Source organism: Sus scrofa, chromosome 5, assembly GCF_000003025.6.
Source record: "Sus scrofa isolate TJ Tabasco breed Duroc chromosome 5, Sscrofa11.1, whole genome shotgun sequence".
Classification (NCBI taxonomy): Eukaryota; Metazoa; Chordata; class Mammalia; order Artiodactyla; family Suidae; genus Sus; species Sus scrofa.
In genome coordinates this window covers 55,499,044-55,787,401 of record NC_010447.5, presented here as the reverse complement: position 1 = coordinate 55,787,401, position 288,358 = coordinate 55,499,044, and positions in this window count along the sequence as shown.

The window sequence follows — 288,358 nt, the reverse complement described above, 5'->3', positions numbered from 1 at the left end:
ATAATGTTTAATTTGTGTTACAGTCAAATTGACACAAAATTAAACATTACAATCACAAAGCCATGCTCATGAAAAGAAGATGGAGTTAATCTCCATTTAATCTTTTCATTCTTTTGAGTGTATGAAAGAATTCCACAATAGTTACCATGAACACTACTGAAGGAGCTTAGATGATAGTAAAGGGCCAGAGCCATCAAACTGCCTGAATGGCTCTTGGTTCAAGCAATGTAATGCTCAACCCAGAGAAAGTTTTGGGGAAAAGTGCCAGTGGTAGGGCCAAAATAAATAAATAAATAAATGATCTTCTGGAGGGAACCTCAGCTTCAAAGGTTACCAAAGAGAAACTGAACATTACCTCAAGGAACACAAGTACAAAGCACATGTATATCTCTCCATATCAGTAGAAGATATAAAAGTCAGATAAGACCAGACAAAACAAAAATGTGACCATGAAGTGCTCAAGAAACCATCTCCAGTGTGGCAAAGTTAGATGTGAACTCCCTATGTTCCTCTTCCCCTTCACTTATAGAAAAAGAGCTAGTTCTTAGAGAAAAAAAAAAGACACTGTCACAAAGACATATCACACCTCGTGTTATCCACTTCCAATAGCCAAGGCCAGAGCTCTAGCTTGCACTGGGAGGAGAGGAAGAGAAATTTTTGAATTATGTTTGAAATTGAAGTTTTTAAAGTGAATAGAATGGAACAGTTTCTGTCAAATATAGTCTGGTTATAAATATTTTCTTAAAAGTTATAGAATCTAATCAAGATGTTATCAAGGGACATAGTACCCAATGGGAAAGTGGATTATGCTATGCATGTAACAGGGGGTGGCAGTCACTGTTACATAATAAAAGCTTTCATGTTCATTTTAAAATAAATTTAATAATAGGCTAGTAAATTGAATAACCTATTAGAAAGTAATTGTGTAACTTTCGTCTCCAAAATATTGGTCTCCTATTATATCTTACTTTCTGTATGATTCAGCTCAAGATTCAAGTACTTGGAGAAGTCCCTCTGGTTAAAGTTAGACCTAAAATCTTCCTATTGACCATATGACAGGTCTTCAAGGAATATTTTATTAGAATCTTCAAGAGTCATTTGCCTTGTAGCAGAAGAACATGGTATTTGACTGACTTACCAGACCACCTCCAATGGTGCCGTTTTCTGAAATAAAATCCTTTTGCTACAAGAAAGGGGGGAAAAGGAAAAGTATCCACTATCTAGAATTAGAATTGGACACAGAAATAATCAGGCCTTAGCAATAAGGCAGATATCAACATAAGATGATTTGATCTGCAATAGAGGATACTGTTGGTGACTGTGTTTACTAATGGAAGTGTAAGAGCTTTAATTAAAGATGGGGAAGTGGTAAAAGTGACAGAATATGCTAACAATATTGTATGTTGATATTTCAATTTATTTTCTCATATAGTGTGAACCTGCCATCTACCCTCAGTAAATTTTAAAAAAATTTTTACTTAATATTCACACAATTTACACTGAAATTATGGCTTGAATTTATTTTATTTTTTTAAATCACACCTGTGGCATGCAGAAGGTCCCATGGCCTAGCAAAATTTTTGTTTGTTTGTTTTTTAGGTCTGCACCCACAGCATATGGAGGTTCCCAGGCTAGGAGTCAAATCGGAGCTGCAGGTGCAGGTCTATACCACAGCCATAGCAACACCAGATCTAAGCTGCCTCTGAGACCTACACCACCAACGCCAGATCCTTAACCCACTGAGCAAGGCCAGGGATAGAATCTGCAACCTCATGGTTCCTAGCTGGATTTGTTTCTGCTGTGCCATGATGGGAACTTCGCCTAGCCAGACTGAAACATGGAATTGTGCATCACAAGAACCCCTTCCCATAAAAGAGACTTGCTCAGAGAGATCCTTTCTAACACCTCTCTAGGATATTAGTGTATCAGAACTATGAACTACACGAGGCCTTATTCAGAACCCTCCCAGCTTCCTGTGATGATTTTGCTAAGTTTCATTTCAAAGTTTTTGTTTCTTCATCTTTAAATTGTATAAAATTATATTCTTTTAGAAACATTGTAAAGACTATATATGTGTATACACACACACACACACACACACACACACATGCACAATGCATAACACTTAAAAATATTTAATATCCATGAGGACTACTTTGGAACTCATTCCTTTCTTCAGATTTTAATAATAATTTACCAAAATATGCTGGATTAACAAAAACAATCAAAATAATTCATCCTAGCAAATGTATTTTACATAATGTCCTTCCAACACTATAGAAATTGTCACTAAAATATTCTGAAGGACATAAAGTATTTATTAAGAATATCTTAATTTGCATTCAAGCTCAGTTACAGAAAAGGGCTAAGCAAAGGTATTTTTTCCAAGACAAATACATAAACTATATTATTTTGCAAAACATCTTCCCTTCTTTGTCCTATATTGCTATTTAAATATTTTATGAAGTGATTAAATTTGTGATATGTCTTGAATTTGCTTGAAATGTTTTTTTCTTTCAAAAGAGTACACCATAGCACATTTGCATAGTAACAAGATGACAATGATAATTAGATAATAATTTGGTTATCCCTGAAAATGCAATAAAGAGCTTTTTACCCATGTAAACTATCTATCATTTAACACAGTATTGAAAGCCTATGATACTTCTATCATCTATAGCTTGCAATCATGATTTCTTTATTCCTTTAGCACTTTGTTTCAATATTGGTCTTGGATGTGTTTTACACTTCCATTTTTTGTTGTTAGTCATTGTTGGGATCCATGATTTTTAACTTTGAATATGTGTAAAAGATAGGTGTAATTTGGTGAGAGACTTGTTGCATTTGACAGAAAACTACATATCTGCCCCAGGGATAGCTCTAATCTGAAGAGTAAGTTTGCGATTTCCCAGGAGGTGCTCAGAAATACTTTTTATAATGTTAGCATTACCTATTCTCAATTGAATAATGTTTTGATGAATATAAGAGGCAATGCAACACTGCAAGAAATAAAATAAAAAACTTGTAAAAATCTGGTTTGGGTTTCCTGTCTAGGCTCTGCCATGCTGTGGGCTTAGGTACATAAACACATACTTCTAAATTTTTATTTTCTAATTTGTAAAAGGGGCGGGGGGAGGGATGTGATGTTTGAAAAGGATCACATCTAAATGATCTTCCTGTTAAAGTTTTTTTTTTTTTTTAATTGCAGTGTTAGCTATTTCTGACTTTGCTTGCCACATGGAAGATTTGTTTCAGGGTTCATATTTGGAAAATCTTAGACTTGTGAGAGATATTTTATCAGTACCGTTTTAATATAAATGTAGTTAAGGTGGTAATTTAGGACACTTTTTTTTCCCACATGAAATATTGGCATTCTTTATTATTTTAGTATTAGAAACTTTGGTCATTATGAAACACAAATCCCTTTTCCACCTTTATCTGAACGTAGATAATGAAGTTGCTTGAATCCATTTGGCCAATAAAACTGCTTTTCCAGCTCTTTCATACACACAATTGAGCACACATTCATAAAAGTCGTCATAGTTTATGTAACTCCGTTATGATGACATCAAAGCTACAAATATTTATTGTCTTCTAATTATGAATTGATCATTATTTTCTCCTAGCCTGTTTATAGACACTCAATTGTTCATTTATGGTAGCATTCATTTATTCATTCTTTCACTTATTCATATAACCAGAATAATATATTTTTATGAAACATTAGGGTAGATTTGTCTTTTCAATTCCCTACCATGTCAATATTCTTAATATTTCAAATTGATTTCCTTAAATTTTTAATCAAATTATTTCAATAATCTCTATTGAAGTGAATTGTCAAAATATAAATTTACTTATTTTACACATACACATGAATTTTGACAAATTCATTTTTGTTTAAGCAACAAACTCATCATACAGAACATTACTATCTTCCCAGAGGTTCACTCAAGCTCATCTATGGTCAATCTTATCCTAAGAGTTATCATTTTTTACAACCTTTAGTATGTTTTCCATCACTATAATTTTTCTTTTCTAGAACTTCATATAAATGAATTCATGTAATATGCCATCTTTATGTGTGTTTTGGTCAATTAGCATGATGTTTTTAGATTCATCCGTGATTCCATATATCAGTAATTGGTGTCTAATCTAGGTTTTCCATATTTCCATATAAATTACTGAATTAGCTTGCCAAATTTTTCAAAAGCCTTCTGGGAATTAATTATATTTGCATTGAATCTATAGAAGAACTTGGAAATAACTGACATTTTAAGATTATTGTATCTTCTAACTCATGAATAGGGAATTTCTCTTCATTTAAGTTTTCTTTAATATCTATTAGCAATGAATTATAATCTTCAATGTCTGAATCTTACATATATTTATTAAAATTTATCCCTAAGACTTTAATAATTTTTATGCTATGGTACATTCATATTTTTATTTCAATTTTCAGTTTTTATTGGCATTATATAAAATATAGTTTTGTTTTGAAGATTGACTTTTTTTTACTGTGATATTGCTAAATTCACTTATTTCTCATAGTTTTTTCCCATAATTTCTTAAGATTTTTGAGAAGATACATGCTATCTCTCAATTAAGAGAGTTATTTGATTTTTTTATTTTTTTCTTCCTTTACTGACCTTATGAGGACCTCCACTATAATTTTATCTACAAATGATGGCAGGCAATGGATGCTGTTGTTTTGGTAATAATCTTAGCAAGGGAAATATTAATTATTCACCTCTAAGTGTGGAGAAAGTTGTATACATGCCTTTTATAAACCTAATTTGCTAAGAGGTATTTTTTTTAGCATAAATAGATACAAAATTTTGATAGATACTATTTCTGCAACTATCCTGAGTCTACTGAATAGTTATGTGTTTTTCACTTTTTAGCCTTTTAATAGAAGAAATTGTGATGATTGATTTTTGAATGTTAAACTATCCTTGCATTCCCAGGATAACACAACTTGGTTATAATGTATGATCCATTTTTTTCTGATGTTGGTGTCAGATTAATCCTTCTTCATAAAATGAGCTGGGAAGTGTGTTCTTTTTCCATTTCTCAGAAGAGGTTGTGGAATTTGAAAGAGGTTGTGGAATTTGAAAATAATGTGTATTCTGATGTTTGGTGAAATGTTTATACATACCAATTTCATTTGGTCAAGAATATTGTATTATTGGATTCTACTATGTCCTATTGATTTTCTGTATAATTATACTTCTTTGAATTACTCAGAAATTGTTGAGTATCTCCAACTATATTTTTGGATTTGTCTGTTTTTCATTTCAGTTCTGAGTTTTTGCTTTATATGTTTTAAAGCTCAGTTACAAGGAACATATATCTTTAGAGCTGATTTCATCCTTTTGATGAATGACTTATTTATAATTTTAAAGTTTTTCTCAAGAAAGTGGGTTTAAGGTGGCAGAGGAGTAAGACTTGGCACTCACCTTCTCCCACAAACACATTAAAAAAAAAAAAAAACCGTCGACATGTAAAACAATTGGAACAGAACATTTACTGAACACTGGCAGAAGATCTTAAACCTCCCAAAATGGCAAGAATCACTCCACATAACTGGTAGAACAAAAGGGGGAAAAAGAGAGACAAGAGAGAGAGAAAAAGAAAGGAATCAGGACAGGACCAGCATTCTTGAGAAGGAGTTATGAAAGGGAAAAGAACCTGCACTTGGGAGGACACCCAACTGATGGGGAGATCAGCTTGGACAGAGGGAGATCCTCAAAGCATCTGAGAAAAGTGCAGCAGTTTGACTGAGGAGGAACCACAGACATCATCTGTACCACTGCCCCAGGACACCACAGCCTGAGACACTCTGGCAGGGGCTGGGCACTGAGACTCAGGCTTGAGAGGTCAGTACCAGAGAGAGGACTAGTTGGCTGTGTATAGACAGCCTGAAGGGCTAGAGAGCAGTGCTCCATAGGCTTAGGAAAGGAGCACTACAGCTCAGGGAACAAAAGAGGGGGCCTGGGCCCGTGGGAGAAGCAGGGCACCACTGTTGGGGAGGGGAAGAGTAGTAGGGGTGCAATGCCTTAGCAATATCCTTATCTGTGCATGTGCAGGCTCTTAGGTAGTGGGGTGTCTCTTGCTCAGGTTATCGGGGAAAACTGCTGCAGCCGTCTCAGACTCCAGAGGTGGACATGGATGGCCACCAATAGAGGTCCATGAACAGGCACTATCTGCGGTCCCAGTCACCTCAGGGGCTATCACAAAGGAGGGCACTGTGACCAAGAGCCACCCCTTACCTTCAACCCTCTAGGAATGCACATCCCCAGCTGTTGCCACTGTCAAAGGCTCTGGGTGCCACCTACATCTCCCTGAGGGTCACTACTATTTCTCAGGGCCCTACATCCAGGAGCAGATTGTGCCACCTCCCCATGGGTCCTTGCCACTGTCAAGGCCCAGAAACCAGGCACTGCCTACAGGCACTGCCCATTGCCTCCATCTTCCTGGAAGCACACATAGGTTGCACACTGGCAGACTCCCTATCAAAGGGATAACAGCCTGCACACACTGAGGAAAGAAAGCATCCAAACCAAAAGCAGCCCTAACACACCCCTAAAAAAGTAACCCCTCACAAGCTACCCAAGGGTTCTCTCACATATAAATAGCCCTCCAAGATTACAGGAGTTGTTTTCCCTAAACTCATAGAATAAGAAAAATATAAGCAAAATGAGAAGCTCAGGAACCATTCCAAGGTAAAAGAAGAGGACAATTACCTTAAAGGAGCAAACAATGAAATATACCTCTGTGGTCAAATAGATGCTGAATTCAAAAAAGAAATAGTGAGAACTTTGTCTAGATACTCATGTTGCAACAGAACAAAGGGTGGGGAAAAATGTAATTGTAATGTATACATGTAAGGATAACTTGATCCCCTTGCTGTACAGTGGGAAAATAAAAAAAAAAAGAAAGAAATAGTGAAAATACTTAAGGAATTAAGAGTGAATATGCACAGTAATGCATATTACTTTAGATAGGAACTAGAACACATAAGGAGGAGCCAAGAAAAAATAGAAAATTCATTTGAAGAGATGCAGGCTGAGTTAAAGGCACTAAAGAGCAGAATGAATAATGCAGAGGAACGAATTAGTGACTTAAAAGATAGAATAATGGCAATCATCTAATAAGAACGGCAGACAGAAAACCAAATGAGAAAACATGAAAGCAATATAAAAGATCAATGGGAAAATATAAACAGGCCAATCTACACACAATAGGGATTCCAGAAGGTGAATAAAAAGAAAAAGGGATGGAAAATATATTTGAAGAAATTATGGCTGAAAGCTTTCCAAAACTAAAGGAAACAGGTATCAAGATACAGGAAGCACAGAAGGCCTCAAACAGGTTAAACCCAAAAAACTTTGCACACCAAGACATATTATAATAAAAATGGCAAAAGCTAAGTATGAGAGGATTCTAAAGGCAGCAAGAGAAAAACAAAGTTAATTATAAGGGAACCCCCATAAGGCCATCAGCTGATTTCTCTACAGAAACACTAGGAGAGAGCAGCAGGATATATTCAACATTCTAAAAGTGAAAAATTTCCATCCTAGAATACTCTACCCAGCAAGAGTATCATTTAAAATAGAAGAAATAAAGAATTTTTCCAACAAACAAAAACTAAAAGAATACAGAAATACTAAACACATTGTAAAATACATACTGAAAGGTCTTCTCTCAATAGGAAAGATGTAAGAAGATATAGGATGGAGGAAACCACAACTGGAAAATAATCTGGAAAAATCATATCCGTTATTTTTCTTCACCTTCTGGAATCCCTATTGTGTGTAGATTGGCCCTTAAATAACCCATAATACAGATCTAAAAGGAAAAATAAAACATATTCATAAAAATAATGATAAACTCAAGGAACAACAAAAGGATAAACATAAAGATGTAAAAAGGACACCAAAATCATAAAATATGGAGGAAAAAGAAAATACATGAAGATGTAAAAAGGATATCAAAATCATAAAATGTGGGAAGGAAAGTAATAAAATCAAATGAGGAAACATGAAAGCAATATAAAAGATCAATGGGAAAATATAAACAGGCTAATCTACACACAATAGGGATTCCAGAAGGTGAAGAAAAATAACAGATATGATTCTTTTTTTTTTTTTTTTTTAAGAGTGTGATTGAGCCTATATGAATATCAGGCTAAAGCAAGTACATATAGGAAGGGGTTAACATACTTGAAAAACAGGGCCACCATGTATCAAAACCGAACAATACATTCACAAAAACTAAAAACAAGAGGACACAAGCATAAAATAAAATCATCCAACCAAAAAAAGAAAGGAACAAAGGAGAGACATAGAATCAACTGGAAAACAAGGTTTAAAATGGCAAAGGATACATATTTAACAATAATTACTTTAACTGTCAATGGACTGAATGCTTCAATCAAAAGTGGAAAACTGGATGAAAAAACAAGAGCCTGCAATATGTTGCCTACAAAAGACTCAGCTTAGGACAAAGCACAAATATAAATTGAAAGTATGGGGATGGAAAAGATATTTAATGACAATGAAAAAGACAGGAAAGAGCAGCAGTTGCAATACTCATATCAAACAAACTAGACTTTAAAACTGAGGCCATAAAGAAAGACAAAGCAGCACTCTATCTAATGGTAAAAGGATCCATTCAAGAAGAGGATATTACAATTGTCAATATGTATGGCCCTAATAGAGAAGCACCTAAATATATACACCAAATACCAACAGACATAAAAGGAGAAATTGATGGGAATACAATAATAGTAGGATAGTTTCACACCCATTCACATCAATAGACAGATCCTTTAGACAGAGAATCAATAAGGCAACAGAGATCCTAAATGAAACAGTAGTGAAGTTAGACTCATTGATATTTTCAGGACATTACATCCAAAAAAATCAGAATATACATTCTTTTCAAGTGCACACAGAACATTCTCAAGTATGACCACATACTAGGGCACAAAACTAACCTCGACTTATTTAAGAGTATAGAAATCATTTCAACTATATTCTCTGATAATAATGGTATGAAACTAGATCAACCATAGGAAAAGAAATGAGAAAAAAATGACATGGAAAATAAACAATATGCTACTAAGAAACTAATGGGTCAATGAGGAAATCAAAAGGGAAATGAAAAAATATCTTGACAAAAATGATAATGAAATAACAACCATTCAAAATCGATGGGATGCTGCAAAAGCAGTTCTTAAAGGGAAGTTCATAGTGATACGGGCCTTCCTCAAAAAAAGAAGAAAAATCTCAAATCAACAATTTAACCTTCCACCTTAAAGAATTAGAAAAAGAAGAACAAACAAAACCTAAAGTCAGAAGAAGGAAGGAAATCATAAAGATCAAAGAGGAAATCAATAAAATAGAGATTCAAAAAACAATAAAAAATTAAAACCAAGAGCTGATTCTCTGATAGGCAAACAAAATTGATGAACTTCTGGGCAGAGAGAAAAAACCCAAACAAAATAAAAGATTAAGAAGAAAAATCTTAGTGGATACTTCAAAAATACAAAAAAAAATTAAGAGAAAACTATGAACAATCATATGTTGACAAATTTGACAAATTAGAAAAAATGGACAACTTTCTAGAAACATACAGCCTGCCAAAACTGAATCAAGAAGAAACAGATCAGTTGAACAGACCGATCACTGGAAATGAAATTGAATATGTAATAAAAACACTCCCTGAAAATAAAAGTGTGGAACCAAATGGCTTCACAGCTGAATTCTACCAAACATACAAAGAAGAACTTTTACTCATCCTTCTTAAACTTCTCAAAAATATTAAAGAAGAAGGAACAGTCCTAAAGACTCTCTATGAAGCCACCATCACCCTAATACCAAAACCATACAAAGACACTTCCAAAAAAGAAAATTACAGGCCAATATCTTTGATGAATACAGATGCAAAAATTCTCAACAAATTATAGCCAACTAAGTCCAACAACACATAAGAAAGATCATATACCACCAACAAGTGAGATTCATCCCAAAGTCACAAGGATAGTTCAGCATATTCAAATCAATTGATGTAATACACCATACTAACAAATGAAAAGTCAAAAACCACATGATCATCTCAATAGATGCAGAAAAAACACTGGAATAAATCCTCATCTATTCATGATAAAAACTCTTACCAAAGTTGGAATAGCCATTGATGACATTATAAAAGCCATTTATGACAAACCCATAGCCAATATAATACTCAGTGGTGGAAATCTGAAATCCTTCCCACTAAAATCTGGAACAAGACAAGGATGCCCACTCTCACTACTTTTATTTAACATAGTATTGAAAGTCCTATCCCAAGAATCCTGACAAAAGAAATAAAAGGTATCCAAATTGGAAGAGAAGAGGTAAAACTGTCACTCTCTGCAGATGACATGATACCTATATATAGAAAACCCTAGGGACTTCACACAAAAACTAATTAAACTGATTAGTGAATTCAGCAATGTATCAGGATACAAGATTAACATTCAAAAATCAGTTGCATTTCTGGATACTATCAATGGAATATTAGAAAAGGAATATTAAAAAAACACTTTTTAAAATTTCACCCACTCTCAAAATTAAATACCTAGGAAAAAACCTGACTAAGGAGGTGAAGAACTTATATGCTGAGAACTATAAAACATTAATCAAGGATATTAAAGAGGATTCAAATAAATGAATCCATTTATTTGGAAAGCTACTCCATGCTCCTGGATTGGAAGAATTAATATTATTAAAATCACCATACTACTCAAAGCAATCTACAGATTCAATGCAATCCCTATCAAATTGCCCATGACATTTTTCACAAAATTGGAACAAGGAATCCCAAAATTCACATGGAACTGTAAAAGATTCAGAATTGTCAAAGAAATCCTGAGGGGGAAAAAAAAAACACTAATCAGAACACATAACTCTCCCTTACTTCAGACAGTATTACAAACCTGCAGTAATCAAAACAAATACAAATACAGACATACAGACCAATGGAACAGAATAGAGAGCCTGAAAATAAACCCAGATACTTACAGTCTATTAATTTTCAACAAAGGAGGCAAGAATATAAAATGAGAAAATGACAGTCTCTTAACCAAGTGGTGTTGGGAAATCTGGACAGCTGCATGTAAATCAATGAAAAAAGATAAACTCAAAGTGGCTTAAAGATTGAAACATAAGACAAGACACCATAATATTCCTAGAAGATAACACAGGCAAAACACTCTCTGAAGTGTTTTGATTTCTTAGGTCAGTCTCCCAAGGCAATGGAAATAAAAATGAAAATAAACCAATGGGACCTAATAAAATTTACAAGCTTTTTCACAACCAAAGAAACCATAAAAAAACCAAAAAGACAACCTATGGAATGGGAGAAAATAGTTGCAAAGGATGCAACAGACAGGGGTTTAATCTCCAAAATATCCAAATACTCATACAATCCCACAGCAAAAAACCAAACAACCCAACTGAAAAATGGGCAAAAGACCCAAATAGACATTTCTCCAAAGAAGACATACAGATGGCCAACAAGCACATGAAATAATGCTTAACATCACTGATTATTAGAGAAATGCAAATCGAAACTACAGTGAGGTACAATCTCACACTGGTAAGAATGGCTATCATTAATAAGCCTACAAATAACAAATGGTGGAGAGGGTTTGGAGAAAAGGGAACCCTCCTATACTGTTGGTGGGAATGTAAAATGATTCAACCCCTATGGAAATCAATATGGAGATTCCTCAGAAAACTAAATATAGAACTATCATATGACCCAGCACTCCCACTCCTGGGCATATATTCAGACAAGACTTTCATTGAAAGATACATGCACCCTTATGTTCATTGCAACAAAATTCACAATAGCCAAGACATGGAAACAACCTAAATGTTCACTGACAAATGAATGGATTAAGAAGATGTGGTACACATATGAAGTGGAATACTACTCAGCCATAAAAAAGAACAAAATAATTCCATTTGTAGCAACATGGATGGAACTAGAGACTCTCATACTAAGTGAAGTAAGTCAGAAAGAGAAAGACAGATGCCATATGCTATCACTTATTTGTGGAATCTAAAATAAGGCACAGATGAACCTATCTAAAGACCAGAAACAGCCTCACAGACATGGACAGCAGACTTGTGGTTGCCAAAGTGGAAGGGGTGGGGTGTGTGATGGACTGGAAGTTTGGGTTTAATAGATGAAAATTATTATATTTAGAAAGGATAAGCAATGAGGTCCTCCTCTATGTAGCACATGGAACTATATCCAATCACTTGTGATGGAACATACGTAAGATAATGTGAAAAGAAGAGTGTGTACTTATGTATGGCTGGGTTACTTTGCTGTACACAGAAGTTGACAGAACATTATAAATCAACTATAATAAAAATTTGAAAAAAATTTGAAAAAAATAAAATTTTTCTCTTTATATCTTTTATTCTTTTGAAATATACTTTGGTATTTATACCACAACTCTAACTTTCTTATAATTAGTCTTAATAAAGTGTATATATATATATATTTAATCTACCTGTGCCTTATATATAAAGTGTTTTTACATTTGTTGTTTTTATTAGACATCATAAAGTTGTAGATGGAATGGAATTGACCATTATTTCTTCAAATATACTTTCTGCTACTTTTCCTTCTCAGACTTCTATTGTACATATTTTAGATTGCTTGATAGTATTACAGAATTCACTGACATTCTTTTGCTTTATATTCGATTTTTTTCTCCCTGTGTTTCATTTTAGATAGCTTTTTTTCTTGTTTTTGCTTTGTTTTTGTCTTAAGTTCACTTACCTTTTACTCAGCAGTGATTAATTTGCTAATATGTTATTAATTGTATTTTTACATTTTTTCTGGATATTGTATTTTTTAATCTGTAAAAGAACTATTTTTGTTTTTTACATTACTCTAATCATCATGGTCATATGTTTCTCTAACTTTAAAAATATAAACAATATGGAAAAATAGCTATTTTAATAACCTTATCTGTAATTCCATTGTCTGCTGTTTTTCAGTCAGTTTGTATCAACTGATATTTTTCTCTTATTATGGTTCATATTTTTCTGCTTCTTTTGCATGTTGAGAATTTTTTAATGAATAAGGGACAATGTGGATTTTATACTGTTGAGTACCGGACTTTGTTTTAAGCCCTTAAACAATGCTTGACTTGGTTATGGAAAGATGAATCTACTACATTCTCTTGAGGCTTGCCCTTATAGTTCATTACAGCAAATGCACTAATTTAACCCCACTATTTATGCATTGCATTTTTAAGGTCTCTTCTGATGCCTCTTGTATTATTAGTTCTTTCCTATCCAGCTGTTGGAAAAATAAATTATTCCCAGACTTCTGTGAATTCTGATCATTGTTCAGCCAAATACTTTCCAGCCTCCCACCTCACCCCGCCTCCTGCTCCCCAACCTTAGGTAAATTCACGAATCCTTCATATAAATGCCCAAAGTACTAAGCCAAAGATTAAGGTAGACCCTTCTGCACATTTTTTTTTTTTGTTTTATCTGCTTCACCCCTGTTACATATTCTTCAGTATTTATATTTGCAAATTATAGCCACCTTGGCCTTCCCAATTTCCAAGCCAGCTCTCCAATTCAGAGTTCCCTGGGCTCTGGAATTCTCTTCCTTATACTGTAGATTGGAAATTGCCTTCTGGCAAGAATCGAGGATGATCAGAAGGCTTACCTCATTTCTCCTGTCTTTCAGGGATCAACCATCTTATTCTGCTTATTTCCAGTGTTTGTAGACCCACTTGACACTTTTTGTTTCATATTTTAGTTGTTGAGGATGGTCATGTAAATCCAGTTTCTTACTATACCATGGCTAGAAGCAGACATTACCTGAAAGTAATTTTGAATGTATTTTTTTATAATTATGTTTTTTGAGAGTTTATTTTTCTTTTGTGTCACCCACAATAGTAAGAATAAATTAATGTAACATTTATTTTAGAAGTTAGATTTTTAGGTCACATTAACAAAGTCAGATTTATCCAGAAAGTGTAACACTTTTTCAAATAACTACACATTATTTTTGTTATTCCAATTTACACTCACAATGTCATTTGGAGTGTCTTGCACATTTATTTTATTTTTCTAGTGATTTACAAAACCAATTTTTGGAACCAATAAATTGGAAAGTCTCTTGAAGTTTTAACTTAATATTTTAAAAATTCTCTGTTTAGTATATATTCTCATCCTGATTTTTAAAATATTAGCATAAGGATAGGTATCATCATTTTAAATATTTTAAATTATAAAATGTCTCCGAAATATATGATACATGGGAAATAATATATTTAGCACCCAACACTGATCTGATTTTTCACAAAAATGTTAGTATTAGATAGAATTTATAGAATTTATATTCACATTTATTTTCCAATCACTAATTTTGTTTGCCTACTATATAGTATAGACTGAGAGAAAATATAAGAATAATATGATTGTTAAAATTTACATTATATTTCACTTTTTCCTTTTTATTTTAAAGTTGTGTGTACCATCCCTGATCTTGGTAGTCCCATGAAACTTTAAAACAATGAAAAGGTCTAAATCTCCTTGTTTAATCCACATGTCTGAATCCGATTTTTTATTTCATCTTTATAGTACGTTGTGAAATTTGGGGATTTTATGGCCTTCCAGTGATATTAGTTATTTTAAATTTTCTTACTTCTAACTGTAGACTTTACAGCAGTAAGCAGAGGTGGTACCAAGATTAAGTACTGCCTATAGAAATGCAAACACACACCATTTGTGTTACCCATTCAATGGACATTTCCTTCATAATGGAATATTGCTTGGTTTTGAAGGAAATGCCTTCAGCATATATGATATTCTGGTTATCCCAGGAAGCAGTTTGGACAGTAGGTAGATGGAGGGGGCTTTCTCAAGTGAATTCCTCAACTGCCATTTTCTAATCCAAGGACAGAGGATATAAAGATTCTTTTCTAATTGTCTCTAGTTAGTATTTCACATTTAATGGTTCTCCAAAATTATTTTTTAATCTGTAAAAAAGATCTTTTCTCAGAAATCAATTCTGCTTCTGTCTTTAATACCTTACTTCATTGGTCTGATATTTTTCTAGATCATAACTCCCTTCCTCTACTTGTGTACAATAATAGAGAAAGCTCTTAGTCTGGTTTTCCTCTGGAATCTTGTTGTACTTTAAAATCCTATTACATACCATTTTGACTATTTGAGGCTCTAGGACAGTATCAGGATAACAGCCATTTTTATCCAGTCTATGGTGAATATATAGGTTTATTATCCATATGTGTCATGGCTTGAGTGACAATTTGCTATTAGAATTCAAAAACAAAACATGGGATTTCAGGGTTTTTTGTCCTGAATTACAACTTTTGTTCTGCCATGCACAACATTACCAAAATTTAATTTATATATGTAATAATTTTATAGTATGCATACTATATGTCAGGCATTGTATTCAGTGCTGGGGATACAACAGTGAACAAACCATATACAGGAACATAGAAGCAATTCATTTAGTAGATGTTGAATGAAAAATAAATAAACAAATAAATAAACGCAGAGTTTAGAAGACTGGTATTTGTGGAAAATCTGTATCAGTAGTATTTATGGAAAAAATCTAGTTTCTGTTCTCCTCCACATAAGTGCACTTCAAATAATAGCACTTAGAAGAATAATATATAGAATATCTAAATCTGAAGATAATATCATTCTGAGTAGTCTCTAGAGTTTAACCGATGTGTAGTAGTTGTGAGAGCCAGAGTACTTTTCCTATGTTAATACTTTTATCAACATAAGGTTAATAAAATTTAAGAATTAAAAATGTGCAACTTTAAGTAACTGATACATTTGGCAGTATAAAAATATCAGGAGTTCCCTTCATGATTCAGTGATTAATGAACCCAACTAGGAACCATGAGGATGTGGGTTCGATCCCTGGCCTCGCTCAGTGGGTTAAGGATCCGGTGTTGCCCTGAGCTGTGGTATAGGTCACAGCCACAGCTTGAATCCTGCATTGCTGTGGCTTGGTGTAGGCTGGGCGGCTGTAACTCCAATTCGACCCCTAGCCTGGGAACTTCCGCATGCCATGGGTGTGGCCCTAAAAAGCAAAAAAAAAAAAAAAAAAAAAAAAAAAAAAAAAAAAAAATCATTGGCACTAGCTTAGTAAGATCACTGGTATAGTTGAAGAGGTTCCTTGTTATACCTCTAGTAATGGTCCCCAGAACAAAACTGAGGTATATGAGATGTTATCCAGTATATACTCTTATGCTATTTTTGCAAGCTACTTTCATCATACTCAGAAGGATTTGTTAAGATGCTTACCTGTTGTGGAATTCAACATGATTTCTTGAGGGTGCACTCTCAGTCTGAGTTACATCACCTCTCCTTAGCACTGATATATCAAAGATGATGCGATTGTCATTTTTTCTGGGCCCCTCTTCATTCAGTGGTTGCTGTACAAAATGTGGGACAAAACAAATGCATGTCATGCTCTAAGACTACTGTGTGCCATATGTATTTACCTAGTGTTAAAAAATGAAAAAAGGAAAATGTACAAAAAGCATATTTACGTAAAGACTCTTATCTTAAGCCTTAAATAAAATTTTCACTTTTTGTTGGTTTACATGAAATTGGGGCAAATAAATTGACCCTTTCTATTATTTGTTGTCACATACTAAGCTGATTGATCTTAAAGAGTTGAAATTTATGAAGCTAATGCCTTCTTATGAACAAACATTTTAAGATGGAAAAATCATATAATTTTCAAAATAAATCATCTATACATCATCTGCCTATCATTCTTTTTTTATATTCTTTTGTAAGTATGTCTGGAATATCAAGGAAGAAAAGCTGAAATATATATATATGTGTGTGTGTGTGTATATATATATACACATAGGTTTATACAAATTATTGGTCAGGCAAAAGATGACATTTTAAAAAAGAATCTAGCTATTATGGAGGTGTCAAAATTTTTCCTCTATTGCCATTTTGTGGAATAGCTGCCATCTTAATCAGGAAACCAACTGGAAAATAACTTATCCCAGATTTATATAGGATTAGGCTATGAGTGACTCCTCTAAATATTTGAGAATTTTGATTGCCTATTTTCAAGGAAGTCTCAAATTTCTAAAAGTTGTTTTCCTTTAATAGTGTAGATTTTGTTTCTAAAAAGGCTATGAGAAAGCTGTGACATCTCAACATTTATAAATAATGAGTTAATGCATACAATTTGATATCACATTATAACTACATGCATTTCTATTTTATTGATAGTAGATAAGACATTTTATGGTTATGCTGTTTTCTGCATATAAGCAAATACTGCAAAGTATTAACTCATTGGTATGTGAGTCTAGGACTAAAGTTCTCCTATTTCTGGGTGGTAAATGAAATTAGACAGTATTAAAGAAAAATAGGGAAAGGTGATTTAAAACATGTTGAATACATTATCCCATTCCCATTTTTCTTTCATCAAACGCATTCTGCTCCTTTCATCCTCTTTATTCTTCCATTCCTCATCTCTACTGGCTCCCTTTGCCTTTTTCTTCCCTTATCTCCCTCACTCTTTCCCTCTGCATTGAAGTATGTGACTTTGAAACATACCTTTTTCTTATCTTATCTTTTATCTTTTTCTTCCTCACAGCTCTTTTCTGTTACATTTTGACTAAATTTCATGGGGATCTTTATTTGTTGCAGAACTCTAAACATACCTGGCCATGGTATACAATCTCTCAGAAGAAATATGTAGGGAGTAGGAGATATGAATGCCTGGTCCCAGAGTGCAGTGTGGGGTTGGTAAGAGTGAAGTACTGGGCAGTAGTTTTGTAAGCAAGCAAATGTAAGCTTTATTCACAATGAACTTGTCTTCTCCTGCCTGTTGCAATTCATTTAAAACACACACTTGAATGTGGCATGGCTGCTTCCATTCTATTGCTTATCTTTTCCTATGCATGGCTATGTACTCATCCACTATGCCTGAGGTCAAAGACCCTGATATTCTTCTTGCTTCTGCTTATGTGTACTTTTTTCATATATGCTGTTATTATTTTTATTCCCTTATTTTTTTTTTGATCCCCATTGTTGACATAATGTTTTATAAGAATGACTACATTAATCACACCTCTAAAAATTTAATATCCCATAATATGGTTCAAACACAGTAATTTAGCCTCTGTGTCCACTCTTGGCTTCCACTTTGAACACTGATATTAGGAACTCAATGTGGAATCCAAAATGTTAAGTTATAAAACTATTAAGTTTTTGGTAACAACCACCTCATTTTTGATTGCCGTTTATTTTGTAATTATTGCTTTAAAAAAACTACCATATTCCAGCTTTAACTGCAGCAGAGGATTTAAAGACAAATTCAGACTTCAGCCTTCCCCTGAGGCTGATGGACTTCTCCTTTCAAAGTAGGACACTTCTATCTGATGGCATTAACCATAAAATCCCCCATTTCAAGTCTATGATATCCTGAAGGACAACGGCTCATTTCATTTCTTATCAAGAAATCGAGCAGATCAGTCATATTTCCTGAATCAAATGACATTTCAGAAAATTCATTTGAACCAAAAATGAGGTTTCCTCTCTACAGACTCCAATTAGTTTAAAAATGGTTTCTGATGACAATTTTCAAAATACTGGGTGTTATATTTAAAAAAAAAATCCAAGTGTGTATGTATATGACTAAATCAACTCATACTTCACACACACACATATACGATTACTGATACATACATGCATGTACACTCCTCCACACCCCTCCACACACATACACACACACACATACACGTTTCCCAAGAACTACAGATTGCCACCCTGTCAAGCAGTACAAATCTTTAATTTTAGTGATCAGCATTAATAGTAAAATACTTAAGATCTTTCCTCCTTTTTTTTATCCTATTACCCAAGGTATTCCATGGGGAGTCTGCTCACTCGTTTGCTCCCTAAGTACACAAAATTAGCTGCTTATCGGTTGATCTTCTTACATGATCCTTTAAAAATCCTTTGTGTGTGTGCACAGGCACTTATGCAGCGTCCAAGGCTGCTTTTGCCTTTAGAGGAAGCCTAGACAAGCCACCCCCAGCCTTTTTCCTATCCACTCACAGGGGGCTCAGGCCTAATTAAATTGCTCTCAAAGACAAGAAGGGATGAATTTTCTTCTTTCCATCTCCCTTGTCACCCATTTAACTCAGCTGACATTCACTGACTCCTTTTTACTTATGTTCAAAAAAAAAAAAAAAAAAAAAAAAAAACCCACATGCACACACACACAAAAGCCCCATAAAGACAGGGTTTAGAGAGCCAGGAGATGTCAGGAGGGGCAGTGTTCGTGTATAAACTCTTAATCTGGTTACTCCTTGTGATTTATAATTTCAGAAACAAACAACGGAAACAAGATAGAGAGAAAGTGCCAGAGGAGAGGTTTGATTTCTCTTGCTGGCTTCGATTTTATTCCATTAAACTAACACTGAAGAAGGCTGAAATACACACACACCCACACACACAGACACACACAAACACAGACACAGACACACACCAGTGTGTCTGGTCAATTCTGTACCCCTCTTTTTTCTTGGGTTCAGATTAATGAGGGAGGTTGGGAAAAGTGAGATGAGCAGAGCCTGTTAATGTAGCTCTGCCCAAGAGGGGCAGAGGGGAGCTGCAGCCACTTTGGCTGGCCTGCGATTGATTGGACTGGAGGTCATTGGGGAGCGGCTGCTGGTGCTGCATTTCTGAAGCCGGGTTCAGGGAGCGGCCAGAAAGCTTTGGCTACACCAGACAACAGCAGCCCTGTGCAAGTCAAGCTCCAGTAAGGGCCTGGGAAGAGCCAGGCAATTAGCCTTTGAAGGTCATGGAAAGTTCCCTCCCCCCTTCTCTCTTTTCACCACAGTATCCAGCCTTCCTTCCCTCCTCCGCCTTTCTTCATCACCCATACTCCAAACACATCTAAGGAATCCATTCAATTAAATCTCTCTCAGCTCCAGCTGGCTCCTGAGTGAAAGGTCAGTGGAGTTCAGGAGGGAGAAAAGACACAAGGAGGAGCTGGAGCTTGTGGCTGCCTCTGACCCCGTCTTTCCTCTCCCTCCATCCTCCCCCACACCTTGCCCACACTCCCCACTTCCTTTCTACCTACCATCTTTAATGATACCCGATGGTCAATTACTCCCCAGCAGTGAGAGATGCCTGGAAGCATCATTGTGGTGGGGAGGGATCGATCAAGCTTAAAAAAAAAAAAAAAAGATAATGATAACCTGTGGACATAATGTCAGTTTGTTTGCTCTGCTTCTTAAAGGCCTATCACTGTTGGCCTGGGCCAGCCCAGCTGCTTGGAAGGGCTGTGGGAGTCCTTGGTATTTTCCCTCCCCACATTTTGTCTTGCTTTAAAGAGACCTAATTAGATGGAGGGATACTCTGCTGGCTGCCTTTTTTGCTGGCCTGCTTGGCTCCAGAAATAGAAGAGAAAAAGTAAAGATGACTGATCCTATTTTTGCAAATCATATGTCTCAAATTAACCAAGAAACAGCATCTCTAATTATCAGCATTTCTGGTAATATAAGAAAATAATTTAGGAGATTTTGTTTGAAGGATTCAGCTAGGTATATAGAGATTTTTAAAAATTATATTGTGACTATATAGTTTAAAAGTTAAAAATTAATTTAGTGAAAGAATTCATTAGACAAAAGTAGTTCAGAAAGTTTGAAGAGATTTTGTATATATACATACATACACATATAAACACATAATATTTTCTTTTTTAGAGAAGATAATGAACTTAGAAGAGTTTTTTTTCATTATCGGCTAAATATTTATTTAACATAATATGGGGAATTAAATGAGCACTTGGTTATGCAATGTGATGATAACTACCAATTTAAAAAAGATGTGGTTTTTCCCTAACATAACTTAGAAACTGTCACATTGAATATTTAGGCATACATATTTTATATTATATTGCTGATGTGTTTTTCTAAATTTAAGTGATCATACTGTGTCTATACACCTCTATTCTCTTTATATCTCTTTTTTCCTTAAGTTGGAAATACAGATTCTAGTACAACTAATATCTTACTTGCAATCAGATTTTTGTGTTGTCACATTATTTTCTGCATCATTTGATGAACCAAACTACATTTTCCTATATTCCTATTAAACTATTTGATGATGCTTTTTATTTTGTTGCATAATTGGGTGAGCAATCATGTGATAAACATAAGTTTGGTATGAAATCAAAGAAACAATGTTAAAAACAATGAATATATATTTTCAGGAAAGTTTCTAAGATGTTAAATGTGTTAGAAAGGATTGTAGAAAAAGTATTACTTCTTTGTAGGTTTTATCACTAAAAAGATAAAACTCTGAAAAACATCTAATATAGTTTTCTTTTATAACCTAATATTATGCTTTTTGATATGTGTAGAAAAGATGTAGAAAGTTGTTTATTGAGCTAAATTAAAACTGTGTAATTAAAAAAAACTGAGTGTTAAGGTCTTAAAAAGCAAAAAAAAAATTGTACCTCAAAAAAATGTAAGCCAATCTCAGACTAATGATAGAGGATGGAGTGTTGTGTTCTGGGCACTGAGAAAAAATGGAAAAAACAAAAAAATGATAGTGAACATAGGAGAGACGCAGTGCAAGGTTTTTCCAATCCATAGGTTCTAACATAAGATTTTAAGAAACAGATCTTATGATTCAACTCAGAAACCCATTTTTTCCCCAGAAACCAAGAAAATACAGTCCCAAAATATGGTTCATCTTAAACCAAGTGTTACACCTAGGATACATTGATGTGTGTGTGTGTGTGTGTGTGTGTGTGTGTGTGCACATGCATGCATGTGTTTTCCCACCAAGATACAGGAAGCGGTGTGAGGAAGTCACAACACTGTCTTGCCTCCAAGGGTATGGCAAAAAAAATAAAAAGGAAGGAAGTGAGTTCTTATATTTTGGTGCTCAGTTTACCAAAAAAAAATTAAATAGTGCTTGGCACATAAAAAGTACCAACAAATTTTAACAATGCTGATGATACAATTATTTCTTACAAGGTTAAGCATGAATCTTGAAGACCGTTTTTGGTCATTCTCTCTACAATGTAGGGCATATGGTGGATGGGCAAGCGCATGGGAGGTAATTGCAGAAAGACTAAATTACTGTGAATATGGTTGAAATGGAAAGAAGTAGATGCACCGAAGAGATACTGCAGAGGTAGAATCAACAAGGTCTCTTCAACAAGTGGGGTTGGGAAAATTAGACAGTTCCATGTAAAAGAATGAAATTAGAGCCTCCTCTAACACCAAATACAAAAATAAACTCAAGCTGGATTAAAGACCTAAATGTAAGATCTGATAAATAAATTTAAGACCTGATACTATAAAACTCCTAGAGGAAAGCATAGGCAGACACTTTTTGACAAAAACTTCAGCAATATTTTTGCGGATCTGTTTCCTTAAAATAAAGGCAATAAAAGCAAAAATTAACGAATGGGACTTAATTATACTTGAAAGCTTTTGCATAGCAAAGGAAGTCATTAACAAGATGAAAAGACAACTTACTGAATGCGAGAATATATTTGCAAATAATATGACTGATAAGGGTTAATATCCAAACATACATAAACAGCTCATACAACTCAACATCAAAAAAGAAAAAACTTGACTGAAAAATGGGCAGAAGAAATTGAATAGACATTATTCGAAAGAAGAAATGCATAGAGTTCCCATCATGGCTCACTGGTTAGTGAACCTGACTGGCATCCATGAGGACGCAGGTTTGATCCCTGGCCTCACTCAGTGGGTTGAGGATCTGGTGTTGCTGTGAGCCGTGGTGTAGGTTGCAGACTCAGTTCAGATCCAGTGTTGCTATGGCCCTGACATAGGCTGGTGGCTACAGCTTCAATTGGCACCCTAGCCTGGGAACCTCCATATGCCACTGGTGCAGCCTTAAAAAGAGAGAAAGAAAAAAAAAGGAAAAGAAATGCAGATGGCCAATAGGAACATGAAAAAATGCTCAACTTACTAATCATTAGGGAAATGCAAATCAAAACTGCAATGAGATATCACTTCACATCTGTCAGAATGGCTATCATCAGAAAGGACACATATAACAAATGTCAGCGAGGATGTGGAGAAAAAGGAACATTCTTACACTGGTGTAGGAATGCAAATTGGTGGAACCACTATGGAAAAGAATATGGATGTTTCTCAAAAGCCAAAAACTACCATATGACCCAGCAATTCCACTTTGGGGCATATATTCCAAATAAACAAAAACACTAGTTTGAACAGATACACACACTCCAATGTTTATAGCAGCATTATTTATAATTGTCAAGATATCCTGATGGAAGTGTCCATCAACAGACAAATGGGTAAAGAAGATGTGGAATACTACTCAGCATAAAATGGAATACTACTCAGCATAAAAAAGAATGAAATCTTGCCATCTGCAGGAACATACATGGACTCAGAAGGCCTTATACTAAGCAAAATAAATCAAAGACTTAAAACTGTATGATATAACTTATGTGGAATATGAAAAATATAACAAACTGGTAAATACAGACCTACAGATATAAAGAACAAACTAGTGGTTACCAGTGGTTACCAGGGACCATATAAGTTGGGGGAATGGAAGGTATAAGCCATTGGATATAAAATAGGCTCAAGAATATACTGTACAACATGGGGAATATAGACAATATTTTCTAATAACTATAACCTTTAAAATTGTACACAATATTTTAATTAAAAACAAAAAAGGCCTGTCAATGAATTGCATGGGTGTGTGTGAGGATGTGCCAAGGATGACAAAGTCAGAAGCCTTATAATGATATGCTAATACAGCATGAAATACAACCATATTTTGTTTTTCTACTCTCCCCATCTCCCATCTTTTCCTACTGTGATACCACTTTCCTTTATTCCAATAATAAACATCAGAAAAAAAAAAAAATACTGGGACCAAAAGGGGGTACCGGGTATAGCAGTGTGAGCTCTTTGGCAACATGTTACCAAAATAGGAGTCTTCTTTTATCTGAATTTTGTTTTTTTGTTGCCAGTATGTGAAAAAGGCATCATAGCCAGGTAGAAAGAGGGGGTGCGAGACAAGAGAGGAAGAAAAATTAAATAGAAATAAAATGTCTGACTGGAAATTGAGAAGTAGTTCCCACCATTGGGTGGGGAAGGAGTGGGGAAGTAGAGGCATCATCTGATTGCAGTAAGGAGCTGTCCAAGGTCCCAGAACCCTCTCTCTTCCTGTCCACCCATTTACTGCTGGAACATGGGCAGCCTGTCAACAAGAGGGCTTGGGGTGTGTGGTCCAAAAGGAAGGGGATCCTGGGACAGTGCAGGTCAGACAAGTGTCCAGAACCCATGGAGAATGACCACGATACTTGACTTATTCCATCTAAAGTGTACATGCATTGTATTGCTTTCCTTCATATGCATTTATTTGTAAACATTTGTTGAGCTTCCAGAAAAAAAGAACATGTCTAAATTGTTTAAATAAGTAAATAGCACAAACAATTGAAAAAAAAATTGAATGCCTGTAAGGAAGTTGAGCTGGGGGTATAGGCAGCAAGCAAGGAATAGAGAAGACCAGGCCTATTGTGACTCTGCAGGGTATGGGATGGGCACTGAGTGAGGGAGAAGGGTAACAGTCTGGTAATGGAGGAATGAGAGGTGCTTTCAAGCCCCACCAGTGAGCATTTGAGCTTGGAGCCTACCCTTCAAAGACTCCATGAAACAGTGTCTGTGTTAGTGGGCTCTGTAATGCTGTGGGGAACTATTTTTTTTTAAAAAGTGTGATCAGAATTGAGGTTTTGTTGTTGTTTTGAGTTGGGGAAAAATTGGAAAGACACATAGGATGAAGTGGCATATGTAATCACATACTTTTAAGTGCTTCAAATTTAGTATTATCTTTTTAAAATTGCACAAAACAATACTTAGTGCCATTTGGCATTTTATAAACAATCTGTCTAGAATTCTTCCATTTTTATGTACATAAAATAGTATGCAGCCTATCTTATGGGTGCAGATATTTACATTATGTACATTCTCCCACCTGTGCAGAATTACCCAGTCCTGCCAACTAAGGAATGTGATTATACATCTTGGTTGTGCTTGCCCAACTGTGGTTTAGCTCATGAAAACTTTCAGTAGTTAAAGGAATTCTTAACTTATTCATTCAGCAAGTGTTGCAGTGAGGAGCTGCAATATTTGCAAGTATTTATAAAGTACCTATTATGTGTCAGGTGTTAGACCTATTGCTGAAGTTACAGGGAGAAAAAATGAAAGAAAATGCTCCTGCTCTCATGGAGTCAGAGTCTAGCCGGAAAGAAAGGCATTGCACACATATTTACAGGTGCACTAAATCAACAGAGACACTTAAGGGATTAGAGAAGCATAAAATAGACCAACCAAATCTAGTCAAAATATCATATTTCTGCATCATCAGTCACTGGTTAAGGCCCAGAGTTTCTCCTTGGTAAATCTGGATTCCTGCACATCAGACAAAATGGCTTTAGTACCCTATAGAAGGTTCTCTTATGAAGAGTTGAAGATGTAGGTTGTTGATGCAAAAACACAGAGACCCTGGGAAAAGGCACAAAGAAACAATGTAAAAGGAATTTGAGGGGATCTGAGCAGAGAGCTGACAGTGCCTGCGTAGGCATCAAACAGGATTTTGCAGCTGATACTTTTTTATATCAGTTATGTGAGTGGATGGTCATTTTATTTACTGACATAGGGAACATAGAAGAAGTAATGTATTGAGGCAAAAACTGTGGGTAATATGATGAACTATCATTGTAAGAACTATGTTTCAGCTTGGTTAAATTTGAAGAATTTGTGATTCACCATTTAAAAATATTTAGTAAACAGCTGCATATGTAAACCTAAGTCTTAAAACAGAGGACTAATGTAGAGATACAAATTTAAGAGTTATTCTATAAAGATAGTAATTGAAACCTGGAGGTGAATGAAATTATCTAGGAAGGTTGAGCCAGATGAAATAGGAACTAGGCCCAGAAAAATCCTTCAGTAATCTAAATACTTCATGGTTAGAAAGAAGTAAAAGAAATTGCAAAGGATATTGAGAAGGAGTGGCAGAGGATACAACAACCAGAAGAGTTTGCTCCCTGAAAAAAAGTTCTAGTAAACAGAACTTAAATGACTCTGGACTCCAAGTAAAATATGGCCTAAAATTATTAATCAGATTTATGGAAAGTATATTATTTTGGACTGTATTAAGCATAGTTTTGGTGGAGTGGTAATGCTTCTTAGTGCAAGGTGATGAGTAAAAGAGAAAAATACAATTAATGTGGGTCAAGGAGTGAGTGAAAGGTAAGAAAATGAAAAATGAAACCCATATTCTGGTATAAATGATACACAGATTACAAATATGTTCCTTAAGCACCCATACTTATACCAAATGGAATATAATCTACAGGTATTTTTAATCAAGAGTAACTAAGGTAAAGTTCCTGACTTCACACTGGTCTTAGCCCAAGTAACATCTTCCTTTTGTTGTCTTGTTTTTATATTTTAAAATATAGCTCATGTTTCTGCATTATATACCAGCCCACTTTCTGGAATCACTAGGACTAATGCAAATTGTACAAGTTTGTACAAGTGTCTTGCTTTTCTGATTGCAATTTTGAGCACTTTACCTCTAGACTTTCTACCTTGACGTAACTGTGCTACTAACATACACCTTTTTTTCTTTCAGTTCATTTAGCTTTTGTTTTAAAAATTTTTTTCAATTATAATGATTTGCATTTTTTTCCATTATGGCTGGTTTACAGTGTTCTACCAATTTTCTACTGTGCAGCAAGGTGATCCAGTTACACAACACGTATACATTCCTTTTTCTCACTTTGGAATGGATAAGCAAAGACATACACTTTTCTTATTCTTCTTATGTCTGTCTTCTTAATTACTATTGCACAAATCCAAGAAACAGGAACTGAAAATGGAAGCTATTCTTTTTTATATGGATTATCTTAAATACATATATTATTTCCTATATGGTGGAAGAAGATTCCTACAAGGTAGGGAAGAATGTTGTAAATTTCCACAACCTTAGAGAACAACAGCAGAAAATCTTCTTAGTAAAATCTGAAACACTTACTTCTGCAAAACCCCAACACCCCTTTTTATGGTACTTTCATAAATCACATCACAAATATTTTCCCTGCAAAGGAATAATATGTGCTCAAGAAAGAATGAAAATTTGTCTGAAGACTTTGAATCTTGGGTTTTTGTTTTGTTTTGTTTTCGCTTTGGAGATAAATTATTTCATTATATAATAGTTAATTAAAAATTGATATATAATTGACATATACTAGTGGCAGGTGCACAACATCATGATTCAATATTTGCATATCTTGTTAAATGATCATCAATAGTTAACATCTATCACCACAAATAGTTACAAAAATTTTTTTCTTGTAATGAAAATTTTTAATATCTATCTTCAGCAACTTTCAAATATAAAATACATATCATTAACTATAGCTGCATGCTGTAACTTACATCTCCATAACATTTATTTTATAACTCGAAGTTTATACCTTTTGACCCCTTTCACCCACTTTATACTGCTTCAGTCTTGATTTTTAACTTTACAGTATTCTTTACTCCAGATTACATTTACAAGTTTAAACATACTTCTCTTGAGTGGTTAGTGGACCATGTTATGGTTAGCATTTAGGACAAAGAAGAAAAGAGATACCGGTGGCAGGAAGCACCCCTGAGACACAATGGTTCAATTCAAAACCAGCACTGAGTTTCGTAAAAGTTGGAATAGAGAGCCATTGTTAGAGGTAATTTCAGTAATTAGTGTCTTTTTCTGTCTGTCTTATTTCACTTAATAATCTCTAGGTCCATCCATGCTGCTGCAAATGGAATTATTTCACTCATTTTTTTATGGCTCAGTATGCAATATTGTAAATCAACTATATTTCAATAAAAAATAAAATTATAAAAATTAGTGTTAATATTAACTATTCAGAAAGATGACAAACAGAAATAAATGAGAATTTTGTTAATATAAAGCTTTTAAAACCACTCTTTATATATAGGAAACTACACTGCTGAGGCATTCTTTAGTTATAAAAAGATGACACTTTTTTAAAGTAAAAAATTTTTAAACAGGCAGCTGTCTCTATCCTTAATCTCCGTAGCCATAGTTTAGCAGCATTTTTTCTCTCTCCTCTCTTCCTTTCTCTCTTCCTCTTTCTCCTTTTTTTTCTTCCTTCCTGCCTCCCTTCTTTTCCTTCTTTTCTTCTCTCTCTGCTCCCATCTCTTCCTCCCTCATTCCCACCCTTCCTTTCTTCCTTTTTATCTGCATCTTCTTTTTCACTACTGAAGTCTGCTAATTTCTTAATTATCTTCATAATATTTAAGGTTACTTAGCTTCACTTATGAGTAAATGACCATGACAATACTTATGAACCTGTGGGCTACTTCATAGGTAAGTGAAGGGTTTTTTTTTTTTTTTTTTTTTTTTTTTTTTTCTATAAACAGTATAAGGGCAATAGTGATCTGACTTTCCAGATCACTGGGCAGATAGTCATGCTGATGGAGATGGAAAAATAAGTAGTGAGTGATATCTATTCCTTCATGTAGGAGAATAAAGAAGCTCCTTTTGGTGAAATATATTAAGTATTTTGGGCCAGCATATTATATTGAGAAGTTTCTCTTCAACCAGTTATGTTTCTTTCTCTAGAAAGAGCATTTGTCACAGAATAATACTAAAGATCACATGGTCAACAACCATGAAGCATTTTCTATGTGTCAGTAATTATTCTAAGAACTTTTCATAAATTTTCCTATTCAGTATAAAATTTCATGAATGCTTATGCAGAGATGTATTTTTTATTGAAATTGCTAGAGTATACTGGAAAATTTATTCTAGGTGAAAAATGGTTATGTTTACAAATTTTTAGTATCTGTGATCATTACCCAAGAGAAACTCAAGAAAAAATAAAATTCCCTTAATTAGATTCAAGGCTTTGTTTACCCATTTAAAAAATGTCATTATAACTCTAGTCAGGTTTCATTCTGGTCTGCAGGGCTAATTCAAGCATCAGGTGTTTGTGCAAAGTATTCACTTAATTTGATATAATGGAGTAAAGAGGAACTTTTATATTTAATAAACTCTATTTCTGTATTTAACTCTGGAGCTCCATGTAAGTCAAGTTGCACTGATTTGAACATATATAGGAGAGAAATATTTTTATGAGTGCGTTTCACAGAAGGCTGTTAGGATGTAACACAGAGACTGTTTAAATAGTAATATAAGAGTTAAAGATTTCGGAGTTCCCGTCATGGCGCAGTGAGTAACAAAATCCGACTAGGAACCATGAGATTGTGGGTTCCATCCCTGGCCTTGTTCAGTGGGTTAAGGATCGGGCGTTGCCATGAGCTGCGGTGTAGGTCGCAGATGCGGCTCGGATCCCGCGTTGCTGTGGCTCTGGTGTAGGCCGGCCGATACAGCTCACCGATTTGATCCTTATGGTGGGAACCTCCATATGCTGGGAGCGGCCCTCAAAAAGGCAAAAAGACAAAAGAAAAAAAAAGAAAAAGACTTAAAGATTTTGATCATGCTTTGATTGGACTATACATTACTACGAAATGTGTTACCTCTTGTAAACAGAAGCATAATCCTCCTAGAAGAATGAAATAAAGTAGTCTTCATTTTTTAGTGTTTTAGCATAAAATATCCCTGCTTTTTGTTTAACATATTTGAACACATTTTAATTATTGTAAAAAACTGAATGAATAATCCTCTTCAAGAAACATTACCAGTGACTAACAATAAATTTTTTAGAAACACAAAGTTTCTTACAAAGATCACCTAGGCACAAGTAGATTTTGAAATCTCCATGCTCCATGATCTGCATAAATCATCCATCTCTTCCTGTTCTAATAATAAAATCAAATTTTTCTTTTGGGAAGCCATTTTTATTTGTTCTCAGTTTGGGGAGGATTTATTTATTTATTTATTTATTCATTAATTCATTCATTGAAAAATTACTGAGTGATTTACATGTGCCAGGTACCATTCTAGAGTCACGAAAGGTAATAATGAACAACATATAAAAAAATGTCATCTCTCTTACCTAGGGATGATAAAACTCTCTAAGGTGAAAGGTGTTGTTTATTGGGGCCATAACTCAATGAAGCACTTCTCTGTATTTGAAACTGCAGTGATTTGAACTCTGGAGCTTCAGATAGCCATTCCACCACCACATAGGGAGTCAGCTCAATAATAAAGCCAACATAAAGAAGACAGAGCTAAAAGATTCAGCTGAAAAGAAACGAACAAAAATTTTATGGCATTTTTGAAATTCTGAATTAAGCCGTACTTGAAGTTAGAACTGTTCTAGTAATGTGAGCTAGAAAATTTCATTTTTAGATTACTGAAAGTTAGGTGTTCTAACCCTTGCAACTGAAAGAATTTTAACTTACATGGTATAATTTTAAAAATTCTAAGATAAAGATGAAAATATTGGTCAATATTTCCTTGCTAATGTCTAAGAATTCCTGACAAAAAAATGATCTAGATTAGCATTATTTACATTAATGTCTATAACAATTTTTTTTTTTTGGCTTTTTTTAGGGCCGCACCAGTGGCATACGGCAGTTCCCTGGCTAGGGGTTAAATCGAAGTTACAGCTGCCGGCCTGTGACACAGCCACAGCAACTCAGGATCCAAGCTGTGTCTGCAACCTACACCACAGCTCACGACAATGCTAGATCCTTAACCCACTGAGCAAGGCCAGGGATGGAACCCACAATCTCATGGTTCCTAGTCGGATTCGTTGACCACTGTGCCACGAAGGGAACTCCAGTAAAACTAGATTTAATCCTTCAAAATTATAATAGACTTTCGTTTTAAGTTCCTCTTAGATTACATAATTTCTGATTTTTCATTATAGATCTGAGGTTAGGGTTGGAAAAATTTTAAGTTTTTAAAATTTAAAAAAATCATGAATTTCTCCATATACTTACATGTAGAATAAAGCTAGACTAAACTACACCTACTATATTGTTGCCTAAATTAGTCTTAGATAACCATGAATGCTTTAAATCCTTAATTTAATGTTAATTTCTATAATTCTCTGACCTATCTATAGTCTAAAGCTCCCCTTTACTGCTTTATCAAATCCCATTCAGATCCAAACTAAATTTAACCAAATATTCAAGAGTGTATTGTTTGACACACCTAGTAAGTCTACTGTGACCTACTTAAAATTAAACATTGTACAAGCTCTCATAGATTTTCACCATTTCTTCCCCTCCAAATTGAATCATACATTACTTTATTTACATTTTAAACTCTGCTGACCTTTATGTCTCTAATTGAAAATTATAGACTTTGTAAACATTGAATTCCACATAAAATGAGACCAGTAGCGAAATCGTGATTACAAATTTTTCTGACATACTGTTGTTTCCATTTACAACATAAGGTTCATTGAATAAACGTTCTGAATGCTTACCATAATATTTGCATCTTGCTTATAACAAATTGCTAACCGGTAAGTTTATGGGGTAACATATGGGTCTCAGTTCTTTAGTTGGCGGCAGTTAAACAAATCCTACATTTTTGCACACAAATAAATGCTTGAGAAAGAAACTACCCATTTTATGTAATCATATGTCCATTTGGATGTAGGTCAGGAAGGACTTGTTAGTGTGCTAGCAGCCATAAAAAACCTGCCCCATGCTAATTACTGTTTAGTTGCAGGGGTTGGTTCAGCTAGCTATGCATATGTTATGGCCCATATGCACAAACCTTCCCATTTGTAGAGAGGCCAGATGGGCCCTCCCAAAGCATGAACCTTCCCTGCTACATGGATTAACTATGAAAGGTTTAAACTGCATGCTTTTGTTTTTTTGTAAAATGATTCACTGTAGTGCCCATATTTTTATAGTTATTAGGGACTTTTAATTCAGAAAAAAACCCTATTTGTTCATGCAGATTTCTCCAAATGGGCCATCACTTTCCCTCTGAAGTACAGATGAAATCATCATCTTTATAACATCACACATTTTTTTCATGTGGATATTAGGTTAGCTTGATCAAACTTGATACTATGGAAAGGAGTAATATATACTGATTATTTGTATTTATTGTATCAAATAGAATATATGCATCTAAAGGTTCATTTTCCTCAAAACACAATAACTTGAAATTAAAGTTAATTTCTATGGAAGAGTAAAATATTAAAATTTCCATAAAAACTAAATTTATAATCTATTGATGCATATCACTCATCTGGGAAGCATTTCAGATACTAAAAAATAATTTTTAAATATTTTTGATGCAAAAATTATGCTCACTACAAATCATCCTGTGGCAAAATCAACATAAGTCCAACTCCTTGGCTTAACTCTTGCCATTATATTTGAATAGAATATATTTTCATAGAAGATGTTCTAAAGTAATGCTTTTCAAGAATTTATATCAAACTCTACTATTTTAAATTAGTCCTCATTGAATAATAAATTTGATATAGTTTTTGTAGTCATATGGGTTACTACTGACTGAACGTGAAAGCCTATAATTAAGTAAACTTTGGGGGATGTGCTATACCATATAATTATTGAAATATCAGTGTCCTTAGAGTCTTTCACACTCAAGTTTAGTAGAAAAATGATCTAATTTTTACAAATTCTTGAGGGAAAGCAGTTAAGCAAGTCAACGGTCTCATCCAAAGTAGGTTACCAAGCTAAAGAAAAACAAAACTTTAAATGTAAGCACTACTTAAAAAATTCTGTTGTCAAGTTTCTGAATCATCAGATGTGATTGTCCACTCACTGTTAATCACTAAATATTTTCATATTCAGTTCAGGAAATCAAAATGAAAATATGCTAATTCCGATAGTTACAAAGAGACTTTATAGATGGATTCAGGACACAAAGTTCCTAGGTTTTGAAAAAGATGTGAAAATATGGACATTAGAGAAATAAAGGAAAATGGAAGATAGGGAGCTCCAATATTAACGAATAAGATAAATTTAGAAACTTCTCCTGATTGTGTAGTAATCTGTTATGAGTGGCATAGTCAACAGTGGCAGCTCTGATTCAACACCTAGCCTGGGAACTTCTATGTGCCACACCTGCGGCCCTAAAAAGAAAAAAAAATAAAAGGAAAAAAAGAAGCAACAGATTTATGAATCAGTTATAGAAAATTCTGAGTGTATGAAAGAACACCTCCTTTTTGTAATATTGTGAAGGTTTCCTTATTGAAAACTGTGTCCATAAATTAGCTAAGCCAGATTATGAAGTTGTCATTGTAAATTCTCTATCTTTGTAGCCTTTTGATTAAGAAAATGCCAGTTTCTTACATAATACATAGTAATTTTAATTTAATAGATTTAATTTTGTCAATTACTTAATAACTTCTGATTAAAACTGGGAAAATAATTTAGTCTTCCTATAAGCATGTTATTCCAAATGTTAACAGGAGGAACACTTTACACAATTTTTGAATCATCATATTAAATTATCTTAGAAATAATAATAACCAGAATTCACCAAAGTGTTTCTCAACCTCAGCATTATTGGCATATTGGGCCAGTAATTGTTATAAGGAGCTGTCCTACATTTACAGGATGTTTAGCAGCATCCCTGGCCTCTAACCGCTAGAGGCCAGTAGCACTTTCCCAGTTACAACCAAAATATCTCCAGATATTGCCAAATGTCCTCTGTAGGGCAAAATCATTCCCAGTTGAGAACCACTGACTTGACCATGACTACTGATGAATAAAATTTTACCTGTTTCATGTTAAAAGAGAAAAATTAATAGTAACAAAATAGTAACAAAAAATAACAAAAATAGTAACAAAAAATAATTAATAGTAACAAAAATCTTTAAAAATTTATTTTTATAAACATAAACAAAAGCCAGTATATCTTCTATTTTTATAATTAAATAGAAATAACATGAGAATTTTTGTTTATAATACTTTCTCAAGTATGGAAAGTTCTTAAATCATCAAGAATTTTAAAATAAGGTAAACTTGTCATACTTACTAAGAGAGAAAAGGGAATGTAAAAATAACTACAATTTGACAATGGCAGAAACTGAAATTATATTTTGGTTCATGAAGATAATATTCAAATTATAATGTATAATGGCTCTTTAAAAAACTTAATGTGATTTGAACTACAGAAGCATGTCCTGTGAAAAATTTTTTAAAAGGGAGGAAATCAGCGCATCTAAAATTAGAGTCTGAAAAATTTATAAAATTAAAATGACTCTACGTAGACTGTTCAAGAGTAAATGCGAGAAAATACAAATTACCAATATCAGGGGGAAAAAAGAGTGGCCATCACTATAGATTCTACTAGCATTAAAATCAAAACATGGAGATAGCATAGCCAGCTTTGTGCCAATAAAGACACAAATTACCAGAACTAACCAAAGAAAGAATTTAACAACTTCAAAAACCCTTTTTCAGTTAAAGAAATTGAAATGAAAATTAAAAATCTTCCTAAAAAGAAAATTCTAGATAGATTAACTGATGAATTCCTACAAACGTTTAAGGAAAAATTATTAATAATTCGATGCAAACATTTCCAGAAAAATAAAACAGAAGGAAACAATTTTCACCTATTTTTATGAGGTCAGTATTATCCTCATATCAAAATTAGACAAAAGTTTTATCCTAAAAGACATATAGAATCCTTCACAAGCAGAAATGTGAAAGTTATTTAAATTTAGCAAATTTAAGTCTATAGTATATTTTAAAATATATAATATATATTCTGGCAATGCAAGTTTGCTTAAAAGTTCAAGAAATCAATGTTATTCATCATATTAATAAAAAAGAAAAACTGTAAGAGTACTTTAAGAGATGCAAAAAAGGATTTAACAAGAGTGTCTACTCATTCATAGTTTAAAATAGAAAGGGAAAAAACTCAGTAAACTAGGACTATAGGAATTGAAAGAAAATACCAGGATACTTATGGAAAAACTTTACCCCCATCCTTCTTCCTGGTTCTCATACCTTAGTAATGCAGTAGGGTCATTGAATAATATTTCCAAAATGGGATCATCTCTTCCTATCTGCTTGCTATATAAAGATCAAGACAAAAAGGGTAGAAGGTTTTATGTACTTATTTTTAGAATTAGGAATTCAAGTTTGATCTATCCTGGAGATGATTCATTTTCTTTTCCCCTAACAAAAACTCCATGCCAACCTACTTAGTATATGTGCTATGCGGCATTCCAGCTTAAAGCGGGTGTAGGGGACTCAAACTTAATTCTGGTTTAGACAACTTCCTTCTCTTACTGGTTTCACATGGTCCTAGCCTATAATGATAATGACCGTATGGTTTAGAAGGGTCAACCCTTCTCACCAGGTTGCTCACTGACTCCTTCTACCGTGGCTTTTGTGGCCAAAGTGGGGAACATAATAGGTCCCTGTAAGTTTTATAAAAATGCTCTTCTCTCTCTTGCATCAGATCTTTTTGGATGAAAATTCTGGGTGTAAGTAGGAGATGAATACAAAAATAGTAACATTAAAAATATTGTAACAGAACAACCAATTTTGTAGAGGTAGAATAACCAGCAGTTGCCTAGTGAGGGGAAACTGGCATTATTGATCTTAGTCATTGAGAACCATCCTTCAGATTTCCTCATGAAGAATAATAACCTTGTGCAGTTCTGCAAAACCACTGCATGCTTACATTAACTTACCTCTGGGTTTGCTATTCATCAAGGGAAAACTAACTAAAATCAGACATCATTCCCCTTAAACTTACTAAGGAGTGTATTGGAAACATCAGGAATGGTCCAACTTCAACAGTTTCCTCATAAAATACCAGTAGTATGTTTTGGATGTTTTCCTTTACTAATGTTCAGACTTTCCTTTCTTTCTTTTCTTTCTTTCTTTTTTGAGGTAGATGAAAGCCACCTTGTTGGTGGTATAGACAAGCAGTATTGATTAGACTAACTCCTCCTCTCAGTTCATCCTTCAATAACTATGACTAGATTCAATTATTTGAACTGAATTGGGAATTTTAAGACTTGTCAGCCAATCATAAAGCCACATTAGAGAACTCATAGGTATGTGCCCCCCCAACTGATAATAAGTCCCAGTTGGGAGACCTTAGCAGTACTTTCTTGTGCCCTTGGGATTATAGCTCTTGTATAGAATCCAGTCATGAACTTGCTTGTCTCCTAAAAAATAGTGATTGCACATTAGGAATGGTTATAAAGTGGCTTCAGATGTTTAAGGAAGCACTCCCAATGGTCTTGCAGCTCTCAGATAACTGGAGATTTCTCAAAAATGTTGTCAGCCTTGTTTACATAGGATGGGTTTGAGGTGGGAGAGGACTTCACAGAGGAATAACAGATTCCTTACTTATGAGTATCTTTGGGTGAGTTTTCCCTACAATGGAAATCACAGAATTAGAAAAAGATAGTACAGCATTTGTCTCTGATTTTAGTTGAAGCTATTGATGATACATCATCAGTCATGAAAGTCATTTAGATCAGGCTTAACTTACTAGCAAGAGCTGTTGATGTTGACAAATTTGACTTTGCAATATCAACCCCTCTTGCTAGTAAGTTAAGTCTGATCTAAATGACTTTCATGACTGATGATGTATCATCAATCACAAAGTTGCAGGATAAAAAAATTAATACACAGAAATCGATGGCATTTCTATACACTAACAAGGAAAGATCAGAAAGAGATCATTTAGGGAAGTGATCCCGTTTACCATCACATCCAAAAGAATAAAATACCTAGGAGTAAACCTACCTAAAGAGACAAAAACCTGTACTCTGAAAACTATAAGACACTGATGAAAGAAATCAAAGATGACACAAATAGATGGGAAAGATATACCATGCTAGTAGATTAGAAGAGTTAATATTATCAAAATGACTATACTACTTAAGGCAATATACAGATTCAATGCAATCCCTATCAAATTACCAAGGCCATTTTTCACAGAACTCGAACAAAATATTTTAAAGTTTGTTTGCAAGCACAAGAGACCCAGAATAGCCAAAGACATCCTGAAAAAGAAAAATGGAGCTGGAGGATTCGGGCTCCCTGACCTCAGACTATACTACAAAGCAACAGTCATCAAAACCATATGGTACTGGCACAAAGACAGACTATAGTTCAGTGGAACAGGATAGAAAGCCCAGAATTAAACCCATGCACCTACAGCCAGCTAATCTATGACAAAGGAGGCAAGAATATACAATGGAGAAAAGACAGCTTGTTCAATAAGTGGTGCTGGGAAAACTGAGCAGCCACATGGCAAAGAACAAAATTAGAACACTCCCTAAGCCCATACACAAAAATAAACTCCAAATGGATTAAAGACTTAGATATAAGACCAGATACTATAAAACTCTTAGAGAAAAACATAGGCCAAACACTCTCCGACATAAACAAGAGCAACATCTTCTCAGATCCACCTCTTAGAGTATTGACAATAAAAACAAAAATAAACAAATGGGATTCAGTTAAACTTAAAAGTATCTGCACAGCAAAGGAAACCCTAAACAAAACGAAAAGACATCCCACAGAATGGGAGAAAATATTTGCAAGTGAATCTACTGACAAGGGATTTATCTCCAAAATTTATAAACACCTCTTACAGCTCAATACCAACAAAACAAACAACCCCATCAAAAAATGGCCAGAAGATCTAAACAGACAGTTCTCCAAAGACATATGTCTGGCCAAAACACACATGAAGAGATGTTCAACATCACTCATTATTTGAGAAATGCCAATCAAAACCACTATGAGGTACCACTTATACCACCCAGAATGGCCATCATTGAAAAGTCTACACACAATAAGTGCTGGAGAGGGTGTGGAGAAAAAGGAACCCTGTTACACTGTTGGTGGGAATGTAAATTGTGTAACCACTGTGGAAAAGAGTATGGAGATTCCTCAGAAAACTAAACATAGAACTCCCATTTGATCTAGCAATCCCACTCCTGGGCATCTATCCAGAGAAAACCATGACTCAAAAAGACACATGTACTCCAATGTTCATTGCAGCACTATTTTCAATTAGCCAAGACATGGAAACAACCTAAATGTCCATCAACAGAGGAGTGGATCCAGAGGATGTGGTACATATACACAATGGAATATTACTCATCCATTAAAAGGAAAGAAATATTGGCATTTTTAGCAACATGGATGGACCTAGAAATTATCATGCTAAGTGGAGTCAGCCATACCATGAGACATCAACATCAAATTCTTTCACTGACATGTGGAATCTGAAAAAAGGACAGACTGAACTTCTTTGCAGAACAGATGCTGACTCACAGACATTGAAAAACTTATGGTCTCTGGAGGAGACAGTTTGTGGGGTGGGGGAAGGTGCTTGGGTTGTGGGATGGAAATCCTGTGAAATTGGATTGTGATGATCATTATACAACTACAGATGTGATAAATTCATTTGAGTAATAAAAAAATAAAATAAAAAAATAAAAATATTTGAAAAACCAAGAAAAAAAAAGAGCTGTTGATAAATGATAGAATTTTCCATCTTCTTCCTTTCAGGACAAGGCAGAGTCTGTACAAGTGCTACTGCATCCTGCTATTCCTGGATAAACACCTTAAACCTGGTAGAAATGTCAACAAAGAAATGTAGGCAGAAAGCACCTTTCTTTTCTTTTCTATTTTTTAGGTGATTTTTTTCCCATTATAGTTGGTTCACAGTGCCACCTTTCTTAATTAGGTAGACACTAAAGTTTTATGGGATTTGAGTTGTGTCCAGGACCTTAGGAACTACGACCATAGCTGTAGTTGTTCGAATCCCTGGATGCAGAATTCCATGGATACCGAGGGCTGACTGTACAATGGCATCTTACATAAGGGACTTGAGCATCTTGTGTTTTCTTTATCATTAAGGAAAAATACTTTCTATTTTCTCTTGTGGCTTTTTCTGTCACTGTGCCTTATATAGAAATGTTTTGTGGTGCTTACACTGGCAACACATATACTGAAATTGGAATAATACAGAGAAGATTAGCATGGCTCCTGTGCAAGGGTGACACACAAATTGGTGAAGTGTTCCATATTTTTGGAAGACACACACATTACCAACATGGGAGTCTATTGCCTTGTGGTTAATATGTCAAGTTCTGGAATCCCACAGAGGTGTTTTTTGTCCCAGCTCTATCAGTACACACCTCAAAGAATATAAGCTCTAGGAGACCATTATAGGTACTTAATAATATGTTTGCTTAATTTTATTAAATAATCAAATTCAATAATGCCTATGAAAGACATAGGTATTATGCCTTTCACAGATATTATTGACATATCAGTGACTAGCACAAACCAAACATCTTCAAACAGCTATTATTTTTATCTACCATGAGAGGCCCATTTCAAATTTGAGCATCGATAACTAAAGCTTTTTGACAAGTACAAGTAACTGCCTATAGTCATAGTAGAAAACTGCTTTCTTAAGAGCAAGGTTTTTATAATAGAGTATTTACCATTCTTTATTTTTGTCCTGTCCTTAATCTTCAAATTAATTTTCTTATAGACTGCATATAATTGGGTCTCGCTTTTTATTTGGTCTGACAATATTTGTCTCTTGATTTCCATTTTTAGATCACTATATATTTAAATAAATGTGTTTTATTTAAATATATAATCTTTCTTTTTTATCAATATCTCATCTATTTTTGGTAATTTTTTTTCATTTCTTTATTCAGATTTTTAGTATTTTTAAGTATTTCATTTTATCTCTTCTATCAAATGCCTATATTTCTATTGCTATTTTGTTTTTTGTTATTTCATGGGTGCTCTTCAGGGTACATGTACCATTAGGTTGTGAGAATCTACCTTCAAGTAATATCATAAAATTTTATATATTACCTTAAACTATACTGTAATTTTCCCATCTCATTTTATATGCTGTCACTGTAATAACTTTTATAGTTTCATTTTTTATAAATCCTGTAATACATTTTTTGCTTTAAACAATTAACTATATTGTAAATATTTTTTTTTCTTTTTATGGCCTCACTTTCAGCATATGGAATTTCCCAGGCTAGAGGTCAAATTGGAGCTTCAGCAGCTGGCCTACAATAGCAATGCCAGATCCGAACCTCAGATGTGACCTGTGCCACAGTTTGCAGTAACACCAAATTCTTAATCCACTGAGTGAGGCCAGGGATCAAATCCGCATCCTCATGGACACTGCGTTGGGTTTTTAACCCACTGAGCAACAATGGGAATTCCAATTGTCAATAATTTTTAAACGAATTAAAATAAGCTATATCTACTCTATTATTACCATTTCCAGTATTCTTCATTTCTTTGCATAAATTCAGCTTTTCAATAGTATTATTTTCCTTCCACTAAAGAAAGAACTTCTAGTTTTTATTCTAATACAAGTCTGAAGATTACTGATTCTCTCAGCCTTTTCTTGTCTAAAAAGTTTTCATTTGCCTTCAATTTTAAAGGATATTCTAGCTAGGTATATATAATTTTAGATTAACAGAATTTTCCTTTAGCACTTTTGGTCTTTTTTCTGATTTGCATAATTTCTGATGAAAAGTTGACTGCCATTACATCTATATGATATAAATGTACATATACATGTATTTATTCTTTGACAGCTTTTATAATTTTTCTCTTAAACATTGGCTGTCAGCAATTTAAATGTGATTTATTTTGACGTGATTTTGCATTTGTTTATCCTGTTTGGGGATTGCCAAGTTTCCTATATGACTTTTCAAAAATGTTTGCCAATATATCTTCAAATATAATATCCTCTTCTGTCCTTATCCTTGGACAATATTACACATAGGTGTAATTGCTTAAAATTGACCACAGATCACAGAGGACCTGACTTTCCTTTCAGTTGTTTTACTTTCTCTATGCTTCAGTTTGGATAATTTCTAAGTCTTTACCCATCTTTATTTCTAAAGTTCCTAATCTCTTGTTAAGTCCATCCAGTTAATAGTTCACTTCAGATTTGGTGTTTTTCATCATTTAAGCTTTTTTTTTGTATTCGATTTCTCTTAATTATTTTGCCTTCTTAAAATTATAAAAAATCTTCATAATCACTATTTTAAAAATATTTTCTGCTAATTTCATCATCTGTCATTTCTGTCTTCCAATGAATGTCAAATTCAGTACTAGAAATGGGTAAAATTTTGCTGGTTCTTTTCATTTCTACTAATAGTATTCATTTTTATTGTGTAAAATAAACATAATATTTAGCATTTTAATCATTTTTATGTGTACCATTCTGTGGTATTAAGTAGACTCATATTGTTGGGCAACAATTATAATTGTCCATCTCCAGAACACTTTCATCTTGCAAAACTGAAACTTTATACCTATTAAACAATAATTCTCCATTGTTCCTTCCCTTTAGTCCCTGACAGCTATCATTCTGCTATCTGTCCTTACAATTCTGATTCTTTAGATATCTCATTTAACTGAAGTCATATAGTATTTGTCTTTTTGTGACTGGTTTATTTCACTTAGTATAATGTTCTAAAGATTCATCCATGTTGCAGTGTATATTAGAAATATCTTCCCTTTTTGAGGCTGAATAATGGTCTGCTGTTATGTATATACCACTTTTGCTAATTCATTTATTTATCAATTCATTTATATATCAATGTGTTGTTCCTATGTCTTATCTTTCTGAATCATGAACACCCTGCTATTAATATGGGTGTATACATATCTCTTTGAGAATATCTTTTCAGTTAATTTGGGCACATACCCAGAAGTGGTATTGCTGAACTATATGGGAATTCTAGTTTTGATTTTTTGAGTAACTGCCATACTGTTTGGCATAGCAGTTATATCATTTTACATTCCCATTAACAGTCCACAAATGTTCTAACTTCTCTATCCTCCCAACACTTCTTTCTTTTCTTTGATAGAAGCCATTCTAATAAGTTTAAGGTGATGTGGCATCATGGTTTTGCTTTGTGTTTCCTTAATGATTAGTGATTTTGAGTATCTTTCTGTGTACTTAGTGGCCATTTATATATATGCTCTTTGGAGAAATATCTATTTGACTCCTTTGCCCATTTTGAATCTAGTTATTTTTTTGTTGATGAGTTTTAAGAGTTATCTAAATATTCTGGCTATTAATCCCTTAGCAGATATTATTTGAAAATATTTTCTCCCATTCTATAGGTATCCTTTTCATTTTATTGATTGTCTTTTTTTTTCTTCTTTTCACAGCAACACCTACAGCATATGGAAGTTCTAGGCTAGGCATCAAATCAGAGCTGCAGCTATAGGCCTGTACCCTTGCACTGCAATGCTGAATCCAAGCCACATCTGTGACCTATGCTGCAACATGCAGCAATGCCAGATCCTTAACTGACTGAATGAGGCAAGGGATCAAAACTGCATCCTCATAGAGACTATGTCGAGCTTTTAGCCCACTGAGCCACAACAGGAACTCCAATTGATGGTCTTCTTTGATATATAAAAGTTTCAATTGTAATGAAGTTCAATTTGTCCAATTTTTCTTTTATCACCTGTACCTTTGATGTCATAGCAAAGAAATCATTTCCAAATTCAGTGTTATGAAGCTTTTTCTCTATGCTTCTTCTGAGATTTTTACAGTTTTGGCTTTTATATTTAGGATTTTGATCCATACTTAATTTTTGTATAAATTATTAGGTAAAGGTTCAACTTCATTCTTTCGCATATGGATATCCAGATTTTCTAATACCATTTGTTGGAAAAATTTCCTTTATTGACATCAGTGTCAAAAATCATGTGACCATATATGCAAGGGTTTGTTTCTTGGCTCTCTGTTCCATTTGCCTATATGCCTGCCCTTATGCCAATACTACATTGTTTTGCTCATTGTAGCTTTGTAGTAAGCATTACTCTTTTTTCAAGATTATTTTGGCTACTTGAAGTCCCTGCAATCAATATAAATTTTATGTGAGTTTTTTCTATATATGCAAAAAATCCTTAGAATTTTGATAGAGATTGCATTGAATCTAAAGATCCTTTTGAGTAATACTGACATCTTAAAAATATTAAGTCTCCCAGTCTATGAAGATGGTATGTCTTTTCATTTATGTTTTCTTTAATTTCTTACAAAAATGACTTGTCAGCTTCATTGCACAAAACTTTCACTCCTTGGTCAATTCCTAAATATTTTATTTATTTATTTTTGATGTTATTGTAAATTGAGTTATTTTCTGAAATTCCTTTTGCGATTCATTTATTTCTTACAGTTCTGGAGGTTGGGAGGTCCAAGATCAAGGTGTCTGCCAATTCAATTTCTGGGGAGATCACATTTCCTAGCTTGTAGATAACCACTTTCTCCTTGTGTCCTCACATGGCAGAGGGGGAGAGGGATAAGGAGAGGGATCTCTGGTCTTTCTTCCTCTTCTTATAAGGATATTAATTCCTTTATGTTGTCCTATCCTCATGATTTCATCTAAACCTAATTACCTCCAAAAATATCTCACTTCCAAATATCATCTCAGTGAGATTTAAGAAATGCCTTTTTATGAGAAATATTCAGTCCATAGAAGCTATGCTATTTTAAAGCCATTTTGATTGTACTGTTATTTCTATTTCTTGGTGTGAAATTCTATAATTTCTTTATAATTTTACTTTCTCTCATTGTGTTTCATTTCCTTCTGTAGTTTATTTTTGTTAATGTATTCTGTGAAAGTGTTTTTTTTTTTTTTTTTTTTTTTCTTAAAGTGGGAAATCTGTATGGTATGTCTATGAAATCTTCTGGGAGGTCTCACATTTCTTTTTGTTCTCTGTCTAGGCAGTATATATATATATTGTGAATTTGGATTCCACAGCAATATGTGGACAAAGCTTGAGGCTTCTCTTTTTCCTCAGGTTTATTTATATTTTTATTACCACAAGAAGTTGAAAGGTATTTTTGCTTTTAATTTTCAAGTTACTGTTTTATGAATATGGTAATTTCCCATAACTACCTACTAAATGTAAATAAATCAAATTCAAGTTCCTTCAACTTATGGCATGGATTTCTTCCCCATTAGAGATTTAGAACAAACCTCTAAGGCCTATACCTGGGTCTGATTCTCCCTTGATTTTGAGATCTGTTTTAGTTTCTGGAAATTGTGGGTGTAACTTTCTTTTGTGGTTGATTGCTTATTTAAATAGATTTTGCTATATTTTATCTAATATTTCTAAATGTTTATTGGACGGAAGAGTCTTTCATGTTAGCTCAATTACCACATCAACTCTATTTACCTCTTTAGGTCTATGTTTTTAGATCTTTAAAGTGGAGATAATTGCTAACTTACTGATATATATGAAAGCAAATTAAATTAATGTGTGTTAATGGCTCAGCATATTGCCTAGCAAATCATAAATATTCACTGAAAATAGTTCGTTATAATTATAAAATCCATACATTTAAATATGATATAAAAAGCTACCAAAACTCAGTACTAGAAGTAATTTGAAACTGTTCACTCTTTAAAGTATTCTAGTGAAAAACAGTCATTTTTCTTAATATCCGAATATAGAGAAAAATTATGATAGATTAAAATAGTTCTTTTATTATTTGATTGTGATGAATTTCTCTAATATATGTTGGATTTCCTGCAACTGGTACTATGTTTGGAATTACTGTCTAAGCTTTAAAATTTTGTATAAGGATTTCATGCATAAAAGGCTTCAGTATTCAGTATTCTGCTAGAAGAGTAGATGTATTTTTAATTCTCTTTATACAACATTGATGTCTAATGAATGGATTTTAAAATCTTATAATTCTAAGAGAGGGGTAGTTAGGATTGAGGACAGGGGATTTGTAAATCAGAATATCTGATATTTTTTGATGACAGTTGAATAGATCTAAAAATTTATATATACACATATTATATTTATTTTATTGATTAAGATAGTTCCAAATCATTTGAAAGATGAACGTGAAAGCTTTGCAGAATATTATCCTTAGGGGAATTAGAGAGAGAGAAAGAATAAAAGAAAGAAAGGGAGAGAGAGAAAATGTGAACCTATTGAGTTAAATTAGTAAATAATTGAGTGATTAAAACAACAATGTTCACACATTTTTAATTCAAAGCCTGTTCAATCCCTTTAAAATTCATTTGAATCTGCAATTATTTAAGCTGTGGGCTGTGCACTGAAGAAAAAATAAAACTATAGATTTTAAGTATGTAGCTGGAGGTAAATATAAATCCAATTGATCTGTGTGGCAGAGAATTGATGCCACAATTTTTTACCCAGTGGCATTTTCTCTCTCTTTCTCAACTGGCTTCAGAACATTATCAGAAAGTTAATAGGATACAGTGATATACTTTCAATCATAAGTCCCTTGTTCAGGTTAAAACTTAGGTGCTCACATTGTGGATAATAATTAGACATACAGCCTGACTACATCTTACTATGTACTGCCCAGAAGGACTTGACTCAACTTCACTGCAAGTTTCTGATCCTAAGAGCTAGCCAAACCGGTAACAGAGGGCAGCTGCCTCTTCGGGACCTAAAAACAAAAACAAAAACAAAAACAAAACAAAAAAAAAACAAAAAAAAAAACAAAACCCAGAGGGAAAGGATATGTATTGAGAGCTGCAGTCTGGCTTCAGACCTCTCTCTAGCCTCCTGTCTCCGTCTGCCTTTCCTGATGTTCTGATCAAGTTACCTCTAAAATTTGCTCTTGATTCCATGCTTTGATTCTCTTTCTCTCTTAATTTATTAATGCATTTACTACCTCAGCATTATCTTTACAGCTTATTTCTTTCCAAGCTTTCTCATTTCTGTAAAACTATAAGGCAAGTTTGACTGTCTTTCATTTGTTGCATAAGAATTTCATTCTGAAGGTTATTTGTGTCACATCATTTTTTATTTTCTACCTGCACAAAACTCCATGAGAAGGTCTCTACATCATATATTTTGTCCTCAATAAACGTATTTAACTTATCAGCAGCATTCAAGCAGAATATGCCTATATTGCTCATTAATCTGATGAGAAATTTTAATTCCATAAACTGTCATATGGCATATTTCATAGACCCCACCTAAGCTTGGCTGAGGCAGTATCCTACAACATGTGCTGCTTACTGTATCTGCCTTCAAGGAAGATGACAATTATTTCTGCTGCAGACTGTGGCGGCACAACTGGTCCAGATATTTGTCAATAATCATTCTTACAGGATTTCTTTCACTTTAGAAAGATAGCTCAAAGCTTACTTATAAAATGAAAATTAAATATAGTTTATTTTATAGTTAAGTTTTGAAAAGTCATTCATTCATTTGTACATTTCACTCAAAAATATGTACTGCATGCCTACTGTGGACTTTGGCACTATACTGCATGCTGGGATGCAACTAGGGAATGGAGACAAAAAAATCTGGTACTCACCATGGGACTTATATCCTTGTATGGCATATAATCAATTAGGAAGCATAAATAAGCTATAAAGAAAAGCACACACAAACATCAAAATATAAACTGCAAATACATACAAAACATTTTTAGAAAATATTTATCTTATTAAACTTTATTAACAACATTTTATCATCATGATTCCTGTTGATCCCTTACTAAAGCAATAAGCTGTATTTCTTTTACTAGTTTTATGTAAATGTTTTAATTATCATCAGAGTGGAGGGTAAATTTTTATTTTTGTTCTCCATTTTTCTTTAGTTGCTTATTGGAAAATAAATATGAAGGTAAAATGTGTGTATGCATGTGAGTATACATGTGAAATTTCTAGCCATTAAATCTGCAGCAAATGGTGTGTAACCTCCAGCAATGAACATGCTGTGTCTAACTGTCAATGTTTCAGATTTCTTCCTTATGGAAGGAAAATTTCACAGTTTATCCTTATACATTTTAAGTAACAAACAATGGGTTTGTGTAAAAGTTAAAGAGTTTAGACTCCACATATATCTACTTGTTTGTATATAAACATTTAATAAAAATCTTCCTAGGATTTCCTGTTGAAATCCAACCTCTCTGCACAAAGAGAGGTTACATTATTGGACAGTATATCCTTGTCTACTTTATTAGGTTTTGAGTGTGGAACAAAGCATGCTGAGTTGACTCAATACCTTAAACATGGAAAAAGGAAACAACTGTAAAGAATTGCAACATTTCAGTAGACTATAGGAATATGTACTATATTTTCTATAAAAATAAGGAATATGTATGTGTAAAAATAATCATTAGGAGAAAACATATCTCTAGGTCGCTAAAAAATTAAATCTGCCAGTGCTTCTACAGAAAATCAAGTTACTTATCACTAAAAATATTTTGTACTTTTCTACAATTATATCTCAGTTCTGCCACTGGAGTCATTTTAGACTCCAGAATAAATGACTGAGTACACATTACAAGATTTATAATATTGCTACCACTAGATTATTTGTGTTTGACATAAAGAAAGGGGCATTGCTCTCCAAGTAACTGTAAAAATGTACTTATGTCAGTACCAATGGTCCAGATTTCTCTCTCAAAAAAAGAAGGTTTCTAGGGCTAGGGACACAGACTTGGAAAACTTGAATAGGGAGGGTAGTCCGAAAGGATCTAAAGGATGAAGTATATGCTTAATAGTGCAAGATGGATGACTGCATGTATGGAGGAATGGGTAGATTCAGGACAGCACCATGGTAGAAAAAGTATATACTGTTAGTGAAGAAAGAGAAATGGTACACAGTAGTAAAATATGGAGAGTTTTTGTATGGCCTCTGTGTGGAAGAGGGTATAGAAAAATGAATTTACTGAGATAAACCTGATATAACAAATACATGTGTAATAATGATTTGATTATATTTTAGCTCACATTCCTCAGAAAGCACAATCTGATTTATCTCCAGGTGGTACAGATACCCCCCCTTTTCAAAAGTTCACTTTATACCACATCTCTTTTATGGAAGACCTACATTAACACCTGTTTTCACAAACTGAAGAGGATTTTTGCTTTAATGAAAAAAAGTGTAATGCAAAAGTAGCATTCCGCATTTGTTTTGCATGGAGCTTGTCCTGGAGGCAGTGCACACCCCTAGCAGCGAAAATGGCACAACAAGTTTCTTTCCTTGGAACTACACTCAGCATCTCAGCATCCAGCTGCCATAGCTTTGAGCTGTGTCTGTGAGCATTCAATTTGTTTTGTGCATCTATTAGAAAGATATGCTTTAAGGTAACTGTTTCTTCACTCTATACCACTTCAGCTTATAAAAGTATGTAGGAATGCTCTACTTTTGGATACCTGCATTTGGAAGGTGACTCCAAAGAGCAGGGGTATATGTCAGGAGAGAGAAAGTTTCATTAAAGTGACAGGTGTGGGCAGATGAAGCCTTTAGATGATGCTTAGAAGAGTGTAGAATGTCTTTCAGAATTAACCCAAAAGATTGGAAGAAGAGATGATTGTTCATCAACTTGAGTTCACCGTGGGTTGAAAATAAACCCAGTAGTTCCCTCGCATTTCTAAAACATTCATATGTAGGTAAAGAGAGGGGCAGAAGTTGAGGCAAAACATTGTCAGTGAAAATTGAGTTAAAACCTGCACAGGAGCATCCAGGCTTGACTGAAATCAGTGGTGATGGTCAAGATATGAGCCAGAGCAGTAGATACAACTGATACAATGGGTGACAGCAGCTTATTGGTGATTGGTGCCTCAGGTCCAGGAAAGTTGAGGCTGTGATTCAACTTCTCAAAACTCTTGGTAAATGTTTAGATATCCTCTGGGGCTTTACAAAAGGTAATTCTTCAGTGGCAGATACATGTATTGGACCTCCAATTTGTTTCTGTTTATTTCTATCAGGGTTTAGAAAGAGGCAAATGATTACTTCACAAAAATAACTCAATGTTTAATTCCAAATTAATCTTAAGGGAAGTTTATTTATTTTTAAAGGATGTTATCTTAAATATTCACATCTCAAGTTTCCTAAGTTTAAGGTATGTGAATAAAACTACTGACATTTTGTGAGAGTTAAATGACTGACTCCAGAACATTTTATAAAGCAACTATTTTCACCATCTTTTTGATATATTACTATTTAACTATAAGATTGAAATCTCAGAATAATCTCACGCCTGGGAGATTCCCATAAGAAGTTATATATTTGCTGTGTCTCTAGTAGGCTACTTTGACCTTTCATGTTTCAAACTGCAGTCCTTTTCTATCATTAGATTTTAAAGTTTTCAAAAATCCAGGGAGAAGGGGTTTTCTTTCTTATCCTCTCTTACATTGCCTCTGGGCTGAGGAAGAAAGTAGGTAAAACAAAAGATTTTTGTCTGCCTTCAACCCAAAAGAAGTTCAAATAGAAGCCTCAAGTGCAATGACCTTAATAACTATTGCTCTTTTATCATAACTGTATGCTTAATAGTTCATAGAATATTTAGTTCAACTGGGCACAATTTGAAACTTCAGAAGGATGATATATCTCTGTAGGGAAACTTACCTTTCCAGGGGGTTAATTCCTTTGTGCCTAAGGTTTAAGTAGATTGCAAGGGGAAAAAGCAATGTTTAAGAAAAACTTAAGATGACCAAAATACTGGTATCTAATAAAAAATAAAGTCTATATCCTCTAACTTGTCCACATCAACCTGAATAAAAATTAAATAACCCACAGTATTTACCTCATGAATTAATCTGTCCAAATTATTGCAAACTAGTTTGCAAAAGTATTGAAATGCTAATAAAATGTTATTTTTATATAACATTTAAACAAAATGAAGCAGTAAATACTGACCATGTTATTATAGTAGCACAATGTTGTATGTGTGTGTTTGTGTGCATATACATGTAGGAGCCAACTAATAGCTAGCAAGAGCTAATTGTGAACTGATTGTTAAACGTAGTCATAATAAAAAAATAAATTATATAATATTGATTAAATAGATTATATTAAAAACAAGGGTAATTACAAATATCCAAAAAAACACTTTCTACATATTTTTCTATATTATTATCAGTGTTGAATTATTTACATTTATTTACATTTAAAGTTATTTATATTTTGTCTGAATGGTGGGTATCCTACGTAATGGCATGGTACATCTCTTTCTAACTACACATTCAGTAGTTGAGTCAGTAGCCTAAAATAGACATGGTATGAGTAATTATATCATGGAAATATGCAAATGTTAAAAATTAGGCCTTGTTTCATTTTGTAAATTGACTAAACTTAAGCTAGCATCAGAGAAAATGTTAGTAATGTTGAAATTATAAATGTGTTGTTTCTATTGCCATTACATCAATAACATAAAAATTTGAGGAAATGTCTTCCAACATTTGGAACTATTTATTCAGCAGAGAAGTTCCTCCTATCATTGACAAAAAGTAAACTTCTGACTTGTTTTTACTCTTTCACTTTTGCTTTACTCATAATGTTAATGACAATCAGTCAACATTTATCAATTGCAACTATATGTTGATTAAGGATACAAGAGTGTAAAAAAAATTGATGAAAGAATTTCATGAGAATCGATTGGCTTTTGAAATTTAAGATAAAAATATTATATATATTATAGTTATATATAATTTCTTAATACTGGTAACATTTATAATATAACACATGTATATTATGTAAATACATGCCTATACATATATATACATATGTATATGTAAATACATCTCTCCCTCTGTTTGTGTGTATATATATATATGTGTGTGTGTGTATATGTGTGTGTGTGTGTGTATGTGTGTGTATATATATATATAATATGGGGGAGAGATGTACACATTTATTTCTGGAAACCTAGTTGTTAAAGACTCACCAGTATACTTTTATGTATATAAATGCTTTCATTTTAATTTTTATGTAAAAATTTTATTTATTTTTATTTTTTTAATTGTTATTTCCACAAAACAATTTTTTTTGTACTGTACAGCACAGTGACCCAGTTATACATGCATGTATACATTCTTTTCTCTCACATTGTCATGCTCCATCATAAGTGACTAGACATAGTTCCCAATGCTATGCAGCAGGATCTCATTGCTAATCCACTCCAAAATCAATAGTTTACTTCCATTAACCCCAAGCTCCCAATGCACCCATTCCCTCCCCCTCCCCCTTGGCAACCACAAGTCTATTCTCCAAGTCCATGAGTTTCTTTTCTGTGGAGGGGTTCACTTGTGCCACATATTAGATTCCATATATAAGTGATATCATATGGTATTTGTCTTTCTCTTTCTGGCTGAATTTTCAGTATGAGAGTCTCTAGTTCCATCCGTATTGCTACAAATGGCATTATTTTGTTCTTGTTTATGGCCAAGTAGCATTCCATTGTGTATATATACCACATCTCCCTCATCCAATCATCTGTCAATGGACATTTGGGTTGTTTCCATGTTGTGGTAATTGTGAATAGTGCTGCAGTGAACATGTGGGTGCATGTGTCTTATTCAAGAAAGTTTTGTCTGAATATATACCAAAGAGTGGGGCTGCTGGATCATATGGTATTTCTACGTACAGTTTTCTAAGGTACCTCCATACTGTTCTCCATAGCTGTATCAGCTTAATTTCCCACCAACATTGCAGGAGGGTTCCCTTTTCTCCACACCCTCCTTCAGCACTTGTTATTTGTGGACTTCTTAATGATGGCCATTCTGACTGGCATGAGGTGGTATCTCATGGTAGATTTGATTTGTTTTTCTCTAATAATCAGGGATCTTGAGCATTTTTTCATGTGCTTGTTGGCCATCTGCACATATTCCTTGGAGAAATGTCTATTCAGGTCTTTTGCCCATTTTTCCATTGGCTTCTTGGCTTTTTTGCTGTTGAGTTGTATAAGCTGTTTGTATATTTTAGAGATTAAGCCCATGTCAATTGCATCATTTGAAACTATTTTCTCCCATTCTGTAAGTTGTCTTTTGGGTTTATTTTTGGTTTCCTTTGCTGTGCAAAAGCTTGTCAGTTTGATTAGGTCCCATTGGTTTACTTTTGCTTTTCTTTCTATTGCTTTGGGAGACTGACCTGAGAAAACATTCATAAGGTTGATGTTTTCCCCATGTTCTCTTTGAGGAGTTTGATGGTGTCCTGTCTTATGTTTAAATCTTTAAGCCATTTTGAGTGTATTTTCATGCATGGTGTGAGGGTGCATTTGGGTTTCATTGATTTACACATGGCTGTCCAGGTTTCCCAGCAATGCTTGCTGAAAAGACTGTATTTTTCCCATTTTATGTTCAAAGATTAATTGATTGCAGGTGTCTGGGTTTATTTCTGGGTTCTCTATTCTGTTCCACTGCTCTGTATGTCTGTTTTGGTACCAGTAACACACTGTCTTGATGACTGTGGCTTTGTAATATTGCCAGAAGTCTGGGAGAGTTGTGCCTCCTGCTTGCTTTTTGTTCTTCAGTATTGTTTTGGCAATTCTTGGTCTTCTGTGATTCCAGATAAATTTTTGGATTGTTTGTTGTAGTTGTAAAAAATGTCATGGGTAATTGGATAGGGATTGCATTGAATCTGTAGATTGCTTTGGGTAGTATGGCCATTTTTACAATATTAATTTTTACAACCCAGGAGCATGGAATATATTTCCATTTCTTTACATCTTCTTTAATGTCCTTGACTAATGTTTTATAGTTCTCAGCATATAATTCTTTCACTTCCTTGGTTAGGTGTATTCCCAGGTATTTGATTTTTTGGGGTGCAATTTTAAAAGGTATTGTATTTTTGTATTCCTTTTCTATTATTTAATTGTTTGTATGCAGAAATGTGACTGGTTTCTGACTGTTAATCTTATATCCTAAGACTTTGATGAATTTGTTGATCAGTTCACATAGTTTTTGGGTTGAGTCCTTAGTGTTTTCTACACATAGTATCATGTCATCTGCATTCAATGACATTTTTATCTCTTCTCTTCCTATTTGGATGCCTTTTATTTCTTTTGTTTGTCTGATTGCTGTGGCTCAGACTCCCAATACTCTGTTGAATAACAGTGGTGAGACAAGCATCCCTGTCTTGTTCCAGATTTTAGTGGGAAAGCTTTCAGCTTTTCTCCATTGAGAGTTTGTTTTTCATAAATGTCTTTTATTATGTTAAGGTATGTTCTCTCTATACACACTTTGGTAAGAGTTTTTATCATGAATGGATGTTGGACTTTGTCAAATGCTTTTCTGCATCTATTGAAATGATCATGTGGTTTTTGACTTTTCTTTTGTTAATGTGGTGTATGATGTTGATGATTTGCGTATGTTGAACCATCCTTGTGAACTTGGGATGAATCCCACATGTTTGTGGTGTAAAATCTTTTTGATGTGTTTTTGGATTTGGTTGGCTAAAATTTTGTTGAGAATTTTTGCATCTATATTCATCAAAGATCTTGGGCAATAGTTTTCTTTTTTGGTGGTATCTTTGTCTGGTTTTGGAATTAGGGTGATGGTGGCATCATAGAATATCTTTGGGAGTGTTCCTTCTTCTTCAACCTTTTGGAAAAATTTAAGGGGATGGGTATAAGTTTCTTTTTTTATGTTTAGTGGAATTCACCTGTGAAGCCATCTCATCCTGGACTTTTATTTGTAGGGAGTGTTTTTATGACATATTCAATTTCATTTCTAGTGATTGATCTGTTCAGTTGATCTGTTTCTTCTTGATTCAGTTTTGGCAGGCTCTAAGTCTCTAGAAAGTTGTCCATTTCTTCTCGGTTGTCAAATTTGTTTGCATACAATTTTTCATAGTATTCTTTCACGGTTTTTTGTATTTCTGTAGTATCTGTTGTGACTTCTCCTTTTTCATTTCTTATTTTATTTTGTTTTTTTTCTCTCTTCTTCTTGGTGAGTCTAAGCCAGAGGTTTGTCAACTTTGTTTACCTTTTCAAAGAACCAGCTCTTGGTTTGATTGATTTTGTCTATTGTTTTTTGAATTTTACTGATTTCCTCTTTGATCTTTATGATTTCCTTCCTTCTGCTGACTTTAGGTTTTGTTTGTTGTTCTTTTTATATTTCATTTAGGTGGTGAGTTAAGTTGTTGACTTGAGATTTTTCTTCTTTTTTGAGGAATGCCTGTATTGCTATGAATTTCCCTCTGAGCACTGCTTTTGCAGCATCCCATAGATTCTGAGTGGTTGCTATAACCAAAAACATTTTACATAACTCTTAAAAATAACAAGCTTTCTCGTAATTATGGGGAAATTCTTTTTCTTTATATATTAAAACTAGGATATAAAATAAAACATACCAACAAAGAAAGTTTCCAAAATTTTGAGATGAAACTTATAACTTGAAATATGAGCAGAATGATTCTAAATGCAAGATTTGTAGTACCCACAGCAAGAAAAACCAAATGCATTTTTAATTGAAAAAATACACTCTAAGTTTATAGATGATATGAGATTGATGTTTATTTTCTCTTTTTTAGATTATTTTAACATAATAAAGTATGACAATGTAAAGAAAAAAATGCCACAAGCAGAATATATAAATAAGTGAATAGTAACAGTACCTGACAGATAAGGCATATTTTTGTAGGGAGGCATGTCAATTACATATAATGCAAGTTCTTTAACTTATTCTAAAACATGCAGAATAAATATAACAAATACTTTTTTTGTATTATTTTACTTGGCAATAGGATTGAACTCTTTACAGTTTTCCAGGAAAAAGAAAATACCTTATTTGTCTCTAACATGTTTTCTAGCAATTTAATTTACAAATATTTTACTTAACAAATTATAATAAAATTAAGTCCAGTAATTATAATAATAAAAGATCACAATTATTTTATGATCCCTCTTCCAAGCTAGAAATTTTGATCAGATTATTCATAGGATAATCATTTTCTTTCTACACCAACTTGAGGCTCATTATTGCTTTAAAACCTAGAGAAAGGCCTATGATCTTTTGCTCTTGTTCCTAAGTAAGCCTAGACTACTTTCCAGTTCTCCAATATAAATTCTCACCCTTAGATTACTTGTGGGTTATTAATATATCTTCATATATAGGGAAGGTAATTTCACAATTATTGTACTGTTATATTAACTATGCTTTCATTATGTGAACACTATGAAGACAGGCTTTATGTGAAACATTTTAAAGTAATGATATACTTCAAATATGCAGGAAATATTACATTCATTATCATATCTACAACATGAATAATTTTCTTTCACTTCCGTCCCCTCTCTCTCTGCCCCTTCTGTGCTGCCTTCCAAAATGAAACAAAAAGATTATCATTTTTAATTAAAGTGACTATATTGCTGCAACTGGTATATAGTAATACATTTGACCCTAGAATAATGCATAGGTTAGTGGTCCAACCCCCTACACAGCTGAAAATCCACATATAACTTTTGAATTCCCTGAAACTTAACTACTCATAGTCTACTGTTTTATTGATACCATGAATAGTCATTAACACAAGAAGTTTTATCAATAACATGAACAGTCAAATAACTCATTTTGTATAGGTATCATATATTGTATTCCTAAAGCAAAGTAAGGTAGAGTGTAAAAGGAAATGGTATTAAGAAAATCATAAAGAAGAAAAGATGCTTTTACAGTACTGTACTATGTCTATCAATACTCTAAGTTTACTTCACCTGTTTAAAAATGAGTTGTCTGTTATTACCTAAATCCTTTTTGTGAAAAATAAATTTGTACTTATTTACAGGAATAACAATTTATGTGCTGATAATGAAGCAGCAATATGGCTACTTTGTGGTAGCCTAATGTAATTGATGGCACCATGTATGATCATAAGTGTTTGTGTGCATATGTTTTAATAAATTTTAATTTTTATAACAGATTTGTATATATTTTATAGTAGTAAATAATAAAATAAACTGTTATATACATGTATTTTATGGATTCTTGGCATGCTTAACTTTTTCGGAGTTTTTTCAATATTTGCAGGCTACTCAGTTTGTTTGTTAGCTTTTCCAAATTCTGGTATATCTCCAATTTTTCTCAATATATTTATCGAAAAATATTCACATATAAGTAGATTTACACATTTCAAACCCATGTTGTTCAAAGGGCAAATATACTAATTAATATATCTGAAGCAGAGTTTGACAAACTAAAATCTGTGGGCCAAATCTGTTTTTGTAAATTAGGTTTTATTGGAATAGTGTGGTACTTACTCTTTCACATGCTGACTATGGGAGCTTTGGAGAAACAGCAGTGACAGCAGTGGACTTTAATAGTTGCAAAAGAGATCTGATGACCTACAAAACCTAAAATATCTATATCTGACTTTTTAGAAAAATAATTTGCTGACAATTAATTTAAAGAAGGGATGGCAAACTAACAAAAAAATCAATCAATTATCTCTAATATAGTGGTTAATTAGTAATGTCTGTGATGGATGAAATAATATGAAATGGGAACATCTGTTCCAGATATTCACCAATCTTTGTCTAAAAAAGACAGTTTTTCCTTAATAATCACCAAAGGAATCAGATAGACCACATTAGTCATTTCCCTACTCCTTAAATCTTTGAAAGAGCTAAGTATAATCACAAATTTTAAAACAATACAATTAGAATAAGATTTTTCAACATTAACAGAGGTTCAATTTGTTGCCTTTTCATAATTTAACTATTACAAGTCTTAGAAAAGTTTCTTTGACTACTGATCAAGATGGAGGAGGAGTAAGACATGGAGCTCACTTCCTTCCACAAACACATCAAAAAAAAAAAAAAAAAAACTACATATAGAATGATTTGCACAGAATATCTACTTAAGACCTCAGAGTTCCAAAAGGGTCAAGAAAATCTCCACACAATTGGGTAGAACAAAAGGAAAAGAGAGAGATAAGAAAAAAAAAATGAATCAGGATGGAGCCAGCACTCTTGAGAGGGAGCTGTGAATGAGGAAAGGAATTTGCACACTGGGAGGCCACCTAACTGATGGTGGGATCAGCCAGGATGGAGGGGAAGCCTCAAAGCCTCAGAGAAAAGTGCAGCAGCTAGTCTGAGGAGGGCAAGGGAGAGAGAGCCTCACAGATGATCAGTACCACCACCTAGTACACCATAGCCTGAGACACTAAGGTGGGGTCTGGGTGCTGAGGCTCAGGCTTTGGAAACCAGTCCTGGGGAGATGATGAGGGTTTGCTGTGTAAAAACAGCCTGAGGGGGCTAGAAAGTGATGTGTCCATACCCAAGGAAGTGTAGGAGGAGGCCTAGGTCTGCCAGAGAAGCAAAGCACATTGTTGGGGAATGTGGGGGTGGGACATGACTGGGGTAGGAATTTCTTTCTCTGTGCATGCACAGGTTCTCAGGTGGCAGGGCACCTCTTGCAGGGACTAAGTTGTAAACCACCACACCCCTCTCAGACTCCAGAGATGGGAGTGGCTACTATCACTGAGGATCCTGTTACCAGTTCTAAGAGGGAAGTTTATAGCAATATAAGCCCCTACCTCAGGAAACAAGAAAAATCTCAAAGAAACAACCAAACTTTACACATAAAGTAACTAGAGAAAGAAGAACAGACAAAACCCAAATTAGAAGAAGGAAAGAAATCAGAAAGATCAGAGCAGAAATAAATGAAATAGAAATGAGGAAAACAATAGAAAAGATCAATGAAATGAAAAGCTGGTTCTTTGAAAAGATTAGCAAAATTAGTAAACCCTTGGCCAGACTCATCAAGAAAAAAAGAGAGGACTCAAATCAATAAACTTAGAACTGAAAAAGGAGAAGATACAACACACATCACAGAAATACAAAGGATCATAAGAAAATACTACAAGCAACTATATGCCAATAAAATGGACAACCTAGAAGAAACTGACAAATTTTTAGAAAGGTACAATCTTCCAAGGCTAAACCAAGATGAAATAGAAAAGATGAATGGACCAATCTCAAGTACTGAAATTGAAACTGTGATTAAAAAACTTCCAACAAACAAAAGTCCAGGACTAGAGGACTTCACAGGTGAATTCTATAAAACATGTAGAGAAGAGTTAAAACCTATCTTTCTGAAACTATTCCAAAAATTTGCAGAGGAAGGAACACTCCCAAACTCATCTATGAGGCCACTATGGCCCTGATCCCCAAACCGAATATACAACAAAAAAACAAAGTGCAGACCAAATTCACTGATGAACATAGATACAAAAATCCTCAACAGAATACTAGCAAACCAAATCCAGCAATACATTAAAAGGATCATACACCATGATCAAGTGGGATATAACCCAGAGATGCAAGGATTTTCTAAAATATCTACAAATCAATCAGTGTGATACACCACATTAACAAACTGATTAATAAAAAAAATATGAAACTCTCAATAGATGCAGAAAAAGCTTTTGACAAAATCCAAAACCCACTTCTGATAAAAACTCTCCCAATAGTGGGCATAGTGGAAACTATCTCAACATAATAGAGTCCAAACCCACAGCTAATATCATCCTCAATGGTGAAAAGCTGAAAGAATTACCACTAAGATCAGGAAGAAGACAAAGGTATCCACTCTTGCTACTTTTATTCAACATAGTTTTGGAAGACCTATCCAGGGAATTCAGAGAAGTAAAAGAAATAAAAGGAATCCAAATTGGAAAAGAATAAGTAAAAATATCACTGTTTGCAGATGACATGATACTATACCTAGAAAATCCTAAAGATGCTACCATAAAATTGCTAGAGCTCATTAATGAATTTGGTAAAGTTGCTGGATACAAAATTAATACACAGAATCAACTGCATTTCTATAAACTAACAATGAAAGAAAAGAAAGAGAAATTAGGGAAAGAATCCCATTTACAATCACATCAAAAAGAATAAAATACCTAGGAATAAACCTACCTAAAGAGACGAAAGACCTAGACTCTGAAAACAATAAGACACTAATGAAAGAAATCAAAGATGACACAAACAGATGGAAAGATACACCATGCTCTTGAACTGGAAGAATCAATACTGTCAAAATGACTATACCTCACAAGGTGATCTACAGATTCAATGAAATCCCTATCAAAGTACCAATGGCATTCACAGAACTAGAAAAACATATTTTAAAATTTATTTGGAAACAGAAAAGACCCTAAATAGCCAAAGCAATCCTGAGAAAGAATATGGAGCTGGAGGAATCAGGCTCCCTGACTTCAGGCTATACTACAAAGCTACAGTCATCTAAACAGTATGGAACTGGCACAAAAATAGAAATATAGATCAATGGAACAGGATAGAAAGCTCAAAATTAAACCCATGCCTCTGGGAGCTCCCATTGTGGCTCAGTAGTAACAAGCCTGACTAGTATCCATGAGGATTTGGGTTCAATCCTTGGCCTTGCTCAGTTGGTTAAGGAAATGGCATTGCCATGAGCTGCTATGTAGGCTACAGATGCAGCTTGGATCCAACATTGCTGTGGATGTGATGCAGGCTGGCAACTGTAGCTCCAAATGGACCCCTATCCTGGGATCTTCCATGTGCTGCAGGTGTGGTGCTAAAAAGCAACAAAAATAAAATAAAATAAAATAAACCCATGCACCTATGGCCAACTAATCTATGACAAAGGAGGCAAGAATACACAATGAAGAAAAGATAGTCCCTTCAATAAGTGGTGCTAGGAAAGCTGGACAGCTACATCTATAAGAATGAAATTAGAACACTCTCTAACACCATACACAAAAATAGGCACAAAATGGATTTAAGATCTAAATATAAGACCAGAATACTGTAAAACTCTTAGAGGAAAACATAGGCTGAACACTCTCTGACATAAACCACAGCAATATCTTTTCAGATCCACCTCCTAGATTAATGACAACAAAAACAAAAATACACAAATGGGGACCTAATTAAGCTTAAAAGTTTTTGCATAGCAAAGGAAACCCTAAACAAGATGAAAAGACAACCCACATAATGGGAGAAAATATTTGCAAATGAAGCGACTGATAAGGGATTAATCTCCAAAACATACAAACATCTCCTGTAACTCAATATCGAAAAATGGGCAGAATATCTAAATAGACATTTCTCAAAAGAAGACATACAGATGGCCAAAAAGCACATTAAAAGATGCTCAACATCAGTAATTACTAGAGAAATGCAAATCAAAACTACTATGAGGTACCACTTTATAAAAGCCAGAATGGCCATCATCAAAAAGTCTACAAACAATTAATGGTGGAGAGGGTATGGAGAAAAGGGAAAAAAATTTCTTACACTGTTGGTGGGAGGGTAAATTGGTCCAACCACTATGGAAAACAGTAAGGAGATTCCTCTGAAATCTAAAAATAGAATTAATATGATACAGCAATGCCATTCCTGGGCATCTATCCAGAGAAAACCATGACTTGAAAATTTACATGTACCCCAATACTCATTGCAGCGCTATATACAATAGCCAAGACATGGAAGTGACCTAAATATCCACTGGCAGAGGAGTAGATAAAGAAGATGTGGTACATATACACAATGGAGTATTACTCAGCCATTAAAAGAATGAAATAATGGTATATGCAGCAACATGGTGGACCTAGAAATTATCCTGCTAGGTGAAGTTAGTCAGACAGTGAAATGTGAACATCATATGCCATCACTTACATGTGGAATCTAAAAACAAAGGATACAAATGAACTTATTTGAAGAACAGAGAAAATTAGACATTTCCATCCTGAATCCCCAGTCCATCCCTCCCTCTCAATTTCTAAATTTAGAACTTATTTGAAGAACAGAGAAATTTAGACATTTCCATCCTGATGGAAATGTCTAAATTTAGGTTATGATGATGGTCGTACAGCTCTACAAAATAAAATTGATTTTAATTGAGTTTATATAATGAATATAAACATATATACATACATATTGACTGAGTCACTTTGCTGTGCAGTAGAAATTGCCACAACATTGTAAATTAACTATAATAAAAATGTTTTTAACAATTTAAAAAAAGAAAATTTTCTTTAGTCTTCCTAAGTTTGAGGAAACTATCTTTCTAGTTACTTTCTATAAAGACATGGCTTTAAAATTAAAGGGCCAAATATCTCTCTCCCCATTGTGTCTGTCTGCTATCTTAATTTCATTTTCTTTTGTTCCCCCTTATCACAGAGGTGGACATCAGAAGAAAAGTGACAAGCAGCATGATATAGTGGAATCAAGTACACATTCTGGAGTCCCTGTCATGGCTCAGTAGTTTTAGGAACCTGAGTTGTATCCATGAGGATGCAAGTTCAATTCCACTCAGTAGGATTCAGCATTGTTGTGAGCTGTGGTGTGTAGGTCACAGACATGGCTCAGATCTGGCGTTGCTGTGGCTGTGGCATAAGCTGGCAGCTATAGCTCTGATTCAACCCCTAGCCTGGGAACCTCCATATGCCTCAGGTTCAGCCCTTAAAAAAAAAAAAAAAAAAAAGATACATCCTGCCTTTACTTCTTTAAAAGCACTTCACATACTTAAGTAATCTTGAGAAAGTGGGGGCAGGGGGAACAGCAGCATTAGAGCAGAACATAAACCTCATTCCTCTGTTAAAGATCTCTTAATTTTTTTTCCATTTTTTTCATTCTCCACACCAATCTTTCTATATCTCTCCTTCAGCATTTCTTACCTGTTGACTTATTGGTCCTAAGTACCCTATTTTACAGAGTCGATACTCGCCTTCTGGTTCCCTAAAGGTAGAATGCAGCTAAAAGGAACTCTGCTCTTTTTCTAACCCAATAAACTAATCTGGACAGATTTCCGTTTGTTTTCCCATCTGTAAACTGTTACTAGACAGACAGGCTGTCAGGAGACCTGGATTTGAGAACAAGCTGTATTATCAATTCTTTGTGTGACACTGACAGTTACCTAAAATTTAGATTTCTTCTTATTACAATGAGAAAGATGACTTATTTGATTCCTTTAGCCCTAAATCTACCATTGCTTTGAATAATTCTCTTTGTATCGCTTTCTCTATCTTCACATCCAGCAGTTCCTGAAAGAGAGGCCAACCCATAGTGGTATGTGCTCTGCTGATGAATGGTCTTCCTGTTGTCAGGACTCTCCTTCCCTCATAAATTCTTGCTTCATTTCTGCTTCAACCTCACTCCTAATTTCCGACCCTCTGCTCCCTCCCTCTTTTCCTTCTTTTCTTTCTTTCTTTCCAAACATCCTTCGCATCAGACATTTTTTGAGAACCACATCCCATGGGCATTTTTATCAATCCATTCTAGCTCAGATACATAGACCTTGCAATGTAATGGGCTTAGGTTATAAAACTAACCAGCTGTATTAGGACATAACTTTTGAGAATACTCTTAAACAGAATAAAATGGGTTTTCAAATTTAAAAAAAATCCATTACCTTTTATGTTGTCAGATTCATCTCTACAAATGGAGGCTATGTATTTTTAGAGACATTCTTTTTTCTATTCACTGATTAGTTGTTAGAGCAAGGTTAGTACATGGATTTTGATGTGATTCCATACAGGCTTGCAGTCTATCTGGAAAGGCTTTGTGATACATTAGATGTATGTTCAAGGAATGTCATCTCAGTACTTCAAGGGGGTTTTTCTTTAATAAAAAGGGCGATGGGGATCAAACCAATCCACTGAATTTGCATGTTTTCCCCTCACATTGCTGAAAACATCTTTTCAAACCAGCTTCAAACTAGAGCAATTAGATGGGTAATTGCCCTAGTGTGAACTTAGCCTTAAAAGCTTATTCTATGAAACTAGAGTAATTAGACTTACTTCTTTAGTCTTTTTTTCCTCACCTCATTGTTCTCATGCATTAGGCTAATGTTGCTGTGCTTGGGTTCACTTCAATGCAAAGGAATGGAGACTGGGGATGGGGGAATAGAAAGGCTTAAATGGATAGGAAATCCAGCAAACAAAACTGAAACCCAGCTTGTGACAGCAATCATGAAAAACATGTGCATTCTAATAGGGCTTGTTAAACAGCATTTTAATTAATTTGAAATTTGCAATGTACCTGCTTGTCACCATCCTTTGTAATGCCTAGTTTATGTTCCTAAAATAGATATACAAAATACTTCATGTTTTGCCAGGATATTTAGCAATGCTTTGCTATATCAAATTAATCTTAGTTGCTAAGAGGATAACAGTTTTAGTTGTTTTTTTTTTTCTTCTCTTTATCATGTTATAATCATTATCCAAAGGGAACATACCAGGTCAAGTGTTAACAATATGTGCATTGCAAAAATAAAAGTTAAGATTTGCCATCTGTTCAAAAATGACACCGTTACATTAGGTTTTTTTTTTTTTTAAATTCCCTTTAATCCTACTACATTTTGATTTTTGTTTCATTTTTCAAAGGCTATAGATAGATTTTATGAACTAGAAGTATAACGTACAGTTAAACAATCAGAATTAAAATGTAGAGCAATACAGTGTCCCATCCTGCTACATTTAAAATAGATAAAATGTAATTTCTTGGGATGTGCTCCATGGCTGTAAATTTAGAGTTGGGAATGGCATGTGTAATATAATACTCATTAAATATTTGTTTAGTTCAGTAGATTATAAGGTTAAAACCTGCAATATTGTTTGTATATTTATATTCAAAGTTTTGATCAAAAGTGCTAAATGCACCCAGATTCTCAGGTTCTCACTCCATAGCCCTCTATCCTGCTTCACTTTCTAGGTGATAAGTGGTGACTTCTTGAGACTCTGAAGATTCTCCGCCCCTATTGTCTGATGGTCATGTATATGTAAGTGGGTTACATACATGTAATGGGGCCCTCTTTTTTCTGCTCAGGTTTGCATGCTGCTCTTTGATTAGTCAATTTCTTTTGCAGTGTTGCCTTTGTTGTGCACCTGCACACATTTTCTTCTTAGCAAAAGCAGTGATGATGTTGCATGGTTCATTTCAGTTACACCCCTTTAAACTGACCATGGCATCCAAAGGAGATGCTAAACAATTGTGGCATTAAGTCTCTATTTTCAGAGTGTCTTTTTAGCTTCTTAAACATTGAAAAGGAATATTTGGAGAGGAGAGCATACTTGAGTTTAGTTTATTGATTTGATTTTATTGATTTCAGCTCCTTTTCTTTCACCTTTGTGTCCTGAGGTCAACCATGGCTGTACTGCTAGGGGAGACCACTACTACTCCTGAATGAGCAAGGTTAGCTTTTCATAGGAGAAACACATGCATTTTCCACAACCAAATTTTCCTGTAATTAACAAAGCTATGAGGTAGATACTGATTAGGCTGCAGTCCCTTTTTTAACAACTTCAATAGGAGCTGGCATAGGATAAAGAGTTTGGATTACAAAGTCAGACAGATCTAAAACTTGCCTTTGCCACTAATTGGTTTAGCAGATTTGAATCTCATTTTTCTCATCTATATAATGATGTCAATCATATATTTTCCTAAGATTTCAGTGAAGATTAAATGAGATATCATACCAAACCTGTTAAACAAAAGAGTCCTAAAGGAATTTAGTATCCACCACATAGTAAGACCAATCCTGTTGCTGTGAAGTCCCTTAAGGCTGGCACATGGTAACTTGAAGAATCTCTGGGGTGCATCACCGTACCCAAAAGATAGCAGGAACTCATCTATTTTGCTGAGAGAATGCATAAATGATTGAGAAAATGATTGCCTGAAGAAGTGCTTAGGATGCAGAAGCATGTAGCAATCCTACAGGAGATCAATAAACACATAAATAGTTTCCCCCTCTTCAATGTCCGTTATTCACATGACGTTTGAGAAAATAGCTACTGTGATATGGAGATAGAGTTCTAGAACATAAAGGTTCTTAGAAAAGGACCCAAGAAGCCTGACTCTAACACTAACTAGCTGAGAGAACCTGAAACAAACTTAAGTCTGTCTAGGATTTAAATTCCTCACCCATAAAATGCGGACTTTGGGTGAAATGATATTTAGCATGCCACCCTTCTAGTTTCATGAAGTCCATCACTTTGAAGGGTGCCAAAGTTTACAGTGAGACTCCAGAGGAAATGAATCCTAATTCTCCCTCCTACTCTGAGATCTCCAGTCTCAACCTCTTTCATGAACAGATTTCAGCAAACAGGTTCACAAGAAAAACAAACAAACATGTAGAAAGACAGAGACATTTTACATATGGATTTAGTTTTAAAATAAACTGGGAAAACATAGTAGAATATGCTTAATTAGCATAGATTCTGAAAAAATAAATGTGTTAATTAATCACTCCTCTTGATTATCAAAAGGTCATATCCATATATACAACAACATACAAACCAGAAATTAGGAGATATTTTGCCACCTAGCTCCTCTTCTGAAAAACTCTTCCAAGCTTCCAAAAAAATTTGCAGGAGATATATATGTTGAGATGTAAGTGCCCTGGTGCTCTGTTCTTATTAGATGCCTGAGAATTATTCTGATAGATAGTGTTTTGAGCTTTAAAAAAATAATGACAGTTACATCTCTCTTTAAGGATCTAATTGCTCAATTACTCTTTCTGAAAATACTGACTTCTTGCTTTTATTTTTGGTGTGTTGCTCACATCATGATGTTATTGAATAATAAGAGCTTCAAGGACTTTAACTTTCTTATCTGAAGTAAGATAACCTAATTTAGCAGCTGTAGTAGAACAGGAAAGCAGCATGATGCCAAAAAAAGGTTACACAGTGGGAAGTTCGTGCTGGCAAATACCAGTTCACACCTGTTTTAGGCCTATAGACAACATCAGGGGTGCTATTTAAATGGACTCTGTGTGCAATTTGTCCGTTGTTCAGAGTCATTGAAATGAACTACACTGATTCTTCTCATTGGCAATTATTCCAACTAAGTGGATGCACCATTTATCAGGGTGCTGATTAAGTGGGTTTAGTAGCAGGCACCAATGAAAGACTGTGAGGAAGTCTATGAAAGTGATATTCACACTTTCTAAGGTTCCTCTCACACTCACTACGTCTTATGTTCAATAGTTTGCAACATAGAACATTCTACAGAAAAATATTGCAGAAACTGGGCTTAAGGAGATGATGAAATGTTCTAAGTAAGTACATGAGATTTCAAATGTCAACACAAGGGAAGGTAATTCTGGATTGAAACAATCTGCTGTTCTTGTTATTGAATATTGAAATCTGTAATGTTTTAATCTAATAAGCTTTTTCTGTGACAAAGGGTCAAATTTTCTTTAGACAACTAACTTAAATTTATTTGCAGGTACATAAAGATAGTCTACCACAAATCGACCAACCTCGTATGTTAATGATCTAAACAGAGAAAACACATTTGTTGCTATACAATTTGACATTATAGATGATCAGATCTTTTCACTCTGATTCATATTAATGTCAGTTTTAAGCAATGCAGATTTAAAATTTTATTTTTTAACTATTTTACAGGTCAAATATATTCCATGGTATATCTGATTTCCCAGGATATTTCTATTGAAAATTGAGAATGCAATGACACATTTTTATAAATAAATCCATGGGTTTTTAAAAATAACTTAGAAAAAATATTGAGTACAAATACATGGAAATTGAACTGAATTATAAAATATAAAAGTGATAATATTTTCAAATAGGGAGTTTGTTTTGTGTTTTAACTATAGTATTGATATTGATTCACAACTGATTTTGACAAAATATCTGATTTTTTATTGCTTTTTCTACTAGATATGAAACAACAGAGTCTTTATAACTTGGTTAAACTATTAAAACTTTGGTAAAATGAAATATGTTAAAGAAACATTAAAAAAAAAACAGGAAATTTAGCCTACCCTTTAAATTTGGCTCTAAAATAGTAAACAGAAAAAAGTTTGAAATACATATAATAGCATATTAAATAACGAATCACTTTTATGTTTACCTTTAGACCAGGTAAAGTTGAAATAATTAGGGCAGGATCACAGAGATCTAAACCTAAGTAAGCATATGAAAAGATTTTAAGCTTATCCCTTCTCCAATCTGCTTCCTTTGGCAAGTGCCTGCTATTATTTTCTAGAAGTATCTTTAGGAGTAAGTTTTCTGTTCACCGTCTAGAATTGTGAGGTGGCAAGAGTTTACTCTATTTACAAGCTGACATGTTATCCTGTCAAAGTTTCACATCTTGACAAAAAGACACAAACATCCTGGGTCAGAGTCAGAGGACAACTTCCTACTCAGAGAAATAGTGAAGCCAGACTACCACATCTTCATACTAATTCCCTGAATGCTAATTTCTACAGGGCAACATGGAGAGAGACAGGTAATAAATACAACCACAGATAATGTTAGAGAGAGGAACCCTGTTTTCTGGGAAACTGATTTTTTTATACTAGACAGGAAATATTCCCATCTGATGCCCCCCAGAGAGATGTTGTTGCAATCTTCCATAGCTGTTCCCTATATAATTACACTTGAAAAGTGAGTCAAGAACAAAGGGCAGTCAGTGTCTCTTCTCATAACATTTGCAGAAACACATATTTGTTTCTCAAAATTTACTAGTGCAAATGAAAGCAAGGGACTCTGTTACAGGCAGAATCTTTCATCTTCTCTAGTTTGTTACTTTTGAAAAGTCATATACAATCATCAGGATTCTCAGTAATCAATGCATTACTTTACATATTAGAACAAATACTCATAGAATGTGTACCAGAGCCTAGTGATGGGAAATTGCTGTCATGGGAGACATGCTATATTTTCTGTAGATTCTTTCATAAGTAAAGTTGACTTCCATCCCTGGAGATTGAGTAAATTTCAACAGGTATGAGAATCCTTGAGCTTGATACCATAGTTAGAGAGTAATCATTTCCTTTTTAACAAGAGTTGATTTGATGAGTTTTATCACACCTGCCTGTCAGTTCCAAACACTAGCCAATTAGGTTGCAAGCCAATGTACCAAAATCAAAATAATGATCAACTTGATCTGACCGACTTGATTTCTCTCTTCTCCTTCACTGAAAATGTTTTAGGCATTATAATTAGTCAAATAACCAATCTCACCATAGGTCCCTCTATGGAAATTATTAGAAGCCACCATGGAAAGGGTGATAAGCTGAAAAGAATATGGATTTGGGGGAAAGATCAAAATTTGATTCCCAGCTCTGACAAGTAGCTGCATAGTATTAGGCAATATATTACAGAATTATCTGAGATTTATTTTCCTCAATAAGGAATATTTGAGAATGCTACAAAAATATTTAATTAAAGGATACTTAAGGCGTTCCTTGGTGGCCTAGCAGTTAAGCATTCAACGTTGTTACTACTGTGGCTCAGGTTTGATCCCTGGCCTGGGAACCTCCATGGGTATCCCCCCCAAAAAAAAATACCAAAACAAAACAAATTCTTTGGAGTTCCCTGGTGGCCTAGTGGTTAAAGGTCCAGTATTGTCATGTGGTGGTGTGAGTTTGATTCCTGACCCAGTAAACTTCACATGATGTTGCAGACAAAGCCAAAAAAAAAAAAAAAAAAAAAAAGAATATTGCAAATTGCCTGACACTTTGATAGCTGACAGCTAAGGTTCTCTATTTTTTATTTCTTCTTTTACCTGTGAAATCTTTCCCCACATCTTTAATTGACTCATGAGCTTCCCGTTTTCCAGCTAATTTTATAACTATCCACTGTTTTTGCTTTGATTTCTAATTTTCTATAAAGCTGTTTTATGCTACTTTGATAAAATACATGAAACCAATTTATTCTTGATAATATTGCAATTTATTTGTTATACGACAAACAGAAGTTGTGAATACATGTGATTCATGACCAGAGGAACCAAGGAGGAGAAGGGAAAATAATGAAGCCAGGAAGTAGAACTCAAATTACACAGCAATAACAAAGAGAGCAAAAAAGTGGGAATATAAATGAGAAGAATGAGAAGTAAATCTCCCCAAAGAATAGAGTACACAGAGTATACGGAGGAAATGACATTGTACTAAACTTAAGTCTCAGATTCCCATTATTCCCTGATGACCTTGCAAGGCACTTCGCCATTCAAAGGCAAATAGTGTGGGTGACATTAGAGGACTTCCTAATGTCATTTTTAAGACTGAATTACTTTATGATTTTTTTAAGTGTATATAGCTGCTGGAGTCTAAATTTTAGGAGAAAAATCTGAAACAATGGAAGGAAAAAATTTACAACTTTTGAGTACCCATAAACTATATATCATTGCTGGAATCAGCAGCTTAATTAAGAAGTTTGTTAGTTATGATGCTAAAAAGGTGGGCATATTTTCAATTTAAAGTGACACTATTCAAAGAATATTTTATCAGCTAGAGTATGAAATTATCCAAGCCCCTGTGAGAACTTACCAGATAGCTAGAGCAAATTTCATGTCAAGAACTTGGTAGAATATACATTCAAGGCCATGTTAGCCACCACAGAAGTTCTTATGACAATCATAGCTCAGTGGAGATTTTTGTTGGGTAGTTAATTGAGAAAGGAATTTAAATTATTATTCAGTAGGTTTACAAACATGACTAAATACAGAACAGGAACTATAAACACTGGGAAATAAGGTGGAGAATAAATAAATCAGTAAGTAAAATCATCTGATAATGATTACATACAGTATTATTTCCCTGACAGAAAACTAAAAGTTATAGAATTACAAATCAGAATAAAAAAGACTACATCACTTTTATAGATTGACATTTTTCTTCCAAATTGCAACAGAGTAGGAAATTTAAGACTTGTTCAATTAAAAAGGAAGATTTAAAATTATGATTTTAAAAATGCAAATCTGAGTGCTTATTATATGTTATACATCATCTCTGAAAAGTAGAGAAACAAATTTTTGTCTTTCACTTTATATTCTAGAATTAATTCATGTTATATTCCCAGAGCCAGCAATTGCATGCATAGTAGAAGTTTGCAAACTTTTCTAAATGAATGAGTATCTTTATAAAAATATTATGACATTTATATTATTACTCTTATTATATATCAAAGAAAACTGAGATACAGAAAGCTTAAGTAATTTGTCAAAGATCATTGTGTAATTAATTGCAAAGTTGCATTTTGGATTTATATTTCTCTTGCTCCAAAATGTTTTCTTTCTTTTATACATGGGAGGCTTCTGATAAACTCAGCTTGCAAAAGTACTGATAAAAATAAATATTGCATCATTTATTAAATATATACTATGCACTGGGTTCTGTTTTAAATGCCTTGCATAGATTATTTTATTTAATCTTAATGGTAACTATGTGAGATAAAGTATCTTGGTTAAGAATTCAGGATCTAGAACTAGGCAACCTGGATCCAAATGCTGGCTTTTCTACTTACTATCCATGAGACTTCAGGTGAGTTATTTAAATTCCTCAAGCTTTAGTTTCCTCATAGTGATGTTATAAAGGATTACATTAGTCAAAATGTGTAGAAAACATGATATAGTTTCTGACACTTGGTAATACATTTTAATTTATGCATGAAGATGTTGAGGTGCACATAAATTAATTCCCATTGGTTGAAATTTGGAGATGCAGCTAATATAGCATGAAAAACATAATTTTTTAATGCCTGATATTTGACAGAATTGATAAATAACATCTGAGAGAATAGAGTGATTTGGCATCTTTCATAAAATCTAAGATTATAAATGTTAAAACTTCATACCAGTTTCAGAGTGATGTCATCAAGATGGTGACATAGGTTATTTTTTACTTTAGTCCCTCTTAAAGGTAGACCACCTAACTATCCATAGACAAAACATCACTATGAAAATTCCAGAATCTGGGGGTGAGGCTGAAGCACCTCCCTGAACTATACAGACTCACAGAAGGGTAAGAGGAGATGTCATATTTTTACTGCATTGCCCCACCAGAATTATGTAGTGTCCAACACGAAGGGGACCTCCATGAGCCTATGGTTTCTCAAATGGGGAAAAAGGAGCCTAAAGTGGATATCCAGCTCTCCTAGTGTTTAGGCAGCTTCCCAGGAGGCCCACTTAGGTCACTGGTCATGAGGATCATTAAAGAAATCTACTTGGCTTGAACACTGAGGATTAAATTAAAAACAAAGAAATGAGGCAGGCCCTTAGCAACCAGTATTCAGATCTTGACAGACTACATTCCTCTTCACATCTGCACCCCAGTGGAGATTCCAGCCAGCAGTTCTGATGATAGTCTTGTTTAGCCAGGGAGCTCAGTGGCCAGATCTTCCTGACATGAAGTCCTCAGCCAGTGAGCCTTATTGGTCATAGGGCATGCTCTATGTCTCTGCCCAGGCAAGAAACAAATTCACACCCCACCCAAATGCCCAGTATAGCTTCTGGCATTGCCCAAATAGAAAGCCTGTTCTGAGAATCCAGGCAGCCACTAAACCCATGCAATGTTTGCACATGGGCAGAAAACAAAAGGGCACTCATGTCCAACTATTAGGTATGGTCTCTGGCCTTACCTAACAGGGAATCTTAAGAATTACCTTAGAAAGTCAAGACCCTACAAAGAATGGCCCTAGAAAAGCTACCTACCTCAAGTACCTCCCAGACACAGGGCCCAACCTATGAACTTGCCTAATTGCTGAATGCAGCTTCCTGTTTTGCCCAGGCAGGGAGCTCAAACAGTGACCCCAGCCAGTCATACAGCAGAGCTTGCAGTCCCATTCCACAAAGGGTCCTGGATAATGGCACTGTTCAGTTAAGAAGCACAGGCTCTGAGACCACCAACTATAGGTAACAGAGGTCCTTCCTCACCAAAGAGCCTAGCCAGTGACTTTGCATAACCTGTGGATTAGGGTTCCACATGATAGCAAAGTCCAACCTGTGGTTGTGCCCAGCTTCGGGCCACAAAGATGTTACAACTGACACCACAGAAATAAAAAGGCTCACAAGAGACTACTATGAACAAATATACAGCAATAAGTTAGATAACATAGAAGAAATGAATAAATTTCTAGAAATATATAACCTATCAAGACTGAATTATGGTATGTGTTTTCACATGGGATTAAGATGGTGGAATAAAAGGATGAGCTCAACCTCTCTCCTAAAAACAACAAAATCACAACCAAATGCTGAGCAATCTTCAACCAAATGGACTGGAAACTTACAAAAAGATACCTACTCGAAAAGACAAAGAGGAGGCCACATCAAGAGGTAGGATGGGCTATTACATGATATAATCAACCCCATACCTGCCAGGGGGGAAGCCCACAGACTGGAAAGTAACTGTATCACAGAAACTCACCTACAGGAGTGAGAGTTCTGAGTCTCACTTCAAGTCCCCAGGCCTAGGGATCCAGCATTGGGAGAAAGAGCCCCTGGAGCATCTGGCATTGAAGGCCAGTGGGGCTTGTGTGCAGGAGCTCCACAGGACTAGGGGAAATGGAGCCCCCTTCGTAAAAAGCACACACAGATTTTCACGTGCACTGGGTCCCAGGGCAAAGCAAAGTCTCCATAGGAATCTGGGTCAGACCTGACTGCAGGTCATGGAGGATATCCTGGGAAAACAGGGGGTGAATGTGGCATCTAGTGGGGAAGGGCATTGGAAGCAAAGCTCTTGGGAATATTCACCAGTGAGTGTTTCTCTGAAGATGGCCATTTTGGGAAAATCTGGCCCCACCCATTAGTGCTGAGAAGCCTCAAGCCAAACAATAATCCAGGGGGGATGAGACCCCACTCATCAGTAAACAGGCTTCCTAAAGAACCTGAGTAAACAGCCACATCTAATCTCACCTATAATCTCACCGAGAGAAAAAACTCGCCCACCAGAAGAATATTAATCAGCCCCAACTACCAGTGGGAAGGCATCAATCCTTCCCATCAGGAAGCCTACAGCAAGGTCCAATACCAACTTCAGCCACAAGGAGGGCAGACACCAGAAGGAAGAGAGGTTACAGCTCTACTGTCTGCAAAAAGGTCACCACACCAAAAACCTATAAAAATGAAAAGACAGAGAACTATAACTCAGATAAGGGAGAAAGAACAAACCCCAGAAAAACAGCTAAGTGATCAGGAGTTTCTCAGCCTCCAGGAAAAAGACTTTAGACCGTTGATGCAGAATATGATGCAAGACATTGGAAAAAACCTGGAGGCAAAGGTGGATAATCTTCAGGAAACACTGAGCAAAGAAATACAAGACATAAAACTTAATCAAGGAGAGATGCAAAATATAATAATTGACATAAAAAATTCATTGGAAGCAGCCAACAGCAGAATACAGGAAGCAGAAGAACGAATAAGCGAGGTGGAGGACAGATTAGTGGAAATCATGGATGCAGAACAGAAAAGAGAAAAGAGACTGCAAACAAATGAAGAGAGTCTCAGAGAACTCTGGGACAACTTTAAATGCACCAACTTCCATATTATAGGGGTGCCTGAAGGAGAAGAGAGAGAGAGAAAGGGACAGAAAAAATATTCCAAGAGATAGTAGCCAAAAACTTCCCTAACAGGGGAAAGGAACCACTCACTCAAATCCAGGAAGTGCAATGAGTACCATATAAAATAAACCCAAGGAGGAACACCCCTAGACACATGTTAATCAAACTGACCAAAATTAAAGACAAAGAGAAAACATCAAAAGCAGCTAGGGAAAAGAAACAAATAACATACAAGGGAACCCTGATAAGGTCACTGGCAGATGTTTCAGCAGAATCTCTGCAGGCCAGAAGGGAGTGGCATGATATACTCAACCTGATGAAAGGAAAAAAAGCTTCGACCGAGATTGCTTTACCCAGCAAGGCTCTCATTCAGATTTGAATGAGAAATCAAAAGCTTTGCAGATAAGCAAAAGCTAAGAGAATTCAGCACCACTAAACCAGCTTTACAACAAATACTAAAGGAACTTCTCTAGGCAGAAAAGAAAAGCCCACAACCAGAAACAAAAATACCACAAACGACAAGACTCACCAGTAAAGGCATGTACACGTAAAGATACAAAATCATCCATGCACAATTATGCTGCCAAAATCAGGAATCATGAGAGGAGGCGGGTACAAATGCATGACAGTGGAGATGCACTCGCAATTAAGAGACCAACAACTTAAAACAATCTCGTATATATAGAGACATACCAAAACATCAGAGTAACTGCTAACCAGAAATCTACCACTGATACACAAACAAATAAGGAAAATCAACTCAAATACAACACTAAAGACAGGCACCAAACCACGAGAGGAGAGAACAAGAGAAGAAGGGAAGAAAAAAGAGCAACAGAAACAAATCCAAAACAATTAATAAAATGGCAATAAGAACATAGATACCAATAATTACCTTAAATATTAATGGACTAAATGCTGCAACGAAAAGACACAGACTGGCTGAATGGATACAAGAACAAGGCCCCTATATATGCTGTCTTTAAGAGACCCACTTCACGTCTAGGGACACATACAAACTGAAAGTGAGAGGATGGAAGAAGATATTCCATGCAAATGGGAATGAAAAGAAAGCTGGAGTAGCAATACTCATATCAGACAAAATAGATTTTAAAATGAAGACTATTTTAAGGGACAAGGAAGGACACAACATTATGATAAAAGGATCAATCCAAGAAGAGGATATAACAATTTTATTTTATTTTAAATATCTACACACCCAACATAGATTCACCACAATATATAAGGCAACTGCTAACAACCTTAAAAGAACAAATCAACCATAACCCAATAATAGTGGCGGATTTAACCCCCCACTTAAGCAATGGACAGATCATCCAGAAAGAACATCAATAACGAAACACAGGCCCTGAGAGGCATTAGACCAGATATTAACAGATATTTATAGGACATTCCATCCAAAAGCAACAGAATACACCTTCTTCTCAAGTGCACATGGAACATACTCGAAGATTGATCACATCCTGGGCTACAAATCCAACCTCCGTAACTTTAAGAAAATTGAAATCATATCAAGCATCTTTTCCAACCACAACACTATACGACTGGAAATCAACCAGAAAAAAACTTCAAAAAACACAAACACGTGGGACTCAACAACATGCTACTAAACAACCAATGGATTACTGAAGAAATCAAAGAGGAAATTAAAAAATACCAAGAAGCAAATGACAACAAAGATATGACAGTTCAAACCCTATGGGAGGCAGCAAAAGCCATTCTAAGAGGAAAGTTTGTAATACTACAAGCCCACCTCAGGAACCAAGAATACACTCAAATAAACAAGCTAACATTACATCTAAAGCAGCAAGAGAGAGGACAGACAAGACCTAAAGTTAGTAGAAGGAAAGAGATCATAAAGTTCAGAGCAGAAAGCAATGAAATAGAAACGAAGAAAACCATAGCAAAGATCAATGAAACGAAAAGCTGGTTCTTTGAAAAGATCAACAAAATTGATAAAGCCTTAGCCAGACTTATCAAGAACAACAGAGGACTCAAATCGATAAAGTTAGAAATGAAAAAGGAGAAGTAACAATGGACACCACAGAAATTCAAGGGTTCGTAAGAGACTACTATATGCAACCATACGCCAATAAGATGGAAAACCTAGAAGAAATGCAAAAATTCTTAGGAAAGTACAATCTTCCAAGACTAAACCAAGATGCAATAGAAAAGATGAATGGACCAATCACAAGTACTGAAAATGAAACTGTGATTTACAAACTTCCAACAAACAAAGGTCCAGGACCAGATGGCTTGACAGGTGAATTCTATCAAACATTTAGAGATGAGCTAATACCTCTCCTTCTGAAACTATTCCAAAAACTTGCAGAGGAAGGGACCCTCCCAAACTCATTCTGTGAGGCCACCCTGATACCAAAACCAGAAAAAGATACCACAAAAACGAAAACTACAGGCCAATTTCACTAATAAACATAGATGCAACAATCCTCACCAAAATACTAGCAAACTGAATCCAACAATACATTAAAAAATTGTACGTCATGACTAAATGGGATTTATCCCAGGGATGCAAGGATTCTTCAATATCCACAAATCAATCAGTGTGATATACCACATTAACAAAGTGAAGAATAAAACCCATGTGATCCTCTCAACAGATGCAGAAAAAGCCTTTGACAAAAATCCAACACCCATTTCAGATAAAAACCCTTCAGAAAGTGGGCATAGATGGAATCTATCTCAACATCATAAAGGCCGTAGATGACAAACCAACAGCCAACATCATTCTCAATGGTGAAAAGCTGAAAGAATTCCCACTGAGATCAGGATCAAGACAAGGATGTCTGCTCTCACTACTACTATTCAACATAGTTTTGGAAGTCCTTGCCAAAGCAATCAGAGAAGTAAAAGAAATCAAAGGAATCCAAACTGGAAAGGAAGAAGTTAAACTATCACTATTTGCAGATGACATGATTCTATAGCTAGAGAATCCTAAAGAATCTACCAGAAAACTGTTAGAGCTCATCCATGAATTTGGCAGTCACAGGATACAAAATTAATATACAGAAATCCCCTGCATTTCTATATACAACAATGAAATATCAGAAAGAGAAATTAGAGAAGCAATCCCTTTTACCATCACATAAAAAAGAATGAAATACTTAGGAATAAACCTACCTAACGAGCCAATTGGAGTTCCCATTGTGGCTCAGTGGTTAACCAATCTGACTAGGAAACATGAGGTTGCGGGTTCAATCCCTGGCCTTGCTCAGTGGGTTAAGGATCTGTCATTGCTATGAGCTGCGGTGTAGATTGCAGACGCAGCTCACATCCCACATTGCAATGGTTCTGGCATAGGCCAGCAGCTTAAGCTCCAATGGACCTGTAGCCTGGGAATCTCCATATGCCACAGATGCAGCCCTGGAAAAAGACCAAGAGACCAAAAAAAAAAAAAAAAAGGGAGAGAGAGACAAAAGACCTATACTCTGAAAACTATAAGGCACTGATGACAGAAACCAAAGATGACACAAACAGAAAGATATACAATGCTCTTAGATTGGAAGAGTCAATATTATCAAAATGACTATGCTACCCAAGGCAGTCTACAGATTCAGTGCAATCCCTATCAAATTACCAAGGACATTTTTCAGAACTTGAACACAATATTTTAAAGTTTGTTTGGAAGCACAAAAGACCCAGAATAGCCAAAGACATCCTGAAAAAGAAAAGTGGAGCTGGAGGATTCGGGCTCCCTGACCTCAGACTTACTACAAGGCAACAGTCATCAAAACCATAGGGTACTGGCACAAAGACAAATGGATCAGTGCAACAGGGCAGAAAGCCCAGAATTCAACCCATGCACCTACAGCCAACTAATCTATGACAAAGGAGGCAAGAATATACAATGGAGAAAAGACAGTATGTTCAATAAGTGCAGCTGTGGAAACTGGACAGCCACATGTGAAAGGATGAAATTAGAACACTCCCTAACCCCATACACAAAAATAAACTCCAAATGGATAAAAGACCTAGATATTAAGACCAGATACTATAAAACCCTTAGAAGAAAACATAGGCCAAACTCTCTGACATAAACGACAGCAACATCTTCTCAGATCTACCTCTTAGAGTAATGACAGTAGAAACAAAAATAGACAAATGGGATTCAGTTAAACTTAAAAGTATCTGCACAGCAAAGGAAACACTAAAAAAAGCCAAACCAATCCAAACAAAACAAAAAAAAAATGAAAAGCCAACCCACAGAATGGGAGAAAGTCTTTGCAAATGAAGCTACTGACAAGGGATTGATCTCCAAAATTTATAAACACCTTCTGCAGCTCAATACCAACAAAACAAACAACCCCATCAAAAAATGGCCAGAAGATCTAAACAGACAGTTCTCCAAAGACATATGTCTGGCCAAAACACACATGAAGAGATGTGCAACATCACTCATTATTTGAGAAATGCCAATCAAAACCATTATGAGGTGCCATTTACACCAGCCAGAATGGCCATCATTGAAAAGTCTACATACAATAAGTGCTGGAGAGGGTGTGGAGAAAAAGGAACCCTGTTACACTGTTGGTGGGAATGTAAATTGTGTAACCACTGTGGAAAAGAGTATGGAGATTCCTCAGAAAACTAAACATAGAACTCCCATTTGATCCAGCAATCACACTCCTGGGCATCTATCCAGAGAAAACCATGACTCAAAAAGACACATGTACTCCGATGTTCATTTGCAATAAGTAAGACATGGAAACAACCTAAATGTCCATCAACAGAGGAGTGGATAAGATGATGAGGTACATGTACACAATGGAATATTACTCAGCCAGTAAAAGGAAAGAAGTACTGGCATTTGTAGCAACATGGATGGGTGTAAAAATTATCATGGTAAGTGAAGTCAGTCAGAAAATGAGACACCAACATCAAATGCTATCACTTAGATGTGGAATCGAAAGAAAGGACCCAATGAATTTATTTACAGAACAGATAATGACTCACAGACTTTGAAAAACTTGTGGTTTCCAAAGGAGATAGGTTGGGGGCTGAGAGGATGCGCTGGGGGTTTGGGATGGAAATGCTATGAAATTGGGTTGTGATGATCACTGTACAACTATAAATGTAATCAATTCATTGATAAATATAAAAAATGAAGTAACTTGATAAAAAATAAAGTAACTTGTTGAAAAAAAAGAAAGACTGAATTGTGAAGAACTACAAAATCAGACTTACACATATGTAGGTCAAAATGAATAAGCAAACAGGCTCATTGGAAAAAAATTAGCAGGCTAAGTGGAAAAACTCAGTAGTTTCAGAGTGCTATGAAGATAAAAATTGGAGACAAACACTTTCCAAATTGTTGAAGCCCTGGTAAATTCTTCTCGTGAAACCTAGAAAGACTGTACTTAAAAATAAGAACAAATTTGATATGGAACCAGGCTCAATTGTTTCAATATCTCCTGTTTATTTTTTACTTAAGTCCAAAAGAAACAAATTTATTTGTGGGAGAATACAACATATGTATCATTATTTTTGTATAAATGGATTAACTTTCAAAAAAATTACTAGAACTGGCAAGAAGTATGATCAAATGAATGCAAAACTAGACAAATGAAACAGATAATTCAAATATTAGCTCTTAAAATTACCACAATTAACATGTTTAAGGCCACAAATTAAAGGGAATTTCAGCAGAATCTTGCATATACAGAAGTATACACAGCCCTTGTAAGACATTTGGTCTTGTACAAAACATCTGTAACAACATCTAGTCCATGTAAAAGGTCCTTGAAATTTTGCTTTGCTCAAAATATCCATGAGCGTATTTGGTCCATTTCATATGGACAAGGTCCATTTTGAAAGGACAAGATGTTCTGCTAATCAGGTAAAGAAAATTCAAAATTGGATCTTTTTGGTTTGTAAAAATAAAATAAACTTAAGAACTTAGAAAACAGATTTAACAACAGATTTAGCACCTCAAAACAATGCTTATTGAAATGGAGGACAAATCAACAAATCCTGGAAAATCAAAGGTAGAAAAAGATTGGAAAATACTGAAAAGAAGATATATGACACATGAGATATGATAGCATTATTGAATATATCATGGGATTTCAGTCCTATTGGAAAAGACAAAGTGGAATGGGGGAAGAAACAGTATTTCAACGGAAACTGACTTAAACATTTTCAAACTGATAAAAGGTATCAAGCATGATGAATGAAAAGAAATACACCCACAGCCACAGCACTGTAAACTGACTACTAACCCCAGAAATATCCCAATGAAAAACACAGAAAGATGGAGTTCCAATCATGACTAGTGGTAAGGAGCCCAACTATTAACCATGAGGATGTGGGTTTGATATCTGGCCTTGCTCAGTGGGTTAAAGGATCCGACATTGCCATAAACTATGTTGTAGGTCACAGACACGGCTCAGATCCTTCGTTGCTGTGGCTGTGGGGTAGGCCAGTGGCTCCATCTCTTATTTGACCCCTAGGCCAGGAACTTCCATATGCCATGAGTGTGGCCTTAAAAAGACAGAAAAACTAAAACAAAAACAAAAAAACAGAGAAAGATGCATAACATTTTTAGAGGAGCAATGATATGATGGAGAGCAGATTTTTCAAGAGATATAAAATACAATGAAATTGAAGCTTTAACATCCTAGTAAAATCACTGCCAACAAAAATCCACTTTGGAGTTTTTATCTTCAAAGAGGAAGGTGAAAAATGATCTTATACAAATAAAATTGGTACAGATATAATTGATTGCCTTCAGGCCCAAACTGAAAGAAATGCTAAAGAAAGATATTCAGGAAAATAAAAGTGATCAAGGAGGTGAAAGACGTATACACTGAGAACTATAAAATGTTAATCAAGGAAATTAAAGAAGATCCAAAGAAATGGAAAGATATTCCATGCTCCTGGGTTGCAAAAATTAATATTGTAAAAATGGCCATACTACCCAAAGCAATCTACAGATTCAATGCAATCCCTATCCAATTACCCATGACATTTTTCACAGAACTAGAACAAACAATCCAAAAATTTATCTGGAACCACAAAAGACCCAGAATTGCTAAAGAAATCCTGAGGCTCAAAAACCAAGCAGGAGGCATAACTCTCCCAGACTTCAGACAATGTTACAAAGCCACAGTCATCAAGACAGTGTGGTACTGGTACCAAAACAGACATACAGACCAGTGGAACAGAATAGAGAACCCAGAAAGAAACCCAGACACCTGCAATTAATTAATCTTTGGCAAGGGAGGCAAGAATATAAAATGGGAAAAAGACAGTCTTTTCGCCAAGAAGTGCTGGGAAACCTGGACAGCTGCATGCAAATCAATGTAACTAGAACACACCCTCACACCATGCACGAAAATAAACTCAAAATGGCTTAAAGATTTAAACATAAGACAGGACACCATCAACGTCCTGGAAGAGAACATAGGCAAAACATTCTCTGACATTCATCTTACAAATGTTTTCTCAGGTCAGTCTCCCAAAGCAACAGAAAGAAAAGCAAAAGTAAACCAATGGGACCTAATCAAACTGACACGCTTTTGCATAGCAAAGGAAACCAAAAAGAAATCAAAATGACAACTTACAGAATGGAGAAAATAGTTTCAAATGATGCAATGGACAAGGGCTTACTCTCTAAAATATACATACAAACAACTTATACAACTCAACAGCAAAAAAGCCAAGAAGTCAATGGAAAAATGGGCAAAAGACCTGAATAGACATTTCTCCAAAGAAGATATATAGATGGCCAACAAGCACATGACAAAATGCTCAAGATCCCTGATTATTAGAGAAATGCAAATCAAATCTACCATGAGATACCACCTCACACCAGACAGAATGGCCATTATTAATAAATCCACAAATAACAATTGCTGGAGGGGGTGTGGAGAAAAGGGAACACTCCTGCACTGTTGGTCGGAATATAAATTGGTACAACCACTATGGAAAACACCTTAGAAAACTGTACGTAGAACTACCATATGACCTAGCAGCCTTACTCTTGGGCATATATCCAGACAAAACTTTCTTGAATAAGACGCATGCACCCATATGTTCATTGCAGCACTATTCACAATAGCCAAGACATGGAAACAACCCAAATGTCCATTGACAGATGATTGGATCAGGAAGAAGTGGTATATATACACAATGGAATACTACTCGGCCATAAACAAGAACAAAATAATGCCATTTGCAGCAACATGGATGGAACTAGAGACTCTCATGCTGTGTGAAGTTAGTCAGAAAGAGAGAGACAAATACCATATGATATCACTTATATCTGGAAGCTAATATGTGGCACAAATGAACCCCTCCACAGAAAAGAAACTCATGGACTTGGAGAATAGACTTGTGGTTGCCAAGGGGGAGGGGGAGGGAGCAGAATAGATGGGGAACTTGGCGTTAATAGATGCAGACTATTGCCTTTGGAAAGGATAAGCGATGAGATCCTGCTCTGTAGCACTGGGAACTATGTCTAGTTGCTTCTGATGGATTATGATAATGTGAGAAAAAAGAATCTATACATGTAGGTTTAACTGGATCACCATGCTGTACAGTAGAAAATTGACAGAACACTGCAAACCAACTATAATGAAAAAAAATTTATGTATATTAAAAAATGATGCTAGATTTATACATAGAAATAAAAGAAAGAATAAAGATCACTAGAATCCAAAATCACTTGGGTAAACTTAATTAGATATTGAGTCCTTAAATGCTATGTGGTTTTTAAACATATGCAGATTTAAAATACTTTAAATGATAGCATAAAAGAGTGTTAAGGACTTTGAATTGTCTGGAAAGTGATATAAAAACTAGTCTAAGGTAGACGAATGCACATTGCTATGAGGTCACTAAATGATAATAACACCAGAGTAATAGATTTAAAAAGTTATTTTCTTAAAATTTTTAAAAAAATTTTTATTTCCCCAATACAATTTTTTTCCTCCTGTACAGCATGGTGACCCAGTTACACATACATGTATACATTCTATTTTCTCACATTATCATGCTCCATCATAATTGACTAGACTTATTCCAGTTTTTAATATTAAGAAGGCAAAAAAAGAAGTACAAATTAAAGTTAGTAAAGTGATTTAAAAAAAGAAAAATAATGATGAAAATAAAAATTGAAGAAATAGTAGTCAACACATTCAAAGATTGATTTTTTGAAAAAAGTAATATAACTAATAAACTGCTAGTAAGACTGTTCCATAGGAGACTGGAAGCACAAATTAATAATCAAAGGATTGAGAAAGAAAACATTACCACAGATCCTCTAGATACCACAACAATGATAAGTGGATGTTATCAAAAAAATATGCCAATACTTTTGATAAGTTGGAAAAAATAAAATTATTTTAAAAACACAATCAGCTAAACTAACACAAGAAGAATAAAAATTTAAAAATACAATTAGTGCTGCATCTACTTAAAAAATTGAAGCCTTATTAAGAAACTGTTCAACAAATAGAATTCCACAAACAATCATTTCACTAATGACTTCTGCCAATGAGCAAGAAATAAATACTTTTAGAATAAGGAAGAAAAAGAAATAAAGGTCAAATTATTTAGATGGCCAGGATAATCCCAATACCAAACTCTGTCAAAAGTATTATAAGAAAAGAAAAATTTTATACCAATATCACTTGAAAACATAGGTAAAAATATCCTTACCAAAATATAGTCTATCCTCATTATTTATAGGTTTTGTGTTTATGAATTTGCCTACTGGCTAAAACTTATTTGTAACTTCAGATCAATAATGAAGGTGCTTTCTATGTTATTTGCATGCATGCATATATGCACAGATCAGCCAAAAAGTTAAGTCACCAGATGACCATGGTCTCAGCTGAGAGCAAACAAGGTGCTGTTGGGCCTTCCAGTTTCAGCTTTCATACTGTAATAATGTGTCGTTTTCATAGTTCATTTAATGCCACATTCTCACATGTATTCGTATGCTTTTGTTGATGATTTTTCTGTTTAAAATGGTCCTCAAGTATAGTGCTGATTTGCTTGCTAGTGTTCTTAAGTATAACAAGGCTGTCATGCTACACTCAGGAGAAAGGTCAAGTATTAGATAGGCTTTGTTCAAGCAAAAGATGGAGTCCCCAGGTGATGCCATGGGTTAAGGATCTGGTATTGACACTGGTATGGGTCAGGCTGCTGCTATGACGCAAGTTTGATCTCTGGCCCTGAAGCTTCTGAATGTTATGGGCACAATGAACCAACCAACCAATCAAACAAAAAACAAAAACAAAAAACTAGCATAAGCTATAGTAATTTAGTCATGAGTTCTATGTAAATGAATCAATAATATATATTGAATAAAGTATCTTTGAATAGAAAAACACACAAAACAACGTTATTGATTGGTTGAGGAAAATGTGACCAGAGGTTTGTAGGAGCCTAACTCTGTCCTTCCCTAAATGCAATGGTTCCATATTCACTAATTCAATGTTTGTGGTGACTTAATAGAACAAAAATACCACAAATAATGAGAATCAACCACATTAGAAAATCAAAGCCAAAAATATAAGTAAAAAGATAATATAAGATGACAAGAAGAGGCGTTCCCGTCGTGGCACAGTGGTTAACGAATCCGACTAGGAACCATGAGGTTGCGGGTTCGATCCCTGCCCTTGCTCAGTGGGTTAAGGATCCGGCATTGCCGTGAGCTGTGGTGTAGGTTGCAGAGGCGGCTCGGATCCTGCGTTGCTGTGGCTCTGGCATAGGCCGGTGGCTACAGCTCCGATTGGACCCCTAGCCTGGGAACCTCCATATGCCGCAGGAGCGGCCCAAGAAATAGCAAAAAGACAAAAAAAAAAGACAAGAAGAGGTTTTAACCAGCAATGCAAATTTGGTTTAACAGTGGAAAAATAAATGTGATGTACCACATTAATGGAATAAAGAAAAAAATGATCATCAAAATAAGAAAAGCATTTGAAAAACTCAAAGCATAATTAAAACTCAGCAAATCGGGAATAAAAGATAATTTCCTCAACCCACTAAGTATATTTATGAATGTATTTACATATGTATGTATTTACATATGCATGCATACATACATACATACATACATATTTTATTATGACACTACTTTTGGATCTGTAGCCTAAATTTCTCCTTCATGAACTGGGCAAGGTTTTAGGGTACAAGGACAATATAAAAAAGCAATTTTTCTATAAAATTGCATGAATGTTAAAATTTAAAAAACTAAATAACTTAAACCTAAAGGGTTACAAAAAACTAATATTTATGCCTGTTGGCCATCTGTATTTTCTCTTTGGAAAAGTGTCTATTTAGTTTTTCTGCACATTTTTCAATCTAGTTGTTTTGTTGTTGTTACGTTGTATGAGTTGTTTTAAATGTTGAATATTAATCCCTTATTGGTCATATTATTTGCAAAAATTTTCTCCCATTCCATAGGTCATCTTCTCATTTTATTTATGGTTTCCTTTGTGATGCAGAAGGTTTTAAGTTTAATTATGTTCCATTTGTTTATTTTTTGCTTTTATTTCCTTTACTTTAGGAGACATATCCAAAAAAATATTGCTGAGATTTATGTCAAAGAGTGTTCTGAATATGTTTTCCTCTAGGAGTTTTATGATATATAGTCTTACATTTAGGTCGTTAATCAGTTTTGGGTGGGGTTGTATATTGTGTTAGAGAATGTTCTAATTTCATTCTTTTACATATAGCTATCCAATTTTCCCAGTATCACTTATGTAGAGACTGTCTCTTCTCCATTGTATGTTTTTGTTTCTTTTGTTGGAGATTAATTGATAATAAGCCTTCTGGAATAAAACAAAGGTCAATATTTTCATAACACTGAGATAGCCAAAGACTTCTCAAGCAGCAGACAGGCCAGAAAAAAAAATGAGTGGGTTGTACATTCATCAAAATTTAAAATTTCTGCTCAGCAAAACATTTTCAGTGAGTTGACAAATCACAAAGGAAATGAGCAGACAAACTACAGATTAGGAAATAATTAGGAAATAATATTTGCATTACTCTACCAATGAATCTATAATGAGAATATATAAAAAGTTCCCTCAAATCAAGAGTAAAGAAAGCCAGGAAAATAAAAGGCAAAATCATAAGCACATGGGAAGGTGCTCAACATCATAAACCACCAGGGAAATACAAATTAAAACCAGTGATATAGCATATTACAATCACTAGAATACCAAAACTAAATCAAAACAAAACAACAACAACAACAAAAAACACAAGCTTGCCCTTGTCAATTTTAAAGGTGTGGTACAACCTAAAACCTCAAAGTGTCTATTTTTCTATAGCCAAATCATTACTATCTACCAAATTAATTTTCAGAATAACTGATGCTTTAAAAATTGATAATATCAAATGTTGTCAAAGATGCGGAGCAACCGGAACCCTCATGTGTTACTGGTGACCATAATAATTACTGAGGTGATTTAGAAAATTGTCAACATTTTCTAAAGCTGAAGATAGGAATATCTTATAACCCAACAATCCCACTCTTACTGACACAAATATTCATCAATATTAGAATGATTAAATTAATTATGGTATATTCATAGAATAGACTGATATGCAAAAATGAAAAAGAAAAAACATTTCAACAATATCGACATAGAGTTAATATGTACATAAATGTATATATATATATAAAGAGCATACACAGGAAATGTATTCTATATATTCTATATTCTTTTATTTATATATCTAGTGATAAAAGCCAGTAATTACCTCTGGGACTGAAAATGACTTGAAGTGGACAAGAAAGTGAGTTTACATTGTAAGAAATTATCAAACATTAATTTAGAAGTTGGGCAATTTATATATGTCATTTACCAAGAGCATTTACAAAATAATAAAAAGGAAGGAATGAAATATCAATTAATAACTAATACATTCTCCTTTTTAGCACATAATTTGGGGACCCACAGATGTTCCAATTTGTTCCTCTATCTTTCATTACCAATCCATTATCCACGATTTAAGCATGCTCAGTATGATAACTATTCAGCTTATTTCTGCATCTTTTTTTACATATGCCTCCTAATACTTGCTTTATTATTTTTGCATAGTTTTGGGGTCTTGTAAATAGGCTTCCAGATCTAAGTCCTAAGACCTTCCATACTATACATTATAGAAGAAGCAACCCCGCTGCCGAGCGGTAGGAAGAATCCACAAAATTTTGAAAATTAGATAAATACTTTTGTAAAATATTTCCAATGTGAGCTGCAATTTGATGCTCAACCCAGTATTTACTGCATCTCAAAGGACTGAATCATAGTCATGATTTGACTTTTGTCAAAGAGAATTTTCATGGGAAACCTGATACCACAGTGGTCTAACTACTTAAACAAATAGACCCTAAAATGTATAATGGTTTAAGTAACAGGAGAAGTCTATATTTCATTCACATCAGAGTCCAAGATTATAACAAATCTGATTCAGGAGAAGGATTTGTGCAACTCTTCAGGGATCCAGACTGATTGAGGTCCTAATAACTTTGGTCTGTATTTTACAAGGTCACTTGGGACTGAAATTCATAGAACAAATTCTATGAAATCCATAATAGAAGAATAGATATGGATGGTTATATGGACAAGGCCTAGAAGAGGTGAACATCAATTATATTGATAGTCCTTTGGCAAGAACTCAGTTATATAGCTGAACTGAAACAAAAAGTAATCAATTTCAGTTTCCAGGAAAGGAGGAAACCATGAATGTTGGTAAACAGTCTTCTTCATAAGGCCTAGGAAACACAATGCTATTGAAGATTTCAAATATGAATAGCTGGCAACATTTTAAAATACCTAGCATTATTGCTTATATGTGGAATTTAAAAAAAGAACACAATGAACTTCTTTGCAGAACAGATACTGACTCAGACTTTGAAAAACTTATGGTTTCCAAATGAGACAGGTTAAGGGGTGGGGAGATGCACTGAGGGTTTGGGGTGGAAATGCCATAAAATTTGATTGTGATGATTGTTGTACACCTATAAATGTAATAAAATTCATTAAGTAATAAAAAACAAAATAAAATAAAGTAAAATAAAATACCTAGCATTATGATTTTGGGGTAGAGTGACATATTAACCTTAGACTCCTTTAGGCTTGCCACCAGTCTATGATATAAACCAAAAAAACACTATGTAAAGAAGAGACCAAATGCAAGACCTGATAGAACCAGTGATTTATTTCAGAAAGTACCAATATAAGTAGAATCAAGAAATAACCATTTTCATGAAATCACCAGAGCACAAATTGCAGCAACTGGGAGATTATTTTATTTATCTTATTTTTTTCTTCTTTTTACAGCCACCCTTTCCAGTCTATGGAAGTTCCCAGGTTAGGGGTCGAATCAAAGCTGCAGTTGAGGCTATGCCACAGCCACAAAAACATGAGATCTGAGCCGCATCTGCAACCTACACCACAACTCGTGGCAATGCCAGATCCTTAACCCATTGAGCAAGGCCAGGGATCTGAACCCTCATCCTCACAGGCACTACGTTGGTTTCTTAACCCACTGACCTACAACAGGAACTCTGAAGATTATTTTAAAATTGGTAGGATTATTTTAGAATTGGTATTCATTATTTGTATACCCCTCTATCTGTAGAAATAGGTAATGACACTATTATAAGGATGGTTAATGCTGCCACCCAATTTAACCTCCAGTTCTCATTTCATGCCCCCCCCCCCTTTTTTCTATTTGGCTGTACCGTAGCATGTGGAAGTTCCCAGGCTAGGGATCAAACTTGCATCACAGCAGTGACCTGAGCTGCAACAGTGACAACACTGGATCCTTAACCCACTGTTTCACCAAGGAACTCTGGATTCTCATTAAAGTTGGAGCCTGCTGATATGTCATATGACATCACTTTTTTCACTTGTTTCCATTTTAGCAGTTACCATTTTTGTCTTGGCCCACTTAACTTCACATATGGATTATTTCAACAGACTCTTAGCTGTTCTCCCTTGATTCAGTTTCATGGCAATCCATTCTTCACAGTGCTTGTAAAATTAGTCTTCCTGAAACACTGTTTCATCATATCACTTTCCTGTTCCAGAACAAGGTGGTTCCTGGTTTCTTGCTGAATCAAATATAAGGTTTTTCCACTTTCTCCTTTTAAATTCTGTTCTTATCAGCCTAATATATCTCTATGGACGCTTAACACTCATGTAAATTCTGGCTCCCGTATGACATGTCCACTTCCATGTCTGTGCCCTTTAAACTTTTTCATTCTCAATTTTTAGAGGGCTCCCTTTTCTTCCAACCATGACTCACATTTTCCCCCAATAGTAACCACATATTCATTTTTTCCAAATCCTCTCTTTATTTACTTCCCATTTGTCACCTCCTAGCAGATATTTACTCTTAATTCACACTTAAAATTCACTAATGGCTACATATTTGCAAATTGAACTTCACTGTTTCACATTAAGAAGGAGGCTATGTATATACACTTATGACTCTTGCAAATATTAATGTCTTCTAATTCTCTTGGGTGCCTTCAAGATTCATAACTCAAATACACTATGTACAGAAAGCATTTAGCCTATGTGACACATTACTTACATAGCAATATTATAGTTTATTTTCATTCCACATTTTTGGAAAGAGGCTTAGTTTACAAAGGTACATAAACTGTATGTACCAGAGAAATATAGAGTCAAGAAAGAACTTCTGACCAAAAAATGTACTGCTAAAGTCCTTAAATTTGATCGGAGCAGACCCCAAGTTTGGCCGCAGGCTTTCAGGCAGTCAATAAGTAGAAGGAATCCTTCACAGAAGCAAATTGTTTTCTTACAAGTAGAATATCTAACTACAATTCAATATAACGAGCCATATTCATAAGTTTAAAACTATTCTTAGACCAATAAATTTAGGCCATTTCTACTACTGAACTTCTGATCCATGAAAAGGAAACAACTGAAGACAGAAAAGTAGTAAAATAACTGGAAAAAGTATTGGAATAGAACACCCCAATCATCCAGGTAATCATACTAGAAGCAAGGTGACCATGTGCCTATAAAAAAAAAAAGTGAACAAAATAATTCAATGTTGAGTTGATCCAAGGCAGAATGATCCAGTGAACAATTAATTTGTTCTTTGTTAACGTGTAATTTTAAAATTACAAAGATAATTTCCTATAGGAAAGGGGGAACTTATTTTTAACCTATTACTTAGTATTCATTCAACTTGCATGACTTTTCTTTTAGATTATGAAACAGTCCCAGTGTTCTTGCTAGACGTGGCAGGAACAGACTATCTACACTTTATAATTGCTCCTTTTTCCTTAAGAGAATCCTGATTATGTTTGGAAAGCTAGTATAACAGCTAAAAATACTTGCTTCCCAGACTTCTTTGCAGTTGGGATAAGCTATTTCATAGTTCTAATGAGAAATAAGATCAGGATTTCTGGGAAAGTTTCACTTTGCTGATATAGACATTGTTCCTTATGTTTCTCTTTTCTTCTTCATGCCTGAAATGTGGCCATTAGGTCTGGAGAAGCAGTCCCTTGACAACCCTGAGCCACAAGAATAAAGATGAAGACCTACACATATACATTGAAGGATAAAGAGAGAAAGGCCTTTTCTCTACGGCAATTGTTGAGCCACTGCATGAATTCAGGACTGCTTACTTCCAGACTTCAATTGCTTTAAGATTTAGGAATTGTGGGAGTTCCCATTGTGCCTCAATGGATTAAGGACTTGACATAGTCCCTGTGAGGATATGGGTTTGATCCCTGGCCTCGTTCAGTGGGTTAAGGATCTGGTGTGGCTTGGGTCCAGCATTGCTGTGGCTGTGGTGAGGGCCTGCAGATGCAGCTCCAATTCGACCCCTAGCCTGGGAACTTCCATATTCAACAGACGTGGCCATGAAATAAAAAAAAAAAAAAGATTTAGGAATTGTGAACTGTGAAAGTACCTTAGCCATATATGCAAATGGTTAAAAATGAGGTGAGGTTGAGTAGAAGTCAAACCAAGTGGTATGGAGAGAGCGTCTTGACCTAACTGACATTGACCTAAATGACCTAAATGAGCTGACATTTCATGTTTAACCCAGTGGTCCATTACCTAGTGCCTCAAGCGCCATAGTCATTGGAACCCAAGGGAGCTGCTCATGACAGATGAGGCATAAAAAGTTTGCATCATAATCAGGAGAGGGGCTGAATCACTTCTAACTGATCAGGATTCCAGCCAGAAACTCAATATATATGCAGTAGCCATTCCTATTGCAGAAGATTGGTAAAATTAGATAAACTTTCTAAGTTCAAACATCCCCCAAGTTGGATTCACAGGAGAACTTCCTATTGGAGAAATGAACTACTGAAAGTAAGATGAAGCAAACAGCCTTATAAACAGTCTATATAGTGGATATTGAGAGAAGAAAATCAAGCATATTCTGAATATAATTTGAAGATATACTCCATTGAATTCCTGAAAAATCAAGAATGAGGTATGAGAAAAGTCAGGCATGACTTTTCAGTAGAAAGGTTTTGACTGAGCCGCTGAAGGATGGAAATACTATCAAGCGTACTGAGTAGGCCCGAGGAGGAGCAGTTTTAGAAGGGATATCAGTTAAAATTTATACAAGTACAATTTAAAATGTTTATCAGATATCCATGTAGAGATATTAAGTAGCTAGCTGAATATGTGAGTGTAGCATTTAGCAGAGAATTCTAAGCAGAAGATAGAAGTTTGAGAGTAGTCAGCAAATAGATAATAAAGCCATGAGACTAACCAGAAACAGCTAATAAATGGTGGATCCTGGATTAGGAATTGGTTAAATCTAAGTGAAGATGTGAAGGTGGTGTCTGCAGTGAATGGAACTGAAGAAGTAAAGCCTAATATTTAATGACAAAGCCATCTGAATTTCTTGCCTGAAAGGCAGGTCAGAGATGGTGTGTGGGTAATTTTACAGTGAGAGGCTTGCTGTCATAAGGAAAATGGAGGAAGAATTTCTTATCTGGAATTCAGGTTTTCCTGGATCAGGGAGATGATTAGGGTTAAGTGTGAAGTGGGACTAGCTGAGGAAAATAGATCAGAAAATAGTGTCTCAGTGGACTTCAAGGACAAAGAGAGCCAGATGCACAAGTACTGATTTAGTGATTTTGAGAGCTCAGGGAGCAATAGTGAGTAGACGAGAGAAAAAAATGTTATCAGAATTTATTATATATATTTATTAATTTTATATGTAGTAAACATACTTATTGTTATGTATCTGATCATTTAGAAGTTTGTGTGTGTTTGATTATGGTGTTTGTATTTCTGCAGGATCTTGATCAAGATGCTGTGTTGCCTTGTATATATTCTTTTTTTTTTTTTTTTTTTTTTTGTCTTTTGTCCTTTTAGGGCCACACCTGTGGCATGTGGAGGTTCCCAGGCTAGGGGTCTAATCGGAGCTGTAGCCACTGGCCTACGCCAGAGCCACAGCAACACCAGATCCAAGCCGCATCTGCGACCTATACCATAGCTCATGGCAACGCCAGATCCTTAACCCACTGAGCGAGGCCAGGGATCGAACCCGCAACCTCATGGTTCCTAGTCGGATACGTTTCTGCTGTGCCACAACGGGAACGCCAATATTTTCTTATTTTTGAATGTGAGCTATAATCTCTGGAATTTTTTTTTTTTTTGGCCATGCCAGTGGCATGTGGAAGTTCCTGGGCCAGAGACTGAACCCACACCACAGCAGTGAACACAAACCAGAGAAGTGACAATGCCAGATCTTAACCTGTTGCACCACCAGAGAACTCCCTGGAACTTTACTTTTTGAGAATTTTGACGGTCTGAGTGAAAGGTGACTTTCTCCCATGAAGATCTGCATTTTTTTATACTAGGTATTAGAAACACTAATGATCCTAAAAGAAGACTAATAAATATGAAACTTAAGGAATTTTTGGAATCAGCAAAGAAGGTGCAAATTGGTCTTAGAACCTCCTGTGAGGGTTGGTATATGGTAGTACATTTTTAGGGATGATTTTTCTTTTCCTCCAGTTGGCTTCAAAGTCAGGAGAAGACAGTTTCCTTGCTGTATCCTTCTGTGGGAAAAAAAATCACTAATTTCTCATTTGCAGTGCCAGTGGTCTGGGGCCAAAACAGTGTTAAGGGAAGTCTCTCTTTTATTGGGTTGTCACTGAATTCTATTTGTCTTTAAGGCAAAACTGGCTTTAGTTCTCTGGATTCCTGTTTTCCTCTCAATTTTGTCTTCTTCTTTCTTTTATCCCCTAGCTCAATGATGCACTTAAATATTAATCTTAAAAGTATGCCTTATGTGAGGGTTGTTTTGTAAAGGACTATAGTTGAGAAGCCTATAGATTTCTTTTCAGTCTTCATACAATTAAAATAAGCTTTTATAGTACAGACTTCAAAATTCTGACTCAAATGATAGACACTAACTTAAATAATGGATGTGAAATTATTAATTTCTAGCTTATTCATGATGGGATGTATTGAAAATAACTGGGGTTTAAGCCTGACTAGACTCTTCACCTTATTCCCAAAGTTAAGAGTGTTCTATAACTCATCCATATCTCAGCAAAGTACTATGGTTTTTAATAAGGGCAATTCCATCATTAAATATAAAATTGGCATGCAGCGGCAGAGCAGTCTTTGTAACTTGTTTCTGTGATTTTTAAAAAGAGACATGCACTCTGGGACTGTACATCTGGCACGCTCAGTGATAAATTAAAATTTGGTTTTTAATTATCTCAATACCTCTCATTAACAATTGCTTTTGGACCAAAGTAATGTAACTTTTTTTTTCCAAATTTAGGGTTTTCTTCCTCAGTTTCTGAGGACATGATTTCTGTCTCATTAACTTATCTCATGTAGTGGGATATGAGATTACCTAAATTTTTGTATATCGTGTTTTCTATATCTTTCTATAGATGAGTACTTAAATGATCTAAGACATGTAGAAATACAAAAAGTTAGAAAATAAATGTTATCTTTATTTTTCTTGCAGGTCCTGTCTCTCTTCCCAGATCATAAGAAAAATTGGTACTAAAACTGCTGAGTCAGTGCAGACAGCTATTGTGTCACTCATTACCACCAAAGCTGATATGGACTATCTTGCCACTGGACCATACTCCTTGTAACTGGCCACCAGGTGGCAGATATAATGGTTCTCATGTTAATAACTGAAAAAATTGGACCTATTTTCTTCAATCATATGTTGACACCAGAGAGTTATTAGTGCTAAAATCTTGGAATATTATTTAGTTTGATTTTGTGCGTAGATGTTCATAAAATCATATATTTGGAACAGTGATGCCATCTGCACACTTCGTATTGTCATTTTAATGCCCATATTTAAATTTCAAAAGGGGATTTAGAAAAAAATCATGCCAGGTTGTCTATTAGTTAATTGATATGTTATAGCAAGAACCAAACATGGGCATGTTTATGTTGACTACTGGGTAAACCAGAACCATCAAGAGTGAAGAGGGTCTCAAATGAAGACTTTAAGGGCATTGCTGAAGGACTGATGAAGGATGGACAAAATTTTCCAAATATTTGTTCTCCCATTCTTACTATCAGCCAGTTTTCTCAAACATTAAAATTGCTTCTGAGGAGCAACTTTATTGCTTTTTCTTACAATTAGAGAGAAGGAGGCAGTGGTGTTCAAATGATGCCTGACAGCCTGGGTAACAAGCACCAACCATCTGTGCTATAGCAGCTCTGTTTGTATTTTTAATGTTTACACATACAGCAAAGATAATTAAAAATAACTATAATTAAAAATGATTACAACAAATTACTTTTCCCTCAACAGTCATATGTGTCTGTAACTTATAAGTTACTTACTAAAGTAACCTTTATGGAGTCTAACAAGAAAACATTGCAATTCCTGTCATTTCTGAGTTTATATTTTTAGGGGAGGGAAGAGTTTACCAACCATGAAACCATCTGGCTTAAAGTACTTTACAAACTATTGATAATATAGGAATTACTTCCATTTTAATAATACAGGAGCATTATTTTTTTTCTCTGAAGGAAAGATTAAATGTAGTTTCTTTCTCTAAAAAAATTATAAAATTAAATGGCTAGGGAGTGATGAAAAAACAAACTTACCTCCCTGCATAATCCTTCATTAAAACAATTTTTGCAAAATGTCATATGAATAATGAAGAGATCATTCCCATCAGGAACAATACCCTTCTCTGCCTTTTCAAAAATCTTAGAGTCTTTGAATGTCTGTAAATTACCTTATCTAAAGAAGATGCTGGTTAAAACAGAGGTTAAATAGTCTTCAAGGAAAGAGTAGAAAAGCTGACAATTTTTGTGGAAGGGTTTGAAATTTAGTCAGAAAGTAGAGGGGTCAAGGCATAACCCCTGGAACTAGACCACCTGTATTTTAACTACATATTCTGGATTTTCTAAGGATGGCTTAATGTCACTCATGTCTGTTTTCTCATCTGCACCATGGATTATAATGACATATCTCAAATTGTAGTGGTGGAGATAAAGTAAGTTAATATACACATGCTTGAAACAATACATATACATTATACATTTGATAGTAACAAATATTCGTAACTACTTACATTTATAGTAGCCTGTCCATGAGAGGTTTATGACTATGCCTATAAATTTTTACATCCTTCAAACCATTGGCAATTGCTAATTTCCCTGCATTCTACTTATGTTTGCTAAAGGAGATTCTGTAGCTATAGTCTGGTTTACATTCAGGGAACAGGGTATTCCCACATTCTGGATTCTGTTTTGAGGATTTCCAGGGGAATCTGAATGAAGCTGGAAGATAAACTGCATCCTCCATGGGATATTTAATAATATCATAATTATTATTTTTTCAGCTTTATTGTGGTAGATTGACAAATAAAAATAAAATATATTTAATGTGTTTCAGGTGATGTGATATACATATACGCTGTGAAATGATTACCATAATCAAGCTAATTATATGTCCTCACATAGTTACTATTTTGAATGTGTGTGTATGAACACAAGATTTACTCCCAGCAAATTTCAAGCACACAGCACCTTATTATTACTAAAACCACCATGCTGTACATTCAGTCTCCAGAACTTATCTATCCCATAACTAAAAGTTTATACATTTGCTAACATCTCATCACCCTACCAAACCATTAGCACCTGGTATCACCATTCTACTCTTCGTTTCTCTGTTTGGCTTTTTAGATTCCATATCTAAGGAAGATCATACAATATTTGTCTGTGTCTAGCTTATTTAACTTAGCACAATGTCCTCCAGATTCATCCATGTTGTCACAAATCAAGATTTCCCTTTTCTTCACATCCTGGCCAACTCTTGTTATTTTTTTTTTCTCTTTTTGATAGTAATTATTTTAACAGGTGGATGTGACATCTCACTGTGGTTTGATTTGTATTCACTGATGATTAGCAAAATTGAATACCTTTTCATATATATAAATGAATATAAATGACATTTGTATGTCTTCTTTTGAGAAATGTCTATTCAAGTCCTTTGCCCATTTTTTTAAAAAAACTTATTTATTTTTTGTCTTCTTTATCACCGTGACCATGGCATATGGAGGTTCCCTGGCTAGGGGTCAAATTGGAGCTGTAGCCCCTGGCCTACACCACAGCCACAGCAGTGTGGGATCCGAGCCACATCTGCAACCTACACTACAGCTCACAGCAAACCAGATCCTTAACCCACGGAGTGAGGCCAGGGATGGAACCCACATCTTCATGGATGCTAGTCATATTCGTTTCTGCTGAGCCACGACGGAAACTCCCTCCTTTGCCCATTTTAAAATCAAGTTGTTTTCTTGATATTGAGTTATTTGAATTCCTATATGATTTAGAAATTAGCCTCTATTGGAAGTGTAGTTTGTACATAGTTTCTCTAATTACATAGACTGCCACATCATTGTGGTGATAGTTTCCTTTTCTATATGAATAGAAGCTTTTTTAGTTTGATACAATCTTTGTCTTTTTTTTTTTTTTGCTTATGTTGCCTTGTTTCTAAGATCATATTTAAAAAATGATTCCTCAGACTAGTGTCAAGAAGCTCTCTTCCTATATTTTCTTCTAATAAATTAACACTTTGAGGTCTTACATTTAAGTTTAATCCATTTTGAGTTGATGTTTACACATGGTGTAAAATAAGGGTTTTATTTTATTCTTATTCATGTGGATATCCAGTTTTTCCAACACCACTTCTAGAAGAGACTATTTTTTCCCATTGTTTATCCTTGGTACTTTGTCAATAATCAGTTGATTATAAATGTGTGGGTTTATTTCTGAGATTTTTCCACTGTTCCATTGACCTAGGTATCTATTTTTATGCCAGTACCATACTGTTTTGATTACTGTAACTTCCAGTATGTCTTGAAATCAGGCAGTGTGATGCCTCCAGCTTTGTTCTTCTTGTTCAAGATGGCTTGAACTCTTTGGGAACTTTTGTGGTTTCACATAAGTTTTAGGATTACTTTTTTCAATTTTTGTGACAAATACCATTGGTGTTTTGATAGAGGTTGTACCTGTAGATCCCTTTGGGTAGTAAAAGCATTTAAAAATATTAATTCTTCCAAGCCATGAGCACAGAGTATCTTTCCATTTATTTATGTCTTCTTTAGTACCTGCATTAATATTCTATAGTGTGCATTGTAAAGTTATTTAATGTGCTTTAATTTATTCCTAAATTTCTTATTCTTTTGATGCTGTTACAAATGAGATTATTAATTTCATTTTCAGGAATTTGTTGGTAATGTATGAAAACACAACTGATTTTTTAACATTGAAACTTTTATTACTTAATGAGTTTTATTACACTTATAGGAGTACAACAATCATCACAAACAAATTACAAAGTCTTTCCATCACAAACCCTCAGTGTATCCACCACACCCCAATCTGTCTCATTTGGAAACCATAAGTTTTTCAAAGTCTGTGAGTCATTATCTGTTCTGTAAAGAAGTTCATTGGGTCCTTTATTAAGATTCTACATGTAAGTGATAACATTTGATGTTGGTGTTTCATTGTCTGACTGACTTCACTTACCATGGTAATTTCTAGGTCCATCCATGTTGCTAAAAATGCCAGTATTTCTTTCCTTTTAATGGCTAAGTAAAATTTCATTGTATATATGTACCACATCTTCTTGATCCACTCCTCTGTCAGTGGACGTTTAGGTTGTTTCTGTGTCTTGCCTATTCCAAATAGTGCTGCAATGAACATTGGAGTACATGTGTCTTTTTGAGTCATGGTTTTCTCTGGATAGATGCCCAGGAGTTGGATTGCTGGATCAAATGGGAGTTCCAGCTTTAGTTTTCTGAGGAATTGCCATACTGTTTTCCACAGTGGTTGCACCCATTGACAATCCCACCAACAGTGTAACAGGGTTCCTTTTTCTCCAAACCGTCTCCAGGACTTATTGTGTGTAGACTTTTCAATGATGGCCATTCTGGCTGGTGTAAGTGGTACCTCATAGTGGTTCTGATTGGCATTTCTCAAATAATGAGTGATGTTGCACATCTCTTCATGTGTGTTTTGGCCAGACATATGTCTTCTTTGGAGAACTGTCTGTTTAGATCTTCTGACATTTTTGGATGGGGTTGTTTGTTTTGTTGGCATTGAGCTGTAGGAGGTGTTTATAAATTTTGGAGATCAATCCCTTGTCAGTGGATTCACTTGCAAATATTTTCTCCCATTCTGTGGGTTGTCTTTTCCTTTTGTTTAGGGTTTCCTTTGCTGTGCAGATACTTTTAAGTTTAACTGAATCCCATTTGTTTATTTTTGTTTTTATTGTCATTACTTTAAGAGGTGGGTCTGAGAAGATGTTGCTGTTTTTTAGGTCGGAGAGTGTTTGGCCTATGTTTTCCTCTAAGTGTTTTATCGTATCTGGTCTTAATATCTAGGTCTTTTATCCATTTGGAGTTTATTTTTGTGTATGGGGTTAGGGAGTGTTCTAATTTCATCCTTTCACATGTGGCTGTCCAGTTTCCACAGCTGCACTTATTGAACATACTGTCTTTTCTCCATTGTATATTCTTGCCTCCTTTGTCATAGATTAGTTGGCTGTAGGTGCATGGGTTGAATTCTGGGCTTTCTGTCCTGTTGCACTGATCCATTTGTCTTTGTGCCAGTACCCTATGGTTTTGATGACTGTTGCCTTGTAGTAAGTCTGAGGTCAGGGAGCCCGAATCCTCCAGCTCCACTTTTCTTTTTCAGGATGTCTTTGGCTATTCTGGGTCTTTTGTGCTTCCAAACAAACTTTAAAATATTGTGTTCAAGTTCTGAAAAATGTCCTTGGTAATTTGATAGGGATTGCATTGAATCTGTAGACTGCCTTGGGTAGCATAGTCATTTTGATAATATTGACTCTTCCAATCTAAGAGCATTGTATATCTTTCTGTTTGTGTCATCTTTGGTTTCTGTCATCAGTGCCTTATAGTTTTCAGAGTATAGGTCTTTTGTCTCTCTCTCCCTTTTTTTTTTTTTTTTTGGTCTCTTGGTCTTTTTCCAGGGCTGCATCTGTGGCATATGGAGATTCCCAGGCTACAGGTCCATTGGAGCTTAAGCTGCTGGCCTATGCCAGAACCATTGCAATGTGGGATGTGAGCTGCGTCTGCAATCTACACCGCAGCTCATAGCAATGACAGATCCTTAACCCACTGAGCAAGGCCAGGGATTGAACCCGCAACCTCATGTTTCCTAGTCAGATTGGTTAACCACTGAGCCACAATGGGAACTCCAATTGGCTCGTTAGGTAGGTTTATTCCTAAGTATTTCATTCTTTTTTATGTGATGGTAAAAGGGATTGCTTCTCTAATTTCTCTTTCTGATATTTCATTGTTCGTATATAGAAATGCAGGGGATTTCTGTATATTAATTTTGTATCCTGTGACTGCCAAATTCATGGATGAGCTCTAACAGTTTTCTGGTAGATTCTTTAGGATTCTCTAGCTATAGAATCATGTCATCTGCAAATAGTGATAGTTTAACTTCTTCCTTTCCAGTTTGGATTCCTTTGATTTCTTTTACTTCTCTGATTGCTTTGGCAAGGACTTCCAAAACTATGTTGAATAGTAGTAGTGAGAGCAGACATCCTTGTCTTGATCCTGATCTCAGTGGGAATTCTTTCAGCTTTTCACCATTGAGAATGATGTTGGCTGTTGGTTTGTCATCTACGGCCTTTATGATGTTGAGATAGATTCCATCTATGCCCACTTTCTGAAGGGTTTTTATCTGAAATGGGTGTTGGATTTTTGTCAAAGGCTTTTTCTGCATCTGTTGAGAGGATCACATGGGTTTTATTCTTCACTTTGTTAATGTGGTATATCACACTGATTGATTTGTGGATATTGAAGAATCCTTGCATCCCTGGGATAAATCCCATTTAGTCATGACGTACAATTTTTTAATGTATTGTTGGATTCAGTTTGCTAGTATTTTGGTGAGGATTGTTGCATCTATGTTTATTAGTGAAATTGGCCTGTAGTTTTCGTTTTTGTGGTATCTTTTTCTGGTTTTGGTATCAGGGTGGCCTCACAGAATGAGTTTGGGAGGGTCCCTTCCTCTGCAAGTTTTTGGAATAGTTTCAGAAGGAGAGGTATTAGCTCATCTCTAAATGTTTGATAGAATTCACCTGTCAAGCCATCTGGTCCTGGACCTTTGTTTGTTGGAAGTTTGTAAATCACAGTTTCATTTTCAGTACTTGTGATTGGTCCATTCATCTTTTCTATTGCATCTTGGTTTAGTCTTGGAAGATTGTACTTTCCTAAGAATTTTTGCATTTCTTCTAGGTTTTCCATCTTATTGGCGTATGGTTGCATATAGTAGTCTCTTACGAACCCTTGAATTTCTGTGGTGTCCATTGTTACTTCTCCTTTTTCATTTCTAACTTTATCGATTTGAGTCCTCTGTTGTTCTTGATAAGTCTGGCTAAGGCTTTATCAATTTTGTTGATCTTTTCAAAGAACCAGCTTTTCGTTTCATTGATCTTTGCTATGGTTTTCTTCGTTTCTATTTCATTGCTTTCTGCTCTGAACTTTATGATCTCTTTCCTTCTACTAACTTTAGGTCTTGTCTGTCCTCTCTCTTGCTGCTTTAGATGTAATGTTAGCTTGTTTATTTGAGTGTATTCTTGGTTCCTGAGGTGGGCTTGTAGTATTACAAACTTTCCTCTTAGAATGGCTTTTGCTGCCTCCCATAGGGTTTGAACTGTCATATCTTTGTTGTCATTTGCTTCTTGGTATTTTTTAATTTCCTCTTTGATTTCTTCAGTAATCCATTGGTTGTTTAGTAGCATGTTGTTGAGTCCCACGTGTTTGTGTTTTTTGAAGTTTTTTTCTGGTTGATTTCCAGTCGTATAGTGTTGTGGTTGGAAAAGATGCTTGATATGATTTCAATTTTCTTAAAGTTACGGAGGTTGGATTTGTAGCCCAGGATGTGATCAATCTTCGAGTATGTTCCATGTGCACTTGAGAAGAAGGTGTATTCTGTTGCTTTTGGATGGAATGTCCTATAAATATCTGTTAATATCTGGTCTAATGCCTCTCAGGGCCTGTGTTTCGTTATTGATGTTCTTTCTGGATGATCTGTCCATTGCTTAAGTGGGGGGTTAAATCCGCCACTATTATTGGGTTATGGTTGATTTGTTCTTTTAAGGTTGTTAGCAGTTGCCTTATATATTGTGGTGAATCTATGTTGGGTGTGTAGATATTTAAAATAAAATAAAATTGTTATATCCTCTTCTTGGATTGATCCTTTTATCATAATGTTGTGTCCTTCCTTGTCCCTTAAAATAGTCTTCATTTTAAAATCTATTTTGTCTGATATGAGTATTGCTACTCCAGCTTTCTTTTCATTCCCATTTGCATGGAATATCTTCTTCCATCCTCTCACTTTCAGTTTGTATGTGTCCCTAGACGTGAAGTGGGTCTCTTAAAGACAGCATATATAGGGGCCTTGTTCTTGTATCCATTCAGCCAGTCTGTGTCTTTTCGTTGCAGCATTTAGTCCATTAATATTTAAGGTAATTATTGGTATCTATGTTCTTATTGCCATTTTATTAATTGTTTTGGATTTGTTTCTGTTGCTCTTTTTTCTTCCCTTCTTCTCTTGTTCTCTCCTCTCGTGGTTTGGTGCCTGTCTTTAGTGTTGTATTTGAGTTGATTTTCCTTATTTGTTTGTGTATCAGTGGTAGATTTCTGGTTAGCAGTTACTCTGATGTTTTGGTATGTCTCTATATATACGAGATTGTTTTAAGTTGTTGGTCTCTTAATTGCGAGTGCATCTCCACTGTCATGCATTTGTACCCGCCTCCTCTCATGATTCCTGATTTTGGCAGCATAATTGTGCATGGATGATTTTGTATCTTTACGTGTACATGCCTTTACTGGTGAGTCTTGTCGTTTGTGGTATTTTTGTTTCTGGTTGTGGGCTTTTCTTTTCTGCCTAGAGAAGTTCCTTTAGTATTTGTTGTAAAGCTGGTTTAGTGGTGCTGAATTCTCTTAGCTTTTGCTTATCTGCAAAGCTTTTGATTTCTCATTCAAATCTGAATGAGAGCCTTGCTGGGTAAAGCAATCTCGGTCGAAGCTTTTTTTCCTTTCATCAGGTTGAGTATATCATGCCACTCCCTTCTGGCCTGCAGAGATTCTGCTGAAACATCTGCCAGTGACCTTATCAGGGTTCCCTTGTATGTTATTTGTTTCTTTTCCCTAGCTGCTTTTGATGTTTTCTCTTTGTCTTTAATTTTGGTCAGTTTGATTAACATGTGTCTAGGGGTGTTCCTCCTTGGGTTTATTTTATATGGTACTCATTGCACTTCCTGGATTTGAGTGAGTGGTTCCTTTCCCCTGTTAGGGAAGTTTTTGGCTACTATCTCTTGGAATATTTTTTCTGTCCCTTTCTCTCTCTCTCTTCTCCTTCAGGCACCCCTATAATATGGAAGTTGGTGCATTTAAAGTTGTCCCAGAGTTCTCTGAGACTCTCTTCATTTGTTTGCAGTCTCTTTTCTCTTTTCTGTTCTGCATCCATGATTTCCACTAATCTGTCCTCCACCTCGCTTATTCGTTCTTCTGCTTCCTGTATTCTGCTGTTGGCTGCTTCCAATGAATTTTTTATGTCAATTATTATATTTTGCATCTCTCCTTGATTAAGTTTTATGTCTTGTATTTCTTTGCTCAGTGTTTCCTGAAGATTATCCACCTTTGCCTCCAGGTTTTTTCCAATGTCTTGCATCATATTCTGCATCAACGGTCTAAAGTCTTTTTCCTGGAGGCTGAGAAACTCCTGATCACTTAGCTGTTTTTCTGGGGTTTGTTCTTTCTCCCTTATCTGAGTTATAGTTCTCTGTCTTTTCATTTTTATAGGTTTTTGGTGTGGTGACCTTTTTGCAGACAGTAGAGCTGTAACCTCTCTTCCTTCTGGTGTCTGCCCTCATTGTGGCTGAATTTGGTATGGGTCCTTGCTGTAGGCTTCCTGATGGGAAGGACTGATGCCTTCCCACTGGTAGTTGGGGCTGATTCCTCTCTCTGTGGTGGGTGGAGTTTGTCTCTGGGTGAGGTTAGAGAGAGCTCTGTGCCTGAGGGTCTTTAAGCAGCCTGTTTACTGGTGGGCAGGGCTATGAACCCACCTGGATTTTTGTTTGGCCTGGGGCTTCTCAGCACTAAATTGTCGGGCCAAATTTTTCCAAAATGGCCATCTCCATAGAAATGCATGCTGATGAATATTCCCAAGAGTTTTGCCTTCAATACCCTTTCCCCACTAGATGCCACATTCACCCCCTGTTTTCCCAGGATATCCTCCATGACCTGCAGTCAGGTCTGACCCAGATTCCTATGGAGACTTTGCTTTGCCCTGGGACCCAGTGCACGTGAAAATCTGTGTGTGCTGTTTACGAAGGGGGCTCCATTTCCCCTAGTCCTATGGAACTCCTGTGCATAAGCCCCATTGGCCTTCAATGCCAGATGCCTCAGGGGCTCTTTCTACCTATGCCAGATCCCCAGGCTTTGGGACTTGACATGGGGCTCAGAACTTTCACTCCTGTAGGTGAGTCTCTCTGATACAGTTACTTTCCAGTCCTTGGGGCTTCCCACCCAGGAGGTATGGGGTTGCTTATATTATGTAATTACCCTCTTACCTCTTGATGTGGCCTCCTCTTTGTCTTCTCAAGTAGGATATCTTTTTGAAAGTTTCCAGTCCATTTGGTTGAATTTTTCTCAGCATTTGGTTGTAATTTTATTGTTTTCATGAGAGAAGTTATGCTCCAGTCCTTCTGTTCCATCATATTAATCCCGTCTTGGGCATTGGTATTTTTTAATGTTTCCCTGGTGAAGCCACTGGCTTAGGACTGTCATTCCATGGCCTTTGGAAATGACAAGGAAGACAGAGAACTTAAAGAGTTTTTGGGGTATGATGCCTGTGTTTCTTGTTGTCCCTAAGCCATCAGAATTTCACTTCAGATCACATCACTCCCACCAAATCTTTGAGAATATCACTTGATTCTGGGGCTTCAATGCTGCTGCCCATGCACATAATGAATGATGAGGAGGGCTAAGATACCTGCTTGACACGTGCCAGTGGTCTGGGGCGTGACCACGTGGGCACGCAGGCTGGTTTGGTGGGTGGGAAGACAGAATACATACAGTGAAACTTTATGCATTTATTCCCAATTTTTTTGTGTGTGAAATTTTAGGATTTTCTGTATATAAGATCTTTTCCCTTGTTAACAGATATAATTTTATCTTTTCCTTTTTGACTTGGACATCATTTACTTAGTATTTTATTTTGCTTTATTGTTCTCTCTAGAACTTCCAATATTATGTTGGATAGAAATGAAAAAAATAAGCATCTTTGTCTTGTTCCTGAGCCTAGAGCAAATGTTTTCATCTTTTCACCATTGAATATGATGTTAGCAACAGACTTATCTTTAAAAAAAAAAAAGCAACTATTAGATTCATTAATCTTTTTTTATTGTTTATATAGTCTCTATATCATTTATTGGTTATTTCTTTCCTTCCACTAACTTGTCCCATTTCCCTCAGGTTTAAGGTTAGCTTATTTGACATCTCTTTTGTCTCTTACTGCAGGCATTTATCACTCTGGATTTCCCTCTTATAAGTGCTTTTGCTGCATACCACAAGTTTTGGTAAATTGATTTTCCATTTTTGTTTGTATTAAAATACTTTTTTATTTGCCTTTTATTTCTTCTTTGACCTATTAGTTGTTCAGGGGTGTTTATTTTAATGTCTACATATTTGTGAATTTCCCAGTTTTCCTCATTTTATTTTTAGTTTCATACCACTGTGTTCAGAAAAAGATATTTTATATGATTTCAATACCCTCAAATTTGTTCAGATTTGTTTGTAGCCTAACACATGAAATTTCTCAGAAGAATGTGTGTTCTGCTGGTATTTGTTGGAATGTTCTATATATGTCTGTTGGGTTAATTTGGTCAAAAGCTTAGTCAAGTGCAATGTCACTTTTTAAATTTTTCTATCTGGATGATGTGTCTATTGATGAAAGTGGGTAATGGAGTCTATTATTATTGTATTCTTGTCTTTCTCCCTTCAGTTTTCTTCATATTTGCTTTATGTATTTAGATGCTCTGGTGTTGGGTGAATATATATTTCAATTGTTATATTTTCTTGTTAATTGACCCACTCGTATCTCCAATTTGACTCCTAGCCTGGGAACCTCCATATGCCAAGGGTGCAGCCTTAAAAAGCAAAAAACAAACAAACAAAACAAAAAATAAAGTAATTATTGATATGTTAGGACTTACTTTGCCATTTTCTTATTTTCTGGCTATTCTGTATTTCCTTTTTACTGTTCTTCCTCTCACTGTCTTCCTTTGTGATTTGACAGTTTTCTGTAGCTAATGCTTTGATTTCTTTATCTTTTATGTATTTACTATAGGAATTTTTCTTTTTCCTTACCATGATGCCTACATAAAATATCTTGTAGTTTTAACAGAATATTTAAATTGACAAAAACTTATACAAAAACTTACACTGTAGCTTCTTTTATATTTTTATTTTTGTCTTTTTTGCTTATTAGGGCCACACCCATAGCATACAGAGGTTCCCAGGCTTGGGGTCAAATAAGAGCTGTAGCAGCCAGCCAGAGCCACAGCCACAGCAATGTCTGATCTGAGCTGTGTATGTGACCTACACCACAGCTCATGGCAACACTGGATCCTTAACCCTTGGATCGAGCCTGCAATCTTATGCAATCTTATGGTTCCTAGTTGGATTCGTTTCTGCTGCATCACAATTGGAACTCCTGTAGCTTCTTTTTTTTTAAATGATTTTTATTTTTTCCATCATAGCTGGTTTACAGAGTTCTGCCAATTTTATACTGTACAGCAAGGTAACTCAGTCACACATGCATATATACAGTCTTTTTCTCATGTTGTCATGCTCCATCATAAGTGACTAGATATAGTTCCCAGTGCTACAGAGCAGGATCTCATTGCTTATCCATTCCAAAGGCAATAGTTTGCATTTATTAACCCCAAATTCCCAGTCCATCTCACCCCCCACCCCCCACTTGGCAACCACAAGTCTATTCTCCAAGCCCATGATTGTCTTTTCTGTGGAGGGGTTCATTTCTGCCCTATATTAGATTCCAGATGTAAGTGATATTATATGGTATTTGGCTTTCTCTTTCTGACTTACTTCACTCAGTATGAGAGTCTTTAATTACATCGATGTTGCTGCAAATAGCATTATTTTGTTGTTATTTATGGCTGAGTAGTATTTCATTGTGTATATATACCACGTCTTCCTAATCCATTCATCTGCTGATGGATATTTAGGTTGTTTCCATGTCTTGGCTATTGTGAATAGTGCTGCAATGAACATATGGGTGCATGTGTCTTATTCAATAAAGTTTTGTCTGAATATATGCCCAAGAGAGGGATTGTTGGGTCATATTGTAGTTCTATATTTCATTTTCTAAGGTACCTTCATACAGTTTTCCATAGTGGTTGTACCAATTTACATTCCCACCAACAGTGCAGGAGGGTTCCCTTTCCTCCACACCCTCTCCAGCATTCATTATTTGTGAAGTTAGTAATGATGGCCATTCTGACTGGTGTGAGGTGGTATCTCATAGTAGTTTTGATTTGCGTTTCTCTAATAATCAGGGATGTTTTTCATGTGCTTGTTGGCCATCTATATATCTTCTTTGGAGAAATGTATATTCAGGTCTTTTGCTCATTTTTCCATTGGGTTGTTGGCTTTTTTGCTGTTGGGTTGTATAAGCTGTTTGTATATTTTAGAGCTTAGGCCCTTGTCAGTTGTATCACTTGAAACTATTTTCTCCTATTCTGTAAGCTGTCTTTTTTTTATGGTTTCCTTTGCTATGCAAGAGCTTGTCAGTTTGATTAGGTCTCATTGGTTTACTTTTGCTTTTCTTTCTGTTGCTTTGGGAGACTGACCTGAGAAAACATTCATAAGGTTGATGTCAGAGAATGTTTTCCCTATGTTCTCTTCGAGGAGTTTGATGGTGTCCTGTCTTATGTTTAAGTTTTTAAGCAATTTTCAGTGTATTTTTGTGCATGGTGTGAGGGTGTGTTCAGGTTTCATTGATTTACATGTGGCTGTCCAGGTTTCCCAGCAATACTTGCTGAAAAGACTGTATTTTTCCCATTTTATATTCTTGCCTCCCTTGCCAAAGATTAATTGATTGCAGGTGTCTGGGTTTATTTCTGGGTTCTCTATTCTGTTCCATTTGTCTGTCTGCCTGTTTTGGTACCAGTACCACACTGTCTTGATGACTGTGGCTTTGTAACATTGTCTGAAGTCTGGGAGAGTTATTCCTCCTGCTTTTTTTTTTTTTTTCCTTCAGGATTGCTTTGGCAATTCTGGGTCATGGTTCCAAAAATTTTTTGGATTGTTTGTTCTAGTTCTGTGAAAAATGTCATGGGTAATTTGAGATTGTATTGAATACGTAGTTTGCACTGTAGCTTCTCAGATTTTGTTTCTGATATCACACTTTACATCTTTTTACACCGTGTATCCATTAACAAAACATTGTAGCTATTGTTATTTTTGTCTTTTAACCATTACATTGGAGTTTAAAGGTGATTTACACTAAAAAATACAGTATTAGAGTATTCTAACTTTCACTAAATGTTTACCTTTACAATGAACACTTTCTTATGTTTTTATATTAACTGTCATCTTTTTATTTCAGTTTGAATAATTCCCTTTAATATTTTAGTGGAAACAAACTCCTTTAACTTTAGCTTGTCTGAGATAGTCTTTATCTCCTTTATTTCTGAAGGATGCTTTGATAAGTAAAGCTTCTTGGTTGGTAGTTCTTTCTGCACCTCTCATGCCCTGAAAGTTTCCTGTTGAGAAATCCACTTAGAAAACCCATAGCTTTATGGTGGCTCTCTTGGATGTAATGAATGTTTTTCCTCATTACTGTTTCAAAATTCTGTCTTTGTTTTTTGACGAATTGATTTTAATATGTTGTTTTTAGGTCCTTTTTGTGTTGTGCCTTTTTAGGGATTTTGAGCTTTATAAATTAATGGATATTCATATCTATTCCCCAGTTAGGGACACTTTCACCTATTATTTCTTTAAATAAGCTTTTCCACTTTCTTCTCCTTTTGGGACTTCCACAATACATATATTAATTACCTTAATGATATTCCATAAATCCTGAAGGCTTTATTCATTTAATTATTTTTCTTTTCTTTTTCTCTGGACAATTTCAAATAACTTGTCTTTAAATTTATGGAGTTTTTCTTCTGTTTGGTAGAGTATGCCATGAATGATCACTATTGCACTTTCTTTTTTTAAAAAAATGTATTGAATTATAGTTGATTTCAATGTTGTGATAATTTCTGCTGTACAGCAAAGTGCCTGAGTTATACATATATACACATTCTTTTTCCCATTCTTTTCCATTATTGTTTATCACAGAATATTGAACATAGTTTCCTGGGCTATACAGTAGGACCTTGTTTTTTTTATCTATCCTATATATACTAATTTGCATTGACAATTCCAAACTCCATCATTGACAATTCCAAACTCCATATCACTCCCTCCCTCACCTCCCTTCCCCTTGGCAACCACAAGTTTGTTCTCTATGTCTGTGGAATTTGTTTCTGTTTTGTAGATATGTTCATTTGTGTCATATTTAAGAATCCACATATAAGTGATATATTATTGTATTTGTCTCTTTCTAACTTACTTTCCTCAGAATTATAATCTTTAGGCCCATCCATGTTGTTGTAAATGGCATTATTTCATTCTTTTCTATGGCTGAATAATACTCCATTGTATGTATGTGTGTGTGTATTCCATATCTTCTTTATTCATTCATCTGCTGATGGTCACCTATGTTGTTTACATGTCTTGGCTATTGTAAATACTGCTACTCTAAACATGTGTGCATGTATATTTTCAAATTATAGTCTTTCTGGGTATATGCCAAGGAGTGAGAATGCTGGGTCTTATGGTAACTCTATTTTTATTTTTTTGAGGAATCTCCATACTTTTTTCCATCGTCTCTACCAATTTACATTTCTACCAACAGTGTAAGAGGGTTCCCTTTTCTCCACATCCTCTCCAATATTTAATATTCATAGACTTTTTAATGATGATCATTCTGACAAGTGTGAGATGGTACCTCATTGTAATTTTGATTTGCATTTCTCTAATATTTAGTAATAATGAGCATCTTTTCCTGTACCTATTGGCCATTTGTATGTCTTCTTTGGAGAAATGTCTTTTAGGTCTTCTGCCCATTTTTGATTGGGTTGTTGATCTTGAACTATATGAGCTGTTTGTATACTCTGGAAATTAAGCTCTTCTTGGTTGCATCATTTGCAAATATTTTCTACTAGTTAATAGGTGGTCTTCTCATTTTGTTAATGGTTTCTTTAGCTGTATATTGCAATTTCATTTAATCCATTGTAGTCTTCAGCTAATTTTTCTATGATTTATATCTCTATTGAACTTTCTAATTTTTTCAGGTGTGCATGACCTTTGAACAACACAAATTTGAACTCTGCAGGTCCACTTATACAAAGGTTTTTTTTTCCAATACATATGTATTCCAGTATTACTTGATTTATGGTTGGTTGATCCCATGGATATGGAGGGCTGACAGTAGAGTTATATATTTTTTTGACTACAGAGTGGGTCAGCACCCTTAACTCCCACATTATTCAAGGTCAACTATATTGTTTCCATGAGTTTGTTGAGTCATCTGTTTTCTCTTATAACTTTCTGAAATTACTTAAAACAATTATTTTGAATTTTCATCAGGTAATCTGTAGATATCTACTTCTTTGGGGTCCTTTACTAGAAAATTATTTTGCTCCTTTGACGGGGTCATCCTTTTTCATTTTTTTGGGTTCCTTGAAGTCTTACTTTTTTGTCTCACAGAGAAGATATCTTTATAGCTTTATAGCTCATATAGTTCAGGATCAACAACCCCAACAAAAGCCAGTAAATAAAGAAACACCTTCACCAATCAGAATCCTGGCTAGGGATTATGAAGCTCTAGCAGATATTTTCTATAGATGTATTGATCCCACACCTCTTTTTCCCTTAAGGGGTAAATTCTTAAGATTGTATGTCTTCTCTCAATCTTGCAAAACCTGGTGGGGTACTGAGAGCCTCCTCTTGCTTTTCCCTAGGGCGGTGCCCTGAAACATTTTATTTAGTATGTCTTCTCTGAATCCTGTAGAGTCAACTGGCTCTTTCTCAAGCCATCTGCAAAGGCTCACACTTGCCATTTGTGGAAGATATGCATGGGAAGCCAGCCCAAGTGGAAATGAGATGTTCGAGGCTTTGAAGTGTCCATGAAGCAGTAGTATGCAGGCACAGTATCCCAAGGGGTTTGTGGGTAATTTCCCTGATCAAGTCCATGAATCAAGTATTATAAGCAGTGGCTCTTTCTTGTGTTCCAAACCTTTATATCTGAATCTTCACCTCTCTACCCTATTTGCAGCCTCTCTCAAATATTTAACTGTGCTGACCCCCTCAATATTTTGGGTTTCAATCCTCTGAGTATTTTGGGTGAGGTGAGAAAAAAGTGAGCCTCTTGGGCTGCTCCTACACAGCTGGGGAAAATGGGCACTTGTTCACTACATTCTCACTTTTCCATGTGGAAGAAGTCATAAGTTGAGGTGGTCTGTCCTGGCACTGAACTGTGCTGCCCCAGGAGAAGGGTAACATGGGTAAACTGATATTTCTTTTCTTATCCTCATAAATGTATTCTCAGAATTTTTGTTCCAATGGTGTGCTGAAACTTCTTTGCTTACTCCCTAACTCCTCCAAAGGTACCCTCATCCATGAATAAATATTAAAAAAAATTGATGTTCTGTGGAGTATGGTGATGAAAAGTCCTATTTTGTGATCTTGCTGATGTCACTTCAATAACATTTTAAAATCTGTGTCTTATTAGTGAACTAATGGACCTGGATATCTTGTAGGAGAAAATCTTCCATTTTAGGAAATGTTATACTATATTAAGGTTAATTTAGCTCAAGTTACCTCTCTTTGTGTAGATTACCTCTGCTACCATAAACATTTCTTGGAATTTACAGAGAGAATCTTCCATTTGCTCAGGTCTAAGTTGACTTCTATGGTATTCACACTGTGGTGTCTGACAATGGCCATCACATTCCTGCAAGGACCAGGAGGGAACTGCCTTTTTCTGCTGCTGCTCTAAAGTTCTCACTTGGCACAACAATTTGTTATTGGAAGAAGATCTGACCCTTCAGGATACCAAAATTTGTGTGTTCAACTTACACTTTAACTTCAACACAGAACCAAGGCATGATCTAGAGGCTGAAGATGGATTCAAATAATTGCAATTCCTGTTTTTTTCTAAGGATACGTTTTCACCCCTGGGAAGCCAGCTTGATATTCAGTTTCCTTCAGAAACAGGCTTTCCAGACTGCTCTATCATTTGTGAAAAATGCATGTATATGTCTGAATCCCAAAAGAAGACGTACTTAAACGCTTTTCCAAAAGCCTTCTTAATCTCTATAAACCAGTTTTTTTTAGATCAAACAAACCAGTCCATGCAAGATGCCTAGATATACTACCTAACTATATTAACATTTAAGTACCATACTATTTTTTTCACTAGAGGAATAGAAAATGTTACCGTATGTATATAAAAGGGTTATTTAGTTGTCTTCTGAAGGGTCTGTCTGCTGCCTTCCAATGTTCTTTGGTGGTAGACTAGGACAGCCCATCAACCTACTCCACAAAAAACAGCTTCTCCATTGCCCCAGTCACTGGCCCTATCTCCTGTATGTCCAGGCTGACCAGGACCCCCTTCAGCTATGTTCCCCAGGCAGCCAAGAAGGCAGCACAGCTGGAAGGCCTTGAACACCTTCCTCAGGGTTAACAGGAACAGGCTCAGCAGAAGAATGACACAGCCAAAGGCCAATACCACAGCCAGCATGTACTTCACTGTCTATTAGAAAGCTTTAAATCGTGATACTGGTAGGTTTTTTCTCAGAATTACGTAAATTAGAATAACACTTGAAATCTCTCTCTCTTAGAGAGACGAGAGAGAGGAGACTTTAAGTGTTATTCTGACACACACACACACACACACACACACACACATATATATATATAACATATATAACATATATATAAACTTTATAATTAGATATATGTATGTGTGTGTGTACCCCTCATTAACAAATTTATTTAACATATTTTCATCAAATGACTTTCATATGTTTGTGTTTAATATTCTCCTAGTTTTCTTAGGTTTAATATGAGTGCAAATGCTTTCATGTTTAATACCACTGGTGAAATAGTGGGGTATTGCAAAGACAAATCGAAACAGTGGATTTAATATATATTAGGGTGTAATGCTATGACATAAAGGGTAAACATTTGAGGTTCTTCTCTTACTTTCTCCAGGGGACTAAGTTGGAGAGGAATGGTGGGAGGAGCCTGTTATCACTGGTTCACAGGTATCTAAACATGATGACTTTTGTTCTAATGGTAAATATGGGGAAATAAAAACATAGATCATCACAAGAATATGGACAATTTGTAGATGATCATTTTGTTTTACAAGAAAATAAAAACATTGAATTAAGAAATATGCATATTATATGTTTACAACACATTCATAGTAATTAAATTTTCTTATTAAAATATTAATAATTGAATAAGATTAAAATGAAATATTTAGCTTGAATATATTAAATTATTTAATACTTATTAGGGAGGTACTATAAGAAGAATATTATATTACAGAAATAGAATGTAAATAAATAAAATTAGAAGACCAATGTTGTTTGTGTCATGGAAACAAAACCATACCAGATGGTTATATTGTGAAATTCCCATCCACAGAGGCTAAGCCAAATTTGGCCAAAGTCAAGTTCTTAACCAAAAGTTGAATTGTGCGGCTTCGTTTTTGAAAGTACTTAAGAGTGGACAAGTCTGAATCGCAATTGGCAAATCCAGGCTGAGGAGTGTCAAGGGCAGTACCCAACAACAAAAGCTTTGCATCAGGGCCAGGAGGCTTGTATTTTGATGCAGCATGAGTTGAGTCAACATGAACGAGCAGTCACTGATGACTGCAAGGTCATGAAAATGGTTGAGATGCCAGGAACTCGCTTTCAGTGTTATTCATTCCTGACCTACTTGCAGAAAGACTGAAATCAAAGATTAACAGGAGGCTGGAAAGCTAAGGATGATTAGATATTATTCACCGGGTAATACTGGTTGACATTTTAGTGAGAATTCATTCAACAGAGTATTTCTGAGTATGTACCAAGTACTGTGGAATGAATTGGGGCTACAACAGTGACTAAGATCCTTGCTTAAGTCTAAAATGAGAAATTATAATGCATTCATCCTGTACTATAGTGAGGATTAATAGAAGGCACTGTGGGATCATAAGGTGTTTCACTGCACTTGGTTTCAAATGGTCAAGGAGGATTTTCCAGGTGAATAATGTCAAGACAGATGTTAAAATTGCATTAGAAATAGTTAGATAATGGGAGAAGTCAGAATGGAGCCTGCACAAAGATTTATAGTTTGGGGTGCATGGAGGATGAATCATAAGGAGCTAAAGTAACTGTGTAAAGATAGATTCTGTGATATTTAGTTCTCCTTTTCATATACAGGGTGGTAGGGAAGTTGGTCAAGTAATAATGGTGAGCTCATAAGACACAGAAAGTTCCTTCTATTAATTTAGTCTCTTATGAGTAAAGAGCAGGATTTTTCATTAGTTGCTTTATATTACCTACTTAGAATAAGAAATCCTTACATAACCTGCTTATAAATCTGTTTTAAGTACACATAGGAAAAATTTTTTGTAGTAAAGGATGGAGCTCACGTTGGAGAATCACTTTTAATTTGTTCTGCTGAACTACATTATACATGGTTTTTCCTAGATCCTTTAGATCAGTAAACATCACGAAGTTTTGGGAACTTTATCATGGAATTTGTGTTCTAAGAATTATCATTATGGGACTTTGAAACATTTAATAAAAAGTGCAAATTTGAATTTAGAAAAAATATGACACATAGCACCGACTTATTCTCAACTATTTAAAAAACATCCATCAGAAAGTGATTGCAAATCTGTGACTGAGCATAATAACAAGATGTTGCCGCAGGACTGACAGTAATATAAAAGCAAACCCAAATAAAAAACCGGCCAAGTTTTTTTTCCCTTGACCAGATTTCAAGTGGAATGTGTTAGCAAATAATGTTAAAAAAGAACAAAAAATTCTATTTAAAATAATTTGCATTTAGTGTGGGAAAATGATAATATGGTAGAATGTAGAATTTAAAATAAATCTAGATTAATGAATAAAGGACAAAAATAAAGAATCATATGAAAAGAGAGAATGGAAGAAAATAACTCAGCCCTATTTTTTATTTTTCTAAATATTTTCTCTCTTACATTTCTCAGAAATTAAAATCCTTTTCATATAGGAAATTATAGACTTTAACAAGGGCAATCTTTGTCTCTTTATTGTAACAAGCCAATTTGCATGGCTTTTAGAAGTGATAGGATTTGATGTCATCTTTCATGCGACAAGGGAAAAAAGATATGCACAGGAAAACAATAGCTGTCTCTAAGTAACACAAATTATGACTTAATAGAGATATGGTTCCTCAATTTGTGTCTTGTGACAAAAGATCTATGGTATAAAAAATACATCAGAATAAATGGTAATATTTGCCTACCTTTCCAAATGTGACTTTGTTTTCAAGAGCAGTTTAATTCAGTCTTGTGAAGAGCTTGTCCCCAGTATTGACAAGAAGATGAAGAGTCCTTCAGTATTCAGACCACAGGACTAAGTTTCCATTAAGTACTTTGACATGAAGCTTAAAGATAATTCTGATAAGAAAACTTTTAAAATTTCCCTTTAATCATTTATTTACTTATTCTGGAAATAGAGATAAAGGTGATTTAAGGCAAAAGATGATAGAAGACGTTGAAATTCCAAAGCTAGCAAACTGAAAATTACATATATGTGTGTATATACATATATGCATGTATAAATGTGTATATACATGTGTATATATAATATATATATACTCTTGAACATAAATTTTATTTATATTATAAATATGTCTATAAAGGAATGGAACTGATTTTTTTAAACAAATCGTAGTAACTTAAAAAATCAGAAAAATGTTAAAATTCAAAATATTCTTTCTGTGAATTCCTACATTTATTCTAAGTATACTTCTATTTTTCAAACCACATTTAGAATCACTCTTTTGAGATTTTTTTAAATTACTATTTTACGCAAGAAAATTAGACTCTCTATGTTATAATTAAGTGACATATTTTAGAAACCAAATGCCATATTATCCAGCTTTATCAATTTATCTTCATGTTCAATTCTGGCTACAAAATATTTTTCACTGTTTCTAAAAAAGAAAAATAAAAAACAGTCAAAAGATTTAAGATTTAGCTCTAGGGAGGGTATTTTTGATAAGTGCAAAAATACATGAAATACTAAGTGAATTCAAAAATATATTTTTTTCAGTTTGGAAGACAATTTTAAAGGTTTCAAACTGATAAATCTCAGCATCAGTAGAAATATGCAGCTTCTGGACTTAGCCACCTAAGGTGCAACTAGAATCATTTGAGAGAGTAAGTGCTTTTATGTTTATTGGAAAAACATCACATGGCTTTATAGGCACACTGTGTGAATAGAAAACAATCTATGCACACAAAAATGGGTATAATGAGCATGTCCTTTTACCAAAAGGAAGCAATTACAGTTGGTAGCAAGTAATTATTTCAGTGAAAAGTACATTTGCTTTTCAATTTTATTCCATACTAGAATTTGAGCCAAAAGTGATCTGGGAGATTATCCAACCCACTCATGACTTCATAGGTGGGGAAAATGTGGCACAGAAAATCCATAAGCTAGATGACTTGTCAAAGTTTACACAGTCATAATTCTTGGTACAGAATTTTGTTCCTTGACCATTGATACAAGATTATTCCCATTACATCCTGGTGCACCTCTATTAGGATTAATTTTATATGACTTACATAATGCAAGGTGAGTTTTAAATATTAAATTATATAATATGTGAGTCTGTCTTTTGTGGATTTTAAAAAGATAAAACAATGCTCTTTGTTTCACATGCCAAGAACACCATACTATTTAAAAGTCACATGTGGGTAATTCAGAAAAGTGGATCACTTAAGGAAAAGTCTTCTTTCTTTTTTATCAGTCCCATTGCTTGTTTTTTTATTTCAATTATACTGATGAGTGAAATCTGCGTCTTCATTTCTGAATTTATTCATTGGTTTTTTTACCCTCTGACAAATGCTTGCTGAGGGCTTCTATTCTTTTCATAGCCAATATTTTGCACTTTTTCCTTGGGAGATTTTCCTGACATTTTTCAGAAAAACTTTTTTATTTCTTTGCATTTTCTGGTTGACCATCTTTTAAAAGATCTATTTAAAACACTCAAAATAACAAGTAGGTATAAATTCTTAATATCATCTTTGTACAAAACATTGAAAGATTTCCTTTTGGAAATAAAGTACAATGGTTCCTCAGTATATAGAGGGAGGATTGGTTCAAGGACACCCTCATACCAAAATCCACAGATGCTCAAGTCCCTTATATAAAACACTAACTAGCACAGTTAGCTCCACACTCATGGGTTCTGAATTTTAGAAAACAAATATGATATTATCCAGTTTTATGTGGATACACTGGGATACAAAGAGGGACAATTATATTTATTATTGTTACTCAATTGCTATTCTTTTAAAAATCGAGTGTTCCAAAATTTTCCTTTTAAATCACAATACTTAAATTTAAATTCCTAAAGCTAAAACATTTTCAAGGATACCTTGAATTATGTTTTCAGATTGGATAGGTTACCCTTTTATAAAAAGTGACCTGGAAGTATCCAGCAGAAAGGGTTTCTGGGAACAGAGTTGCTTTATTGAGATTCAGCCATGATCTTTACAAATATACCTTCATACCCACTAAAGGAAGACTCAAGCACATAACTGGAAAAAATATTTTCATTCAGAAATGATAAAATTTTTAGAAAACTGTGCTTTAATATTGTCAAAAAAAAGATGCAAAAATACATGGTCTCTACTAAACAAGGCTGAGACAAAGGCAGAACAGCTAATACAGTGGACTGAAGAGTTCAGATTGTAGGACAACCCAAACAAGAACGGAATAAAATCTGTATTGGAGGCAGAAAGAAAGGACTTGATCTTTCAGAAATGAGTAGGAATTGACGAGATGAAAGTGGTGGGGCATTTGTATAAGGAGAGTGTTCTAGAAGGAGAAAGCAGTTTGTGCAGACATTTCAAAAATGGGGTGTGTGTGCCCTAATCAAGAACTAAAATTTATATATGGGATGCAGAATCTAGGAAGGGTGGCCAGAAATGTGAAGTAGGCAGAATCAATTCTTGACTGATGCACTATGCATTTTTAAGGAATTTATACATTATTCTGAGGGCAAAGTGGAGTAATTGAAGAGATTTCTTTATTATAGGATTGACACAAGCAAGACTTGTATATTAGAAAGATTACTCTAGCTGAAATGTAGAAATTAGACTGTGCCTTGGGGCATGGGTATCAGCTAAAAAGCACTTGTTTTAATCCACAAGAGACAGGATGGTGGCTTGGGCAAGGTTAATGTTGATGGGACTGGAGTAAAGTGATTGGATTCAAGAGATATTAAAGTGAAAAGCTAAAAAATTGATGATTGAATGTGGCAGAAGAAAGAAGAGAATAAAGCAAATATAACATGTAGGTTTTCACATTAGGTAGCAGGGTAAACTGCAGAGTCACTTAATAGGAAATGTAGAATAAAGGGAGACACGATCTTTTGAAAAACATGGTGATATCAGTCTTTTCATGTTTGTTGTGTCTGAAGTATATTTATGACAAGTATATATGTATGATTGCCAAGTGGCAATATCTAATAGCAGTTAAATATATGGTCTGGAGCTCAGAAGAAATACCTGGGATAAAGACACAGGTCTTAAAATTTGGAGAGAATAAATACATACAGTACAGTTTATGCATACAGTTAAATATATTTTTCATTGATGAAAAGGAATCAAGTACTGACATGTGCTAAAATGCAGATGAACCTCCAAAATATGCAAAATGTTGCTCTACAAAGAGTATAGGAAAAATTTAACGCAGTGTTTGAGAAACCTTAGGAAGAGGGTGTTTCAAGAAGAAAGAGAGATTTATGGATAAACAAACTGTGGTATACACAGTGGAATATTATGCAACCATAATAAAGAATGAAGACAAGAGGTGGATGAACCTCCCAAACATGCCAAGTGAAAGAAGCGAGAGACAAAAGGCTACACCTTATATGATTCTATTATATGCATGAAATATCCAGAATAGATAAATACATAGAAATAGAATGCAACCTAGCCATTGCTAGGGTCTGAGAAGGAGAAGGATACAAGGAGAAACTATTTAAGCAGTAGGGGATTTTTGCTTTGGAGTGATGTTCACAGATACGTAGAGGTGTGGTTACACAATATTGTGAATGAACTAAATGCCACCAAACTGTACATTTTAAAATGGTTAAGTTTGTTATGTGAATTTCAACTCAATAAATTATTTCTTTTTTTAAAAAAGAAAAGGAATACAAATGACACAAACAAAAGCCACTGTGAAATTAAGGAAGATAAGGATAGAAAAGTTTCCATTTATTTTAAAGAGACCTGCTGGTGGAATAGTGGGAAGAGGCCAGATTGCCAGATTGCAGTGGGTTGAACTATGCGTAGGATGTTAAGAAGTGGAGGGATTAAGTGCTGATTCTGTGAAGAAATCTGGCTGCAAAGGGGAAGAGAAAATGCATTTCTAGTGTGAGATGGATGTGCTATCCAGGGAAATCTTTTTTTTTTTAAGATGGGGTGACTTTAACATGTTTAACTGTTCATAAGAATGTAGTAGGAGAAAGTGACAGGTTGGAGTTGCAAGGGCTATTTCTTACCATAGGGAGAGTGTAATGGAGCCTTGTTGGTAAGCTTAGTGGTGGTAGATTGTGAGATTTCCTAACCATGTCCTTGTATTTTTTAAAGACAGGAAGGGAGAAGTCATCTGCTGAAACTAAGGGAAGAGAGGATAAGGGAGAGATTTAAAGGAGAGGAGGAGGCTTCAGAGAGTCTTTGTGGTGATTAGGAATAAAAGTTGACTTGGGAAACAAGAGGTTTAGTCCCCTGGAACTGAAAAGCACGGATTTCTAGTGGCAAGAACTACTGGGTGGATATCTTGCTTTCTCATGAAGCTGCCACATTTTGGGATGTAGATGCAAAGGATGTAGCTATCCCAACGGATCCCTTTAATATTAATCCAACCTTTGTGTGGGACAGCAGACAATGTGCGTACCTGGAGGACAACCACTTCTCTTTCTTATGACACAACTTTGCTTACTTTTTTCTAATGCAGGATCGACTAACACTTGGACATTGCATTACAGTTTGCACTTTCGTATACATCATCTCATTTGACTGTCAATATGGCAAAATACTTTATTATTAAATTTCCATTTGATTGATGAGAAAATATAGACTCAGATGTTGAAAATGTATTCTATTCCACGTAGGCTTTCTGACTGTCAGGGCAGAGTTTTGGACTATGTGCATGAAGCATTCAGGTTGTATTTGATTAAATAATTGAAGGTGGAATTTACTAGAGTACAAACTGGAGAGACAAAGACAACCCCTTACCTCTGGAGAACGGTGCCTAGATTGCACACAAATGAGAGAATGGGGGTTTCTATGAAATACAACAAATAACAAGGTTAGATGTAATACATAAAAACATATTATATCTTAAAAGAAATAAACCCTTGGTTCATAGCTCAAAACAGCATCTTTTTTTTTTTTTTCTGCAGCAGAGGATGCTCTGGTATTATATCAAGCAACATTTAGTGAGCAAAAGTAACTGAATGCAATATATTTACTGACAATAGTGCCAGGGCTTTTTAAGGCACAGTATTGATTTACTTCTTTCAAAACCAAAGTGACAGCAAAAGGGGGAAAAAAAATCACATGATTCAGGGAAGATATCTGAGGATTTAAAAGTGGCAAACACAAATCCATTAGTTTTAAAATGGGTCAAAAGACAAACCAGAAAACTGAGAACTAGTGAATCAGTGAATTTAACATCTGTTATAGGGAAAATACAGGATATTGTGTAAGGGAGAATGCAGGGGGAAAGAAGTCAGGAAAAGCGTTAGAATAATACCTTTATGCATCTACATTCAAGTGAGTTAAGTACACATTTTCCTTCTACCTGAAGCAATCAATTATGAGTTCTTTTTGGTGTTTTATAGTCAGCAGACATGTATAATTTATTTATTAGTTATCTTTTAGAATATTTATAAAACTGTTCTGATAGTTTACTTGTCATTGGAGAGCTCATGTAAATAAAGCAAGATCTTGTTTAGTCATCTGTTGCCCTGAGTCTCAATACAGCTCAGATAAAGCACCCAGAGATCTAGAAGGGACAAGGCTAAATGTGCCTTTCTTCTATTACATTCTGGAGATTCTGCCCTCAGGTTTGAATTAATAGGATAGTAAGCCCTGAGCAGCTGGCTGCTTAGTATAGCTACTGTCAGAAGAGGTTTGTTTTGCTCACCTTACAACTTACTTGGCCAAGTTCCTAGTGACTGCAACATCAGGGAAAATCGGTATGAGGAGAGAAGGGATACTAGAATAGCTGAGTAAGTCCTGAAGGTGGAGGAATGACAGATATTGAGGTCAATCTATGCTACATCCAGCTCAGCCTCCATTTAGGCACTTAAACTGGATTACCATGCTTACTGCCCCACTGCTATAGCAGTGCCACCAGTCCAAGTCATGAATGATGAAGATCATCTTGCAAAAATAGTATGCTTTTTTAGTATTAGGGTGATGTAGAAGGAACTCTTCACTTTCTTCACTAAACTATACCTTTTGTTTACAAAATGTACCAAAAATACTAAAGTTGGTAAAGTTCTAGTCAATAATTTTTCTCTTTGTCATATTTAAATGCTACTGCTTCTTTTCCTTTTTGGTTTTTTGACAGACTCTGTGATTAGAGTTTCCCCACCTTATAACTCTCAAAAGGAGTAATTTTTCAAAGTGTGCCAAAAACACCTGCTTGTTAAAATGCACCTACCTTAACCTCATCCCAGATTTTCTAAATCAGAATTTCTAGATAGGTAGCTCTGAAATCTGCATGTTTATTACCAAGAGCCTTGAGAGACTTTTAAAAACATCAAGTATAATATCCTTGCATGTTTCAAAAAAAAAGTGCATGTTTCAAAACTATACAGCGTGCTGAATTTTCACAATCTGAATGCACTCAGGTAACCAGCACTTGATCAAGAGATAGAATATGACCGGCGCTTCCTAATGCTGACCAGAATATAGCCATAAACCTCTTGAATAACCCTTCCTGTTATTGCCCCTACCAAGTATGTATATTTAATGGCTGGGAGAATACTTCAAGAATCTGAGCTTCACCCAGGTGACTTTCACTTTCTAGAGATGGGAGACCTCATCTTTTCACACAACAGTGTTATATTTTAGCCCTAAAGAATTCATTAAATACCAATGAGCCACAATTAAAATACTTTGAGGTTGATGGTCTGGTTTTGAATTTTCTTTTTGCTGGCCCCCAAAGAGTTCCTTTATTTTATTTTCATGCTCAACTGCATATTTAACAACGTTCTGAATTATAGGGTTTTTTTTTTCCAACATTTTTCCTTGTAATGAAATAGAGTATCTCTTTATCAGTTTGTCCTATTTCTAGTAATTTATTTCCTGGTGATTCTCATTTTCACCTAAAATTTACAACCTTGATGGGGTAATTTAATGGTTTAATAAAGTTGATTTTATCTATTCATAACATAGTGACATCATATATGGTATTTCTTTGAATTTCTATATGATCCTTAATGCAGAGAATTTTTAGCATCTTGGTGCAGGAAGTGTACAGAGGTATACATAGGAGGTATACAAACAGAAGACACAAATCATTAAAATGAACAAGATGAGGCCAGAAATATATGAGAAAACCCACTGAAGACTGATTTCTCAGAAGTCAAAGGAAGCTATACCTTCAGCTAGAGGTAGTGGCAAATAGAGCTGAATGTCACACATATCTCAGATTTTATAATAACATAAAATTGTCTATTGCATTTGAAATATGAAGACCATTGACCACTGTTGACTTTAGCAACAGTTGTAATTGTGTAAGCAAAGGTCAGACTAATTTGGGTTAGAAAGTAAAAGGGAAGTAAATGAGCAGAGGCAATAGTGATAATTATACTTTAGAACTATTTGGCCATGGAGGAAAGGAGAAAAGTTGCCAGGTGGCCAAAACTGTTCTAATATATATATTTTTTACTATAGGAGGGACAATATCATGTTTATAATTATGAGAGTAAAGAGGTAATAGAAAGGAAATATAATTTATTAAGGAAGGAGATGGAATTATCTGCCAAATGAGTTGGCTGAGGATGCAACGGAGATTTGGAATAACCTTTAATTTATGAAAGAATTAAGGCATATAGAGGCCATTATTTGGATGGTTATATAACTGTGGGATAACCTATTATTTGTTTACCCCAAAGACATTCTCCCTCTATTTAATTATCATATACACATTGATTTTATTAGAGTGCCAATGTACTCTGGCCATTACTGATTTAGGTTAATTGTAGGAATATCTCCTTTTCTTAAAATTTTTTTGCAGTTCTGGTCAAGGAAGCAAAAAGTTAGGTCTTCCAGGGAGTGTCTGTGTAAGTTTTCCCTTTATTGATAAAAAGAAAAAACTTGACAAAAGATCCCTTTTGCTACCACCTTGATTCCTGACACTGAGTGTGTGCTTTATACTTGACCTATGGAAACCATTCTGAGACTAAAGCGAGAGTATAAAGACAAACAAAAATTCAGCAAAAAGACCATTACAGAATGGAAGGGTGGATGGGTTCTTCCACAGTGTTTGTTAAGCCCCTGTATCAGACCTGCTAACTATGTTTTATATTATTTACAGCCAAAGATAATTGATTCAAGTTATAGAAACTTTCCTCTCGATAGTGGTTTGCTGTTTTCTGTGGAATTATTCAGTCATTTTAGAAGAGTATCATATATTAAATAACATCTCTACTTTAGTATTTCAATTATATCACAGGACTCTGAACTCCCTACATAGGTCTCAAAAAAAAAAAAAAAAAAAAAACCTAGGTTTCCCCATATTTCCATTTTGGTCAACTAATTCTATCAACTTTAGTATTTAGTAACTCTCATTAAGGAAAATACTAGAATAGTTTTCCTTCATATTAAATCATTTTCCATTACTTACACACATGAGATTTGGTAAAAATTCAATAAATCAATCAAATTTAACACATTCAATTCATTTTATGAAGCATGTTCTAACTTGCTTTACTCAATTCTTCAAGGTGAATAAATTATTTTTGTTCAACTATTGTTAGATGTTATTTTCATCCATTTTATGAAAGTTAATTTCCCTCCCTCCATTGTGGTTATTGATGTATATACTCTCTTCTGCTAGTACAATCCATGGAACTAACTTCCAAACAATTGGATATGAGCAGGATAATGTAGACAACTTACAAATCATGTCTTTAAATAGCATTCCACCTCCTTTCTTACAGACTTGAATATGAATTGCATACTGGCGAGTTAACTTTGACCCTGTAAAGAATAGGAAAAAACCCTAAGGAATCTGGATCCTGGATCACCACCTCATGGAACATTATAGACTATTTGTCCTTTTGTTGTTGTTTGTTTCTTTTTGTTTTATGCCTATCTTCCAGTGCCCAGCCATTAGCCTCTTCTAAATTCAGATGACATCTGATGAAAGATAAATAAGAAGGAATATTTAGAGAAATCTTGAAAAGTTGAGTATTCCCCCAAAGAAACCATATTAACCTGGAAGTGACTAGGTTATACTGAGTCTGAAATGGTGGTATTGTTTATCTTCTTCCTAACAGAAACAGTGGTCCCTTATGGAATTAAATTGAGTATGTTGAAAAAAAATTTGGCACATCAGAGTTATGACTGTGGATTGTAAAACATTAACATACAAGAGATAATTTATTGAGTTACATGAATGCTTCACATTGTGTTTTATACTTGGGCACAGAGGGGAAGAACACAAGACCTCTGCTCCATAGGGAGTAATAGTAAGAGAGAAAACAGTGTAAATGGGCACTTAACATTTATTTTGGAAAGTGTTCATGATAAAAAATGTGAGAAAAGTTTTTAAGAGGTACATAATAGGAAGAAATAAATTAAATCTAGGAGAAATAGAAGCATCCTTTTTTTTTCATTACTCAATGAATTTATTACATTTGTAGTTGTACAATGATATAGCATTTCCATCCCAAACCCATAGCACCCCCCCACTCCCCAACCTATCTCCTTTGGAAACCATAAGTTTTTCAAAGTCTATGAGCAGGATCTGTTCTGTAAAGAAGTTCATTGTGCCCCTTTTTCAGATTCCACATGTAAGTGATAACATTTGATGTTGGAGTCTCATTGTCTGACTGACTTCACTTACCATGATAATTTTTAGGTCCATCCATGTTGCTAAAAATGCCAGTATTTCTTTCCTTTTAATGGCTGAGTAATATTCCATTGTGTATATGTACCACATCTTGATCCACTCCTCTGTCAATGGACATTTAGGTTGTCTCTGTGTCTTGCCTATTCCAAATAGTGCTGCAATGAACATTGTAGTACATGTGTCTTTTTGAGTCATGGTTTTCTCTGGATAGATGCCCAGGAGTGGGATTGCTAGATCAAATGGGAGTTCTATGTTTAGTTTTCTGAGGAATCTCCATACTCTTTTCCACAGTGGTTGCACCAATTTATAATCTCACCAACAGTGTAACAGGGTTCCTTTTTCTCCACACCCTCTCCAGCAGTTATTGTTTGTAGACTTTTGGATGATGGCCATTCTGGCTGGTGTAAGTGGTACCTCATAGTGGTTTTGATTGGCATTTCTCAAATAATGAGTGATGTTGAACATCTCTTCATGTGTGTTTTGGCCAGACATATGTCTTCTTTGGAGAACTGTCTGTTTAGATTTTCTGCCTGTTTTTTGATGGTTTTTTTTTTTTTTTTTTTTTTTTTTTTTTGGTATTCAGCTGTAGGAGGTGTTTATAAATTTTGGAGATTAATCCCTTGTCAGTCGAATCATTTGCAAAGATTTTTCTCTCATTCTGTGGATTGTGTTTTTGGGTTTTTTTTAGGGTTTCCTTTGCTGTGCAGAAACTTTCAAGTTTAATTAGGTCTCACTTGTTTATTTTTGTTTTGACTGTCATTATTCTAAGAGCTGGATGTGAGAAGATGTTGCTGTCATTTATGTCAGAGAGTGCTTGGCCTATGTTTTCCTCTAAGAGTTTTATAGTATCTGGTCTTAATATCTAGGTCTTTAATCCATTTTGAGTTAATTTTTGTGTATGGTGTTAGGGAGTGTTCTAGTTTCATTCTTTTACATGTGGCTATCCAGTTTTCCCAGCACCACTTATTGAACATACTGTCTTTTCTCCATTGTATATTCTTGCCTTGTTTGTCATAAATTAGTTGGATGAAGGTGCATGGGTTTAATTTTGGGCTTTCTAGCCTGTTCCATGGATCTATGTCTGTCTTTGTGCCAGTACCATATGGTTTTGATAACTTTTTCTTTGTAGTATAGTCTGAGGTCAGGGAGCCTGATTCCTCCAGCTCCATTTTTCTTTTTCAGGAAGTCTTTGGCTATTCTGTGTCTCTTGTGCTTCCAAAAAAACTTTAAAATATTGTGTTCAAGTTCTGTTAAAAATGTAATTGGTAATTTGACAGGGATTGCATTGAATCTGTAGATTGCCTTGAGTAGTATAGTCATTTTGATAATATTGACTCTTCCAATCCAAGAGCACGGTTTGCCTTTCCATCTATTTGTGTAATCTTTGTTTTCTTTCATCAGTGCCTTATACTTTTCAGCATACAGGTCTTTTGTCTCTTTAGGTAGGTTTACTCTTAGGTATTTTATTCTTTTGGATGCAATGGTAAACGCATTACTTCCCTAATTTCTCTTTCTGACCTTTTATTTTTCATATATAGAAATGCAGGGGATTTCTGTGTATTAATTTTGTATCCTGTGACATTGCTAAATTCATGGATGAGATTTGTTTTCTGGTAGAGTTTTTAGGATTCTTTAGCTATAGAATCACGTCATCTGCAAATAGTGATAGTTTAACTTCTTCCTTTCCAGTTTGGATTCCTTTGATTTCTTTTACTTCTCTGATTGCTGTGGCAAGAACTTCCAAAACTATGTTGAATAGTAGTGATGAGTGCAAACATCCTTGTTTTGATCCTGATCTCAGTGGGAATTCTTTCAGCTTTTCACCGTTGAGAATGATGTTAGCCTGGGTTTGACATATATGGCCTTTATTATGTTGAAGCAGGTTCCTCTATGCCCACTTTATGAAGGGTTTTTATCAGAAATGGGTGTTGGGTTTTGTCAGAGGCTTTTTCTGCATCTGTTGAGAGGATCATATGGGTTTTATCCCTCAGTTTGTTAATGTGCTATATCACACTGATTGATTTGTTGATATTGAAGAATCCTTGCATCCTTGAGATAAATCCCACTTAGTCATGATGTACAATCTCTTAAATGTATTGTTGGATTCAGTTTGCTAGTATTTTGGTGAGGATTGTTGCATCTATGTTTATTAGTGAAATTAGCCTGTAGTTTTCTTTTTTTGTGGTATCTTTGTCTGGTTTTGGTATCAGGGTGATTGTGGCCTCACAGAATGAGTTTGGGAGGGTCCCTTCCTCTGCAAGTTTTTGGAATAGTTTCAGAAGGAGAGGTATTAGCTCATCTCTAAATGTTTGATAGAATCCACCTGTCAAGCCATCTGGTCCTGGACTTTTGTTGGTTGGAAGTTTGTAAATCACAGTTTCATTTTCAGTACCTGTGATTGGTCCATTCATCTTTTCTATTGCATCTTGGTTTAATCTTGGAAGATTATAGTTTTCTAAGAATTTGTCCATTTCTTCTGGGTTTTCCAATTTATTGGTGTATAGTTGCATATAGTAGTCTCTTATGAACCTTTGTATTACTGTGATGTCCATGTTACTTCTTTTTCATTTCTAATTTTATAAATTTGAGTCCTGTGTTTTTTCTTGATAAGTTTGGCTAAAGCTTTATCAATTTTGTTGATCTTTTCAAAGAACCAGCTTTTCATTTCATTGATCTTTGCTATGGTTTTCTTCGTTTCTATTTCATTGCTTTCTGCTCTGAACTTTATGATTTCCTTCCTTCTACTAACTTTAGGTCTTGTCTGTTCTCTCTCTTGCTGCTTTAGATGTAATGTTAGCTTGTTTATTTGAGTGTATTCTTTTTTCCTGAGGTGGGCTTGTATTGGTATACACTTTCCTCTTAGAACAGCTTTTGCTGTATCCCATAGGTTTTGGACTGTCATATCTTTGTTGTCATTTGATTCTAGGTATTTCTTAATTTCCTCTTTGATTTGTTTAGTGATCCATTGATTGTTTAGTAGCATGTTGTTGAGTCCCATGTTTTCGTGTTTTTTTGCAGTTTTTTTTCTGGTTGATTTCCAGTCGTATAGTGTTGTGGTTCGAAAAGATGCTTGATATGATTTCAATTTTCTTAGAGTTACTGAGGCTTAATTTGTTCCTTATTGATTTTATGTTTGGATGATCTGTCCATTGCTTAAGTGGGGTGTTAAATCCACCACTATTATTGTGTTATGGTTGATTTGTTCTTTTAAGGTTGTTAGCAGTTGCCTTATATATTGTGGTGAATCTATGTTGGGTGTGTAGATATTTAAAATAAAATAAAATTGTTATATCCTCTTCTTGGATTGATCCTTTTATCATAATGTTGTGTCCTTCCTTGTCCCTTAAAATAGTCTTCATTTTAAAATCTATTTTGTCTGATATGAGTATTGCTACTCCAGCTTTCTTTTCATTCCCATTTGCATGGAATATCTTCTTCCATCCTCTCACTTTCAATTTGTATGTGTCCCTAGACGTGAAGTGGGTCTCTTAAAGACAGCATATATAGGGGCCTTGTTCTTGTATCCATTCAGCCAGTCTGTGTCTTTTCGTTGCAGCATTTAGTCCATTAATATTTAAGGTAATTATTGGTATCTATGTTCTTATTGCCATTTTATTAATTGTTTTGGATTTGTTTCTGTTGCTCTTTTTTCTTCCCTTCTTCTCTTGTTCTCTCCTCTCGTGGTTTGGTGCCTGTCTTTAGTGTTGTATTTGAGTTGATTTTCCTTATTTGTTTGTGTATCAGTGGTAGATTTCTGGTTAGCAGTTACTCTGATGTTTTGGTATATCTCTATATATATACGAGATTGTTTTAAGTTGTTGGTCTCTTAAGTGCGAGTGCATCTCCACTGTCATGCATTTGTACCCGCCTCCTCTCATGATTCCTGATTTTGGCAGCATAATTGTGCATGGATGATTTTGTATCTTTACTGTGTACATGCCTTTACTGGTGAGTCTTGTCGTTTGCGGTATTTTTGTTTCTGGTTGTGGGCTTTTCTTTTCTGCCTAGAGAAGTTCCTTTAGTATTTGCTGTAAAGCTGGTTTAGTGGTGCTGAATTCTCTTAGCTTTTGCTTATCTGCAAAGCTTTTGATTTCTCATTCAAATCTGAATGAGAGCCTTGCTGGGTAAAGTAATCTCGGTTGAAGCTTTTTTTCCTTTCATCAGGTTGAGTATATCATGCCACTCCCTTCTGGCCTGCAGAGATTCTGCTGAAACATCTGCCAGTGACCTTATCAGGGTTCCCTTGTATGTTATTTGTTTCTTTTCCCTAGCTGCTTTTGATGTTTTCTCTTTGTCTTTAATTTTGGTCAGTTTGATTAACATGTGTCTAGGGGTGTTCCTCCTTGGGTTTATTTTATATGGTACTCATCGCACTTCCTGGATTTGAGTGAGTGGTTCCTTTCCCCTGTTAGGGAAGTTTTTGGCTACTATCTCTTGGAATATTTTTTCTGTCCCTTTCTCTCTCTCTTCTCCTTCAGGCACCCCTATAATATGGAAGTTGATGCATTTAACGTTGTCCCAGAGTTCTCTGAGACTCTCTTCATTTGTTTGCAGTCTCTTTTCTCTTTTCTGTTCTGCATCCATGATTTCCACTAATCTGTCCTCCACCTCGCTTATTCGTTCTTCTGCTTCCTGTATTCTGCTGTTGGCTGCTTCCAATGAATTTTTTATGTCAATTATTATATTTTGCATCTCTCCTTGATTAAGTTTTATGTCTTGTATTTCTTTGCTCAGTGTTTCCTGAAGATTATCCACCTTTGCCTCCAGGTTTTTTCCAATGTCTTGCATCATCTTCAGCATCAACAGTCTAAAGTCTTTTTCCTGGAGGCTGAGAATCTCCTGATCACTTAGCTGTTTTTCTGGGGTTTGTTCTTTCTCCCTTATCTGAGTTATAGTTCTCTGTCTTTTCATTTTTATAGGTTTTTGGTGTGGTGACCTTTTTGCAGGTAATAGAGCTGTAACCTCTCATCCTTCTGGTGTCTGCCCTCCTTGTGGCTGAAGTTGGTATTGGACCTTGCTGTAGGCTTCCTGATGGGAGGGATTGGTGCCTGCCCACTAGTAGGTGGAGCCAATTCCTATCCCTCTGGTGGGTGGGGTTTTGATTCTGGATGAGATTAGATGTGGCTGTGTGCCTGGGGGTCTTTAGGCAGCGTTTTTACTGATGGGTGGGTCTCTGATCCCCCTGGATTATTGCTTGAGTTGAGGCTTCTCAGCATTGATGTTGGCGGCCAGATTTTCCCAAAATGGCCACCTCCAGAGAAAGGCACACTGCTGAATATTCCCAAGAGTTTTGCCTTCAATACCCTTCCCCCGCAAGAATCCACAGTCACCCCTTGTTTTCCTAGGAGGTCCTCCATGACCTGCAGTCAGTTCTGACCCAGATTCCTATGGAGACTTTGCTTTGCCCTGGGATCCAGTGCATGTGAAAATCTGTGTGTGCTTTTTAAGAATGGGGTCTCCGTTTCCCCCAGTCCTGTGGAACTCCTGTGCATAAGTCCCACTGGCCTTCAATGCCAGATGCTCCAGGGGCTCTTTCTCCCTATGCCAGGCTTGGGGACTTGACATGGGGCTCAGAACTTTCACTCCTGTAGGTGAGTCTCTCTGATACAGTTACTTCCCACCCAGGAGGTATGGGGTTGCCTATACCATGTAATCACCCCTCTTACCTCTTGATGTTGCCTCCTCTTTGTCTTCTCAAGTAGGATATCTTTTTGAAAGTTTCCAGTCCATTTGGTTGAATTTTTCTCATCATTTGGTTGTGATTTTGTTGTTTTTAGGAGAGTTGTTGAATTCTAGTCCTTCTATTCAGCCATCTTAATCTCATCTCAGAAGCATCTTTTAAATCAATTTAGTTCACTAGTTTTTGTATTTTTTAGATTCCACGTGTGATATCATACACTTTGATATTTGATACTCGGTATTTGACTTTCTCTGACCTGTTTCACTTAGCATAACATCAAGTCTATCCATGTTGCTGCAAATAGCCAAATTTTGTTCTTTTTTTTATGGCTAAGTAGTATTCTATTGTATATTTGTTCTACATCTTCTTTATCCACTCATCTGTTGATAGACACTTATTTTAATATCCTGGTTATTGTCATATACCAGGTTATTGTCAATAGTATCATGTATTATAGTACACATGTGTACTACATCTTTATTCATTTATCTGTTTATAGACACTTACTTTTATATCCAGATTTTCATATCCTTGCTATTGTAAATAATGCTGCTATGAATATTAGGATGATGTATATTTTCAAATTAGTGTTACATATTTTTTTTCAGATATTTACTTAGGAGTGGAGTTGCCAAGCCATATGGTAGTTCTATTTTTAGTTTTTTGAATAATCTCTATTTTCTTTTCCACAATGGCTGCACCAATTTACATTTCCACCAACAGTGTGCAGGAATTCCCTTTTCTCCTCGCAACAAATGAGTGAATATGACAAAAAAGAAGCAGCTTTACAGATATAGAGAACAAACTAAGGATTACCACTGGGAGTTTGGGAGGGTAATACAGCAGTGGGGAGTGGGATGTACAAACTACTAGGTCCAAATAGGCTCAAATATGTACTGTACAACATGAGGAATATAGACAATATTGAAAAATAACTGAAAATGGAAACTAACCTTTAAAAACAGTATAAAAAAAGATGATTTAAAAAAGCAAAAAAAAAAAATATAATTACTTCAAATACTTCTGACAACACTGCCATTGGCAGGGAAAAGATGTTTATACCCTAGGTATCATCCTCTTATTAGAGTAATACTCAATAGAAGAAAGATCAAGGATCCTCAAAATTTGGAGCCTGTCTTGGAAGAAATCATTTCTATTGTGACTCTGATATTCACATTTATCTTTATTGTTTGTGGGGTTTTTTTTTTTTTAGTAACAAATGATCATATTTTAGTAAAATAAATAAGCACTATGTTGAATACAACCTTCCTTGGAAATGAGACTAAACACATTTCTATAAACAAGCTGCTTTAATACCTGTCTTTGGAGTCTATTAGCAGTTGTGCTGAAATGGAGGTTCCTTTAAAGGATGATAATGACAGACCAGATTCTATCTGTGCTTGGAACTCTGGGATTTTCCTAGGCACAGAAGGAGACACATTGCTCTGATATCATGTGCCAAATTCAAACCAATAAATAATAGCCATTCAAGCATTAATGTCTCTTAGCTATTGCATTAAATTTATAAAGAATCTAGAGGTGATTAGATCCACTTAATTCTCCCCTGTTTACATTAAAGAGGAGATGGATAAAGGAGGAAAGGCAATCTGAATGTTGCATAAATGTAACAGCGAGAGAAATAGCATGTACAGATTGTGACAATCCACTTGGAAAAAAATCCAAACTAATTTTGTTCTATTTCTTCTAAACCATCTGAGAGCCTTTCTACATTTACCAATACAGACTAAATTAACTGTAATTGAGTTTATGGAAGGATAACAGCACATATGTAGATGAAAGCACAGACAGATATTTATGAAAACCTGGGTTTCTATTTTAAAAAGGGAAAATTAGTTGTTATTTTGAGGTACATTCATTAATGTTTAATTGTGGAAACTTTAAAGAATATGTCACATATTCAAACACGCCACTTTTCCCCAAAAAAAGAGAAACAATGTAGAGAGAACAAAGTTTAACAGGCTGCTGTTGATTGTTGGCTTTGACTGATGCAGGCTTTTGTGTCCCCAGCTGTATGAATCACCTCTACAATATGTCCCTTTTGTTTGCATACTGGGATTCAGTACCTAGCTGGGGGTGGGGAAATGTGTAGGGAAAAACCTGTTACTTTGTTACCCTAGAACCAGATTGTTTCAAGTCTGTGTATGCATATTTTATTTCAGAGCCTTTCTTTAAATCTTGGCTTTCTGTCTTTTTTTCTTGCGTATTTCTGCCCATCCTAAAAGAATAAACCTAGTTTTGGACCAAAAATAAAATACATGTTATTAATAAACCAAATTCTGTAAATCCCATCTGTTTTTTCTTAAAATTGCCTGTGGAAGACAGAAAATATACTGGCCTTTTACATCATTTGCAAGCATATCTAATCTTCTCTTTATAAAAATGTAGATTTCATCATGCACTTCCATTTGCCAGTATGTGACTATAAGTCTCAATTTTTACAGACATACAATCTGTATCTATATTTACATACAGAGTTTATGTTAGTTACAACTTGTACATGTACTATATATATATTCATTAAGATAAATATATCCCAGGGATTTTTATGAGCATTATTTTGTTAAATTCATTTGAGGTTGGCTCCTCTTCACCACCTTAGATCTGGAAACTGAGATTTGGAGCAGTTAAAGGGGACTTAATGTTTTATATTTAAGGGAATTTATTCTTGCAGAAGCTATACAGCACCAATGTTTATCCGCATAAGGATACCTTGGGGCAAAGCGGCCAGGTTAGACACGTGAGAACTGGAGCCATATTTGAAATGAGCCAAATTTCTGTTCTTTTTGATTATACCAAGATGCCAACACATCTCAAGTCTGAAATGTTCTGTCCCATCACCCCAAATAGAAAAGAAATGCTGTAAAACATTATTTTAAAAGACTAGCTAGCCCTCACAATAGAAACTGTAGGTTTCCTTACTTATTTTTTCTGTCTTGTCAATTTAGAATCAAACTTTTAACTTTCTGTTATAAATTTTACCCTTAAAATATATATATGTTCACTATACAAAGTTTGGAAAATATCTAAATATACAAATAGCTCTGGCATTAAGATATAACCACTTTGAACATGTTGCCTTATACGCTTGTAATATTTTTGCAATGTATGTGTGTCTGTGTGAAAGCTTTTTATTTTGAAAAGTGTGTTGAGAAATATAAAGTTTGGTTTTTAATATGTAAAAGAGTTTTCAGAGCATTTTAATTTCATTTTATTTTGTCATAAAGGTTGCATCTGATTGGCTGAAATCAATCTTTTATTGTTTAGATTTTGCGTTAAGTTCAATTTTTCTATTTTTTGAAAATATCTCTAATGGCCATTACACATTTCAACACAGTAATGTGAGAGAGTGTCTGCATACAGCCAAAGTGTTGGATGTTATAAAGTGTTTCACAATTAGGTAAAATTATATTTCATTTTGGTTTTAAATTGTGATTATTTATTATCACTAATAACTTTTTAAAAACTTGCTTGACTATCTTTTGGTTGATTCAGTCACTCTTTTATTCACTTGATTATGTTTGTTCATTCTTTCAAAAATGTATATTTAGTGCTTATCTGAAGATAGGGGTAACATACTTGGCCCCAGACCACATAATGCTTACAACTTTACAAGCCTGATAAAAAGAACAGGAGAATAAATTCATTTTTTTATTATAGATTTTTATAAGTTCTCTGAAAGAAGTGAGTGGGATGCTGAGATAGAAAAGAAAGAAGTACTTCTTTACAATACCTATATTTGAAGAAATAAAATATGCCCATGCACAAAATTTAAAACATACAAAAGCACATTCTGTGAAAAATCTCTCTTCCAACTTTCTCCAAAATTTTATCTTCAAAGGAAATCAATATTCAATTATTTTCTCTATACTTTATTAGAGATATTCTGAGTGTCTGTGTGTATGTGTGTGATTTAAAACAAAAATAATGACTGATTTATCTAAATTTCCTCATTTTGTTTCTTTCACTGTAAGACTCCTCGTTGGTATATATAGGACTGCCTCATTTCTTACAGCTACATACATTATAAACACACTTTACTATATGGTTGCAATTAAATTTACATAACTAATAATTGTTTGTTTGTTTGTTTATTTATTTATTTTTCTGTCTTTTTGCCTTTTCTAGGGCCACTCCCTTGGCATATGGAGGTTTTCAGGCTATGGGTCTAATCGGAGCTGTAGCTGCTGGCCTACACCACAGCCAAATCAAGGCAGGATCCGAGCTGCGTCTGCAACTTACACCACAGCTCACAGTAACACTGGATCCTTAACCTACTGAGCAAGGCCAGGGATCGAACCCTCAACCTCATGGTTCCTAGTCAGATTCATTAACCACTGAGCCATGATGGGAACTCCAACCAATAATTGTTTAAAATGTTTCCTTTGATTTGACAGAAATGTTTAGTTTGAGTTCTACAGTCATATTTAAGTTATATTTCTTGTCATGTATTTTTCTTCTGTTGTGTTTATTTGTTTTACTTATTTTTGTGATAATTTGCATAGTATGTATTTTTTCAGAGGATAGATGTATAACTACAGCTGATGACATATTTATAATATTCTTATTTATTTATTCATTTATTTACTTGTTTATTTATTTACTTTGCCTGAGGTATGCAGCTGTTTGATGTAGGATCTCAGTTCCCAGACCAGGGATTGAACCCAGGCTGTAGGGGTGAAAGCGTCAATTCTTAGCCATGAGACCACCAGAGAACTCCGTTCTGTCTTTTTTTTTTTTTTTCTTTTTAGGGCTGCACCTGTGGCATATGGAAGTTCCCAGGCCAGGGGTCAAATGGGAGCTGCAACAGCCTATGTCACAGCCACAGCAACACCAGATCCAAGTCGCGTTAGTGACCTACACCAGAGCTTGAGGCAACACTGGATCCATAACCCTCTGCTTTTTAAATACTACCCATCTTTTTCATCCTTCTCACTAGAGAAATGAAAAAATATATTTTTATTTAATTTCTCTCATCTACAACTCAAATTTTTCTGTTTATAATTTTTTTCTGTTTCATTTTTATATAATGTAATATATTTAAACTTCCTTTATGTATTAGCAGTAAATGATATATTTTAATTTATAACTATAAAATATTTCTACTCAACTATTAAAATATAATTTTGTTCAAGTTGACTACTTTTTACTATATAATTTCTCTGAGTTTTAAGCATTTTTCTTTATAAATTTAGTCCTATATTTAAATACAATCTATGTGTTCTGCCAAACCTTTATTTATATTTGCTCATTTGCAATAGTAGCAACAACAAAAACAAAAACAATGATTTTATTAAAATTATCTTAAGTCTATAGATCAATTTCAGAAGAATTAACAACTTAATGCATATTGAGTCTTCTGGTCCATGAGTATGGTGCATGTTCTCCATTTATTTAGGTCTTTTAAATTTTTTTCAGAAATATTTTATAGTTTTAAATGCATAGGTCTTACATATATTTTGTAAATTTATCCCTATATATTTTGTGATTTCTAATTCAAATGTAAATTACATATAAATATATATATTTTTTAGAGGTGGCTGTGAGCTCAGTATGATTTTAGGAAGCCTGTCTGCTAATGGGTGGAATTGTGCTCTCTCCTGCTGTGTGTTTGCCCTGAGGCATTCCAGGGCTGGAGTCTGCAGGCTGTTGGGTGGGTCCAGGTTTTGGTGCTGAAATGGCAACCTCTGGCAGAGTTCATGCTGATCAGTGTTCTCTGGGGCCTCGTATCCCCACTGAAAGCCACAGCCAAACCTCAACACTCCAGGAGACCTTCTAAGACCTGCAGATACGTCTATCCCTAGCTCCTATAGAGTTTCTACTTTTTGCTGACCCCAGTGCATGTCAATCCTTGTATGCACCCTCTAAGAGTGGAGTCTCTGTTTCCCCTAGCCGTGTGGAGTTCCTATAGTCAAGCTCCACTGGCCTTCAAAGTCAAAGGCTCTGGGGGGTTCCTCTTGCCAATGCCAGTTCCTCAGACTGTCTTGGAGGGATATTTTTATGTCGGAACATCTATGTGAGGCCTGCCTATGATTAATATTTTTTGGTGGGAGGTTGTTTTTAGTATGGATGCCTGCCACTGCTTTCCTCAGTGTACGCTACCCATTACCCTCTTGATAGGAGGTATGACTGATGTTGTGATGACTAGAGACTGAACTTAGTATTCAGTGGGGCCTCCTCTTTGCTTTGTTGTTGTCACTATCCTGTCAGAGGCAGTATCCGTTCCCTTGTTGCTGAACCAGATTTCCCCAGATCTGTTTCTGAATTGTATTTACTATCTGCAGTGCAAGGTCAGCAGGATTGGAGCACTCTCACTGCGAGAGGATTCACTAAATATTCATCCACTTGAGCTACCCCCTGTGAGGGTGCTCTATTGTGTCAACTTTCACCCATTGTGCAGGCTCACAAAGTACACTGTTGTTGGCACTGCCCTTGGCCCCACCTCAACCGTGGGAATGCCAGAAATTTGTCCACATATTTCTCAGGCATTGTTTTCACAAGACCACCAGTGCAGATCAATGAAATCAGGCCCCAGGACAGCAGTAGTCATACACCTGAACCCACTGTGGGAGCTATAGAGGCAGCTCAGACTCTAGCCTGGCTGAGCCCCTGCTTATATGCATTGACAAAGCCCATAGCTGCTAGAGCCAGATCCATCTCAGCTGTAAGAATGCTTGTTGTCTGTTAAGATGTTCTATAGGTGCTGAGTTTACAAACCTGGCATCAGAGGTGTAAATCTTTGGTTGATACAGCTGCATGGAGAGATTTCAGCTCTTCTTCTTTAGTTGCACAGCCCATAAGACTCAGCTGTGGTTCCAGCCCACCCCCTCTGTGTAGGCAACCCATGGTTTCTGCTCCTGAGGTGGCAAGAGCACATTGGGCTTTCCCAGAAGGGAGCAGGGGTGGCAGCTGGAGGGGTGCTGGCCTGCCCTGGCCTGAAGCACCCCAGATGATGGCTAGGGCACATGAACCAGCATAAGCAGGAAAGGGCCAGGTGGCAGTCAAGGTGTATGAGGGACCTGGGGCAAGGGTGTAGGCCACTAAGGCAGGAAGGCTGGGGTGATGGCTATGGCATTCAGGCTCAGTGTTACTTAATCTTTGAACTTGTCTATCTAGATAATCATGGCCTAGACAAACATAAAGTTTTATTTGTTATATTCCAATCTGTATACTTTTTTTATTTTATTTTTCTTGACTTAGATGTAATGGGCAAATTATTTAAAAGATAAACTACCAAATTCATTCAAAATAAGCTAGAGAACCTGAATAGTTTTATATTTATTCAAAAATTAAATTCATATTTATAATATTTTGCCTAGACCCTCCAGTACAATGTTGATAGAAGAAGTGAGAGCAGTCATCTAATCCCTATTCCAGATGTTAGGAAGAGAATATTCAATCTTTTACCAGTAAATATTATATTAGTGGTATGTTTAATCCTGATGTCATTTATCAGAATAAGGACATTTTCTTTTATTCCTAAGTACGCATAGAGATTTTCTTATCATGAATAAATGTTGAATTTTATCAAATGCTGTTTCTGAAACTATTAATATAATTTTTTTCCAACCTGTTGAAATGGTAAAATAGTTGACCTCTTTTCAATTGTTGAACTAACCTTGCATTCCTGGATTAGATCCTATTTTTTTATGATGTGTTATATTTTAATGTATTTCTAGATTTGATGTAATATGTGGTTATATTTGTTTAAGCCAATGTTCATGAAAAATATTGGTCTGAGTTTTTGGTTTGCATTGCCTTTGTTTGGTTATAATAACTGGTAAAGGCTGTCTTTGCCACACATGATAGTTTCCTTCATTTTGGTGTCCAGAAGAAGGATGTCTCTCTAATCTCTCACATTTTTAAAAGGACCCATAAATTTGAGTTAGACTCCTCCAGGATAATCTCTCTTTTGATTAACTCGAAGTCAACTGATTAGTAACTTACTCATATGAGCAACATTCTATCCTATTCTCATGTCCCATACACATTCAGGGGAGGGGATTTTACAGGGTGTATACATGAGGAAACAAATCTTGGGAGGGCATCATAGAATCCTGCTCACAATATGGATATTCCACCTACTTTAGAAAATAAAATTCACTTTACCTCCTCCTTGATCATGTGGAAGAGAGAAGAGCCTTTGCTTTAAAACTAGGAATAGAGAGTATATTTTAGACTTAAAATTTATGGAAGATGAGTATATAAAGTTTAAGTGTAACTGAGAATAGAAGAATAAAAAGAAGCCAACTATTTGAAATTAAGGAGATGGAGAATTTAATGAAGATTTAAGAGCATATGCATAAGGCCTAGAAATGAGGAAGAACTTGGGATATTTAAGTAGAGATCAGGATAAGTTAGGGAGTGGCTCATGTGTCATTGCTAGGAGAGAGATTTTCAAAGAGATTAAGTCTAAGATGGGGTGCTCAATGAACATATATGAGACTGATATTACTACAGCAAAGGTAGCTAGGGGAAAGAACAGTGGTAAGGGAAAAATCAGAGTAGTCTATAGGAACAGTCCCATGAAAGATATTTTAACCAAGGGTTGGAATCATTAATTATTTCTAAAGATAATGGTAAGTAATTAAGTTTAAGCTGGAGAAAGCAGTAAATCAAGTTGGATCAAGTTAATGTGTTAAAAAAGATTATTTTGGCTGATATATGGGGAGTAGATTGATTAAAAAGAAGCAAGAGTGGAAGCTACTAGAAGAGTAAGGATATTTTTGTAGTACAAGAGAGAAAAAAATCATGATGGCTAGATGGAAATTGGGAGATGTAGACAAATCTGAGGTACAATTTTGGCTTTAACATTCTTTTTAATTCTCAAATTTTTGGATATTTATTCTGTAAATTCTTCTGACTGGTAAACTCTTTAATGTATTAAAATATATATGTCATATTTTTGTAGACATTTTTGTTTGCTGTCTTACTTTAGGTTTTGTTTATAGTATTTTTGATAATGTCGTCAAATCAACACTCTTCTTGCTGTAAATTCTTTTATTCTGTAGCAATTATATCCCCACCTGTACAATCTGTGATATAAATTAAGTCATAGCGATATACTTGAAGGTACTAAAATACAATTAATTATTTTATTATATGCTGCATAATATACTCTGTATGTAAGTAAATTTTTTAAAATATGCAATATAGGAGGAGTTCCCTTCGTGGCACAGTGGTTACCGAATCCGACTAGGAACCATGAGGTTGCAGGTTTGGTCCCTGCCCTTGCTCAGTGGGTTAATGATCTGGCATTGCGGTGAGCTGTGGTGTAGGTTTCAGACAAGGCTCGGATCCGCGTTGCTGTGGCTCTGGTGTAGGCTGGTGGCTACAGCTCCGATTCGACCCCTAGCCTGGGAACCTCCATATGCCACAGGAGCGGCCCAAAGAAATAGCAAAAAGACCAAAAAAAAAAAAAAATATGCGATATAGTATTGTACACTGAGATTTTAAATACAAGAGAAGCAAATAAACCACTTTTATACCCTGAGACTTTTCGCTGATGCAGAATCTCATTCAACTATTTTTTAAAATTTAACTTAATTTTTATGAGAATATGTTAAAAATTTTAAGAAAAACTTTATTAAATTATGAAAAAACATACACATACTTCCTTTGATTTTTAAATATGAATATATTTGAAAATGTGAACTTTATTGACTAACATTAGATGACAAAGTAAAAAAACTCATCTATTACATGGGCGTTCCTAGTGCTGAGGGACTCACAAATTAAAGGTTACCATGATCTTCAGCATGGTGACCTTTAGAAAGAACTGAAAAGACTCATCTTTTCATTTAAGGCTTCACTTTGACAATCCGTAAAGAATGTCTAAGGTCAGAGTCTGAATCCTCATCCCAGGAAGAAAGAAAATATATTTCCAATATTAACTGTAGTATTCTTAAAATGTAACAAATATATTTAGGTTTTATGAGTGTGGTATATGTACCTAAACATTGTTTGTTTTGAGGAAATTATTAACTTTGGATGTTAGCCTCTGTGGGTTTTATAGAGATTCTTTTCTTCCCAAGTTCTTTCCTTAGGCTCACTGCTAAGAAACTCTCCTTTAAGTTGGAAGATCATTTGAAAAAAGAAAAGTTTCCAATATCTATGTCCATCTTTGCCTCATTCTCCTTCCCAAGGGAATAGTAACTAATCCATTCATAGAAAGCTTATCATCCCTTAGAGTATTGCAGCAGGGGCAGTCATAAGCCTGTTTCTTGCATATTATTAACTCTATCACTGACAAGAAGAAAGCAATAGTTGTCTTTTAGAAATTTCATTTGTTGAAATCACCCTGGGACGGGTTCACTGTCTAGGTGGAGAAAGAATTGTGCCTTAAAGTTCCCATTTCTCCCGTCAGGTTAATTTTCAACCCTTCTCTGACCTACCCCAGATTAGATTATGCTCACTACCCCAGATTAGATGATGTCATGGTTTCTATGGCCAAATAGTTGGCCAAAACTGTATGGCCATATTTCTATGGTCAAACTGTTACATTTGGCCATAGAAACATCCCTGCACAACAGCACTGGAAAAAGTGAGGAGAGTAAAGACAGAACATGTATTTCTTTAGCCCTTTCTTTACAAGACTGTATATCTATTCTTACAGAAGAGTTTACTGTTCCTCTCAAATTTTGTTAATTTATGTGACTTTGTTCTAATGACCACTCCTTCCTTTTGCACCTTGGGCCTGGGATGGTTATAGAAAATGATACTATGTCTAGGGCCACTCTATCATGCCCCTAAATTTATACCTTTGTAAATAGTTTCTTTTAAAATAAAACCTCCTTGGATTACCATATTTTGAATGTGGCATCTGACATGGGAGGGCTGTCATTCCACAGCTTCCTAAAGGAAGGAAAGGTGATTGGCTTTTTGAGTTTAAACTCTGTCTACATGAGATTCTCTTTTGCTTGGCTTTTTGAGTTTAAACTCTGTCAACATGAGATTCTCTTTTGCTTACCAAAATGGAGGACCCAGATTTTATTTTATAGTAAGAGCTGATCTATTGCTATATTCATTTTAAGAACAGCAATTGCAATGAAGTCTCACCTTTCCTGAAATCTTCATTAAAGTTAATAAAAATCAAAACCCCTTACAGTTTAAAACTCTATTTAACTTCACCTCTGCTAATTCCACTTATCAGAGCCAGGTCTAAATGGACAATCCAGAAGTAAAACCTAGAATTGTAAGGTTGAATACAAGGCTATATGTGGTAAGAAAACATGCTGTCTATTGTAAGAAAACATGCTATCTATTGTAATGAAATGCAATCAAGGCCCTTGCTATAGGTAAACTAGGGAGAATCTCCATGTTGGTAGGAAAACCTGGCTCTTAAGCTCCTCACTCTGTTCCTCCAATGACTGGTTTCACCACCTCAATGTCCTGGGTTTGGAGGCAAAAAGTAGCTCTGCTACTGGCCCATGCTTAGGTCCAAGATGAAGCTCACACCACTTCTTCCAATTCCTAAGTGCAGCTGAGACTAGGTTAGTCCACGCAAATTCTATAAGTTTACAAGGAACAAACACAAAAAACAGTAGCATGTAGCTATCTAAATGTAGTATAAAACACTTATCTCATCTTTAGCTTGTGGGACTTACAGGAATTTTCCCCAACTAGTTATCAACATGTGAAAGAGGCCTTATTTCCCATAAAGGTTGGGATGGCACTCAAACATATCTGGAAATTTCAAAATATGTATACTCAGAGAAGGCAGTTTCAGGAAGACTAAGCCATTTGTTATCCCTAGCTTAAGACTCAGTTTAGAATCTTGAAAATGGAAAGCCCCTTCCAACTTAAGTCCCAGGCCACTTCATTCATTACATTCCAAAAAAAAAAAAAAAAAAAGGTTTCAAACACATCAAGCATTCTCTCACCATGAGAACATTACCCTTACCATTTCCTCAAACTAGATCTCATGAGGTGTCCTCATGACTGACTCCTTCACTTTAAAATAACACTGCTCAGCTCTTAAATCATCAAGAGATCCCACTTGAGACACTCTCTAAGAGAATACTTCCTTTCAGTAATTCTTGAGCTCTTCTGCTTTTTCTTCACAGCATTTTTACCACTTTATTACCTATTTATTTATTCTATTATCTGTCTCCCCCACCAGAATGTGAGTGCCGTGAAACAGGCCCTTTTGTATTCCAAAACTAGAACCTTGTACATAATAAATCTTCAATAAATATTTGTAGCATGAAAGAATAATCCAAAGTTGAAATAAATTATGTCAATAGCTAAATGATGATTTTACAACAATATTAAAGTCTGATGATGATGGTAGGTATGCCTGTGTGTAGAGACAGAGAAAGAGAGAGGAATTTATTTGTAAGGAATTGGCTCACAAGATTGCAGAGGTTTGTTAGGTTCAAAGACAGATGGGGTAGGTGGGCAGGCTGGAGACTCTGGGAATAATTAGTTTGAGTCCAAACATATCCTACTGGAAGAATTCCTTATTGCTTAAAATAATCCATTGTTGCTTTTATGTTAATGCCTTCAACTTATTGGATAAGGCCATTCACATTATGGAGGATAATTTGCCTAACTCAAGAGACACCAATTTAACGTTAGTCTCAGTCAAAAGAACCACCATAACTGAAACATCTGCAATAATGTTTTACCAAATATCTGACCATGGAGTCCAGGCAGGTTGAAACATAAAATTAACTATCATTGTAGGCTTGGGGAAGTAATCATACAGATCACTTCACACCAGTCAGAATGGCCGTCATTAAAAATTCTGCAAATAATATATGTTGGAGAAGGTTTGGAGAAAAAGGAAACCTTGTGCACTGTGGGTGGGAATGTAAATTTGCGCAGCCACTGTGGAGAACAGTACGTAGGGTCCTTAAAAATCTTAAAATAGGAATTCCCTAGTGGATCAGCAGGTTAAGGATCTGGCATTGTCACTACTGTGGCTCTGGTCACTGCTTTGGTGCAGCAGGTTCAATCCCTGGCTCAGGAATTTCTGCATGCCATGGCCATGGCCAAAAAACCCCTAAAAATGCAGATACCATATGATCCTGCAACCCCGCATTTGGGCATTTATCTAGAGAAAACTCTAATTCAAAAAGATAGATGCACTCCAATCCTCAAAGCAGTACTATTTACAACAGCCAAGACATTGAAGCAAGGTAAATGTCCATAAACAGATGAATGGATAAAGAAGATGTGGTATATCTGTATGTTTATATATCTAAAAATGGAATACTACTCAGACATAAGAAAGAATGAAATAATGCCATTTGCAGCAACATTGCTTGACCTAGAGATTATCATACTAAGTGAAGAAAGTCAGACAGAGAAAGACAAATATATGATATCGCCTATATGTGGAAACTAAAATATGATACAAATGGACTTATTTACAAAGCAGAAACAGACTCACCATTATAGAAAGGAAATTTTGTGGTTACCAAAGGGGAAATGAGGGGAGGGATAAATTATGAGCTTGAGATTAGTAGGCATAAAATACTATGTATAAGAGAGGTAAACAATAAATTCCCACTGTATAGCAAAGGGAACTATATCCAACATCTTGTAATAACTTATAATGATGAAGAATATGATATAAACTATATGTGTGTGTGCATGTGTGTGTAACTGAATCACTTTGCTGTATACCAGAATCTAATACAACATTGTAAATCAATGATACTCCAATTAAAAAATGGTTTTAAAAAATAAATGATGTTTGAGAACCTCTGAAACCTGAGAACCTCTGAAACCTGAAGCCAACAGATCACCTCATTAGTTAAACCCAAAAAGGCCTTTTCCAAGACACACTGTAATAAGATAGTAAAAAATAAAAGACAAAGAGAGAATCCTTAAAGCCACAATAGAACAGACAATGATAAACTACAAAGGACTCTCTATTAGACTATTCGCAAATTTGTCAGCAGAAACCTTATAGGCCAGGAAAGAGAAAGATGATATATTCAAAATGGTGAAAGTAAAATACTGCCAGCCAAAAATGCTTTATCTGGAAAAGTTACCCTTAAGAAATTTAAAGATTTTAAGACTTTCTAAGACAAACAAAAGCTAAGGGAGTTCATCATCACTAGACTTATAACTCCCTAGACTTGTTTTACAAAAAGATGCTGAAAGTTGTTCAAGCTGAAATGAAAAGATGCTAATTAGTATCATGAAAACACAAAAATTTACAACACATGGATAAAGGTAAATATACAGTTATATTCAGAAAACTAATTCTGCAGCATGATGTTGTATTAACCTCTTCCCTGTTGTATAGAGATTAAAGCAAAAGACTGCTAAAAATAACTATAGCTATTAGTTTTTGTTACAAGTACAAAATATAAACAGAGGTAAAATATGACAACAAAAACATAAAACTGGATGGAGTAAAGAGTAGGGCTTTTATTTGGGATTGAAGTTGATTTGCTATCAGTGTAAAATGGATTTATATCAGTAAGACATTTTATATAAGCCTCATAGAAATTACAAAGCAAAAACTTATGGAATATTCACAAAATATAAAGAGAAGACAATCAGAGCATACCACCAATGAAATGTTACCTATGTGCAAAGGTAGGCAGCAAGAGAGGAATAAAGGAAAAATGGACAACAAAATAGCCATTCTTGCAATTAACAAAGTGGCATTACCTAAAGGTATTACCTAATAGTATTACCATTATTAATAGGTAATAGGTCCTTACCAATTAATAACTACTTTAACTGTAAATGGACTGAATCATCCAACCAAAAGACAAAGATGAATACATTAAAAAATATACTCAATTATACGCTGTACAAGCGACTCACTTCAGCTTTAAGGGTACAAATAGGTTTAAAGGGAATAGATAGAATAAAGATATTCCACACAAGTGGAAATAAAAAGAAAATAGTGGTAGTAATAGTTAGATGAAATAGACTTTAAATAAAAAATAATAATAAGAGACAAAGAGGGTCATTGTATAATCATAAAGAGGTCAGCTATCAAGAACATAAAATAATTATAAATATATATAAATCCAACATTAGGGCACCTAAGTACATGGAGCAAATTCAAATAGATATGAAGGGAGAAATAGACAACAGCATAATAATAATAACAGGAGACATCATTACCCCACTTTCAGCTAGATGATCCAGAGAGAAAATCAAAACAAACATTAGAATTGAACCCTATTTTAGACCAAATGAACCTAACACAATATACAAAGCATTCCATCCAATAGCAGGAGAATATACATTCTTTTCAAGTGCACATGGAATATTCTGCAGGATAATTGGTAGGCCACAAAATAAGTCTTAGAAAATTTAATTCTGACAACAATGGTATGAAATTAGACCTCAGCAACAAGAGGAAGGCTGTAAGACTTAAAACATGTGAAAACTAAACTACACAATCTTGAGTAATGTAGAAATCAAAAGGGAAATTTGAAAAAAAAACCTCAAAATAAATGAAAATTTAAACAAAACTATCAAAACCTATAAAATGCTACAGAATCAATAAAGATCTCTAATTTACTTTTACAGTTTACTTTTACACTTTAAGAAACTAGAAGAAAAACAAATCAATGCCAAAGCAGAATAAATGAAATAGAGTGAAAATTAAAAACTAGAGATAGAAAAACAATAGAAAAGGTCAATAAAACTGAGGGGTTTTTTTTGAAAAGATAAAATTGAAAAACTTTAGCTAGCCTAAGAAAAAGAGAGAGGTATCGAATAAAATCAGAAATGAAAGAGGAGGCATTACAACTGAAAGCATAGAAATACTAGGACCATAAAAGACTACTATGAACAATTATATGTCAACAAAATAGATAATGTAGAAGAAATGAATACATTCAAATAAACCTAGAACTTACCAAAACTGAATTATGAAGAAGTGAAAAACAGGAACAGACCACTAATAAGAAAGGAGATTAAATTAGTAATCAAAAGGTTTCCAACACAGGCTCATTCCTAGGTTTTTAATTTTGGGGGGATGTGATTTTAAAAGGTATTGTCTTTGTATATTCCTATTCTAATATTTCATTGTTAGTATACAGAAATGCAACCAATTTCTGAATGTTAATCTTATATCCTGTTACATTGCTGAATTCATTGATCAGTTTGAGTGGTTTTTGTGGAGGCCTTAAAGTTTTCCATATATAGTATCACATCATTGGCATATGGTGACAATCTTACCTCTTCTCTTCCAATTTGGATACCTTTTATTTTTTTTGTTTGTCTGACTGCTATGGCCGGGACATTCAATAGTAAGTTGAATAAAAGTGGTGAGAGTGAGCATCCTTGTCTTGTTCCTGATTTTACTGGGAAAAATCAGCTTTTCTCCACTGATTATCACACTGGCTGGGAGTTTGACATAAAATGGTTTTTATTAGGTTAAGATATGTTCCCTCTATGTCCACCTTGGTAAGAATTTTTACAAATGGATGTTAAAGTTTGTCATATGCTTTTTGTCTAATTTTTTTATTGTACTTGATTTACAATGTTCTGTCAATTTTTGCTGTACAGCAAGGTGTCCCAGTTACACATAAATATACATTCTTTTTTCTCACATTATCATGATCTATCACTAGTGATCTGATATGGTTTCCTGTGCTATACAGCAGGATCTCATTGCTTATCCACTCCAAATGCAACAGTTTGCATCTACCTACCCCCAAATCCCAGTCCATTCCACTCTCATCCCTCCCCCTTGGCAACTTCAAGTCTGTTCTCCATGTACACGAGTTTATTTATTTCTGTAGATAGGTTTATTTGGGACATATATTAGATGCCCGATATAAGTGATATCGTATGGTATTTATCTTTCTCTTTCCGACTTACTTCAGTCAGTGTGAGAGTCTCTAGTTCCATCCGTGTTGCTGCAAATGACATTACTTTGCTCTGTTTTATGGTTAATATTCCATTGTGTATATATACCATATCTTCTTAATACATTCAACTGTCAATGGACATTTAGGCTGCTTCAATGTCTTGGCTATTGTGAATAGTGCTGCAATGAACATAAGGGTGTATGTATCTTTTTCAAGAATGCATTGTCTGGATAGATGCCCAGAGTGGGACTGATGGGTCATATGGTAATTATAAGTATAGTTTTCTAAGGTACCTCCATACTGTTTTCCATAGTGATTGTACCAGCTAACATTCCCACCAACAGTGCAAGAGAGTTCCCTTTTCTCCACATCTGCTCCAGAAATTGTTATTTATAGTCTTATGAATGATAGCCATTTTGACTGATATGAGGTGGTAGGTACCTCATTGTTGTTTTGATTTGTAATTCTCTAATAATCAGTGATATTGAGCATTTTTTTTGTGTATCTTGGCCATCTGCATATCTTCTTTGGAGAAATGTCTATTCAGGCCTTCTGCCCATTTTTCAATTGGGTTGTTGGTGTTTTTGCTGTTCAGTTGTATGGGTTGTTTGTATATTTAGGAGATTAAGCCTCTGTCAGTTGAATCATTTGAAACTATTTTTTCCCATTCTGTAAGTTGTCTTTTTTTAAAATTTTATTTTATGGTTTCCCTTGTTGTGCAAAACTTGTGAGGTTCATTATGTCCCACTGGTTTATTTATTTTTATTTCTATTGCCTTGGGAGACTGACCTAAGAAAATATTTGGGTGATGTCAGAGAATGTTTTGTCTATGTTTTCTTCTAGAAATTTTATGGTGTTTCATCTTATGTTTAAGTCTTTAAGTCATTTTGAGTTTTTGTTTTTGTGCATGGTGTGAGGCTATGTTCGAGTTTCATCGATTTATAGGCAGCTGTCCAGTTTTCCCAGCAGTACTTGCTGAAGAGACTGTCTTTTCCCCATTTTATATTCTTGCCACCTTTGTAGAAGATAACTGACCATAGGTGTCTGGGTTTATTTCTGGGTTCTCTATTCTGTTCCATTGGTCTCTATGTCTGTTTTGTACTAGTACCACACTGTCTTGATTACTATAGCTTTGTAATACTGTCTGAAGTCTGGGAGAGTAATGCCTTCTGCTTCCCCTCCCCCACCCTCAGGAATGTTTTGGCAATTCTGGGTCTTTTATAGTTCCATATAAATTTTTGGATTGTTTGTTCTAGTTCTGTGAAAAATGTCATGGGTAATTTAATAGGGATTGCATTAAATCTATAGATTACTTTGGGTAGTACGGCCATTTTAAGGATATTAATTCTTCTAATCCAGAGAAGAATTGGAATATCTTTCCATTTCTTTGACTCCTCTTTAATTCCCTTAATTAATGTAATATATTTCTCATCATATAAGCCTTTCACCTCCTTAAGTCAGGTTCATTCTTAGGTACTTAATTCTTTAGGGTGTGATTTTAAAAGATATTGTATTTTTATATTCCTTTTCTAACATTTCATTATCAGTATACAGAAATCCAACTGATTTCTGAATGTTAATCTTATATCCTGCTACTTTGCTGAATTTGTTGATCAGTTCCGAAAGTTTTTGTGTGGAGTCCTCAGAGTTTTCTCTATATGGTATCATGTCATCAGAATATGGTGACAGTTTTACCTCTTCTCTTCCAATCTGGAAAACTTTTGTATCTTTTGTCAGACTGCTGTGGCTAAGACTTCAAATACTATGTTGAATAAAAGTGGTGAGAGTGGGTATCCTTATCTTTTTCCAGATGTTAGTGTGAGGCTTTCAGCTTTTCCCTGTGGAGTATTATATTTGCTGTGGGTTTGTCATAAATGGCTTTGATTATGTTAAGGTATGTTCCCCCTCTATGCCCACTTTGGTAAGAGTTTTTATCATGAATGGATGTTGGACTTCGTCAAATGCCTTTTCTGCATCTATTGAGATGATCGTGTGGTTTTTGACTTTTCTTTTGTTACTATGGTGTATGACCATTGATTTGCATATTTTGAACCATCCTTGTGACCTTGGGATGAATCCCACTTGGTCATGTTGTATGATATTTTTATATGCTGTTGGATTCTGTTGGATAAAATTCTGTTGAGAATTTTTGTATCTGTATTCATCAATGGTACTGGCCTATAATTCTCTTTTTTGAGATTTCTACTTTTTCATTTCTTATTTTGTTCATTTGTGTTCTCTGTTCTTGGTGAGTCTGGTCAGAAGTTTATCAATTTTGTTTATCCTTTCAAAGAATTAGTTCCTGGAGTTCCCACTGTGGCTCAGCAGAAACAAATATGACTGGTATTCATGAGGAAGCAAGTTTGATCCCTGGCTTTGCTCAGTGGGTTAAGCATCTGGCATTGCCATGAGCCATGGTGTAGCTTTCAGATGAAGCTTGGATCCTGTGTTGCTGTGGCTGTGGCATAGGCTGGTGGCTGTAGCTCCGACTTGACCCCTAGCCTGGAAAACTCTACATGCCACAGCTTCAGCCATGAAACTACAAAAAAATTTATCATTTCTTGATTTTTTCTATTGTTTTTTGAATCTCTCTTTTATTGATTTCCTCTCTGATTTTTATATCCTTCCTTTTGCTGACTTTATGTTTCATTTGTTCTATATTGTCTAATTCTTTTAGGTGATAGGTTAGGTTGTTTGAAATTTTTTTCTGTTTTCTGTGGAAGCCCTGTATTGCTATGAACTTCCCTCAAAGAACTGCTTTTGCAGCATCCCATAGATTTTTGAATGTTTGTGTTTTCACTGTCATTTGCCTCAAGGTATTTTTTTAATTTCCTTTTTTATTTCCTCATTGACCCATACCCATTGATTTCTTAGTAGCATGTTGTTTAATCTCCATGTAATCAGTTTTTTTTCACATTTTCCCCCATGGTGGATTTCTAGTTTCATGCCATTGTGATCAGAGAAGATGCCTGACATAATTTCTATACTCTTAAATTTGCTTAGGTTAGTTTTGTGCCCTAGTAAGTAGTCAATCCTAGAGCACATTCCATAGGCACATGAAAAGAACATATATTCTATTTTTTTTTAAATAATATCCTGAAAATATCAATTAAGACTAACTTTGCTCTTATGTTATTCAGGATCTCTGTTGCCTTGTTGATTTTCTGTCTAGAGGATCTATCCATTGATATTGAATGTGGTGTTAAAGTCTACTACTGTATTCCCATCAATTTCTCCTTTTATGTCTCTTAGTATCTGTTGTTAGGTATTTGCATTCTCTTATATTACGGGAATATACATTGATGTTTGTAATATCTTCTTTTTGAAAAGATCCTTTTATCATTAGTGCCTTTCTCTGTCTTTCTTTATGGCCTTTGTTTGAAAGTCTATTTTGTCTGATATGAGTATTATGACTTTCACTTTCCTGTCATTTTGATTCCATGAAATATCTTTTTCTATCCCCTCATTTTCAATTTACATGTGTCCTTTGCCCTAGTGGGTCTCTTGTAGGCAGCATATTGTAGGCTCTTGCTTTTTTATCCAGTCTTCCACTCTTTGTATTTTGATTAGAACATTCAGTCCATTGACATTTAAGGTAATTATTGATAAATATGCACTTATTGCTATTTAAACCTTATTTTCCAGTTGATTCTATTTTGTCTCCTTTGTTTCTTTCTTTTCTTTATTCTTTTTTTTGGGGGGGGGATTGGATTATTTCCATTTATTTGGTGCTTGTTTGTGTCCTCTTCTTTTTACTTTTTGTGAATATATTGTTTGGTTTTGATTTGTGGTTGCTCTGTTTTTCAATGTATTAACCCCTTCCTATATCTGCTTTCCTTAGCCTGATAGTCATATAGGCTCAAACACATTCTTAAAAAAAAATCTAGATTTTCGTAGTCTAATCACTCATATTTTATGATTTTGATGTCCTTTTTTACATCTTCATATTTATTGTTTTACTCTTCCTTGTGTTTATCATTGCTTTTACAAATAAGTTCTTTTTTTTTTTTCTTTTTGATCTGGACAGTCTCCCATTTAGGTGATTACTTTCCAATTGTGATTTCCTCCATCCTATATCTTATTTCTTTCCAATTTAGAGGATACCTTTCAATATTGCTTTTAGAATAGGTTCAGTACTGCTGTAATATTTTAATTTTTGTTTGTAGGAAAAACTCTTTATTTATCCTTCTATTTCAAGTGATAATCTAAGTAGAGTATTCTAGGATTTAAATTTTACTCTTTTTATAACTATTTTGTTTTTTGATTTTGTTTTGTTTGTTTTTGGCTTACACAGTTCTATTTTTCTAATCTGTTTTTAGTGTACTTCGTATACATATTTTCTTCTACTGCACAGCATGGTGACCCAGTTACACATACATGTGTGCATTCCTTTTTCCCACATTATGTGTTCCATCATAATTGACTAGACAGAGTTCCCAGTGCTACACAGCAGGATCCCATTGCTAATCCATCCCGAAGGCAACATTCTGCATCTATTTACCCCGAGCTCCCAGTCCCTCCCACTCTGTCCCTTCCCCCTTGGCAACCACAAATCTATTCTCCAAGTCCATGAGTTTCTTTTCTGTGGAAAGCTTCTTTGTGCCATATATTAGATTCCAGATATAAGTGATATCATATGGTATTTGTCTTTCTCTTTCTGACTTACTTCACTCAGTATGAGAGTCTCTAGTTCCCTCCATGTTGCTGCAAATGGCATTATTTTGTTCTTGTTTATGGCCAAGTAGCATTCCATTGTGTATATATACCACTTCTTCCTGATCTGATCATCTATTGATGGACATTTGGATTGTTTCCATGTCTTGGCTATTGTGAATAGTGCTGCAATGAATATGCGGGTGCATGTGTCTTTTTCAAGGAAAGTTTTGTCTGGATATATGCCAAAGAGTGGGCTGCTGGGTCATATGGTAGTTCTATGTATAGTTTTCTAAGGTACCTCCATACTGTTCTCCATAGTGGTTGTACCAGCTTACATTCCCACCAACAGTGCAGAGGGTTCCCTTTTCTCCACAGCCCCCTCTAGCACTTGTTATTTGTGGACTTCTTAATGATGGCCATTCTGACTGGTGTCAGGTGGTACCTTATTGTTGTTTTGATTTGCATTTCTACAGTAATCAGGGATGTTGAGCATTTTTTCATGTGCTTATTGGCCACCTGCACATCTTCTTTGGAGAAATGTCTATTCAGGTCTTTTGCCCATTTTTCCATTGGCTTCTTGGCTTCTTGCTATTGAGTTGTATAAGTTGTTTGTATATTTCAGAGATTAGGCCCTTGTCCATTGCATCATTTGAAACTATTTTCTCCCATTCTGTAAGCTGTCTTTTGGGTTTCTTTTTGGTTTCCTTTGCTGTGCAAAAGCTTCTCAGTTTGATTAGGCCCATTGGTTTACTTTTGCTCTTAATTCTGTTGCTTTGGGAGACTGACCTGAGAAAACATTCATAAGGCTGATGTCAGGGAATGTTTTGCCTATGTTCTCTTCCAGGACTTTGATGGTGTCTTGTCTCATGTTTAAGTTTTTAAGCCATTTTGAGTGTATTTCTGGGCATGGTGTGAGGGTGTGTTCTAGTTACATTGATTTGCATGCAGCTGTCCAGGTTTCCCAGCACTTCTTGGTGAAAAGACTGTCTTTTTCCCATTTTATGTTCTTGCCTCCCTTGCCAAAGATTAATTGATTGTAGGTGTCTGGGTTTCTTTCTGGGTTCTCTATTCTGTTCCACTGGTCTGTATGTCTGTTTTGGTACCAGTACCACACTGTCTTGATGACTGTGCTTTGTAATATTGCCTGAAGTCTGGGAGAGTTGTGCCTCCTGCTTGCTTTTTGTTCTTCAAGATTTCTTCGGAAATTCTGGGTCTTCTGTGGTTCCAGGTAAATTTTTGGATTGTTTGTTCTAGTTCTGTGAAAAATGTCATGGGTAATTGGATAGGGATTGCATTGAATATGTAGATCGTCTTGGGTAGTATGGCCATTTTTATGGTGTTAACTATTTGGTAGAATTCTCCTGTGAAGCCATCTCATCCTGGACTTTTATTTGTAGGAAGTGTTTTTAAGACATATTCAATTTCATTTCTAGTGATTGGTCTGTTCAGTTGATCTGTTTCTTCTTGATTCAGTTTTGGCAGGCTCTAAGTCTCTTGAAAGTTGTTCATCTCTTCTACGTTGTCAAATTTGTTGGCATTCAATTGTTCATAGTATTCTCTCATGGTTTTTTGTCTTTCTGTAGTATCAGTTGTGATTTCTCCTTTTTCATTTATTTTGTTTATTTGGGTTTTTTCTCTCTCCTCTTCTTGGTGAGTCTAGCTAGAGCTTTGTTAATTTTGTTTACCTTTTCAAAGAACCAGCTCCTGGTTTGATTGGTTTTGTCTATTGTTTTCTGAATCTCTATTTTATTGATTTCCTCTTTGATCTTTATGATTTCCTTCCTTCTGCTAACTTTAGGTTTTGTTAGTTGTTCTTTTTCTAATTCATTTAGATGGGTTAAGTTGCCAATTTGAGATTTTTCTTCTTTTTTGAGGAATGCCTGTATTGCTATGAACTTCCCTCTGAGCACTGCTTTGGCAGCATCCATAGATTTGGAGTGGTTGTGTTTTCATTACCATTTGTCTTGAGGTATTTTTTAATTTCCTTCTTGATTTCCTCGTTGACCCATTGGTTTTTTAGTAGCATGTTGTTTAGTTTCCAAGTAATAGGTTTTTTTTCTCATTTATTTTCTGTGGTTGATTTCTAGTTTCATGCCATTGTGGTCAGAGAAGATACTTGAAATTATTTCTATACTCTTAAATTTGTTGAGATCAATTGTTGAGATCTTCGTGCCCCCAATATGTGATCAATTCTTGAGACTGTTCCATGTGCACTTGAGAAGAATGTGTGTTCTAAATTTTTTGGATGTAATGTCCTGAAAATGTTGATTAAGTCTAACTTAAGTCTATTGTTTCCTTTAGAATCTCTGTTTCTTTATTGATTTTCTGTCTAGAGAATCTGTCCATTGATGTCAGTGGGGTGTTAAACTCTCCTGCTATGATTGTATTCCCACCAGTTTCTCCTTTTATGTCAGTTAAGATATGTTGTAGGTATCTGGGTGCTCCTATATTAGGGGCATATATATTGATGATTGTAATATTCTGTTCTTGAATGGATCCTTTAGCCATTATATAGTGTCCTTCTTTGTCTTTCTCTGTGGCCTTTGTTTTAAAGTCTATTTTGTCTGATAGGAGTATTACAACTCCTACTCTCCTGTCTTGTCCATTGGCATGGAACATCTTTTCCCATCCCCTCACTTTCAATCTGTAAGTGTCCTTTGCCCTAAGGTGAGTCTCTTGTAGGCAGCAGATTGAAGGTTTTTGCTTTTTTATCCAATCTTCCACTCTGTGTCTTTTGAGTGGTGTTCGGTCCATTGACATTTCAGGTGATTATTGATAGATGTTTATTTATTGCCATTTTAAACCTTTCTTTTCCAGTTGATTCTATGTTTCTCCTTTCTTCTTTTCTTTTTTTGGTTGGGCGGTTTCCATTTATTTTATGCTTGGGTACTTTTCTTTTCAGTTTAGTGAATGTAACATTCGGTTTTGATTTGTGGTTGCCCTGTTTTTTAAGCATGTTAACCCCTTCCAATATCTGCTTGCTTTAGCCTGGTAGTCATATAGGCTCGAACACCTCCTTAAAAATAAAATGAAAAAGAATCTAATTTTTCTTACTACCCTTGCCCACATTGTATGAATTAGTTTTTTTTTTTTTTTCTTTTTACATCTTCATGTTTAGAAAAGTGTGCTGGCTTATTTAAGTGACTCTTTTCCAATTGCGGTTTCCTCTATCCTAGATTTTCCTTTTTTTTTTTTTTTTTTTTTAAATTTAGAGAAGCCCTTTCAGTATTTGTTTTAGAATGGGTTTAGTATTGTGTACTCTTTTAGCCTTTGTTTATTGGAGAAATTCTTTATTTCCTGTTCTATTTTAAATGATATTCTTGCTGGATAGAGTATTCTAGGTTGCAGATTTTTTCCTTTCAGCATTTTAAATATATCTTGCCACTCCCTCTTGGCCTGTAGTGTTTCTGTAATGAAATCAGCTGTTAGCCTTATTGGGGTTCCCTTATAATTAATGCTTTACTTTTCTCTTGCTGCCTTTAGTATCCTCTCTTTAACTTTTGCCATTTTTATTATAATATGTCTTTGTGTGGGCCTGTTTGGGTTCAACTTGTTTGTGGCCCTCTGTGCTTCCTGTATCTTGATATCAGTATCCTTTAGATTTGGAAAGTTTTCAGGCATAATTTCTTCTAATATATTTTCAATCCCCTTTTCTTTCTCTTTTCTCTCTGGAATTGCTATCATGTGTAGGTTGGCCTACTTTATATTATCCCATAGGTCTCTTATATTGCTTTCATGTTTCTTCATTTGGTTTTCTGTCTGCTGTCCTGTTTGGGTGATTTCCATTATTCTGTCTTCTACATCACCAATTCATTCCTCTGCATTATTCATTCTGGTCTTTATTGCCTTTAGCTCAGTTTGCATCTCTGCAAATGAATTTTCTAGTTTTTCTTGGCTCCTCCTTATATTTTCTAGTCCCTTTCTGAGGGAATCTGCATTACTGTTCATATCTTCTCTTAATTCCTTCAGTATTCTCACTATTTTCCTTTTGAATTCAATGTCCATCAGACTGCAACAGTCTGTTTCATTGTTGACTGCTTTAGGTGAATTGTCTTGTTGCTTTAACTGGGAATGGTTTGTGAGCTTCTTCATCTTGTTTTTTTGTTTTTCTGTGAATTTTGGTAATCCAAACTGTAGTCTTATAGGTCTATTTCTATGCAAGAATACCCCTTTGAATTTTTTTTTTTTGTGGGGGGGTTACTATTTTTTTTTTTTTTTTGGTGTGGGATTTTGAATCTTTGCTGTCTTTTTCTTGGAGTGAGCCATCTGTTATCCCCAGGATGACCAGTGTGTTTTCAGGGAGACGGGGGCAATGGGTAGGGCCAGCATTCAGCGCCTGTTCATTGGGCTCTCAACAGAAGCAGGGACCTCCAGGAAGGTGGCACAGGTTACTCCTATTTGCAGGGCCCTGGGCAGTGGTAAGGAGCTCTAGAAGGATCTGCAAGGTGACCAGAGAATTTGGCTGTACTTGCAGCAGGATGTGTGAGTTCCAATGGGGGTGAGAGCAATAAAGTCTTGTGTTTGATTGCAATGCAACTCCTTTGAGGTGATAGGCACCACAGGTGGTGCCTGTTCAGGGACCCCGAGTGGGAGTGGGCCATGATGGTCTCTAGCTTCTGTGATAACTGTGGTGGTTTGCCTCTGCCACATGTAGACCATGTATGAGATGATCAGTCTTAGCCCATATAGGAGGTGCTACACAGGCTGTTCCCAGTTGTAGGATCCTGGGAAGTGACAGAGATCTGAGATATGGGTACTGCAATGAACATTCAGTGGTGGCAGCAGCAGGGCCAGTGTGTTTGCAAGGGTAGATGAGCACCAATTGTTGATTAGGTCACAATGCCTTCCTCTGTGATGCCCTTGAGGTAAATGGGGCTGCAAGTGGTGCCTGTTCACCAATTCCTAGTGGTGTTGGGCCACTGCCACCTCTGGAGCCAGAGATAACTGTGGTGGTTTTCCCCTGCCACCTGTAAATCATGCAAGAAGGACCCGGTCCTGCTTAACCCCTACAGGATGTGCTGAATGAGGCGCTCTTAGTTGCAGGTTCCTAGGAAGGGACAGTGATCAAGCATCTGGGCCTCTCCCAGAACATTTGGCAGTGGCAGCTGCAGTGAGTGTGTGTGCTCCTGGGGGAGTGACAGCAACATCATGTGGTGTTCTGTTGTAGTGTCCTTCTCTGTGATGCCTTCTGAAGTGGTTGGGGCTGCAAGTGATTTTTGTTGAGATATCCCTAGCTGTGGTAGTCCACACCCACTTCTGGAGTCAGGGACAATTGTGGTGATTTGCTCCCACCACCTGTAAGTCCATCCACCTTGGGCTAGCAAGGGGCTTCCCACTGCTGGAATCACCAGGTCTGTAGTGGGCTAACAAGCGACTTCTGGTCACGAGGGGTTGCACCTGAGAGGCACAATCTAGGTTGAGTAGCCCAGCTTCCTGTGGGGTGAGGCAGCTTGGAGCAATACAAATCACCATGCAGATTCTGACAGGGCAGGTCATGGCGACTGGGAGCTATGTGGAGAAGTGCATGGCTTTCCCTCACATCAGGATGGGGCAGGAGTGCTGCAAAGTGGTGTGTGGCTTCTTGCTGGCCAAGGCAAGCACATGGCTTTCTGCATGCAGGCAAGGTGGCCCAGAGCTCTGTGAGCAGCACAGGGCTTTCCTGGGGTTGGGGTGGGGCTGGATCCCTGCAACCTGTGCACAGCTTCTCACAGGGCGAGGCAAGCTGGAGCTATGTGGTGTGGTGCAGTGCTATCCCCTGGTTGGGGCAGGGCATAGAGCACTGCTAAAGCCCATGGCTTCTTCTGGGTTGGGTAGGCAGGGCTTCTCACAGGTGGGGGCATGGCCTGGAGTTGGGCTTCTCCACTTTCCACTGGCCAGGGTACTGAGCCAGATGCTCTACCCTCTGAGGTGGGGGGCGGGCAAGCACGCACAAGCTGGGGCTCAAGGAGTTTTCTATGGTGGTGGCCTGCACCTTCTCCTCTCCCCTCCCCAACAATGGTGCCTTATCTCTCTGGTGGGTCTGGACCTTCTCACACGTTCCCTCTGCCATGGCTTTCCACTCCCCAGCCCTTAGTGTACCATTTTCCCCACCCATGGTTCACTGCTCCCTGGACTCTTAGACTGTCCCCACACCACCAACCCCAGCCGACTGCCAGGGACTGACCTCCAGAGTCTAGGTCTCAGCGCCCAGCCCCCACCCGAGCTTCTCAGGCTATGGTGTCTGTGCCAGTGGTTCAGATGATCTGTGCTTCTCTCACTCTGTTTTTTGGTTCTCAGACCTGCTGCTGCACTTTCCTTGGTGTCTTGCAGATCCTGCCAACCCAGCTGATCTTTCTGTGGGTTAGGTGACTTCTGAGGTCATGTGTTGCCTTTCTCCTTCACCTCTCCCTCTCAGGAATGCTTGTCCTGTCCTGATTCCTTTTCTCTCTCTCTTTTTTTTTCTTTTGTTCTACCCAGTTATGTCAAGAGTTTCTTGCCCTTTTTGGAGGTTTAAGTTCTTCTGCCAGCATTCAGTTGATGTCCTGTGTGAGTGTTTTACATGTAGATGTGTTTTTTTTTTTAATGTGTTTGTGGGAGAGGGTGAGTGTGTCCTCTTACTCTTCCACCAGTCTCGCCTCCAACTCCCTCTTTTTATAACTTTGAATATATCTTGCCACTCTTTTCTGTCCTGTAGAGTTTCTGTAGAAAAATCACCTGATGGCCTTATGGGGGTTCCCTTATAATTAACTCTTTGTTTTTCTCTGCTGCCTTTAGAATCCTTTCTTTATCTTAAACTTTCGCCATTTTCTATTATGTTATGTCTTTGTATATGTTGTGTGAGTTAAACTTGTTTGGGGCCCTCTGTGCTTCTTGTATCTTGACATCTGTTTCCTTTAGATTTGGAAGGTTTTCAGCCATGATTTCTTCAAATATATTTTCAATCCCCTTTTCTTTTTCTCTCTTTCTGGATTCCCTATTATGCAGAGATTGGCCCACTTTATATTATCCCATAGATCTCTTATATTGCTGTCATGTTTTTTCATTTGGTTTTCTGTCTGATGTCTTGATTCAGTGATTTCCACTATTCTATCCTCCAAATCACTAATTCATTCTTCTGAGTTATTCATTCTTCTCTTCATTGCCTTTAACCTAGCTTGTGCCTCTGAAAATTTATTTTCTAATATTTCTTGAACCTCAATATATTTTCTACTTTCTTTCCAATCAATAACTGACTACTAAGTGACTAATTAGAGGCTTCAGTGAAAACACATGGCAAAAAATACAGACCTAAAGATTTGGTTCAGAAATATCACAAAAAACACTAGAGTAATTTTTGTTACTTTTATTTTTTCCTGTACACTGAAAAATTTTCAGTATTGTCCAATTTGCTTTTTCCTTTTAAAATGTTTTTAAGCACTCTTTTTCATGATTGATGCTTTCCTCAAATTTCCTGTAACCCATGGCTGCTCATTATATTAAAATTTTAGACACTGAAAGCTGACTGGAAGCTCTATATGTGTGAGGAAGGCTTGCTACTGACCACTCAGCTTGGAAGGAGGATGCCAAGCATTCAGAGAGGTTATAAGACTGTAGAGCCATAGAGGTGTGTGTGCATGTGTGTGTAAAATAAAGAAGAACTTAGCAGCTACTGGATTTGACAAAGAAGAGCACACAGATGGCTGCTGGGAAAGGAAGTTCAAAAGAATGACAGAGGTGTAAACAAAATGTCAGAGAATCATTGAGGGGGGGGTGTGGGTGGAGGGAGTTTTTCAGGAAATCTGATTTTAAAAAAGAGAATGAAGATGGATCATAGTTTAAAAATGAGCCAGTATTGATGTGTTTGTTTTAGGTTGTTGGGTTCCTTTGTTAAAATTAAGCAAACTCAAAAGAACCACGTCAGTCATCATTTAAATATTTTCACTTATTAAACTCCTGCCAGAGTTATGCACAAATTGAATTTAGAAGTTTAAGAGTTCCTGTCATGGTGCAGTGGAAACGAATCCAACTAGGAACTGGGAGGTGCAGGTGTGATCCCTGGCCTTGCTCAGTGGGTTAAGGATCCAGTGTTGCCATGAGCTGTGGTGTAGGTCACAAATGCAGCTTGGGTCTGCCATCGCTGTGGCTGTGGTGTAGGCTGGCAGCTACAGTTCCGATTAGACCCTTAGCCTGGCAACCTCCATATGCTGCAGCTGTGGCCCAAAAAAAAGACAAAAAGACCAAAAAAAAAAGTTTGATTTCATCTGTAATTGTTTTAATTTTTTGATTCATGTATTGTTTTATGATATTATCCAGAGACAGACACAGTAAGGAGTAAAATTCAAATACCTAAGTTACTCAGTTTGCAACATTGGTCCCTGGAAAATTGTATCCATAGTTTAAAAACACTGAAAGGGATCATGGCTGTCTTTTCTTAGGAGTGAAGTTATCTGAAATAAAGTTACACAGTGTTGGGCTTCATATCTTAACATGGTAAAGATATCTTTCCTCACTCTGTCCTACTCTCCTTCCCTCTCCTCCTTTCTTTTTTTCTCCTTTCCTTCCTTCCTCCCTCTCTCCCTCCCTTCTTTCTTCCAATAATAGATTCAATACAAATAATATGCTAAATTTGATGATATATTATCTACCTACCTACCTAAACATGTACTTATGTTGTATGTGTAGGTATGTACATACATGTGTGTGAATAAGTATAGAAAATGATTATACTTTTTTTTCCCAGATATATGCCCAGGAGTGGGATTGCTGCATCATATGGTAGTTTTATATTTAGTTTTCTGAGGAACCTCCCTACTGTTTTCCATAGTGGTTGTACCAATTTACATGTTCACAAGCAGTGTAGGAGAATAATGTTTCATTCACACTCTCCAGAATTTGTTATTTGTAGGCTTAATAACGATAGGCATTATGACCAATGGTAGATAGTGGTACCTCATTGTAGTTTTGATTTGCATTTCACTAATAATTAGTGATATTGTGCATATTTTCTTGTGCCTGTTGGCCATCTGTATGTCTTCTTTGGAGGACTGTCTGTCTGGGTCTTCTGCCCATTATTCAATTGGGCTTTTTGGTTTTTTCTTTTTTTGCTGTTGATGTGTCTGAGTTGTTTGCGTATTTTGTAGATTAAGACCTTTACATTTAAATTGTTTGAAACTATTTTCTCCCATTCCACAGGTTTTTGTTCCTTTTTTTTTTTTAATAGAGTTTCTTTTGCTGTGAAAAAGCCTGTAAGTTTGATTAGGTCAGATTTGTTTATTTTTGTTTTTATTTCTATTGCTTTGGGAGGCTGACCTAAGAAAAGTACAATTTAAAAAGATACAGGTACCTGCATGTCCATAGCAGTACTATTCACAACAGCCAAGACATAGAAACAACCTAAATGTCAATCAACAGATGACTAGATTAAGAAGATGTGGTATACATTAAAAGTGGAATATTACTTAGCCATAAACAGAATGAAATAATGCCATTTGCAGCAACTTGGATGCACCTACAGATTGTCATATGAAGTGAAGTCAGGAAGAAAAAGACAAATACCATATGATATCACTTATATGTAGAATCTAAAATATGACACAAATGAAATGATCTAAAAAAACAGAAGCAGACTCACAGACATAGAGAACAGATTTGTGTTTACCACAGGGATAGGGGAGGGAGTAGGATGGACTGGGAGTTTGGAGGCAGTACATGTAAACTACTATATTTAGATAATCAATGAAGTCCCAGTACAGGGAAATATATCCAGTCTCTTGAGATAGACCACTATGGAAGAAAATATAAGGAAGTGTGTGTGTGTGTGTGTGTGTGTGTGTGTGTGTGTACACGACTAGGTCACTTTGCTGTACACCAAAAATTGGCACAACACTGCAAATCAAATACTCTAAATTTTTTTTTTAAAGGAGAAAGGTGCGGACAGAGACTTTTATGACTATCATCGCATTTTAAAGTTTGTATCCAACTGGTGAATGACAGAATAATAACAGAAAAGTATAAGAAGACTTATAGAAAAGTATTTTACTGAATATGTCTGATAAAGACACCATAAAAGTGTCAATCATTCCAATATTGCAGTGTTACTTTTTTGTCATTACATTAGATTGGAATGCCTACTTGAAACCTAGGATCAGCATAAAAACAGTGAATTATGAACATTTTTTTACACAATGTAAATTTAGTCTCACCACTCTTTTTGGTGAGTGGAGATGATCAGGCTATTTTGGGCTAATTTGTGGTCTCCTAGTAGCTCTTAGGACATGATGGGACATCGCAAATTGAACATTTATTATGCTCTATTTAAATGGCATTTCTAGGCTTATGTTAAGCTATAGCAGTGACCCAGTTTAATGCATCATCATAAATTTCTTTGCTGTCAAATCAGCATCTTTGCAGAGGTTTTTATTATTTATTTATTCAAAGAGGACCTGGAAGTTGTAAACTCTCAGAGAACAGATCTTTTATCTTATTATCTTTTTTCCTCCAAAATTATCTAACATAGAGTTTAACCCACAGGAATTATGTAATAGAAGCTTATTAAGTGGTGGATGAATGAATGAGTAAATAAAATATCCCCTAATAAAGTCCTAAGATAAAATGTGAATAACAATACAACCTAAAATCTTTAAAAAAATAAACTAGTAATCAAATTTCCATTACTGCTTTGGTCAACATATATCTCTTTGATTCATGGTAGAAAATATTACTGTAAATTTATAAAAAAAGTCTTACACAGAGTGACTAATTAATTAAACAGCAAGTAAGAAAATTCAGTTACCTAAATTTTTACCCAATCATTTTTTTACACCAGTTATACTAAGACAAAGCTTTACTTATCACATTATCACCTGAGAGGACTCAGAATTCTCCATAAAAATCTTTAATAGCATTGTTTTCTGTATTTCTAAAGGTACTTATACCATCAATATCTGTAAAATTATTGTTTTCCCACAACTCCATATAATGCTATGCAAATAGAGGAAACCATCCAATTTCTTTTGATATCCTCTGTAAAACTTTTCATTGAACAAAATATATATCCACTCTTTTAGTCCATCCATTCAATATTGCCTTAGTGATGTATAATTTATAATTTCTTAGTTTTCATCCTAAGTACTAATTTATTTATTTATCTTGAATTAATGAACATCATTTTTTTAGATTTTTGTAAACATTTTTAAAATTGAAGAATAGTTGATTTAAAATATCACATTAGTTACAGGTGTACAACATAGCAATTTATATATATATATAATTTTATATATATATATATATATATATATATATATATATATATATATATATTCCTCTTCAGATTCTCTTCCTTATAGGAACTATTAACTATAGTTCCTAGTGCTATACAGTAGGTCTTTGTTGGTCTTCTTTTTTATTTAGAGAAGTATGTATATATAATCTCAAACTCCTATTTTATCCCTCCATCCATTCCCCTCTGCCCTTTGGTAACTATAGTTTGTTTTCTATAGAAGTATGTGAGTCTATTTCTGTTTTGGAAATAAGTTCATTTGTGTCATATTTTAGATTCCACATATAAGTGACACCGTATATTTATCTTTCTCTGCCTGCCTTATTTCACTTAGTATGATAATCTCTAGGTCCATCCAGTTGCCGTAAATAGCATTATTTCATTTTTTTATGCCTGAGTAATGATCCATCATCTAGTGGCTGATTGGTAATGAACCCAACTAGTATCCATGAGGACATGGGTTTGATCCCTGGCCTTGCTCAATGGGTTACAGATCCAGCATTGCTATGAGCTGTGGTGTAGGTGGCAGACATGGCTCAGATCCCAGCAGCTACAACTCCGATTATAGACCTCTAGCCTAGGAATTCCATATGATGCAGGTGCGGCCCTAAGAAGAAGAAGAAGAAAAAAAAGAGGAATTCATAAAAACAAACAAACAAAAAAACCTAAGTACTATATTTAGATAGACTACATGATATAGGCTCTTTAGGTGTAAGTTTCAGTACCATATCTATCTTGATCTCAAGATTGTCTCACCAAATACGCAATTCAGTATTTTCCATTTAAAAAGAAGATCCTAAAACTCCATCTTGAGAAGTTCTTTAAAAATGTCATTAGTCCACTTGAGTTAATTGGGGATACCCTGGACTAACCTCAGAGCTAGGACTGACAATGACTCGTGTAGGATATTTCTATTCTATTTCTTTTTCCTGTGGAGGAAGGGTGAAATTCAGACAGTGATTTCAGCAGGGATGTTGTTGTAGTTGTTGGACAATTAATCATTGCACTGGAGAATTTAAAATTTCCTCGCCCTTTCAAGTTTTCCTACTGAGCTGAATTTTCTGAAGCTGGAAGACAGTCATCTAAAGTTTGAATATGAGCTAATTTTGACAATGAAATGAAAATTGATGGTTTGGATATGTTTGACTGAACAACATTTTAAACAGTTGGTGATGGATTATAGATGTGCTTCAAATTCTCTGTTCAATTTTTATGTTGCTCAATGGCCTTAAGGGTAAAAGACCTTAAAAATAATAACAAAATTCCAACATATTAAAGTTACTGCTAATATAACTTTATTTCTTTCTCATAATATCAGTATACGATAGGGGATTGAAAACCTGAGTCTAAGTACTTGTTCCACTGGAGATATATTCATTTAACTGATAGGAATAAATATTTTAATAATATCCAACTCCAGAGAGGATGTCAGGAGAAATTCATACAACTTTTTGGAGCACTTGAATAACTTAGAAAATGTTGGGGAGCATTCAGTGCCCCAGGATGTCCAATACCAAATAAAGTATATGTACATTTAAGAAATTATGGTTGTTTCTTTTTCCTTTATAATCTTATTTTGACTTAAAAATAATTTTTAAATATTCAATATACCTATTTGAGTACTTGCATATTATGAGCTTTCTTTTCATAAGAAGTTTTCCACTTTATTCCTCCCTCAGTAAAAAATGAGTCACTTGTCTTTTACTTACTTTTATCTGTGTCTGTGGACTGTGAGCACCTAGGTTGACTGTTCTCTCTCCTACAGGAACATCTCAGTCATTAACTTTAATGAGAACATTTGATGCATTAATATTACAAATCTGGTATATAAGTAATGAGATGGTAGAAAAAGAAATAAAGAGTGTAACTGAAGCAAGGGGGATGTTAATGGACCTTCAGGAGCTACTATTTAGTTATGGGAGAGATCAGCCTATGCTGAAAGTTTTATTTTCCTGATCATAATGGAAGCTTTTCAAGGACAGAAATTGTGTCCTATATCACATAAAGAAAGGAAAGGACACTTTCTATTTGATAAATAGTCTTTGTTTTGATTATTTGTATATTTTCTATTAAGAATAAAAGTTGCCTGAAAGAGGAGTTTCCATGTAGCTCAGGAGAAATGAACCCAACTGGTATCCATGAGGATGTGGGTTCAATCCCTGGCCTTGCTTAGTGGGTTAAGGATGGCATTGCAGTGAGCTGTGGTGTATGTCACAGACATGGTTCAAATAGGAAGTTGCTGTGGTTGTGGTTTAGGTTGGTAGCTATAGCTCCAATTTGACCCCTAGCCTGGTAACTTCCATATACTGCAACTGTTGTTCTAAAAAAAAAAAAAAAAAGTAGCCTGAAAGATGAATTAAAAACTAAAGAGCCACCAGATTTTACAATAATCATAAAATAGAACCTAGTGTAAGCCTTTTACATTTATCTTGTATGCCTTTTAAACAATATATAAACCAAAAAAGAAAACAGAGCTTCCAACTGTGTTGTAACAAACTTGAGCCACATTTCTCCTTTAGTGAAATATAAAATATAGAAACGAATATGGGTAGATTTTCTTGGAAGTAAGCCCTTTTCTACTACATCATGTGTAATGTTTTTGCACCTGTTTTTTGCTGCAATTTTACCAACAAGGGGTCTAGGGAAGCACTGCTTCATACTTGGCCCACAGCCAAACCAATAAACAAAAATGTCATTAATCACTGTCACTTGTCAATTCTCTATTTAAGAAATTGTCAGAAATTGTGTCTTTTCATTGTTGCTACTAAAAACAAAAGAAAGACTGATAAATTTTGTTTTGAAGAACTAAGGCCAAGTTTTCCAAAGTAAAAATTTTTTTTTCAAAGGGAAAATGTGGTATTTAAAGGTAGATTACAGCTGCAATTGAGAGTGTATCTGTGAGAGAAAAAACATGCATGAATATGGGGCTGGTCATCCAAGAGGCTGTCTGAAAAGAATCTGCATTTAAACAGTGCTGTTTCTGCAGGTCTTATCTTCTAAGCGTTGTTTGAAAGATCAAACATGGCATGGGACTGCAGAGTATATATGCTGCAAATACATACTACCCCCACATTTAACAATATAAAGGGATCAAAAGTCAAAAGCAGAATAATCATAAGGTCTTCATAATCCCTCTACAGAGAGTAGATCAATAGTCCCTGCCCAGCTCTGAAAAGAACAGACACATTATTTAATATGTAAATCCATTTAATCCATTTTAAAACAAAAGCATAGACCAAGTAAGGAATATTTTCTCCACATTATCATCTTGTTAATCTGATAGGGACTAGGTGACTTCAGAAGATGATACTAGGAAATATTCAAGTCTTATCCCACATTTCATTCAAATAACTTCATAATAGATTAGACTTGTAGTCCAGTAGTAATGGATATGAAATGAAAAAAGAAGAGAGAAATAAGCATACTGTTCATAGGTAGTATGCTAAAATGACTCAGAGTATGAGCTCTAAAATTAAGCCTGTCTGAGTTTGGATACTGGTTCCACCACCTAAGAGCTTTGCCTCTTTGGGCAGGTGACTAAATCTCTTTGTTTTAACTATTAAGTAATATCTGTCTTGTAATACACACCACACACATACACACACACAAAACCAATTTAACACTATGGTCAATAAGAAATGTTCAATAAAAAAAGACAAAAAAAAAAAAAAAAAAAAAAAAAAAGGAGTTCCCGTCGTGGCGCAGTAATTAACGAATCTGACTAGGAACCATGAGGTTGCGGGTTCAATCCCTGGCCTTGCTCAGTGGGTTAACGATCCGGCATTGCCATGAGCTGTGGCGTAGGTTGCAGACGCGGCTCGGATCCCGTGTTGCTGTGGCTCTGGCGTAGGCGGGTGGCTACAGCTCCGATTTGACCCCTAGCCTGGGAACCTCCATATGCCGCGGGAGCAGCCCAAAGAAATAGCAAAAAGATTTAAAAAAAGAAAAGAAAAGAAAAGAAATGTTCAATAATTATACATACAGAAATACACCTAAACATGCATGTACTGACACACATCAGTCTCTTTAAGCACATGGACCTGAAGATCAGGGTTCAAAACTTCCTTCTTCCATCAATCAGTATTCATAAGCATCAGTTTTTACAATAGTAAAATGGCAGTAAGGACAAGACATTCAGAGATTTTTGTAAGGATAAAGTTAAATAATGTATATGGCAAGTCTTTGCATAGTTCCTTGCACACAAATTTTTTTCAATCAGCTTTGGTTGAATTTGACAGTCTATGAAAACATCTTTTTTTTTTTAATTGTTGTTTCCCCAATACAATTTTTTTTCTACTGTACAGCACAGTGACCCAGTTATGCATACATGTATACATTCTATTTTCTCACATTATCATGCTCCATCATAAGTGACTAGACATAGTTCTCAGTGCTACAGGGCAGGATCTCATTGCTAATCCACTCCAAAAGCAATAGTTTACATCTATTAACCCCAAGCTCCCAATCCACCCCACTCCGTCCCTTCTCCCTTGGCAACCACAAGTCTCTTTTCCAAGTCTATGATTGTCTTTTCTGTGGAAAGGTTCATTTGTGCCATATATTAGATTCCAGATATAAGTGATATCATATGGTATTTGTCTTTCTCTTTCTGACTTTCATACTGACTCTCAGTATGAGAGTCTCTAGTTCCCTCCATATTGCTGCAAATGGCATTATTTTGTTTTTATGGCTGAGTAGTATTCCTATGAGATACCACTTCACACCAGTCAGATTGGCCATCATTAATAAGTTCACAAATAACAAATGCTGGAGGGGGTGTGGAGAAAAGGGAATCCTCCTGCACTGTTGGTGGGAATATAAGCTGGTATAACCACTATGGAGAACAGTATGGAAGTACCTTAGAAATCCATACATAGAACTAGCCTATGACCCAGCAATCCCACTCTTGGGCATATATCCAGACAAAACTTTACTTAAAAAAGACATATGTACCCGCATGTTCATTGCAGCACTATTCACAATAGCCAAGACATGGAAACAACCCAAATGTCCATCGACAGATGATTGGATTAGGAAGTTGTGGTATATATACACAATGAAAACATCTTTATTGTGTGTGCCACATGCCGCTGGTCACAGTGGCACACAAAAATAAACACTAAAAATAATTTCATCATAGATTACTTTGCCCTAGTGACACCTAGTAAAATGTCAGTACTTGAATACTTTGGTAGCCTGACGAACTAATGAAGCACAATTGGAATGAAAACCTATGGGGTTTTAGTATACAGTGTCTCAGTAAGACTCGATTTTTTTTTTCTTTTTAGGGCTACACCCATGGTATATAGAAGTTTCTGGGGTAGGGGTTGAAATGGACCTGCAGCTGCCAACCTATGCCACAGCCACAACAATGCTAGATCTAAGCCACATCTGCAACCTACACCACAGCTTGTGGCAACACTAGATCCTTAACCAGCTAAGTGAGGCCAGGGATAGAACCTGCATCCTCAGGGACACTATGCCAGGTACTTAACCCAGTGAGCCACAATGGGAACTCTGATATGTATATTTTTTAATAACCATTCACTGACAGAATCTTAACATTTCATATTTTAAACCAACGTCATATCCTAGGTCCATCAAAAGATAGAACAACAGTAAAAAATTGCCTTTTTTTTAACTTTAAAATACATTTTCAAAGGTGTTTTTCAAATTAGACTCTGCATTTCCCCCCATATTACCTAAGACAATGTTTATGTTCATAGTCTTGCCTAAAGCACCTTCATAAAATGAGTTATTTGGAATATAATTAATCTTTCAAGATAAAAGGTGGAATTACTACTGGGATTTGGATTTGGATGTTCTTCTAGGAAAATGGGTATTCTAATCCTGATCTAATCCCCCAATAGCTCTTGGCCCCATTTGCACTACATTTTTTTTTTAATCATTGACGTCATCAGTTAAGATGTACTACTATAGGAGGTGAGGAGAATGATACATTAGTGGAGTACAAAGAATAGTTTTTTATATTAACTCATTTTTAACAAAGTGTGTACTCATGACAATTTATGCCCAAGAAACTGCAATCAACATATTTCTATGGTATTTATCTCAAGGTGAAATGTTTCCTTTGAGTTCATTTCAATCTCTTTCCAGTACTTCCATTTTGGTGCCAGGATATTGATGTCCATTAACTACTAAGGTAAATAGCCAGTATAAATATGTTAAAGACATTCCCAAAGGCAGTACCCTGATTTTTTTTTCCACATGTAAAGATGACAGTCAGTCCTTTGGAGAAGCTGGCTATTAACTACCTGCTGAGTTTATTTGCACATGTCCTTCTCTGTTATATTCAGGCATCTAGAAATTAATTTGTTGTTAGATTACTTTTTTGTATACATGATTATATTGAATAATATGAGATTTTGACAAAAAAAAACAGGGCAATTCTGAAGCATTATTTTAGGTCATTCAGTCTCTAATCTTTTCTAGGGCTCTTTTGCATGTAAAGTGTCTTTTTATTAAATTATGGAAATTGGAACCCATCTCCCAGTTTTTAAAAACAATTATTATTTTTGTGTGCATACTAGAGGTGTTTATGCCTTCTTCTTTTTCTATTATGATGCCTTTTCTTATTATTATATTGTATGCTCTGCTCTCTGACTGAAAATATCTGTTTTTTCAGATCCTGCTTTTATTTTGCATTCTTTTATTTTCTCAGGTGCTTATGCTTTAATAAGGTTTGCCTGATTTGTGTTTCCTCAGTTAAAAGATTTTTCCTGCTTACCTTTTTGAGGATGGTTCTTTCACTAACAATAATATATGGTACATTAACATATGTAATTTGACCCCAACATAAATAACTTTCTTTTTCAACTTTTCAAATACATTCTATTTTACAATATTATATTATAAACATTCTTTGCAAAATGCTGAATATTGGTAAATGCATTGAATGACTATTGGAATTTTCTCCATCTGCCCTTAACTGTGATATATACAAATAATTCTTTTATTTGGCTAGATTAAGAGGTAAGATCTCTGTGTCTGAGATATAAGATTATGAACTTAGACATTTTTTTTCCTTTTTAGTATGATAATAGTGCCTCTGACAGAATTAAATGAGTAATATGACTGTAATGTCTGTCCTTTAATTTTGTTATTTCTTGCTATTACCCTGAAATAGGCATTCACCCCTTTGCCACTTAACTATTGAATCAGATTTTTCAATAATTACTCTGCTTTTTACCTTTTCAAATTCAGTCCATTCTATACACTGCTATTAAATTAATTATCTTAAAACACTCTTTTGTACAAGCTATTCCTCTGGTCTTCACTGAATTTTTATTGCTTGGAGAAAAATATTCAAAATACTTATCCTGGTATTCAGAAGCCTGAAAAGTGTAGCTCTTAACTTCCCCATTCCCTATATTTTGTACATGTCCACCAGTGAGATTTAGCAGAATGTAAAACCACTGGCCCTAAAGACTATTTTGCTTCTAAGCTTGCATGAACATGGGTAAGTTATTTCTCTTTCTAAGCCCCAGTCTCCTGAGATAATGACTATTTATCTCATAGGATTGTTGAGTATTAAATGTGTTAATACATGGAAAGTTCCTAGAACAGAACAGGCACACGTTTTTAATATAATTTTTAATATTTTATTATTTATTTGACTTAAAATTTCTTCCCCATACATCATGTCTTTTACTCCCCAATTATTGTACCTTAGATCCTAATGTGAAAACATTATTGTTGCATAAGATAGTGACTCCTTTCTTCTGTGAATCAGGACCAATCATAAATATGTACTAGTTACTTGATGCTATGCTTCCTTTAATTGCTAGTACAATATTCAGATATGTATGCTTTTATTTTCTCAACTCATCCTTATTATCACAATACCTACTAGCATGTCTTGCATGCAGTAGATGCTCAACAAATGCTGCTTATTGATGATAACCATTACAAAAGTAGCCACAAAAGCTACAATAAAGTTATTATGTAATAAAATATACATTACTACTTTCATTCCTTTGATTATCCCTCCAAATGGAGCTAAATGTCTTGAAATTAAAGACTAATATATAAGTCATAACTGAATTTTTGTTTATCAAGTGTGTGTGTGCATCTGTATACCATTAGGTAAAAGTCAAAGAGATATATACCAAATAGGAATAAATCCTGAGAAGGGTGAGGTGGAAAGGCCAGTGGGTTGAGTAGATAGAAAAACTCCATTATTACTTTATATTAGTCAGAAAAAAGGGGTAAGATTATGATTGTACTTTTATATTCTATACAATTTTTGAATGAAAAACTATGAAGTGAATGTATGTATAAAAAGTTAGTTCTCTATCATAAGGATAAAAACACGTCTTAAAACCACTCTTTGGACTTCTGGTTCCAGGTCTAATCTATAAGCTCATGAGTTATCATCCCTACTTTTATAGTAAGAAAAAAACTGAACAAGCTTAAAAATCAATGACTTTCTTAGATCTTTAAGAGAACTGAGGTCAAAGGACAAACTGTCACCATAAAACCTAGAAAGATAGGTGAAGATAGAGTTACAGCCAAGAATCAGCTTACTAGGAATAGACATATTGGAACTATAAACTGGTAGAAATACTTAAAATACTCATATTACCAGGTACATCATAACATAACCAGTTTTCAACCAAAAATTACAAGGATTCCTAAAAGCAAAATCTGAAGAGATAAAACAAGCAGCAAGACCAGAATCAGATATGACACAGATTTTAGATTCACCAGCTTGGAAATTTTAAGTAACTCTGATAATAAGTTAAAGTATTAATGTGAAAATAGACAATATGTAAGAAAAGGTGGATGATGTAAGTAAAAAAATGAAAACTATAAGAATGAATCAAAAGGAAATGCTAGGAAAAATGTAACTGAATGAAGACTGCCTCTGATGGGCGAATCAATAGGCTGGATATGACCAAGGGAAAAAATAAGTGAGCTTAAATATTCCAATAAATTTCCTGAATTGAATAAAACAAAAAAAATAATGAATAAAATGGAACAGAATATCCAAGAACAGTGAGATGATTACAAAAAGTCTGGTGTACATGTAATGAGAATATTGGAAAGAGAAGAGATAAAGGAGTAAATGAAACATTTCAGTAATAACTGATGAGAATTTCAAAATTAGTGACAGCCACAAAACTACTAGTCAAGGAAGCTCTGAGAATACAATAAAGAATATACTTAAAAAATCTATACCTAGGAATACTATGCTCAAATGTCAGAAAACTAAAGACATGAGTTTTGCCATCATGGAGCAGCAGAAACAAATCTGAGTAGGAACCATGAATTTGAGGGTTTGATCTTTGGCCTTGCTCAGCAGGTTAAGGATTCGGTGTTACCATGGGCTGTGGTGTAGGTCACAGACGTGGCTCAGATCTTGCATTGCTGTGGCTGTGGCATAGGCCAGCAGCTACAGCTCCAATTAGACCCAAGACTGGGAACCTCCATATGCCATGAGTGTGGCCCTAAAAAGACAAAAGACAAAAAAAAAACAAAAGAGAAAAAAAATCAAAGACAAAGAAAAAAATCTCGGAAATAGCTTATTGGGGAAAAAACAAACACCTTACCTATAGAGGAACAAATACAAGAATTACATGGGACTTCTCTTCAGAAACCATACAAAAGAAGAGTGGAGTGAAATACACAAACTATTGAAAGAAAAAAATAGTCGCCCTATTCACCAATTATATTTCACAAGTAAAGGAGGCACACCCTCTAGAGTGGCTGTTAAGAAAGTGTTGACGAGGATGTGAAGATACTGGAACATTTGTGCATTGTTGGGCTTGTAAAATCATAAAACCACTATGAAAAACAGTATGGAGTTTCCTCAAAAACTTAAAAATAAAACTGCCATATGATCTAGCAACCTTACTTCTGGATATATAGTCAAAATAATTCAAAGTGTAGTCTTACTGAAATATTTAACACCTTTTTTATAGCAGCACTATTAACAATAGTTGAGGGATGGAATCAACTCAAATGTCTATTAATAAATGAATGGATAAACAAAATATGATATATGCATACACTAGAATATTATTTAGTCTTAAAAAGGGAGAAAATCTTGTCACACGCTACAACATGGATGAACCTTGAAGACATTATGCCAAGTAAAATAAGCTGGTCACAAAATAAATTGCTCTATGATTCCATTTATATGAGGTACCTAGAATAGTCAAAATTATAGGGACAGAAATTAGCATGGTGATTAGCAGGGGCTGGGAATACGGGTGGGATGAAGCTGTTGTTTAATGGGTATAAAACTTCAGATTTGCAAGATTTAAAAATTCTGGACATCTGTTTCACAATTATGTGAAAATACTTCACAGTACTGACCTGCACACTTAAAATTATCAAGATGGAATTTTTTTGTTGTTGTTCTCTGATACTATAAAAAATTACATATTTTGTTCACTTTTTTAAAAGTGAAAGAGAAATATTTCATCAGACGAATAAAAACTAAGGGAATTTTTCATCAGTAAACTGCCATTGTAAGAAATGTTAAAGACTCTTCAGAGAAAAGGCAAATGCTATAGGTTAGAAGCTCAGATCAAAATTAAGAAATGAAGAAACTGTTAAATGTATAAATGAAGATAAAATAAATCTGTTATTTTTCTGATTTTTAATTGATCTAATAGATAACGTTTTGTTCAAAGTATTAATAGCAAGAAGATATTGGGTGATTTTTAGGGGGATGGGGCCCCACTTGGGGCATATGGAAGTTCCCTGTCCAGGGATCAAATATGAACAACAGCTGCAACCCACACCATAGCTGCAGCAACACTGGATCCTCAAATCAACTGTGCTGGGCCAGATATCAAACCTATGCTGCTGCAGAGACAACACCAGATTCTTAACGCATTATGCCACAATAGGAACTCCAATATTGGGTGATTACTGAGTGTAGCATATGAAGAAGTACAATGTATGACACTAATATTACATGGGACAGGAAGAAGAAAATACAAATATTGTTATAAGGTACCTGTACTGTCTGTAAAGCTGTACAGTGTTAGTTGAAAGTAGACTTATATAAGTTATAAATGTATACTGAAAACTCTAAAGAAACTGTCAAAAAATGAAAAGTATAACTGATATGCTAGAGACAAGAAATAGAATAACATAAAATGTTTAATTAAAACTAGACAGAAAGAGAGAGAAAGATAAAAAGTTAAAAACAAAATGCAATGTATAGAAAACATTTAAAAACATGGTAGATACTAATACGCTACATTTTTAATTACTTCAAATGTGAATGGTCTAAATACACAAATTTAAAATCAGAGGTTGTCAGAGTGGACTAAAAAAAGAAAACCAAACATGTGTTATCTGTAAGAATCTAATTTTTAATATATATATAGATAAAAGGGACAGAGAAAAATATATCATGCCATTATCAATTGAGGAAAAAGCTAGAATAATACTAATTTCAGACAAAGCTGACTTCAGAACAAGGAAAATTATCAGTGATAAAAGGAAACATTACCTGATGAAGTCAGCTCTCCCAAAAGTTCTATCAATCCTTAACCTGTATGTGCCTAATAGCAGAGCATTGAAAATACGTGGGGAAAAACTGATATAATAGAAAGAAAAAATTGACAAATACACAATTATAGTCAGATATTTCAATCCACTCTACCAGGCAGAAAATTCGGATACAGCTGAAATGAACAGCATCATCATTCGACAGTATCTGAACTGTCATCTATAGAATACTTTATACAATAACAGCAGAGACACACTCTTCTTAAGCTCCCAAGGAACGTTCATCAGGATAGACCATATTCTGGGTCACAAAACACACCTGACTAAATTAAAAAAAATAGAAATTATGCAAAGTATGCTCGTAGGCCACAATCACAGTGGAATCAAATTAGCAATCAATACCAGAAAGAGAGAAAATTACAAAAATACTTGGAGATTAAACAATAATCTTCCAAACAACAAATGGGTCAAAAAAAATGTCCTTAAGAGAGATTGAAAAATATTTTGAACTAATGAAAATGAAAATGCAACTTATCAAAGATTAGGGATATAGTGAAAATAATGTTTCAAGGGACATTTAACATACTGATTCAATAAGGCAAGAAAAAGAAGTAAATGTCATATAGATTACAACACCAAGAACCTACATGAACAACTTCCTTCAACAAATTAGTAAATTTAGTAAAGCTATGGGATTAAAAAAAAAAGTCAATGCAAAAATCTTTAGGACTCAATATGTTCTTACGATGAACACCCAAAGTAAAATCTATAAGAAAAATAATACATTGGACATCTTCAAAATTCAAGTTTCTGCTCTATGGAAATCCATGTGAATAGGATTAAAGTTCAAGTTACAGAATGAGAGAAGATGCCTTCAAAGCATATATCCGATTGATAAGGACTTGTATTTAGAATACATAAAGAACCCTCAAAACTCAACAGCAGAACAAACACTAATTTGTTTATAAAATAGGCAAGTAATATGAAAAATATTTCACTGGAAAGGATATATAAATGGCAGGTATGCATGCTGATACCATTAGTCATCAAGAAAAGAAACATTTAATAAAAATAAGTTATTCCCCCAACCTGAGGAGAAATTATCACAACACTGAAAATCAACTATACTTCAATAAAACTTTAAAAATGAAAAAATAAATAAAAACAAAAATAAATGGGATATGATTAAATTTAAAAGTTTATGCACAGAAAATAAAACCATAAACAAAATTCAAAACCAACACACAGAACAGGAGAAAAAATATTTGCAAATGAAGCGACTGACAAGGGATTAATCTTCAAAATATACAAATAATTCATGCAGCTCAATAACAACAACAACAAAAACAATCAAAAAATGGGCAGAAGATCTTTGGAGAATGTCTATTTCTCCAAATAAGACATTCAGATGGCTAAAAAATACATGAAAAAAAATGCTCAACATTGCTAATTACTACAGAAATGCAAATCAAACCTACTATGAGGTACCACCTTACACCAGCCAAAATGGCCATCATCAAAATGTCTACAAACAATAAACACTGGCAAGAATACAGAGAAAAAGGAACCCTCTTACACTGTTGATGGGAATCCAAACTGGTGCCAACACTATGGAAAACAATATGGAATTTCTTCAAAAAAACCTAAAACTACCATATGATCCAGCAACCCCACTCGTGGGCATCTATCCAGAGAAAACCATAATTCAAAAAGATATGTGCAACCCAATGTTCACTGTGGCACTATTTACAACAGCAAAGACATGGGAGCAACCTAAATGTCCATCAAGAGAAGAACAGATAAAGATAAGAAGAACGGATAAAGAGAAGAACAGATAAAGAAAATGGAATACTACTCAGCCGCAAAAAGAGTGAAAGAATCCATTTGCAGAAACATGGATGGACCTAGAAATTATCATACTAAATGAAGTTAGTCAGACAATGAAACACAAACATCATATGATATCACTTATATGTTGAATCTTAAAGGATATAAATGAATTTATTTGCAGAACAAAAACAGACTCACAGACTCTGAAAACAAACTTATGGTTATCAAAGGGGACAGGCTGCAGGGAGGGATGGACTAGGGGTTTGGGAATGAAATATGCACACTGTGGTATATCACATAATTGGCCAACAGGGACCTGCTAGATAGCACAGGGAACTCTACACAATATTCTGTGATAATCTTATGGAAAAAGAATGGATGTGTGTATATGTATAACTGAATCACTTTGTTGTATAGCAGAAATTATCACAGCATCATAAATTAATTATACTTCAAATAAAACTTAAAAAATAAAATAATTAGGAGTTCCCGTCGTGGCGCAGTGGTTAACGAATCCAACTAGGAACCATGAGGTTGCGGGTTCGGTCCCTGCCCTTGCTCAGTGGGTTAACGATCCGGCGTTGCCGTGAGCTGTGGTGTAGGTTGCAGACGCGGCTCGGATCCTGCGTTGCTGAGGCTCTGGCGTAGGCTGGCGGCTACAGCTCCGATTCAACCCCTGGCCTGGGAACCTCCATATGCCACAGGAGCGGCCCAAGAAATAGCAACAACAACAACAACAACAACAACAAAAGACAAAAAAAAAAAAGACAAAAAAAAAATTAAAAATGTGCTATCACTACATACCTTATAGGTGACTAAAATAAAAACAGCAAGAATATTAAATACTGGCAAAGATACACAGAAACTTGATTTCTCAAACACTGTTCCTGACCATTCTGGAAAAAAAGCTGGGTTTTAAAAATATAAAACTAAATATGTAATTGCTATAAGAGCCAGCAATTGCACACTTAGGTATATAATCCAGAGAAATCAAAATTTATATTTATACAAAAAACTGTACACTAATGTACATTTTTTTAGTAACAGACCCATACTGGAAACAGCTCAGATGCCCTTCAACAGGTCAATGTTTTAATAAACTGAGATAAATACATACTATGGAATATGACTCAGCAATAAAATGAATTCTTAATACACTAAACAATTCAAAAGAAGATTTAGAGAATTATGTTGAGTGAAAAAAAAAAGCCTATGCCAAAGGTAATATATTGTATGATCCCATTTACACATTAAAAAGACAAAATTTTAGAAGCAGAGAATGGATCAGTGGCTGTCTGGTTTTAGGGATGGTGTGGAGGGTGAGAGAAAAGAGGTTGGATGTGGTTATAAAAGGGCAACAGGAAGGATCCCTATGCTAATGGAACTGTTCAGTGCCCAGCCTACAGTGGTAGGTATAGGAATCCATATGTCAAATAGAATTGTGTAGAACTAAGTACACACACAATAGTAAATATATAAGTACAAGTAAAACTGAGTAATTCTGAATAAGATTGGTGGTTATATCAACATCAAGAGTGTCTAAAGATTTGTCAATGACAGCTCATGATCCTGAATGCCCCAAAGATTGCTATATCAAATTGTACTTTTTCACAATTTTGAAAGTTCAAAGATTAATGTTTTTAAAAAACTTTTAAAAGGAGATGAATCAAAAATTTGTGGACATATTTCAAAACCAGCACAAAAACATTTTTTTTTAAGTTTACTGAAGTATAAGTAATTTATTAGGCTGTGGTAATTTCTGTCATAGAACAAGTGACCCAGTCATACCTATACACATATCCATTCTCTCTCAGATTCTTTTTCTACATTGGTTATCACAGAATACTGGGTAGAGTTCTCTGTGCTATACAGCAGGTTCCCACTGGCCAATCATTCCATATACCTCACTGTGCATGTGCCAGTCCCAATTTCTAACAATTACCAAAAGAGTGTGTTAAAGTTTCCCAGTTTAACTGAGATTTGTCTAATTATTTTTTTTAGTTCTTTTTCCTTTTTTAAGTTTTATTAGGTATATTTGATATACAGTGCTGTGATAATTTTTCTTGTACAGCAGTGATTCAGTTATACATATACACACAGCTTTATATTGGTTTAATGATGTAAACATGCATATAAAATTTTAATTGTTACATTTACCTGTTTATTAACCTATTATCATGCAATGTTTATCTGCATTAAATTATTTTGCTTTAAATATTGATAATGGTATAGATTGATCAGCTTTATTATGTTTAGTTTTTCTTAGTGTATCTTTTTCCATTTTTCTGAAGCCTTTCTCTGTCCTTATATTTAAAATATGTCTCTTTTAAGGAGCACATATTTGTTTGATTCTTTTTTGGCTTTTTCTCCTGCCTGACATTCTTGGGCTTTTATGTGAGGTATGTCGTCTATTTAAATTTAGTATAATATCTGATATGATATATTTAGGAACATATATACCTATAGAAAATAATAAACAGGCATCTATTCTTCCATTTATTTATGGAACTCATCATTTAAAAACTAAGCAAGTACTTATATTATCCCATTATTTCCCTTTTTATCATTTTCCTTTTACTTCCCCTTCCAGTTGCACATTGTTTTAATTTTCATTTTTTTGTTTCTGTTTTTGTTTTTTTAGGGCTTTACCTGTGCCAAATAGAAGTTCTCAGGCTAAGGGTCAAATAGGAGCTGCAACTACAAACTTATGCCACAGCCACAGCAACACCAGACCAAGCCACATCTGTGACCTACACCACTGCTCATGACAACACTGGATCTTTAATAGCTGTATATTAGAGTGTGAATTCTATTCCTTTTGACTGTAAAGTTAAAGAATTTTTTTAACTTTTGCATAACGTTTAAAAATGGCAGGAATTGCACTATTTGTTCTACATAAATGATGACATTTAATCTTTATAACAATTAAATGTAGTAGGAATAATCACTGTGATTGTTTTAAATATGATGACAAGGAGGCCTAACAAGGTTAAATAACTCTTCCAAGGTTACATAGCAAATAAGATAGTGAGGTTTCTTTGGTAAATCTTATGAAATTATTTTTAAAATACAATTTTTTTTCTCTTTTTCGCTTTGGATTCTTAACCTAAAGTCTTTGACTATAAGGTTACATTGTTCTAATAACTGATGATACATTTCACAGAATAATTTTCAACAGTACGAATTAAGGTGATTTTCTCTTTCTTCTTATAAGCAGATGGAATAAAGAATTGAAGAAAAATGTGAAAAATATTAGTTGAAACTCTAAGCCCTTGTCAGAAGTCTGGAAATGTGGAATGGACCCTGAAACCATGTACTACTACAGTGTAATATGTTTTACAAGGACATTCTGAAAGTATCAGGCAATGTTAAAAGTCTAGCTTGGAAGACAAAGCACAGCTCTACCATTATCTAACTACATAAATAATACTTTATATATTTATAAGTAAAATCATACATATTCATTATTTCTTTGTACTGTTTCAAATCTGCAAGGTAGATAATTGTTATTATCCCTATTTTATAGTTATATTCACATTTGAACCTTGAGAAAACTATAAGTTAACTGTTTTATGGAGAAAATATTAAGAACATTTGTCTAAGTCCAAATTTTACAAATTAAATATTAAAAAAATAACTGAAGGGATCAAAATAATCTTTTTTAATTTTAAGTGAGAACTGCAACGATTTTTAATATTAATTTTTAAAATATAACTGATTTATTTATTTATTTATTTTGCTTTTTAGGGCCACATCCATGGCACATAGAGGTTCCCAGGCTAGGGGTCTAATTGGAACTACAGCTGCCGGCCTATACCATAGCCACAGCAATGCAGAATCCAAGCTGCATCTGTGACCTACACTACAGCTCATGGCAATGCCAGATCCTAACCCAATGAGTGAGGCCTGGGATCAAACCCACAACCTCATGGTTCCTAGTTGGATTCATTTCTGCTGCACCATGACAGGAACTCCAGGATCAAAGCAATCTTAATAAAGGGAATAGAAAATACAGCAAATTTGGTTATATCTATCTGATAGAGCTCTATACTCTATCCTTTTTACCAAACTGGCAGATGAGAGTTTCTCCCTTGAATCATATTTTACTGACAGGCCAGAAACCACATTGAATGTGATTGGTGTTTCTTTCTCTTGTGATGGAAAAGCTTGGGAAGCAGAGATAGGGGCAGAGACTTCTTTTCCACTCATGCTTTCAGTACTCAAAAATATTAGTATGAATTCCTGTGTGGAAATCGGGATCAACTACTGAACCCAAATGTGTGTGTATAATTTAAGTTTATGTTTATATATTTAACATAAATATAATCTGTTTAGCAAATTAAAAAATAATACATACATTCATACATACATAAGTGTAAAATAATGCCCAAGTGCCATCCTAAAGCATAAAGTGGGGTGGGATAGACCAAAGGTAGAGAGAGAGATCTGGAGAATCTCTATCTTATAACAAGCTCTCTAGGTGAGTCTTATAATCATACATGTTTTAACACCAGCTCATACTTCACAGTGCAGTAAATAACTGGCAATAATATCAGTCTACATATAAAATGGTATCATGTTATTACTTTTTCCTGACTTTCATTTCAGAACTGGCTAATTCTAACTCCTCTCTCTATACACCTCTGTTCCTCTCTTTATCTCTCTTCAAGTACTTCTCCCCCTAATGCCAAATTTCTGTCTACTTTTCTTACGTCTGCCAATCCCAGAGTAATCTCTCATCTTTACCCTTTCTGTGTAGGATGGTAGTTTTTAACTAAACCTAATGATGTTCAGAAACTACTTTTGGTTTTTTCTATGTGCATCTACGGTAAATAGATGCAAGAGCAAACTGAAACATAAAAATCAGTGTCCGTGTCATGTTAATGCATACATAGATTTATAGCATTTTACACCTTTTCTTCTCCTCTTCTTTCAGATTTATTTTGCTCAAATGTTGTCCCTCCTGACTCTTCTTATATCTGTATAACTCATTTACAGGCTTATGAACTTAGTGAATTTTCAAGGTCATTATTTCTGAGAGAGAGAAAAGCAAAGAGAGAAATACAGTGGCTAGGCAGGCATCTCTCATTCTTTAAATTTGTAGTGAATGATATTATTGCCAGGGCAGTAGGAATACTTTCTCTTGGTGCTGCATATACATTATTTGATCTGGTAATAAATGTAAAATATAGTCTTACATAAACATACATATAAGCTAACAGCTGAAGGTGGCAAATGAATTATAGAATACAAAACTATTCCCTAGTAGCCTGACTATCCTATGTGTATGAAATTGCATACTATGTGAACAGACCTCCTTTAAAAGACTTCCTGAATAATATTTCTAACAGTGTAAGGAACTGGGACCTTGAAGTAAACCTTTTCATTTTTGAAAGTACATTTACTACTTTAAGATTCTGTCTGGAATCCTCTGTGCATTTATACACTGCTTCCTACTTCTTGCCCTGTGTACCTGAGTTCTGACACAGTGGAACATGAGAAAGCAGCTTATCCTCTAAAGCTCATTTCTGACTGCTGATGGGGTACAGGTCAGTGCTAATGCAGACTTCTGAATCCTATTCCTTTGTTACGTGTGAGCTGTGTATTGAAACTCAAGTGAAATGCAATGTTTTAAACCAATCAATCAACAAATGTTGATTGAGCACACATGGTAGGTTAGTAAGAGTAGCATATTAAAGTTGTATTAAGCAATACCCATACCTGCAGGGAGTTTTTAATTAGCTCATAATTTAAAAATATATAAAATTATAGACTAATATTTGTAATTAATATAAAAAATAAGCTAAATTTTAAGAGGTAACAGTTGTAAGATATACAGCAGGCAAATGATAAGTATCCAGAATACTTGACTATTGCCTACATATCAATGAATAAAAGATAAACAATCCATATAAAAATGTGCAAATGATATGAATAAGTAATTTGGCTTGCAGACAATAGTTTGATGAACCCTAAGTTAGAAGGCTACTGCAACAATTCTGATAGCATGTCATGATGAGAGTAGCAATTGTTATGAGATAAGACTGCACATATTCTTTGAAATCAGATTCAACAAAATTTGCTGATAAGTTTTATGTGGGGTAGGAGAGAAAGTGGTATCAAGGATGATTTCAAGATTTTGATCTGAGCAACTAAAGGTAGAGACTGCCATTCACTGAACTAAAGAAGATTAAAGAAGGATCACATACAAAGAAGAAAATCAGAAATTCAGATTGGGGCATATTGAGCTATTTGAAACATATGTATGAATGGCAAGGAAATAGTTGAAAAAACAAATCTGGAGCCCAGGATCTTTGGGATGGAGGATACATACTTTAAGGAGCTATCAATATATAGATACTTTTATTATGTATCAAAGTCATGACACTTGAAAGGTGAGAGAGAATAAGCATAAAATCGTTTTAATGATAGGCCATGGATTACATCAAAATACAACTAATGAGACCTAAAGGTGGTAGGGTATAGTGAAAATGTGTTAGGGAGAAAGGTTATAGTTCCTGGCCACGAAGAAAAGTTGTACTGGGGTTGTAAAGAGTATGAGTTGGCAAAATAAGATTGTCAGAGAGGGACAATTGCCATTGAGATTATGGAGGCATTTCAATTGCTGGCAACAGAGAAGAATTGAGCATCTACCTATGGAAGGATACAAGTGATAAAGAGATAGATCAAGATTATCAAAATAGAGAAAGTTAATAAAACTGAAAGATCATATTTGATAGATTGCCTGTGTGTTTATTGAAGTCACAGAATATTATCAGGAGAAATATGAAAGATATGATGGTACTAAAAGAATCAATACAGGGGGAAGGAGGCAAGACGGCAGAAGAGTAAGAGGACATGCTCACCCTCTCCCACAAACACATCAAAAAAACACATCTACATGTAAAACAATTCACACAGGACATCAACAGAATGCTGGCAGAAGAACTTATACCTCCAAAAAGGGCAAGAAACTCTTGACATAACCGGGTAGAACAAAAGAAAAAGAGAAAAAAGGAATCAGGATGGGACTAGCATTCCCAAGAAGGAGCTGTGAAGGAGAAAGGGAATACACACCCTGGGAAGGTACTTAACCAATGGAAAGATCAGCGGAGTCGGAGGGATTTCCAAGATGCCAAGAAAAGTGCAGCAGCAGGTCTGAGAACCAAAAAGCAGAGTGAGAGCCGCACAGATCATCTGACCACTGGCACAGACACCACAGCCTGAGATGTACAGGTAGGGGCTGGGTGCTGAGACTTAGGCTATAGATGTCAGTCCCTAGGAGTGGGCTGGGGTTGGCATGTGGAGATAGCCTAAGGGACTGGGGAGCAGTGCAACATGGGCAGGGGGAGCAGTACGCTAAGGGCTGTTGAGTGGAAAGCCATGGTGGAGGGAACCCAGGAGAAAGTCCAGAACTGCAGGAGAGACAAGGTACTACTGATGGGGAGGGAAGAGGAAGAGAGGCGGGCCACCATAGAAAACTCCTTGTTCCCCAGCATGCATGCTTGCATGACTGGCATAGAGTGAAGCATTCCCTGCCCCTGCCGCCACCACCTCTTGCAGCCAGAAGCCACTTGCCATCCACAGCAGACCAGCGCCCCTCCCCTCCCCCACCTATGGGAAGCCACCCACCAGCCCACCACATTCCGTCACCCCTGCCCACGCAAGAGGGCACCTGCTGGCTGGCAGTACTCTGGGCACCCCTGCTTGCCCGCAGGAGGATGCCTGCTGGCCAGTCATGTTCAGAGCACCCCTGCCCTCTAGCACGTTGTGCTCTGGCAACCCCACCCACCTGTGGGAAGCCACTGGCTGGCCTGCCCTGGACTGTGCCAAACTAGTTTGGCTTCCAAAAATTCACAGAAATAGAAAAACAGAAGCAAGATGAAGAAGCTCAGAAACCATTCCCAGTTAAAGCAACAAGACAATTCACCTAAAGCAGTCAACAATGAAACAGACCGCTGCAGTCTGACAGACTCTGAATTTAAAAGAGAGACAGTAAAAATACTGAAGGAATTAAGAGAGAATATGAACAGTAATGCAGATTCCCTCAGAAAGGAACTAGAAAATATAAGGAGGTGCCAAGAAAAACTAGAAAATTCATTTGCAGAGATGGAAACTGAGCTAAAGGCAATAAAGACCAGAATGAATAATGCAGAGGAATGAATTGGTGATGTGGAAGACAGAATAATGGAAATCACCCAAACAGGACAGCAGACAGAAAACCAAATGAAGAAACATGAAAGCAATATAAGAGACCTATGGGATAATATAAAGTAGGCCAACCTACACATAATAGGAATTCCAAAAGGAGAAGAAAAAGAAAAGGGAATTGAAAACACATTTGAAGAAATTATGGCTGAAAACATTCCAAATCTAAAGGATACTAATATCAAGATACAGGAAGCACAGAGGGCCACAAACAAGTTGAACCCAAACAGGCCCACACCAAGACATATTATAATAAAAATGGCAAAAGTTAAAAGATAAAGAGAGGATTCTAAAGGCAGCAAGATAAAAGCAGTGTTAATTATAAGGGAACCCCAATAAGGCTACCAGCTGATTTCATTACAGAAACACTACAGGCCAAGAGGGAGTGGCAAGATATATTTAAAGTGCTGAAAGGAAAAAAATCTGCAACCTATACTACTCCATCCAGCAAGAATATCATTTAAAATAACAGGAAATAAAGAATTTCTCCAATAAACAAAAGCTAAAAGAGTACACAATACTGAACCCATTCTAAAACAAATACTGAAAGGGCTTCTCTATATTAAAAAAAAAAAGAGGAAGAACTAGGATGGAGGAAATCACAACTGCACAATTGTAAAGCAGTCACTTAAATAAGCCAGCATACAGACCTACATGAAGATGTTTTAAAAAATAATAATAAGACATTGGAGTTCTCTTTGTGGCACAGTTGTTAATGAATCCGACAAGGAACCATGAGATTGTGGATTTGGTCCCTGGCCTTGCTCAGTGGGTTAAGGATCCAGCCTTGCCGTGAGCTGTGGTGTAGGTTGCAGATGCGGCTTGGATCCCAAGTTGCTGTGGCTCTGGCATAGGCTGGTGGCTACAGCTCTGATTCAATCCCTAGCCTGGGAACCTCCATATGCCACATGAGTGGCCCAAGAAATGGCAAAAAGGCCAAAAAAAAAAAAGATAATAATAATAAGACATCTAAATCATACAATGTGGGCAAGGGAAGTAAGAAAAATTAATTCTTTTTCATTTTATTTTTAAGGAGGTGTTCGAGCCTATATGACTACCAGGCTAAAGCAAGCAGATATTGGAAGGGGTTAACATGCTTAAAAAACAGGGCAACCACAAATCAAAACCGAATGTTACATTCACTAAACTGAAAAGAAAAGTACCCAAGCATAAAATAAATGGAAACCGCCCAACCAAAAAAAGAAAAGAAGAAAGGAGAAACATAGAATCAACTGGAAAAGAAAGGTTTAAAATGGCAATAAATAAACATCTATCAATAATCACCTGAAATGTCAATGGACCGAACACACCACTCAAAAGACACAGAGTGGAAGATTGGATAAAAAAGCAAAAACCTTCAATCTGCTGCCTACAAGAGACTCACCTTAGGGCAAAGGACACTTACAGATTGAAAGTGAGGGGATGGGAAAAGATGTTCCATGCCAATGGACAAGACAGGAGAGTAGGAGTTGTAATACTCCTATCAGACAAAATAGACTTTAAAACAAAGGCCACAGAGAAAGACAAAGAAGGACACTATATAATGGCTAAAGGATCCATTCAAGAACAGAATATTACAATCATCAATATATATGCCCCTAATATAGGAGCACCCAGATACCTACAACATATCTTAACTGACATAAAAGGAGAAACTGGTGGGAATACAATCATAGCAGGAGAGTTTAACACCCCACTGACATCAATGGACAGATTCTCTAGACAGAAAATCAATAAAGAAACAGAGATTCTAAAGGAAACAATAGACTTAAGTTAGACTTAATCAACATTTTCAGGACATTACATCCAAAAAATTTAGAACACACATTCTTCTCAAGTGCACATGGAACAGTCTCAAGAATTGATCACATATTGGGGGCACGAAGATCTCAACAATTGATCTCAACAAATTTAAGAGTATAGAAATAATTTCAAGTATCTTCTCTGACCACAATGGCATGAAACTAGAAATCAACCACAGAAAATAAATGAGAAAAAAAACCTATTACTTGGAAACTAAACAACATGCTACTAAAAAACCAATGGGTCAACGAGGAAATCAAGAAGGAAATTAAAAAATACCTCAAGACAAATGGTAATGAAAACACAACCACTCCAAATCTATGGATGCTGCCAAAGCAGTGCTCAGAGGGAAGTTCATAGCAATACAGGCATTCCTCAAAAAAGAAGAAAAATCTCAAATTGGCAACTTAACCCATCTAAATGAATTAGAAAAAGAACAACTAACAAAACCTAAAGTTAGCAGAAGGAAGGAAATCATAAAGATCAAAGAGGAAATCAATAAAATAGAGATTCAGAAAACAATAGACAAAACCAATCAAACCAGGAGCTGGTTCTTTGAAAAGGTAAACAAAATTAACAAAGCTCTAGCTAGACTCACCAAGAAGAGGAGAGAGAAAAAACCCAAATAAACAAAATAAATGAAAAAGGAGAAATCACAACTGATACTACAGAAAGACAAAAAACCATGAGAGAATACTATGAACAATTGAATGCCAACAAATTTGACAACGTAGAAGAGATGAACAACTTTCAAGAGACTTAGAGCCTGCCAAAACTGAATCAAGAAGAAACAGATCAACTGAACAGACCAATCACTAGAAATGAAATTGAATATGTCTTAAAAACACTTCCTACAAATAAAAGTCCAGGATGAGATGGCTTCACAGGAGAATTCTACCAAATAGTTAACACCATAAAAATGGCCATACTACCCAAGACGATCTACATATTCAATGCAATCCCTATCCAATTACCCATGACATTTTTCACAGAACTAGAACAAACAATCCAAAAATTTACCTGGAACCACAGAAGACCCAGAATTTCCGAAGAAATCTTGAAGAACAAAAAGCAAGCAGGAGGCACAACTCTCCCAGACTTCAGGCAATATTACAAAGCACAGTCATCAAGACAGTGTGGTACTGGTACCAAAACAGACATACAGACCAGTGGAACAGAATAGAGAACCCAGAAAGAAACCCAGACACCTACAATCAATTAATCTTTGGCAAGGGAGGCAAGAACATAAAATGGGAAAAAGACAGTCTTTTCACCAAGAAGTGCTGGGAAACCTGGACAGCTGCATGCAAATCAATGTAACTAGAACACACCCTCACACCATGCCCAGAAATACACTCAAAATGGCTTAAAAACTTAAACATGAGACAAGACACCATCAAAGTCCTGGAAGAGAACATAGGCAAAACATTCCCTGACATCAGCCTTATGAATGTTTTCTCAGGTCAGTCTCCCAAAGCAACAGAATTAAGAGCAAAAGTAAACCAATGGGCCTAATCAAACTGAGAAGCTTTTGCACAGCAAAGGAAACCAAAAAGAAACCCAAAAGACAGCTTACAGAATGGGAGAAAATAGTTTCAAATGATGCAATGGACAAGGGCCTAATCTCTGAAATATACAAACAACTTATACAACTCAATAGCAAGAAGCCAAGAAGCCAATGGAAAAATGGGCAAAAGACCTGAATAGACATTTCTCCAAAGAAGATGTGCAGGTGGCCAATAAGCACATGAAAAAATGCTCAACATCCCTGATTACTGTAGAAATGCAAATCAAAACAACAATAAGGTACCACCTGACACCAGTCAGAATGGCCATCATTAAGAAGTCCACAAATAACAAGTGCTAGAGGGGGCTGTGGAGAAAAGGGAACCCTCTGCACTGTTGGTGGGAATGTAAGCTGGTACAACCACTATGGAGAACAGTATGGAGGTACCTTAGAAAACTATACATAGAACTACCATATGACCCAGCAGCCCACTCTTTGGCATATATCCAGACAAAACTTTCCCTGAAAAAGACACATGCACCCGCATATTCATTGCAGCACTATTCACAATAGCCAAGACATGGAAACAATCCAAATGTCCATCAATAGATGATCAGATCAGGAAGAAGTGGTATATATACACAATGGAATGCTACTTGGCCATAAACAAGAACAAAATAATGCCATTTGCAGCAACATGGAGGGAACTAGAGACTCTCATACTGAGTGAAGTAAGTCAGAAAGAGAAAGACAAATACCATATGATATCACTTATATCTGGAATCTAATATATGGCACAAAGAAGCTTTCCACAGAAAAGAAACTCATGGACTTGGAGAATAGATTTGTGGTTGCCAAGGGGGAAGGGACAGAGTGGGAGGGACTGGGAGCTCGGGGTAAATAGATGCAGAATGTTGCCTTCGGGATGGATTAGCAATGGGATCCTGCTGTGTAGCACTGGGAACTCTGTCTAGTCAATTATGATGGAACACATAATGTGGGAAAAAGGAATGCACACATGTATGTGTAACTGGGTCACCATGCTGTGCAGCAGGGAAAAAAACTGTATTGGGGAAATAATAATTAAACAAAAAGAAATGTAAATAAATATTATTTTTCAAAGGGAAAAAAAGAGAGTACTGGGCCACATCTTCTTTCTACTTCATATTCCATACCACCTTAAATAACAGTAGGCCATACAGATTTCTAAAAACCAACTGATTTCATATGCAGGCACAGTATATAACTATGTAATTAGAAAGAAAAAAAATTTCAATTACTACAAAACTAGAGAGGTTGCAAGGAAATACTATCTTTTCTCTGACAGCATTGAAACTGTTGAAAGACATTCAAATTTGGTTTTAGATAAATGGATATCTGAATACTACCATAGTCTCTGATATTGGGTGGATTATTTAACTTATGAATTTCACTGTCTTTCATCTGTGGAATGAGGGTAGTCATAATACATACTTGTAGTGGTGCTGTTAGTGTCAGGTGAGAGGTAAGGGAAGCAAATTAGATTAATAAAATACAGAAATGTAAAGATCTCAACAGAAGTAAAATCTTCATGTTGTCTCATTTATTATATGAAATTGCATTTCTGTTTAATAACATTCTAATGGCATTTTTGACCTTTGTATTCCTTACTGTGTAGATGACATGGTTTAACATGGGAGTAACAACAGTACTGAATACTGCTATGGCTCTGTTTATGGGAAAAGTAGTTGCTAGTTACAGATACAGAAAAATAAAGAGCATAATGAATAAGATAAAACTGTGATGAGGAAACTTTGGTAGACAGGGCTTTTTCTTCCATGCAGTCCTGGGAGTCTTGAATAAGCACAGTTTGACCACAATGGATACCATCAGCATTACAAAAATGATCACAGGGATTATCCCACCATTGCAGCAACCAACAGACCCACAAGGAAATGGTCAGTGTGGGCAACTTGTATCAGGGGGAAATGTCATGCATGAAGAGACATTTCATGTTCGGACCACAGAATGGAATCCAGAAAGTTACTTGGATCTGTATAATTGAGTGGAGAAAACCTACTGGCCAGCTCTTCCCTACCAGGAGGCAGCTTATGTGGTGGTAGAGGACATCATGGAGGTTGACATGTGGACACATGGTGGTCACAGGCTATGACTACAAGGAGGTCTATCTGGTGAAAGTTTGATTGACTTAAGTGACCATTACAGACAAAGCCAGTTTTGCATTTATTTGTAAATTTTTTACACATCCATGATTGAACAATGTTAAGAGCAGTTAAAAAAAATACTACCTGCCATATCAGTGAACAAAGAATGTGGTAGCCATCAAACACTACATTACAGATACTTGGACGGTGAGATTTGAGGGAACTCAGGATGGAAACAATGCCCACCACTGAAGCCACACAAATGGTGCACCCTGAGGAAACACAGGATGAGAGAACCAAGGTGCATATCAAGAAATGATTTCAATGAGCCCAGATTTCTCACATGTAAAAAACTGATAAATTCCTTAACTTGAAATACTGAGTTTTCTTTAATTAACAATAATCTTTTGATTCCAACTTCCTGGTCTTTGTTGCAAAAACTGCCAGATATTCTGCCCACCTACCCCTCTTGCTATGCTGGAGCAGTCTCTAAGAATTGTTTGCAAAGTTGTGGTCTAGGCTTAAGTCCTCATTTTTGTGTACTGAATAAAACATCTCTCTCTCAACAACAACAACAACAAAAGAATCAATACATGAAGGAATATATTGAATTCTGTAGATAACTGCAAAAAAGAAAAAGTAGAAGTTGACAAATTATTTACATGGGTCTTAAGATATTTTTCCCCTCAATTTTGACTTGTAAATGAAGAAAGGGGAAAATGATCTGGGAACAATAGAAAAAATACCTCACACATTTCCAAAGTTGGTAACGTGAAAGGCATGAAAGAAAAAGACACCACTTGAGAGAATGGCAAGGAAATACATGTGCTTAGAAATCTGTCACTTTCAATTAAAAAAGAAAGGTTAAAGAAATGTTAAGAGGAGATTCTAAGAATAAAGGAGACTGAGATCCTTAAGTTTCAGGCAGAACTATGAAAGAGTTTTAGGAGTTGGAGAGGAGTTGGAGATGGAGCCCCAAAGGGGTGGACAAACTTTATGGGATACGATTCTATGTGATGAGAGATGACAGGAGGTCTTGTTTTTCTTTTGAGGACTGAAGTGAACAGAAATAAAGACATAATAGTTTTGATAGATTCCAAGGTAACTCATGATAGTTGGCCATGAAGGAAGAAGAAAGAATGAAAGCCTTGACTGAGATGCAGAGTTCTGGTGACTCCTATTACTCCTGTGGATGGAGACAAAGAGTCCAGGGGAAGAGCAGAGTTACCAGAAGCTACTAAAATTTTATGGTTTATAAGAATGAAAAGAAGTAGACATATTTTTTAAAAGACAAACTTTCCCAGTAAGAAAGTCATAGTAATACAGTAAGTTCTTTTTTTTTTTTGGAAGAAAGTAGAGATGTTTATTAAACTTTGTTTGAAAATGTGTAATAAAATTTACAAGCTAAAAAGTTAGGGTAACCACTTATAAGGATAGAAATGCAATTTACAGTTTCTAATATAATTTGCAGTAAAGAGTAAAAAAATGAAGGAAGGGATAAATATCAAATCAACAGGAGACAAGTAGGAAAAATAAAATTATTGATAAACAGAAAATAAAAACAAAGAGACAGACTGATATATCAGCAACAATTATGATAATAAATGAATTAAACTCATCTATTAAATCTGGAGTATATGACATTGATTTTTATTTTATTTAAAAAAAGTTTTTATTGTTATTTCCCCAATACAATTTTTTTCTACTGTACAGCAGGATGACCCAGTTACACATGAGATTGATTTTTAAAATAAAACTAGATTCCATCATATGAGCTTATTAGAAACACTGGGACACAAAGAATTCAATAAAAAATATACATTAAACAAATAATAAAATATTAATATCTTTCAAATAGTGAAAAACCATATTATTATGAATACAAACAATGTAAAGCTAAAATAAAATTTATAAGGAAGATGTTTCAACAGTAAATTGGTATACACCTAATAATATAAATAATTTTAAAAATCAAAAAATAAAATATATAAAACAAAAATAATACAGAATTTTTAAAAAAATTTACCATGGTAAAAAAATTAACATAAAATTTCCAGAAGTTTTAGATCAAATAAAAAATTGTCTATTGTATAAAATATTTGTACTATAATTTGATTTAATATATATAAGCAGATTTCTTGTGAACAGTAGAAAGAAAATGTTTTTATTTAAACATTCGTGAAAATTAACAAAGGCTGAGTATCATAAAATTTACTGAGAAGGACTTGTCAATTTTCACTGAACTTTAATCATTCAAGTCATGTGCTATAAACAAAATTAAATAAAACTAAATATCACAAGGAGACAGTGGCCTAAAATAAAACATATCCAGATGTTAAAACTTCACTCATATAATTTCATAGATATAAGTGGAAGTTAAAATGAAAATTATGAAATCAATATTTTACAATTAAGTCACAATGATCCACATTGTCAGTAAAGCTAAAATGATATTTACAGGTAAGTGTATAGACTTATGGATTTAAGGTAAAATGAAACATTTAGATTAAACAGTCAAGTGAAAAATACTAAGAAGATTTAAATAGAATAAAGGAATAATAAAATAAAAGCAGAGTAAAAGAATAGGTTCAATCAAACCAGATTTTAAAAAGACTAATAATAATAAAATGATAAAATTTCTAGCAAGACAAGAAAGAGATAAAGCATGAATAAGTTGCATTAGACTTTAAAAGATAAGGAAGTTACTATAGATATGTTCAAGACTTTTAAACCATAAGAATATAGAATTAATAATCTATGTCAATGTATTTAGAAACTAAAATGATATGGATAATGTATGTATGCATTACATAATAGAAAATCTACATAAAACAAAAATAATTCAGAAATTAAATAGATAATAAACATCTAGTGAGTCTAAAGCACACCAACCAATAAAGTTCTTAGTGAGTTTTACTAAGTCTTCAAGCAAGAGATAACTGAATTAGCAATAATAACTTTATATGCTGGAAAGAGAGATAAACCATTGATAACAAAATTAGGAGAGAAATATTATAAACTACATATATAAGGATAAAGATGCAAAATACTAAAGCAATTAAAGATGTGAATACAACAATGTAGAAAAAATAAATCATGATTATATTTTATTATTGCAGAAATGTAAGGATAATATTAGAAATCAACCACAGAAAAAGAGAAGAGAAAAAACTGACTACCGGAGACTAAACAACATGCTACTAAAAAAGTAGGTCATTGAGGAAATCAAAATGGAAATTAAAAAAATACCTCAAGACAAATGATAATGAAAACACAACCATTCAAAATACATGGGATGCCACCAAAGAAGTGCTTAGAGGAAAGTTTATAGTGATATAGGCCTTCCTCAGAAAAAAAGGAAAATCTCAAATCAACAACCAAACCTACAACCTAAAAGAATGAGGAAAAGAATAACAAATAAAACCCATAGTCAGCAGAAGGAAGGGAATCATAAAGATAAGAGAATAAATCAATAAAACAGAAATTCAAAAAACAATAGAAAAAAAATCAATGAAACCAAGAGCTGGTTCTTTGAAAGAGTAAACAAAATTGACAAACTGTCATCCAGATTCACCAAGAAGAGGAGAGAAAGAACTCAAATAAAATTAATGAAAAAGGATAAATCTCAACAGATACTGCAGAAATACAAAAAAACCATAAGAGAATACTATGAACAATTATATGCCAACAAATTTGACAACCTAGAAGAAATGGACAACTTTCTAGAGACACACAGCCCACCAAAACTGAATCAAGAAGAAACAGATCAATCAAATGGACTGATCACTAGACATGAAATTGAATATGAAATAAAAACACTCCCTATAAACAAAAGTCCAGAACCAGATGACTTTACAGGTAAAATCTACAAAACATACAAAGAATTTATACCCATCCGTCTTCAACTTTTCCAAAACATTGAAGAAGAAAGAACACTCCCTAAGACATTCCACGAAGCCACAATCACCCTAATACCAAAATCAGACAAAGACACCACCGAAAAAGAAAATTACAGGTTAATATATTTGATGAATACAGATGCAAAATTCCTCAACAAAATTTTAGCCAACTGAATCCAACAATATATGAAAAAGATCATGCACCATGACCAAGTGGGATTCACCCCAATTTCACTGGATGGTTCAACAGATGTAAATCAATTAACATCAGATACCACATTAACAAAAGAAAAGTCAAAAACCACATGATCATCTCAATAGATGCAGAAAAAGCATTAGACAAAATCCAAACCCATTCATGATTAAAACTCTTACCAAAGTGGGTATAAAGGGAACATACCTTAACATAATAAATGTCATTCATGACAAACCCACAGCCAGTATAGTACTCAATGGAGGAAAGCTGAAAGCCTTCCCACTAAAATCGGGAACAAGACAAGGATGCCCACTCTCACCACTTTTATTCAACATAATATTGGAAGTCCTAACCACAGCAATCAGACAAACAAAAGAAATAAATGGTATCCAAATTGGAAGAGAAGAGTTAAGATTGTCACTCTCTGCTGATGACATGATACTATATATAGAAAATCCTAAGGACTCCACACAAAAATTATTCCAACCGAACAATGAATTCACCAAAGTAGCAGGATACAAAATTAACATTCATAAATCAGTTGCATTTCTGTATAATAACAATAAAATATTATAAAAGAATATAAAAATACAATACCTTTTACAGTTGCACTGAAAAAATTAAATACCTAGGAATAAACCTGACTAAGGAGGTGAAAGACTCATATGCTGAGAATTATAAAATATTAATCAAGGAAATTAAAGAAATGGAAAAATAGTCCATGCTCCTGGGCTGGAAAAATTAATATTGTAAAAATGGCTGCACTACACGAAGCAACGTAGATTCAACACAACCCCTATCAGAGTACCTGTGATATTTTTCACAGAACTGGAACAATCCAAAAATTCATATGGAACCACAAAAGACGAGGAATTGCCAAAGCAATCCTGAGAGGGGGGGAAAAAAAAAGCAGGAGGCATAACTTTCCCAGACTTCAGGCAATATTACAAAGCCACAGTCATCAAGACAGTGTAGTACTGGTAACAAAACAGACATACAGACCAATGGAACCAAACAGAGAAGCCAGAAATAAACCTAAACACCTACAATCAATTAATCTTTGGCAAAGGAGGCAAGAATATAAAATGAGGAGTTCCCGTCGTGGCTCAGTGGTTAACGAACCCGACTAGGAACCATGAGGTTGCGGGTTCGATCCCTGGCCTTGCTCAGTGGGTTAACGATCCGGCGTTGCCGTGAGCTGTGGTGTAGGTTGCAGATGCGGCTTGGATCCCACGTTGTTGTGGCTCTGACATAGGCTGGTGGCTATAGCTCTGATTTGACCCCTAGCCTGGGAACCTCCATATGCCGCGAGAGCGGCCCAAGAAAACGGCAAAAAGACAAAAAAAAAAAAAATATATATATATATATATAAAATGGGAAAAATGTCTTTTCAGCAAGTGGTATTGGTAAAACTGGACAGCTGCCTTTAAATCAATGAAACTTGAATGTGCCCTCACACCATGCACAAAAATAAACTCAAAATGGCTTAAAAACTTAAACATAAGATGACACCATCAAACTCCTAGAAGAGAATACAGGCAAAACATTTTCTGACATAAACCGTACAAATATTTTCTTGGGTCAGTCTCCCAATGAGACAGAAATAAAAGCAAAAATAAATCAATGGGACCTAGTCAAACTGACAAGCTTTTGCACAGCAAAGGAAACCAGGAAAAAAAAAAGAAAAAAAAGACAAACTACGGAATGGGAGAAAATAGTTTGAAATAATGCAACTTTAACAAGGGCTTAATCTCTTAAGTATACAACTTATACAACTCAACAGCAAAAACACCAAAAACCCAATTGAAAAATGGGCAGAAAATCTGAATAGACATTTCTTCAAAGAAGATATACAGATGGCCAATAGGCACATGGAAAAATGCTCAACATCACTGATTATTAGAGAAATACAAATCAAAACTACAATGAGGTACCCCCCACAATGGTCAGAATGGCCGTCATTAATAAGTCAACAAATAACAAATGCTGGAGAGGGTGTGGAGAAAAGGGATCCCTCCTATACTGTTGGTGGGAATGTAAATTGTTTCCACCACTATGCAAAACAGTATGGAGGTACCTCAGAAAACTAAATATAGAACCACCATATGACCCAGCAATCCCCCTCCTGGGCTTATATCTGCACAAAACTTTCACTGAAAAAAGATACATGCACCCCTATGTTCACTGCAGCATTATTCACAATAGCCAAGACGTGGAAACTACCTAAATGTCCATCGCCAGATGAATGGATTTTAGGGAGATGTGGTATATATACCCAATGGAATACTGCTCAGTCATAAAAAGAACAAAAAATGGCCATTTGCAACAACATGGATGGAAGCAGAGACTCATACTAAGTGAAGTAAGTCAGAAAGAAAAAGACAAATACCATATGATATCACTTACACAGCACATATGAAACTTTCCACAGACAAGAAATTCATGGATTTAAAGAACAGACTTGTGGTTGCCAAGGGGGATAGGGAAGGAGTGGAATGGACTAGGAGTTTGGGTTTAACAGATGCGAACTATTGCATTTGGAGTAGACAAGAAATGAGATCCTGCTGTATAGCATAGGGAACTATATGTCTAGTCACTTAGATGGAACATGATGGAGGCTAATGTGCGAAAAAGTGTATATATAGATATGAATGAGTGAATGACTGGGTCACTGTGCTGTACAGCAGAAATTGACAGAACACTGTAAATGAATTATAATGGAAAAATTAAAATCTATAAAAAATTAAATGGGTTGGTTTTCCTCTGAAAGCCAAGATTTAATATCTCAGATTGGATTTACTCTACTTTCTGAAACAACTAAAAAATTTAACAAAATATATGACAAAACAGTCATATATTTTAAGTTTATAAACCTAAGTCATCAAGATAATGAAGGATGGTAATTCCTGAGAGAAGGGACAAACCATGTGAGCCCAATGAGTATCCCATATTGTGGCTGGAGAGACATCAGCACAGGTAAAAGATTACTAGATGGAGTGCAAAAAGTTGGAAATTCAAGGAGGTCAAGGCAGAAAGTTTGTAGATCAGAATATGGGTGCAAAGAAGGCCGCACAAAAAAATGGTCTGGGTATCTGCAGAAGATATCCCTTGAGTGTTTAGAACAATACTGATCAGCATATGCATGTGACCAAATTAGGCAAGGGTAAAGAAAGAACCACTCAAAAAGGATCAGAGGAGTGATCTATGAGGCTCACATGGAGTCTAGCAGGGTTTGTGTTCCTAGCAACCAGAGTGTAAAGTGAAAACATAATTAGTGGAACATTGGTCAGAGTCCTCCGAAGGGTATTGTCTCAGTAGTAGAGGAAATATTAGCCCTAGACTAACGTCTAGTCCTGATCCCACCTCACAAAGCTTAAAAGCCAACCACAAAAGGATTACAGTGTTTCTTAAATAACTTAACTGTACTCTAGAAAAAAACTGAAGAATATTTGTTGCCATACAAAATATACAACACCCATAAAGTTAAAATTCACATATGTCTGCCATTCAGTAAATAATAACTATGCATGCAAAAAGCAATTTAAGCATAACCATACAGTGCATTTGATAGCAAATTGGCATTATTTAGTGAGGTTGAAAGTACAGAAAGACAGCTGTTGCTATGTAACCTATAAAGAAACTCTCACAGATGTGCAAAATTATGGTATCCTTGTTAGTAATTCATGAAATTGGAAGAGTACAATGTTCATCAGCAGTCGAATAGATAAATAAATATTTTTCTATTTATATAATGGGATACCATCTAAGAAAAATGAATGCTTGATAACTCCATATGTTTAGTTCTTGAAAGCAAAATATCAAAGAAATAAGCTTTAGAAAAGTTATGTTACAGAAATGTTAAAACATATATGACAACACTATATATAGTTACATATATATATATATATATATATATATATATATATACACACACACACACACTAAAAGAACAGAAATGAATTACGTTTTAAAAAGCATGACAATGGATATATCCAGGGATTGGGAAAGGGATCATAAGAAACTTTATCACTAATGTTTTATTTTTCATATAGCATTTAAAATTGGAAGCAATTAAAGAACAATTTTTAGTAATATATTTGAAATGTTATATTATGATTTGAAGTTTTGTATGTTTTGTGTCAATTATTTTTAAAAAGCAACAACCCTGATAATCAGGAACATAGCACCTAGTGTAATAATGACATGTTTTGTTCATCATACTGATAAAATTATAAAAATCTATTATGAAATTGGCAAGAATATAAGAAAAAGTGAACTCTCACACATTCATATACCAATGAAGTAAACAGAAACTATGAAGAGCTACATGATAATAATTTAGTGAAATTAAAATGAGTATTTCCTAATATCCAGCAATTCTACTTTTTCATACATATTAAAGAATGTTTTGTACAGGTACACTTTGCATATATTACTAAACTGATAAAGTGTTGTCTATATAGCAAAAAACTGGAAACTTACTTATTCATCAATAGAAGATAAATAAGTAAATATTGGTATATTTATATGATTCTATGTAATTACTATACAATTATAGTATAATATATACTATATAGTTATATACTATGATCTATATATAGTATAGTTATATATAGTATATAATTCTATAGTTGTATACTATATGCTACCATATAGCAACAAATTGGTATATACTAGATTTAATTATAATACATATATATTCATATATTTGTGTGTGTGTGTATATGTGCATATATTTATTTTTAAAACCTTTTCTGAAAGACACAAGTTGAAATAAATGATACCATTAGTATAATTTCTAATGTAAAATATGTATAATATGAATGGATACAGATGGATACATATATAAAAATGGAAAAAATTTTACAGAAATTATGAAAGGATTATTTCTTAGAATGGATGAAATGAGACATGAAATGGGATTGAAGTACTGGAAAAGGTGAATTTTTAAATGTTTTATTTATTAAGTGTTAAAGAATAATATACATCATTTAGTTATTATTAATTACATATATGCATATACCAGTAGGGTGTTTTACAGTATGTACTTGGGAAATGTAATAAAAGAAAATATGACTAAAGAGTAAATGTTAATTCCTGATGCTGTATAAATGATTGTTATTTAATGGTTTGTACTATCCTACATTACCTCAAATATTTTAAAAAGAGACATTAAATCATATCATTTTGAAAAATATAAAACATATCAACAGATTCATAAAGCAAGAGATTATTTTTCAAGATCTGTGTAGACTGTGGTGTTCAGAGTCATTTTCAATAATGAAAATGTACTATGTTTGAAACAGTGTATGGATGTTTACCAATGGAGAAGAAAAGTCATCTCAGGCATACTGAATGGAACAATCTAAAAAGAAAAAGCTAGGTATCTTCAAGGAGCAGTAAGTAGACTAATGAGAGAACAGTCAAATCTAGATGAAGTGGAAAGATGGATTGGGTCATAGCTGGTCAGTAAGAAATACAAAAAATAGATTATCATAGAAGCCCAGCAAGGTGCATAATTTGCGTTAGGAAACAATTAAAAGAAGGAAGGAGGGATAATACAAAATGTTCTCAGAAATAACCGTTCTTGGTAGCGGATCAAGATAAGGACTCACATGCAAAATAAAAACACAAAAAGCAAGATATGTGTTGAGAGTATCCATTTAGTTTGAAGAGTATGTGAAACAGTCCACTTAACATGGTATCTTTAACTTTAGACCCTGCCACTCACTCTTAGATGCATCAGTCTCAAAGCGTTTCTTCCCTATCTTTTTTTTTTTTTTTTTTGCCATTTCTTGGGCTGCTCCAGCGGCATATGGAGGTTCCCAGGCTAGGGGTCGAATCGGAGCTGTAGCCACTGGCCTACGCCAGAGCCACAACAACTCGGGATCCGAGCCGCGTCTGCAACCCACACCACAGCTCACGGCAACGCCGGATCGTTAACCCACTGAGCAAGGGCAGGGACCGAACCCACAACCTCATGGTTCCTAGTCGGATTCGTCAACCACTGCGCCACGACGGGAACTCCTCTTCCCTATCTTTCCAAGCCTCTTTTGCAGTTGAGTGTATCCATGTGACACTGCTTTCCCACAGAAAACATAGGTAGAATTTGTTGTAAATTTCTGTGGAAAATTTTACTTTTCTGATAAAATGAACTTTTTTTTTTTTTGGCTAATATTACTCCATTTTCCTTTCTTCAAGGTCAAATGCAAACATAATGCATATCACTGTGGGAGCTGTTTTGCAGCTATAAAGAAAAGACCAAATGCATTATAAAGTACCTGGTACTAACAACACTGCACAAACTAGGCCAAGGCTACTTACTTCTTATTATGAGGGAAAAATAAACTCAAATTTATTTAATATATTGTGATGAAGTTTTTGATACTTGCAGCTGAAAGCATTCCAAACTGATATACTTTTTTATATAACCTAGGGAAAGTTATTTAAATACTCTGAGTCTCAATTTCCTCATTACTTCATGTTATGTAAATTGAATGAGATAATGAACATTTTGTGCTTAGCTTAGCACTTAATTCAAAATGTGCTTAATAAATGGTATTACTCATTGTAGTCATTGTTAACATTTTTTAAAGTTGTTAAATAGGCAGATTTGAGGCTGATGGAGGCAAATACTCCCTAAATTACTCCTGTTTAGCAATAGAGATGACCCCCCAAATCAGCCACTAAGACCAAGATGGCTTTACCATCAAGACTAGATTGGCATGGAAAAAGACAAGCCAGTAAATAATTATTCATACAAATTTAAATATTTTTTTACATGTGGGCAATACTCCCATACCAATGGTGAGCACATGCTCTGATATGTACTGTATAGCATGGGTTAAAGTTACCTGATTTGGATTGAACCCATACATACGCTCATAGCTACCAACTCTTGAGCAATGTTATGGAATCTAGTCATTAAAAAAAATGATGTTATGATGGAGGATAATGTGGGAAAAAGAAAGTATATATGTATAAGTGGTCACTTTACTGTACAGCAGAAATTGACAAAACATTGTAAATCAACTATAATAAAAAATTTTAAAAAAAGAAAAATGATTTTCTCTAACCACAGGTTTCTTATTGCTTAGAAATTGGATTTATGATTTATATTTGGGTTTGGGAATCCCAGCTTGGGAGCAGAGCAGGATGGGGCAGTGGGCAGAGAGATGTGATTTTAGTGGTTAAGGAAGGTCACATAGTTAGAATTTGCCTCTATAACCAATTCACTCTAAGAGATCCCAAAGACAAGCAAAGGTTGGGCTTTCTGGTACTGAAGGAAGAAGGTAGCAGTTTGAGACCTCGACATGGTGTGTTCTGAGCAACCTGAATAGTGGAAAGAGAATGAAAAAGATTGCTCTGGACTCTCCAGATGCTTTTAATGCATATTCTCCTATTGTTCCTGTTAATACACCCCTTACCTAAATAAAGCTGTTCCAAAGTATAAATCTTTTGGGTCCTGTAAGCCTTTTTAATAAGCACTTAAATTAATAAGTACTTAGCACATATAGTTATATTTAAGAGATATCATATTAAGAATTATGTCATATTTATAGTTTAAATTGCTATGGTACAGCTAGTACAATAAAATAATCACTCATCTAAACACCGCAAATCACCTTACCAATACCTTTTAAAAACTCTCTTCACATTTTTAGCTTTTCCAGGGGTAAAAACCATACCTTTAATTTTGTGTTAATCAAAGGCTTACTTCCCTTTACTACATTTAAATGCAACCCTAAAAAATATTATTTAGATTTGTCTGGTTTTGAACTATGATAAATTAAATCATAAAGAATGATTTATTTTTTCTCTTGCTATTTTCTGCTTAATATTGCATATTTGAGATCCACCCATGTTATTGTTTTCAGCTATAGTTTATTCTTAATATTTTATATTCTATTCTAAGAACATAGCATCATTTATCCATTCTCCTGCTAATTGACATTTGGTTTACTTCCAAAAGCTTGTTATAAACAGTGCCACAATTAATATTCTTATATTCTTGTATATGACTCATGATTGGACAGATGCAAAAGTTTTCCTAGGTACATGCATAGAAGGGGGGTTTCTGAATTACATACAGGGCTTGCACATGTTCAGTGTTATGTGTTTATATCACAAAGTTGTATCAGTTGGAGTTCTTACCAGCAATAGAATATGATATTCCATAAATTAGTTATTTACTGGAATTTAAAACAAATATTTGTAGGTTCTAAAAGAAATAATTAAATATCATATTTGTAGTATAATGTATCTTGAATGAAATATAAGGATTTTCTAGGAAATCATATATTTGAGTAATTCTAGATATGTGTTTACAGTCATATACTTGCATGGCATAGGAATCAGTGAATTTTCAAATAAACTTAGACTATTTTAGATTAAATATAGGACTTACACATTTTAATGCTATTTCTCTGCCTTTTCAGAACCAGAAAATCATACTTTTTTTGTTTTATAAGGCATGATAGGAACTTGGAGACTGAGGGAGACTAGTCAATATATCTGCTTTATACATACAAACTTTGTTGTAATAACCATAATGAGTTATTATTTTAGGGCAGTTTGATGGTTGGCATAAATAAGGATGTCTGGTAAGCCATATTTTATGCCTTAGAGATGCCTTATCAATAAGACAGAATCTGCATGAATGCCATCTCTGAAAAGTTGTGGTTTAATAATAAATAACCAGATATAGCATCAGGAAAATTAAATGATTAAGTCTGCCAGTTCCCAAATGTAATCCTGGGAAAATCATGTAATCTCTCTGACCACCAGCTTCTTTAGTTGTAAATTGTTAATATTTACTGTGTTTTTCTAATGGTTAAGGGAAAGAATATGTAAAAAATGTTTTTCATAAACTCCAAAGCTGATACCTAACATCGGTCTGCAGCCCAATTAACTATTTTTAAGTCAAGGTTCATTGGTACAAGCAATGTAAAATAATTTACCTAGCAAAAAATTTTATTTTATAAAGGTATTAGAAAACTATAAGTAACCTTGGAAATGGCCAAAAACAATCTGGAGGAAATCCAAAATTATGTAACTGAAGTGGTTCAGTGATAATGCCATTTCCTCACCTTCTGTACCCCATAGGCTCACATGTAACATCTCTGACACCATGGAAATCAGAGAGTGGATGTTGCTCTTAACACTGCCAGTATTTTCCCCTGGAAAAAAAGACACAGCTGCTGCCACTTCTGTAGGAGTCCCTGCTTTTCTGCATCACTAGTTCCTGAATCAGTATCTATGGTGACTTTGGTGATTGGCAAATTACAGATCAGGTGCTCGTCACAGTAATAAGGGAGGATAGCAAACTAAGTAGAATATCTAAAATAATAGCTTCAATTAATGGAAGTTAGATCAGAGACTGGGTGGCCAAAATAATGAGTAATGCCCATGGGTACTTTTAATCTACCCCAAAATGTTAATTAAACAAAGATGAAAAAAAAAAGTGACACATCTAAAGTTACATATTATAAGGCAGACATACAAACTGAAACCTGCCTGTTCCTTGACTTCAAAGAATACAACCACCATGGTATTCTAAATTGTTTTAGTAAGAAGTAAGCCTGCTATATATCAGTATTTTTTCCCCTTAATACATGGGGACCAAGGAATAAATTGGATCTCTTATAATTTTACTGATGCCCTGGAAGAGTTAATGATAAAGCTGTTAACTTCAAAAACAAAACAAAACAAAACATGGTGTTTTGCCTGGTTCAGTATGGGCGAAGGTTCTTATGTTTTAAACTGTGTGCTATGTTATAAACACTATATTCTGTCTAAATCAAAAAGAATGAAAACTATATTATGAAGCTCCTGTGCTGCTGAGATGCCAGGACAGATTTGTCCATTTAAGCAGCACTCAAATCTATCTACATTTCATTGACCTCTTTGCAAATATAAAGTACTGCATAAATTCTTAATGATAACAACAGTGACCCAAGTTACTGTTGTCTAATGGCTTTCAGCTTTAAATGTTGATGGTATGAGTTCAGTTCATGGGAGACTAGTGCTTACACCATGGAAACCTCTATCACAATCTGTACTAATTTGCAGTCTAAACAGAAAGGCCAAGGTTTGACTAAAGAGGCTAAATTCCTTTCTTCATTTTGTGACTACTTCTACTAGCTTGATATTACAAGCAAATTTTGAATATAGTCACTCTGCACAAATTCATATTTAAGCATGAGATAAAGCATAACAAGATTCAATTTGTATTGAGGGGACAGTGTTACATGTGGGAATGAGTTCATATGTAAGAAGCAGAGGACCTAGTTTTGAGTATCAGGGCTGCTGCTTTTTTTTAGTTTTGTAATCTTAGGCAAGCCACCTAAACTTTGTGACCCTCATTTACTTCATCTGTACAATGGGGACAATAATACCTACTACACAAATGTGTAATATTTCAAATAAAATGAATAAGAAAGCACTGTGTTAAGCTGCTCTTTACATGTATGTTATTATTTTAAACTTTTACTGATTTGCCACACAATTTGGTAGTCAGGAACTCCAAAGGTTACAAAAAATTTAAGGAAATTAGTGAAACCTTTATTAAATCACTCAAAGTGGAATGCTACCTTTTTAGTTTTATTGATGCACAGCTGACAAATAAAATTGTGAGATATTTAATGTGTACGTCACGTTGATGTGTTATGTGTATACATTGTAAAATAATTACTCCAATCTAGTTAATTAGACCATCCATTACTTCACATATACTTATTTACATATTTACTGTTTTTTTGTGAGAAAAATATTACTCTTTATTTAGGGCAAATTCTGTGAGTCTTCTTGGCTCTTATTTATTGCTCACAAATAGTAAGTGATAGTTGGGTTGCTACCACTGAAGGGAGGGTAGTGCTCTCATTATTAAGCACAGTTCCAAGTCTGGTTTATGGTTTCAGCATTGCCTAAATTTACCTGCATATTCTATCAATTTCATCTAAAATTACACCTGAAATCTATTTATTTTCTTCATCTTCTCCCTTGCTTTTCCCCTTTCTCATTTTTCATGCATTCTTTACTCATCCACTCTTGAAGTCTTTTAAAAAACAACCACACCATGTTTCTTCCTCTGACTTAAAATTATTTAATGGTTTCTCATTTAAAGTGAAATTTAAACTCTATGCATGCATAATCTGACACCCATCTCTCCACATTTATATCTCACGTCATTCTCCTCTCTCTCACTTCAACTTTAAAGGCTTTCTTTCATATCTTCAATTTGGTCAGCTCTTCACTGTCTCTAAGACTTCTGCCAGCGCTTACACCTCTGAAATACTTTTTGGCTTTTTTCCCCACAAAGTTAACACCTCAAACTTCAAGATTCAATGTACATGTCAGCTCTTCAGAAAAAGCTTTCTTGACATTCCTAAGTCCTTCCCCATTTTAATTAAATTAATTTATCTAACTTGTTTTTGATCTGGCTTCCTCCAAAATAAGAGGTGCATAAAGGCAGAGGCCATGTCTATCAAGATAACCAAAATATCTGATGCTCTTAGAAAAAGACCTGGCATATGTTAGCCGCTCAAAAATATATTTAGAGATGAAGAGAGGGCTGCCTGACTAGCTAGCTGTCTGAATGGATGATGTACTAAAATTTTGCCTCTCCCACTCAAAAAATGAAAAAAAAAAAATCAAAAAACTCCTTGTCAATTAAGATGTCTATATTGTTCCTGGGAGTCTGCGTGTAAATTAGAATTTTATTTTAAAACCATGATTTCCTATTATAATTTCTGGAATTATTTGTCATTTATTTTATGTGATTTTGGTAAGTTTCTGCTCTTAACAACTGAAAAGTATCTATCTTTAGAATCTTAATAAAAGAACTAATAGCATACAAGAATCAGTAGTTTGAAGATCACTAATATCATCTCATTTACCCCACCCCTCAATTCATAGCCCAGACTCCTCTCTACAGTATCTGAACCACTGTACTGTCATGCAAAAGTCTATGACCAGGAATTTACTTTAACCTAGGTCCTTGCATTCTATTTTTGAACAGCTCTGACTTCTGGAAATTTATCTTGTTTATCTAAGTCAAAATTTCACTTCTTGCCATCAATTTCTAACAATTCTATAATTTTTAGTATGGAAATTAGGCTGATCTGTTTGTTTTTCGCTTTTTAGGGCTGCACCCATGGCATATGGAAGTTCCCAGGCTAGGGGTCAAATTGGAGCTGTAGAGCCATCCTATACCTCAGCCACACCATGTCAGATCTGAGCTGCATTTGCAAACTATGCTGCAGCTCACAGCAATGCCAGATCCTTAACCCACTGATCTAGGCCAGGTATCAAACCTGCATCCTCATGGATACTAATCAGGTTCATTACCACGGAGCCACAACAAGGAACTCCTAGGGTGATCTGTTTGATGTATGAATCGTTCAAATATTTGGAGATGGCCATATTTAATCTTCCTATCCCCTTCTTATAGCTAATGACTATCTTTTCCTTAGGCTATTAAATTCCAAATAAATGTAGAAAATAAATTTAAAGAAACTTTTTCCTCTACCTCTATAAAAAAATCGTATTAAGAAGTGAACATCATTTTCAATGAATTTCTCATCTAAACATGTGATTATGATTCAATGCGATACACACATTGCAAACAAATGTTGAAAAATTCAATATAGCCTTAAAATTTTATTAATGCATTATTTTGTTTGCTTTTACTAAGTTTCCATATTTTTGGCAAAATTAGGCAGTTCTTTGAATTGGACCTAGTATAAGATTAAGTTATGTAAGTTTTCACATTTACAGATAATGTATAGATAAACTATAATTGCAGTTGTCTCTTCCTCATGGATATCTATAATTCACCCCTTTTTTCCTGTCTCATCTCTTCCTTCATGTATGCACATATATGTACATATACACATCATGTGCACTTTATAAACTGGTTTGCTATATTTTAAAATATTTCATTTGCCCATTTATGGTTTACATATGTAAGCATTCTGCATATTAAACTTAAGGAAGATAATGGGAAAGAGTGACTTTCAAGATTTTGTTACCATAGTAACAAAATTACCTCTTTGCTATTTACTTGTTTTAATAATTTTAACCCAGATAATCCAAATATTACTTGTGAATTTTTGATATTATCACAGTTAAAAAAAAAGAGCTAGAAAGTTAATGTAAACAGTTTTATAATTTTACTAAGTTTAAAGTATTATCTTTATAAAATATTAGAAAATGAGGAATATAGTTTGGTAATACCATTTTCTATGTGTGTCCATAAAAATCTTCATCTGTGTTATGAAAGATGACTACATAAAACAACAGAAAAACAACAACAACAAAAAAAATGGAAAGATACCCCATGATCTTGGATTGGAAGGACTAATAATTAAAATAGCCTTACTACCCAAAGCAATCTACAGATTTAATACAATCCCTATCAAAATTTCCAGGACTTTTTTTCACAGAACTAGAACAAATAATCCTAAAATTCATATGGAGCCACAAAAAACTCTGAATTGCCAAAGTAATCTTGATGAAAAAGAACAAAGCTGGAGGTCTAATTAATTATTTCAGACTTCAGATTATACTACAAAGCTATAATAATCAAAACAGCATAGTATTTGCACAAAATCAGACACATAGGTCAGTGGTACAGAATAGAGAGTCCAGAAATAAACCCATATACCTGTGCTCAATTAATCTATGACAAAGTTGAGGAGAATATACAATGGAGAAAAGAGAGTTTCTTCAATAACTGATGCTGGGAAAACTGGAAAGAGGCATGTGAAATAGTGAGATTAGAATATTACCTGCAGCAACATGGATAGACCTGGAGATTATCATTATTACTATCAATAGCAAAAGAGGAACTGACCAAATCCAGTGTCATCAATACTACAACATGGGAAGAGTCTGCCTTAAAATCAAGCCAACAGACTAAAAAGCCTTGCCAAAGATGACAGATGAAAGAATAAGTAACATGATGACATTACTTGAACTATTGGATCTTAAAGCTCTTTAATTTATCAGATAAAGAGGCCAATAAATTTGTTTTCACATTTCTGCTAATATGTTGGTTTTCTATCACTTGCAATGAAATGGTCTTGACTTTTACACATATTATATTTAGTACATATTTCAAGCCTCATATAAAATGGAAAGACTAGGAGCCTTTCTGGTGCCTTTGGGTTTTATTTTGGAGAGCTATGGTATAACTACATCTATAGGTATAGCACTCCAAAAGCTTGAAACAGTCATTTACACAAACTATATACATATATGTAATGTAACCAAATATCAGCAGACATCCTCTCATACTCTAAGGTTAAAATTAAATTGGCTGCATGTCTCTGTTCATATCTTCTGAGAATGCCATGTCTCTCCCAAGAATCTTTCCAACCTATGTCCTCCAGGTCTTTATTTGTTCTGTTAATCTGTTAATTTCTCTTAATCTCACTTTAAATGATTTTTGTTTCAGTTATGCCTACTCAGACTTGAAACTCAGGCTTTTATTTTAATTTCACTCAAACCTCTCACACAAGGCACATATACCTAACAAGCTTTTAATGATGTGGAGTGACAAAATGTGGTTTGCACTGCAGCCAGGAAATTATCATCAGTCACCTTTTCCCAATGTTTTAGAACTTTCTTATATACTATCCAGATTTTACTTTTGTTTTTGCTTTTTCATTTCTTTTCCTTTTCTCTCTCTTTTTTGCGCTCTACATTTCCTAATTCTTTTTTATTTCATCTACATCTTTTTTTATTTCATCTCACTTCCATTTTTTCCCCTGTCTTCCCAACTTTGTTACTAAGGCTTCACCCTCCTTACTAAAATCACACTACATGGCTGTTTGCCCAAATAACCGCCTCCATCCTAAACTCTTGAAGTAACTTGTTTTGCCCTTTTCCTACATTTTAAAAGGACACTCAAATTATAAATGCATAGCATTTCTTTCACTCTGCACATAACTCATCTCTCCTTCCTCATATCAAGTAAGTATTTTAAGTGTAAGGTGGTTCAGGAGAGAAAGGTGATCTCTGCTAACTAATAAAAGGAAGAGATGTCGTACCAACTCAAATTCCCAACAAGTAGACACACAGATAAAATTTTACCCCAGACATCTGGTGGTATGAGGAGCACAAGTCTGGTCAATGTTTGAGTCATACCCTAATTCTTTTATAACCAAAGGCAGTAATTTAAAAGTGCATTGTTTAAAATGTGAATGGGAAATTTGTTTCAGGAAAGAGGGAAAACCCAAGCTGTTGACAGAATGGAAATCTTGCTCTATCTTCCTGGATTATTTACTGGAAAACCAGACTGCTTGCCAATAAAAATTTGACCTGAGTAAATAATATGGGGAATTAAGCAATCTCTCAATTGGCAAATTCTTAGTGTTACCATTCCAGAACCAAAACAGAGTTCATTTTTGAAACATACAATCATAATGCTGTTTCAGTAATGTTTTCAGGTGATATCTGTAAATGTATACCAGCAAGACTGTTCTGGGAGTAACAAACCCATTCATGGTGAGATGATAGTATTGTCAAGGATTTGTAACAACTTTATGTTTCTACTTCTGTAATACACACTACTTTCATCATGAGCTAAACACAATGCCAATATAGTTCCTTTCCCAATCTTAAGAGGACAGTGTTACCGTATTCAAAAAATGTTCTGAATTTCATGGAACATCAATCTGTGTTAACTGTGACATCCCTGGGATTTACTACTTTTCAATTGTTGTCTATGAAATGAGCTGCTTTTTTTTTTTAAGCATTAGTTTTTAATTTTATGGACTAACTATAAGGACTATTAAAAGTAGCCACTGAGCTATTTAAACCTTGTAGAGCAGTGACTGGAAAATAGTTTGATAGTGTAAGTCTGCAGGAATCTCTTTTATTTGACCAATGAAAAATGAAAGGAATTGTCCCAGCCTTGAATGACATCCCATGGTAATAATCACATAAGAAGAAATTTCCTTCAAGTTTAAAACCAAACAGGTGGAAGCTGTCAGGAAACACTAGTAAAGAATCTGAGAAGCTAATTCCAGCCCAATCTTTTCTATTAATGTCCCTTTGCCCACAAAATCTTATTTCTGCCTGATTCACTGTTGCATAAGATACTGAACATAGTTGTGGATCAATGAAGTCATTTACAGATCCACCTCGTGGGTAAGATAAATGATGGAATAATCTAAGTTCCCTGGGGCCTTTAGTTTTGGAACACATCCCGATGGTAACTGAAATTCCTTCAAATTGTTGCCTTCTCTCTTCCTCCTTCCTAAGTTTAATGGGGTTTTTTTGTTGTTGTTAACATTCTATTATTGCTTCCAAGTTAGTCCAATTCTATAATAGCTGTCTATGAACATCAGTTTCCATGGCTAAAGAAGATCTTTCCTACCACAAAGACAAAATCCACGTTCTTTTTATCACATAGGTGCCAAATGCTAAAAATAACCCCACAAGTCATTTATCGTACATAACTATGGGAGGCATAACTCAGTTCCAGCACTTGATGTCATTAATATTGATTCTGAAGACTGAGAAAGAAATAAACAAAGGATAGAAATATTTTGAGAGTTAAATTAATTTTTCCTATGCAATCAAACTTAGGGGTAGTCATGATAAAGAAGAAATTAAACTAATAAAGAATGATTGTTAGACTGGTGCCCTCATTTCTTCTCAATTCTGATATAATCTATGAATCATCATTTTGGTGGTAATAGTGGAATTAAAGTGCTTTTCATGTATAAACTTATTCAATGTTCAAAATAATTTTAGGAAATAGAAGTAATGCTCCCATTTTACAGATGATGAACTATGGCTAAAAAATAAAGTTCTCCAAAGTTCTACAGTCAATAAAGAACCAAAGTGCAGCTGGACTGACCATGAAAAATAAAAACTGATAGACTTGGGGAAATAATAGTCAAAACGCATGTACCATCTATGCTCAACAGCAAGTCTTTTCTCTCACTTTCTATACATATAAGATTATAGGAAATTGCTTATCCTCAGAGTTAATTAAGAATGCATTTTTTTTCTTCTGTAGAATCAGCCCTCTGCCAAATCCCTTTTATGTGAGTTCTCTTTGAATATCTCAAAAGACCAATTTGTTGGTGCTATTTTATTTAGTGTATTCAGATCGTAAGAGCATTTTAGAAGATACATTATTTGATGCCTGTCTGGCTTACTAAGAGCTGAGTCTAACCGAAGAGATTATCTTACAATATGGAAGTGAGAAATGAGGAGGTCCCTGAGAGTGGAATAGCATCTCAAAGTGGATAACAAACATCAATTTGACACTCTGGAATGTATTGTTCCAGCAAACGGTATCTTTTAAAGTGTTAACTTCTAGTGAATGCTTTTTGTTATGCTTTTCATTTATTTTATAGGTCATTTTGCCAGAAAAACTTTCAGGAATGGCACCTATCTCTCACCAATATATCTTTAGAAAATTCTTGTTCCATATTACAAGATGTCTATATCTTTGAACTAATTTAATAAATTAAGCCTCACTTCTTGAAGTTTTCATAAAGAATGGCATAGAACAACACATAGTTCTGTGAAATACTAGGTGTTTCTTTTAAAGATTCAGTGATCCTTAATGTACCATTCATTGGATATAGATGATCACTTCTTGGTTTTTGTGGTGCTTATAAAAATACTGATTATTTAGAACCTAATCACTTTAGAGATTGTGTTTTATTGCTATTCATTGTTACAATTAAATTAATTATATAGTTATTGATAGTTTTATATTCACTGAAATCTCAGTAAAAGAGAAATAAGATTTTACACACTGTGTTTTTGTTTTTGTTTTTTTTGGGGGGGGAATATGTGTTTGTACAGTTCTTCTTGGTAATGAAACTACTTACTTAAGTTCTTTGAATTGGAGACAAGATCAGAATTTCTGGTGAGTTATCACAGGGAGAATGTTTGATATTTTAAAATTATGCTGGCATACAAAGAAAATGATTGGAAAGAAGTTTTCATTTGAATATGTTTAAGTATTTGATGCATTCTGCTATATTTTAAAATATCAACGAAGTGCTTATGCTTCACTTCATAAACATTTGCTACATATTTTCATGGCTTGTAAAAAACTTTGAAAACTTAGGAGGGTCAAAATTACTTATGATTATTTTATTGTCATAATCACTATTGAATAATATAAACCAACTAGATTCAAAACATTGGTCTATAGCTAGGTAAAATACACAATAGTAATAAAATACTTAGAGTTACACTGTAAAATATTTGGAAAATAATAAAGAAATTTTAGTTTTGCACTCTACATTGGTCACAAAAATGTGACATTAGATAATCAAAATTCCTTACAGGTCTCTGAAGAACAAAAAAGAAATTTCATAGAAATTTGACTATCTCTCGTGTTTTATTTAAAGTTTCCAGAAAATTTTCAGGAAATAAAGACAGGTTTAATATTCAGAAAGATCTGAGTGACGTCTAAAGAAAACATCCAATTCTTACATATAACAAATTTTATGCTTACAGTTTTGAAATCTGAGATTATCTTCTCATGCTCATTTGATTTAATTGAGTGAAATATTAAGTTTAGGTTAAATTCTCTTAGCCATATTGCTCTATTCCTTCTGTGAGAATAAAAGCATAAATATTTACCTTGGATATTTGGTTAACTGAAAAAAGGTTGTGGGAGTTCCAGATGTGGTTCAGTGGTAATGAATCCAACTAGTATCCATAAGGATGCAGGTTTGATCCCTCGCCCCACTCAATGGGTTAAGGATCCGGCATTGCTGTGAGCTGTGGTGTAGATGGCAGACATGGCTTGGATCCGGCATTGCTGTGGTTGTGGTGCAGGCTGGCAGCTGCAGCTCTGATACTACCCCCAGCCTGGGACCTCTGTATGCCATGGGTGCAGCTCTACAAAAAAAAAAAAAAAAAAAAAAAAAAAAAAAAAAGAGAGAGAGAAAGAAAAAAAGAAAAAAGCTTGTATCTGGTGTCAGAATTATTCACATTCTTGTTAAATCTTCCCTTTTTCCTTTGAATGGTAGGCCTGACCTTAGGCTGTGGCTTTAGGATACATCTAGACTGAAATATAACTTGTTGAGGTGCTATTTTTTTGGAGTATTCCTCAATTTGTAAATTTATTCCACATAGTTTGGTTAGATCAGGTTTAGGCACCTGTAATGACATTGGCAAGAATGATTTTTTTTTCTTGGAAATTTTAGGACAAAAGGATCATTTGAAAATGGCAGAATCCATAGTAAGAACAAAATTTGACAGTGCTAAAAAATATTCACTTGAGTATTATCAGTTGTGTATGTGTGTGACCAGCTGTGGAAATATTATATTACCCCACACACAGGTATAGGAATAGGACATTAACTTCCAATCTTTGATCATAACATGAGTATCATCTATACCCAATCTGGCATGAACTTTGCTCCAAAGTAGACATCTTCTATACCCATATTATGATTCTGCCCATATCCTTGTTTTCTGTCCTCTTTGGTTCTGCAATGCATACTCACGCTTTTCTCTCTTATTGCTAATCTACACCCAAAAGGAATATGAGAGGGGGAGGTTACTCTCATATTGCTAATCTACACCCAAAAGGAATATGAGAGGGGGAGGTTACTCCTCTGTATAAAAGAAGTCTTATGGTTAATACAGAAAATTCTCAGTATCTGTTTGCTGATGATCATAGTTTGGATTTAAATTTTTCATTATATATGTATTGAACTGTTACAGTCATTAGTGTTTTAGTATTTCTATTTATTACTACATAAATCCCTAGAGACCATGAAAGATGTATTTTCTAACACTGTGCTTCTCAAATATTAAGCATAAAAAAGCATTGCTAACATGTAGACTGTGATTCAGTAGGTCTGGGATTAGTCCTAAGAATCTACATTTCTGAAAAGGAAATGCCAGCGCTGCTGGTCCTAGTACACATTCTGAGTAGCAAGATCATATGCACACTCAACATAGCTCTTTGCTGCTGTTACTGGAAAATGTCTTTTCTCTGTGTTTCCTGTGGTGAGTGAGCAAATGTGTTTATATTCACATGCAAGAGGGATGTAAGTAAGAAAATGATAGCTTACCTTGGTTTATGGCTTCCAAAATAAGTGTTAGCATAAAATGTTTTGTCTTATTATTCAAAAATTTGTTTACCCAATGATTCACATTCTTGTTAAATCTTCACATTCATGAAGCAACTTCTCCTTTGACCAAAGCAGGTTGGAGTGTGCCTATTCAACCATGTCATGCTACACATATATTTTCATTTATGCTTTTATTCAACAATCATTTATTATGTACTATATTATAGAAAACATATTGGGCAGCAGCTATAGAGTAGTGAGGGAGGCTTGATCCCCTCCATTCAAGGAACTCACATCTAAATAGAAGAGACAGACATAATGAAGGAAACTGGAATACTGAGTTAAACATAAAAGTACCATATTAGTAAAGAAGAAAAGGTAAAAACTACATCTATGGGTTTCAGGAAAGTTTCACAGGGAATGTGACATTATTCTGAAACGACTGAGAAAGAATATTCAAACAGCAGAACATTAGGAAAGGGGATTCCTTGCAAAGGTAGTAATACTTGCAAAGGCAAAGAAACACCAAAATGCCTCCTACTTCACAGGCTGCTCAGGATGACTGTGGGGAAGTAGGAAATGATAAGGCTAGTAAAGTAGGTAAAACATCAAATCATGAATGGCCTTTGTTCTAAGAAAAGTGGATTTTATATAATAAGCAATGTGGTAATGTTGAGTGATACTGCTTTAGAAAATAACTGCAGTAGTAATGTAAAATGATTACTTGCAAAAGGGCAAGTTTGGAGAACATCAAATTAACACCAGTGAAAATCAATGGATGCTGAACTGAGGTTGTTATCAATGAGGATAGTGAATGATATTCTAGCACAGAAATGATAGAACTTTGTGGTAAAACTAGAGTAAGACTGAGGGGAGAGATGGTTTTCAATTTCAATTTTTTTTGTCTTTTTAGGGGCACACCCACAGCATATGGAGGTTCCCTGGCTGGGGTCAAATTGGAGCTGTAAGCCCCTGGCCTATGCCGCAGCCACAGCAATGCAAGATCCAAGCTGAGTCTGTGACCTATACCATAGCTCATAGCAACGTGGGATCCTTAACCCACTGAATGAGGTCAGGGATCAAACTTGTGTCCTCATGGATACCAGTCAGATACATTTTCCGCTAAGCCACGACGGGAACTCCCAGTTTTCAAATTTTAAATATGGTTAATTAAGTGGGATTTGTTTGGTAACCCTGTATATATGTGTGGGAACTATTTTGGAAGCAGTGATAAAGGGTTTATTTTTATTTTACTTAGTTTGAGTGTTTTGTAGGAAAGTCAGAAAGCTGTGTGGCAGTCAGTTGAAAATACTCAGCTTAAACAAATATATACAGAGTATGGAGTTTGGTTCTTCCTATATGCCTTGACCACCTTGTATGTTCTCTTTGTAACTCAAAAATGTTGCTTTGGTGAATGACACAGCTAGCCAATCGACAATGTCAACATTCATAATTATTCTGAGTTGCTCTGCAATTTGAAGAGACCAAAGGCACAAGATTACAATAGTTCTTTTCATGACATTATGTTACAAACAGGAAGAGTGGTTAGCTATTTTAGCGCAGTACTAGTAATTTAAGCTATAGATATTTTCTGATGTTTTTATATGTATGCATTTTGAATGCTACTTACGAATGAACTATTTTTTTGCTATAAAACAAAACCGTCATTTTTGAAAAAGGCATTCTAAAATATAATGCCTTTATTGATATTACTATATCTAAATAATCCTAGAACTTGTATTTCACATCAGAGATTCACATCAGCTCATGGTATCAGAAGTTTAGAGAATATTAAGACATTGATTACTTGCTCATATATTAACTGATGAGAATGAGCATGATAACAGCTAACAAATGACTGGGAGGAATGAGAGCTCCTAGCAATTCTTGACTTCCAGACTTCTTTCTGGAAGTCAAGGAGGAAGTTGGCTTCTCAGATAGTAAATAATTGGCTTATATATACAAAATATACTAAAAAAGGGCTTCTAATAAAGTGTGACTCTTAAGGTGGTTATATTTAAAACTGGAAGGAAATTGCAAATGGGAATGGCTGCAGTTTAGATTAAATATCTGGGGACAAAACACAAATACTCATACTACTAGTAAGCTGGTAGCCCATCTGCAGTCATCATACAAAGCAAAATATTATTATAGCTAGTGATTATTTTTATTTACATATGCATCAAACTGATAAGGTTTACATTTGCTCTACTTCTTTGTTTCCATTTGACTATCACTTACTTTCAGGATTGAATAAGAAATTTATTGAACTGTAACATCAAATACCTATTAGTAAATTGTTGGTTATTATATACTTATATTTATATATTTACACATATCTTACCTAAATCTGCAACCAAAGCCTCTAGTAACTTTGTATAACTCTGCCCCATTAATTTCTTCAGAGTGACATTCTGATGTGAGCTGAACAGATGGAATTGCAGGATTGTTCTAGCAAATTTATCATAAAAAATGCATCCGACACCTGTGTAATTTGCCTAATCATTTTCCTAATAAGCTCCCACCATTAATTATGCACGATTTCCACAATGCAATCAAGATAAAAGTAAATCTGATGACTTAATACCCTTCAAAATAATTGGTTCACCCAACACAAGGCCTCCTTTGCTTTCCATAGCCATTTTAGTTAATTAGGAAAAGGGTGCACCCTGTTGGAGTCAGCAGAATGGAGGCTGATCGCTTGGTGGGAGGTAGACCTGCTGGGTTTTTGGGCAGGAGTCAAGGATATTAACTCATGAAAGAATAGAAGAGAATTTTGCCCCTTTCTCTTCTCTTCTTCCCTTCCTACCCCCTACCCTGCAACTTCCCTGCCTCCCCCCACCCCAACCTAGTAGCAAACAGATGCGATTAGTGTTCTTCAGCCATCAGAAAACTGACTGCAGGACTCTGCGGGTCTAATGAGAATCAACTTTTCCGAGGCTGCTGTCTTGCAGTGCAGTCCACCTGTCACATCATTAGGTGCAGCGTGTGCCTTGAATTCACTTTGCTAAATGAGATTTACAGGCCCCAGTGAAACCCATCCTGCAGCATCCCTGCTTCAATTAGCTAAAGATTAATTGTCTGAGAAAGGGAATGAAAGTTTTACTTCAACTGACCTGAAAAAAAAGGTAAAAAAAAAATGTATGGTTCAGGTATTCCACATAGGCCCCAGGCAGTGTGGAAAAACGTGATAATTTAAAGGTGCTGCAAATTTCCTACACCTCGCCTGGATGAATGAAATTAACTAGCACTAAAAGCTGTCAAATTAAAGGTTGACTTCCAGATATTAGCACCTTAAATGTCACTGAATATTCTCTTTCTTTCTTTTTTCTTTTTCCTTTTTTTTTTTTTTTTTTTTTTTTTGGCAAACATTCACATCAGCGCACCTGCACATGCACACAAACATTTTCTTACTGCTATTCCTGCTAACTGCTTGTTCGTGCCCAGACTGGAGTTACTTGCTATAAATCTTTGATGTAACCATAGCTACAGAACAACTGGCAATTACAAAATTCCCTCCATTTTAATGTTACACTAATTATGTTTGAATATGTTTTAATGGAGATTTAGAGTTGGAGGTGAGAAAAGTTTCTGGAAGAAGGGCAGAAGGGAGGAACTCTGCTCCCATCTGCCACACATTCCCTGTGCTAGTCAGACACATAGCTTACAAGTGGAGGTATATCACTCGTAGCTCAAATTCCTTAATTTCTAAATCTGAATGCAAATTATAGAACTTAAGAAATTTAATATTCTGGGGAGTGGCCTAAATAAATAGACAATTTAATTAATTTTTAGTGTTGTGGAAATATGCAATGCTTATTACGAGTTGGATAGGAAATATAAAAATTTCTATTTTTAGCTAAAATTTTTTTTAACTAATAAATAAGAAAACATTTTTAACATAAGGACAGGCACTGATAACTTCATCTGGCTAGACTGTCAGATACAGCATAGAGCACATGAGGGAAGAATGGACAACCCTCTGATTTGGGAGCAAAGGTTATCCCTGGACTCTCAATCTTCAGTTCACTTTTAACACATTCCAAGTGATCATAACTCATTTGTCCCAATTTAAATTTGTAGGTTATAGTATGTAGTTTTAACTAAAAAAATTCACAGAACCCAAATATGCCCGGGGACATCAAAGGCAAGATAGCATAGAAATAAGATAATAGTAAATATTTAAGCAAAGAGAACAGTAAGAAAATAGAAGAACTGACATGCTCTACTTGGAATCTCAGTTCCCTGTCATTCACAGTAAGAGATTCAAAAAGCCCAAAAATAATTAAAAAAAAATGATGGCCTAATCAAATCAAAAAAAATTCTTGAATGAATTCTTTTATTAATGTCATAGTCTATTGGAAATATGCATTTGAACCCAATATCATTAACAAGGACTCTCATCCTAAGTGTATATTTTCCTATGAATTATTAACTAACAATACTATTAAGGATGATAATTTGAAAGTCATCTAAAAACATCGTTTCTTTTCTATTTTATACTGCACTTATGTTTATGTTTCAGATGTGTATGTTTACTAGTACAGTTGTGCAAATGCAGTTGCAAATATATATGTATGTATATATTTAAATAGGAATTTTAATTTTAAAATTTAGTTTAAATTATTTTCTGTAACAGGGTACGTATCCAGAAAGTTCAAAGAATTTTATCCCAGGATAAAATTTTATAAAATTAGTACAAAAGCTGGAAAGATTATGTATGTGGCTACCTTGGGTCATAATCTTCTCATGGGTTAAAGTTTTTCTGTGCCTATGAATCTTTGAGAGTTGAAGGTGCCATAAACCTAATAGATAAGACCTGATCAAGAAAGAAGAGATGGAAATAATCTTCAGAATAAAAACTTTCTCCTTGTTCTCTTTTCACATTAATGGAATTATGTGCTATGTTCTTAAAACAACTCTTTTGCAAAAGGATGCTTCATACTGGTTACCATTTTGACATCCGTCTTCATGTTTACTTAGCTATTAGAATTGTGATTTAAAAGAAAGATATTACACTCTTTGTATTCCCTTCTACTTCTCTAAATGCCCACATAAAACCAACCTGCATCAAACATTTGCTACATTCCAGACTCTATTCTAAATACTTTTATAAGTATTACTTCATTTAATACTTACCATAATCTTATAAATTAAGTTTTATTGTTTTCCCACTTTCACTGATGAGGCAAATTGAGTTATAGATATTAGGTAGCTTGTTCAAAGGCACCCTAGTAAAAGCAAGACTGGTATTCAAACCGCATTCTACAGTCCATACTCCACTTTTGCATTGCAAAACTCATCTATTAATTATTGTTTAAAATTGATTCTGTTCCATGGAAATTCAAAAAAGGTGATAAAACTAAAATTACTTCTCTTTTATAGATCTGAGTCTAAACCAATGACTATATATAAACATGTGCGTGTTTGTGCAAGGGTGGGGGGGGTATGTGTGGGTGGGTGAGTGGGGAGGCTACAGTGCTCCTGTGAGATTTACTACACATAAATTTATATTTAATTGAATCCTGGGTTCTATCATTTCCATAGTTATGATATAAAATTCATGGTTACAAGACTATGAATTTTATCACTGCTTAGGTATGACTCCAGTATGTCTTAAAAATATATTTTAGCATAATATACACAGATCTGATCTTATAAGAGATGATTAAAAACAATATGAACAAAACTTTATAATCTTCCTGAAAAACACAAAACAATTCTGAATATTTTAAAGATGTCCATTTTTCTTGATTAGAGTATATAGAACTCTGATTAAAACCTTATAGAGATTATTTCAGTCTTGGCAAAATAATTCTAGAGCACATCTGTAAAATTAACTTAATGAGGCCAGCCATTAGCATTCTGAAAAAAAAGAGTAAAAATAAAACACATTCCTTATGAGATAATAAATCATATGAAATGTAATCATAAGAAGATATTAATTATAGGGAATTGGCATAAAAATCAAAAGAAGAAAATAGTCCAGAAGCAGAAAGACACAAATATAAGGGGATTCATTATGGAACAGAAATAAATTCATTTTGGAACAGAAAATGAAATTCATTATGAAACAAATAAAAATCAATATATGGTGATGTGACAATAGTGAAAATATCTTTACACTTATACTAAAATAGATTTCATATTATTTCACAAATATTTTAGATATAAGTTAAAGAAGAATTGATTTTGTCTTAGGAAAAAAATGTTTATAGCAATGACATAAAAACCAGCAAAGAAAAAAACAAAAATTAGAACCACTCAAAAGCTAAATCCCTGTATCTCACCAATTATAATAAAAAATTAAAAGGAAAAATAGGCTAGAATTAAAATTTTTACTCTATATGACTGGAGAAATATTAAGGTTATAAATGAAGTGAAAAAAGAACTGTGGAAGGAAAACTGTGGGGAAAGGACATAAACAATTCACAGAGAAAGATACAGTAATTAAAGATGTAAAAGTCATAGTAAATATAAAAGTTAAAATATTGAGACCTTCATAATGGAATTTAGAGAAAATATGAATGCCAAAGGACAATTGGAGCATCTAAAATAAGTATTGTAAACAATGTTTTCGGGAGTAAAAATTTATACATTTTGCAAAAAGTTGGCATCAGAAATCAAGGTTTCTAAAATGTTCATATGCTTCTACTATACTGAACAGTCTTGTTTCAATCATGCTATCATGATAATCTAACCAGTGTCTCTCCACAAGACTGAAAAAGAGGAAATAATTTCTGGGCCCACAAAAAAGGGGAACTACTATATAAATATTACTCATCAATTTAAAAATAAAATTTTGAAGAATATGTAATGCATAAAGGGAAGCTCATAATTAGTGTCATAAAAACAGTATAAGAAACCAAAAAACATTTAAAATAAGCTGTAAAGAATAGTTTGCGTATATGTAAAATAAACAAAAAATGTTTTAGCAATATAGTATAGGGTTAAGAGCTAAGGTTTGTAAATACTATAGTTTTGGAACATAGCTTCATGACTTTTATATGTCCCCAGAAGGTATTTAATAAACAAGTTTTTATGAAAACTGAAGAGATAGCTTTTAAGTAAAGACCTGACCAGGATTTCTCACTTTGGCTCAGCAGAAACAAACCCAAATAGTATCCATGAGGATATGGGTTTGATCCCTGGCCTCACTCAGCTGGTTAAGGATCTAGTGTGGCCCTGAGCTACTGTATAGCTTGCAGATGAGGACTGGATTCTGTGCTGCTGTGGCTGTGGCAGAGGCCAGCAGCTACAGCTCTGATTCAACCCCTAGCTCAGGAATTTCCATAGGCTGCAGTATGGCCCTAAAAAGCAAAAACAGAACAAAACAATAAAACCTGATCAGATGTTTTATTGACGTTTAACTTGTCAAATCAAAAAAATAAAACTGTGCAAATGTCTGAAGGACATAGTTAAAACTATATAGCAAAAAGTTAAAGCAGGCTTTAAAAGTTAAAAGAGACCCTAATTATGGTATATTTCTGAGTATATAGATAGGAAATATTTTAGTTGATTTGTGATTTTACATGTAGTTTTTAATAAATTCATCAAATCAGGCTTTTAAATGCCTATCTTTATTTTCATGTAACTTCAGGTAGATTAATGTATCACACACACAAAACAGCAACAATAATCAATATTATGTATTGAACAGTTCTTAAAAACTAGAAATATGTTGAGCTAGGATATCTTCAAGAAACACCATGAGGCTGTTTCTATTATTATACCTACTTTACGGAAGAGGAAATAAACAGAAACAATCTTTCATTCCAAAATCACCAGTTGGTAAGTGATGGAGTTGTGATTAGAACCAGCTTTGTCCAATATCAAAATCAGCTGCTTAATATATAGGCTATACTGCTTTGGGTTTGGGCACCTGAATGCACATGAGATGTTTTATTTTACTTTAATCCTTCCCTAATTATTTTTTAATTTCAAAAATTCAAACATTAAATCAGTCATTTGAAAATATTTTGTAGATTTGGCTGCAATACAATAATTAACTAGTTCATTGGCTTTAGATATGCATAAGGGTTTGAAATAACTCGTGTTAGTTCATTCAACCTAATACACAACTTCTAAGAATTCCTGAGATTCTAGTTTTTAAAGGGAGAGAAATTGAGAGGTTAAATATATTACTGTATTAGCGCATAATATATTATTTACTAACATATCCTAGGCATTTTATATATAGTAAATAATTTATTTATTAAATAAACCAATTAAATCATTCATTAATAAGTATCTGAATATTATAATAGTGTCATGATAACAATAAATTTAAAAATGCTTATATTAATTAAGTTCTCACTGCATGCCAGCAGCTGTTTTATTCATGTTTGGAATGCATTTTTTCAAATTCATACTTATATGAAGTCATCAGTATTGACCAATATACAAAGTGAGGCATTAAAAACTTTAAAAATATGCCCAACTTCTACCAACTTTTTAAAACAAGTGCCAGAATTTAAACTCGTATCTGTCTAGTAAAAATAGAACCTCTAGATTGAAATCCACTTCTAGAGGTACAGCATCATTTTCCAAATAATTTTAACTATTTATACTTACTTCTCTAGTATGAAAATGCTCATACATACTGTCATGTGTACCTCTGTTAATTGAAAAGGAGAAGAGTAATCCAAGCACACTAGGAATTACACTAATCCCTTAATGATCAGATCTCAGACTTTGGGCAAAAGGTCAAAATGTAATTATGTCAATGGGACTATGCCATGTCTCTGAATAGTACTGGAAATTATAGAATAGCCTTCATTTAATCATACCTCTTTTACAGTGATTAATATACAATGTGGTTGTTTAGATAACCATCTGTCACAGTTCTAAAAAGCATGTACTGTTTTGGTATAACTTGGGTTGAAGTAGGCCAAATAGCTTGGAAATATTCTGCCAGAATATTTGATGTGGAACTTGTTGTTCACGCAGACTGGTAGTGTGTGTGCATGTGTGTGTGTGTGTGTGTGTGTGTGTGTGTGTGTGTTTTAAATTTTGGAAAGAAGTTCAGATAATTTTTATCTCCCTTTCTTGAAGTGGACAACTTTTTGCCCTTTTGACCTACATAGTTCTAACTCCTATCTCTACAATAGATGTAAAGTATCTGGTAAGTAGATATGTGATGCATCAATAGGTGATCCAAGAGTAGAATTTTATTTCCAAAAAAAATACCATCAAAGTTTCCTCTTATGAGCCCTACTCTGCTGTCAGTTTCACAAAATGGCTAAATCATCAAATGGAAATGGACTGACAAGCTATTAAAATAGAGGAGTATGAGGGTGTAGGAAAAAAAATAGAATGTTACCTTCTTTTTAAAAAAATTTTTTATTAAAAAAAAAAGTAGAGCAGTTGCTTTCTTCAATCCGGGCTAGGGGTCGAATTGGAGCTGCAGCTGTTGGCCTATGCCACAGCAGCAGCAACAGCAACACTGGATCAACAACACCATCCCCTTAACCCCCTGAGCAAGGCCAGGGATCAAACTAGCATCCTCACAGACACTATACCGGGTTCTTAGCCTGCTAAGCCGCAATGGGAACTCCTAGAACATTGCTTTCTTAATACTTGGGCTTAAATCCGTTGCTTTGGATTGCTGGGTAGTATCTCTGCCCTGCAATGAAAACACTAAACATAAACAAAAAATGTTCATTCTCAATGGGTCTACTGCATAAAAAATAAGACATTTCAAAGATCATATTACTACACTACAGTGCACCCTTGGAATATGTAATCCTGAATATAAGAGTTTTAAAGTGATGAGTATCAATCACTTTAAAAGTAAGTGTCGGAAGTAAAGTTGAAAGGGTGGAGAGCAAAGAGATATTTAAGATATTACACATTTATAAAAAAGGAATGAGAAACATGTTACTTTCTGTAACATTTCTGTAGTATTTATTTATTCCTTTTCTTTGCTTTCTTAGCAGGGAAATTTAAAACACACACACACAGACACAGAGATATACCTACATGTTCACTGGTTACTGTAAGACTGGAATACAATTACAAGTTTCCTCACAGCAGCAAGCTCTCAATCCCAGCTGTGCCTTTAGTGGCATGAGCTAGCTTGATTATGCTAAAGCACCCCTGGATTCCTTCCTCTTTTGTTTCATTCCACCCAGGGTCTTAAAGCTTAAACATTTGACATGCTTGGGCAGTTTTCTCTCTAATTTCACCCAAGCTGGTTGTGCAGTGAATTCAATATGTAGGTGTAGCTGTAGGTGCAAGTAGCTTATTCAGTATTTTTTTCCCTTTAACCATCTGAACAATGGATGCTTTCCAAGTCAAAGTGAATCTATGTTATCGTAAAAAGTTAAACCATATCACAAGAGAAATACTCCAGACCAAGCTGATTTAGATCAACATCTATGCAGGCATAGGTTGATTTTGGTACTGCAGGTGCAATGGTCCTGGCTTCAGCAAAATAGAGGATGAAGCTCTTTAGAAAGCCAACCAATCTTCTTCATATATGGGCTGTATTAAGTTTAGTCACGAGCTTACAAAACCATATAATGAGAAGACATTCCGACTGGCTTTTTCATATACTAATTTCCCATTATTTAATGTTAAAGATTACATAAATTTTATTGGAGTATAGTTGACTTACAATGTTTTCTTGGTTTCAGGTGCACAGCAAAGTGAATAAGCCATATATACTAAAAAGAACATGTAAATTTTAATTTCGGAAAAAAAAAACAAAAAACTTTTGTGTAACAACAACTTTGGTCCCAAACCAGAATTCAGTGCATCAGTTCTTAATCCTTCCTCTTTCTGAGGTGCCCTGGAACTCTTTGCTATTTAGTGAAAATATAGTGAAACACATTATTACTGAAGTAGCAGATGTTCGAAGCACTCTGAAAATTTAGTATCTAAGTCATCAAGGGACCTTTCAGTATCTCCATGCATACTGAGGAATACATATCTTAGCCTCCATATTATGCCTGCTACTCTGAAAAGAAACTGCATTTATTTTATTCTTGCATGTTTCTTAGTCATATCAATTCCTTTGTAGATTTATTTGGCATTAAAAATATATACACCCTATAGAGGATATAGAATTTCTGTAGAATTTCAAACCAAGAATAAACTATTTCAGAGGTATGGAAAGCCTGGTATCAATTTATGGTTTTAGATACTGTGTATGTTGGCCTATGTGGGGGGGCCTGATATAGGTATGTGTGAATATATAAAATTGCACAAGTAAATAGGTTGAGAGTAGAGTATCATGAAAAAAGTCTTGTCAGAACCTTCTATGTGTAGTATTTTTCCCTATTTTATCAGCTACACATAGAATGATAATCACATGTGTAACAAACACACATATACTGACCTAGAAACTTACCTCTTTCTCTTTCATTCAAGAAAGCATACTGAGTACAAGTTAAAGGAGAAAGAAAGAAAGAAAGAAAGAAAGAAAGAAAGAAAGAAAGAAAGAAAGAAAGAAAGAAAGAAAGAAGGAAAGAAAGAAAGAAAGAAAGAAAGATGTATCACGTTTCATTTATATTTTAAATAATTTGTTTGCAACTTTTGTAAATGTGAATGTTATTGGAAACTTATTTTAGATACTCCACAATGAATCACACAAACCATCATGCCAACACACCTGAAATGAGAATTGCTACCTTCCAGCAGTAAGGTATAGAACATTTAGCCCATGAAGTATCATTATTTGCACTTCTTACTATGCCTTATTTTAAAATCATGAAAAATTGCCTTAGTTCTTATAATACTTTTCCAAGAATCATGGATAGATAGAGGTTCTTAGCTTCCTGATGGGAACACTAATAGAGTAGTGACTGTCACCTTTAGATCATTTACACCCTCTGATTAGCCAGTTCAGGACTGTCATTCTGTCAGAGCCTCAGCAGTCAACATTGACTAGGAAGCTGACTTTCAGGCACCTTAAGTGGTGTTTTAAAGGAAAAGGTAATGATAGATAAATTATTTCTTGTCACAGTGCATTTGAAGTAAACTGTATCCACCACAGCAATGAAGAATTCTCCAACTAAATTTACAATGATTCTGATTGCAGTAATCAAGACACAGGAGAAAATTGAATGGAGAGTCAGGAGGAATAAATATTCAGTTATTTCATAAAGAAGCAAAAGAGTAACAGACAGAGAGGAGACCCAAGTTTTGGATTTGATTTTTCTGTTATTAGGATGTGTGACTTTTTTTTTTTTTTTTTTTCCTTTCTACGGCTGCACCCTCAGCATATGGAGGTTCCCAGGCTAGGGGTCTAATCGGAGTTGTAGCCGCCATCCCCCTCCACAGCCACAGCAATGTGGAATCTGAGCCGTGTCTGTGACCCCACAGCAACACTGGATCCTTAACCCACTGAGTGAGGCCAGTGATGGAACCCGCAACCTCACTGTCCCTAGTCGGATTCGTTAACCGCTGAGCCACAACGAGATCTCCTAGGATGTGAGACTTTGAGCAATGACTTAACTTCCTTGACTTTTCATCTCTTCTTTGGTAAATGAGAGTATTGGTCTAGAGCAGCAGACCTCAACCTTTACCAAGAAACATTGGTTAATAGATCATGTAGGAATAAAAGTTTACTGGTAAAATACATTTGTTAAACTCTGAGTGAAACATATTCTACCCTGAGCCTGAATGCATTCCAGCACTTAGAGGCTATGTCAAATTTTTACTTAATCCTCTAGTTCTTGACTCTGGCTGGCACCCGGGGGTTTAAAGAAATACTTAGGATCTCACTCTACACCAAATAAATTTGATTCTCCAAGGATAGGCTATGAGAATCAATAATTTACCAACCCTCTTCACTGCCCCTCACCCCACCCAGGTAAGGATAGTATTAATCTTGGAAGCCAGAGTGGAGAGCCTCAACCAATAACTTTAAGACTGTAACATAAAAAAGATCAACCTCTCCCCAAGGAAAAGGAATTCTGCCAGAAAACTGCGTTCAGAGTCAACTAAAACATCACCTCCTCCCTGAGTCTCTGGTCTGCCAGCCTACTCTACAGATATTGGACTTGTCAGCTTCCATAGTCAGGGAGCCACTTCCTTAGAATAAATCTATCTCCCTTTCTCTCTCCTCCCTTCTTCCCCACCCCTTCCCCACTACCAAAAAAGATCTCTTGCTGATTGTTGTCACCAACATAAGGATTAAATACCAGTCTCATTCTAACTTGAAAAGCTACCACAGCTCTTTAATGCAATATGTAATAATATCACTGTTAAAAATATATCTCCTGTCAGATCTACGTTGTTTTCTGAGTAAGCAAAGTTCTTCTTAATGGACCGGATTTTAAACATTTTGGATTTTTCAGGCCATAAGATCTGTGTTGCAACTCAGATTTGTAAGGCCCTAAGATCTATGTTTGCAACTCCATTCGTAATGTAAAGTGGACAATACAAAGATGAACAGGCTTGGGTGCTTTCCAAACAAATTACAGTTACAAAAAGAAATGTAAGTTCCTGTATGCATGGTTTGTCAAATGTGCTCTAGATCTTATAAAGATTGTCATTTGTGTCTCCACTGACTCTAACTGTAATGTGTTTAATTATCAGTATACTTATTAGTACATTTATAAACTATGGTTCTGTTTTTCCCCATACCCACTACTCAGATAATTCTGTCATTATATCTCATGTTTGCCATGCTTATAGATTTTAAGAATCTGTACACATTTTATTCTTACAGTTCAACTGAATGTGAACTTTAAAGTTTTACATTATAATTTCCTAAGTACATTTTTCTATTTATACTTATTTATACTATTTGTATTTCTTAGTAGTCTTTTGACCTCATCGTGGATTTTCTCTAGATTCTCTCCTAATTCACAGATGTTATATCATTTCTTTTCTATTTGTTAATCATTTTCATTTTTAAAATAAGATTTAAAATATCCAGGAACAAAAGTTGATAATCTCTTGTTTTAGGATATTACTAAGTCTTAAAACTGTTTGGAAGAATGTCAGCTTTAAATCATGTTCATAGATTTTATTTCTTCTCCTTCCTATCAAGTGACACATATGCTGGTGTAAATAGTACAATTCATTCTCAGGTATGATTTTGTGAATTGACATCAGAGACTGAAAAAAAGATACCTTATTTGGCATTATAAAAAGCACATTTCATGACAGAGGAACTTGGAAGTTCAGCAGCTGTAGAAAGGCCTATCTTACCTGGAGCCCATTTCCCCTCCCGAACATAAAATCAAGTGAAACTTTTTATTTGGCATAAACAACTAGTCAATTCATAAATCACTATATTTCATGATTTCTGGATGGCAATGTTGCTATTATTCAAAAGTGAAATTATATATTATCAAACATGTGGACTATATAAGGACTAGTAGAAATATCTTGGGCTCTACTATAGGGAGTATATATTTGTTCTGATGTGATTAAAACAATTTTAAACCCTTATTACTTTCGACTTCAACAAACTTGATATTAGACCAACTTTCGCAAATGAGTGTGAAAACAACTTAGTTTTCAACTTACCAATTTTGATAAACTGGAGAGAAAATTAAATATTTAAGTTGATTTCTTGCTCTAGGCCATTTTCCAGTTGTTAATTTTCTTCTTTTGTTCATGAACTTTATCAATATTCAGTTTACGCACTTATTTTTAAGTGTACATCTTGGTGTGTTTACATAACCCACAAAATTACCACCCCAGTGAAGATATAGAGCATTTCCATCATGCTAAAATGTTCCTCGGGTTACTTTGGAATAAATCAATTAGGTTGATTACCTATCTCATTTTTTTGCCTATTTATAGCAATGAAAACAAAGAGTATGCACAAATTCTCTCTTGATATATGTATTAAAAATATTTCAGAGTCTCATCTAAGTTGTTGCAAAGTATAAGTGGATTTCTCTTTTTTATTGCTGAATGTGTTTTCATTTTTAAAGTATGTTTTTGGTAGATAGCATATAAATTTTTTTTTTTGCACTTTTTAGGGCCACACCCATAGCATATGGAAGTTTCCAGGTCAGGGGTCGAGTCAGAGCTACAGCTGCTGGCCTATGCCACAGCCACAGCAATGCGGGATCAAAGCCACATCTGAGACCTACACCATAGCTCACGGCAATGCCAGATCCCCAGCACACTGAATGAAGCCAGGGATTGAACCTGTATCCTCATGGGTACTAGTTGGATTCGTTTCTGCTTCGCCATAACAGGAACTCCCATAATTGTATTTTTTGAAAAATGTGGTTTGGATAATTCTCCCTTTGCATTAGTATTTTTAGTCCATTTACATTTAATGCAATTATTGATTTTGCATTTCAGTCTAAGTCTTGCTATTTCTTTTCTATTTGACCCTTTATTTTGTTTTTGTTTTTACTTTTTTCTTTTTAATTAGTTTTTCATTTTATCTTATCTGTTGATGTTTTGTTAAATCACTTTGTTTTGTGATGTGTTAGTTGCTACAATGTTTACACTGTATTTTGCACTTACTATAACTACTTTAAATATTATAATACTTGCATTTATAACAGCACACTTCTACTTCTTTTGTCCTTTGTGTTATTATTGTCATATATTTTATCTCTACATATAACATAACTCATTAAATATCCTGTCATTACTTTTTATCAAAACGGTAATTTATTTTTTAGGAAAATGTAAACAACATAAAAGTATTTTATATTTGTATATATAACACATAAATTCACCTAAACTTGTTTGCATCACAAAGCACTTTTCTCCATCTCAAAGAAGTTCATGTAGTACAGGTTAGCTATTGTATTATACTATAAAATTTTTCCTGTCATTTAATGGCATTATTGTGCCACAATTTCTGAAACAAATATTCTCTGTGTATAGAATTCTAGTATGATTATTTTCCAATAAATTAAAATTTTTCTTTCATTGACTCCAGCCTGACTCTAGAATACTCTAATGAGTATTCAGTGGTCATGTTTCCCCTCTATGTAATGTCATTTTTCTTTGGCTGCTTTAATTTTTTTTCTTTGTTAATAGTTTATATTTACGGTTGTTTAATAGTGTTCCAAGATCATTGAGACTCTAATTTTTTCAGTCTTTTCCCCCTCTCCTTGTGTTTTAGTTTGGAGAGTTTTTAGTTTTTGCAGCCATATTTTCAAGCTCAGGTATGTCTTCTTTGGGAAAAGCTAATCCCAATTAAGCCAATTCACATCAGATATGGATGGATGTTAAATATCATGTAACTCTTCTTTAAGGTTTCCATTTTCCTTATTATGTTATGCTTTGTTTTAAATATTTTACATATATATAATAGTTCTTTTAAGTCCTTATCTAATAATTCAATCATACCTGTAATTTCTGGTTCTGTTTTACTAACTTTTCTCCCTATTATAGGCCATATTTTTCAGCTTTTTGCCTATTTAGTAATTATTGATTGGATGTTGGACATTTTGAATATTGTTGATCCTGCTGTCTTGCTTTAGTAGTTGGTTTTGTTCTGGTAAGTCATTAATTTACTTGCAAATCACTTCACTCTCTTGATTTTATGTTTTATTAATGCACATCTAGAGTAGTCTTAGTCTCCTATAGCTTAATCTTTGTTCTAAGGCATGACATTTTTGAGGTGTCCGCTGGATTTTCTGGGTGTTCAATGAAGTGCCGAGACTGTGGAATCTGAAACATGTCTCAGTGGGTATGAGCTTCTGAGCTCACATATCAGTTTAATTTCTAGTTCCCATGTAGGTCTTTACTCATAATGTTCCTTGTATGGCTTCATAGAGTGTCAGCCTTTTTATGTTCAGGTTAATATTCGTCCAGAAGATTAACTGAGCCCCTTTAAAAATTTCTGGACATATTTCCATTCTATGTAGCCACACTTTACAGTATATTGCCCTACACATTCTCACTACCATAGCCTACCCTATCTCACTTCGCTGTGCTTGGATCTCCTCTCCCTAAAATTTGGTCTGGACAGTGTTGCAGAAATAAAGTTTGGGAAATGTTAAGTGTACTTAATATTTTTTTTCTTACAGAATTCTAGTTCCGTTCTGTCTGTGGTCCAATATTTGTGAACAGATTTCATTATACTGTTTATCTACTTTTCTAGGATTTTTTGTTTTGTACTGTCTTTAAAGGCAGTAGGGATAGACCAGTGTTAGTTATTCAATCTTGATCAGAAGCAGGAGACCCTGTTAATTGTTTTTTGTTTGTTTGTTTTGTTTTGTTTTGTTTTAGGCAAGACTATTTTTTTTTTTTACCATGGGAATTCTTATAGCTATGGCTTAGCTAATACATATTGTGATTTCTTTATAATGTGCCACTTCTCAAAGAAGTTTTATCATCAAAACTGTGTGTGAAAGAACTCCTATATACTTCTCACCATACTCCAGTGTTATTGAGAAACTAGGTTGGGAAGCACTGATTCAATAGGAAAGGTTATTCTAGTCAGAATATATGCATCAGGACTCATTATTAAGATGAACAAAATGTCTCAAATAAAAAATCATTTAGAAGTTAATGCCATTTAATTTCCCCTTTATTTAGAAGTTTCTATTACTTTCAAGTGACCTGCTTTACAAAAATAATAGAAAAGTAAGTAACTATCTTAACAATTGTATAAAGACTTTTAAGAGAGATTAAAACATCTTGTTCTACTAAGGACATTGATATGCTTTTAGAATCTTAAGTATATACACTATTTGTTTCTCTTAAAATCACCTCAAATATCTATCTTTTTTGATGGGATATTTAAGGTCTATTATTCTAGTAAATTTCAATTATACACAGCAGTGTTCTCAGATATAGTCACCATATTATATATCTGAACCAGAGACCTTATCCTGAAAATTTGTATGCTTTTTCCAACCTCTTCCTATATTCTCCACCTCCCAGACTCTACCAAATATTTTTTAAATCTTTGTTTATACAGGTTTGGCTTTTCATTTTCCACATATAATGAGATCACAGAGTATTTGTCTTTCTCTTCCAGCCATATACAATTAGTATAATGCCCTTAAGATTCACCCATTTTGTAGCAAATGGCAGGATTTCTGTCTGTCTGATGAATGAATAAAATGCCATTGTACATATGCATCATATCTCTTTATGTATTAATCTAGTGACTGGCATTAGGTTGTTTCCATGTTTTGGCTACTGTAAATAATGCTGCAAAAAGCATGGAGGTGGGGTGCACCCTGTTGTCATTTCCCTTGAACATATACCCAGAAGTGGGATTGCTGGACCATATGGTAGTTCTATTCCTAATTTTGTAGGGAACTCCATACTGTTTTTCATAGTGGCTATACCAACTTAATATTTCCACCAGCCATGCACAAAGATTTTCTTTTCTCCATAGCCTCACCAACACTTATCTCTTGTCATTTTGGTAACAGCTATTCTAATAGCTGTGAGGTGATACCTTGTGCCTTTGATTTGCATTTTCCTGATTATTTGTGATGTTGTATACCTTTTCATGTACTTATTGACCATTTGTATATCTCCTCTGTAAAAATGTCTCCAGTTATTCTGCTCATCTTTTAATCAGACTGTATTTTCTTCCTATTGAGTTGAGTTCTTCATATATTTTGGATATACACCTTCAGATATACAATTTGTAAATAACTTCTCCCACCCCACAGGTTGCCTTTTCATTTTGTTGTTAGTTTCATTTGCTGTGCATAAGCTTTATAGTTTGATTTAGTCATAATTATTTTGGCTTTTGCTGTCTTTTGGTGTCCATTCCAGAAAAAAATCACTGCCAAAATTGATGTCAATGAGCTTATAGTCTCTGTTTTTTTATAGAAGTTTTACTTTTTTTTTTTTTTTTTTTTTGCTTTATAGGGCCGCACTTGCGGCATATGGAGGTTCCCAGGCTAGGGGTCCAAACGGAGCTGTAGCCGCTGGCCTATGCCAGAGCCACAGCAACACGGGATCTGAGCCATGTCTGCAACTTATACCACAGCTCACGGCAATGCTGGATCCTTAACCCACTGAGCAAGGCCAGGGATCGAACCTGCAACCTCATGGTTCCTAGTCGGATTTGTTAACCACTGAGCCACGATGGGAATTCCATAGAAGTTTTACGTTTTGAAGGCTTAAAGTATTTAATATTTTGTTTTTGTGTGTGATGTAAGATAAGCATCCATTCTATTTGCATTCAGTAATTCACTTTTCCCAACATCATTATGAAAAAGACTGTTTTCCCCCATTTCAAATTTGTGGCTCCTCTATCATAAGTTAATTAAGCATATATGTGTGGATTTATTTTGGGACTCTCTCTTCTATTCTATTGATCTTTATGTCTATTTTTAATCCAAACCATACTGTTTTGATTACTACAGCTTTATGCTATACAGGTATACCTTTAAGATATTGTGTATTTAGTTCTAGACTCCCTCAAAAGAGTGAATAATGCAATAAAGTGGCATGAATTTTTTAGTTTCCCAGTGCATATGAGTTGTGTTTACACTATAATCAATTAAGTCTATGAAATGTGCAATAACATGTCTAAAACAAACAAGCACTTACCTTAATTTAAAAATACTTTATTACTAAAACATGCTAACCATCAGCTGAGCTTGAGAGAGTCATAATAATTCTTTTTTGCTGGTGGAGGGTCTTGCTTCAATGTTGATAGCTGCTGACTGATCAGGGTGGTGGTTACTGAAGGTTTCAATGCCTGTGGAAATTTCTTAAAATGAGACAACAATGAAGGCTGACACATTGATTGACCCTTCCTTTCATGAATAATTTCTCTGTAACATACAATGTTGTCTGACAACATTTTACTCATAGAACGTCTTTCAAAATTGGAATTAATCCCCTAAAACCCTGCTGCTGCTTTAACAACTAAGTTTATGTAATATTCTAAATTCTTTCCTCACATTTCAGCAATCTTCATACCATTTTCACAGGAGTAGACTTTATTTCAAGAAGCCACTTTTTTGCCCATCCATAACAAGCAACTCCTTATCTCTTAAAGTTTTATCATGAGATTGCAGCAGTTCAGTCACATCTTAGGGATCCACTTATAATTCTAGTTTACTTGTTATTTCTACCACATCTGGAATTACTTCCTCCAGTGAAATTTTAAACCCCTCAACGTCACCTATGAGAGTTGGAATCACCTTCTTCTAAACTCCTGCATGTGTTGACATTCTGACATATTCAGATGAACACAGAAGGTTTTCTTAATGCCATCTAGAATGGTGGATCCTTTCCAGAAAGTTTTCAATTACTTTGCCCAGATCCACCAGTATCTATGGATCATCTTCTATGGCAACCTACAAAATTTATTTCTTAAATAATAAGATGATAATTAAAATGATTCCTTGATTCATGGGCTGCAGAATGGATGTCGTGTTAGCAACCAAGAAAATAACATGAATCTCATTGAACATCTCCATCAGAGCTCTTGGGTAACCAGGTACACTGACAATGAGCAGTAATATTTTGAAAGGAATATTTTTTGGAACAGCACTTATTATGTTCTGCTACATCACATCTATAGCCAGTTGTTGAAGTTTTTATCATAAATAAAATCTGAATTTCATCAAATGTTTCTTCTGCATATGAGATAATTATATAATTTTTATCCTTCATTTAGGTAATGTGATGTATCACAATGATTAATTTCTGGATGTTGAAGCATATTGTGCATCACTGGAGTAAATCCCACCTGATGTAGTGTATGATCCTGTTAATGCACTATTGAATTCAGTTTACTAATATTTTATTAAGAATATTTGTATCAGAGTTCCCACCATGACGCAGCAAAAACGAACCTGACTAGGAAACATGAGGTTGCAGGTTCAATCCCCGGCCTTGCTCAGTGGGTTAAGGATCTGGCATTGCTGTGAGCTGTGATGTAGGTCTCAGACACAGCTCGGATCCCCTGCTGCTGTAGCTCTGGAGTAGGCTGGTAGCTATAGCTCTGATTCGACCTCTAGCCTGGGAACCTCCATATGCCATGGGTGCGGCCCTAAAAAGCAACAACAAAAAAATTTGTATAGATGTTTATATTGGTCTTCAATTTTCTTTTTGTGTATTTTCCTTGTCTTTTTTTGGTATCAGACTAATGTGGCCTCATAAAATGAGTTTAGTCATGTGCCTTCCTTTTATATATTTTCGAAGAGTTTGAGAAGGACCAATATTAACTCCTGTTTAAATGTTTTGTAGAATTCACTAACAAAGTCATCTAGTCCTGGGCTTCACTTCGTTAAGTTTTCGATATAATTTAATTTCCTTATATATTAATTAGTCTGTTCAGATTTTATATTTCTTAATAATTTAGTCTTGGTGGAATGTATATTTCTAGGAATTTATCAATTTCTTTTAGGTTATCTAATTTGTTGGTGTATAATTGTTCATAGTACTTTCTTATGATCACATGTATTTCTGTGCTATCAGTTGTAATATCTCATTTGTTTATTTTAATCCTATTTTTTCCTTGGTGGATCTAGCTAAAGATTTTTCTGTTTTGTCTTTTTAAAAGGAGCTATTAGTTTCATCGATTTTTTTTCTATTGTCCTTCTGGTCTTGATTTCTTTTCAATCTGGTCTTTTTATCCCCTTCCTTCTGCCAATTTTGGGCTAAAATTTTTCCAGTTTCTTCAGGTACACAGATATTTTTTTTTCCTTAATTTAGGCATTTATCACTATAAACTTTCCTCTTAGGACTGCTTTTGCTGGATCCCACAATTTTTATTATAATTTTATTTTAATTTACCTCAGTATATTATTTCATTTCCCTGTTGATTTCATCTTTGACTCATTGGTTGTTCAGTGGCATGTTTTTATCTTGATATAATTGAGAATTTTCCAGTTTTCTTTTTTCAATTGGTTTCTAGTACACAATTCTTATTCTAGAAAAGCCTTTTATTTATATAGGACAGCTAAATATAAACTTTCATGCTTCATGGTATATGCTATCAACTTTCCACTTTTGTTGATGGTTCTTTCCTTTAATACTGTTATCTTTTACTGTAATATATAGGCATTCTTTAGCACCTTCTATTATACTCAGAGTTACAGAGGTTTATGATCTTTGCCTAAAGAAAGGCTGTATCTAAATCAATAAAAATTTGCCATCAATAAATACCCTGTAATCTGGTTACTGTAATGTAAGACATTTAAGGCTAATTTCATTTTCCCTAAAAGCCTGCTATGTGTGGGGAAATATGTACGAGAAAGCAAAGCACAGAGCTACAACAAATCACTTAAAATTTTTTAAAAATTTTATTATACTGTGTTAAGATTTAAAGTGTAATACAGACTAATGCCTAGAGCCAGAAAGCATAATTTAAAATTCAATTAATTTAAACCTTAATTTCCAAATAAATAAATTTTATTCATTAATCTAAGGAGAAAACAGCAATAAGCTAGAGAACATCTGTCTACTGTTGTCACAGAATCCTAAAAAATAAAAACTTACAAAAATAATAAGCCAAATAAATTCACGTTTTATATCTGAGTCATTGTGAATGGAATTAGACCTATATAAGCCACAGGAGTATTCTTCTGTCCCACAGACCTATTTTAAAAATAGAGGGGAGAGAGGACAAGATGGCGGAGGAGTAGGGAGACATGCTCGCTCTCTCCTACAAACACAACAAAAAAAGCACATCTACAGAATAAATGACTCACACAGAACAGCAACCAATCGCTGGCAGAGGAACCTAAACTCCAATAACGGCAAGAAGTTCATGACATTACTGGGCAGAACGGGAGAAAAGAGGAGAGTGAGAGAAGGTGAATCCGAGCGGGACGGGTGCTCCCGAAAGGGAACTGCGGAGGAGAAAGGGATCCCGCACCCTGGAAAGTCACCTACACGGGGGAAAGATCAAGCGAACCGGAGGAATCTCCAGATGCAGAGAAGAGTGTAGCAGTAAGTTGGAGTACAGAAAAGCCGGTCAAGAACCCAACAGACCATCTGAACTATAGGCACAGTCACCAAAAATTGAGATGCCTGGGTGGGGGCTGGACACCGAGACCTCGGCCACGGAGGTTAGTCCCCGGGCTGGGGGGGCGGGGCGGAGCGGAAACTGCTTGGGAGGTCTAGAACCCATTTGATGGGACAGAGACTGCCTGGGAGACTAGAAAACAAAGCTATCGCAGAGGAAGGGAACAATACTCTAGGGGCGGGGAAGTGGAAAGCCGCATCAGAGGGAACCTGGGAGAAGAGCCTGGTCTGCACCCGTGCTGGGGAGGGGAGAGAAGAAGGGGTGGGTCCCCATAGAATACCCCCCATGCCACAGCAAGCTTACAGGCCCGCTAGCTAGCAGAAAGTTGTGCTTCCCAGTGCATTCCCTCCCCCCAACCCCTCCACCCCCTTTGCTCTCGCCGAACCTGGGGCTGCCTGCCATCCAGGAGGGCTGGCCTCAACAACTGCCTGAAGCCTACCACCGCAGGGGCTGTCCCTGCACAGGCCTGCTTGCCCTTTGGAGGGGCTACACTTCCACAGAGCAGCACCAAACACCACCAGCCCCCGAGAAAAGGCCTGCAGCCCAGAAAAGCTAGAACAAGCCTAGCCAGGCCGTGAATAGATCCACCTAATTCTTGGATGGTTTTTCTGAGTCCGGCTGCCCCGGGGAGGAGCCTCTTGGGTCTCCAATGGCCCTGCTACCCGCCCAAGCCCCCAGGGGGTGCTGAGACCTAGTGGACCAGCTGCATAGGACTGCCAGCTCCAGGCAGGACCCCCTGCAGCCCAGAAAAGCTGCAACAAACCTGGCCGAGTCGGGAAAAGATCTCAGACGGTTTTTTTGAGTCGAGCTGCCCCAGGGAGGAGCCTCTTGGGTCTCCAACAGCCCTGCTACCCACCCAAGCCCCCAGGGGGGGTGCTGAGACCTAGTGGACCAGCTGCATAGGATTTCCAGCTCCAGGCAGGACCCCCTGCAGCCCAGAAAAGCTGCAACAAGCCTGGACGAGTTGGGAAAAGATCTCAGACGGTCTTTCTGAGTCGGGCTGCCCTGGGGAGGAGCCTCTTGGGTTTCCAGTGGCCTTGCTACCCGCCCAAGCCAACAGGGGGTGCCCCACTCCCGTGGAATAGCTGCTCAGCACCACCAGCCCCCTGGAAGAGCCCCTGAAGCCCAGAAAAGCTGCAACAAGCTCAGCCATATTGTGAAAAGATCCGCCTACATTCTCAGGCTGTCCTTCTGAGTTGGGCTGCCCTAGGGAAGAGCCTCTTAGGTTCTCAGTGACCCAGATAGCTGCTCCAGCCCCCAGGGGGTGCTGCACGCATGAGGAACAGCTGCCCAACACCGCCAACCCCCTGCAAGAACCCCACAGCCTAAAAACACCAGAGCAAGCTCTGCATGACCAAGTGAAATCTGCTATCATCGTGGTGTGGACCTCCCAGTCCTGTCTGCCGTCAGGAAGCCCTCCTTTGCTTCAAAGAAACACTGTTAGCCCCAGAAAAGCCACACTGCCTCAAAAAAGATTGACCAACAACGCCAGCCCTCAGGAAATATTCCACGGCAGTGACAAGGCAAACACTGCCCGATAACGGAGAGTACAACTCCCTCAGGAGAAAGAAAACAACAAGCAAGATGAAGAAGCTGAGAATCCACCCCCAGTCAAACCAACAGGAGAACTCACCTAAAACAGTCAGAAATGAAACAGATCTCTGCAGTCAGACAGACCTGGAGTTCAAAAGAGAAAAAGTGAAAATACTGAAGGAATTAAGAGAAGATATGAACAGTAATGCAGATACCCTCAGAAAGGAACTAGAAAATATAAGGAGGAGCCAAGAAAAACTAGAACGTTCATTTGCAGAGATGCAAACTGAACTAGGGGCAGTAAAAACCAGAATGAATAATGCAGAAGAACGAATCAGTGATATGGAAGATAGAATAATGGAAATCACTCAATCCAGTCAACAGACAGAAAACCAAATCAAAAAACTAGAAAGCAATATAAGAGACTTATGGGATAATATAAAGCAGGCCAATCTACGCATAATAGGAATTCCAGAAGGAGTAGAAAAAGATAAGGGGATGGAAAATATATTTGAAGAAATTATCGATGGAAACTTCCCAAATCTAAAGGATACTGGGTTCAAGATACAAGAAGCACAGAGGACCCCAAACAAACTGAACCCAAACAGACCCACAGCAAGACACATCATAATAAAAATGGCAAAAGTTAGTGATAAAGAGAGGATCCTAAAGGCAGCAAGAGAGAAACAGAATGTTACCTACAAGGGAACCCCCATAAGAATATCAGCTGATTTCTCTACAGAAACACTACAGGCCAGGAGGGAATGGCAAGAGATATTTAAAGTGCTAAAAGGAAAAAATATGCAACCTAGGATACTCTATCCAGCAAGAATATCATTTAAAATAGAAGGGGAAATAAAAATGTTTCCCAACAAACAAAAACTTAAAGAATACAGCAACACAAAACCCAGGTTAAAGGAAATATTGAAAGGGCTTCTCTAAACCAAAAAGAAAGGAAGGAAAGGGAAGAAAAAAGAAAAGAAAAAAAAAAGAAGAAGAAGAGGAAGAACTAGGTCTGAGGAAACCGCAATCAGAGAGCAGTCACTCAAATAAGCCAGCATACAGAATTAATCATGAACATGCTTCAAACAAAATAAAATTAAAAAGAAAAAGATAAAAAAGAGTCATCAAAACCATAAAATGTGGGCATGGATGTTAGGAAGTAAATTACCCTTTTTGTTTGTTTGTATGTTTCTCTTCTTAATTTTAATATAGTAATGAAGTGTTTGAACTTACAGGACCATCAGGCTAAAACACACAATTATGGGAAGGGGTTAGCATACTTAAAAAACAGGGCAACCACAAGCCAAAAGCAAATATTGCATTTGCAAAAAATGAAAAAAAAAATACACTCAAGCAGATAATAACAGGAGACCCTCCAACCAAAAAAAAAAAAAAGAAAGGAAGAATGGAGAACCATAGAATCAACTGGAACACGAGGTTCAAATGGCAATAAATGATCATCTGTCAATTATCACCTTAAATGTCAATGGACTGAATGCTCCAATCAAAAGACACAGAGTGGCTAAGTGGATAAAAAGGCAAAAACCTTCAATATGCTGCCTACAAGAAACTCACCTTAGGACAAAAGATACATATAGATTGAAAGTGAAAGGGTGGGGAAAAATATTTCACGCCAATAGACATGACAGAAAAGCAGGAGTCGCAACGCTCATATCAGACAAAATAGACTTTAAAACAAAAGACATAAAGAAAGACAAAGAAGGACACTACTTAATGATTAAGGGATCCATCCAAGGAGAGGATGTTACTATCATCAACATATATGCCCCAAATACAGGAGCACCCAGATACATACAACAAATATTAACAGACATAAAGGGAGATATTGATGAGAATACAATCATAGTAGGAGACCTTAATACCCCCCTCACATCAATGGACAGATCCTCTAGACAGAAAACCAATAAAGCAACAGAGATCCTAAAAGAAACAATAGAAAAGTTAGACTTAATTGATATCTTCAGGACACTACATCCAAAAAAAGCAGAATACACATTCTTCTCAAATGCTCATGGAACATTCTCAAGAATCGACCACATATTGGGACACAAAGCTAACCTCAATAAATTTAGGAGCATAGAAATTATCTCAAGTATCTTCTCTGACCACAATGTCATGAAACTAGAAACCAACCATGGGAAAAGGAAAAAGAAAAAACCTACTACATGGAGACTAAACAACATGCTACTAAAAAACCAATGGGTCAATGAGGAAATCAAGAAGGAAATTAAAAACTACCTTGAAACAAATGATAATGAAGACACAACCTCTCAAAACCTATGGGATGCTGCGAAAGCAGTGCTCAGAGGGAAATTTATAGGAATACAGGCCTTTCTCAAAAAAGAAGAAAGATCCCAAATTGACAACTTAACCTTCCACCTAAATGAATTAGAAAAAGAAGAACAAAAAAGTCCTAAAGTCAGCAGAAGGAAGGAAATTATAAAGATCAAAGAAGAAATCAATAAAATAGAGACTCAAGAAACAATAGAGAAAATTAATAAGACCAAGAGCTGGTTCTTTGAAAAGGTGAACAAAACTGACAAACCCCTGGCCAGACTCACTAAAAAGAGGAGAGAAAGAACCCACATCACCAAAATTATAAATGAAAAAGGGGAAATCACAACAGATACAGCAGAAATACAAAAAACCATAAGAGAATACTATGAACAACTATATGGCAACAAGTTTGACAATCTGGAAGAAATGGACAATTTTCTAGAATCTTACAGCCTGCCAAAACTGAATCAAGTAGAAACAGACCAACTGAACAGACCAATCACTAGAAATGAAATTGAAGAGGTCATAAAATCACTCCCTACAAATAAAAGTCCAGGACCAGATGGCTTCACAGGTGAATTCTATCAAACATATAAAGAGGAATTGGTGCCCATCCTCCTTAAACTCTTTCAAAAGGTTGAAGAAGAAGGAAGACTCCCAAAGACATTCTATGAGGCCACCATCACCCTCATTCCAAAACCAGACAGAGATACCACCAAAAAAGAAAACTATCGCCCAATATCGTTGATGAATATAGATGCAAAAATTCTCAACAAAATCTTAGCCAACCGAATCTAACAACATACCAAAAAAATTATACACCATGACCAGGTTGGGTTCATCCCAGGTTCACAAGGATGGTTCAACATACGCAAATCAATCAGCATCATACACCACGTTAACAAAAAAAAAGTAAAAAAATCATATGATCATCTCAATAGACACAGAAAAAGCATTTGACAAAGTCCGACATCCATTCATGATCAAGACCCTCGCCAAAGTGGGTATAGAGGGAACATTCCTGAATATAATCAAAGCCATTTATGATAAACCCACAGCAAATATAATACTCAATGGGGAAAAACTGAAAGCCATCTCACTCAAATCTGGAACAAGACAGGGATGCCCACTCTCACCACTGCTCTTCAACATAGTTTTGGAAGTCCTAGCCACAGCAATTAGACAAACAAAAGAAATAAAATGCATCCATATAGGAAGAGAAGAGATAAAACTGTCACTGTATGAAGATGACATGATACTATACCTAGAAAACCCTAAGGACTCAAACCCAAAACTACTTGAACTGATTAATAAATTCAGCAAAGTAGCAGGATAGAAGATTAACATTCAGAAGTCAGTTGCATTTCTGTATACCAGCAATGAAATATTAGAAAAGGAATACAAAAATACAATACCTTTTGAAATTGCACCTCACAAAATCAAATACCTTGGAATACACCTGACCAAGGAGGTAAAGGACCTATATGCTGAGAACTATAAAACTTTAATCAAAGAAATCAAAGAAGATGTAAAGAAATGGAAAGATATTCCATGTTCCTGGCCTGGAAAAATCAATATTGTGAAAATGGCCATACTACCCAAAGCAATCTACAGATTCAATGCAATCCCTATCAAATTACCCATGACATTTTTCACAGAACTAGAACAAACAATCCAAACATTTATATGGAACCACAAAAGACCCAGAATCGCCAAAGCAATCCTGAGAAACAAAAACCAAGCAGGAGGCATCACTCTCCCAGACTTCAAGAAATACTACAAAGCCACAGTCATCAAAACAGTGTGGTACTGGTATCAAAACAGACAGACAGACCAATGGAACAGAATAGAGAATCCGGAAATAAACCCTGACAATTAATCTTTGACAAGGGAGGCAAGAACATAAAATGGGAAAAAGAAAGTCTATTCAGCAAGCATTGCTGGGAAACCTGGACAGCTGCATGCAAAGCAATGAAACTAGAACACACCCTCACATCATGCACAAAAATAAACTCAAATTGGCCGAAAGACTTAAATATACGACAGGACACCATCAAACTCCTAGAAGAAAACATAGGCAAAACACTCTCTGACATCAACCTCATGAATACTTTCTCAGGTCAATCTAACAAAGCAATAGAAATTAGAGCAAAAATAAACCCATGGGACCTCATCAAACTGAAAAGCTTTTGCACAGCAAAGGAAACCCAAAAGAAAACAAAAAGACAACTTACAGAATGGGAGAAAACAGTTTCAAATGATGCAACTGACAAGGGCTTAATCTCTAGAATATATAAACAACTTATACAACCCAACAGCAAAAAAACCAATCAATCAATGGAAAAATGGGCAAAAGACCTGAATAGACATTTCTCCAAGGAAGATATACAGATGGCCAACAAACACATGAAAAAATGCTCAACATCGCTGATTATAAGAGAAATGCAAATCAAAACTACCTCACACCAGTCAGCATGGCCATCATTAATAAATCCACAAATAACAAGTTCTGGAGGGGCTGTGGAGAAAAGGGAACCCTCCTGCACTGCTGGTGGGAATGTAAACTGGTACAGCCACTATGGAGAACAGTTTGGAGATACCTTAGAAATCTATACATAGAACTTCCATATGATCCCGCAATCCCACTCTTGGGCATCTATCCGGACAAAACTCTACTTAAAAGAGACACATGCACCCGCATATTCATTGCAGTACTATTCACAATAGCCAAGACATGGAAACAATCCAAATGTCCATCGACAGAGGATTGGATTCAGAAGAGGTGGTATATATACACAATGGAATACTACTCAGCCATAAAAAAGAATGACATAATGCCATTTGCAGCAACATGGATGGAACTAGAGAATCTCATCCTGAGTGAAATGAGCCAGAAAGACAAAGACAAATACCATATGATATCACTTATAACTGGAATCTAATATCCAGCACAAATGAACATCTCCTCAGAAAAGAAAATCACGGACTTGGAGAAGAGACTTGTGGTTGCCTGATGGGAGGGGGAGGGAGTGGGAGGGATCGGGAGCTTGGGCTTATCAGACACAACTTAGAATAGATTTACAAGGAGATCCTGCTGAATAGCATTGAGAACTTTGTCTAGATACTCATGTTGCAACAGAACAAAGGGTGGGGGAAAAAATGTAATTGTAATGTATACATGTAAGGATAACCTGACCCCCTTGCTGTACAGTGGGAAAATAAAAACAAAAAAAAGAAAAAAAAAATAGACCTCATTGGATATTTTTGACAGGTGCACACACTGATCTTGGTACCTCTGCCTTAGTAAATCCTTAGTCAATTATTTAAAAAGATATAGTTAGTATAAACCTTTTTCTAACTCAGTACTCCATCTACAAAATACACATGATTCAAGTGGTTCTGTCAATCATGAGGCCTCATCTCACTTACGGTCAAACAGTTGGGCATGTATCCCAGTCAGTACTAATCTATAGACATAACCCTGGCAAGTCCAGACAGAGTGTGTTCCAGAGTTGCTACATGGGCATGGGAAGAGAAAAGTCTCTTTCCCTTTTTACCTGCTAGAATTAGTAAGCTGGCAGGTTATGAATGGGGCTGACAGTGGGTATCTTTCCTGCCATGTGGAGATAATCCATCTGTTGAATTAAAGCAACATTAAGAGGAAAATGGTTCCAAAAGATGGAATGACCTCAGCATTTGAATCTCTGAATACACCCAACTAAGACTAAACTTTCTAGTTACAGAAATCAATACCTTCTCTGTTTTATGTAAAATACTTTCAACTGGTTATCTATAAATTTCCACAGAAATTTCTGATACAGAAAACAAAGAGAGACAAAGCTTTAAATTCTATTTACAATTTAGGATTCTATAATGTTATTTATGTTTGATATAGCAGCATTCATATTATTGCTATTTCATGGTATATTTTTTATATCTCTTTATGCTGCATTCTGTCTAGGTATGTCACTTATAAATAAGAATATTTTAAAATACGGTTTCATAACCTGACTTTTTAAAATGAAATTTAGTCCCCAGCTTTATTTGTCGATATATTTGGATTCACTTTAGTATCTTATTTGATATTTCTTATTTAATATCAATTTAATTTTCTTGACTTTTTTTCATCTTTCCAACATCTCATTAGATTAATAAATATTGCTATACCCCTCTTATATAAATTAAGAAACTTGCCAACAGTCATACATTAGGTACTATGAAAATGGAAATTGGAAACATGTATGGTTTGAGTCCAGCATTTTCACACTTGACAACTAGATAATACTGCTCCCAGAGTGTAGAAGAATAAGTACTTGCCTAAAATATTTGCAGTGGGGATGTAAACTCAAGAATAAGCAAAAAAAAAGTAATATTAATCCAAATTGATTGAAATTAAAGAATGATTAATGTTAAAAGTTAAAAAGAAGCACGTAGAATGAAGTGACAGAATTCTTGTTTTGGGTGCCTTGATGTATGTTGTCCAAGTAATAAGAAAACAGATGTGGGTGGGGAGCATATATTTATCTGGGAGAGCAGTATGTCATTCAGGTGGAGATGTTTGCTAGGTAGTTTGTTAGAAATATTCCAGTTTGGAAATGTTGTCTGGGCTAGAATTTAAAAATGTATCATTTCTAAATGTCCAAGGAAGCCACAGATTTAGATAAGGGCACTCAAAATGACTGTGTGATAAAATAAAGCCATAAGAAAAGAGTGATATTATAGGTAAACACAGAAATCTGTGTTGTAAAGTTTAAATTAATACATGCAGAGTACTTGAAACAGTACCTGAGGCAGAGTATTAAATAATAGTCAGCTGATGAGAATAATGATTATAATGATGATAAACAATATAAACATAATTTAAAATATTCACAAGACACTGTAATTATATCTAAATCTAAAACCAGAGAATTAGCCCATTATTTACCTCATGCAATAAATACTCTTCAACTCTAATTTAGAACTAAGAGACGGGATTAAGATGGTGGAATAGAAGGACTGGAGCTCAACTTCTCTCCTAAAAACAACAAAATTCACAACTAAAGACTGAGCACACTTCACCAAAATGTACCGGAAAACTTAAAAAAGATACCCTACTCCAGAAGAAAAAGAGGAGGCCACATCAAGAGGTAGGAGGGATGATTTCGTGATATAAACAACCCCATACCTCCTGGGTGGGAAGCTCCACAGACTGGAAACTAACTGGTTCACAGAGACTCACCTACAGGAGTGAGAGTTCTGAGCCACACATCAAACTCTCACATGTAGGGATCTGGCACAGGGAGAAAGAGCCTCAGAGCATCTGGCATTGAAGGCCAGTGGGGCTTGTGTGCAAGAGCTCCACAGGACTGGGGGAAATGGAGACCCCATTCTTAAAAGGAGCACACAGACTTTCACGTGCACTGAGTCCCAGTGCAAAGCAAAGTCTCCAAGGGAATCTGGATCAAACCTGACCGCAGTTCTTGGAGGACATCCTGGGAAAACAGGAGTGAATGTGGCTTGTTGTGAGGGAAGGACATTGAAAGCAAAGCTCTCGGGAATATTCAGCAGCAGTGCCTTTCTCTGGAGGTGGCCATTTTGGGAAAATCTGGCCCCACCCATCAGCTCTGAGAAGCCCCAGGGCAAACAACAACCCAGGTGGGATCACAGCCCCACCCCTCAGTAAACAGGGTACCTAAAGACCCCTCAGGCACACAGCTGCCTCTAATCCCATCCAGAGACTAAGCCCCACCCACCAGAGGGATAGAACCGGCTCCTCCTAACAGGGGGCAGGGATCAGCCCCTCCCATCAGGAAGCCTACACCAAGCCCCCATACTGACTTCAGCCACAGGGGGGCAGACACAAAAGTAAGAGAGGCTACAACTCTAGTATCTATAAAAAGGTCACCACACCAAAACCCTATAAAAATGAAGACAGAGAACTATAACTCAGATGAGGGAGAAAGGAAAAACCCCAGAAAATAAGCTAAGCCATGAGGAGATTCTCAGCATCCAGGAAGAATACTTTAGATTGTTGATGCTAAAGATGATGCAAGACATTGGAAATAAACTGGAGGCAAAGATGGATAACCTACAGGAAACACTGAGCAAAGAGATACACGATAGAAAACTTAAACAAGAAGAGATGCAAAATACAATAATGGAAATAAAAAACTCACTAGAAGCAGCTAACAGCAGAACACAGGAGGCAGACAAACGAATAAGTGAGGTGGAGGACAGATTAGTGGAAATTACGGATGCAGAACAGAAAAGAGAAAAAAGATTGAAAAGAAATGAAGAGAGTCTCAGAGAACTCTGGGACAACGTGAAACACACCAACATCCGTATTATAGGGGTGCCAGAAAGAGAAGAGAGAGAGAAGGGGACAGAAAAAATATTCCAAGAGATAATAGCCTAACATGGGGAAGGAATCACTCACTCAAATCCAGGAAGCACAATGAGTACCATACAAAATAAACCCAAGGAGGAACACCCCGAGACACCTACTAATCAAACTGACCAAAATTAAAGACAAGGAGAAAATCTTGAAAGCAGCTAGGGAAAACAAGTAACATACAAGGGAACCCCGATAAGGCTATCGGCAGATTTTTCAGCAGAAACTCTGCAGTCCAGAAGGGAGTGGCATGATACATTTAATGTGATGAAAGGAAAAAACCTCCAACCAAGAATACTCTACCCAGCAACGCTCTCATTCAGATTTGAAGGAGAAATAAAAACCTTCTCAGATAAACAAAAGCTGAGAGAATTCAGCAACACTAAACCAGCCTTACAACAAATACTAAAGGAACTTCTATAGGCAGAAAAGAACAAGAGAAGAAGGAAAGGAAAAAGAGCAGCAAAAACAAATCCAAAGTAATTAATAAAATGGCTATAAGAACATACATATCAATAATTACCTTAAATGTGAATGGACTAAATGCCCCAGACAAAAGACATAGACTGGCTGAATGGATACAAAACAAGACCCATATATATGCTGTCTTCAAGAGACCCACTTCACTTCTAGGGACACATACAAATTGAAAGTGAGAGGATGGAAGACAATATTTAAGGCAAATGGGGATCAAAAGAAAGCTGGAGTAGCAATACTCGTATCAGACAAAATAGACTTTAAAATGAAGAATATTTTTCAGGGACAAAGAAGGACATTACATAATGATCAAAGGCTCAATCCAAGAAGATGTTATAACATTTTTAAATATCTATGCACCCAACACAGGTTCACCACAATATATAAGGCTACTGCTAACAACCTTAAAAGGAGAAATCTACAATAACACAATTATAGTGGGGGACTTTAAGTGCTGTCCCCACTTTCAGCAATGGACAGATCAACCAGACAGAAAATCAATGAGGAAACACAGGCCCTGAATGAAGCATTAAACCAGATGGACTTAATAGATATTTATAGGACATTTCATCCAAAAGCAACAGAATACACATTCTTCTCAAGTGCACATGGAACATTCTCTAAGATTGACCATATCCTGCGCTACAAATCCAACCTCAGTAACTTTAAGTAAACTGAAATCCTATAAAGCATCTTTTCCAACCACAATGCTATATGACTGGAAATCAACAACAAGAAAAAAACTGAAAAAAACACAAACACGTGGAGACAAAACAACATGCTACTGAACAACCAATGGATCACTGAAGAAATCAAAGAGGATATTAAAAAATACCTAGCAGCAAATGACAATGAAGATACGACACTCCAAAACCTATGGGTTGCAGCAAAAGCTGTTCTAAGAGGAAAGTTTATAGAAATACAAGGCCACCTCAGGAAACAAGAAAAAGCCCAAATAAACAAGCTAAATTTACATCTAAAACAGCTCGAGAGAGAAGAACAGACAAGACCTAAAGTTAATAGAAGGAAAGAAATAAAAGATCAGAGCAGAAATCAATGAAATAGAAACAAAGAAAACCATAGAAAAGATCAATGAAACGAAAAGCTGGTTCTTTGAAAAGATCAACAAAATTGATGAACCCCTAGCCACACTTATCAAGCAAAAAAGAGAGAGGACTCAAACCAATAAAATTAGAAATGAAAAAGGAGAAGTTACAATGGACACCACAGAAATACAAAAGATCATAAGAGACTACTATATGCAACTATACGCCAATAAATTGCAAAACCTAGAAGAAATGGACAAATTCTTAGAAAAGTACAACCTTCCAAGACTAAACCAAGATGAAATAGAAAAGATGAATGGACCCATCACAAGAACTGAAATTGAAACTGTGATTAAAAAACTTTCAACAAACAAAAGTCCAGGACCAGATGGCTTCACAGGCGAATTCTATCAAACATCTAGAGAAGAGCTAACACCCCTCCTTCTGAAACTCTTTCAAAAAGTTGCAGAAGGGATATTCCCAAACTCATTCTATAAGGCCACCGTCACCCTGGTACCAAAACCAGACAAAGACTCCACAAAAAAAGAAAACTACAGGCCAATATCACTGATGAACATCGATGCAAAAATCCTCAACAAAATACTAGCAAACCACATCCAACAATACATTAACAGGATTGTACATCATGATCAAGTGGGATTTATCCCAGGGATGCAAGGGTTCTTCAATATCTGCAAATCCATCAGTGTGATATACCACATTAACAAACTGAAGAATAAAAACCATATGATCCTCTCAATAGATGCGGAAAAAGCCTTTGACAAAATCCAACACCCATTTCTGATAAAAACCCTTCAGAAAGTGGGCATAATGGGAACCTACCTCAACATGATAAAGGCCACATATGACAAACCCACAGCGAACATCATTCTCAATGGTGAAAAGCTGAAAGAACTCCTGCTGAGATCAGGAACAAGACAAGGATGTCCGCTCTCGCCACTACTCTTCAACATAGTTATGGAAGTCCTAGCCACAGCAACCAGAGAAGTAAAAGAAATAAAAGGAATCCAAATTGGAAAGGAAGAAGTAAAACTATCGCTATTTGCAGTTGATATGATACTTTACCTAGAGAATCCTAAAGACTCTACCAGAAAACTGTTAGAGTTCATCCACGAATTTGGCAAAGTTGCAGGATACAAAATCAATACACAGAAATTGATAGCGTTTCTATATACTAACAATGAAAAAGCAGAAAAGGAAATTAGGGAAGCAATCCCATTTACCATCGCATCCAAAAGAATAAAATACCGGAGTTCCCTTCGTGGTGCAGTGGTTAACGAATCCGACTAGGAACCATGAGGTTGCGGGTTCGGTCCCTGCGCTTGCTCAGTGGGTTAAGGATCCGGCGTTGCCGTGAGCTGTGGTGTAGGTTGCAGACATGGCTTGGATCCTGTGTTGCTGTGGCTCTGGCGTAGGCCGGTGGCTACAGCTCCGATTTGACCCCTAGCCTGGGAACCTCCATATGCCGCGGGAGCGGCCCAAGAAATAGCAACAACAACAACAACAAAAGACAAAAAAAAAAAAAATCAATAAATGTAATTCATCACATTAACAAGCTAAAAACCAAAATCATATGATCATATCAATAGATATAGAGAGTATTTTACAGTATTTCACCTATTCTTGATACAAACTCAGAAAGCTAGGAAGAGAAGTCAAGTTTCTCAACTTGTTAAAGAATATCTACCAAAAAAACTATGGCTAACAACATTTTTTTTTCTTTTCCTTTTTTGGTGCCTGGGCCAGGGATCAGATCCAAGTCACAGCTGCAGCAGCACTGGATCGTTAACCCACTGTACCAGCCAGGGATCGAACCTGCATCCTGACACTGCAGAGAGATGCTACCAATTCCACTGCACCACAGCAGGAACTCCCTAACAACATATTTAATGGTGAGAAACTGGTTTTTCCATGAAGACCATGTACAAGGTAAGATACTTCCTCTCACAATTACTGTACAACACAGTAGTGAAAAATTCTAGCTAAAGTAATAAGACAAAAAAAAAAAAAGGAAAATAAAATAATACAGACATTGGAAAGGAAGACTTTTATAAAACTGTGTTCACAGATGACATGATATTCCATGTATAAAATATTAAAGGATTAACAATAAAAGAATTAACAATTAAAAAATTCTGTAACCAATAAGTGATTTAAGGCATGGTTGCAAGATACAAGATTAATACACAAAAGTTAAAAGTTTTCCTATGTACTACCAATGAACAAGTTGAATTTGAAATTAGTAACACAGTATTCATATTAGCACTCCAAAAAATGAAATACTCTAAGTATAAATGTAACAAAATATATATAAGATCTAAATGAGGAAAACTGTAACTCTGATGAATATAATCAAAGAAAACTACGTAAATGAAGACATCTTCCATATTCATAAATGGAAAACCCAATATTGTCAAGATATCAATTCTTTCCAACTTGATTTATAGACTTAATATGATTGTACACAAAATTTCAAGTTATTTTTGTTGATGTCAACAGAATAAAAAGTTTATATGGTGAGGCAAAAAACTCAGAATATCCAACACAATATGGAAAGAGAAGAATAAAGTTTTATAACTGATACATGCATCCCAAAGTTCACTGCAGCATTTTTTTATAATAGCCAAGATATGGCATCGACATAGGTGTCCATTAGTACATTAGTAGATAAATAAGAATGTGGTGTTGTCATTTGTAATACCATGGATGATCCTAAAGGGTACTGTACCAAGTGAAATAAATCAGAAAAAGACAAATACTATATAATTTCATTTATATGTGAAATTAAAAAAAAATGTACAAATAAAACAGAAACAGAGCTAAAGACAGAGGACAAACAAGTGGTTGCCAGAGGAAAGGAGTATGGGGGAAGAAATAAGTGAGGGAGATTAAGAGGTACAAACTTATTTCAAAATAAATGAGTTATAGTTATGAAATGTACAGTGTGGGGAATATAGTTAGTAACTACATAATATATTTGTACGGTGACATAACTAGACTTGTGATCATTTTGAAATCTATACAAATATCTTTTTTTTTTTTTTAGGGCTGCACCCATGGCATATGGAGGTTCCCAGGCCGGGGTCAAATTGGAGCTACAGCTGCTGGCCTACGCCACAGCTACAGCAACGCAACACAGGATTTGAACTGTATCTGCAACCTACACCACAGCTCACAGCAATTCCAGATTCTTAACCCACTGAGTGAGGCCAGGGATTGAATCCACAACCTCATAGTTACTAGTCAGATTCATTTCCACTGTGCCACAACAGGAATTCCCCTATACAAATACCAAATGACTATACTTTATAACAAGAACTAACATGGAGTTGTCTGTCAATTATTCTTCAAAACAAACTCAAAGAAAAAGATATCAGATTTGTGGTTACTAGAGGTGGGGGTTGGGGAAGAGGTAATTGAATGAAGGCAGTAAAAAGGTAAAAACGTCTTGTTATAATGTCCTAGGGATGTAATAATATACAACATGATAAATATAATTAACACTGTTGCCTGTTTTATATGAAAGTTAGAAGAGTAAATCCTAAGAGTTGTCATCACCAAAAAAATTCTTTTCTATTTCTTTTTGTCTTTTTTTTTTTTTTTTTTTTGTCTTTTTGCCATTTTTTATTGGGCTGCTCTCGCGGCATACGGAGGTTCCCAGGCTAGGGGTTGAATCGGAGCTGAAGCCACCGGCCTACGCCAGAGCCACAGCAACGCGGGATCTGAGCCGCGTCTGCAGCCTACACCACAGCTTTTTCTTTTTGTCTCTTTAATGAGGTAATGAACATTTAGCAAACTTATTCTGATAATCACTTCATGATATATGTTAATCAAATGTTATATACCTTCAACTTATACAGTGCTGTATGTCTATTTATCTCAATAAAACTGGATAAAAAAGAAAAAGAAAATAAATGAGTCACTGACCTATGAACTAGAAGATAGTATAAGAGAAAATCTAGTTCAATTTGGGAATGGTGATAAGTTTTTAAATATGCCAAGGCACAATTCTTGAAAAAAATAATACATAAATTGGACTTTATAAAAACTAAAAAGCTCTTGGGAGTTCCCACTGTGACACAGAGGGATAAGGACCTGGCATTGTCTATGCAGCAGGGCTGGCTTAATCTCTGACACAGTGCAGTGGGTTAGGGATCCAGCATTGCTACAGCTGTAGCATAGGTTGCAGCTGCAGTTTGGATTAAATCCCTGGCCTGGGAACTTCTTATAGCATGGGTACAGCCAAAAAAACCTAAAAACTTTTGCTCTAAGAGTCAATATCAAGAGAATGAGAAGACAAGTCACAGACTGAGGCAGAATATTTGTGAGGGATCAGGACTATCATCCAAAATATACAAAGAACTTTTGAAGGTCAACAATACAGTCAAACAACCTGCTTAAAAAACAGCCCAAAGACACCTCACCAAAGAAGATATTCAGATGATAAATAAGTAGATAAAAAGGTGTTCCACACCATATGTCATTAGGGAAAGAAAAATTGAAACAACAATGAGACACAACTACATACATATTAGAATGAGCAAAACTTAGAACAATAACACCAAATGCTGGTAGGCACATGGGGCAAAAGGGACTCTCCCACAATGCTAGTAATAATGCAGTTTTGGAAGGCTGTTTGATAGTTTGTTGTAAAACTAAGCATACCCTTACCTTGTGATCCCAAAATTGCAATTTGGGGATGTACTCAAAGGGACTGAAAATTTCATATCCACACAAAAACTTGTACATGGCTATTTATAGCAGGTTCATTCACAACTGCCAAACCTTGGAAGCAGTCATGATATCCTTTAGTAGTAAGATGAATGCATAAACAAACTGAAAGAAATAAGTTATTAAACCATGGGAAAACATAAAGAACCCTGAGATGCATATTAATAAGTGAAAGAAGCCAATTTGAAAAGTCTACTTATTATGTAATTCCAGTTATATGATATTCTGGAAAAGACAAAACTATGGGAGAAAGAAAAAGATCAGTGGTTGCCAGGGATTTGGGGGGGGCAAAGAAGGAGGAATGAAGAAGTGGAGCATGAAGTAATTTGGGACAGTGAAAATATTTTGTATAGTACCATAATGAGGGATAAACATCATTTTACAGTTGTCCAAACCCATAGAATGTACAACACTGAGAGGGAACCACTAGGTGAGTAAGATATATCAGTGTAGGTTCATCAGTTGCAAGAAGTCACCATTCTACTGGGAACATGGATAATGGAAGAAGCTATGTGTGTGTAGGGGCAGGAAGTACATGGGAAATCTCAGCACCTTCCTGTTAATTTTCCTATAAATGTAAAAATGCTCTAAAAATAGTCTTAATTAAAAAAACTTTATTAAATATTTCTTGATGCCAGGAATTCTACCAATACTCAACACTGAGAATTATACAGGGAGATTCTTTAGGCTTTGAATGTTCATAGTATAAGAAAATTCAGAAAACAAAAAGACAACTTACAGAATGGGAGAAAATAGTGTTAAATGATGCAACTGACAAGGGCTTAATCTCTAAAATATACAAACAACTTATACAACTCAACAGCAAAAAAGCCAACAACCCAATGGAAAAATGGGCAAAAGACCTGAATAGACATTTCTCCAAGGAAGATATACAGATGGCCAACAAGCACATGAAAAAGAATGCTCATCATCCCTGATTACTGTAGAAATGCAAATCAAAACAACAATAAGGTACCATCTCACACCAGTCAGATGGCCATCATTAAAAAGTCCACAAATAACAAGTGCTGGAGAGGGTATGGAGAAAGGGAACCCTCCTGCACTGTTGGTGGGAATGTAAGCTGGTACAACCACTATGGAGAACAGTATGGAGGTACCTTAGAAAACTATGCATAGAACTACCATATGACCCAGCAATCCCACTCTTGGGCTTATATCCAGACAAAACTTTCCCTGAAAAAGACACATGCACCCGCATATTCATTGCAGCTCTATTCACAATAGCCAAGACATGGAAACAAACCAAATGTCCACTGACAGATGATTGGATTAAGAAGAAGTGGTATGTATACACAATGGAATACTACTCAGCCATAAAAAAGAATGACATAATGCCATTTGCAGCAATATGGATGGAACTAGAGACTCTCATATTGAGTGAAATATGTCAGAAAGAGAAAGGCAAGTACCATATAATATCACTTATATCTGGAATCTAATATATGGCACAAATGAATCTTTCCACAGCAAAGAAACTCATTGACTTGGAGAATAGACTTGTGGTTGCCAAGGGGGAGGGGGAGGGAGTGGGATGGATTGGGAATTTGGGGTTAATAGATGCAGACTCTTGCCTTAGGAATGGATTAGCAATGAGATCCTGCTCTATAACATGGGAAACTATGTCTAGTCACTTATGATGGAGCATGATAATGTGAGAAAAAAGAACGTATACATGTATGTATAACTGGGTCACCATGCTGTACTGTAGAAAAAAAATAATGTATTGGGGAAATATAAATGAATAAATAAATTTAGAGGCAAAAAAAGGAAGTTCACACTCTTGATTCTTGCATTTAAATACACTCTAGTCAAACTGAAAAACACTGACAAATAACCTTATTATATAATTAAATTATAAGCTCATTTTAGAGATGATAACTGAATATTGATTTCTAAGCATTCATGTTTGTATGCAATGGGTTAAGGAAACCATTAAACCTATTCCTGTAAGATCAAGCATTAATACTTTGATTGAGTATGTCATATAGGAATGATCTGGAACTTGTCGCATGCAAATTATTTCCATTAGGGTAGTAAAGGAGAAACAGTAATTTGAACAACATAAAAAGAATTATTTATACCATTAGGATATGCATAAATTGTATTGTCAATTTTGAAGATTAATTTATACTGAGATGCCTCAGTAAAGTGTTTTTTCCTTTATTTCTTCAGTGAATCTTGTTTTTTAGTTATTCTTATTCCCTGTTCATGTACTTGAAATACTAATACTGACAGAAATTAGAACCAGGGATATAAAAAATAAGAAACTGCTTTGAGATTGTCACTGTTGGAGTGAATCAGGTGTTTTTGACATGTGGCTGCTACTGAAAAAGACCTATCATGAGCTCTGACTCACCTCAGTCCAGTTGGATCACCATTTCTAGATGGAAATATCCTTCGTGGTATCTGTGTGGCATGCAGATCATACTTGGTAAACTTTTGTGTTAGTAAATTTTTAAACGACATTTCTTTTGCATTCTCTGGAATCTTAATTTTTCTGTAAATAAAAAAATACAATCAGAGCGATAGGTAGCAAAAAGTCACTAAATATCTTAAGGAAGATAATGTTTAACTTATTCCCATGACTAGAGCCCCCATACATTAAAATTTATTCAAACATAAACCTTAGTTATTGATTTATTTCTCCCATATCCAGTGATAACTTTATGAAATAAAGAAAATGGGTTAACACAGAAAGGAATATGGCAGGAAAGGATGGTTGAGACTGCAAAGGTGGAAGACACTGGAGTTTGGGATTATCAGATGCAAACTATTATATATACAAGAGATAAATAAAGCCCTACTGCACAGCACAGGGAACAGTATTCTATACACTGTGATAAACAATAGTAGAGAAGAAACATGAAAAAGAATGTATCTTATGTGTAACTGAATCATTTTGCTAAAAAGAAGAAATTAACACAGCATTGTAAATCAACTATACTTTAGTAAGATAATTTTTTTTAAAAGACTGAAAGGTTATACTTGCTACACTCCACCAGCTGAGAGTGCCACTTGTTCTATATCCTCTCCAACAATTGATATATACAACATTTTAAAGTTTAGCTATTCTAGGAATTCCTGTTGTGGCTCAGGAATGCTGAACCCAACTAGCATCTATGAGGATGCGGGTTTGACCCCTGGCCTTGCTCAGTGGGTTAAGGATCTGGCATTGCCATGAGCTGCGATGTAGGGGTCACACACTTGGCTTGGATCCTGTGCTGCTGTGGCTGTGGTATAGGCTGGCAGCTACAGCTCTGAGTTGACCCCTAGCCTGGGAACACAGGTTTGGCCCTAAAAAAGCAAAAATAAATAAATAAATAAAGTTTGTTCTCATGTGTGTAGCAGTAACCACCTTTGATATTAAGTTCCTTTTCACATTTTCCCTAACCAACTTTGATATTAAATTCCTTTTCATGTTTTCATATTTATTGGCTACTTATATATCTTCTTTCATAAAATATTTAATCAATTATTTTATGCTTTAGCTTTTATAAATATTTGATTTCTGATTATTTAGGTACAATATTTTTGTGGATACTATGAATACTAATTTTTTGGCAGATATATGCACTAATAGTATTTATAACCTATAGATTGCCTCTTTTTTATTTATGGTACCTTTTGATAAACACATTTTTAATTTTAAAGTCAAACTAATTGTTTTTTCTTTTGTGGTTAGTTCCTTTCATGTTATCTAAGAAAATTTTTTTACCCTAAACTTATATAGATGTTCTCTTAGGTTTTTGCCTAGAGTTTTTATAGTTTTAGCTCATATTTAGAACAATCATTTTTGAGGTTTTTTAAAATGAATGGTAAAATTTTACTGTTTTCTTTCAATAAGAAATTCATAATGTTTCAGTACAATTTGTTGAAAAAATTACTCTTTCCTGCTGAATTTCCTTTGCTCGCTTGTTGAAAATGATAAGATATGCCTGTGCATGACTCTATCTGGACACTTTTCTATTCCATTTCATTGATATATAGATAGTATATAGTATATAGTATAAATATATAGTCTAAAACCATATTGCCTTAATTACTATACCTTTATATTGAGTTCTGAACTCAGAAAATATAAATCTATATATATTCTTCTAAGATTGGTTTATCTAGTCTAGATTTTTATCACCACTCATATAAATTTAAGAATGAGTTTAGCTGCTATATAAGAGTTGTGGGAATTTGTTAGGATTTCATTGTACTAATAAATAGACTTAGGGCGAAATGATACTTTAAAAAGTTTGAGTCATGTCATTCCACACATGATCATCACATATAACTTCAACTATTTAGGTTCTCTTTAATAACTGTCAGCAATACTTTGTGACTTCTCTACATTAAAAAAATATTATCTTAGCTGCCCTGCTAGCTTACTGGGTAGAGCATGAGACCCTTAAAAAATGAAATATCTTGCATGTATTTTATCGCTTATATCTGAGTATTTTGTTTCATGATACTCTTGTAAATATTTTACTATTTTTTTCCATTTTCTAAATACTTTTGCTTGGAAATGAAATTTATTTGTGTCATTTGACCTTGATAATATTCGCTTACTAGCTCATTTTAATTTTATTAGCAAATTTTAGGATTTTTCCATGTATGTAACCATATCATCTGCAAATAAAGATAATTTTACTTTTGTATACAAATTTATCTCTTTTTTTTAAATTGTACTCACTAGAATATCTAATATAATGCTGAATATAAGTGCATTTGGTCTAGTGAATTATATTGACTGGTTTTCAAATATTAAAATAGCCTTACATTCCTAGGATAAAACTGCCTTGATCATGATGTATTTTCACTGTATAGAATGCTGGTTGGACTTGCTAATATTTTGTAAAGGTTTACCAGTGTTAATGAGGAATGTTAGCATTTTTTCCTATATTTGGAGGAATTTGAAAATAACTCCACTACTGTGTGTTCTGAAAAATTTTGTATAAGAATTGTAACATGTTTTTATTTTAAAAAGTCAACAGAATTTACTAGAAAAAGAATTTCATTCTGGGGTTTTATTTTTTGTTTGTTTGCTTTGGTGGAAATATTTTAAATTATTATTACATGTCATTTAGTCAATTCAGGATAATAAAAATTTTGTATTTCTCCTCATGTCATTTGTGTTAATGTGTGTCTTTCAAGAAATTTGTCCATTTTATCTAAGTTGTTGAATTAATGGATATAAATTTTTTAGTAAGAGTTTATGATCATTTCAATATCTCTAAGTTCTCTGGTGATGTCCTACTTTTCAATTCTGTCATTGGTAATTTGTGGCTCTTTTTCTATTTTTTACTTCATAAGTGTAGCTAGTCTTTTATTAATTTTAGTGATTATTTCAAAGAAAGTGTTTTTCATTTCACTGATTTTCCCAAATTTTTCCTATTTCTAATGTTATGCTTATTTTTCCTCTATTTTACCAAATTTAAATTTAGTTTGTTCTAACTTTTTAATGGAAAAAAATTAGACCATACAATTTTAGATGATTATTTTTTTAATATAATCATTGAGAGGTATAAAGTTTCTTATGAGAACTATTTGGGCTACATTCACAAATTTTAATGTTTAATTCATTAAGTTAAAAGTACTTTCTAATTTCCTCTGTTATTTCTTTGATATATGGGTTATTTTTGTTCTGTTTCTAAACATTCGAGTCTTTTCTAAGATATTTTACTATTGATTTCTAATTTAATTCTTGTGTGATGAATAAATTTTTAAAAGATTTCAGTTCCTTTAAGCTTATCGAAACTTGTTTATGGTCTGTCATATGAACTCTCTTAGCTAATGTTCCATGCGTGCTTGAGGAAAATATGTATTGCACTGTTGTTGGGTGTAAAGTTTTATTAATGTCAATTAGATCATTTTTCCTGATAGCCTTGTTCAAGTTTTCTTATTTTCTCTGTGATTTGTTTACCAAACACTAAGAGCTAAAAGAAGAAATAATTTAGTCAAAATTGTAGATTTATCTAATTTTTTTCCTGTCAGCTTTGTTTTACATACAATGACCCAATATCATTACCTGTACATACATTCAGTATAGATTTATCTTCTGAAAGCATTGTCTATCTATTCCTTATAAGATGACTACAAGAATGTTTGGTAAGGTCTAGATTAACTCTACACTAAGACTGGTTTAGATTTACTCCTAATGTATGGCCATTTTGGCATAACCGCAAAATGTCATGTGTGTTCCATGAGGTTCCTCTAATCTAGTTAGTTAAACTCAATACTTGCCCAACTCTAAGAAGCAAGAAGTTTTCCATGTTATGACTCCATGGTAGCTATATTTCATGAATAGTTATTCTTTGCCTAGCCTTATGAAGTCATTCTGTCTTACCATAATTTAACATTCAGCCAAAGAATCAAGATGACCCTTGCAGACATTTGGAGCTCTTTCTCTAAATAGCTCCCTCTTTGCCAGTAATCTGCCTTCCAAATACCAGTTCTCTAAGACTTGCTGATATCCAATTTCTGTGTATTCAATTCAGCAAGATTATGAAGCCATGCTTATGCCACTTCTCCTTGTGCCAAGGTCCAGTGATTAACTATTCAAAAAGCTTGAGCATTAATAGGGTTCCTCTAGTTTTTTTCTTTAATGGTTCACAATTCTTTGCTACTTACTGTTAAATACAATACAGTCATTTCATAAAAATTTTATACCTTTACAACTGATTGTTGCTGGACAGCAGTTTAGTATTCATTACTTCATTATGGTTGAAAGTAGAATCCCTATTCCATTTTGAAATACTATTATTTGTATTTCCTAGATTAAAGTAAATCTATCTTATAAACTATATTACTCTTCATTTTCCTTTTCCAGCATAAAATCAATTTTTCCTAAGCTTTCCTACTTACATTTTCACAAAGATTGCATTATATTACCTTACTTTTCATTTTCAAAAACAACACTAAAGTGTGAAATGAATAGTTGTGCTTCTACTAATTGTGTCAGCCACATGCTGAAATTACCCATTTGTTTTCATTATACTCTAACTTGGGTTTAGTTAACCTTTTTTAAAAAAGAATCCATAAGCCCTATTCATTTTGCTCAGTGTTTTTAACTCTATTATCACCTATTTATAACATTTTGCCCTTTATTTATAGTTTGTTTTATTATCTTACTAAACAGGAACATATGTCCATTAAAAAATGACAAGTAAGGAAATTTGCCAAAATGGAAATAACACAATCCACATAACCTTTTCTCAATTCTTTTCACTGGCATACTTTTTAAACCTTTGTTTAATCATATTTTCTAAGATTTCCAAAGTATACAATATATATTGCCTAAGAGAAGATTTTCCCAGAAGAAAAGCATTGCTATCTAAAATAACAATATTGCCATAATGAGAAACATCAACATATAACAAAATGTTTTCTTTTTAAAGTCCAACAAAATGCCATTTGGAATTAGAGTACTGACTCCCCCACATTCTTAAAAAATTATTTGTGCACTTAATTACATCAGGTGTGATTTCCCTAAAAGGTGATTTTCTTCAGAATATCTGTGACAAGTTGAAGTATGCCAGTTATTTCAAATAGTAACTTTCCCATTTTTTAGTTGTTAACTATGATCACATATCCATTGCCAGATTATATCTTTAAAAGTTTAAATATTTTAAAATAACTTCACTCATAAAAATGTCATTGGTTTACATATTGATACAAAAATAATAATTACTATTTATTATGAATTACCTTACGTTAAGCATTATTTTACATTAAGTATTTAACATACACCACTAATTTAAGTCAACATACACCACTAATCATTATTTTACATTATTTTACATTAGGTATTTAACATACACCACTAAACTAAGTCACACACACTTTGCATTTTGTTATATGTTGACTTCCTCCTTCTTTGGTGATATGAAACCTTGCTTAAGGATACATCCTTATTTTCTATTCTACCATCATATTTAATAAACATCTATATTATGAATACAACTAAAACCTGGTCTTACTTCCTCCATCACTTCAATTTCAAGACACAGACTGAATATTGACCAGTATTTCAGCATTTTAGATCTCAGCGACCTTAAAATCTATATAACTTCTATTTTTTTTTTCAAAATTAGACCTTGTTGTATGACCCTGTTGAGAGAACACTCTTGCTCTTTCTATACACACACACGCACACACACACACACACACTTTGCATATATACAATATGGTGTCTTTTGACATACTGCAATAGCCAAAAGGATACTTTGAGAAGATTGTGAATTCACTTTGACTGCATTGCTTGTTTATGAGTAAAATGGAACACTGATTTTAGAAGTCTAGAAATAAACTGGAGTTATGGATCTGAACCTTCAAAGAAGACTAAAGCTATACATATGTACTTTGATTAATTTATTTGCAGGAAAATTTAAGATTGTGAGTTAAAATTTTCCTTTTTATTGGAGGTGTATTTTCTTTACTGATACAACAAGTTACTTTGAGCTGCTGTAATAGGCTAAGAGCTATAAAAGCAATAAATATGTGATGGTGGGGTGGATTATATTTGGGATTATTTTGTACCGAACATGATGCTAATCATGGATTCTACCTCATTTAATCATTCTTAGAATTTTGGCTTCCGTAAATCTAAAAATAACATCACATAAGATAATTATAATGTTTTTCAATTGATTACAGCTAGATATTAAATATATCTGAATTGTTACACATTTGTGTTTTATTTAAAGTAAATGTCAGAAACACTATAATTTTATTTCTCCAATAACAACTCCCTTGTTGAGATTTACATCGTGTGACTCAATCTGCAAATTACTGTCTTTTTCTGTTCCTAGAGATTATCCTTACGGGATTTAGATCCTTTATAACTGAAGTTTAACTTACTATGTTAATTTTTAAATCTCTAATATGTTTTCTGAGGCGTGAGCCAAAGTATTATACAAGTTAACATTCTTCTCTGCATAAACTGTTGAATTTATATTAAAAATATGCATTTTAGAGTTCCTGTCATGGCGCAGTGGTTAACGAATCCGACTAGGAACCATGAGGTTGTGGGTTCGATCGCTGGCCTTGCTCAGTGGGTTAAGGATCCCACGTTGCTGTGGCTCTGGCATAGCCCAGTGGCTACAGCTCCAATTAGACCCCTAGCCTGGGAACCTCCATATGCTGTGGGAGCAGCACTAGAAAAGGCAAAAAGACAAAAAATAATATTAATAAAAAATTAAAATATTTTTATTGACAAATAGCTCTATACACTGAGGTAAAAATACAAGTTTCTATTCATACCCTACTTGGAAGATGTGGATTCCAATGAACTGAAATAAAGGGATTTTTACCATACCACACTCTCCTGAGAAGGAAGACACTGGTATAAAATAAGTTTCAAAGATGTTACTTTACTATCATGAAATTATATTTTATGCTACCTTGTGAATACAATGACTATTCATTGAAAAGTAATGTTAGATGCAGTATTTATCTGAATTTGTATCTTTCAATTGTTATTTTTTGCAAATATTTTTCTTTCCTACAAAAGCTGTTGAATGGTGGGATTGATTTCATTCTTTGTTATATCTACTAATGAGAACCTAGTAATCAAGAATACCATATAGATGACATAGGCAAAGAGAAGACCTTATCAAAGGCTATGAAGACCTTCCTCTATTGGTGGAATTGCTAAAGATTCCACCTCTGTTCTTCAGTGATGCTCACAATTCCTTTTACCAATAGCAAAGACCTTCTAATTTCTGACTTGAGAAGCTTAAAGAATCTTAACACTGATTTAAACATTCATTAGGGCATAGCACAATTTCCTTTCCTTATAATTAGCTCTACAAGGTAGTTATATTACTAATTTAACTATTGCTAATTTAACTTTGAGCAGATAAATAAGGAAAGCATTTTCTTTTCAGTTTTAGCTGTGCTAAGTTTGTGTTCAGTGACAGAGTAGTTAGTGGCATGTCCCGCAACAACCTGATCCTTGGGAGTTGAGTGCAGGGAGCCAAGAGAAGACCAGACATGATGAAGGCTATTACTTTCTTCTTTCCAGATAAGTGTCTCTGGGAGCTCATCCTGGGGCTCTCCTTAGCCAGCTGCTCCTCTTAACTCTCTCCCCCGCTTCATCCAGCACAGGATAGCAGCGATGCATTAATGGCTCAGTGCTGGGAACACCATGGTGTGCATGACGGTATTCAGAAATCCTTATCCTCACATGCTTTTGCTGTGTAGTTCATTTTTTAACAAAGGACTAAAAAGGAAAATGTGGATGTCGGTGAAAGAGAAGAGCAGGGGGTGAAAGACCACTTTGTAGCAAATGAATTACATTCAAAGTCAATTTTTAACTAATTCTTCCTGTGGCTACTAAAAGAGCTGGTGTTACATAGAGTCACAAACCGGTCCTCAGAAAATGAGTATCAGTGAGAGATCCACTTCTGGGCATAAAGCATCCTCTTTAGAGAAAATCATTCTTGAAGTCCACATATTAAGTTTGTTCTCACTATTCTGAGGCAGGTTTAAAAAAATATAACAGAAAAGAAAGAAAAACTGTTGGATTTATCCATTTTAAAGAGACCATAAATTGACCTCCTGCTGATGACAAAGTACTCAGGAGAGGAAAAAACAAAACAAAACAAAACAAATCCAAAAAACCAACAAAGAAATCCTTCACAGCCAACAACAAAGATTGCTTCAGATCAGTTTCCTCTCATATATAGGATCTTGCTTTGTATTTTGGTCCCATAAAACATTTATTAGGAGAAAATTCAGGAATATTATCAAATAACTGAAAAAAAGTCTAATGTATGTGGGGAAAAAACATATTTTATAAGTTCTTTGCCCTATGAGCTGTAATACAAACTTTTCTTTACTCCTTTATTTGTTCTTCTTCTCCCCCTCTTTCCTCCTCTCTTCTTTCCTTCCACCTTCCTATTCTCCCTTCCTCCCTCCTTTCCTCCTTTCTTCTTTCCTTTGTGAAAAGCCCTATTTTCCAAGCTGTGGGAAGTATTAGGGAAAGCTAAATTGTTTTCCTTAAAGAATGTATACCAATAGTTTCATTTATTAGCCTTTACCTTTAATATGGGGTCTTATACCCTTAATTATATTGCAATATACAGTGACAACATCTACTTTAATTGTACCAGAAAGGAAAGTCTCAAAAAAGTGCCTTTATTTTCAATTATCTAGCCTGTGTATTAACTGCTTTGTAGAAACTTCTTGGAGGTGACCTCTTCAAGATAAGCCCATGTTGCCATCAACAATCCATAGGAGAGTTTGAAATGGGGTGTGAGAACTTGCAACATTTTACTCAGTGTCTTGGGAAACACCATTATCATGACCCCTTAAATTTACTGTCTTTGTAGACAACTTGCTATGGGAAAGGGGGACTTTGGAGTTAACTCAGCAGCTTCTGCAAATGAATGTTCCATGAGAGTATTACTGCAAACCCCAAGAGGGGACATTAGTCTAGCTCTTCATTAGCAGGGGTGAGAAAAAGCTGTCCTCTGTGTTCCTGGATAGGCAGACTTTATTCCAGTAGGAGTTTCTCTCTGGAATTCAATTCTCTGAAACTCTTAGTGCTCCCAAAGTCAGACTTGTCTTTAATGGAAATGGGATAAAGAGAATCTGAAAATGTCAAGTGCAGAGTTTTATTTTTCAAGGAGACTATAGGTTTACAATTTGGGAGGAAAAAAAAAACAATTCCTTTAAGCAGAATGAAAGTACAACTGTAAAAGTCCAAGCAACGCAATTTGACAATGTGCACTAACAGATAATGCCACCCACTTGACTCATTTACCAGTTTAAGCTTATTTTGTAATCTCCCTGTGAGCTTCCCAATGTGATAGAAGAATTCTATGTAAATGTGTATACGTGTGTGTGTGTGTGCGCGCACACGCGTGCACGTGCAGGTACCTGTGCATTGTTCAGAAACAGCAAATAACTTCCCATGATGCTCAAGAAAATATACTTACTCCTTCTTCTAATTGTTCCCTTACATAACAATGATATTCATGTAGAAGTAATTTTTTCAAAGTTAAACTTCTTCTTCTTCTTATTTTATGGCCACACCTGCAGCATATGGAAGTTCCTGGGGCCGGGGATTAAATCTGAGCCACAGTTGTGACATGTATACCTCAACTCTAGATCCTTCAATTCACTAAGTAGGGCTGGGGATCAAATCCACACCGCCACAGCAACCCGAGCAGCTGCAGTCAGATTCTTAACCCAATGTGCCACAGTGGGAACTCCTCAAAGTTAAGTTTTAGTACAATATGTGGATGAACAAAATGCAACTGAAATTTCAAAAGCCTATAAATAATTTTTAAGAAATAATTAAGAACAGAGGGGAAATATGAATGAAGCTGCTGAAAGTACTTAAATTTTAATAGAGTAAAAAAGGAATTTGAGTAGAAAAATCCCAATATTTGATAATAAAGGTATTAAAACTGACACAATCTGATTTACTGATTTATCTATTCCTAAATTTAAAGTGAATATCAATGGAAACTAATCTAAAATGATTGTGTCTTGTATACAACTTCAAAATATGATGAGTGGGAGGGATTGGGAGCTTGGGCTTATCAGACACAACCTAGAATAGATTTACAAGGAGATCCTGCTGAATAGCATTGAGAACTATGTCTAGATACTCATGTCGCAACAGAAGACAGGGTGGGGGAAAAAACTGTAACTGCAATGTATACATCTAAGGATAATCTGACCCCCTTGCTGTACAGTGGGAAAATAAAAAAAAAAATGATGGTAAGAGTGAGTTATAAATGTAGAATGGCTTCCCCTTTACCAAACTTTTAAGTTTGTCACATTTTAGAATTCTGAAAGTCTCTAATTTAATAAACATATTCTATGTGATTTTGACTGGGACTTCTATCTATACCTAAGATGGATAGTGTAATGAGTGCTAAACTCAAATTAATCATAATATTGTGATTTTTTAAAAACTACTTACACAGGTAGAAAAATGAATAAAACACAGCATTTAAAAAATCCAATAGTGGTCTTTGTCGGAGAAATAATTACAAATTGTCTACTTATCATCATGCTAATCTTTTCCCCTTACAGAGATCTGTAGAATTCTATGCTCTAGGAATTTTAAAGGGAATACATAAATTATCATATTAATTTGGTTATTTACACCACTGAATATTTTTAGAATTTTATATAATGAACAGTTTGTGGTTTTAGAAGAAAACAAAGATCTTCTTTAAGATCTATGAAAGGTGACCCTCCCGACTCTGCTTGAGTAATTCTAAATGTGGAGAATTCATTGAAACATGAGGAAAATATCCTTTGAAGAAAGGCTCTGACAAGTCTCATCTTTTAACCAGCAGGCCAAAGATACTTTACTAAAACAATCATGACAATTTCTCACATATTGTCAGCTCTTAAGATTATTTGATGCCATTTGTCTTAATTTGTTCCCTTAAATTTCCAAAGTTGTCCTGTAACTTTAATAAATCTTCATACATTTACATTTCTTCTACTATGGTAGTTACCAATTTCCAAGCCTCATAGCCTCTTATTTCAATAAGCTAGGAGGCTGCCGTTTGATTATATTCCACCATGTAACTTGCTGGCACTTCCACTTCTAGAAATTCCTGTGTTTCTCCATTCTGCATGCTAACTCATGCCTTCCCACCTCTTTCTCACCTCTAAAAGTACTTTGGCCTCCGTCCCGTTTTTTTTGGCCTGGTCTCCATGGCATTGGATGCTTGGCTAGTACTATTTCTTTACTTCTTGGGTTCAATTTTACCTCTAAGCAATATTAGACAATATTAAACAATATTTTTGGCCCCTCCACCAACAAAGTCTTCCATGTATATCTGTAGTCTTAAGACAGCCCCACCCTAGTTGCACACCTACTTGGTTAAAGGAATCTGACCCAAATCAGAGTTCAAGCGTGCTAGAATATTTAATAATTATTCAATGAGTTCCATGTCACAGAGGCTCCATTTTGTCCCTGTCTTTGGTCCTTAACAATATAGTGGCCTGCATATGCTGAGAATTCATATCTCTACCAAGTTATGATTAAATCAAGCATAGTGAAGAGGCTTTATTTTGAGCTAGGGTATATTTCTTCTGACTATCCACTGACAATCTTCTTAGCTGTATACTTCGGCTGTTCACAGAAATTTTCCAGTTAAAAAGTTCATAAATAAATAAATAAATAAATAGTTCATTACCAGGTTCTTAGAGGGTTCATGCATAAAAAACATTTCCCCTCAAGGTCTGGGATCTAATCCAAGGCAGAGTTTAAAGTAGAGGAGATGCTGTAGCACTGGTATCCTTGCATCTGCTAGATCTAAAGAAATCCACCAGACCAGAGAGTCTCCTTTTTCCTTCAGAGATGATTTTATTAAGACACAATAAGTTATACGTTATCAGAGAACCAATCTGCATCAACTTTTCTAGTGGATGATATATTACTTTTACCTAAGAAGATTGGCTGTTGTTACAAGATTACATTTAGAAGCATTAAGGTCTTCAAATGGACCCTACCTAATAAACTTTTGAGGACCAATAATTCCGAGCTTTGCTTTTGCTGTTGTTGTCATGACATAATTTTTATTTTATTTTTTAAGATTTTTATTTTTTCTTATTATACTTGATTTACAATTTGAGCTAATTTCTCCTGTATAGCAAAGTGACCCAGTCATACACAGACACACACACATGTATATATATCTCCATCTTTTTCTCACTTTATCCTCCATGTTCCATCACAAACATGGAAAAAATGAAAATCATTAAAAAAAAGAAACGCAAGTAACTAGATTTAGTACCCTGTGATATATAGCAGGATCTCATTCCTTATTCACATCAAATCCAATAGCTTGCATATACTAACCCCAAACTGCCAGTACATCCTATTTCCTCCCTCTTGGAAAACACAAGGATCTTCTCAAAGTCTATGCGCTTTTCCCCCCCCCTATGGATAGGTGCATTTGTGCCATTTATTAAATTCCAGATATAAGCGATACCATACGGTATTTGTCTTTCACTTTCTGACTGACTTCACTTAGTATAAGAGTCTCTAGATCCATCCATGTTGCTGCAAGTGGCATTATTTTGTGCTTTTTATGGCTGAGAAGTATTCCACTGGGTATATATACCACACCTTCTTAAGCCATTTATCTATCGATGGATATTTAGGTTGGCTATTGTGAATGGTGCTGCAATGAACATACGGGTGCATGTGTCTTTTTCAGTAAAAGTTTTGTCCACGTATATGCCCAGGAGTGGGGTTGATGGGTCATATGGTAGTTCTACATTTAGTTTTCTGAGGTATGGGCCATACAGTTTTCCACAGTGGTCGTACCAATTTACATTCCCACCAACAGTGAAGGAGGGTTCCCTTTTCTCCACACCCTCTCCAGCATTTGTTCCTTGTTGACTTGCTAATGATGGCCATTCTGACTAGTGTGAGGTGGTAGCTCACTGTAGCTTTGATTATGCATTTCTCAAATAATTAGTGATGTTGGGCATTTATTCATGTGCCTACTGGTCATCTGTACATCTGCTTTGGAGAAATGTCTATTCATGTCTTCTGCCAATTTTTTCAGTTGGGTTGTTGTTTTATTGCGATTGAGTTGTAGGAGTTGCTTGTGTATTTTAGAGATTAAGCCCTTGTTAGTTGCATCATTTGAAACTATTTTCTCCCATTCCGTAACTTGTCTTTTCAATATTTTTAATGGACTCCTTGGCTGTGCAAAAGCTTGTAAGCTGGATTAGGTCCCATGGATTTATTTTTGTTTTTATTTCTGTTGCCTTGGGAGACTGACCTAAGAAAATACATGTATGGTTGATGTCAGAGAATGTTTTCCCTATGTTCTCTCTTAAGAGTTTGATGGTGTCTTGTCTCATGTTCAAGTCTTTAAGCCATTTTGAGTTTATTTTTGTGCATGGCGTGAAGGCGTGTTCAAGTTTCATTGATGTGCATGTGGCTGTCCAGTTTTCCCAGCACCATTTGCTGAAAAGACTGTCTTTTTCCCCTTTTATGTTCTTGCCTCCTTTGTCAAAGATTAATTGATCATAGGTGTCTGGATTTATTTCTGGGTTCTTTCTCCTGTTCCATCGGTCTGTATGTCTGTTTTGGTACCGGTACCATACTGTCTTGATTGCTATGGCTTTGTAATATTGTCTGATGTCTGGGAAAGTTATGCCTCCTGCCTGGTTTTTGTTCCTCAGGATTGTTTTGACAATTCTGGACCTTTTATGGTTCCACATAAATTTTTGGATTGTTCTAGTTCTGTGGAAAATGTTATGGGTAATTAGACAGGGATGGCATTGAATCTATAGATTGCTTTGGGTAGTATGGCCATTTTAACAATATTACTTCTTCCAATCTAGGAGCATGGACTATCTTTCCATTTCTTTGAATCCTCTTTAATTTCCTTGATTAATATTTTAGAGTTCTTGGCATATGATTCTTTCACCTCCTTATTCAGGTTTGTTCCTGGGTATTTAAATATTTGGGGTGCAATTTTAAAAGGCATTGCATTTTTATATTCCTTTTCTAATGTTTCATTGTTAGTATGCAGAAATGCAACTGATTTATGAATGTTAATCTTGTATCCTGCTATTTTGCTGAATTCATTGATCAGTTCAAGCAGTTTTTGTGTGGAGTCCTTAGAGTTTTCTGTGTACATAGTATCATGTCCTCTGCATAGAGTGACAAATTTGGGTACCTTTTATTTCTTTTGCTTGTCTGATTGCTGTGGTTAGGGCCTCCAATACTATGTTGAATAAAAGTGGTGAGAGTGGGCATCCCTGTCTTGTTCCAGATTTTAGTGGGAAGACTTTCAGCTTTTCTCCGTTGCGTATTATATTGGCTGTGCGTTTGTCATAAATGGCTGTGATTATGTTAAGGTATGTTCCCTCTATACTCACTTTGGTAAGAATTTTCGTCAAGAATGGGTGTTGGATTTTATCAAGTGCTTTTTCTGCATCTATTGAGATGATCATGTGGTTTTTGACTTTTCTTTTTTGTTCATGTGGTGTGTGACTTTGATTGATTTTTGTATATTGAACCATCCTGTGAACTTGGGATGAATCCCACTTCGTCATGGTGTATGATCTTTTCTATATGTTGTTGGATTCGGTTGGCTAAATTTTGCTGAGAATTTTTACATCTACCTTCATCAAATATATTAGCCTATAATTTTCTTTTTTGGTAGTATCTTTGTCTGATTTTGGAATTAGGGTGATAGAGCCTTCATAGACTGTCCCTGGGAGTGTCCCTTCTTCTTCAACCTTTTGGAAAAGTGGATGATGAATGGGTATGAGTTCTTCTTTGCATGTTTGGCAGAATTTGCCTGTGAAGTTATCTGGTCCTGGGCTTTTGTTTGTGGGGAGTTTTTATTAAATATTCAATTTCATTTCTAGGGTTCAGTCTCTTCGATTTGATCTTTTGATGGGCTGTGTGTCTCTAGAAAACTGTCTGTTTCTTCTAGGTTGTCAGATTTGTTGGTATGTAATTGTTCATAGTATTCTCTCATGGTTTTTTATATTTCTGCAGTATCTGTTGAGATTTCTCTGTTTTTGTTAATTTTATTTGAGTTCTTTCTCTCCTCTCCTTGGTGAGTCTGGCCAGAAGTTTGTCAATTTTGTATACCCTTTCAAAGAATGAGCTCTTGGTTTTATGATTTTTTTTTCTATTGCTTTTGAATCTCTTATTTTATTGATTTCCTCTTTACTATTTACGACTTCCTTCCTTCTGCTAACTGTATGTTTTGCTTGTACTTCTTCTTCTAATTCTTTTAGGTGGTGGGTTTGGTTTTCAGCGTGAGATCTTTCTTCTTTTTTTGAGGAATGCCTGTATTGCTATGAATGTCCCTCTAAGCACTGCTTTGGTGGCATCCCATAGAACTTGAATGGTTGTGTTTTCATTATCATTTGTCTTGAGGTATTTTTTAAATTTGCCTTTGCTTTCCTCACTGACCCATTGGTTTTTTCAGTAGCATGTTGTTTAGTCTCCATGTAGTCAGTTTTCTCATTTATTTTCCTGTGGTTGATTTCTAGTTGCATGCCATTGTGGTCAGAGAAGATGTTTGAAATAACTTCTGTACCCTTAAATTTGCTGAGGTTAGTTTTGTGCCCTAGTATGTGGTCAATCCTTGAGAATGTTCCATGGGCACTTGAAAAGGATGTACATTCTGAATTTTTTGGATGTAATGCCCTGAAAATGTCAATTAAGTCTAACTTTTCTGTTGTGTCATTTAGGATCTCTGTTGCCTTATTGATTTTCTGTCTAGAAGATCTGCCCATTGATGTGAGTGGGTCGTTAAAGTCCACTAATATCATTGTATTCCCATCAAGTTCTCCTTTTACGTCTGTTAGTATTTGTTGTATGTATCTGGCTGCCCCTATATTAGGGGCATGTATATTGACGGTTGTGATATCCTCTTCTTGAATGGATCCTTTTATCATTAAACAGTGTCTTTCTTTGTCTTCCTTTATGGCCTTTGTTTTAAAGTCTATTTTGCTGTTATGAGTATTGCAACTCCTGCATTCCTGTCCTGTCCATTGGCATGAAATGTCTTGTTCCATCCCCTCACTTTCAATTTATACGTGTCCTTTGCCCTAAGATAAGTCTCGTGTAGAGAGCATATGGTAGGCTCTTGCTTTTCTCTCCATTCTGCCACTCTATGTCTTTTGATTGGAGCATTCAGCCCATTGACATTTAAGGTAATTATTGATAAACATGTACTTATGCCATTTTAAACCTTGTTTTCCAGTCGATTCTATGTTTCTCCTTTGTTAATTTCTTTTTTTGGTTGGATGCTCTCCTTTTATTTTATGCTTGTGTCCTTTTCCTTTCAGTTTTTGCGAATGTAATGTTTGGTTTTGATTTGTGGTTGCCCTGTTTTTCAAGTATGTTAACCCCTTCCTATATCTGCTTGCTTTAGCCTGAGAGTCGTTTTAGACTGAAACACATTCTGAAAAAAAGAGTTTAGATTTTCTTACTTTCCTTCCCCACTTTATGATTTTGCAGTCCTTTATCAACACCTTCATGTTTGCCCTTTTGCTGTTCCTTGCACTTATTGTTGCTTTTATAATAAGTTTCTTTTTTTTCCTTTTTGATCTGTATACTGGCTTACTTGAGTGATTCCTTTCCAGTTGTGATTCCCTCCATCCTAACTCTTCTTACTTCTTTTTCATTGTTTTTAGAATGGGTTTTGTATTCTGTCTTCTTTTTTCGTTTGTTGGAGAAAATATTTATATATCCTACTTAAAATTTTTAAATGATATTCTTGCTGGGTAGAATATTCTAGGCCATAAAATTTTCCCTTTTAGAACTTTGAATATCTCTTTCCACTCTCTTCTGGCCTGTAGTGTTTCTGTAGAGAAGTCAGCTGATAGCCTTATGGGGTGGTGGTGGGGGGGTTCTGTTATAATTAACTCTTTGTTTTTCTTTTGTAGCCTTTACAATCCTCTCTTTGTCTTTAACTTTTGCCATTTTTATTGTAATATGTCTTGGTGTGGGCCTGCTTGCCTTCAACTTGTTTAGGGACCTTTGTGCTTCCTGCATCTTGATATCTGTTTCCTTTAGATTTAGAAAGCAGTCAGCCAGAATTTCTTCAAACATATTTTCAATCCCCTTTTCTTTTTCTTTTCTTTCTGGATTCCCGATTCTGTATAGATTGGTCTGCTTTATATTATCCCATAGAGCTTTCAAATTGCTTTCATGTTTTTTCATTTGGTTTTCTGCCTGCTGCCCTGATTTGGTGATTTCCATTCTCTGTCTTCCAAGTCACTGATGCATTTTTCTGCATTATTTGCTCTGCTCTTCAATGCCTTTAAATTAGCCTGTGCCTCTGCAAATTCATTTTCTAATGTTTCTTGACCCTGCCATATATTTTCTAGTTCCTTTCTAAAGTAATCCGCATTACTGTGCATAGTCCACTCTTAGTTCCTTCATATTCACTCTCAATTCCTTCAGTATTTGCATCCTCTCCTTTCCAAACTCTGTGTCTGATAGAGTGCAGAGGTCTGTTTCATTATTTTTCTCCTTCAGGTGAATTCTCCTGTTCTTTCAACTGGGAATGGTTCCTGAGCTGCTTCATTTTGCTCATATTTTTCTCATTTTGTGAGTTTATGGCAAACAGCTACTGGGGTCTTGGAGGACTGTTATATGCCAGAGTGCCCCTGCGTATTTTGTGAGAGCTAACTTTTCATTTCTGGGTTGCCATGCATGCTTCCAGGGAGATGGAGGCAATGCGCAGGGCTAGCCGCTAGTGCCTGGTTGCTGGGCCCTTGACAGCAGCAAGGACCCATGGGAAGGTGGCACAGCCTGCTCCTAGTTGCAGGGCCCTGGGAAGTGACAGTGATCACCAAGCATAGGTGGCTCCTGGAGCATTTGGCAGTGGCCACAGCAGGGCAAGTGTGTTCCCAGGGACTGAGAGCAACATGGGTGGTGCTCGGTTGCAGTGCCCTCTTCTCTTCTGGCCTCTGAGGTTCCTAGGGCCGCAGGTGTTGTCTGTTCACAGGCCCATAGCTGTGGGGGCCACAACCACCTCTGGTATCTGAGACTATTGCTGTGGTTTTTCCCTGCCATCTGTAGATTACACAGGAATAGAGTAAGGGACTAGACATAGATTAAGAGATGCTAACCACTGTGTATAAGAGAAGCAATAAGCATATATTGTACCACACAGTGAAATAGAGCCATTATTGTGCATTAACTTTAACTGGAGTATAATCAATAAATGCATTGAATCATTATGCTATATGCCTGAAATTTATTTAATATTATAAATCAACTCTACTTCAGTATGTTTTCCCAGGGTACTGAGAGCAACAATGAGTAGTTGCAACGTGTAAAGCAATGTGTAGCAACAACATCTCTTCTTTGCTGACCTCTCAGGTTCCTGGGGCCACAGGTGGTGTCTGTTTATAGACTCCTAGTAGTGGCAGCCCATGCCCATCTCTGGTATCTGAGATGACTGCTGTGATATGCCCCTTCCACCTATAGATCACATAAGAGGAACCATGTTGTTCCTAGCCCCTCACTGCCCTTAACCCACACAAGAGGTGCATGGCCACCCATAGCCCACAGAAGAGGTGTTCTGTCTCCTATTGCCCAAGCAAGCAGAAACTAGCCACCTGTAGCCTGCACCAGAAGCGTCCACCCTCTGAGAGTCCACTTGTTTGAATGGAAAGATATTCTTATGGTGGTCTGCCTCTCCTCCTGTCACCATCCCCAACAATGCCACCTTGCTTCTCCTGCAGACCCAGACCTCCTCTTGTTCCCTTTGCTTCCAATGTGCTCAGCTCCCCAGCCTGTGGTACACTGCTCCCTAGCCCTTCATGATATCTCCATACAGCCAACCCTTTTTGTCTCCCCAGAACTGACCTCTGGAGCCTGAATCTCATTGCCCATCCCCCAACCAATCTTCCCAGGCTGCAGTGTCCAGGAGTGATGTTAAAGGTTGTTTGTGTGGCTCCCTCTGCTTTGCTCTCCTTACTCCAGCTCCTGCACTTTTCTCCATTACTTTGACATCCCTCCATCTCCACTGACCTCCCTGTCAGTTAAGTAGCTTCCTAGGTTGTGGGTTTCTTTCCTCTTTAACATCTCCCTCTTAGGATTGCCACTCCTGTTCTGAATCCTTTTCTCTCTCTCTCTTTTTCTTTTTTCCTTTTGTCCTATCCAGTTATGAGGAGGGTTTCTTGCCTCTTTGGAGGTTGAAGGTCTTTTGCCAGCATTCAGTAGATGTGCTGTGTGAATCATTCTACATGTAGATGATTTTTTTTGATGTGTTTTTGGGAGAAGGTGAGTGCTATGTCTTACTCCTCTGCTATCTTGATTCTTCCCCAACTAGCTTTTTTAAGAAGTGACTTAGCTCCAGAAAGAGGCTGCTGAAAAGATCTTTCTGAGGTTTCTCTGAAAAACTAATACTTACACTCAGTGGATGAAGGGCTTACCTCAATGAGAAAATCTAATGGCTCTCACCCTCTAGCTCACTGTAATTCCTAATGGAACACTGACCTGTGGGGTCCTACTCTCAGACTGAAGTTAGTATAGATTTAGCACAATTGGTGGCTTTGAGGATGAAACCATGGACCCAACAGTTGGACCCAAATTTATACCTGGCCTAAGGTTGAGTACATATGGAGAAGAACTGCTGATAGATTGTCCCAGGTGTAAATACAGGTTTATGTCCATGGTACTCATCCCATGCAACTACACATGGTAGAACAAGTTGAAAGGCATGCTGCTTATTTCCCATTGTGCATGGCCTCTCCTAGCTGTAAATCCACTAATTCTGAACTCACTCCCCTCCACAATTATAAGTTTAAACTTTCTCTTGACATTTTTGCAGCCACATAACACTTGGAGTTTATACTGAGCTTGTGGAGAATTAAACTACTAGTACTCTTTTGTGTAATTTTCTGTTAATCAAGGTCTTCATCCTGTACTTGCCAAATCATTTTTTTGTTTTATTAAAAATTTTACATGTATTATTGGTCTAGAAGAAGGGGATATATGGAACCTGGACTCAGTAACCTATGTGCTACCCTTTCCATATTTGCCTTCTGTTTACATTATGTTAGCTATGGTTATTTTCTCTTTACAGTAAATTTATTATTTTTCAAATAAAATTTGTTTTTCTATGTTTCAGACTTGTATGAAAGATATTTATTAGTACCTGATTTTTATTAGAGAGCAAAGCCTCAATCATACTCCTTGTGATTCAAAAGATAAACATGAGGCCCTTTTGGCTTGGAGATGTTCTATTTAAGATGGTTTTGACATAAGGCATCAAAACCAACTCTGCATAACCCTTATTCAAGATGAGAAAAAGCTGAGGGAAAATGGTGATGCATAAATTTCTTGGTTTTGCTCTTCCTCAAATGCAGTACCAATATCACCAACAAAATATCTCCACTCAGTACCTCCATGTTATATCTTAAAGACTCTCTTATCAAAAGAAACATTACTAAAATATCCTGACTATTCATCTGAGTAAAGTGAAGAGAAAAACTGAACAGTTTTATCAGTGAGAACCTCCAATAATCACAATTCTGCCTATAGCTTTCAGTCATGGGACTTTGGGGTCAGAGCTATGCTAAACATTTGCTGAATTTGATCATTTCCCCATATGGACCCAAGCAGAATAGTTTTTGGAAATGGCAATAAAGTATTTCTTCAAGATATTTTACCTAAAATACATTCAAGATGATAAGGATTGTATAGCAGAACTCTCACTGACAATTACTAGCATACAGATGATTTCTTATGAAAAGGTAATATACTTTAAGTACACTAAAAGTACTTTCAAAACTGCAAGCACCTCATGGGAAAACTTTGAAAGTGTATTCAGAAAATTCAATTGAGCCTATATTCTGTTGCTTTTATTTTTCTTATTCTTTATTGATAGGGACAATGTTCTAATTCCCAATCATTCTAAAGATCTCATATATGACTTGTAACTCCTTCCTCTTACTTAGTAAACATCAAAATTATTCCATTCTATACTATCCTAAAATTGAATATATTTGTAACATCCTATTGCAATAAATTTCTACATAAATTGGGAATTCAGAAACATTTTGCCTTATATTTTTATAATTTCATTCATAATACCTGTATTTTCTTTCAGGTCTTTATATTTGTTTTTCTGGTTTTTTGTTTGTTTGTTTTTAGTTTAGCATTTTTCTCAAGACTGTTAATGCTCACAAAACTGAAATTGTGCATGTCATTTTTTATTGATCCACTCTTCCTGTTATCCCTCAAATTCTATTTAATAAGATTTGAATATTTGGACAATACCATTGGATTGTGGTTATGGATTACAGCTTCTCTGGGAAATGTTTAAGAATTTAGATATTGTTGTTTATTTCCCATCAGGAAAGAGAATCTTACTTTGGGGGCATTATAACATATAAGCCCTGTGCAGTTTTTCAAGCTGCTTTGCAAAATATTCTCAAGTTCATTTGATCTACAAAAAACTTTATCTAGTAAAAATTGTAATTAATGTGTGCACAAACACCAAAACCACTTTATCCATTTTATTCCTACCATCTTTTTACTTTCACTATACTAAAGAAATGACAAATATGGACCCTCTTTCAGCAAATGTTATCAGATTTTGGTCATAGACACAGCTTGTCATGAAAATCAAGAAAGGGATTGATGTATCTATTAAATACACTACCTGATTTCCATTGGATCTATAATTTCTTTTAGGCCTTGGGCATGTGGATCAGTTCTATTTTCATGAATTCATTGGGTTGTCAAAAGTTAAGGGCAATTTCATTTTGGGACAATCTGGCCCCACCCGTCAGTCAGTGCTGAGAAGCCCCAGGGCAAACAACAATCCAGGTTGGAGCACAGCCTGCCCCTCAGTAAACAGGCTACCTAAAGACCCCTCAGGCACAAGCTGCCTCTAATCCCATCCAGAGACTAAGCCCCACCCACCAGAGGGATTAGAATCAGCTCCACCTACCAGTGGGCAGGCATCAGGAAGCCTACAGCAAGCCCTCATACTGACTTCAGCCACAAGGAGGGCAGACACAAGAAGTAAAAGAGGCTACAACTCTAGTATCTATAAAAAGGTCACCACACCAAAACCCTATAAAAATGAAAAGACAGAGAACTATAACTCAGATGAGGGAGAAAGGAAAAACCCCAGAAAATAAGCTAAGCCATGAGGAGATTCTCAGCATCCAGGAAGAATACTTTAGATTGTTGATGCTAAAGATGATGCAAGACATTGGAAATAAACTGGAGGCAAAGATGGATAACCTACAGGAAACACTGAGCAAAGAGATACAAGATAGAAAACTTAAACAAGAAGAGATGCAAAATACAATAATGGAAATAAAAAACTCACTAGAAGCAGCTAACAGCAGAACACAGGAGGCAGACAAACGAATAAGTGAGGTGGAGGACAGATTAGTGGAAATTACGGATGCAGAACAGAAAAGAGAAAAAAGATTGAAAAGAAATGAAGAGAGTCTCAGAGAACTCTGGGACAAGGTTAAATGCACCAACATCCATATTATAGGGGTGCCAGAAGGAGAAGAGAGAGAGAAGGGGACAGAAAAAATATTCCAAGAGATAATAGCCGAAAACTTCCCTAACATAGGAAAGGAACCACTCACTCAAATCCAGAAAGCACAATGAGTCCCATATAAAATAAACCCAAGGAAGAATACACCAAGACACATATTAATCAAACTAACCAAAATTAAAGACAGAGAAAATCTTGAAAGCAGCTAGAGAAAAGAAACAAGTAACATACAAGGGAACCCCAATAAGGTTATCGGCAGATTTTTCAGCAGAAACTCTGCAGTCCAGAAGGGAGTGGCATGATATACTTAATGTGATGAAAGGAAAAAACCTCCAACCAAGATTAATCTACCCAGCATGGCTCTCATTCAGATTTGAAGGAGAAATCAAAACCTTCACAGATAAGCAAAAGCTAAGAGAATTCAGAAACACTAAAGCAGCCTTACAACAAATACTAAAGGAACTTCTCTAGGCAGAAAAGAAAAGACAGCAACAAGAAACAAAAATTCCACAAATGACAAGGCTCACCAGTAAAGATAGATATACAGTAAAGATACGAAATCATCCATGCACAATTATACCACCAAAATCAGAAATCGTGAGAAGAGGTGGGTACAAATGCAGGACACAGGAGGTGAACTTGCAATTAAGAGAACAACAACTTAATCTCACATACGTATAGACTCATATCAAAATTTCAGAATAACTGCAAACCAAAAATCTACAATTGATACACAAATAAGGAATCTCTGGAGAAGAAATATATCTCATAGTAAATAAGTGCATAATCCACCATGAAGGGGGTCATTTGACATCATTCTTGGAATGCTGAAGTCTTCTTACATCTGACTCTGATTTCCTCTCCATCAAAGAATTTATGATAATTACAATTAAATAATGCAACTGTACAATTAAAAAAAAGTTAAGGGCAATTCCTTGGTAAGTCATCTTCAGCAGAATGTCATATAAGAAACATATTTATTTCCATGACTTCACATAGTTAAAGGAAATGATACAGTTTAGGGTCTGTAACAGCAGTTAATGTGTTTGTGAAATCTATTCTTCAAACCACTTTTTTTTTTCCCTGTATGGCTAACATTTGAATGCTAAGACCCAATTTTCCTGTATTTCTAATTTTAGGTATCTGGAATTAGATGTACATGGTAGTCATCAATACCATATTATATTACACAATTACCTACCCAGTGCCAAACATCTAATCTTATCTCAGGGATAAAGTAGACTGAAATATCATGTCAAAAATTTTCAACATTTCAGATTCTTAGAGATTATGTAAGTTTTTTATTTATGTATTTATTTATGTATCTTTTATTGAACACCCTCCATGAACAAAGTAATTTCCTAGGTATAAGGAATATTAAAATGAAGATGAAACTTCACTTAACTGCTCTCAAGGAACATAGTTCCTAGTAGGAGAGACGGCTTGTTAGTGGATGAAATAATAGCGAACATTACAGGAATTATAATTATTTTATTACACTTATATGTGTGTTCATGGATGCACATGAATGCTTTGTTTAAAGCATTTAAACACCAACATTTTTTGACTATAATGAAGCCCCATTTCACCAAGATGGTGGAAACTTAATCTCAGTTAGGACTAGGACCTCCCTACTCATTTTCAGAGTTTCAGCTATGTTATGGGAAGATTCATGGAGTAGCAATATACTGTTGGGAGTGGAGGTAAGAAGGCCCTTTAATCTTTCATCATTCATTTCTGCTTGAGAAAACTTGCAATATATATCTAAAAAAAAATTAGTCCAGTCTATAATAGATCACATTTGGAAACCTCTTATGATATTCTTGTCTAAAGTAGCAATTGCTTTCTAAATGCCCTGCTTTGGGAATGACATCTTCTCACCCTATAGAAACATGTAGATTTTACCATTTTAATTTATTTTAATTACATTCAAAACTGCCTATCTTTCTCTGTCTATATACTAGAAATATGCATCTAGAATTACTGTTATTATCACCCGTGGTTCTAGCAGTATAAGAAAAAATAGTGAAAAACTAGCTAAAACTGTTGAATCCCATTCATTTGGTACTTTCCCTACATTGTCTCTGCTAATGTCAGGCTTTGTGTCATCTCCTAAGAGAACTTTCCCAAGGCTATCTTAAACTTGAAGGATTATCATATTTTTCCTACTTATCCTTCATGTTGCAGAGTAGATACAATTTTCAGTAAGCCTTTCTTGACTCCTTCAAGACTGAAGTAAGCCTGATTTCTTTTTTTTTCTTTCTTTCTTCTTCCTCTTCCTCTTCTTTTTTTTTTTTTTGTAATGGCTGCATCCACAGCTTATGGGAATCCTTAGGCCAGGGAATCCAAGCCACGGCTATGACCTATGCCACAGCTATTAGCAACTCCAGACCCTTTAAGCCACTGCACCAGGCCAGGGATTAAATCTGCACTTCCACAGCAACCTGAACTTCTGCAATCAGATTCTTAACCCACTGTGCCACAGAGGGAACTCCAAGATAAGTCTACTTTTTATTTGATCTTTGTAGTTTACACCAGCCACTATCACAGAACAGATCATACTGTAATAAAATACCTGTCATTTCAACTAAACAATAAGCTCTTTTAAAGGATACACTTTTTCCTGTTCTTTTTTTCCCCCTCCAGTGCTTGGCACAAAGCCTGGGAAAAAGATTAGGTAATAATATAGACATATTTTCTTCTTCCGAAGGACAATTGCATGTTTTTCTATCAATTACAGGTTAAATTTTAATGAAATGATACAATCCATCTAGTGGCCTCAATATCTCATGGTATTAATGAATGGTCTCATGTAGGGTCCCTATGAGCTCTTGTAGGCTGTAGTTATGGTCACCCTAGCTGTCACCTGGTCATATATAGAAAACAGATGCCCTAAAGTGAGGGAGGTGATCTGTTTATTCTTGAGGAAGAAGATTAGCAAAGTTAGCAGCAATTTAAGTAATGCCACAGCTGCCTTCCCAAATACCACTACAAAGCACTCTTTACCACAAAATGACATCATATCCCCCATGCCATGTCAAGCCATGAGGGCAGTAACCTGGGTCCTTGATCAAACAGAGACCCAATATACAGAGTAAATATGCTTTAATATAAGAGGGTAAGTAATGGTCAGCTTTGGAGGACTGGCAATTACTCACCCCTAGCCATGGAAAAGTCCACACCTTCACATCTAATAGCTTTATTCTGACACTAACAGCCTCTTCCTCTGTAGCTGATGACGTATGTGGATTAAGAAAAAGGCAATTATGTCTAAACACCCCTACAAACAAAACCCCTTTAAGGTAGCATTGAAGTACTTTAAGTAAGCTCAGGGGCTTAAAATAGTCAGGTGTTACTACATGCAAAGCCACTCAAAACTGGAAATCTGTGACTTTGCTAATTTCCTTTGCTCTCCTTTTACCCAAACATTCCCACATTCTGCAGCCAAAAGAGGCCGTAGGCATCAACTATCTCTCTGAAATTTTCCTTCACCTTGGCTTACCCAAATTTTGGCCGAGATAATAATTTATGATATTTTCTAGAGGTATTATTCATTTTCTTAGGATTGGAAAAAGGATGATATCAAGTGCAATGTGGATTCCTAATCAGTCTTCTGTGACTTTCTTTTTAAAACAAAGATATATAATAACCCTGTTTTGACATTCATAATCCCTCTAGTAGACCTCCTGCTTCCTGTCACCCAGGCATTTTTTCGATTTTTCCACCCAAAATGCATTCTGTCATCTGACATCGTGTCTATCTCTCCACCTTATTATATCTGCTGTCTTATCAGGTGATTCTGATCTCCTGATCAGTGGCCTAAATATCAGTCAGGATATTTCCTAATCAAGGGAACCAATCAAAGCTATAATTATAAATTTCAAAGCTGTTAAATTTTACTGCTGGTTCTCTGAGAGAAATGACATCTAATAATTAGCAATTTCTAGCTGCTATATTATCAAATAACACAGAAGTAAAACATAATTGCTGATCACTTAAAATCTATTGTCTTATGGTGAAAGTATATTCCTTCCACAGTGTTAGTTTCCAAACTGTATACCCCTTTATAAAGTTAGATTGGTAAGAACAACTTCCAAAATCCTAAGTATTTTCTTATGTACTTGGTCTTCAGCTAGTTCAAGGTATTTTGTTGACTCCAGATACACAATCAATTTTTTGGTTAAAAAATTTAGTCTTTCCACATGGAATGGCTAACTGAAAGATAGATTAGCAAAAATGGCCTTTAATCATTATTTCTTGCAAAATAAAAATCACACACACACATATTTTGTTATTTATTTAATGCATATAAAAGCTCCAAAAAGGAGCTCCCACTGTGGTGCAATGGGATCTGCTGCATCTTTGGAGCACTGGATGCAGGTTTGAGCCCTGGCCAAGCACAGTGGGTTAAGGATCCAGCATTGCCGCCACTTTGGCTTAGTTCTTGGCTGCAGCTCAGATGTGATCTGTTATGGACATCTGTTATCAGATGTCTAGATTTTTATGGAGCCTTTTTTGGGGGAGGGAGGGTTGCGCCTCATGGCATACAGAGCTTGGAAGGACATAGGGAAAGACTATTTTTCTTCTCCACTTTGGTCTTTGGCTGGCCTAATAATTAAATTAACATAGGACAGATTAACAGAAAACCAAATTTAATTATGTACATATATGGGTCCCATAAGAATATGAGACCCACAGGTAGTCAGGTAATTGAGGTTTATATGCTACTCTCAGCTAAGGAAAAGTGGGTAGGGGTCTGGGACTTCAAAGGGATGGAAGACAATTCACATATGGGAAGAGCAAACGTTTGGTAAACAAAGGTTTGTCATGCTATGCAGAGACAACAGGACACAGATGTTGCTCTCCAGGCCCAGCTGAGCATACCACAGCTTAGCACACCTAGCTAATATTCTTTGTAGTTACCTCTGATGATAGCTCTCTTCTTGGACCAGACCTTCCATCTAAATTCTTTTAGGCAGTTAAGAAACAGGTAAAAGTTTTTCTTGAATCTGCTGGATCTTGATTTTTTCCAGCTCAAAACAGTCTACATGTCAAAATGACACATTTTAGAGAGATTTATTTTGAACTCCTTCACTCCTGAGAAATGAACCATATTTAATCATTTCTGTTAGATACCATGATTGATTTAACATACTTTGGATCATCAAGCAACTGTTCTGATATTTGGGATTCTAAAAAAAATTACTGAAGTTTTGATCAAGGATAGTAAATGTTAAAAGGAGTCAGGATATTTCCCAACCTTCAAATTTATAATATAGGGAGGAGACAGTCATTGATCTAACCATATTTTAATTTCATCTCAGAGGTGAGATAACATATGTGGATTAATATTTTTCTTCTAACCAGCTATTCTGATGTGTCAATCCTCCAAATTAGAAGATAGTATCTTCTAACTGAACAAATAATAGACTGAAAGGATTTTAAAATAAGGATATTGATTTTAGAAGATGATATTTAAAATCAGAAAAATAACAGAACCAATTAAAAATCCTTAAAACAAAGTAGAGAACTCATTAAAATTGCAGCGCTAACTTCTTCACAGTACTCTTATTTAAGGTATTCTGAATCCATATTTTTGAAACAATTTTCACGAAGCTAAATTTAGCTTGGATATTTTTGTTTAAGAATATCATGCATTCATTTTAGCAAATTATGTAAGCCCCTAAAAATTCACATGATATAACTATTTGTATATCTATTTATTTGCATTTTTAACTCTTGTCCTTAATCTCATTCCAAAACATGCATACATATACACACACACACAAAGAAATTGAAAATGTTGGAAACTTATATTGAGCAATAAGAAACTAAAGTTATATACATTTGAGCATATTTAGGGTAAGCCTAGTATTTAAAACTAAGAAATTAAAGAAAATTGTATTTGCCATACAATGTAAAAGGTACAAATGTGAAAGCTTTAGAGAAGGTTCCTCATTAAAAATATCATGACAAAAGAGTATTTAAATGACAATATACAAAAAAAATAAAGACAGAGAATTAATCTCTGTCTTCACAAACACTGGCTGATGCGAACACAATTGCAGAAACCATGTTTTTAGAGCTACATTTTATAAAACCTCCCTGGCAAAAATCAATAGAAAGCTTTAGTGGTAGAATGTGTGTAATAGTAACAAGTAGAAAGGTTAGTGTAGAAGTTAATAGTTCTATCAGGAATAAAACAGAGTTAAAATGTGAAGGAAAGGTCTACCACAAGTGGTTCATTAACCTTTTAGAACCCCAGTGTATCCTCACTCTAAAGATTACAACAAATCTGACTCAGACTTTCCTAGCTTTTGCTAATGTTCCAGCTCAGCACAGCGCTCTGTACATTTCTTATAACAGAATTATTTTCATTACAATTATATGTTACTGCTTAAAAAGAGAAACAGTAGGACTAGATGGCAGCACACACCATAGAGTTTTATTTGTTTGTTTTTTCTTTTCCTTTCAGGTCTTTCTGTATCTGATACCATTTTGGATAGAGTCATGTTTTTAATGGGCAGCAATACTTATCTCAGAATTCTCTTTGTACGGTATTTCTAGCATTTATTAAATTTTTAGAAGGGTAATTATGAAGTTTTCAGACCCTATTTGCATCATTCAGAGAAATAAAATCATATCATCTTCTTTTGGAATTAAAAACATATTCAATGACCATTGAATTACCTGGCCAATGTTTTTAGGAAGAGGATTTGATTTGCAATGTAATAATTGGGAAGTACAATTATGGTTAAAAATAAAAGCCACAGTTAGATACACATTGGCATTGATGATGACAATATCTTTGGATAAAATTTAGCCAGTGTTGTTCTCCTATTTTCTGTAATTGCCTTTCATTATTTTTCAACATTAACAAAAGAATTAGAGAAAATTCCCATCCCAAACTTCTCTCTGTACATGGTAGCCTTCCTGCTTCCTTTCTCTTCCCCATCCCTTCTCTCAAATCTTCTCTTTTTTTCCTTTCAGCAAATTTCAGGGTAGAAGTTTAAATGAGCAGCTGCCACAGCAGGCACTGCCAATATTCCCTAGCCAACCGACCAACAGGGGGTACTCCTGTACAGGATGGTTGGCTCCCCTTCGATGACAGAACTAACTAACCTCTGTGACAAATTCTGAGTCCACCAGCTTGGAGCCTGAAACCCCAGACCTTACCTTCCTTCCAAATTTTGCAGTTGGTAATCTCTCCTGCTGGGCTGATTCCTTTCAAATTTCCACATAATCCATAAATGAAGTTATTTTTATTTCTTCCTCTTTTTTTTTTTTCAAAGAAGGAAGAATTCAGCTCATAATTAGGGGAGGAGTAGTTTTTGGATTCTGTCCCCTACATGAAATCTGTTGTAAATATGTCCTGCCAAAATCCTCAACAGTAATGTGCCAGTGTTGTAAAAGGTTTAGTCCTCTGATTTTTTTCTCCAAGTCCAAATTCTCTGTCATTTTACAACATTTTGCCCTTGAAAATCTTTTTTTTTTCCTTCCCCTCACAATTTTCTTTTTAAAACATGTGGTATGCATGCTTTAAGCCATCCCATCTGTGACAGCTAAAGACAAAAACACTCGTCAGCCTGAGTTTTGGCACGACTTGGGTCTCTGTCCTGTAATCTCATTTGTGCCTGTCCTAGTCCTAGAACTGTTCTCATTAACCAGAATTCTTATCTCATAGCCACAGCCGAGGATAGCATTGTGTCTCTGAGCACAATTGATGCACTGGCTAAAACAACATCCAGATCTTTGTTAGAGCAGACTCCATCTTTGGAATGGACTCTGATGTTGAAAATTGCTGAACCCCTTAATCTGTTTTATCTCTTTTGCTTGGATGATGGTCTGAACAGGGTGGCTTCAGAGAACAATGGCTCTGGCTCTTTAAAATGTTGATCTTCATCAGTGCCGTGATATGATGAGCACATAAACTTTTTATATAGTTGGTCAATAATAACACCAGTATTTTCTACTCAGTGTTCCTTTCACTTGTGAGAAAGCTCTGTCCAAAAACACAGAACAGACTTTATGAAGCTTTGAGTTAAATCAGAACTTTCACTCAATTGTAGTAATTTTCCATTTTTTATATTTTTGTTGTGCTTCTTTGACATAATTTTAAACATAAAACTTCATTGGATCTTGAATGTTTGGAACCAGAATTTTCACAGAGTCATCAAAATTCTAAGTTTTTCTTTGGTTTAAAACTTTTTTGATTGATAAGCTTTTACATCTTCATGTTGCATATTAAATAATATAGAAATATTTATAATAAAATAATGGTATTTATCATAATGGTTAGCTCACAGGCTCTACTGCTCTAGACTGCTGCCTAATTTTTTTGCAGCATAACTGATTTATGATTTCCTGGTAACTTGGAATATATTTTATAATTCTAAAAGAGTGACTATATAAAAGATATACAAAATTGTCCAGCATTATTGAGCCCTTACATTTGTTTTATTAAATATGGACTTATTTTTGTCTACAGTGTATAAAGCCCATGTGCTTATTATCATCAAAGATATCATCTCAAAATCTAAAAATTGTATCTAACATATAAAAATATATAAAGACAACAACTGATAGAATTTTTTAAGATTTGGATATAGAGGCATAACATTTTGCTATTTTAGAATAGTCAAAGTTTAAAAAAAATCTTAAGGACATAAAAGCTATGATGTCACCTAAAAAGTAATTTTCTTTGCATTTCCTATATTTTAAGGCCAATTACATGAATTTTCAGCATTTGCAAAACCTATAGATGGGTGACTCGCTTATTTGTCTAGATTTCTTATTTCACGGAGTAGAATAGAAATAACTACTCTTCATTTAGTTGATGTTCTCAATAAGAATCTAAAATACAGGAATACTACATCCTATGTGATGGCCTGAAGCTCTCCACTTATATCTGTTTTTAACCCATTGTCATATACTGAATATGAAACAATGTGTATGACAATGAGGGACTCACAGTCTCAGGGAATCTCACCGTATATGTGTTCACAGATTGTTTAAATTAACAAAAGAGAAGTTCTAAATGAGCTACACTCAACAATGAGATAAGGGATTATAAAAATCTAAAATAGAATTTCCAGTTGCTAAAAGCAAGAACTTCTGAAAAGCCATGATTTCCTTCTAGCTAATTTGATTGTGTTGCAGATGAAAAAATTTACAAATCAAATTAAATAGAATATAAAAACAAATCATAAAAATTTAGTCACAAAATTAACTCTCAGTCTTCAAGTTTTGATTTTACAAATCAAATTAAATAGAATATAAAAATAAATCATAAAAATTTAGTCACAAAATTAACTCTCAGTCTTCAAGTTTTGAAAGGTACATGTTGATTATTTTCTTCATTAAATTCAGTTAGAAATTTGATTTTTATGATTGTTTTATTTTTTTCATGACTTACATCATAGAGTTTTTGCTCTCAAGTCCACATATGCTTAGTGATCTCTATCTATATTCAGTGTGGGAAAATATCTAAATATTATTAGTCTCATTGTCAGGCTTCATGCTCTCCAGATCTGCACACATACCTGATTCTACTACATATCAGTGTGTAATGTGGGGTGATGTGCTTCATCCCTGGGAGTTTTAGTTTCCTAATTTAAAAAATGGGAATAGCAGTACATTTTTCTACTGTGGTTCTTCAGATTAAATTCTGCACTATTTCCCTCTCTTGCTACCTTCCTCTAGTCTCTCTTCCCACCATTCCCCTACTTCCCACTCCTCTTGCCCTCTAAGAGTATTCACCCATCATTTTTCTATCTACCTACCTACTCATCTTTCCATTCACCTGCCTATTTACCTATTACCACATGGAATTGGAAATATGTTGCCAATATCTACAATTGAATATACAGTAAAATGGAATATAAGAAATGGGGAAAAGTGCAAATAAGGTCTTAAAATTTAAATGTAGTCAATAGTAAATTGAACAAAAAAGGAAAGAATTGAGTCCTATACTCTTCAACTGCTTTTATGTTGTTGTTGGTTGACAATTTAGAATATGGTTGTACCAAATTCCATATCACCAAATAATCCTTGGGTTTGTTTCCACCATCAATTGGAACTGATAGAGTTGGCAGCATGGGTGTCAAAAAAGCTGTAACAGGATCAAATATGCTAATAGTACAGTGCATTTTGCAAACAGTAGATTGCATTTCACCAGTGAGGAAATAACCTTATTTTTCACATTTATCTCTTCATGAAGCCAGGATCAGTAAACATACA